This window comes from Danio rerio, chromosome 9 (assembly GCF_049306965.1).
Source record: "Danio rerio strain Tuebingen ecotype United States chromosome 9, GRCz12tu, whole genome shotgun sequence".
Classification (NCBI taxonomy): Eukaryota; Metazoa; Chordata; class Actinopteri; order Cypriniformes; family Danionidae; genus Danio; species Danio rerio.
In genome coordinates, this window is record NC_133184.1 from 23,476,126 (window position 1) to 23,732,615 (window position 256,490).

At 37.3% G+C, this 256,490-nt stretch overlaps 17 protein-coding genes and 1 long non-coding RNA gene across 72 annotated transcripts; 10 read left to right on the top strand and 8 right to left on the bottom strand.

Moving 5' to 3' along the window:
- The first annotated feature begins 27,190 nt into the window (after positions 1 to 27,190).
- LOC141376113 (uncharacterized) lies at positions 27,191 to 41,682 on the top strand. The gene is made up of 3 exons (XR_012385316.1): positions 27,191 to 27,305; positions 38,969 to 39,045; positions 39,693 to 41,682. It is a non-coding gene; the product is annotated as an uncharacterized lncRNA (long non-coding RNA).
- Positions 33,933 to 110,432, bottom strand: lmo7a (LIM domain 7a). 50 transcript variants are annotated; one of them, XM_073911865.1, is made up of 35 exons: positions 110,129 to 110,432; positions 103,559 to 103,629; positions 100,724 to 100,793; positions 92,003 to 92,109; positions 79,351 to 79,381; positions 78,575 to 78,688; positions 77,091 to 77,286; positions 73,622 to 73,862; positions 71,848 to 72,144; positions 71,320 to 71,601; positions 70,276 to 70,431; positions 67,100 to 67,819; positions 63,588 to 63,617; positions 60,695 to 60,815; positions 60,125 to 60,264; positions 59,123 to 59,750; positions 57,955 to 58,179; positions 56,479 to 56,593; positions 55,569 to 55,730; positions 54,398 to 54,498; positions 52,427 to 52,490; positions 52,030 to 52,080; positions 51,857 to 51,898; positions 48,536 to 48,561; positions 47,468 to 47,575; positions 46,996 to 47,085; positions 44,761 to 45,170; positions 43,148 to 43,204; positions 42,988 to 43,043; positions 42,687 to 42,845; positions 40,132 to 40,318; positions 39,789 to 40,034; positions 38,118 to 38,226; positions 34,722 to 34,824; positions 33,933 to 34,627 (listed from the first exon to the last, which is right to left on the bottom strand). In XM_073911865.1, exons 1-35 carry the CDS (start codon positions 110,195 to 110,197, stop codon positions 34,605 to 34,607), a joined length of 5,607 nt encoding a protein of 1,868 aa, XP_073767966.1. In that variant the 5' UTR covers positions 110,198 to 110,432; the 3' UTR covers positions 33,933 to 34,604. The 50 variants fall into 50 exon arrangements, with proteins under 50 accessions (XP_073767966.1, XP_021334325.1, XP_073767970.1 ...); XM_021478650.2 differs by having other exon boundaries at positions 54,398 to 54,573; XM_073911869.1 differs by lacking the exon at positions 52,030 to 52,080.
- A 1,185-nt stretch (positions 110,433 to 111,617) lies between these two features.
- uchl3 (ubiquitin carboxyl-terminal esterase L3 (ubiquitin thiolesterase)) lies at positions 111,618 to 116,934 on the bottom strand. Of its 3 annotated transcripts, none has more exons than XM_073911939.1 (9): positions 116,785 to 116,922; positions 116,579 to 116,615; positions 116,129 to 116,257; positions 114,538 to 114,694; positions 114,325 to 114,410; positions 114,122 to 114,169; positions 112,240 to 112,315; positions 112,087 to 112,145; positions 111,618 to 111,992 (listed from the first exon to the last, which is right to left on the bottom strand). In XM_073911939.1, exons 4-9 carry the CDS (start codon positions 114,617 to 114,619, stop codon positions 111,909 to 111,911), a joined length of 435 nt encoding a protein of 144 aa, XP_073768040.1. In that variant the 5' UTR covers positions 114,620 to 114,694; positions 116,129 to 116,257; positions 116,579 to 116,615; positions 116,785 to 116,922; the 3' UTR covers positions 111,618 to 111,908. The 3 variants fall into 3 exon arrangements, with proteins under 3 accessions (XP_073768040.1, XP_073768039.1, NP_001019576.1); XM_073911938.1 differs by having other exon boundaries at positions 116,537 to 116,615; NM_001024405.1 differs by having other exon boundaries at positions 111,759 to 111,992; positions 116,604 to 116,615; positions 116,785 to 116,934.
- A 791-nt stretch (positions 116,935 to 117,725) lies between these two features.
- On the top strand, positions 117,726 to 124,002 carry sgo2 (shugoshin 2). Its single transcript, NM_001123299.1, has 8 exons — positions 117,726 to 117,870; positions 117,947 to 118,054; positions 118,154 to 118,329; positions 118,521 to 118,598; positions 118,792 to 118,831; positions 119,724 to 121,628; positions 123,219 to 123,324; positions 123,423 to 124,002. Exons 1-8 carry the CDS (start codon positions 117,840 to 117,842, stop codon positions 123,520 to 123,522), a joined length of 2,544 nt encoding a protein of 847 aa, NP_001116771.1. The 5' UTR covers positions 117,726 to 117,839; the 3' UTR covers positions 123,523 to 124,002.
- On the top strand, positions 123,951 to 126,493 carry c9h2orf80 (chromosome 9 C2orf80 homolog). Of its 3 annotated transcripts, XM_073912616.1 has the most exons (10): positions 123,951 to 124,058; positions 124,326 to 124,393; positions 124,515 to 124,577; positions 124,707 to 124,788; positions 124,943 to 125,022; positions 125,342 to 125,432; positions 125,508 to 125,585; positions 125,832 to 125,920; positions 126,028 to 126,134; positions 126,270 to 126,493. In XM_073912616.1, exons 3-9 carry the CDS (start codon positions 124,537 to 124,539, stop codon positions 126,062 to 126,064), a joined length of 498 nt encoding a protein of 165 aa, XP_073768717.1. In that variant the 5' UTR covers positions 123,951 to 124,058; positions 124,326 to 124,393; positions 124,515 to 124,536; the 3' UTR covers positions 126,065 to 126,134; positions 126,270 to 126,493. The 3 variants fall into 3 exon arrangements, with proteins under 3 accessions (XP_073768717.1, XP_068079695.1, XP_068079694.1); XM_068223594.2 differs by lacking the exons at positions 123,951 to 124,058; positions 124,326 to 124,393 and having other exon boundaries at positions 124,489 to 124,577; XM_068223593.2 differs by lacking the exons at positions 123,951 to 124,058; positions 124,326 to 124,393; positions 124,515 to 124,577 and having other exon boundaries at positions 124,637 to 124,788.
- A 7,002-nt stretch (positions 126,494 to 133,495) lies between these two features.
- crygm7 (crystallin, gamma M7) lies at positions 133,496 to 134,424 on the top strand. The gene is given in 3 exon segments (NM_001020795.1): positions 133,496 to 133,531; positions 133,621 to 133,863; positions 133,945 to 134,424. Coding segments are annotated over 3 exon segments (525 nt in total). The 5' UTR covers positions 133,496 to 133,522; the 3' UTR covers positions 134,218 to 134,424.
- Positions 134,425 to 136,686: 2,262 nt separating this feature from the next.
- Positions 136,687 to 137,782, top strand: si:dkey-57a22.14. The gene is made up of 3 exons (XM_073912617.1): positions 136,687 to 136,723; positions 136,830 to 137,072; positions 137,243 to 137,782. The coding sequence occupies exons 1-3, from the start codon at positions 136,715 to 136,717 to the stop codon at positions 137,516 to 137,518; spliced, it is 528 nt and encodes a 175-aa protein (XP_073768718.1). The 5' UTR covers positions 136,687 to 136,714; the 3' UTR covers positions 137,519 to 137,782.
- Positions 137,783 to 141,181: 3,399 nt separating this feature from the next.
- Positions 141,182 to 142,144, top strand: crygm6 (crystallin, gamma M6). Its single transcript, NM_001020794.1, is given in 3 exon segments — positions 141,182 to 141,218; positions 141,307 to 141,549; positions 141,816 to 142,144. Coding segments are annotated over 3 exon segments (534 nt in total). The 5' UTR covers positions 141,182 to 141,203; the 3' UTR covers positions 142,092 to 142,144.
- Positions 142,145 to 142,467: 323 nt separating this feature from the next.
- si:dkey-57a22.15 lies at positions 142,468 to 145,205 on the top strand. 2 transcript variants are annotated; one of them, XM_073912300.1, is made up of 5 exons: positions 142,468 to 142,659; positions 144,046 to 144,140; positions 144,275 to 144,333; positions 144,455 to 144,697; positions 144,789 to 145,205. In XM_073912300.1, the coding sequence occupies exons 3-5, from the start codon at positions 144,325 to 144,327 to the stop codon at positions 145,059 to 145,061; spliced, it is 525 nt and encodes a 174-aa protein (XP_073768401.1). In that variant the 5' UTR covers positions 142,468 to 142,659; positions 144,046 to 144,140; positions 144,275 to 144,324; the 3' UTR covers positions 145,062 to 145,205. The 2 variants fall into 2 exon arrangements, with proteins under 2 accessions (XP_073768401.1, NP_001116783.1); NM_001123311.1 differs by lacking the exons at positions 142,468 to 142,659; positions 144,046 to 144,140 and having other exon boundaries at positions 144,310 to 144,333; positions 144,789 to 145,201.
- A 7,074-nt stretch (positions 145,206 to 152,279) lies between these two features.
- On the top strand, positions 152,280 to 153,190 carry crygm1 (crystallin, gamma M1). Its single transcript, NM_001007785.1, is given in 3 exon segments — positions 152,280 to 152,317; positions 152,494 to 152,745; positions 152,872 to 153,190. Coding segments are annotated over 3 exon segments (537 nt in total). The 5' UTR covers positions 152,280 to 152,308; the 3' UTR covers positions 153,148 to 153,190.
- Positions 153,191 to 157,747: 4,557 nt separating this feature from the next.
- On the top strand, positions 157,748 to 158,672 carry zgc:153846. Its single transcript, NM_001076649.1, has 3 exons — positions 157,748 to 157,793; positions 157,967 to 158,218; positions 158,355 to 158,672. Exons 1-3 carry the CDS (start codon positions 157,785 to 157,787, stop codon positions 158,628 to 158,630), a joined length of 537 nt encoding a protein of 178 aa, NP_001070117.1. The 5' UTR covers positions 157,748 to 157,784; the 3' UTR covers positions 158,631 to 158,672.
- A 3,800-nt stretch (positions 158,673 to 162,472) lies between these two features.
- Positions 162,473 to 163,416, bottom strand: crygm2c (crystallin, gamma M2c). Its single transcript, NM_001007783.2, has 3 exons — positions 163,386 to 163,416; positions 162,931 to 163,173; positions 162,473 to 162,785 (listed from the first exon to the last, which is right to left on the bottom strand). Exons 1-3 carry the CDS (start codon positions 163,395 to 163,397, stop codon positions 162,513 to 162,515), a joined length of 528 nt encoding a protein of 175 aa, NP_001007784.1. The 5' UTR covers positions 163,398 to 163,416; the 3' UTR covers positions 162,473 to 162,512.
- A 33,121-nt stretch (positions 163,417 to 196,537) lies between these two features.
- crygmxl1 (crystallin, gamma MX, like 1) lies at positions 196,538 to 198,024 on the bottom strand. The gene is given in 3 exon segments (NM_001024423.1): positions 196,538 to 197,143; positions 197,403 to 197,645; positions 197,987 to 198,024. Coding segments are annotated over 3 exon segments (522 nt in total). The 5' UTR covers positions 197,996 to 198,024; the 3' UTR covers positions 196,538 to 196,873.
- A 10,753-nt stretch (positions 198,025 to 208,777) lies between these two features.
- crygm2b (crystallin, gamma M2b) lies at positions 208,778 to 209,717 on the bottom strand. Its single transcript, NM_001020783.1, is given in 3 exon segments — positions 208,778 to 209,090; positions 209,236 to 209,478; positions 209,687 to 209,717. Coding segments are annotated over 3 exon segments (528 nt in total). The 5' UTR covers positions 209,699 to 209,717; the 3' UTR covers positions 208,778 to 208,817.
- Positions 209,718 to 215,893: 6,176 nt separating this feature from the next.
- crygm2a (crystallin, gamma M2a) lies at positions 215,894 to 216,734 on the bottom strand. The gene is given in 3 exon segments (NM_001018121.1): positions 215,894 to 216,225; positions 216,315 to 216,557; positions 216,669 to 216,734. Coding segments are annotated over 3 exon segments (546 nt in total). The 5' UTR covers positions 216,699 to 216,734; the 3' UTR covers positions 215,894 to 215,952.
- A 2,126-nt stretch (positions 216,735 to 218,860) lies between these two features.
- On the top strand, positions 218,861 to 221,344 carry crygm2e (crystallin, gamma M2e). The gene is made up of 3 exons (XM_693000.7): positions 218,861 to 220,547; positions 220,651 to 220,893; positions 220,996 to 221,344. The coding sequence occupies exons 1-3, from the start codon at positions 220,539 to 220,541 to the stop codon at positions 221,266 to 221,268; spliced, it is 525 nt and encodes a 174-aa protein (XP_698092.2). The 5' UTR covers positions 218,861 to 220,538; the 3' UTR covers positions 221,269 to 221,344.
- Positions 221,345 to 231,536: 10,192 nt separating this feature from the next.
- Positions 231,537 to 232,433, bottom strand: crygm2d13 (crystallin, gamma M2d13). The gene is made up of 3 exons (NM_001002408.1): positions 232,373 to 232,433; positions 232,043 to 232,285; positions 231,537 to 231,842 (listed from the first exon to the last, which is right to left on the bottom strand). Exons 1-3 carry the CDS (start codon positions 232,376 to 232,378, stop codon positions 231,570 to 231,572), a joined length of 522 nt encoding a protein of 173 aa, NP_001002408.1. The 5' UTR covers positions 232,379 to 232,433; the 3' UTR covers positions 231,537 to 231,569.
- Positions 232,434 to 239,130: 6,697 nt separating this feature from the next.
- crygm2d11 (crystallin, gamma M2d11) lies at positions 239,131 to 239,941 on the bottom strand. Its single transcript, NM_001109858.1, is given in 3 exon segments — positions 239,131 to 239,437; positions 239,540 to 239,782; positions 239,868 to 239,941. Coding segments are annotated over 3 exon segments (528 nt in total). The 5' UTR covers positions 239,880 to 239,941; the 3' UTR covers positions 239,131 to 239,164.
- Between the last annotated feature and the right edge of the window lie 16,549 nt (positions 239,942 to 256,490).

The following is a 256,490-nucleotide window of genomic DNA, read 5'->3' on the forward strand; positions in this document are numbered from 1 at the left end:
GTTTATGACAAATGGGTTAATATTTTGTATAAAAATACCTCAGTGTCTTGTATTTTTTAAATACTGTAAAATACTTTGTAAGAAGTCTACATGATGACTTCATAAAAATGTGGCCTTTAACAGTGGTGTTTCAGACTAGAAAATTGATTAATATTGAACAAGTTGGTCAATGATTGGAGAATGGATGGAAATTAAGTATCACATATCAAGAAAGTAAGAGACAAACAGCAGGGGTAAATTTGAGAGCAGGTCAAATCAGACAGAAAAATAAGAAAAACAACATAAAAAAGTCCTACAGTTAATTACAAACTTTGACATAGGTAATCAGAATGAGACAAAAATATTAAATAATACAGTTACAGCAAGAAGGTTGCTGGGTCGCTGGCTTGAGCCTTGGCTCAGTTGGCATTTCTGTGTGGAGTTTGCATGTTCTCCCTGCGTTTGCGTGGTTTCCTAGGTGCTCTGGTTTCCCCCACAGTCCAAAGACATGCGGTACAGGTGAATTGGGTAGGCTAAATTTTCTGTATTGTATGAGTGTGTGTGTGAATGTGTGTGGATGTTTCCCAGAGATGGGTTGCGGCTGGAAGGGCATCCGCTGTGTAAAAACTTACTGGATAAGTTAGCAGTTCATTCTGCTGTGGCGACCCCGGGATTAAAAAGGGGACTAAGCCGACAAGAAAATTAATGAATGAACAGTCTACTGGTCAAAAACACCAATTTTTTTAGATGTCCTGTTTTATATTGTGTTTTGAGGAGTACAATTGCAAAAAAAACATGATTTATGGAAACTGGAAATTTTAGTCGTTGTAAGAAATCATGATTTTACATTGAGTTTTGAAGATTACATTTTTAAAAATGTAAAAAAAATAAGACTTTTAAGAAATTTTCACAATCTAGAGAGATACATTCCAACTCATTATCTGCATTAAATGGTTATTACAGTGATTAAAGAGATAATCTTCAAGGCAGGACTTTCTGTAAGCAATTTGTACAAAATCTTTACTAAAATCAAAGAGAAACACAAGTTTTATCAATACCTCCTCATAAATGAGTTGACAGAGAAACTGACTTAAACTTGCTCAGAGAAATGCTGTTGCTGTCAAACATTGCTTACTTCACTAAATCAGTTTGATTGTGAAGGGATTGATCGAATATGCCCAATGACCATTGATAAGAGGTTTGTGAAGAAATGTCATGCTCCCTTGTAAAAGCATTTTGTAGGATTTTCAAAATACAAAATACAGAATTTTAGTTTGATACTTGCTGTGGCTGCTGTATTTTTGTAGTTTACTTTGATACACATAAAACTGAGGTATTTGGTATTTTATTTTAAAATACATTTTGCCCATCCCGACCCACAAGGATAGTAATATCAATCATTTTTGATCTTTTCTGCAAGAATGAAGTACTTTGGAAATGTAAAACTGCAGAATGTTTTCTGTGAGGGATGGCATAAGGATATTCAGTCTGTGCAGCATAAAAATCATTACTTCAATGGGAAGTCCCCAAAAGCCATGAAAATCCAACAAGTGTGGTGTGTAGGAGTGTGTGTTGTTTTTTTGCAGAGTTGTGAGAGTGTAAAGTATTGCTGTTATCCATCACCTCAATGTCTCCCATCTCTGCAGCTCACTACGATGTAAAGCTATTGTTTATATTGATACAGACAAGTCATGGTTTTGATTTCATATTCCTTAAGCAAGCTGACTGATGTTCGCTTCTGCCATTGCTTTAAACCAATGCTCATTTATCTGAGTCAAGAGTCAATTAAATTTAGAAAAAAAAGACAATTACCGGTTCCTGTTGTGTTGAGCAGTATAATCCTTCCTACTTTGAGTGGTATTGCTCTTGGTAATCCTATTTCAGAGAAAACACAGTGTTCAGTGATCTCGTCCTTGTGCAAGAAGATCCTGTGTTTTTTTTTCCTGTAATGGCTAGTAAATGATCTATATAATTAACATTGACATAAAATGAATTTATCTTTTAGTCAGAACACTTGTAACAAATTTTTTGTATGTAAATTGCTAACCTAAAGGGATAGTTCACCCAAAAATTTGTATTAGTTGTTTGCTTACCCTTGATGTTAATGCTTTGATGCCTTGCTGAAGACAAAAGTCACCTACATCTTACCTTTACACCTACACCTACACTGTAAAAGACAGAAATGGACAGTTTCCCATATTTTGCTATTCATGTTTTTTTATTTTATTTTTTTTAAACTTATTTAGGCTTTTGGAAAACACAAAATGTAAAAACTGTTAATTAACAGATTTTTTTACAGTGTACATCTTTTTTCTTTCTTTCTTTTTTTTTTTTTAAAGATGAAACCCTGGTTTTTTGTTCATTCAAAGCAAGTACTGTTACTCCTGACAATACACTGAGGTCTAATGAGAACAATCAATCAGTCTACATGCAAGAAATGGAACATACATAATATCATATGCATAAATATGTTATGTAAAGTTTCTTGCACTTGTTAGTCCTCCATGTATCAAATGGAGCCATGGGTATCAATCATGTTTTTGAGTCCTGGTAGCAGTTGACATGCATTTATTAAATCACCAATAATCACGGTGTAGCTCAAAATCTTTTTGAAATGGAATTAACTTGCTAAAAAAGGTTCAGCACTCTGAGGGCATACTCACACTATGTACAGTTGCCTTGAACCAGGCCAAAGCATGCTTGTCTCCCCTCCCGTCTTCCCCAACGGCCCGCATTCACATTACTTTCGGGCCTGGGCATGCTTACATCATCGATGATGTGCTGTTCAGTAAGTGCTCTCGCTCAGCACAGTGGAGATTTCTTCAGTTATATCGTCAAATACAGTCAAATATTTTGCCGAACTTACACATACAGTATATTTCTCTTTATATATATATATATATATATATATATATATATATATATATATATATATATATATACATATACATATATATATATATATATATATATATATATATATATATATATATATATATATATATATATATATATATACAACTAACAATGGGAAATAATATCACTTTATGACTTTATAATTACTTTGTAACAATATTCCCTTTGTTGGTTGTTATGTTGATACATATATTATACAATCACTTGACCGTTTCTTCAGTTGACATTTAAATTATCACTGTTACCGTTGGAATTACAGTGCAGAGGGTATGACATATACAGTTAATACAAACTCTTTATATATACACACACACACACACACACACACACACACACACACACACACACACACACACACACACACACACACACACACACACACACACACACACACACACACACACACGCACGCACGCACACACACACACACACACACACACACACACACTATCAAGTTAATTTGATAGATGACACTTGTTGCTTTCATATCCTTAACGTATATTTAACACATTTTGATAACGATTTCAATATTTCATACCTGATGAGGGACAACAATGTTAATAAAAACACAGCAAACACGGAGCTGCTGCTGCTTCACACCAGAGTCTGTGTATTATTTGAGCAGAAAGCCCCTCCCCCTCATTAGATATGCAGTCCACAGGCAGAAGTAGCCAATTGGAAAATTGTAAATCGTTGCATCACATTACATTAATTTACAATATTTATTTTCTATTTTTTTCTTCATAGAACGAAAGTGTACAGACTTAGAAAGACAAATTAACTTTGATTTTTAATTTCTAATAAATTTTCACCACTTCACAAGCGTATCGCGCCAAAGCCCAAGTGAACCACGCTCTGGCCCACCTTATCCAACAATTCAGAGCACTCACACTTCTCAAACAATCCAGGAAACGGGCCTAGGCATTATTCGGATATCATAGTGTGAGTAGACCCTGAGCCTTTTGGCATATCATCGTAGGATGCCCGATCAATCTATCTACCTGTTCACTGTTTATCCTCTTATTTCCCTTCCCCTTCATCCCTCTGTTCCCTTTCCATCCCTTTCATTGATACACTAAAGTCTAGCTCAAAGTGTGGTGGTCCATGCTGATGAATGTTCTACTGAAGAAAAAAAGTCTCCTGCATCTTGAATAGCCTGAGGGCTGAAGTAAATAAATAGCTTAACTAGCATATTTAGGTGAATTATCCCTTTAAGCTATTCAACTTGGGACTAATACAACTTGCTAATATGACTAATAGCTATTAGTTCACTGAGCAGACTGATTATCATCTAATTTACAGACTCTGGTCATTTGTTTCGATGGAAGCCTATGTATCTATTAACTGCACAGATGCTCATACATTTTAATGTGGCGCTGCAGCTGGAACAAAGTTAGTCTCTTCACATTGACTTTAACTGTTTTTGACAGATGTTTAGTGTGACCTGACACAAAATTTCTGTCAAAGGGAAAATCTTTTAGAACAGGCTCCTGGCAAATGATTGCAATCTGCTACAGATCTTATCACATTTATGCATTAAATATGGATTGTACTCTGAGAACAGATGACTCAACTTCTCTTTGAAATGCAAAGCTGGATTCACATTCATTTTAGAGGCTGAGCACTCATGAGTTTGCAGGGTGTGTGTTAAGCAGTATTTTAATATAAATGATGATTTCACAATCTGGAAGCATTCATTCATTTTCCTTTGGCTTAGTCCCTTTATTTTTTTAAGGCTTGCCACAGCGGAATGAACCGCCAACTTATCCAGCATATGTTTTATGCAGCAGATGCCCTTCCAGCCAAAACCCAGCACTGGGAAACATACATACACACTCTTGCATTCACACACATACACTATGGCCAATTTAGTTTATTCGATTCACCTATAGGTAAAGCAAGGCAAGTTTATATAGCACATTTCATACACAGGACAATTCAAAGTGCTATACATAAACAGGAATAAAAGAGAAAAGTATGAAAAAATGAAAACAATTAATATAAAAAACAATAAATACAGATAAAAAATGTGTTGAAACAGGTTATAATAGAATGAAAAAGAAAAGAAAGACATTTATAGTGTTACCTGTTGTACGTAGCACAGTGCTCATTCAGTAAAGGCACAGCTAAACAGATGTGTTTTCAGTCTTGATTTGAATGTGCCTTGTGTTTTTGATTGTTGGAGCACATCTGATCATTTCTGGAAGCTGATTCCAGCAGCAGGGAACATAATAGCTGAAGGTGGATTCACTCTGCTTTGACTAAACTCTTGTCATTTCTAGTTTATATGATTCTAAAGATCTGAGTGATCTGTTAGGTGTCTATTCAGTGAGCATATCTGTAATGTATTGAGGCCATTTAGTGATTTATAGACAAGTATAATACTTAATACTTAATAAATCTATTCTGAATGTAACTGAGAGCCAGTGTAAAGACATGAGGACAGTTGTGATGTGCTCTGATTTCCTGGTTCTGGTCAGAATCCTGGCAGCAGCGTTTAGGATGAGCAGTAACTGTCTCACTGTCTTTTTTGGCAAGGCCAGTGAGGAGTCCATTACAGTAATCCATCCTGCTGCTGATAAAAGCATGAACAAGTTTCTCCAAATCCTTACTGGAAACAAAGCATCTGATTCTTGCAATGTTTTTGATATGTAGTATGCGTTGTTACTGCTTTGACACGACTACTGAAAGATTCCTGACCTTATTCTTTGTTGTTTGACCCTTAGAGCCAAGGTACGCATTTACCTTGAGAACCTCATCTCTTATCAAATGAAATGACTTCAAGCACCAATCAAGCTACTCGAACCAGTGACCTTCTTTCTGTAAGACGATAGTGTTTAAAAAATAAATAAATAAAAACTAAAAAAATCCACACACACACACATACACACACACACACACACACACACACACACACACACACACACACACACACACACACACACACACACACACACACACACACACACACACACACACACACACATATCTATGTTATAATTATAGTCTATTTCAGTAAACAGGATTTTGTTGCTTCATAACAGTTTCAAAATAAAAAAAATCTAATATCACACTTTATATTTATTTGCCATATTTGCACTTTTGTAAATAGTTCCATGCTTGTATGAGCAGCGTTGTCTATGTATCACCATTTTGGCTGTTCTGATGTCAGTGTGGTGTTTCGAAAACAAATAGACAAAGTTCAGATTATAACATGCAGTACTGAATTTATTAGTGCTTTAAACAAATAGGCTGAGCAAACATTTTATTGACTCACTCATAATAAAAATCATTTTGTTGCCACATACTTGTGTACTAATGTAGAACGAGTCAGTGAATCCTCTGCTAATTACATAGATCTGAATAAGCTAGCACAAGAAGAGTGAAATAAGGTGCACTGTTAAACTGTTACACAGAAACTCTATGAAGACTCTTAACAGAGTAACATTAAACATAAAATTACATCAGATCCAGTATGCAGTGCTATAATAAACATCTTTATCTTGGCTTCCAAGAAAATGCAGTAAAAATAACTAAATAACTAAATGAAAGTTTTGAGATGTGCTGGAATATTGTATAAAGTGCTGGTGTACTTCAGACTCAGATGAGCAGGTGTTTCCAATATCATTTCAAGATCACAAACTAAGTTTAAAGATACAGTTAGTGGTGTTAAAGTAACAAATTACAAATAATTGAGTGACTGCAAGTGAGTTGATTTTCCTCAGGAATTGTGATTTACTAAGTAGTTTTAAAAATGTGTACTTTCACTTTCACTTGAGCGCATTTTAAGCGCAGTATCTGCACTTTTAGTCCAACTACTTTCCTTCAACCTACTTTCCTTCACTATTTCTTCTTGTCTATGGGCATTGGCTGAGTTAAAAATCAGTCCTGTGATTCTCGCCCAATCAAATCACACATGTAAATCTCATCATACTGTACTACCTCAAGATATAGACGCTTTATAAATGCAGCAAACCATTTTAAAGTCCAAGAAAATGTCCAAAATCTTTACATGTAATGACCTAGACATTAGCATTGCATGGTTTACCGGTACTATGGTAGTATTTCGATAATATGCCTCTAAAATACTGGCGGTACCACTGTTGTTTGTAAACGGTAGTATCGTCATTAATGGTCTATCTACAACAGAAAATGTTGTATGTGGAAAAGTCACTAAAATGCTCATATGTTTGTGCAACAATTAACCATTTTATTTTAATAGTCTGTGGAGGCCTTTATGGTTGCAAAACTGCATAGAATTTGCACCTTCTACGGTAGCCTATATTCACGTTTTTAACACTTCAGTTCGAACACACATCTGAATCGGTTCATTTGTGATCCTGTCAAAATGATTTAGTTGCAACAACAACCGCGACAATCTCTTAAAAGGAATGACTGACAAAGGGAAATTTTCAATTACTTTAGATTGTTACCTGAGACTGAAAAAAAAAAACAATAGAGGAAAAACCTAAAATAGCAACAGGAAACATTGACACAATTTTTGACCACTTCATATAGCCTAATTTTGTTGGGAAAATGCTCTTTTTGTAACAAATATTATTTGGTTTAATTTGTATCTTTATTTTTATGTATTTTTGTATATTTTATTGTATATTGTATTTATGTATATTTGCATTAAAGAAGATTTGCAGGTGAAATCACCTATTTCTTTGAATAAAGATTAAAAACTAAAAACATATAACTAGTCCTTGTGGCTCCTGAAGGTACCCTTCAGGGAGGTGAACAGTCTGTGTTACACTATATACAATATTATTAGCTTTAATCCAGAGCCCTGGCAAAAAGTTCTAGGTGTGTGCATAGTGAAAGTGAGTTTCCTGTTTCATGATGACATCTGTGTGAGCACACACACACAAATTCATATATCATCATGGAGTCTTTCCTGTGAGTCAAGGTTGCCAGATTTTCACAACAAAAGTAACCCAATGGCCAATCAAACTAACCCAAACAAGCCATTATATTGGTAGTGGAAAACATTTGATTTTCTACAAATAAAATCCCCTTATCATAAGAGTGACATGCTGATTATATATGGTTTTAGTTATTTAGCAAAAATCTCAGTCCTGCCAACTGACACTATGGAATTGAAAAAAGCCATGGCTGCAGGCCGCTAACAGCCCCAGGCGATTGATTTGGACTTGGTTGTATGCATTTGTATCTCAAAAATAGGTGACCACTGATTTGAATTATACAAATTACTAGCTAAAAATATTCTGTCATGTTCCAATGAATAAAAGAAGACTTCTCTAGAAGACTTTAATTTGAGTATCATTTTCATTATTAATTTGAGTTCAGGTCAGCTGGGGGTCAATTTATGTGTGAAAAATAAAGCTTTATTTCCCAAATTGAGCCCAATGAATCTTTGCATTTTCATCCTGAAATATGACCATCTAATGATTAATAACATAGTGGTATTTAGGTTTTTAAATTGCCAAAAACACTTTTGTATTTATATAGAAAGAGTCAGTGAATCCTCTGCTAATTATGTATAGATCTGGATAAGCAAGAAACAAATTAATTACTGCAATAAAGATCTCATCACAGACCTTTAAGTGTTTACTTTATTTGTGGATGTAATGCCACTATTGTTACAAAATTTAATCAACACGTCATCTGAAACAATGTGATTTAATGTAAATTCACTTTTAAAGGTGACATCAGATTTAGTTTTTTTACTTTTGTAGATTTTTTATGTGTTTAGTTAGATGTATGCTGTTTTTTTTACAAACTTTTGAGTATATTTATGGTAACTGATCTGTTTGAAACTGTAAATACATTCCATCCAATTTATTATTTATCTATTTATTGAAATCTTAGTCTATTAAAAAGCTAATGAGCTAAAGATGTGTCAGAGCGCTAACTGTCCACATGAACTAAAAGAGAAGCACCTTTAAAAACGTGAGGAGAGGAATCATTTCTTCTGTTGGTTTCTCAAAAGGAGGTCTGCTTAATCATTGAACATGCTCACAAGACACACTTCCACAGGATGGGCCTGCCAAGTGCCCCATCATCCTCCATCTCATCAGCTTATCAGGCTTGAGCAGCGGGGCGCTCACCCTGCTGGGCTCTGTAAATGGCAGCACAAGTGCAGTTTTCCTGGACCAGCACAGGCAAGCCTATTGATCAAGTTCGGCCACAGCTCTCAGTAGGGGGTGATATTGTCAATAAGGTGCAACCTGTACAGCTGTGGAATCAGTTGGTAGCAGTTTAATTGAGGATTACATGCTGATGACCTATCCTCCTCATTGGAAATGCATCATGGGTGATTTATTTTGGTAACGAATGGTAACATCTGTCACTCACACAAGTGATATCCAAGGAGGTCTATAATTCTAAAGCTATCCGTTAGCTCTCCCATTTATCCCAATGGTAGTTGCTCAGCTGGTGATAGACCACCTGGAAACATGCAATTTGAAATAGGACAACTATGATTTTAGAACAACAAACACTACAAAACACAGGCACAAAAACACGATGCCTTTACACAGATTAAACTGTAGAGGTAATTGCAAAGTGTAGTAGTTTTATATGTGATGGGAATGTTCCAGAAAGGGTGGGCAAAAATTTGCTTGGTAAAATATTTTTCACCAGACTGCTTTACATATTCATGCAATACAAAGCTGCTCTCACATCAAAATTGCCTTTTAAGTATGTACTCTTACCCAGGTATGGTTAGTATGATACATGTATTTCAAATAAATAAGTGTTTTAAAATATAAAAATAGTATTTGCAATATGTATTTGATAGGGTTGATGATAATGGCTTCATATTTTGTATCAAAATACTTTAGTGTCTTGTATTTTTGGTGTTTCAAAATACTATAAAATACTTTACAAGGTCTACAGCAGGATGACATCTTAATACAGCTTTTTTCATTATTTATTTATTTTTTTTTGCCTAAGCTTGAGATCAGAACAGAAAACATCATAAGAAGGTGTACAATGATTGAAGAATGGATGGGAATTATGCTTAGAGAAATAACAGACAAATGGTGAGGGTATTCAGGAGCAAGTCAACAACCATTGAAAATAGCTGCTTAATAATGCTAAGAGCAGAAATACAGTATATAATGGCTGTATTGTGTGCAATTCAGCTTTGTTTAAGAAATAAGATTGAATAAAATATCAGTGGTTAAGAACATAATGTGTAGCCTTCAGAACATCATCAGTCTCAGTCTCGGTGTTGCAGGCTGAAATGCAGAGGAGCATGAAAATTATAAAACACCTAAATACAGTGTACTGGTGTTTTTTAAGAGGATAAACTATTGCTGAGTCTCTTCCAGTTAAAGAGGAACTGAAAAAATCTTGGGAGAAAGAGTATATTGTACAAACAATGAATAGATGGCTAATAGATCGCAAGAAAATAAGACAAACAACATTAAAATAAGTCCTAACACTGACGATACCCACAATACTTCATTAGTTTCAAATGCCAGTAGCTGATCTGCGGGCACTCTGTATAGTTAATGAAGATGAAAGACGTCTGCCTAAAGATGTCAAAATGTCACAAAATATGAAACATACATTTTTAATAATACTCCAGTCTATACAGAAAGACAGGTCAAAAACTCCTAGCTCCCGATCCAAGGCAGCAGCAGGATATGTATGAGTTTATTTGCAAAAACAAATCTTTTTGTAATTTTTAGATATCATATTTTTATGTTTTTAGAAGTTTTCAGAAATCATGTTTTTACCTTGGGAAGAGTTTAATTGCAAATTCTGTGAATAAAAACTCTTCATAAAGTCACCTCTTTAAATCTAAGATTGATAATAAATTTAATAATAATTGAACTGACTCATTATCTGCATTAAACGATTTAAACTATAGGATATCATCTTCAAGACTGGACAGTTACCTTTGGGTTACAAGTTTACCTTACTAACCCTTAGGCCACAACTTCCCCTGCTTCTCTGCTTGTACCTACAAATTGTCTGAAATCTTTAATGGCCTTCATGGTTCCACAAAGAACCTTTGACATCAACTTAACAGTTTCATTTAAATTTTTTTAAAGTGGAAAAATGTCTTTAGGTTATTAAAGATAATCTTCACACCAACCAACATTTTTCTTTGATAAACTTTCACTAAATAGAAAAAAAAATAAACTTTTTGGTTTTTTTTCTGGCACCTTTATTTTTTTATGTGTGACCACATATAAAGAGAGTACTAAACTGAGCTCAGAATAAAGGAAATAAAAGTTGATTTTATAACAACACTCAATATCAGTGAAACTCATCAAGCACTATGTAATCAAAGGCTCTTAATCTGCCGCTGTCTGATTCATCCCTCAAATGTCTATCTAGCTCCAGCTTTCATCATCAGAAAAGGATGCAACTAAATAAATGCTATTATTAGTGTGGGCCTTTCAGTGAGAGAGGCTCATACATACAAATATACCGGTCACACCTACAGATCCTCTTAAGATGAATGAGTCCATGTAGATTGCTTTCTAAGGAATATTAAGTCCTTTGATTAATTTAATCCGTCGATTTTATTAAAGAGCACCAAAAGGGATTCAGGCAGTGTTTGCAGATCAATCAGGAGGGCAGACGGTGACTTATTCACATTCAGCACTAATATTTCACAGTCATTAAGCTGTTTGACCTGAGTTTTGATGAAAGAAGTGGAATTATACAGCATGAATGATAAAATTTTACACACTGCTATTCAAAACACTGGGCTCTGTAGCTGATAACATTCATAAAAGTTCTTCATTCATCTTATGTCTTCATATTTTCCCAAAGTCTTCATATTTTTGATAAAAAAATAAAGTAATATGATAAAATCATGGTTTAAATGAACTCTCAAATTAATTTTTTATATATTTTAATATATGTTATTTATTCCTGTGACAAACTGCAATCCAATGGCAAAGCTGAATTTCCAGCAATATTCCAGTATTCAGTGTCACATGATCTTTCATAAATCATTTTAATATGCAGATTTGCTGCTCAAGAAGTTTTTTCCCTTGTGGAAAACATGATATATCCTTTTGTTTCTTTCATATAAATATTATATGAATATTATATTCAATATAAATATTTCACATCTATTGAATTCAATTCATCTTTACTTCTATACTGCCTTTAACAAATTTGTTTATGTAAAAATTTGGTCAGCATACATCCTTGCTGAATCAAATCAATATGTTATTAATTTATTATTATTATTATTATTATTACTATTATTATTATTATTATTATCATTATTATTATTATTATTATTATTATTATTCATTCATTTTCTTGTCGGCTTTGTCCCTTTATTTATTCGGGGTCGCTACAGCGGAATGAAGCGGCAACTTATTCAGCAAGTTTTTACGCAGCAGATGCCCTTCCGCAACCCATCTCTGGGAAACATCCACACACACACACATTCACACACACACACACACACACACACACACACACACACGCACACACGCACGCACGCACGCACGCACGCACGCATGAACACACACACACACACACACACACACACACTCATTCACTACAGATAATTTAGCCTAACCAATTCACCTATACCGCTTGTCTTTGGACTGTGGGGGAAACTGGAGCACCCGGAGGAAACCAACGCGAACGCAGGGAGAACATGCAAACTCTACACAGAAATGGCAGCTGACCCAGCCGAGGCTCGAACTAGTGACCTTCTTGCTGTGAGGTGACAGCACTACCTACTGCGCCACTGCGTCGCCTATTATTGTTATTATCATTATTATTATTACTATATAGTGTAAAATGAATTCATCATCATCATCATTATCATTATTATTATTATTAATATTGTTTATATTAAACTAAGTGTAATGCATCTGAGTTTAAAACAGCCATAATGAGAACAGCGGAAATAAATTATTTACAAGAAGCAGGTAATTATTTTACCTCATTTGGACCCCCAGTCAGCAGCATTTTAAATGATGTCAATCTAATCACTGTGTATCAGTGCAATGTAATACTACACAATGAAAATCAAAGGAAAAGGTTAATAACTAATTGACAATCTGAGTCCATTTTGGAGATGGAGAGGTAATGAGTATCTGCTAAAAACAAACATGTTAAGCTGTGCAAAGAGTGGGTACTGGCGTCATTCGCTCCCGGGGGTCTTTGTCTGGTGCTCGATTCCCTCAAGCCCTTCAGTCGAGCAGGCAAGAGGAAGATTACAGCTCACTTTTCCTGAGGAGCAGAAAGCTACTCTTTTAAAATATTTTCTACATGCCTTAGGAAATCTCCAAGCATTCTAAAAGCATACTTGTTTTATAAACTAGTTATATATATATATATATATATATATATATATATATATATATATATATATATATATATATATATATATATATATATATATATATATATATTATACACAACTATACTGGCTTTACTAAATAAATGTACACTACTGCTGCATTTCTGCTTACTTAGCCTTGAAGACGCTGTAGTATTTCTTTGTTGTAGCAAAGACAAATGCCAATTTTTGTATATAATGGAAAATATACACTCACTGGCCACTTTATTGGGTACACCTGTCCGACAACTCGTTAACGCAAAATTTCTAATCAACCAATCGCATGGCAGCAACTGAATGCATTTAGGCATGTAGACATGGTCAAGACGATCCACTGCAGTCCAAACCGAACATTAGAATGGGGAAGAAAGCTTATCTAAGTCACTTTGAACGTGGCATGGTTGTTGGTGCCAGACGGGCTGGTCTGAGTATTTCACAAACTGCTGGTCTACTGGGATTTTTACACACAACCATCTCTATGAATCACAGAGAATGGACAGACTGGTTTGAGCTGATAGAAATGCAACAGTAACTCAAATAACTACTTGTTACAACCGAGATATGCAGAAGAGCATCTCTGAACGCACAACACATTCAACCTTGAGGCGGATGGGCTAAAGCAGCAGAAGACCACACCAGGTGCCACTCCTGTCAGTTAATAATAGGAAATTAAGGCCACAGTTCACACAGCCACATTTGGATGGTAGGGTCAGAATTTGGCATCACCAACATGAAAGCATGGATTCCTTTTGTCTCAGCGGTTCAGGCTACTGGTGGTGGATAGCGACACGTCTTAAAGTGTGAATTATCTCAGATTGGTGGTTTCTTCAACATGACACTGAGTTCACTGTACTCAAATGGCTTCCACATTACCAGACCTACATCCAATAGAGCATCTTTGGGATATTGTGGAATGGAAGATTCACACCATGGACGTGCAGTCCAATCTGCTGCAACTGTGTGATGCTATCATGTTAATAAGGACCAAATCTCTGACGAATATTTCCAATGCCTTGTTGAATCTATGCCATATATATATATATATATATATATATATATTTTTTTTTTTGCTACACATAGTTACACTAAATATACATTTTACATTGTTGGTGTAAGGGCGACGCAGTGGCGCAGTAGGTTGTGCTGTCGCCTTACAGCAAGAAGGTTGCCGGACGAGCCTCAGCAGGGTCAGTTCTGTGTGAAGTTTGCATGCTCGCCCTGCGTTTGCGTAGGTTTCCTCCAGGTGCTCTGGTTTCCCTCACAGTCCAAAGATATGCAGTACAGGTGAATTGGGTAGGCTAAATTGTGTGTATGTAATAGTGTGTATGAATGTTTCCCAGTGATGGGTTGCAGCTGAAAGGGCATCTGCTGCATAAAAACATGCTGGATAAGTTGGCGGTTCATTCCGCTGCTGCTACCCCAGATTAATAAAGGGATTAAGCCGAAAAGAAAGTGAATGAATGAACTGTTGCTGTATTTCTGTTTAGTTAGCCTTGAAAATGCTGTAGTATGTGCGTGTCTGCTCATGACAACTTTGTAGAAACTTTATTTCTGCTGCTGACAATTTATCACCTACATAGGTCTGCAAATGGGAAATAAACTTTTGGATTTCAGGGTTATTTGAGGTAATTACCTTATATAATGCGATACGATATTGGCTAGACTTCACACAAAGACTGTCTACAGAAGCTTCGGCAAAGAAAATGACACATTCATTATCACAATGACTGCATAACACTGCTTTTAAAAGAAAGCAATTACAAGTAGGTCTTCTGTGTGGGTTGAGTAAAGAAGAGGAAGAGGGTTATGAAAATGTTGATGAAAAAAAACTCCTTGACTGGACAGTTCAGAAAAGAATTAAATGTGTACTGCTGTGAGAAGAAATCAGGTCCAGCTATGAGAAATAAAGAGTGAAGAGACACAGGAGAGGGTCTCATATTTAACTCTCATGCCTGTTGAAAACCACTTTTGCTTTGGGTTCATTTACATGTGTATACAAATACAGATAATTAGTTTCCCTTTCTGCTTTTCATTCATTTTATATTTTGAAGTCTCTATGAGTCTAAATCAAAACTCTGAGTGGGTTTAATTTAAAAGTAAATGATGTAGTTTCTGTGCATTGTGTCACTTAGTAGAAATACAAAACTGAAAAAGTAATCAGGTTGTGAAACAAAAAAAAAAAAAGACCTGTTATTAATCCACTTTTGAACCTATCAAGCCAAACTCTAGAAGTTTGACAGCAGGTGCTTGAAATTATGAATTGGATGGCTTTTATTACAGTTATAGGAGAAATTACTTATCAGGAATGGAATGCTGCTATATATGGTCTAAATAAAGCACCGTTTACCTTAAGACGTGGTTCCTGTAGCACAACTGGCTTAGCATTGAGGTGATTAAAAGCAGCTTGACATATTCACAGCAGTGAATAAGGATGAACCACCTGAGGAGGAGGATTTGTGCCGCTCTGTTGCCTGATCTTGCCAACTCGCAGCTGCCGCAATGTTCAAACACAAGGAAACTATGTAAAATTCATACATTTAAATCCATTGGGCAAATCAGTATTCATGGATGCCCTGCTCTAATCAAAAGTATAAGAACATGAGCATGTTCTCAGAAGTTTGAAAAAAAAAAAAAGAGAACAGCCTCAAACCACACTTTGAGTTATGATTATGGGCTTTAATTGCTTCCGTTACTCCTCAAAGGTTAGAGAACAAGGGAAGCCTATGTCTTTTTAATCCAGTTACAAATAATACCTTGGCTCACCTCCATTCTAAGCCCAGGCATTTGTTTCTATGACAACAGCTGCGTCACCGTGCCCAGAGAACACTCGATCAAGCGCACTGCCATCTTTAGCAGATCTGAGGTCACTACTTAAAGAACGGATAAAAATATACCCGCCAATGTATGTGTAGAGCTTCTCAAAAAGTGACTCAATAAATCAGTAAATCGTGCGATACAGTACAAGTTGCTAAATCAGTCATATAAAAGCATTGCGGCTGTCTGATATTGCTGTAACATGCAATGACACAAATTTCCTATATTATGATTGTAATACTACACTACCTGGCAAAAGTCTTGTCGACAATCCCAGTTGTATAAGCAACAAATAATAACTTGACTTCTAGTTGATCATTTGAAAAGCTAAAGATGGATTTTTCGAATGAATCATCTGTTAAACTGCATCACAATCATCACAAATATTGCAGAAGACCTATTGGAACCCACATCGACCTAAAATTCTCACAGAAATCAGTCAAGTTCGTTGAAGGAAAAATCATGGTTTGGGGTTTCATTCTGGATGAGTGCATACGAGAGATCTGCAGAGTGGATGGCAACATCAACAGCCTGATGAATCAAGATATTTGTGCTGCCCATTACATTACAAACCACAGGAGAGGGCAAATGCTTCAGTCTCCACATCAAAGTTCCTGAAAGCAAAGAAGCTCAAGGTGCTCCAGGATTGGCCAGCCCAGTCACCAGACATTAACATTATTGAGCAAGTCTGGAGTAAGATGAAGGAAGCGGCATTGAAAATGAATCCAAAAATCTTGAACATTTCAAGCCACTTATTATACCAAACGATCCGCTAGAAGTCATGTTATTATTTGTTGTTTCTAAAACTTGGATAGACAAAACTTTTTTCTGGTAGACTTGGGGTAGACTTACTAACTGCTTGTTAACACAAACCTTCTTTTGGCATTAAAAATGTTCACCAGTATTGACTAAAGATGCACAGCCAAAGACCTATGATATAAAAGATTTATTCAAAGAAGCATGAAAAAATGTTTGCTGAAATTATTGGATGTAAAACAGCCATAAAATGTTTCATAAACTACCACTGCTGAAAAAGTAATACATGTTTTATGTGTCTGTTTGCAGAAAAATCACATGTACACGGACAGTAAGAGTAACCTTTCCGAAAATGCTGGTGGTCTGCATATTCCCTTAAAGTTTTGTGAGCCTATGTTTTTGGTAACGTACGCCTGCTTATCATTGTGTTAGCTTGTTTGCAACAAAATTTGAGCTGCTCTGAGTAGATTGCATAGCTCTTCATAAAAAAAGTGCTTTAGCAATAGTGCTCTTTAAAGTCAGCATGAAATAAAAACGTATTTTAATGTTTATATGTAGTAATGCTTGTTATAAACATTGTATCTTTGCACATCATTATTTGATTCAATCTGTTCTCAAGGATGAAATCATGCCACCACCCCTCATTTCTTTTCTCGTTTCAAAAACCATTTTAAGTATACATCACGATAACAGAAAAAAGAACAAGTTTAACTTTTGTCTCATTCATTTATTCATTTTCATTTCGGCTTAGTCTTTTTACTAATCAGGGGTCACCACAGTGGAATGAACCGCCAACTTATCCAGCATATGTTTTACACAGCGGATGCCCTTTCAGCTGCAACCCAGTACTGGGAAAAATCCATACACACTCATACACTACAGCCAATTTAGCTTATTACTTTCTCAAAATTGGAAGTTTTCCTACTTTCTACTAGGAAATAATTGCCGTTTGAACTGACATCTGACCATTAGTCAGACCTCCAACCTGTGGATTCAGGACTAATCGAAGAACCCTGACCCTGCCCTTTGACATCTCTTCACAGATGATTACCAGTTCTGCTTCAGAGATTAGCACACCACACCATAAATAAGGTATTATGTGAATAAATGAAAGTTTGTTTGCAGCACAAAATGAGAGGAAACTGTACTAATAACAGCTATTTCTGAGATGATATTAGCTGTTTATTGCAATATACTATGCAGGGTCGGAGTGGCACTCTTTTTCAGCCCCGGAGTTTCAAAGAATAAAAAGAGTGAAGCTTTGGTCAAATAAATAAATAAATAAATAAATGAAAAAAGTGCGACTGCTGAGAGTGCAAGCAGCTAGGGACACCGGCCTTCGTGGCCAAAAAACAGACCGGCCCACCGGGAATTCTACCAGTCCTCCCGATTAGCCAACCCAGGCCTGATATTATATAAAAGTTATTTTTGTATTTTGTCATGTGTATTTGAAGGACAATTAGCATTTTCTTTTTGTTTGTTTGTTTTGTTTTAGCTATAATTGGTACAATAACATGCAATGTTATATGTAAAATAGTCAGTGTCAGGAAAGCAGCATAAATCTGGCCCTTCATATCCAAGTTTGATCTCACACAATGCTCCACAATCAACAAGCCAAATATGTTCATGTTAAAGCCAAACATCATGAAAGTAAGAGGCCTGATAGTTCATTCTAATCATAAAAATGAAGGTTTGGTCTTGTGTTACTCAACCAACCTGTAAGTGCTTTGCTTTTGTCATTCAGATCATGCTGTATTATTGCTCCAGTTTAGACTGGCTTGCTAATTTATGGATAAGCCTCTCCCAATAGATTACGTTTGCCCTTGCTCTTCCCTGCCTCATATTAGATGTCATTCAGGCACAATGCCAAACACATCTGATTGGAGGTCATGCACCACTACATTACCCTTCTCACAAAGCTGTTAACATCTGTCTAGATAAAGTCAAGGATCGCTGGCTCTCTGTGGTACTATACTGCATTGTTATTAGCCCCATTGTAAGCGATTAAGAACTAATTCTTTATTTAATTTGTTTAGTGTAAAGTGTCATTTTCAGTTGATTGTGTTTCTAAAATACAAAAATTAAGCACAATAATACAATAGAGAGGGATCAGGCCATTTAAAAAAAATACAGGCTAATAGCCATAGAGTGCACTCATTACTACAAACTTTTAGCACTAATGTGATAGAATCACTTAGTAACCGGATCTGAGTAAAGTCCAGCTGAACCTTCAAATAAAGTCACAACGTTTACACCTGGTCACTCTCCCACAATAAAGACAAGCAAATCAGAAAGCAACATGATGTAACTGTCCACAAAGTACTGTTTACACAGAGCAAATACCACCCACAGAAATTATTTCTAGCTAATGCACAGCTACAAATGCGTTCACCCACAAAAGAATGATTCAGAATGCTACACACAACAAATACCGCTCATAAATAATGTATTTTTTAGGAGAATAATTCATATGGCCCTGATATTTTTTGCGCAAACTGATCTGAGGAAACAGAGCAGAAAGCTTAAATTCCAGATGTTAAAATCACATTAGCTTTTCCGTAGAGAAATAGATTTTTCATTATTCTGTAGATTTCTTTCAATATTATCCTACCACAAGCACTTCAGCTGGCTGTGTCCCAAATCTTAAACTTTTTGCCTGGCTGTTCTTTCAGAATTTACTTTGTAAGCAGCATTTGGACACAAAGGTACCTCATGAGACTGACTTTAAAACTTGTCTTTTGAGCATCGATTTAAAGGTGCTGTATGTACGTTTTTGACTTTTCCAAGGCATAAAAATACCATAATATGTTTGCAAATATTTATGAAACATGCCAAGTAAACATATTTGTTTATCTGAAAAAGTTTTCCTTAAAAATGTGTTTTCTGTGCTGGAACGCTGTCTTTGTTTTGATCATTTTCACCTGCTCAAGGCCAGTTTAGCCAATCATTATAGCCAATCAGCTAATTATGTGGAAAACCATGCATATCCTTCATTCATTTAGAAAAGCATGAAAGCTCTGAAAGCATGCATACGTGACTTGCTACCTCTGGTGGACAGTAGCAGACTCCAAAATGAGATGCAGATTCAGTTCCACATGATGTTATTAATTAGGAAATTATATACATATTACGAATGTAAACGGGTTACATTGTAACGCCGTGTCCTAACAACACGCTTCGTGATGAGATCAGACAAAACACGACAGAGATTTAAATATAGCTTTCAGAAACACAGAAAATGCACTCACTCACGAAATGGTAAGGTTTATAATTTATTTAATACATATTAACCCTCTTTAACATTATTAAATGTGCATGCTAAATCACTAATATCTGTTTAGTTCTAAAGTACAATTTTAAACGGTTTATTTTATTTTTAAGATTTGAGGTGAAGATCTGCTGCTGCTTTCGGTATATAGCATTAAATGTCATGTAAAATCACATTCAAATTCACATTTTTAGCACTGAATAAAGCACATAAGGTTTACTAGAGGGGATCATTGTCAGTTTTCTGTTGTTCACCTGTGAGAAATAGAAGCCGTTTCCAATATATCAATTTGAGATGTTGGTTAGGACAAAAACTGTTTAATATGAAAAATATTCCTTCCTGCTTTAATTTAAAGTTGCAGCTGGAAGGACATCCAGTTCAACCCCTGATACATAAAGGACTAAGCTAAATGAAAAAAAAAATGAATGAATGAAATTCTTTGTACATTGTTTCCACCCAAAGTTACAAATGTAACTGATTTAGTAAATCCTCCTGATAAACCCCACCAACTAGAGCAGTGTTTCTCAACCACATTCCTGGAGGACCACCAACACTGCATGTTTTAGATGCCTCCTTTTTCTGTCACACCCATTACAGGTCTTTCAGTCTCTGCTAATTAGCTGATGATCTGAATCAGTTGTGTTTGGTTAAGGAGACATGGAAAATGTGCAGAGTTGGTGGTCCTCCAGGAACGTGGTTGAGAAACACTGAACTAGAGTATCACTGGACAAATGAAAGTTGCTGCACTTGAAAAATTCACTGTAAGTATGTCTTTTCCAATTATAGTAACCTACTGTGTTGAGTCTAAAAGTGCATAGACAAAACATAATAAACACTGGCATTGGTCTGACTTTCACAAACACCCACTACTGATTTCATGTAATATTTCTTGATGCTGCTCTGCTCACATACTCTGGTCAGGTCTAGTCAAGTAGGGAATGCCTGAAATGCCACTTTCCAGAAAATTGTTGTATTGTGTGACTTAATCCTGAACATTTAGCCATCTTTGTTAACAGTTCAGTGATTATGTATTCAGTCATTGCATTTCAAATGGCAGTCTGGTAAGTCCAATGCAGGCTCAAGAACAATTTCAAACATGCTCAGCCTTTGAAGATCTCTCATTAAGTACAAGCAATGGTGGATGAAAACTGCATGTGGTGATGCTGGAATATGCAGAGTGCTTTTACATACACCCAGCTGTGACATGAAGAGTGACGAATTGACACAGATAGAGAGATTGATCATTTATCCAACATTAGGTTACTTTTGTCTTTAGTAAAACATTAAAGAGAACTTTTCAGCTGAAACTGGGGTCTGTGGTAATTCATAAATGCAAATCAACTGTTACCAGCACACACACACACACACACACACACACACACACACACACACACACACACACACACACACACACACACACACACACACACACACACAATAAGTCGAAGATTGCCAGGGATGGATCAGACATGTCAGAAGATTCTTTCCTGGGTGTATTGCCCTAGATGACATAAGATGTAATGTGGATGAGAACCTGTGGCCAAATGGAGTAGACCAAGTAGAACAGCATTACTTTTGTATCTGTATCAGGGGATGGTGAGTATACAAATTCTTGTATTTTGGAATTACAGTTTTTCTTGTTTGCTTTGACCTGGTTAAAGAAACTAGCTACCACTTCATTGTCATTATCACTTTCCCAGCAGAGCAGAAGACAGGTCTTGCAAATGTGTAAACCCTTTCTCATTGGGTTGACACATTTTCCCCATCATTTTTCAAAACCGTTAACACAGATGTCATTCAAGTAGTCCAAACTCCATTGTTTTAGCTATGGTAACCAAGGAGAAACCATCTATTCCTAACCATTAGAAACTACCAAGATCAGTATGAATTCACTTAAGCACCGGTTTTGACAGTTTGTCACACAAATCTTCAATTAGCAATCATTCTGCAAACATTAAAAACGGTGGAAGGTCTGTGTTGTTCTGTGCCAGCATGGATAGAGGAGGTCAATAGTGGCTATGTCCTATACTCCCAATAGATTTGACTGTTTATAGGTTTACATGTGTTTTCTCTAATATTTACAATATTTTATTACTTTTTTTTAACAGTATTTCAGTTTTCAGCCACAGTTTGAAAAATGTCATGAATTTAATATAAATTTACTCAAAGCATTTCTTATTATGGATCCAATTCTTTGCAAAAAGGCAGATTTGACAGCCCAAATAGAAAGACAACAAATGGTATTGGCAATAAGCTACAATGGCAAGCAACGGTGCACTGATTTACACTGAGTTCTCTATTTTGTTGTCCATTGTGTAATGATTAATTTAAAGAGCTCATATACTTGTTTGCAAGTTGTGTTTTTTGAAGGTAAAACTAGCTTTTGTTGCATATTTTAAATGTTTTGACTCGATATGTGCATTTTGCAAGCAAAATGTGTAATTTTGACCATGAGTGCCGCTGTTTAGGCCTGTGTGTTAACTGTTTTGAAAATGTAAAGTTTCAGTTGACAGCTGCATCAAAGCAATCAAGAAAAACTGTACTTAGTGCAAAAAAATAAAAATAAATAAATGACATGAAATATTGACGAATTCTGCATCAAGTCTGATTTATTCCAGTAACATATATTGCAGTTCTAAACAATATATATTGCAATTATAAACAGAGATGTGTCCTTGTTTTACACGAGAAAACTGTGCAATGCTTCATGTTGTTTGTGTTTTTTAAGTCATTGTTTTGTGTGTCAAAGTGTGTTTGTCGGCTGTCAACCTTTGCTAGTGTTATGGAAGAATGAGTTTATTTGAGACCTGAGTAAAGTGTTTTGGCAGTTGTAGTGCATTTTGAATGTGAAATGAACTGCTTTGCCAAGCTGAAAGTCAGTTAGGAGAATTGTGTGAAGAGTTTTGCAAAAGTGACCTAAGTATTGACAGATGTGTCCTAGCGTCTGTAAAAAAAAAAGGAAAAAAAACATAACATGCGTAATCTGAGATCAGCAATGTTTGATATGCAGCATTATGAGACCGGTCATAATGTTAAAAACACTCATAATGGTCATAATGTTGCACAGACCAATCAGTTATTTCATTAGGCCTCAATGAATCATCAAAACATACACACACACACACACACGTTTTTTTGTTCTCTATTATTTTTGACTCTCAATATGTTGAAAAAAGGCACCTACAGTATATCTTGGATAATAAGTAAACAGAAAATGTTTCTGGGTAGACTTTCCCTATGAGATTTTTTAAAATGTAATCATATCAATACCATAATTTGCTTTCAGCTCTAATATGCCCTAAAGTTTATGCTTGATAATCAAGGCTTCCAAATACTTGATCTCCTGAGATCATCAAAATCATTAATTGTGAAAACAGAAGATTAACTTGTGACTTAATATTCACCTCCATGCCCAGCTCAGCACAGTGGCAGCTGAATTCACAGTGGGCTCGAAAACATCCTCTTGGCATAATAACTTTAAGCATATCTGCGTCCTCCAGCTGTGGCCGCCTTAGCATTCATGAGCAGTGAAACATTTTCCATGTCACTGAAAATGAAGGGCCAGCACATTTCATTGGATTGGCCAAGCATTAGACGGAGCGGTACAGTAAGATAGTAGACAAGTATAGATTGGATCTTTGAAGTATACCATCAAGGGAAATTAGAAATCAGTGCCTGCAGTGATAGCACTCGGCTTAGGTCCTGACATAAAAAATGAATCACTCTCTACCCCCACACCAAATCTCCATTTGACTGAAGAGTGGGTGCTCTGTCCATCTTTAAAAAAAATCCCTTTGATTCTCACACCTGAAAGAATCCTTCCCTCATCCACTTCAGTCAGGTATCCACCTCTTATGTGTGTGTTTGGCTCCAGAGTGCGGAGGAGAGACGATGCGGCTTTGGAAAACTGTGATTGAGGGTTGCACTGCATGTCACTGTCAGGTTACTAAGTGCTGGTTTAATGGCCACTTTAGTCAATAACCATATTACCCACCTCCACCAAACAACAGACGCCTTCTGCATAGAAACGCGAATAATAACAAGCCATGACAAACACTAGAAAAGGGGATAAAACTCAACCCAAAAGTGAAATTTACCAAAAACAGGGTCACTAAATCCAAACAGATCTCTGCTTAAACTGAAGTGTTTCCAGAAAGCCACAGCGTTGAAAAACTAAAAACAATTGTAGCAACAGGACAAAGTCAGGACATTATTTTTCCTTAATTGATCCAAAGTATAGCCTAGGGCTTCAGTCTGGGACACATCAGCATCTAACTTGATTTCATTTTACTTTACTAAGGTCCTGTAGAACAATGTTTGTGAATCACCAGAAGCTGCTTTGCTAGATAAGGAAAGCTGTTAAGATATAAAGGCACAAAAAAATAATAATAGTATCAAGCTAAAATTGTAGAAAAAAAGTGCAACTGTAATGCACCATGGTCAAAATGCAGTGGTGTAAAGTAAAAAATTACAAATACTCAAATGACTGCAATTGAGTATTTTTTATCTCAGAAATTGTAATTTACCAAGTACTTTTAAAAATGTGTATTTTACTTTTCTTTGAGTACATTTTTTTGTGCTGTATCGGTACTTTTACTCCACTATTATCCTTTAACCAGTTAAAGGATACTTTAGTCAGTTGAAAGATACTTTACTCACTAGTTAACTTTTTTCTTGATTATGGAAATTAGAAAAAACAATATTATGATTCCTGTCCAATCAAATCGCACATAGCAGGTAAATTACCCGATAATGAACTACCTCAAGGCGCTTTATAATTGCAGCAAACTGTTTGGAAGCATTAAAAGTGCCAAAGAAAATGTCCACAATGACCCAGAGACTATTTAGATGCATGTCACTGATGAGAAAATGACAGATGCTTACTGCATAATGACCGAAATGCCCTTAAACACCCAGCAGGCACAAGACGTCAACGTCGTTTGAAAATGAAAATCGGGTTGACATCAGAACCCAACGTCAGAATGATGTCAATGTCCAACGTCCAACCTGAAATCAACCAAATGATCAATATCTAATGATGTTACAGCTTGATGTTGTGTGGACGTTACCACTATGACGTATGTTGGCTCAACGCTGGATTTTGGTAACTTCTAACACAACCTAAAATCAACCTCATATCAACGTAATTTGATGTCGTTATTGGACATCAAAATAACGTTGTCCTTTGACATTTGCTAGATATTGATTTTTTGTCACCTGACATCACAACCTAATTTTAACCTAATATTACAGTTTTTCTAGTTTGCTTTGACCTGGTTGAAGAAACTAGGTTCCTCTTCATTTTCATTATCACTATCCCAGCAGAGCAGAGGACCGGTCTTGCAAATGTGTAAAGCCTTTCTCATTGGGTTGACACATTTTCCCCACCATTTTTCCAAACAGTCAACACAGATGTCATTCAAGCAGTCCAAACTCCATTGTTTTAGTTTTGGTAACCAAACAGAATCCATCTATTCCTAACTATTAAAAACTACCAACATCAGTATGAAATCACTGAAGCACCGGTTTGACACTCCTTCACACAAATCTTCAATTAGCAATCATTCTGCAAACCTTATAAAAACGATGGAAGGTCTGTGTTGTTCTGTGCCAGCATTGATGAAGGAGGTCAATATGGCTATGTCCTATACTCCCAATAGATTTGACTGTATATTAGTTTACATGTGTTTTCTCTAATATTTACAGTATTTTATACTTTTGTCTGTTTTTTTATATACAGTATTTCAGTTTTCAGCCACAGTTTGAAAAATGTCATGAATTCAATATATATTCAATCAAAGCACATCTTATTCTTGATCCAATTCTTTGCAAAAAGGCGAATTTGACAGCCCAAATAGAGACAACAAATGCCATTGGCTATAAGCTAGCAATGGTGGTGCATTTTGAGTTCTGTATTTTGTATTTTGTTGTCCATTGTGTAATGATTAATTGAAAGAGCTCATATATTGTTTGCAAGTTGTGTAGTTTGAAGGTAAAACTAGCTTTTGTTGCATATGTTAAATGTTTTGACACGATATGTGCCTTTTGCAAGCAAAATGTGTCATTTTGATCATGAGTGCCGCTGTTTAGGCCTGTGTGTTAACTGTTTTGAAAATGTGGAGTTTCAGTTGACAACTGCATCCAAGCAATCGAGAAAAACTGTAATATCTTATGACGTGTATCTCATAAATAAATGCACTACAGAATGTTACGTTTACACACATCCACAAATTACATGTAGATACATCAGCTTTTTACATTGTAATAATCTCTACTCATGAGTAATTGAAATGTCTACTTTTTACTCATACTTTGAGTAATATTTACAACAGTTACTTTTACTCTACTTGCACTACATTTTTAGGCAAGTAATGGTACTTTTACTTGAGTATGATTTTTTTAGTACTCTTTCCAGCACTGTCAAAATGACAATGAACCAAATAAGAACAATAACAAAGAATCTAGTTCCTTCTTTTGCTTAGTTTTAAGGTGGGTTCCTTTTAAAACTAAAGTTTGCTGTCAATTTGTGTTCAAAACCTAAGAATTTGACAACAAAGACAAGATTAAAAAAGTAATTATAAAAATTAAGAATATTAATAAATACTAGAATAAATAAATCAATACTAAATAAGAACCAAATACAGACCTCAGAACCAAATACAGCAGATATATATATATATATATATATATATATATATATATATATATATATATATATATATATATATATATATATATATATATATTATGTTTTAAAAAATAAACATTAAAAATTTCTGCAATAACAACAAAAAAGTAAACACTTCCCCTAAAGTATATCAAGTTTCAGATAAGACAGATTTCTTCCATGTTACTACAAATGTTCCCAGCTAACAAACTGTCTGATTAGAGAAGTGTAGTAGGCTGCCATGCAGGTGATGTTCAGGAGAAACTAAAACCATGGCAACTAGACATGGCTGATATCAATAATGTGGACTAAAATTAGCATCAGTCCAGATAGCAGGTGGAAGAGCAGGAGGAAAGCCTTCGTCCCTCCACCCACAAAACTACATCCACGCAGACAATGAGATCGGACATCTGTAACAGCTCTTTAACTGAATTTCAAAGATCTCTATGCTTTTTCCACAGGTCAATTAACTGTTCATCTTTACTAGCAGCGCCCCCTACAGCTGAGTCAGCTTTGAAACAACAAGATGGAGTGCATAAACACTGTTAAGCCTGTCTTTTGGAGGAGGTTTTAGAGAGAATATGTGGATGAAGTTAGTTCGTATACAGGTGAGGAGGTTTGTGATACCTGGAGGAACGCCAGCATTGAGTTGGCAGCAGATCAGCTGGCACGACTTCACCGTCAGGATACAGTTTATTATCTGACATTTAGCTTAACAGTTTTTGAGCTAATTACCTGCGCCGTAAATACCACGTGATTATGGATGATTAGCACACTCACTCACCATGTGGGCTGTCATTTTAGTTGTGCAGTGCTTGACGTCAAATGGTTGCTCCAGGTGGTATTTGGTATTTTTCCAGACACATTATGTATTTGACTGTAATTTTCAGTCAAAGGGCAATGAGAGAGGCTATGTATTTTTTCTTTACTTTAGTCTACACTCTCAGATATCAAACCAAATTTGTGTTGAGAATTCGCAGAGACAAGAAAATTTCTCAGCATGAGTTTCACTTGATATCTGTGAGTTTTAGACTCCTTGTGGGGAAAAATCGATGGTAGGGCATTTGGTATAAGCCTACGCTTATATCCTTTGCCACCTGTAAGCGCTTACTGTAGCTGTCTACTAAAACTCTCAAAGGCATTAAGGCTAAAGTAGAAAGAACAAAGAAGCGGTTCTTTAGATTTTTTTTTTTATCCACAGGCATCTACCAATTCTTTTCTCTGTTTGTCATCACAAATAAATCGGTGGTTTACATTGCCTCTCCTGTTGCCCTTTCACTATCAAGTATAACAAAAAGCCAGACAATGTGGCATTGTGTCTGTAGTTTGTATTCATAGTTGTGATTGCAACAGGTACATGTTTCACTGTGTGCAACAACGTAGTTTGACACTGCAACACAAACTCAGGCTTCAAATGACTTTATTGGCACACAATGATAGGAGCAACACTTAGGACATTTTGCCTTCACTTTTCTACAGTGGAGTTAGTGGAGCTGCCTCATCCATCTCTTTTTAAAAGGGTGGTCTACTACAATATCATATTTTAAACTTTGGTTCATGTGTAAAAGATGTGTGAACGTAAACAACATCTCTGAATGTAATACACTCAAAGTAAAAAAAAAAAAAATAACATCCAGGAATAGTGAGATCACAAACGCTTTAGGTCAGGGGTCTCAAACTCAATTTACCTGGGGGCCGCAGGAGGCAAAGTCTAGGTGAGGCTGGGCCGCATAAGGGATTTCACAAAAAAAGTCCTCAAATGTCATTATTAACAGTTTTAATTATTTCTTCTGAACACGAAGTGTCCTGAACATTAATAGAACATTGAGTGAAGATTATGAACAGTTCTTCTGAACATGGCATCTTTTGCCTACTTCTTGCTGCCAGAGACTTGACAGCGCTTCTTCTCACAAATCTGAACCACATTTGGCTTTAGAGCAGAAGCAGTTGAGACCCTCAGTATGGCTTGAAGATGATCATCATTAAGTCTAGACCTGTACTTTGACTTATTGAAGTCCTAGAGAAAAAAGTGGGGGAACTCACTCAAAACTTCCATTCCCTCACCTAAAAAAAGGCGTATATATGTATAAATAAAACACCCCCACCCCACTCCAGTCACATCAGTCTGTATCTACCTATAATATCAACACAAGATGCAGGGCAGGCACGTGCACACATAGGGCTCAACCTGTGCAGAGCACATGCCCTTTTTAGTCTTGCATAGAAAGTGCCCTTCCAAAATGATCAAAAGTGCCCCCGCGACGTGACACACCCTCGGTCCCGCCCTTCAGTAGGCGCGCGATAACACCGCTCTTGAGTACGCGCGCGACAACACAGCTGATCAGAACGCGCGCGACAATGCGCATTGAGTGACAAGCGCGCTGTGTACGGATAGAATCAGCGGAGCGGGGAGCGCTCTCTCTCCCCGCTCCGCTGATTCTGTCAGAGTACAGCGGTCGCGCGGGCCGCGAGTTTGAGACCCCTGCTTTAGGTAATGCTTTGGATTTGGCTAAAAAGAAGGAGCAGCTCCAACCATAATAGCAGAAGCTGTGGATTGTGAGCCACAACCTGTAAGTATTTTCATTTGTTAAAGTCGATCTATTACATGCACAGTTTCTAGCGTTAACTGAATGTTGTAGCAAGGACATAAACATGAATGTGAACAATAAAAAATTATGTTTGGCACCATAACAAGTTAGCTACAAACTCATATGTATCCGTAAAACCACTGTAAACACCCACAATCCTTACCAGTGTGTGCACTGTCTCTATATCACATGTGTCAATTACAAGGCCCGCGGGCCAAATGTGGCTCGTCAAAACATTTAATCAGGCCCGACAACAAGTTTTAGTAATGAAGTTCAAGTGGCCCTTGCTCACTTTAAATATTAGGTCTGTGACAATTACAATATTGAGACGCAGGTGGTGCTGTTGCGCTTTACCCTACTTACTAATTTAGACGTTAGCATACTGTTACACTAAATGTAAACAAGGTCAAATATTTTTGGAACTAGCACAATGACAAAAAAACGCAAAGTGGACAGCGAAAACCCACAATTTCAACCAAGGTGAAATACTCATGTGAATTAATGTTCTCTGCCAAAACATCCCACAGATACCGCCTCACAGACCACCACATTATGTTTGTAATGAAAGTAGCCATGGCACAGGACATTACACCTAGAATAAATGAGATTGTTTCTATGAAATGATGCACAATGTCTGGTAAAAATCCCTAATTTCTTAGGTTTAACATGTAAACCTAGTACAAGTGTTCTTTGGAGCAAAATAATCTAAATAATACAATTTCTTACCATTTTTATATATAGGCTACCATTTATCTATAATAGCCTACTAATAAATATAGCTACTTAAATTTTTTTCCTCTGAAATCCACAAGTTCAGTTGTAGGCATCGACAGTTAGCATGGATCATTTCATGATTAGGTTGCCTTTTTAAAGCTAAAAGAATAAGTTCAATAATACAATATCAGAAACCATCTGTTGCTTGTTACAATGCTGTAAACCGGTTGTTGGCGTTTTGTTTTATCATCAGTTTTTTTTTTCTCAATATGAAACTGTTTTTAAAGTAGACTACTTTTCTATGCTAGCCTACTGTACTGTTTTATGCTTATATTGGTTAGATACCTTATTTCATGTTTTGATAGAGATAAAAATTAAATTTAAAACCTTGCTATTTTGATAAATGTGGTTAAATGAAGTCTAAGAGATGTTATACAGTTGTTAATAGACTGACTTTTATTTTCTCCAATAAATATGCTGTATATAAATATGCTAAATACGCTGCTCCAATAATAATATGCTGTACCAAACAGAAACAAATTATAACAGCAAAAACAAACAATCCAATAAAACCAGGTGTTACACATTTAAAATGCAATAGTAATTTATAGTAAAGGGAAATATTTAGGAATAAGCATTATATTGTATATATAACTCTTCAATATTAAATTACACTACATGATGTAGTATTGTTAGGAACTATCTTGAATTAATAGTAAATACCATAGTATACTTCAGCCTTTACTACAGCAAACTATATATATATATATATATATATATATATATATATATATATATATATATATATATATATACAGTTGAAGTCAGAATTATTAGCCCCTTTTTAAAATATTTTCCAAATGATGTTTAACAGAGCAAGGACATTTTCAGTTTGTCTGATAATATTTTTTCTTCTAGAGAAAGTCTTATTTGTTTTATTTCGGCTAGAATAAAAGCAGTTTTGAATTTTTTATGAACCATTTTAGGGACAAAATTATTAGCCCCTTTAAGCTATATTTTTTCTTGATTATCTACAGAACAAACCACTGTTATACAACTACTTGCCTAATCCCCCTAACCTGCCTAGTTATCTTAATTAGCCTAGTTAAGCCTTTAAATGTCACTTTAAGCTGGATAGAAGTGTCTTAAAAATATCTTGTAAAATATTATTTACTGTCATCCTGGTAAGGATAAAATAAATCAGTTATTAGAAATGAGTTATTAAAATTATTATGTTGGAAATGTGTTGAAAAAATCTTCTCTCCCATAAACAGAAATTAGGGAAAAAATAAACAAGCGGTCTAATAATTTAGGGGGGCTAATAATTCTGACTTCAACTGTATGTATATATATATATATATATATATATATATATATATATATATATATATATATAAATATATATATATATATATATATATATATATATATATATATATATATATATATATATATATATATATATATATATATATATATAGACCCGGGCCCGGATTAAGAAATCAGAGGCCCCTGGGCACAATGTCTAGTAGGGCCCCCTACCTGGCCGTCCCTCTATAGTTGAATTAAAAAATAAGATGAATATATATATATATATATATTTTAATAAAGTTAATCTATAATGTGTTGCCTGCATTTTAAAAATAAATGATATACAATACATATATTTATAGTCTACAAAGTTAACTTATTTTTAAAGCATTTAAAGCACACTTTGGGAAAAAAAAACCAACAAAACTAGTGAAAATTAATGAATGTTAATATACTTGTTCAAGTTCACTGAAGAAGTACAAAAATTTATTTGTAAGGGTATTTTTAATGTATAACTTCTAAAAATGGATTTAACCCTTCTCCAATCTTCCATAATACATCCACTTATTAATGATTCCCACTTGTCCTACTTGTGATGAAGAGTAGGCAAAATCTGATTTGTAGTGGAAAAAAAAAACTTGTTCATGAGACGCTGATTGATTGCGTCAAAACATGATGCCATGTGCTTTTTGAGCTACGCCACTCACGCTGCTATCCGCTGAGCTTTTAAGTTATGTTGTCTTTGTCAATCAAATGATGAGGGGTAAGAATCACTCAACTAGGTTATTCCAACGAGGTGCACTATTTCCAAAATCGGTATTTCACCCCTCCCCTTGCTACTGAGAAATGTAGTTAGGCTAGTAGCGTCACTAAGTTACTTGTAGCAACACTACTGCCCAACACTGTTAATGTGATAAAATCACTTTGGCCAGAAGTGTCTGTTGGTGCCCTGAATTTCACAAATCGATAACTTTGCAGGTCATAATATATCATGCAAAATGAAAGGGTTTGTTTTTATTTCTGTACACCCACGATAACGACAAAACCATTTGCTTTAATAAAATAAAGAAAGGCTAGGTTAATGGTACATTCCTGCAGATGCTTCCTCAGGTTCCACATTGAAGCCGTATTGAAAGTATTTTCAGTGCAAAATTAGTTTGCCAGCTGTTAACTGTTATATTTGTGCCCTTCTCGGATTTCAGGGTGAAATAATTAAAAAATTTCCAGCAATGAAATGCATTTTTTATCTTTGCCATGGTGGCAGCTCTCAGACTGGTTGTAGCAGCCGCCTAATGCTTTCAGCGGCAGAGAGGATTGATGTCACTGGTAGACTTGGTGCGCTGCAATCAAACTGCAAAACTAATCAAAAGCATCAGAATAGCACCACTTTAATAAATGGCCCTAACAGAAGGCATCATGCTTATCAAAAACAGGCAAAGCAACATATTAATATTATTCAACATATTTAGATGTAACCCCATCTGTAATCTTTAGCATTTTCATAAGTAACTGTAATTTAGTTACACATTCTTAGTAACTAGTTCATGGAGCCGATCCGTGTATCACAGCACGTTATGTTAGCTGATCAATCAGAGCCTCTTGAGGGCAGGCCTTTCAGTGGAACTAGGCAGTAGTTTTCATGCTAGCTGAGTAGCTGTATATAATCAAAGTAAGGTATATGAAAAAAGAACATGATTTTCTACAATTGAAGCATGAGCACACATTGCTTTGCATCTTATAAACATCTTATAAAGTCTTAAAAATACACCCTGGACCGCCCCTTTAAAGACTGTGCTGATGCTATATTAGCAGCAAAACACACAAACTGTGTACTCTGCTGGCCACTATACAGGTTTATTCAGATATGTCAACTTACTCGTCTCACAACCCAGAAAATGTCAAAATGCCTCACGAAAAAAAAAAAAAAATCCTTATGGGTGCAAATAACTAGCAGGGCAAACCCAATGTTCTCAGTGCTTTAAATTTGTAATAGTATCAAGGAAAATCTCAAGATTAAGAAAATTAGAAGAAGTTATTAAAAGAATAACTGTAAAAAGCCAGTAGGCTATAAAACTACTTTTATACGTTTCTGGATGATGGATAAAGCCATAAACATCCAAGTCTGAGTGGAAAATAGCTGGAAGGAAACTACATCAAAGCTCCATATATTAGTTTTAACTCTAGATGATATATCTGTCAAACTGATAATTGTCATTAGGCTCTCTACAATGTTAAGATGGCAAAATATATACAGATAAACAAAGAGAAACTTGGGGCTTTCGGTGAGCTTTTCAAATGTTTACAATGCTTATGTTTAACATGTTCACTTGGGGTTTTCTCTTTTTCTTTCACATTGAAACTTAATAATAATAATAATAATAATGAAATTAGGTATCTGCAATAAAGAATAATATACACTCACAGAAAACACATGCATCGTGGGAAATGCAGTGCCAAACATAATTCATGAACCATATGAAAAGGTATTGGATGAAAACCCTAGTGACTGATGAGACTGAAAACGAAAGATGAACCAATGCTACTTTTAGACAGTAATGTCGAGTTTAGCCTCTTAGATGAACTAAATCTGATTAAGGGGTCAAGTAAATCACACAGAGAACATTATAGTTTGGCAATTTTATTTACAATTATTACTAAATATGCTGCTTTTGTTCTAGATCCATCTTCCCCCTTGCAGAGACATTGCATAAAATAGGTGCTACCAATGCAATATGTATATCTCATGAGCGCTGCTTACTAACCGTGCCACTCTTAAATTCTTAATGGATTTATCCTTAATCATCTTTCCCCACCAGAACACAAAAAGGCACAGATGAAATGGAATAACAGGATATTTTAGTCAACAAACCCTTATATAGCACAAACTGCAGGAGAAACCTATATACTATAAGCATTAAAAATTAAAATAGCATATCTCTAATAATTCCTATAAACACTTTTTGGGCCGTACAGACATCACTTAAACAGCCAGAAATCAAAAAGAATTTCCAAAAGACAGTGGATGAATTATGAATGCTCAAAAAACAAGCCTGTGTACATTTCAAAATGCATAGCTCATATTTTCAGGTACATGCATTTCTTTTTTGTACAAACAATTACTAATACTTAAATTCAAATAAACAACCTTAGGAATCTCTGTAAAAAAAGAGAAGAAGAACAGAAGCACGCTGAATAATCAAGGCTGGTGAAATCCCCTAGTATTCATCAATCTTGAGCGTTAATAGTTCCTTGTCTGTGATTGGTTCCTCCTGGATCTGCTGCAGTACAGCGAGATCACATGGCTGTGGGCTGCCCAGCTGGAAAGAGAAAAATACAGTCAAACAGAACATCAGAAATCACTCAGTGAACTATGTAACGGAGCTGCGCATATTGCAGAGATGTCTGGCCTACTTTTGAGCCGCATATAGCAGACGTTACAATAGAGCTGCTGGTTTCGTATTCTGACTTCTGCTCCTGCTTGTGAGCCTCCCAGATCAGACCTGCAGTCAGAACACTGCAAACAGTAGATGAAAGAACACATTGTTAGACAGCACAATCCACTATGTAATGCTGTATCGTACATTCGCCTCCATTTCCAAGAGAGAATCCTAGCTTGAGGTCAGTATAAGCGGCATAAGAGGATATGCAATAGAAACGGCAACATTAGCCAAAAGATCCAGAAATAACCCATCAACAAGATTAGGAGGACAATGCAGTGTGAATGAGAGGATGAGAAGAGGTACAAATGATTGGCATTTGGGGAAATGATGAGGATGTGTGAGGAACGATTAAGCTAAGCCACGTACTGCTGCTCTGATGGCATGGGAATAAATTTAGGAGGGAATTCAATAAGAATGAATTACGCCCACTAATAGCGTGGTTTGTTTGCACACACACACTTGTCTGTGCTGTTTTAGCACTCGATTTACTACAGAAATGTGTTGAATTATGCATGGTGCAATTTCCCATCTTGCAGACGAGCACTGAGTGCCAAATTACAGAAGATACAACAAATTCAATCTGCAGTAATTACCCTCAAATGCTTCTCAAACTTAAACCTCACTCTTTTAATATGTGCATTTGTGGATATTTCCTAAACAAATGCTCTCTGCTGCAGTGTGTGCGTGAGCATAATTGTTTCAAATTTAATGTGTGCCCTGGTTTTTGTAAGGGAATTTGTAGATGTATGCTGTAGTTCCGAAGACCCGAAGAAATCAAAACTAACCATATGCATGTCATTAAGAAAAAAAGTTTGCCTTTCTTATATTTAATTAAAATCTGACAATGCATTTTTGTTTTCAGTTTTATTCTCAGATTACATGATTTTAAGGTAATGGGCATGGCTAACATACTTAACCACTGTCAGTTTTGACAATAAACAGAAATGGTAAGCAGGTGGAGTGTGTTAGGTCTTTTAAAACCCCTTTCCCGATCTTTCTGAATGAAATGCCTACTTTACTACATCCATTCAGGTAGAAAAAACAAGCCATGCCCACTCTTTTATCATTTAAAATTCAGTTTCTCTAGGAACAGCATCACAATACAAAAATAAAATAAAAATCTCTGCTTTCGGTTCATTGGGACTTTAATGTTTAAATAGTCAGGGGTAATAATTATCTTATTTTATTACTCTTTCCAATTGATTTTGTAAGTAGAGATATTTTGACCACAACCAAAAGCCTTTTTTAAAACCTTTTTTACCACTTTAACACAACCAAACAACCAAATTAGGTCAAGATGTTTGTGTATAGATGGATAATGCTGACAGAGTCTCAAAATCTAATGCTACCAAACTGAACTCAATGATTAGTTTAAAAAAAGTTAAAATTTACACCCAAACCAAAGCCTAACTGGGATCTGCAATCCAGACTTTTGATTCATTTGAAAATGAAAAAGTTTTTGAGCTTGGATGAATGTTAACCTAATGTAGGACAGCATTTTAAATAACGTAATACACTGAAAAAAAATATTCAAAGATGATTCCTTGGATTTACTTAATTTTTTTTTACGTTATGTGGTTGTAAACAATTTATTTGTGTTGAATTTAAACCAACAAATTAAGTTGAACATTATTAAACTTAATTTGTTTGTTTAAATTTAACACAAATAAATTGTTTGCAACAGTTCTGCATGCAACACTTTTTTTCAGTGTAGGGACAGTTGAATTATTATGTAAATTAAAGCAAATTACAGTAGGTGAAGTTAGACTATGGGTGTTTATATGACGTTTCCGTGATGGAATGATTTTACAGTACAGTATAATCCAAGTGTTCATAGTAAAACAATTGGCCCTATTATACATCTGTCTTAATAAGGCAAAAGACATGTTTGGTGCAATTTGTTGCTATTTTCAGACCAGTGCAACTATACTTTTCACATTTTATGCCACGTTGTTTAAATGGAAAATCCATTTGCACCACTTTGTGGACTCATGGTTGTGCTGGTCTAAAAAGGAGGTATGTCAAGGTGCGTTGTTGGTGCATTGCTATATTAAGCAACTGAAATAGACTGGGCGACTGACTAAGTAAAAGCTATTCTAAAGTCCAGCGCAGAGCACGTTAGTTATGCACCTACCTGTATGTGGGTCTAAAAGTGTACAGATTGCTTAATACACACAGAATGTACAGTAATACACAAATATATTTACATATAAAAACAAATGAAGTATTAAAATGTCACAAAAATTGTTCTTTTCTACGTAAATATAACAACCACTACCCATCCCTTCTTTACCTTAGGATAATTTTCAGTTTATTCATGACAGTTTGCATTTGTATAAATGTATTAGTAGTGTTATTTATTATATGCATATTTATATTTGTTTTATTAAAAATTAGCTTAGATTTGTCCACCTATCGGGTTTTGGATCAAATGGGGCATAAGAAAAGGATGAGTGTTTGGATAGCCTATAACTCTATAACTTTTTTGACCACATTTCATTATTATTGTTCCTTTATTTATTTGCTGGAAATTAGAACAGAATTTAGAGATCATTTTGAAACAAATCTTTGCGCTTAACAAATGAAATTAAATATAAAGGTTAATGGACGTCTTCAGTGGAGTGCGTACAACACCATTTCTTAAGTAAGGAAGGAGTAAAGAGTAAAAGTAAAGATGTCCAAGGGAGGAGGTTCGTTCTTTATCCTTGCACTGCAGATGGTCTGTTTAACTGTTTTCTCGCTAGTGAAGCGTTCAGTTTTTCCAGTCAGTTTTCCACTTACAAAGTCAGCTATGCAAATAGCTATGGCGTGACATAACTGACTCTCAAAGAAAATGGGAGACCCTGATAGGTTTAATGCACGTTATGCTCAGAAAACACCCGTTACTCATTAAGGGAATAAGCAAAACCCTTTTAGATCATTTGTCAGGGCGCAAATTGTATTTTTCCATCCTTAAAATAGCAAAAGTGCATGCAGACATGCCCTTAATGTTTTTGCGCCATGCACTTCAAACTTTGAGCCTTGATTGTTAAAAAAGAGCCTCTTGTGTTTGCAGCAAAATCACCCAAATTCCATCTTAAAGGAAATGCATTTGTGTAGTCCAGACTAAAAAAGTTTTGATGGATTGTTCTCAAGTTGGAGAAAATGATAGTCTTTAAGGAAAGAAGGAAAAGTCAGAGGGCAGTGCTGCATGTGCTAGAAAGGCAGAACTGACATTTTGATTCTCTCTGTTGACATTTTGATGGCTGCATTTCTACGTGCATAGAAGAACTGATTAGAATAGTAGAAAAGCAGGCAGGGCAGAGTAGTTGGGTTAGTCACTGATGAAGCTAGGCTGGACCTGACCTCAGAGTAGCTGAACGCTCACCTTGAAACAAGTCAAATGATAACAAAGCCCCAGGGACTCGATGATCATGGCTGCTCCTTTGCCCAGCGGTGTATCACAGAATGAACAGATTTTCCTGCCACTCACTGACCTAGATTACACAAAACATGATCTGAAGCCCAGAAACACAGACCTGCGCACAGCCCTTGGCTCATGTGAATGTAAACATATTTTGAAGACAACATGAAAATGGAAGACATGTGGGAATGGATGGAAATAAATAGATGGTTTCTCAAATGGCTTTAATTCAGAACATATCCGAAATGATTAAAGATTGTAGCAGTGTAAGGATAGCTCATAAGGATAGCTCAAGCATCCTTTAAAGAATTAAAGTGTCCAATTTGAACTCCAGATTTGCTTAAAGAAAACTAAAACTAAATTCCCATTTGCATAAAAATAATGCAACAACAGCAACTTTATTGTATTTGTTAGATTTAAAGCCACAGTCACATTATAGTTTGGCCACTGCACACTAGACTTTCTACTGGTGCTGCAACACTCGTAATATAACATCATTATCTTCAGTATGTTTTTGTCAACATGTAATACAGTACATCTAAAATATAAAAATCTACCATCTATATATATATATATATATATATATATATATATATATATATATATATATATATATATATATATATATATATATATATATGAGTTTGAGAGCCATAATTTTGTGTTTTTGATTTATGGCTTTATTCACTGTAATTTATGAAAAAGCTAGTATCTTTGTATATTCTTTGGAATTGTACAGTTCTATTATATTTCGCGGATGGGTTTAAAAAAAGTTCTGAACTTACCAATTGTAATTTTGAATTCATGTTTTTAAGGTAAACAAAACGAGGACTTACTTCTATATGACCCGGGTAGACATCCCATAGGGATTGGATTAAAATGTTTTGTTGTGGTAAGTGCTTGTTATTGTGGATGTTTCTGTGTTATATTTTGGCATATTAAAGGGACAGTTAACCCAAAAATTCAAATTTATTGAACATTTTCTAACCCTGAGATGCGCATAAAAATTTAGTAGACAATTTTTTGAAAAGCTGAAAACTTGGTACCATCGACTTCCATAGAAGGAAAAATAAATACTAGACCCCCTAGTTTTTTATTTTGGGTGCGTGTCTGAACAGACGTATACACATAACTAATAATAATATTATCTAAAGATTTTGATCTTGGTGTTTTTTTTTTTTCAAACACAACTAATTTCGTCTTAAATGAGCATAAAAAGTTAGGAAAGCAGTCGAATGCCTTCAAGGTTAAATGTGTGCATTTTAAAGTGACACCTAATCAAATGAAAAAATCTAAATAAATGAGAGATTCATTCGTTGCTCTGTAATCAGAATGTGTAAGTTATACAGTGAAGAAATGGCTAATTATATCTGATAGCTAAATTCTATTTCATTATAATAGCTATTAACTTTAATAAACTGAACTGTTTGTTAATGTATTTGCTGCTAATGTATATATATATATATATATTTTCTTTTGTAAATAATAAAACATATTACTCTGTTTATTTACCTTATTTTCACATCCTAATGTTGACAGGTATGACGCTGAACTCTTCAGTACACTGGCCCTACAGTGGCATGTTTGGACAACCCTGGTTTAAAAGAACACTGCATATGTTTCAGGGATGAGTACCTGTTTCTCTGTGGAGCTCGAGGCTCTGGTGGGTTTGCAGGTGTGGAAGTGGACTGCCTGAGAGAGCTCATGGATTGAGATGCCTGCATAGTGGCAGAGCCTGGACGTCCAGCCGGCTGCAATGTGGAGCCAGAGAGGGCTGAATGTGGCCGGCTATAGTCTGGTATGGACGAGGTGCTGTTTGACGTGCTCCATGATGATCTCCAGGAGGAACGAGGCTCATCAAGGTTGTCAAGAGACTCACCTCTGCAAGCAAGTGTTTGAAGCTCTGTCATTTCCCCCCTCATTATTGTAATTGCTTGCTCTTTTTTTTACAACATAAGAAAACAGCTCAGATTCTGACCTTCTTATGGGTAGATCGATTGGCTCTTTGGCAGGGACACTAGAAGTGCTCTGGCGAATCCAGCTGTTGTCTGTGTTCAGGGAAGTTTTCTTCCTCATTTCCTGAAGGATCTGCTGCCTCTCCAGCTCAGACTGAGTTAGAGGCTCTTTCTGATAGTCCCTGTTGACCTCACTCAGACCACCGCTTGCTGCATAAGCCAACAATACATGCACACACACATACACAACACACACAAACACATTAATAACAAAGAAACAGTTGATATACAGTTTATCTTGTACAGTAATTTCACATCAAGAGCAATTGATTTCACACAGTCTTCATCTGATTAGATATATATAGTGGGGTCTGAATAATGGAGTAAAAGTCTATTTAAAATATGATGTTAACCTGGAAATAAAAAGGCACAGATGTTCAGGAGGTCTTGTTTTTAAGAAGATCCTTCTAGATAATGTCAAATCTTTATGCAAACCATTGGATTTAAATAGCTTTTATCAAAGGAATTTGAGTATTTAAAAGAGTATTTAAAAATACAAACACACATTCACACATAAAAAAATGGTACTTTTAAGGATAATACAAATGTTTCCAGTTGGTCAGAACTTTCACACCTTGGAAATATAAGATTCCATTTTAAATGGTTTTGATAATGAGCTTCAAAGTTTTTGCATTCCAGCAAACAATATGTGTAACAGTTCTCTTTCATACATTAACATGACAAACCCTAAATGTTCTCTAAATGTAAATTATCAAAGTTCTCTTACATTTGCAAATTGGAGTAAAAAAACAGATCAAATGCAGATACTGTAGAACCTTTTTATTCTAAAAAGTCATTTTCGACTTGGAATTTTAAGGATCTATCTAGCCGATCATTCATTGAAGCATTGTTTTTCAAGAAATACAATCAAAAATATATAATTTGTTGTTGTAACAATATGTCAATGTGTGAGAAAGTAAAACTTTTGCTTTCTAAAACATTTATTGAATGTTTTAGAATGAATATTTTTTCTTGTTTCAAATAAAGCATACAAGGCAGTGCTAAATATTTTGTCCAGTGCAGATGTTAATTTTATCTAATTAATGTGTCAAAATTTAATAAATTGAATGCGTTATATGAATTTTTAAATTATATTTATTGAATTATATGCCCCATGAATTAAGTATTTGCCTTTTAAGGCTTAATATTAAATGTAAAGATTTTAACATTTCATCTCTGTCTAAAAATGCTTCAAAATCATCAGATTTACACACATCTCAAAACTGTGTGCAGCATTAATTAGCCGGCTGATTTTGTGGGATTTTGTGTTTGTGGTCTTTTCTGATGTCAATAGAGTAGTCTGGTGAAAAGACAAAGAAAGCTGATTGGTCCTTGTGTGTGCATTAAAATCCTGATTGGCTTACAGAAATAGCGAACTCAAGCTAGAGTTCGAGTTTGTAGATAAACCGTTTTTGTTTATTAAATAAAAAGTCATATAATGTAAACAACTTATATTTAACTTAACTTATATGAATCATTATTTATTTATTTAGTAATTTTACTTTTCAGTTGCCAAGACAATCTTATAAATTATATATATATATATATATATATATATATATATATATATGTATATATATATATTTTTTTTTATATATATATATATATATATATATATATATATATATATATATATATTTTTTTTTTTTTTTTTTTTTTTTTTATTCATTTTTTTATTTTTGGAAGTAGTATTTTTAACAGGCACACAACAAGCCAATGGTTAGTCGTCTGCCAACTTCAGGCCTTTGGTGAACATCTGTCGTGCTAGTTTTTGCAGTGTATTCCACACGTCAGCTTTAGTCAGACTCACACTGGTGGCAATTCACCTTATTCAGCAAGTTGAACAGCCTTCTGGAGCGTCTGTTCCTTAGTTTCAGTTTCCTAAGGAATATAGACCCCTCATACCTGCTGATGTAGACAGCTTTTTTCGTATAAGCAGGAAAAGAATAAATGTATTAGTTTTGTCTGTTTAAAGGGATAGTTCACCCAAAAACGAAAACCACCTCATTATTTACACATCTTTCACTTTTTTAGAATCTACTTGAGCTTCTTCTGTATAACACAAAAGAAGATATTTTGAAAAATGCTGGTTGTTGGAACCCAGTGACTTCCACAGAGTTTTTTTTTACTACAAAGGTTAATGTGTACCAGCAACCAGCATCCTTCAAAATACTTTCTTTTGTGTACAACAAAAGAAAGAAACTCATATCAGCTTTAAATCACATGACGGAGAGTAAATGATGAGGTCATTTTCACTTTTGGGTTAATTATCCCTATTTAGCATATCCTTATTTAGCATATCTCCATATCCATAATAGCAGACGCTGCTTGTTGCATGACAGCATTTAAACTTTTGACCCCACTATATTTTACAGTTCAGTTTATAATCAGATGAACACAGTTCACATGCACACAGTCTTGATTATATCTGATTTTGTTGACATTTGTGAAATTAGCATAAATCAGGCCGATATGATTGGACAGCTGTTTGATTGGCGTGGTTTGGAGCCGCGCACACCTCTTTCTGGGTTTCGGTATTTCATGGCATTAAGAATGCTTCTCCTCTCGAGCTCTAGCTCACTTGCTGCCTGCTTTCTCTGCATTTGAGGGTTTTTCTTTCGCCTCAGTTCCTCCTCCAGCAGCCATCCTGCCAAACCCCTGTGTCTGCCGTAGACACCTGCAGAGAGCCGCAGACCCTACAGCATCTGACTAACACACTCCAGAGATCTCACACAATCTCTTACACAGCACCTGCTTTAGCACAGCCCAATAACAGACACAGGTAACAAGATAAAGGAAGAGATAAAAGCTGCACTGACCTTTAATATCTGTTTTTGCAACTTCATCAAGTTCTGGGGTAGATTTGGAAATGGACCTGCAGATGAAAAGAGCTTAATGTAAGTTTCTTTACTGCAGGAGCCCCAAACCTGAAAGCATTGCTTTGTTAAGTGCAAATGTTAGTGCAAACAGTCTGATTACCTGTGTGAGTAGGATAATTCAGGGTAAACATTGGTATAGCAAAAGGAGTCCACCTTACTGTGTGGCCAACAGCAGAATCAGCACAGACAAGCAGATGTTCACACGGACATGATTGAACAACATTAATAGAAGACAAATTAGTGTGGTTAATAATGCATGAGTAAGACGCTGGACTGGGGCTGGGTTTTATGACCAAAATCCTAAATCATAGATGCTGTATTTTTATCACAGCTACACAATTCATCATTATATAGTTACTTTTAGCTGAAATCATTTTAGACTACCAGTACTTGTTTTACACTAAATATTATTACCTATTTTTTACTGAGTTCTTCAACAAATAATTACAGCCGTGGTGAGCATGAGAGATTTATTGTGGGAAGAAAATCTTATAGCAATCTCAACTTCACATTGTACTGTATAACACAAAAAACATTGATTACAATTACACATACTGTAGTAAACTGTTGAAGACAAAATTATTAGCTCTCTTTTCACTTTTTATTCTTTTTCAAATATTTTCCAAGTGCTGATTTACAGAAGACTAAGCAATTGTTTAAATAATTTACTTCTTTTGTCTTTGCCGTGATGACACTCTCTATCTATCTATCTATCTATCTATCTATCTATCTATCTATCTATCTATCTATCTATCTATCTATCTATCTATCTATCTATCTATCTATCTATCTATCTATCTATCTATCTATCTATCTATCTATCTATCTATCTGTCTATCTGTCTGTCTGTCTGGCTGGCTGGCTGGCTGGCTGGTTGGCTGGCTGGCTGGCGGTCATGGAGGAGAGGAGAGAATGAGACTGATTCCTGAAAGACCACAGTGACGGATGAGTCTTTGCATCGATCCATTGAACCAGTCTGAACACCCGCAGTTTCTCCACGATGGACGTCCAGTTTTTTCCAGCCACCAGCGTGAAAACTGCAGCTCTACACAGGAAGTTTGAGTAGAGGAGAAATGGTCTTGTCCAACTGACCCTGGTTTCTCTCAAGTTTTTTTTCCCTTCACTTTTGTCAATTGGTGAAGTTTTGTTCCTCGCCACTGTTGCCACTCGATGGATTTGCTCTCCAGTGTTTGGATTTTTAGAAGTGAAAATTAAACCACAATGACCTGAACTAAACAGAATGCTATAATGCCATAGAACTAAAATGCTATAGAAATAAAGATGAATTGGATAGATAGATAGATAGATAGATAGATAGATAGATAGATAGATAGATAGATAGATAGATAGATAGATAGATAGATAGATAGATAGAAAGATAGAATTGCAATTTGCAATTCTTTGCACCCATTTAGCTATTTATTTGTAGACTTTATTGCTTGATCTATGTTCATAATTAGGTTTATAACAAATGAAAAACAAGAAATTAAACAAATAACAAATATAATTTTAAAACATGCTTTACAAATACATACAACCCAGCCCCAAACACAGATAATGGCAGTTTAGTCAGGTTACTTCTGTTATTTAAAGCAGGATTATATTTGTCAAGCATGCATTCAGTTCTATTTCATCATATATCTGACATGCATGCTTGAGAAGATTAGACATTCACATCAGTGTAACACAAATAATGAAACCACAGAAACTCACTCTTGCTCCTGAAATCTCTTCTTCTCCTCCTCTCTTCTGTTCCGCTCTTTCTCCTGAAGGAGGCGCTGTTCCTCTTCCCTCTTCCTCCTCAGTTCCTCCAGACGCTGTTGTTCCTCTCTCCTCCTCCTCTCCTCCTCTAAACGCTGCTTCTCCTCTATTTGTTTCTTCCTTTCCTCTTCTTCTTTCTTCCTCTTCTCCTCCTCAAGACGCTGTTGTTCCTCCTGTTTCCTCCTCTCTTCCTGTAAACGCAGCATCTCTTCCTCTCGTTTTCTCCTCTCTTCCTCTAAACGCTGCATCTCCTCTTGTCTTTTCTTTTTGTCTTCTTCTATTTGGGCCAGTTTGGAGGCATTCTGCTCTTCCCATGAAACAGTAGGTTGTCTGATGGTGGACAGAGAGTGTCTGTTCAGCTCCTGTTTTACAGAAATAATAACAAAATACATTTAGTTTTTGACAGCGCAACTCATAAATACTCACTGGCCACTTTTTTAGATACACCTGTCCAACTGCTTGTTAACACAAATTTCTAATCAGCCAGTCACATGGCAACAACTCAATGCATTTAGGCATGTAGACATGGTCAAGACGATCTGCTGCAGTCCAAACTGTATTAGAATTGGAAAAGTATTAGAATGGAAAAGAAAGCTGATTTAAGCGACTTTGAACGTGGAATGGTTGTTGGTGCTAGGCAGGCTGCACTGAATATTTCAGAAACTGCTGATCTACTGGGATTTTCATGCACAACCATCTCTAGGGTTTACAGAGAATGATCCAAAAAAAAAAAGAAAATATCCAGTGAGCTGCAATTCTGTGGGCGCAAATGCTTTGTTGATGTCAGAGGAGAATGGCCAGACTGGTTTGAGCTGATTAAAGGCAACAATTACTCAATTAACCACTTGTTATAACCGAGGTATGCAGAAGAGCATCTCTGAACGCACAACACTGTGTGCCACTCCTGTCAGCTAAGAACAGGAGACTGAGATTAGAAATCACATAGGTTCACCAAAAACGTTGCCTGGTCTGAAAAGTCTAGATTTCTGCTGCAACATTCAGATTGTAGGATCAGATTTTGGCATCAACAACATGAAAGTATGGATCCATCCTGCCTTGTATCAATGGTTCAGGCTGAGTGGTGGTGTAATGAGTGGGGTATTTTTTCTTAGCAAACTTTGGGCTCCTTAGTATTGTGTCAACGCCACAGTCTACCTGAGTATTGTTGCTGACCATGTCCATTCCTTTATGACCACAGTGTACCCATCTTCTGATGGCTACTTCCAGCAGGATAACGCACCATGTCATAAAGTGTGAATCATCTCAGACTGGTTTCTAGAACATGACAATGAGTTCACTGTACTCAAATGGCCTCCACAGTCACCAGTTCTCAATCCATTAGAGCACCTTTGGGATGTGGTGGAATGGGAGATTTGCATCATGGATGTGCAGCCCGCAGATCTGCAGCAACTGCATGATGCTATCATGTCAACATGGACAAAAATCTCTAAGGAATATTTCCAGTACCTTGTTGAATCTATGTCATGAAGGATTAAAGCAGTTCTGAAGGCAAAAGGTGGTCCAACCCCGGTACTAGTATGCTGTACCTAATAAAGTGACCGGTGAATGTACTTTTAGATACTATTCCAGACAAAATTAATGAATTTAAAACAATTATTTGCATGCCTTGAGATGTTTACAAAAAATTCCACAAGACAAGATATTAGTTATTTTTAATGTACACTTTAAACTGTGATTATTTACTTAAAAAAGTTATTTTATAAAAAGTGTTATTTCAAGTAAAGTTCATTTTATGTTAAAAGTGAATAAAGTCATTGTAACTTCAAACTGTTAAGTTCACTTAACTGTTATAATTATGCACAGTTCATATATTTAATCTGTTTAAGGCGACAAGGTTTAACTATGCGCTTTAAAAGCAATGATTGTACTGACTTTTTAAATAAAGTCAACTAATCAGCTTTTTTTAAATGTAATATCACCACACTTTCAGAAAAATAATATGTGGCATAATTTGACTTTTACCAGAACAGAACCTTTAAGTAGTAAGCGCAATATCGAGTTTCCCCTTAAAATATAAATATTAGTTTGGACTATTTTTACTAAATAGTTTTTTCAACGATTTTTACTATAGTAGTAGACAATCCTTTACTATATGTTATGCTGTTTAGACATCTGCATATGATGAACTGAACTGTCATTTTTGTGTGCAATCATACTCCTATGTACCTCATCATTTTTGAAGTTCTCCTTGTTAAGCTCCTGCTGTGCCTTTTTCCACTCCTCGTCAAGTTTTTCTTGGTCTTTTTTGTACTTCTCCTGCAACATCAAGAGCAAGGGTAAACAAGAGTGAGAAGATGAAATCATTTATTAAGAAAACAATGAATTTGTTTTCAGAGAAACAATTGAAATGAATAACTGCTACAATTATTTATCAACTAAATTTAAAATGCTCAAAACAAACAGCATTTAATTGCAAAAAAAAGTTCTGCATTCAGAAAACCCCACAATAAATGCATGCCTTGCATTAGTGAAACAAAAAATCAGCATGCCTTGCATCAGCAGAAAAACATATCCTCCAAAACTAATGTTGAGGAACTAGAGACAATATTAAACTCACATATTCAATTGCTACTTTATTTATTCTCTCTCACCCAACATGAACATTTAAACTCAATGTAAAAGCAAATGTGATTTTGACCTTCAGCAAACGATCCTGCTCTTTCTGCCACTTCTCCTGTCGCTTGCGCTCTTCTTCTGGGTCCCAGGACCAGCGTGTAGTGGATGCAGTGATGGAGGGCACTGGAACCTATACAAACACACAACTCTTTAAGTTACTTAAGGCAAACATTGGACAGATCAAATATCTTTCACTCAAAAAAAAAAAAAAAAAAAAAAAAACGTTTGCTGTTTGTTCAAACTACTTATTCAAAATAAGCTAAAACAGCACAATTATTGAGTTTTTTTGGTGATAACTTGTTTGTTTTGTTTAATCCACTTAAATTTGTAAACGCTGATAAGTGAACTTAATTAACTTTATTATACAGTGCAACACAGCCTGAAAGCACTGCAATTGTCAAGTTCTCAAATGACACATGGGTTGACCAAAGTAGAGAAATTAGAGTTAATGGCATGGTTGCTTCAGTATCTTTTTTGCATCTTATGTTTGCTTTGTAAACAACATCAGTTAGGCCAAGGGTTGAAAATCTTTGTTACTTATAAAGACATTTTGGCCCTTCTGCTATAAAAATAAAAAATTGCCAGAAGCCACTCAACATATTTGACCTCTAAATGAATAAAGCACACGATGCTGCTTAAACAGATGTAAGAAAGTGTGTAGTATTCTTATGGTAGAGTTTAGTGTAATTTCTAAATTCATTTCAAACACCAAAATGCATATTTAGAATCATCTGATGACAGATAATCCTTTAAAATACAGTAGGATTGTGTATTATTTGATATAATTATAAAATTATTTAATAGTATTATAATATTTATAATATATTAGTGAAATATTTAATGAGTACAGGTCAAAATAGGTATGGTTTTTCATTTTTATAAAAATATATCTGTTATGCTTATATTTTTTGCTCATATTTTGACATTTTATTTAGACAAATGTTATTTGTATTAATGACAGTTTGCTTGCATTTAATTAGCTTTCAATGTACTGTATACAGAACCACAGGTGGGAGTTTAAAACTAGTTGAACTATCTAAATAAAAAACATTGTTTAGAATAAAAGAAAAACATTTTCAGTTGTACTTACATTTAAAATCGGTGTTTCAGATCCACCTGCAAAAACAGCTACAATCAGATACTTTTCAAAAGATAAAATGCAGCCTATATTCAAATGAAATCTTTCATTGTAGCGTGAAGGTAAAACACAACTATCATTCTATCACAATGTCTGATACAATAAAATCCTCTAAAATAAGAAATCAGTACAGATTAAAAAAATAAATGTTCTCTTGGAACCACATGCAATGACTTTGGTAAACAAACACATGCAGAAACGTCAATGAACGACCCAATGAATAATGCAAAACACATCCCAAAGATAAACAGCTTCGGCCAGTCTCCAAATGCAATACCACATGCAGAAGCGCTGACTGTTAGTAAGACCAAACCCCACATCCATGCCCAGCACTTCATGCGCATTTTACATTCACAACACAATACCAACGCACTTCACACTCATTCCTGTTTTCTTTTCCCTGAGCTGTGCCTACAGTCAAGACTGACTTGAGAAAAGGTAGGTATCTGGCATATATTGCACCCTTTCATTTATACCTGTTAGAAAATCCTTTAAATTATAGTAATAGAATAAGCTAACTTTGTAACATTTTTAAAAATCTCGATGATGTAGTTTCTTATATTCATTAAGAGTGCTTTGAATGTTGGTATGGTTTCTGTCATGCTGTCTTTTAGAGGCCTACAAGCATGATATACTTCAATCATATACAGTATCAATAAATTTTAGTGTGTCAATACACCAACAGCAACCAATGTTTTATGCAGGTTGACAATAATTATTGACAATGTGGGAAATACCAATTTAAAGCAATTTATTTCTTTATTTACTCACCCTAATGTCATTTCAAAATGTAGTTTTACTATTACCTTATGCATTCATATTTTTTACAAGATGTTTATTGAACATTTGTGTTTTTATAAAAAAGGTAAATTACCTTTTATTTGTTGAATCATTATTTATTTATTTAGTAATTTTACTTTTCAGTTGCCAAGACAATCTTATAAATTATATATATATATATATATATATATATATATATATATATATATATATATATATATATATATATATATATATATATATATATATATATATATATATATATATATTAGGGATGTAACGGTATCAGAATTTCACGGTACGGTAATACCTCGGTATGAATGTCACGGTACGGTATTTATTGAATCATTTACAGGAAAAAACAAAACTTATGAAAATACTCCAAAAAAGTGCCAAAAGTGTCAATGACATACAAATTAGCCATCTATCTGTAAGCTTTGAAACAGGAACTTCAATTTTAATAACAAAAAATTATTAAACCATGTAAAAAAATAAAGTTTCAATTAAGTATTGTTGAAAACTCATCACATTCAACATTTAATCACACTCTACCCAGATGAGAGCTCTGCTAGTCGGACTTCTCATCAAGCATCTCCCGCTGGATCTAATCTCACTATATTTATTAAACGGGATATTTCATTTATCTTGTTGTCTTTATCTAACGACATATTCCCTGACTTTGGGCATTGGAATCTATTACTTGTTCTCAGGTAACGTGTTTTGGCTGAGCGCAAAGATAAGTTAATGATTAATGTAACCACGTACATTCTGTATATTGACTGATCGCTTGCCTTTATTTCCTATAATGTAAAAACTTATTGTATGTTATACTTTTAAAATGGCCATTATCGATTCTTAAAACTGATATTCAGCAAAAGAGAGGCTGTGTTTCGTATTTTCACTGAAATTGAAAGGAGGCAGTTGTTATCGGCTTCGTTTTGTTATAAATATCCACACAGTGAAGATGAGGCTCATGCAGCACGGCGCCTCAACATTTCTGCTGTCTAAGTTGCTAATATTAAAATGAAAATAGGCAGTTCCTTAAATCATGTTTACATTTTATTGTTGAGAAAGTGAAACAACGAAGCCAGGGTGATGTGAATGAAGTTATAAAGTACACTGTTCCCTTTGAAGATTTACCCGTGTCCTCGGTATAATCTGCTTTTCCATATCAAACTGAGAAGAAGAGACTGCAGCCTTGATCAAACTTGCGAAGTCTGAACTTACACGGAGATAATGCAGGACTGAACTGTGCGTGTAAAGCAGGTCGCACACCAGAAGCGACGCTCGGCGGCGCGCCGCGCAGCGCCACGTATTTTAGAATTCTAATCATAGGTTTCTATCAGGATACACACACCGGCGCCGCAAGTCGGCGGCTGTCGGCGGCGCCCGGCGACGGCTCAGGACGCAGTTCATTTTTCAGCCGCGCCACAGAGCGCCATCTGATTAGTTTCATGTTAAATATCATTCGAATGTGCGCGTACTTTAATCTGTCATGTACGCGCCGTGTCGCGGCGCCGAGCGGCGCTTCTGGTGTGCGACCTGCTTTAGAGTTTTCCAGCTCTTTTCATCCCCGCTTCTAGCAGCACACTCCATTTCCGCATTACTGGATCTGTAGCAACAACAGACCGCAAGGGATGATGGTCAAGCATGGGCTGATGGCAATTGTAGTTTTCGTTACCTTCCGTTCGCTTTATTCGCCTGAGCAAAATTTCTCAGAAGACCTATAGTTTTACCGAGTCATGCGACTTCGGTAATATCGAAAAAAATTAATATTGCGGTATGACGGTATTTACAATACCGTTACATCCCTAATATATATATATATATATATATATATATATATATATATATATATATATATATATATATATATATATATATATATATAGCTAAAATAAATGATTTTAGAAATAATAAAAATGAATAATTTATACCATCTTCAGCCAATGTCATAATTTCTCATTCACAAAACATTATTTATTACACGTATGCATATGTATGTATATGAATATACTGTACATTTTTGTCAGAAAATAGCTGGCTAACAATATTTACATCAAGCAAACATTCAAGAAGTCATTCAGTAAAAATCTTGAGCTGCCCTAACATATCTGATTAATAAAGGAATAATTATTTTGAGTTAAATATGAATCAGCAGATCTGGTTCACCAGTCTGAATAATTTATTCAAGAATCAGCTGGATTTACAAATGATCCTCTGACGTGGCTAAGGCAATTATTAAGCTGAACCCTACAGATGGAAGATCCATTAACTGTCATTACATAGAAAGAGTATGGAAACAGTCTTCAGACATTTTTGGGTGAGTGTTTAGTGGACGTAATAATTTTGGAACAACATAAGGGTGTGTACATGATTATTATTAGATGAATTTGCTACTCTGTACTGTTGTTTTTCACATACTCAGGCTTCTAAAGACAGCATGCCAGAGTTTGAGATGGATGTGAACACTGCACACTCAACCCCCTTTACCACAGAGGTAGACCAGAGAACTGACTGTGAGCCCTGCAGAGCCTGAAGGAAGAGCATAGAGGTTATGACGAGCTTCAGCTACAGACAGGAGAGGAGGAGGATGGCAGGATGAAGACTTAGCGGTTTACCCACAGCCCCCAAAACACAAAGCCTAAACACACCAGCAATGTTACCTTGTTCAAAAAACTCTGATCTCCTTTTTAAGTTTTTCAAAGAAATGGATTCTATATGGGAGATAAAAATGTTAGAAAAGGTCAACTTTTACAAAGGAAAAAAGTTCCAGGTGCCCTGGGGAACTCTTTATCCACACTGCTTTCCAGGAATACAAACTTTAAAGTGTATAAACAGTGTGTGCTGTGTTCGAAAAACCTATATCATCATTTATATATTACCTATATCATTGTTTTACTAAGGTTAATAAGAAAATGCATTCCTGTCAAGCTATTAAACAATCTCTGAGCAAGATTAACACATTTTCACATTTCCTGCACAACATGCATTTAATAAATCAAGGCAAATTACAAACTTTGCAAATGTTTCAAGTCAATTAACAGAGAAAAAGCAACTTACCTTTATTATTCACACTCTCTGAATCCTCACGGAAAGCACCATTAATCCCATTTGAGCCATGATTCTGTGAAATAATAGGTCATTTGTTAGTATAATGAAATTAAAGGGTTCATTTAAAATGTAAAATTCTGTCATTTACTTATGTTCAATCTTATGTTCTATGAACCCATAAGAAATGTGGATCTTCAGAAAATGAAGATTTTTTTTTTAAATCAAATATCAGTGATTTTTGTCCCGGCTGTCCCCTATCAAAAGTTTGTTCACCTAAACCTTCCCACACTTCAAAACACTTGAAAGCAGATGAAAACAAACAAACAAACAAACAAACAAACAAAAAGCTATCATGTCAATATAGATCAAAATCCCTAAGAAATATTTCCAGTACCGTCTTGAATCTATGCCATGAAGGATTCAGGCAGTTCTGAAGGCAAAAGCGTGTCCGACATGGTACTAGTAAGGTGTACTTAATAAAGTAACTGGTGAGTGTACTTTTACATTCATTCTGCTTTTGGAACAGATTGAATTAGGTTAGTATGGTTAAGTTTCTGTTTGTCCACACACATTTTACATATACATTTGGATGTCAGTTCACCTTTCAGTGCACAGTCCTGTCATTTTGAGGATATTCCCAGCAGACACATAACATCAAGTGTATATTAGGTTAGATTTAGGTCATGACATCAGGTGACCAAAATTCAATGTCTAGTCAGTGTCTAAGGACAACGTTATTTCTAAGGACATACTAAAGTCCAATTCCAATGCCAAATTATTTTGATATTTGGTTGATTGTAGGTTGTGTTGGAAAGTGACCAAAATCCAACGTCTAATAGATGTCATAGTGGTAACGTCCACACAACGTCAAGGTGTAACATAATAACACATTGATATTTGGTTGATTTTAGGTTGATTTTAGATTGGACATTGACATAGGCCTGACTTAGGGTTCTGACGTCAACCCCATTTCCTTGCAAATCAAAATCCAGCGTCCCCATAACGTTGGGGTGCGTTGGGGTACAACATCAATATGATGTCATGTTGATGTTCTGTGCCTGCAGGGTTGGTTTTTTAACTTTTTTTTTTCAACTACCAAATAGTTAATGGTGTATTTAAATGCATTTCAGAGATTTTTCTCTTTTGTATGTGCAAAAAAAGTACAAGCCTTGGCTTGAGTCATTGTGTTGCCAGAAACACGAACACGCCAATTATACTCATTATAAAACTAAATAAATCCAAGATTACTTTTATAAGAATAAAATTAATAGATTAAACATTAAAACTAGAATAGAAAAAAAGATTATCAGTATAATTAGTAACCTGCATCTGTTCACTTCATTAACATGATTGCTTTATGGTCAAAGCCCAAACAAATAGCCCCAAAACTCTTTTGTTCCAAACCAGGGAAACATATCAAAAACTTTCTCTGAAAAGAAGTCAATAACAAACAAAACATCTCATGTAACAGTGTTTAATTAAAACTGCAGAACAAACAAATGTTTGGTCATTGTTGCATTCTTATCTAAAAGAGCAGATACCAAACACGTGACGTGTGTATGAGTCATGATTGTACACACACAGAATGACAATTTTGGTCGCTCCTAGATTCAAATGCTTTTGTTGTTTTGTTTTTTCGAAATTTCTTTATGTGCACTGATCAAGACATTCTGTGATCTGTGAATCATAAAGAGATGGAGACTCTTCAAAAGATAAAACTGCTTGATTCATGAGGATTTATTTATTTATTTATTTTTATCTCTTTATGAATGTTTTAAAGCAGTAGAGTTTAGGGTGAACAGACTTTCACTGGAAAAACATAAATCCTTCTGAGGATGAACAAGAGTATTATGGGTTTGGAACATTTGAGCATGTAAATGACGAGAGATTATTTTCATTTTGGCCTGAACAAACACTTTAACATAAATCAGTTTAAAATGGGTTATCATTAGTAAGTGAAATCAACTGTAGTCTGCTCACATAAGCTGGCTGTGAGCTGACGTTGACAGATTTCACAACGGCGTCCTTGGATTGTTGGGATGTGAAGTCCAGGCTGGTGGTGTGATATGGCTCGGAGGGACCTAGAGGATCCAGACTGGTCAGATTGATGGTCTTATGGCTTTTATATGGAAGGGAAGGTAGGTCTCTGCCCCAGTCTGATTGTAGCATGTCAACAAAACCATTCATTTAAAAAACAATTAGCAAACTATGGAAACAGATACGCAACTACTGTACAGACAGACACTAAAAACTGAATGTTTCTAAAAAAAGTGGGGATGAAAGACAGACCACCTTCCCCTGCCACGCAGTCAGAAACAGCTCCACAAACCAGGTTTACCAACAAGCTTACAGATGCCTTCTGATTGTGTGACAAATGAAGTCACAAACCATAACCCTGTTAGTAAACACCGAAAAAATTAACCACTGAAAATATCCACATACAGAACTTGAGAAATAGAAAATGCACGCTACACTCAAAAATGAAGGTACAAAGCTGTCATTAAGGCAGTATCTTTTTATAAGGTACATACTTGTACTTTAAAGGGACAGTTTAAACAAAAAATGAAAATTCTGACATCATTTACTCATCCTCACTTATTCCAAACCTGTTTGAAAAAAGCAAATAAATACTATGGAAGTCAATGGCTGCTTTTTTACAGTATTCTTCAGAATATCTTGTTTTGTGTTCAACAGAAGAAGGAAACTCATAAAACCATTGGAGTGTGAGTAAATGCTGAGAAAATATTCATTTTCGGTGAACTGTACCTTTAAGGTGCAAATATGAAAGCTCTATGTTTTAACATGTACTTTTAACAATCTGAACCCTTTAGGTACAAACATGTACCTCTGGAACTAGTACCACTCCACTGACAGCTTTTAGAAAGACACATACATCTTAAACAATATAAACATACTGTAGACATCAGGCCAGGTAAAGGTATAGGCATTAAAAGAATAGTTCACCCATTAAAAAAAACATTTAGAACAGAACCGCAAGCAGTTAACAGTAATAAAAAACATACTCCAGAGATCTTTGTTTTAGAAAAAATATTTTCTTTTAAAATGACAAATGAATTGAATGTGACTGGAGATGTTATTTCAGCGGGGGAACTTGTTCAATTACTCAGAAGTTCAGTTGTTGGGTACTTACTGTTCTTTCCCTGTCTGCGGATGTCCATAAGTAGACTGCCCTGCTGCAGGGCCTCCTCCATACTGTTCTTCCACTCACTGTAGCTCATGTCTGCCACCCTGTGTCCATTCACTGTTAGGATCTCATCTCCAGCCTGCACTTGACCAAACTCTGCTGGGCTGCCTACACACACACACACACACACACACACACACACACACACACACACACACACACACACACACACACGGTCAGACATTTAATCATTCATTTATTCATTCATTCATTTTCATTTGGTTTAGTCCCTTTATTCATCAGGGGTCAGCACAGCGGAATCAATCGCCAAATTAGTTAGCATATGTTTTAAACAGCGGATGCCCTTCCAGCTGCAACCCCCGTGCTGGGAAATGGTCAGACATGTAGATAATATTTACAATACTGAAAATAAAATATGTACAGTATGTCCTACATTCTGTGTCAGCAACACACATGAGCAGCAGACGCTCTCTGAAGCTGCAGGTAAAACCTGTACTTTCTGCTTCACTGATTCACTGACCTGTACATGAGAAAACTTAACTCGCTCAATTTTCTTCGACTTATTCCCTAATTTATCAGGGGTCGCCGTAGTGGAATGAACCACCAATTACTCTGGTTTTTGTTTTACACTGCGGATGCCTTTCCAGCCTCAACGCCACTCACAGTGCTGGGAAACACCCATGCTTTCTCCCATTCATATCTTCATCTCTGAGATATGCAGTCTCAGCTTGCATCAACAAGGCTGCATCCCAAGAAAGCATCCCCTCCTGATCCAGCCAGGACTTGAACCAACAGCATTCTTGGTGTGAAGAAACTGCGCTAACCACTTAGTCACCATGCTGACATGAGAACAACTTTGACATTTAAAAAATTATTCCATAACAGTATCATTTACCCGGAGCAACAGATTTGACACGGACACCTGTGGAGTCCCAGTCATGCTGGAAGCCGAAGTCTCGACTGCTGTTGGGCTTCTGGTTCAGGCTGATCCTCATCTCATTGTAGCCCACCTGAAAAAAGCAAACAGTTCAGATCTATTTAGAAAATAAAACACTTGTTTACTATAAATGATTTCTTTGAGATTTTTTTTTGAAAGTGTGTCAATTATAATTTGTTACAATGAAAAATAAATTGAATTTATCACCACCTCTACTACTACTATTACTACTACTACTACTACTACTACTAATGATAATACTAATACTACTACAACTACTATTAATTCTAAAACTAATGATAATATTACTACTACTACTACTACAACTACTACTAATGCTAATGATAATATTAATACTACTACTACAACGACAACAACAACTAGTGATAATATTAATACTACTACTGCTACAACTACAACAACAACAACTACTACTAATACAACTAATAATATTACTACTACTACTACTACTACTAATTACTAATTACTACTACTACTACTACTACTACTAATAATAATAATATAATTTCCCAGAGATGGGTTGCGGCTGGAAGGGCATCCGCTGCATAAAAATATGCTTGATAAGTTGGTGGTTCATTCCGCTGTGGCGACCCCAGATAATTAAAGGGACTAAGCCGACAAGAAAATGAATGAATGAATACTACTACAACAACTACTACTACTACTAATATTAACATTAATACTACTACTACAATTACTACAACAGCAACAAAATCAACTACTACTACTACTAATAATAATAACAGTCATTTTAATACTACTACAACACCTACATCTACAACTACAACTACTACTAGTAATACTAATACTAATATTATTACTACTATTACTACAATTACTACTAAAACTACTACTACTACTATTACGAAAACCAATAATAATAATAAAATTAATATTAAAAGAACTACTACTAATAATAATATTAATACTACAACTACTACTTCTGCTACTACTTCTAATAATAATAATAATCAATATAAATATATCAATTTGTATGCTAGCACATACCTTACATTTTAGGCAGTTTTTTCATTCACTTCTAAATCTAAAATCATCTACTCCAATTCAATGTTGGAATATAATACTCTATCACAAATTTGTTGAAATTTTTAATAACCAAGACATCACTTGAAGATTAAGTAAAGTGTAAGGAATAAAGGCTATCTATAGCCTATATCTATTTCAAAATATATTTAAAGAAATCTTCTTCTCTAGAATATATTTCTTCAGTAAATGAATGCTTCTTGTGATTATTAGATGGGAGATCCATAATATAATATCTACTCACTCATTTACTCACAATGATTTGTTAAAAATAAAAGATATATCAGTTCTGCATATACAGTGGTTAAAATCTTTATGGATTTTGGTTTTAGATAATTGAATAAAATTGAGTTGTGGAGATCCTCTGACCTCATTGGGAGGGTTGAGTGGGGATGTAGATTTGGGCAAGGGGGATACCCTGTTGACCGGAGGGACAGGAGATTGGGTTCTCTCCACTTCCTCTTCTTCGCTGCTGTGATCAGGGGTTTGCTGGGACTTGTCTTCATCTGTCATGTACTGAGCATAGCGGTTTTGAACTGCCGTTTTCTTAAGGCTGTTGCTCTCTCCATTTGTGCGTTTAACAGAGTCATCCATCTAAAAAGTTTAATGAAGCCATATAAGTTTTTTGACCTTTTCAGTGCTTGAGATATATTGATTACTTGCAGTTACACTAAATAAAGCAGAACTGGTCTGATCTTTAAATACTAAACAGCTAAAACAGAAAAATGGCATGCAATAGTAACTGTCAACTTTTCCCAGCAGCCTTGGTTCTGAATGTTTTTTTCCATTAATTTTCCATTAATGCTCAAAAGAATCATTTAACATATTATATATAAATGTTGTCTTTTGTTTGCATGTAATAATATTAGAAACATAAATATGCGATTTTCACGCCCAGAACCAAACTGTTGCACTCTGTAGGACTTTTGAAGGGGTTGTACCTAGAATCAGAAAATCTTGTTATTAGCGATATCAGTGGCGGTTAACTGAACTGCAGCCAACAACATATCACTTCTGTTCACTTTCCCACATGCAACATGCAAGACACTGAAACTAGAAATACCTTTTTCAGTTGTAACCTGACACCCTCAAATCTGCATTAAGCTGAATATGCATCTATGTGTTGTGCAATTTCACTCTTCGCAAAATTACAAATAATTATAAAAGAAATGCAAAAAAATAATAAGAAAACTAAATTTGAATGGTTAAGAAAATTTGACAAATCAAAGCCTGTTTTTTTGCTTTTTCTGAAAAAAATGTCCTTTACATAAAAATATTTGTGTATTTATGTGTATAAGGCTATTATAGACATCAGACAATGTAGGCAATCAAAGAGGGATTTGTTCTATTACAAGCTGTTCACAAATTGGTGCAAAAAATACTTATAACCCCTTTAATCTAATCGCAATTAGATCTGTACTTCATTGAAAATTGATCACACTGCACTGGCAGGTAACAGACAGTTCTTATAGAGCATTACTCTGAAGAAAGCCATCTGAACAGGTCATGATGTTTGAGAGCAAACAGAGCCACTCACCGTGAACGCTCTGGGAAGGGAGGCAATTCTGTTGGACTGTGTGCCGAATGGCCTGGGCATGACTACAGAGGTGAGTCTTGCACTATCTGATCTCTGGTAGATCTTCGGGAGGGAGGCAGAAACCTGATCCAGCCCAGACGGCTTTGTATCCATTGAATTGGGCTTATACAATGAGCTAATGGCGTCACTGGAGCTTTCAGCTGGCTTAGTGTTGCTTATAAACTCCGAGATGTTGGGTTTAGTGCTGCTGGTGGGCTTGGTGGCACTGGCTGGCTTAATCAGGCTAGTGCTGCTGTTGGAAAAAGCAGGAACGGGATCGTCCAGAAGACTTTGGGTCGTTGTTTGGCTCATCTGATTGCTATTATTAATTTTATCTGGGATATCAGGACTGGCACGAGCAGGTTTGGTGGATAAATCTGTCTGATCTGATGCCAGGGTTCCAGCCACAGGTTCCTTTTCTCTGAGTGACGGTATGGAGGGTACAAAGGGTTTGTCTGTGGCTGTGTAAGGAGTGTCAATGGTGTAGCTACGTGGGGGCAGAGTTCTGCTTCGGGGAACAGGATCTTCAAAGACATCATCAACGATGGAGTTAAAGCTGTCCCTTAAGTTGCTTTGCCCTCTGCTCTCTCTGAAAAGGGGAAGGAGCGAGGGAGGGAGGCAAGACAAGAACTGCGATTAGATTACACTTTTACACCGAGCAGATGAAAGTAGAACAGACTACACTTTCGGCAGAGAGCAGAATGACACAAACACTGACCGCAAGCATTTAGATAATAGTGAATCACAACTCAAATCTGAAATTAAACAGCAACATTTTTGAATCAATACTGTATGTAATTAAAATAAAAATAAATAGTAGATGTCACCTAAAAATAAATATAAAATACAATAAAATGAAAGCTAAAATTAAAAACTAAATTACAAAAATGTATATAAAAAACTGAGAAACAAAATACAATTAAAATGTCAGCTTCAGCCTAATTTGAAGGAATGAAAGCTCACCTCTCATCCTGCATCTCCTTGAAGGTTTTTGATTTCCTGGTGCCAACTGAAGTGATCTGCTCGATCTGCTCTCGCTCCTCTTTCTTCTTGACAATGTCAGAATTGACACTCCTGCGCTTACTCTTCCACCTTGAAAGATCCTGCAAGTTTGAGAGAAAGACGCTCAGCCTCCATAACTAACTGGAGCACAGGTGCTTATTCATTAGCAGTAACAGTAGGAGGGACAGTGCAGGGAAGGGTAGAGAGACATGGGGACAGATTGAAGAGTGAGGGAGGACTAGATTTTGCCAGTGTCCTATTTTGCCTCTTTGGCTCCACCCAACTCCTTTCCCCATGTGTATCAGGGGTCCGTATACGACCTACATTTTGTACTGAAGCTCACGCCAACTACTGTACATTCACACCAGAGAGCATTACTGAACTGTTCAAAACTACTTCTCAATGAATAGTGTGGGAGGATTCACAGGCAAATACCTTATAATAAGGAAATGTTACTTCTATTAAATCACAGGTCAAACAGCTGCATTCATAAACATTAATGATAACAAAATCTTGTGATCTGACACTCACATCTTGCCACTTATCCTCACTCTCCTTCAAACGGTTACGCATCTTCTGCAGCTCCTCAAGACGCAACTCCATCGTAGAGTTGCTCATCTCACTTTCTGTAATGTCGCTCACTGATTTGCTCCTATAGATAGGTTTAAAAGATAGTTATTAGAAGTCAGATTAATTCTTAATGGTAGACAGGGGTGTCAAACCCATTTTAGGTTGAGGGCCAGATTGGACAAAATTTCCCCATTTATTTTGTTAAAGCTTTGTTTGCTCTCAATTACATTATCATTAACAATAGCTACTGTATAATTTACTGGGAAACAAGAAAACTTTTCAAACATTAGATAGTTAAGTGTATATAGGGCATAAGAACAGTGTAAAAGTGTGTGTTGATTAGTGAGACACTGCTGCCATTATAAATAAATCACTGAACCACTCACTCAATAGAATTAGGAATTAAGAATATTTCAAGAATTATTCAGAATAAAAAATACTGTTGGACTGAGAGAGATCTCCTCTGACTTTGCTTGGAACCATCTTTAATGGTAAAACTGCAAAAACAGAAAGTGTTGTGTTTAAAATCTACAGTGCTCAGCATAAATATGTACAGAGAACAAGCAAACTCCACACAGAAATGCCAACTGACCCAGCCGAGGCTCGAACCAGCGACCTTCTTGCTGTGAGGCAAACGTGGTACCCATTTGGCCACCACGTCACCCCCAATATATATTTCCCAGAGATGGGTTGCAGCTGGAAGGGCATCCGCTGCGCAAAAATGTGCACGATAAGTTGGCGGTTCATTCCGCTGTGGCGACCCCGGATTAATAAAGGGACTAAGCCGACAAAAAAAATGAAATATTTATATATTGTGGGCGACGCAGTGGCGCAGTAGATAGCATATATTAAAATATATTACATATATTCACTGACAAAAGGAAAAAAAAACTAATTTTTAATATGGGGTGAACTTATTTATGCAAAGAACTACCTTCTAATATTAATTTATTTTTTGTTCATTTAACTATAAAGTCAGTTATGCTGTTGAAATGAGAGAAACTGCACTCTTGCTAATGTGACATTTAACTTAATCAAATAAATATACAAAACCACCGACATTTTTTTCTCAATATCTTTAATATAGAGTCATTCTAACTGCTTTTGTGGGCTTCATTTAGTCATTATAGTTGACACCTCTGCTTTAAAGGAAAAAGGCATGCGGGAAGATGGAAAAATATTTAATGCATTTAAGCCATTTAGGTTTTTAGTTAAAGTCTTAAGCCCAAAGTAAACTTTGTTTGTAATGTGTGCACTTATATATAAAGTGTGCATGATGGTAATCACATTATCAGAACTGTAGGGGCAGCTCACACATTTCTTCCAACCTAAATCAGTTTTTAATTGGAAACAATTCATTAATTGGAACAAAAATAGTGTAAATGAATGGGAAGGCACAAGGCAATCCAAAAAAAAAAAAAAAATGTGGAAGATAGCGAAAACAATAGGTGGCAATTGTGATGAGAGATTGTGTGATTTGCAATTAAAAACCTCATAACTTTAGTTTAAATCAATACAAAAAAGTTTTATTGCTCTAACATCTAAATTATCATGTTGTTGTTTGACACATTCAAAACCTTACTAAAAATAAATAAATAATAATGATAATAAAAGTATTTATTGTTTTATAATAAATTATGTATTGTTTGTTTATTTAAAAAACAATAACCATACATAAACAACCAGTATTTTAAATGAATTATAATAATAATTATGAATGAATTATGAATGAATTTCCAAATAGTTATCATCATATAGTTAAAGTCAGAATTATTCGCACCCTTTGAATTTGTTTTTCTTGTTAAAATATTTTCAAAATGATGTTTAACAGAGCAAGGAAATTTTCACAGTATGTCTGATAAATAAATTTTTGTTTTATTTTGGCTAGAATAAAATCAGTTAAATTTTTTAAGAACCATTTTAAGGTCAATTATATTAGCTCCTTTAAGCTATATATTTTTTCAGATTGTCTACGGAACAAACCATCCTTATACAATAACTTGACTAATTACTCTAACTTGCCTAGTTAACCTATTTAACCTAAACAACATTAAGCTGTTTAAATGTCAAAATTTACTGTCATCATGGCAAAGATAAAAGAAATCTGTTATTAGAAATGAGTTATTAAAACTATTATGTTTAGAAACATGTTGCAAAAATCTTCTCTTCGTTAAACAGAAATTGGGGAAACAAAATCAACAGGGGGATGAATAATTCTGACTTTAACTGTAAATTATTTATAATTCAATCATAATTATATACAGTATACACACATTGTTTTGGTCACGTTTTTATCCTTTTTGACCAACATTCTTAAGTTAACTGTGAGAGTCTGTGTGCTACTGTTTGCATTAAAAACAAATATACTTTGGGCTTTGCAGGTCAACCAAGCAATCATAAATAACAGACAATAATACAAAAGACAAAAATACAAAAAACAAACAGTGTTAGTAAAAGCAGGCATGTGCTGAATATTCTTCACAGTTAGTTGGAATAATAGACAACCACATATGCTGTGTGGCAACTCATTGGGTTAATATTTCATGAGTGTCCTGTTCAATCACTGCCACTCATGTGATACATGTTCATTACAGAATTACCTGTGTGCCTCATCCTCTGGATCTTTCCAGAATGACACGTTTAAACAGATTTTGATTAAATTAAGTATTATCCGTGTCTACAATGTTTCTGCAGTGAAGAACATTGGACAGGAGCCCAATGGGGATTAAAGCATTGTGAGTACGTTGTAAGTGTCAGTGCTTCATATAGTAGAGGAAAGCAGGGGAAACAAAGGCCTACGCAGCAAGCGTGACCGAACACACACACACCATTCCTGTACAAGACCAGAACTCACCCTTCACTATCAGAGTTTTTCTGGAAAAGTCTGGAGAGTAAAAGAGAACCACAACAACAACATTGTCATATCTGGTGTGATGATTGACTTTCTGATGAACTAATACACTACTATATATAATTTTAGATAATATGGTTTTAATTGCAATGTATTAATGTGACTGCAAAGCTGAATTTCGGATATTATTACTCCAGTCCTTCAGAAATAAATCTAATATGCTGAACTGGCACATAAGAAACATTTTAATACATTTTCAAAAATATTTAATATTGAACAGAAAGTCCAAAAGAACAATACTTCTTTAAAATGCTAATCTTTTGAAACATAAATGTGTTTACTGTTGCATTTGATCAATTAAACACATTCATGCTGTATAAATGCATTCATTAATTTGTTTCTTTAAATCTCAAGCTTGTTGAATGGTATTGCATGTCATTAGCTTAGCCACACTGCACCAGCTACGATCAAGTGCATAATGATTATTTATTATACAGTCATGCTTCAACATTCAGTTAATTCCCAGATCACAGTCCTGGCAGTCTGACATAAAATGTGCAAACCTTAACATTAACTGTCAGCTGTAACTCTTAACAGTTTAAGGTGGAATGACATCATTGGAAACTTGTTGAATTCCCCACCAAACCCACTGTGGTTGCTCTTTTTAATGGTCCAGCATTACATGGACTCTGATCAGTTGAAAAGCTGTACTTGAGGTTCAAGTGTTAGGTGTGTTACCATGGCCACGTAAGTGTAAGTTCCAGCTTTCACAGGATCACAAGGGTGTGGGGAATTTGAAGCTTGAGCTCATTGTAAGCTGCCTTGTAAAAAGTGAATGTGTCAGACTGGATTATTTATATACATTGCTCAGGTTTTACTATTCCACCATTTCTTAGCTGGATACACTCACTCCTAAGCAGGTCTGGTAGGAGACTTTTACTTAAATAAAAGCTAAACCAGTGGAGTCTGTACTGCACAATAGTGCATTCATCGCTAAAACCAAATCTCAATTTTTATTAAAAACAAATAAATAGCTGGGTAAACAGCTGCCTGCACCGTAAAACCCATGAAAGTAAGGTAACTCAAGTTCAAAAACTAATACTAATGAGTACTGTGAACTTAATTGATTTGAGTAAACAAAGCAATTTGAGCACAAAAAAACCCAATAGATGAAGAGAACTTTAACCAACTGTAAAAACCAATGTTAAAGCAACTTAAACCGTTTGAAGAAACTGATTGCAACAAACCATTAGAATTAAAAAACTAATCTATGAGTACTGTGAACTTACTCCATTTAAGTTGGAGTAATGAGGTATTAAATTACCTAATTACCTTCAAGATTAATTTCAAAACTCATTTCAAAAGAGTGGAAACAACTTTCAGTAAATTTTTTAGTTAACTACACTCATTTGATAAAGTTGACTGTTGGGCTTTACAGTGTGTAAATCTGATATTTACAGTTTGATATATGATTATTTAAATATATTTTAAAAACATATGATTACAAATATTAGTTTAAAAGAGTAATGGATTGCTTTTATTTTATTTTAAGCTGCTCATACTGGAAACACATTCTTTTAGTTAAAACACACTTGATACTGGAAAAAACTCATGTTTATGTTTAGACAGCAAAATGCACTTATAAACTGAAAGGATTTACCTTAGGGTTTTGTAAAGTGTAAAAAATGACCTTGTTCTCAAGGGGGAAATGACACATAGCATTGTACTATGTAAGCCAGGGGTGCGTTTCCTAAAACAATCGTTAGCCAACTAAGGTTGCAAGTTCTGTCATTACAAACATAGTTAGTTGATTTGGCATAGTTCCTGGCTGTGTTCTATTCCCAGTTACCCCCGATGCCCCATTCATTTAGAACATTCTAACATTTAATCTTGGAATGAATTAAAAAAAAAAAAAAAACATTTAGGTCGTCATTCTAAGGTGTAATTTGGTTTCAAAATATTTTTGCAGTTCATTTTACAGTTTTTAACAGTACAATCTTCATATTGACAGTTGCACTCTCTATGTAGTGCACTTTGAAATCATTTATGCCATTTTAAACGTAGAATTTTTTTATTTTTTAGTCAATAGCTTACTGTAAATTAGGCCTACAACCATTAACAATTTCTCGTATTTATATTTGAGATCAGAATATGTGTTAGCTAAATGATTTTATATGAAATATTCTCAATAATATGTGTAAAGGAAACACAGGCCCTATATGTTCCATTTACATATATTTCAATTAATATGGAAAACGGCTGCATGTTTTTACCAAAACTAATATTGGATTTTTTTTTAAATGTGTGTGCGTCTAAAACAATAAAATTTGCACAAAATATATATATTTTTTCTAAAGAAGTTGTTCCTCCAGCCCGGTTAGAGCTTTATCGTGGACGTTTTACATTATAACTAACATGGTTTAAACAATGGATCTGCGACAGGGAATCTACGGTTTCGGGAAACACTCGTCACTATGTCGTTCTTTTCCAAATGATGCATCGTACTATGATAGTTTAGCGTATAGTTCAGAGTTTAACTATCGTAGTACTATCGTAGTACGATGCCGTTGTCAATGTCATAGCATGTCGTTGTTTGGGAAACGCACCCCCAGAGTAGAGGTCTGCATAAATTTCCGAATAAAGTGCGGGAGTGGTCGTTAACAGGTTTAATTTGGAACGGCATCGGGCCGTCTAGCAATATCGCTGCCGACTCCCGAGCGAGCGAGCACGCGTATGTAACGTTATGTGTGTGACTGAAACAGCACGAATGAGAGGTGTGTGTGTGTTTGTGTGTGTGTGTGTGCACGCGAATGAGAGAGAGAGAGCTTTGTCTGTGTGTGTGTGCTTGGTGCTTGTGTGTGTTTATACAGACAGCTTGTTATAGGCTGTCTGGACTCTGTATAGCTGGGTGGATTTCGATTTTGTTCTCCCCCTGCTCTTTAGCGGGATCGGGCGTGGCGGTAGAAAACGGGGTGGGTTGGGCACCGGGACAACAAATGCTGAAAATAAGCAGGAGCGGTCGGGTTCGGGCTAAAACCTGGCAGGAGACAGCAGGAGCGGGATTCAAAATTTAGTCCCGCGCAGATCTCTACCCCAGAGTAGTATTGGTAATGTCAGATTGTGAAGAAACACAATGTCTCATGCACAGTATTGTTGTTTTTTATATGCAAAGAAAATCAAAATGCTGTTATCATATCAATGAATTGTATGCATAAAATACTTCTGTTCTTAGTTTTAGTGGCCCAAGCTTTTGTGCACAAAATGAACAAACTGAGAGAACAATTTGAAGCCAGCCCAATACAATTTAATATAGAAATCACAACAAATATCTACCTGTTACAGTCATTCATCAAGTGGCAGCCAGGGCTCATGCAAAGTCAAACCTCTGTCAGATTCACAAACATTTGCCATCGCCAGTGCAAGATCACAGTTAACACGAGAATGAGAAAGTACACTGCAGATGAGCTCACGATGACAAGCACACACAGGCATCTCTGCAGGCTCAGAAACCTAACCTCTCCACCATCAGCCTCTTCCGGTAACGCACTCGACTGGCCTCTCTGATGGCCTGCCATTTCTGCATATCATCCTCACTGCAAGACAAAGAAACACCGGCAGCTTTCCTGCCCTCCGTTCCTTGGGTATTTAAAGCTCTCAGCTTCCTAAGCAGCATATCGTCTGTTTTCAGATGCGGTTTCAACTCCGCTTTGGGTCTGCTCTGTCTGGGTTCAGTTGGGTCACTCATCAGCTTGGCCTGCAGTTTAGGTGGTAAAGCCCATGTTTCTGGAATAGGAACAGGGTGGTAGTTATCAGGGGCCCCGGACAGAGGGCGATGGCTGATTTGCTGTTGAACTTTTCTAGAAACCACATCGTCTTTTTCAATGTCAGGATACACGGGTTCGCCCTCGTGATGAGGCTGAATTACCACCGTGACATCTGCCTCTGATCTACGGCGAGGCACAAGGAAGTTTCCATACTTCAGCTTGGCCAGGTCATCGCTCGAGTGGAAGGCATTTGTGCGCCGTGTAAACATATCATCATTTTCCAAATCAGGCAGGATGTCGGCAGAAACGTTGTACGGGTCATTAGGATGTTCTCGTCCAAGGAGTGGATGCTTTTCACATTTTATGAGTCTGGGGCCAGAGGAGGGATCTGGACTGGGCCAAAAATCAGGTGGCTCAAATTTAGGCAGCCCGACAATCTGCTGAGCAACAGTGAGGGGTTGTGTTTGAGAACTGTGAGTGAATGAAAGAAGAAAAGAGTAAAGAAAGGGTTCAGAACATGCAAGGGAACAGTAGGAGAAGGCAAGTGTAAAAATAACTGCAAGTTAAAAATAGTAGCGCATAAAGCAGGATGCAACTACCCATGTATTATATCAGTATATTACATGCTTCAGATCTGTATTGTTACACTTGATTTTGATAGTTAAATAGTTTTTTCCGAGATAACAACTCCTGAAACTAATAACATAAGCTCATCTATGTACAATCATTTTGACCATAAGGGAATAAGTTAAAATGCATATCTATGCTTATTTGTCATCGTTAATTATACGCCGGTTAGTGTATACTCCATCAGCTCCATTCAGCCATTTTCATTTTTGTTAGCTTTCCCCTTAATTAAAGAATAAAAAAATCAGCTCAGAACATTGTTTTGTGTGTAATGTTTAGATTTTGCGGTAAGTAATAAGCAGAATAAAGTACATTCAGGTTGTTTTTGCAATGTTACACACAGGCGGACAGCACTGTCAGACTTTATTCTGCAATAACAACCACTTACAGTACATGTATTCTATCCCTTACATAATGTCACAATCACCAGCAATTCAGTCTACACGGATAGCCGGTGATCGTGACATAACATTTGGACTCGATTTGATTTTAAAATAGAAGTATAGAAACGCTCAGCGAAACTATCTTTAAGGATCTGCTATAGCAATGCTATGTCATATTACGACAGTTCATAGCAGGCATGAATAACAAGAACCGTTCACAGGAAAGACAATAACTACATTGTGTTTGAAAAGTAACTAGGCAATATTTACTGGCTACAGAACAAACAGTCTCTAAACAGACAATAGTAAATAGGATTTAATATTTCCCATGCTGATTGTACAGACAACCACCATGGAAGTTAGTTTTAGAAATATGGCTCTTAATAGCATTTTTTTATGATAAATGATAAAGATGTTTCTAAAATCACAAATAAATAACAATAAACAGCATTGCCATCCACAGCACAGCTATAACAGTAACAGTATTGCTTGGAAACACTTTCAGAATGATTTCCCCCTGATGAATATGGATAGCCAGTCAGAATCCATCATGTTTTAAAAAGGCACAGGCATTTAAAGCAAAACTGCAGTGTGTGCTTTTAATGTGTAAATGTGCCTTTACAAACTATAATGACGATGTTGTAAAAATTGCACATTTATAAGAATGGGGAAATAACATGCTAGAATGACTTTTCAGCTAATGTATGACATTAACAGACTTTAAAGAGTTTATAATTACTTAAAACTAGGCCCACACAAAATCTGCACACACAGAAATTTGCAGATTTCCGCAGATTTATTTAAGACACTTGCTTTTTTTGCTAATTAAGTTGATCTAATTGCATTTGCATTGTAAACAATAAACAAAAGTTTAAAAAGTTATTATTTTTTATTTCATATACTTCGTTTTTAGTTATGATACTTCCAAAATCTTTCCACATAAATCCACAGGTTTTTAAAAAATTCTGCGCAGAAATAACAAAATCAAATTCTGCAGATTCTGTCTGGCTTTACTTATAACCCTTCATGTCAATGCTTAGAATAAACAGAATTTTAACATAAAATTAAGTATAGTTTTATTATTGTAAAAGTGTAGTAGCTTGTTTTTTGTGTCATTTATATAACCACAGTTCAACTATGCATTTTGTTTTTAAGTAGTGTGGACACTAATGTATACTCAACGGTAGTTATTGTTTTTGATGTGAAAGGGTCCTTAACTACCAAAACTGCAACAAAAATCGGGGTTGATATGAATACTTTGATATATTTTTATCTTCTGAAGGCATATAAAAGATTTGTGTGGTGAACAGACTGAAATCAGAAAAATCTGATAATCGACCATTTTATTGGTAAATTAGCTGCTGCTCTCAAATGCAAACAGTGTGCTTGTAATCCGTCAGATTTGTAAGCTGAATCAGCTGTATTTATTGTAAAGGTCAGACTCAAAGGAATGACTAATCATTCAGGAATGTACTGATCCTTTTCTAGAATTCAACCTACTGACTCATTATATAATATGGTCACAGTTGTTTTTAAAGGGAACTGTTTATTGGAGAACTTCACTGGATAGTTTTCTCTTCTCACACAAATCTTACACCTTCTGAAGAGCTTTTGTTTTCTTAATTCTTTTTTTTTACTATGAACCCTATTAAAAGATTTTCACTTTTTTTTTTGGGTGAGCTGCACTTTAAACATGCTTGAATTATGTAACGACTTATATACTGACAGTACGAACCTTCTCATCTCTTCCGTTCGGATACAAAAGCACTTGTTTGGTGAGATAATTAAAGTCAGTGAGGATGATTTTAAATAAAAAAAGACTACATGTTAGTAAGCATCAGTTTATTAGAACACGAGGAGAAGCTGATTGGGGAAGTGGATGTCCATTCCTATGGCATGTAGGGATGTGATAAGGACCTGTGTGTAGAAGTGAGGCTTGGCAGGGCAAGGCCTTCGGGTGAATGGGAGTGAGAGCGAGGGGGTTCAGACTGAGTGCGGGAGAAAGTGGGAACAGAAGGCCAGGGATTGACGTCACCGTCTGATTCTTCCGAGGACGAACCTGACTTCTTGTGGCTGGAAAATGTGAGGTGAAAAAGCACAGAGAAAGATACAGAGAAAAAAAGTTAGCAACCCTCACCAGGGAAAAGGCACAGAGAGGTGACAGAAAAGCCTTAGTAATAAAAGTCAATGATCAATAAAGAAACTTCAGGGTTTGAAGTGGCATGCAAAAGAATTTGAACATTTAGGCCATGCTTAAAGTAAAATTGCTCAAAATCAAGGTACAATTAATACACAATTTGCATATTTTATATGTGAGGAAAATTTTAGGCCAAGTTGTTCTGAACTAAGGTGTAGCATCATTTGCTTGCAGATGCCACTTCATGACAAACTGGGGAAGCATAAGGGAGTACTGGAGCATCTATAGAATTATTCGTCAATAATTTTCTAATCAATAAGGACAGTGGATAAAAAAAAACGTTTTTTCTTCAAATCTATTCAAATTGATAATTATTTAAAAAAAAAAAATAAAAAAAAAAAAAAAAATAATAATAATAATAATAATTATTATTATATTACTATTAATACATTCAAATTACATCATTAATTTTAAATATGTATAATATTATTTAAAATATTAAAACCAATTTTTTTTCATTAACAGTTGATAATTATTTAAAAAGAAACAAGTTGTCTATATGATATTAGTATTCAGCTCATATGTAAAACCCTCATAGCATATTTTAGTAATAAACAGAGCAAGTATTATTATTATTATCCAAATACTGTCCAGTTTTTCTTACTAAATATCTTTAATAATACTAATTATAAATTTTATAATTTAATGGAACCATTAAAACTTTATAATTCCCTCAACTTCCATATATCATGCATGTCTTGGAATTTTTTTTTTTACTAAAGGTTTTATTTTGTTTCTAGTTTTTTCCTCTGTACTGGACAGACCTGAAACCCTGGATCTTCCTGTACCAAGGCCGACGCTGGGAACCCAGTTTGATCTTGTTGATGTGCGCATCCTCCTCAGGTGTCCAGAATTTGGGCAGAAATTTATCAAAAGGCACCGAGGCAGACAGTTGAGGCATCAGGCCTACTTTACGGGCATAAAGGTCATCTTGAACAGGATCGGCATAGCCAAACTCATCGTCCTCCTCCTCAGAGTCATCATAAATGCAGACATCGGCAGATTCTGGCCTCCTGTAAGTCCTCTGAAGAGACTGTGACTGACTGCTGCTCAAAAAACAGCCATTTTTATTACATACTGCCAGTAATCACTGCACATCACACCATCCATGGCTAACAAAGCACAGCAAACCAAACAAAAATTAAATATTCCAAAAAAGAAAAGGTTGAAAATCAAGCGAAATAATGACATCACGGCAACTCAAAACCAAAAATTGAAGCTCTCCGAAGAAGACCCAAAGTTAGCACTGATAAACTGCAAGCAGATGCGTGTCAGTGATGCCAGTTTCTGACCTGAGATGGGTCATTGTCTGCCGGGGCACATTACTGATGAGCACATGGGGTCTGGTGGTGCATGGGACAGCAGTTGCCTCCAGTGGGCTCATGGGTAAGGCAAAGTTGGTCGGAGCGACAGGAGAAGGGCTGTGAAATCTACGACTAGCGAGGTCATCTAGAACCACATCAGGATCCGGTCGATCTGCATCTGAATCACTGCTCTCATACTCATAAACTGAAGCCTGGTGGGCTGCTGTCTGAGATTTCAACCCGGTCAAAGATGAAGAGTCTGAACCTGCCATTTCAGGACTGGGACTGACCACAAACAATGGTTTCAAAAGCTTTTCAAAAGCACAATAGCAAGAAAGTAATGAAGAAAACAGTCAACTGCATTTAGAGGTTTCATGGTTACTGTAACATCTCACCCAACAAAAGAGGAATTTTATGATAAACATAAATTTTAAAGTGGGCAATAGGGAGACGTTTTGAGAAATGCTCAATCACAACATAGGGATTATGCTGCAATTCAATTTGACCCAAAACACTTACTTTATATGAAAAAGGTTCAGAAAATCTCATTAACAAGGATTAAATTTTACATTCACCGAGTGCCAAATGAGAGTAAAGACTTGCTTTTGCAAGTACATGAAGTATTATAATTGACATTAACTCACCAGTAAATGGCCAACATATTTTTAATCAAGTTGCAAAGACTGTGTTGTAATTAATGTACACAAATGTATAATAAGATGTATGGTAAGAAAAATACTGTGCCAAACATCTTCCTAAGTTCTAATGAGAACAAAGAAGCAATTAAAATACACGTTTCTCTGTATGAGAAAAAAAAAAAAAAAAAAAAAAAAAAAAAATATATATATATATATATATATATATATATATATATATATATATATATATATATATATATATATATATATATATATATATATATATATATATATATATATATATATATATAATCAGTAGTAAAATGTTTTTTTTTATTAATTTAATTATTTTAAGTTAAATATAGTGTATATTATATATATTATATATATATTGACATATATCCTAGGGCCGTTTATATCAAAGTTGATATTTAGTCACACCATGTTGGTGTTTTGTAACCTCTCATTATTACAAAGTGGGTCACAAAGCTCAACGCTCAACCCCCAAATTAGAGGACCAGGACATACACACATTCACTATGGACAATTTTAGCTTACCCAATTCACCTATAGCGCATGTCTTTGGACTTGTGGGGGAAACCGGAGGACTTGGAGGAAACCCACGCAAATGCAAACTCTACAAAGAAATGACAAGTGGCCCAGCCAGTGCTCGAACCAGAGACCTTCTTGTAGTGAGGCAACAGTGCTACCCACTGCGCATTGACTGATAAACGAACACATACATTTTTTTTTAAATAATATTTGTCTGCCCAATTTATTCTGCATATTTATAATGAAAAAACAAACAGATGATAGGTTTGGCAAAAAGTAATTTTAGACCTTGTTGCTTAGCCTAAGATATATTTTGGAAATCTTTTGACAATTTCTCATTTAGAGTCAAGAACATGCACGCAAAACTGTCTTTTTGTTCAGAAAAACATCTGAAGATTAGAGAAATACCCAATTAGTTTTTTCCATTTCATTGCTTTCTTAGAAATATTGTTTTTCTCATAAGAGAAAGACCAATTCCACACTTTCCACATCATTACTGGTCACCTTTCTACAATGTATACTTTAACAAATGCCCCCTTAAATCTCTGAAGTGCAGATTTGCATTACTGTACCTAGTGAAAGTGCCGTCATCTTCTGTGAACATAGGGCTTGCCCAGCTTCTTCTGCTGTCTTCATTTCGCTCTGCACGTTTCTTGCGTAATGGTGCTGGAACATAGCCGGACTGCTTGTCCCGTGATGGGAGAAACTGATTGAACTGAGTAGTAGTCTTAGGTGCTATGACCTGTGAACGGCGGTACTCCTTATTGTCTGCCATGGTGAAGCTCAGATCTGCTTCAGGGTCACTGCCACAACCTAAAGAAACAGCACAGAGAGCCTGTGGGTGAGGCTTTTACACACACGATTGTTTTCTTTCCTGGCTGGAATTTTTGCTGTTTTTATAATGAGGTAATGATATTTTCTAACTTATAACTCTAAAACTTACAGAGTGTAAAAGAATAAAGATCTTCATAGAGATGTTATTTAATATATTCATGAAGCTGTGTTCTTATGACGAAGGTCAAATGACCTGTCTTTAAAGTTTTCCACAGCTGTACAATTGACAGTTTTTAAGTGCATATTTAAAACACACATAAAAATAGGTGGATGGAAGCTGATGTCCACGGTAGAAGCCACTACAATATTTCACTTTTGGGAAAAAAATGTACACATTTGTTAAGGCCATGTGAACTAATTTATTAGTTCAATGCATGAAGCTTAAAGATTTATTTTGCTTTCTGGATTTTTTTTTAATCGTTTTACTGTTCATTTTGTTATTAAACATTTAAAAAGTATAAAATCTCTTTTTGCCTTAGTACATATTATTTCATGTTAGTACTCTTTATTGCAATCTTTATCTCAATAGACAGTGAATTTACATAACTAATAACACAAAACGTACAAAAGTAGCAAACATTACATGCTTTCATTAATCTGTACAGTATTTACAGCATGTACTGCATAGCTTAAGGCTCAGAAAATTCTTAAAATATAATTTTGTTTTACGTTTTTTTAAAGGAAAATGGATGTAGTTAGGTGTAGATAGGTTATATAGGTGGCTGCAAGTTCTGTAAGAGATCAAACCACAGCCAGGTAAGGAAAAGAAGTGTAAAAGTAACTCAAAGGTAATATAATGCACTACTTTCCATAAAAAGTAAATAAGTAACACATTTTATTACTTTTTTCGTTTTATGAAGAAACCCCCCATACACCCAATCTTCCCCCTTTTCTCTTTTACCAGGGCGAGCTCTCAAAAACTACCTTATCTTGTACCCCCTTACATGCTTTTTAAGGCTCCTAGGTTTAATTATCTCTAAGCTCAGGGTTCTCTCCTGGGACAGCATGCCAAACTAGCTAATACAATTAAGCAATATCTAAGTGTGAACTCTTGAAATGATCATTAATTCAGTAAACACTGCGGCTCAAAAGTTTGGGGTTAATGCATTATTTTATTCACGTGTCCCCCAAAATATGAAGCCTCATTATCATTTGTAAACTGTGACATAAATAGTGTCTCCTAAGCTCCAAGAAAGAATCAGCACATTAAAATTACATGATTTGTAGCATTTTACATTGAAAACTGGAAAACTGAAATGCTATTTCAAGATTTAAAAATATACTGAAACCTCTCATTCAGCAATATTCTGAAATGTCTTAATTGTCCTAATATTTGTACTTTTCCCCCAAAGTTCACACATACACATATTTCTCAGTAGTAAACATGTCAGTGGGAAGCAAGTGACTCATTGGCGAGTCAGTGGGGAAAACGAAAAAATGTCTCACTGGGGTGAACGTAGACAGTCCAGAGCACTAATTATATGAGTAGATAATTACATCAGCACCTTTCGCGTGAGCTGCAATTGAGCCCCTGGGACTATGATTGAGTAGAAAGATGCTAATGTCACTGAAATGCAACCATGTAGAAGTCTATGAGCGATGGTGGTTTGCACTTTCCATTAAAACATCCTCTGCTGACGATCAAATAGCAAAATAGAGCTCATGACAAAAGCTTAATGGATCCACTAGAGGGCACCAGGCTTTAGATTTGACAGGCAAAAGTTAAAGGGGACATGCCAGTTTTCTTAAAATGTAAAATAAAAAGTCAGTGTCCCCAGAACATGTCTGTGAAGTTTTAACTTAAAATACCAAACAGATCATTGATTACAGCTCCCCAAAATCTCCCCTATGTGGATGTGAGCAAAAATATTCCTATTGGAAGAAAATGAGCTGTTGCTGTCCAGAAGAGGGTGGAGCTTAAACATGTTATTCTGACACTCCAGAAACAACAAAAGAAGCAACTCTCATGCAGCAAATAACCATGACCATGAGCGTACAGAATAAGCAGTGGAAAAATGTTCCTTTCAACATCACTAGGCGAGTGAAATCTGAGTGGCTTGTGTTTCTACATATTGCAGAAAAAGAGTGTCCATTTTCACATTTTCTGGGTAGGAACATGTAGCTGGGACTAAAGTCAAATTTTCATGATACCTCCTTTTTAATTAATAGGTTTTAATAAATAAGCTAAAGTGTTATTAATTAATTAATTAATTTAGTTATTTACATTACACAGCTCTCTGGAGCTCTCTGCTCTCAGCTCTCTACTTGATTCTGATTGGTTTCTGATTAGATTCCAAGGTATGTTATTCCCAGATAACATCTGCCAAAATATACAATATAAACAATATCACAGGCTCATCCGGGTACTATGAATCATCTTACATATTTATATATATGTATATCAGTCACAGCTTTGTTGGGCATTATCATTATCTTAATATGCAATATATATGCAATATGCAAGTGAGTGAGGGTTTTATGTTTAATTTTAAGAGTTAAATTATTAAATTATTTCAACTCAGATAAATGTTTTTTGTCTAATTGTTTACTTCTGTTGCAAGCAGCTGTGTGTAATAAGCAGGATAATGTAGATATGGTTGGTTGTTTTCGTTGAATAAAGTCTAAACAGTAATCAGCAGCCCAACACAGATGATGTGTATTAGATGTACATTAACCATTACTTAAAATTAATTATTCAGTCATTCAGTTTTCTTCGGCTAAGTCCTGTTATTCATCAGGGGTCACCACAGCAGAATGAATCGCCAACTATTCTGGCATATGTTTTACGCAGCCAATGTCCTTGCAGCTGCAACCCAGTACTGGAAAACATCCATACATGCTCTTTCATAGAAATAAACTATGGCCTATTTAGTTTATTCAATTCACCTATAGCGCAAGTCTTTGGACTGGGAAATCAGAGCACCCAGAGGAAGCCCACATGAACATGAGGAGAGCATGTAAACTCCACACAGAAATGCCAACTGACCCAGCCGGGACTTGAACCAGCAACCTTCTTGTTGTGAGGCGACAGTGCTAACCACTGAGTCACTATGTCACCCATACAAAAACTGAACTGCACATTATTCTTTCTTTTTGACTTTTTTTGTGTAAAATGACACAAAATAAAGCATCCAGCTCCAGCTTTAATTCATCAACTTATCTCAAAAAGTCAAGCTAGAACACACAAGAGAGACTGAAGAGTCTTACCCTCGCTGCTGCCTTTGAGTGTGGCGTCTGAGGATGTGCTATAGGTCCTGGAGCCCAGCGAATTGAGGCTGTCTAGAGAGTCTTCTCTCCTGTGTCCGGCCCGCAGCGGGAAGAGCTCTTCTCTCTCTGAGTACCAGCTATCTGGATAAGAGCGGTTTGGCACACTGGCCCGCAGTGATGTGCAATCCTCTAGAGCCTGTCGAGCACAAGGGTGTGAGTGTGAGGGAGACGGGCCGACACACACAGCAGGCACAAGGGAACAACACAAACAACAAACACAGCACACAGACTTGATCAGTGCACAAACACGGGCTTACTCATAAGAATCGTCTGTTTCTTCAATTGTTAGTCATGACAGTAGGGCCAGTCTTGTAATTGTACAATAACAGACATTAAATTACAGAAATTTCCTTAAATTAACATTTCTGGTAAAATTCTGTAATATAACCTCTGTTATTTTACAGTAAAGTTCTGTAATTTAACGGCCGTTATTTTACAGTTCTCAAAAAAATCTGTAATTTTATTTCCGTTTATTTTCGGCAGCTGGGGTGCCGAAAATAAACGGAAATAAAATTACAGATTTTTTTTTTTAAGTGTAGCCTTCCAATGCTAACAAGATACATACAAGAATTATGTCAGTTAAAGGTAACCAAACTTCTAGTAATCAAAATAATGAACACTGCATACAAACTGAAGAGGGCTACCTGTGTCATGTAAACATTTTACTATAATTAAGTCTTTATATTGCAAATAATCACAATATTGGGAAATAATATAATTATATATAATATACATGCATAATATATGTATATATAATATACATATATATGAAATAATCACATTAATGATCCACATGTCAAGTGGTCAAAACATTTCTCATTTAAGTTACTTAAGATATTAAGTTTTATTTAAAAAAAAAATTGATCTACATTAAAGAAAACAACCAGCATAAAGTAACTCATGTTTACTTTTTTGTTTGACTAGATATCCTACACTGTAAAAATAATATGATCAAATAGTCCTCACAGCATATGTTTTAGGTCATTTTAACAGATTCAAGTTAATCTTAATCTTAATCTAAATTAATCTTGTTCTAACTTAATTTTATAAGTTATGCCATCATCTTTAAGCCAGTTTAAAATAATATAAGTTTAAGGGACTCATAAAGTTAAGGTCAAATTAAGGGCACCAGGTTTTTTTTTTTACAGTGTAATCAATTCTGCCTTTTAAATAAATGTATTTCAATCTAAGATTGTTGTTTGCACTTGAAAACAGACAGAACAGCCCTTTATGAAGTGTATTTAGTAGCTATGAGCCCAGCATACTGCATTCCTAGCAAGATATCTTAAATACCAGAGAGGATGTAAAAAAAGATTTACATGGCAAGCTACTCTAAAAGAATCAGTGGTATTCAAACAAACAATATAAGTTCTGAGAGTAAATACTAGAGGCAAATAGCACACAATGTCAGTATTATATCTTACCTTATATAGTGTGGTGCCAAGTAATCCCTCGAAAGCCTTCAGTTTTAGGTAAGGTCCATTATAAAATGGATCAGCATGTGCCTTTCTGCCCAACCAATATATGGTGATTAGAACCTAAGATACAAAGCAACACATTAGTATACTATTAGTACATATGTTGCAACAAATATACTGTTTAATGATAAAATTAAAGGCTGATTGCAAGCTGCAACACACAATGAACTAGATAAAAAAACCAAAATCAGCATATTAAAGTTAAGAAAAAGGGCATGCAAGAGTAATGGCATCTAAAAATGAAACTTTGCCATAACATGAACACATTAAAATGAGAAACTATAGTAAAATATAAAAACAGAGCAAACAATTTTTTTTTACTTCAAATTGCAATAATGCCTCAAAAGATTACTTTTAAAAAACAATATGATTAAATGCTTGATGTATTTATATTGTAGGTTTGTTTCTCTCAAATCCACCAATATTTTATTTAGACATTCGCTCCAGACACTCATGTATCCAGACAATCTTTTGGCCCCTGCATTTGCTTTCTAGAGCTATACTTGAGATTTAGAAGAGGCCTCTTAAAATGCTTCTCTGATATAATGCCACAGTGCTACTTTAAGAGATAGGCAGACAACCACAAACCACAATGTGGAAGCTGTAAAATGAGCATTTTATTAGACGCCACAGGAAAAAAGCAAGACTCCTAAGCCTCACAGAATATTGCAAATGAGCAAATTAGGGCATAAACATGATTTAACATCAGCATTGCCACTTACATTTTTGAGCCTCCTGCTGCTCTCCTGGTGCCTGTAGGGGAGAAGAGGTGTTTTGGTTAATCGCTCACAGCCTGGGAAAAGTACAATAAAAGAACAGTGGGCATGTTTCGGGTCTCTGTGTGCACTGGTGAATGAGCTAGAAGGTGAAAGCACAATCCTATCAGGCCAGCTCCCAGTGGCTCTATACAAAAGAACACACACTGAAAACATGCACTGACAAACATGATATAAAGACCTGATGAACAACAGAAAAACAACCCTGTTTTTAAATAGACCACATTTTTTATTTTAGAAATGCAAGAAACAATGCAAATGCTGAAGATGTATATGCATTTAATGCACTGTGTACTGTACTGTATGTTCTACTCATATGGCACCACTTTGTTCCTGATTGGTTATTTATGAGCATTGTCACCAAAGGTTGAGACTATACAGGGTCACAATAAAAATACCACATTCCTCTATGTAAAATGTCAATGGCATCTTGAACTTAAGATCCCTGACATCCTGCTGCTGTGTGCAACAAAGTAAGGTATTTCCTTCTCTGTTGTTTTGACCAAAGAGATTATATAATACCTGCACCGTTTCCTCAATAAGGGACCCTTTATGAGAGTTAACATGTATGCCATCATTATATTTAGTTAAGGAATATGTTTAGAGAAATCATCTTGTGTTTGATATAATGTATTAAATAAATGGCCTCAATGCTGTTAAATGCAGTATAATAGTCATTATAATAGTTTTGCTCTTTAAATGTCTGTTAGAAATAGTAGACCATCTGGCTAACTTTGGATTACTTACTTCAACATACAAGAGTTTAATTACATAGTTTGAATATTACACTCAAAAAATATTTTTTACTGCTTGTTCAAACTAATTTAAAATGAGCTGAATCAACAAACTTCTTGAATGTTTTTGGAACAACCTAATACTTTTATGCTCCATTTAAATTTGTAAGAACAATTAAGTTACTTTAATGAAGCAATTCATGGAACCCAGTTTTTTTATAGTGTAGGATGGTCAGTTAGGGTTAGGTAAATAAGTTAGGGTTAGTTAATAAATTCATTATTTAATGTATACTGTATTAGTGAATATAAAGCAATGTTTTCGATTTCTTTTAAACATTACTAAATAAATTTGGAAACCCGTAGTAACTATATTTACTTTCAGCCCACTAACCTCAATTAAGTTTTGACCCTTCAAGTTTGGGCACCCCTGCTGTTTTATGTATTGTCAGAGATGCGGCTAATTCATATGAAGTTTATTTGTTGTAAAAGGAGTCATGCCTCCGAAATCCATTCTAAACCCAACCATCATTTGACATAAATGAGATTGTACAAATGTACACAAACTAGCCAATTAATCAAAATGTTACAACCTGCAGTGAGATTGCGTTATTGGGGTATTTATTATCATAGGTTAAAGACTGACTGAATTCCTCAAGTCATGTTGGATTGCAACCACAGTTATGAGCTCCTCTTCATATGTTCCATGTTTTATGTGGTTATAGATAAATCAGTAGTACAGTAGCACATGCCTGGCCTGCAGTATTGGGAGCATTTAATGACACTAAAGTGACTGACAGCACCTGCGCTGTACATACTGTACCATCCTTCAGTCCCTACTGACATCTATAGAGCACATTTTTCCAGCACTAACAATACTCTCCAGAGTGAATACAAATACATTTTTGGCTGTGACAGTCCTGTTGTAAGATTTATGACAAGAAGAGTGATTCTATGATGTGTGTTTTTAAAGCCGGTGAACCTGTATGACATGTTCATCTCGCTGAATAAAGGCGTTCACTGCTCCCGATAACAACAATTTATTGCTCCAATAAAAGTCGTAAGAGGAAAAGAAGAATGTGTCTGCCATCAGAACAAAGTCCACATTTACAAAGCTGCTGGAAAAAAGTGTCATGAACATTCAGCCTGAAACGCTTGTTACCTAATGATAATTTATGAGCCCTGAAAAAGCCAAAGGATTCTTTGTTGGGGTGAAAAAATAGATGGAAGGGAACTTTTATTTTGGGAGCCACAAAGAATTATTTTGGTTTCGTGGGATCAGATGTTCTCTCACATGAATATGAGCCTTTATTTATCACCAATCCTTTTTTTTTTTTTTGAGGTGTGTGTGGGGGAGATCATAAGATCATGTTGTTTTATATGGAGAAAGATTTGATCTTGAAAAGGAAAGCTTAATCAGCAAAACCAGCATTTCTAAACAAATCTGAACAATGGGAAAATTATAGTTCTGCCAACATTTATTCATTCTGTTGTCAAAGAAAAGTTCAAAACTGTCTACGGTAAAGTTTTGTCTTCTGGGAAATACAAAATAAATACACTTTGAAAAATAAATCAGACCCCTTTCATAACTACAACAAATGTGACCTACAGATTTTAAACATCAAGAAGGATGCAAAGATACCATAAAAGAATAAAACTATCATAAAGGTAGACATTTACAACTACATTTGGATTCTTTCTCACAAAAAGCTTTAACATTACTTCACAAGACAAGTGAACATGATATATCTAATACTTTGTGTTGTTGTTGTTGTTGCAATCATACCAAAAAGAGGCCAGAATATTTATTGTAAAACTTACATTTACATTCCCGAATATTAAATATTGATAGGTTGGGTTGGTGAACAGGCTATTTATATTGTTAACACAGGGTTACAGTGTGATAAAAAAAGTGCATTTGTGTTCAACAGGCGCTCTTGGCACACTTTAATACTTCGTCCTTTAGTGAAAGAACTGTGGCTGGAACATTCCAACAGCAACAGCTCATTTTTCTACTCAAAACCCTGTCAGACATAATCAGAGACAAATGCTTTTCAATGGGGTCTCTATTCACACATCAGACTTTAAATGCTTTGAACTAATGTGTCTAAACAAGTACAAGACTGCGTCAAATTGCCTGTAATCACCCGTCTGTTCCCAAGGCAAGAAAAAAAAACCTTGTTTGAGCTAATGACTGTTTGTGAGGATATGATGTTTTCGATGTTATACTCTCACAAAAGGCGACATCAAGCCAATGCATTCTTAATTTTTCATGCGAAATGAACTCAGAAACTAGGATACATTCCCCAAAGCTGTTTTTCAGACATTTTTAGGGTCTGATGATACAGTCTTAGCAGGTCACTGTCATAAACAAAACAGTACTGGTCTGTGGGAAAGTTGCACTGACATTTAGGATGTGTTGAACCAAACAATTTGTGTATGTGTGATTATTTCACTGGATAATTTCAAAGCAGAGCACAATAGAAAGTTCTCAATTAGATTGTGCTGCAACCCTCCAAACAATGTTCAAACCACAGAGGCTCATAAAGATGTGGTAGGGGAAAAAAGTCTGTAATCGAGATTAAATATATATCGCCTACACACAAGACCTTAAATTAACATTCTCCAAAGTGAAACAGGGTTGGTCATAGGTTTATCATTAACATTAAAATCAAAAAATTGTACTGGAGTTATACAGGTATATATTCAATACAATGCACTGCGATCTTTGTCCTGAGCAGCTCATTTTGAATGTGTTTTTAGATTGACTCTGTTCATAAACTTGAGTCGCATACATGATTTTCAAGTTTGTAATGAGAAAGAATTATATATCTGTGGACGAAAAAAAAAGTTTGCATGTGGCTATCTGTCAAAACAAAAGCTCATGGATTAAAAGAAATAAAAATAAATGCTAGTTTTTAAAAGTTTGCTGTTATATACAATCACAATGACAATAATAATACATTTAAATGATTAAAATCTATTTAATAGTGCTGTATTTCTGTTTTTAAAATAATGAATAATTAAAAGAATGATAAAATAAAATAAAACAAAATAAAATAAAGTAAAAATATTTATGAAATAAAATAAAAATAAATAAAACAAAACAAAACAAAATAATAAAATAAAATAAAGTAAAATAAAATAATCAAATGAAATTATAAATGAATAAAAGAAAAAAATAATAAAACAAAAACAAACATCAAATAAAACAAAATAAAATAATAAAATAAAGTAAATTAAAATAATAAAATAAAATAATAAAATAAAAGATGAAAAATAAAATAAAGAGAAAACAAATAAAAACAATAATAAAAAATAATTAAAGAAAACAAAACAAAACAAAATAATAAAATAAAGTAATATAAAATAACAAACAGTAAAACAAAACAAAATTAAACAAAATATAAAAAAATTAAACAAAACAAAAAATATATAAAATAAAAATAAAAATAATACAAATAAAATAAAAAATACAGTCTACAAATTGTGCTTACACAATTTGTTCTGCTTGTCACCAGCCTTTGGCATTGCCAAAAATAGTATACATATTTAGGCCTTACTTACACTTGATCTAAACTACATGCCTTAGCCTCACAACATCCACAACATACTTCTAATTTTTTAAAAAATATTTCATCCATTTTTCACAGAAAAAAATCAAGTTCATAAAGGGTTGGCGAAGACCTGCCAATCCCTTTTGAGGAAACAATTAAATGACACAGTGACAACAGGCAGGCAGATTCATGACACACCAACACCCCTCATTTATAAAGCCCAACATTAAAGGGTGTGTGTGCATAGCTGGGTCATTAAGACCTCACAGCCCTGTTCAGTGACATTCAGCGGGTAAAGAATGTTCCTGGTTTCACAAACGAAAGCCACTAATAATTACTCATGTCAGCTTGCATCAATCGCTCTTTGTGTTTTGGCTTCTTCGCTTTCAGCTCCATCATACAACATAAACATTTCAATGGAGGAAATGGCTTCCATTGAGTTAACGTCTCCCCAAAGACTTGATGCATTCTTATCTGATTCACCAGCCAAAATCCACACGTAAATATTGTAAGCGTATAATCTTGGTGTGATGAGCAAGTACCGCACAAACGCAGCTCTTGTTTGTCTGCTTATGGCTAGGACAATTGAGCAATTCACAATCTACCACTGATGCCATCCAGTGCCACACGCCATTGAGCAAATGACATATTCATTCTTTCACAACCTTTATAATGAAAACACTATACAAGTCACAATGTAAATCTTTGATTCTATAAACTTTTGATATACAACAGTGTAGCAACAACACTCTTTTACTGACCTGAACTGACTTAAGCAGCTGTGAGAAAACAACAAGTTTCCAGTGTTTTTCCCTTATGGTACATTGAGCTATTACAGTAAATTGTATATTGTACCAAAATATCTGGAGGGCAATCTCATACAAAGCATGTGAATGTACTGAAAGAATCGCTTTTTAAAGAGATGTTTATGTGTGAATCAGTTCAGCTGGAGCATGAGATGATGGGATATACAGTATGCTGAACAAGAACAATATTGTTACTGCACCACAGTTACTTTTTACAATCTTTAATATTTAAATGGAATTACCTATAGTCCGTCATTATGACCACTGTACAATACAAACAATGCTGGGACAAACCCAATTGTTGTGTTAAAGTTTGTAATTATTCTTAATTATTAATTTTCTCATTCATTTTAGTTTATTCTTTTATTCCACAGCAGAATAAACTACCAACTATTCCAGCATATGTTTTAAATAGCGAAGGCCATTCCAGCCGCAACCTAATATTGGGAAAAATCCATACACACTCATTCACACACACACTCATACACTATGGCCAATTTAGTTTATTCAATTCACCTATAGCGCATGTATTTGGACTGTGTGGGAAACTGGAGCACCTGAAGGAAAACTCATGAACAAGGGGAAAACATGCAAACTCCACACAGAAATGTCAACTGGGCCACCCGGGACTCAAACCAGCAACCTTCTTGCAGTGAGGTGACAGTGCTAACTACTGAGCTATCAAGCTGCCCTATTTTTAATTCTTATTAAATTATTTGCTATTATTTTTATTACAAATTTAACCCAACAGTTGGGTTCCTCCATCTCTGACCCAAATTATTTTTTTTCTTTACTGTGCAGAATATTAAAAAGCAATTTTAATCACTTTTATGAACTACTGGAATGCAGAAAGAGATATAATTCTTTATCAATAACATTATGTAATCACTAACATGGCAATATATTCATTGGAAAAGACAGTAATAAAACACTAACAAAGTTCACACAGCTAGCAGGATTTCACCATCTACGATGACAAGAAATGAAACTGTCACAGATGATTCACAGCTAGTCATATAGTGGTCATCTACAGACCAATACATAAACCATACCATGATAAATTTTGTCATGTGTTTATGAGAATATATATTTATGAGAAGAAGCTGGATGGTAATGCATTTAATACATCCTGCATTTAAACATTAATAATACGCATGCTAAGTACATGGACAAAACAGGGAGCATGTACATCTCAATCACATTTTATTTTAAAAGGCAAGGCTTTAAAAATGCTGTCCAGAAATGTCATTTAGAGTAAAATTAACTTCAAAGATGTAGCTTTAAATTAAAATAAAATGTAAACTTGATGTACTAAAACACCAAAAACAAACGCAAAAAATAGTAATAATATAAATGCAGTTATATATTTATTTTATTTTTCAAAATGTTGAAAAAAAACACAAGTAAATAACATTTATTAATATTATTATAAATTATTAAAAAAATAATCAAATATAAAGCATAATAAATAACAGTTCCTAGTCTAAATCAAACAAATTATTTACTCAAAATATTTATAAAAATGAGATGACGCAGTTTCGCAGTAGGTAGTGCTGTCGCCTCACAGCAGGAAGGTCGCTGGTTCGAGCCTCGGCTGGGTCAGTTGGCGTTTCTGTGTGGAGTTGCATGTTCTCTCTGCGTTTATGTGGGTTTCCTCCGGGTGCTCCCGTTTCCCCCACAGTCCAAAGACATGTGGTACAGGTGAATTGGCTAGGCTAAATTGTCCGTAGTGTATGAGTGTGTGTGTGGATGTTTCCCAGAGATGGACTGTGGCTGAAAGGGCATCCGCTGCATAAAAGCATGCTGGATAAGTTGGCAGTTCATCCCGCTGTGGCGACCCCAAATTAATAAAGGGACTAAACCGAAAAGAAAATGAATAAATGAATTAATTAATAAAAATGTATTTATTCTGACCAATTTATTCATTCATTCATATTCCTTCAGCTTAGTCCCTGATTTATGAGGGGTCACCTAACTTATCCAGCATATGTTTTACGCAACAGATGCCCTTTCAGCCAAAAACCCAGCACCATGCTGGGAAAAACCCATATACTCTCTCATTCCCATACACTCATTCATTCATTCATTTTCTTGTTGGCTTAGTCCCTTTATTAATCCGGGGTCGCCACAGTGGAATGAACCGCCAACTTATCCAGCACGTTTTTACACAGCGGATGCCCTTCCAGTCGCAACCCATCTCTGGGAAACATACACTCAAACATTATAGCCAATTTAGTTCATCCAATTCACCTATACCACATGTCTTGGACTGTGGGGGAAATCTGATCACATGGATGAGACCAATGCAAACACAGGGAGAACACGCAAACTCCACATAGAAATGTCAACTGGAACTTTAACCACTCAAACCAGTATTTTAGTGGATGTCTTGTGTAATTTATTGCCCAACGTATTACAAAAGTCATTACAAAAATGGTAATAACAGGGCACATTTGAATGTATAGGGAAAACATTTCACTCTTAATTATACTTTTAATGTTTTAATATAATGTTGATCATGTTTACTGGCAGACATAAACAGGCCATCCAACTGAGCAGCTGTCATGGTGAAAGAACTGCCCAAGGGACAGATGACCTGAAGTTGTTTCCCTCGCTGAGACACTTGCTTTTCATGTATTGATGAGTAATAATGAATGCAGGCCCTGCTTATCTCAAGCCTGCCAGCAATAGCCTGCAATATCTCCTCACGTTGCCCTCTGTGTGACTATGAACATTTGCCATCAAACTCCACAAGGGCTATAAACCACAGATCTGTGTGAGAGATCTGAGAACTTTAATATGGCATGCAAACTATGCCCTCTCACTTCAGAAAGTTTACTGCCATCTGTATTAGCTGAAACGGGAAAATGCCTATATTGCTTCAGAACACAAAAATAAAGTGTGGCAGTCATAAAAAAGAAATGACTGCTGAAAAACAAGGCCTACTAAATATCAGAGTTTGAACAACGCTGATCAAATATCATCTAGTTTTCAACCAGCGTACAGTTAGCACATGCAAAATATATGGTTTACACAAACCCACAACAGAAAACAAGCTACAATGATAGCATTCTTGTTGTGTACAGGATGTAAACACCAACATGTTCCTAAAGTATATAGAGTTACACCATAAGGACGAAGCAGAAAACAAGCTAAAAAAAGTAACAAGAATCCTATCACCGCTGCACTTCATCTAGTGTCAAAAAGCGACCTGTCAATTCTAAAATTAGAAACCCTGGACCACTTCCGACAAATGCCTGTCAGTGGACACAGATAAACCCTCACACTCGGCTATAAACACACACCCTCAGACGTATACGAGTGCGGTAAGTGATAATAATGATAGCCTATGGGGACTGGATGAGTCCTGTTTAATCAGAGCCTCAGTATGTTTCTATGGTAGCGAGGGTGTGGTGTGGTAACCGTCATGTAGCAAGGCTTCATTGTTTAATCTCGGCCCACAGGTTTGTGTCTGATGGCACTGTCACTTCTACTGAGCCAACAATGACAGGCCAGGCAGAAACACCAAGCCTTCCTTCACCATATTCAAAGCAGTCTTATCAATATGGGAAGGATGATTTCAGCCATTTGAATCATTACTAATTTGTGTGTGACGTGATGTAGATATGTCACAGCTCTCCAGCACACAGCAATAATTTGTGCTGGACTAGTTTGAGCCAGAGCTGAACACACCTTAGTCAAATGAGGCAGTTCACAAAAGGATTGACTATCAGAAGACACAGGAAATGCAAACAGCCCACTAAATGAATTAATCAACCACACAGATCTTTTTTGATTGTTCCAAACTTAGTTATTTTGATACAATAAACATATTTTAATTTTTTTTTTAAACCGTACTGAAAATCTTGATATATTTTCCTCAAATTGTTTTTATACTACCAATTAAAGTGAATGAGGACTGAAGCTTCCAAAATATCTGTAAACAGCAATTATTTTGACAAAATAGTCGTCTGTATTAGGAATGTACAGATCCGATCACGTGATCAGAAATCGGGCCAGATCACGCTGTTTTAGGTCCAATCAGAATAGGATGTTACCTCCCAATCAGGACTCAAATATATATTTATACACAGTTGAAGTCAGAATTATTAGACCCCTTATTTATTTTTTCCCTTAACTTCTGTTTAACGGAGAGAAGATTTTTTCAACACATTTCTAAACATAATAGTTTTAATAACTCATTTCTAACAACTGATTTATTCTATCTTTGCTATGATGACAGTAAATATTATTTTACTAGATATTTTTTAAGACACTTCTTTACAGCTTAAAGTGACATTTAAAGGCTTAAGTGGGTTAATTAGGTTAACTAAGCAGGTTAGGGTAATTAGGCAAGTTATTGTACAACGATGGTTTGTTCTGTAGACTATCGAAAAAAATTTAGCTCAAAGGGGCTAATAATTTTGAACTTAAAATAAATCATAAAAAAAATAAAAATTGCTTTTTATTCTAGCTGAAATAAAACAAATAAGACTTTCTCCAATAGAAAAAAAATATTATCAGACATACTGTGACAATTTCCTTGCTCTGTTAAACAACATTTAGGAAATATTTTAAAAAGAAAACAGAATTCAAAGAGGGCTAATAATTCTGACTTCAACTGTTTTTGCATATATTCTCATTATTTATTATTATTATTATTATTATTTATTTTTTGACACATCTAGAGTTATGCGGTGGCACAGAGTTGGACCTCTTTCTTGAATTCACACAGAAACAGCAACACGTGTGGCATGACACTTTGTTACAGAGATGCTATTGGTTAAATGCTGGCAAAGTAGAACACTAGAGCAGCTTGAAGCGGAAAGCGCGAGTATGTCTTCAGTGTTGAGGTATTATAAAGTTGATGATGTCAACATTGCCATAGGAAACTGTGAGAAATGTAAACTTGGGATTGCTTGCGGGTGTTTTAAGTTGAGGTGCTATTTGTTTTTATATAATTTCTTTTTATATTTATTGTTGCTCTAAAATCCAAAAGTGAATAATTGATGTTATTTAATACTAGATTGTTCAAGCTACCTCACAGAAGTACTCTGTTTGTTAACAGAGTTGTTGAATGTTACAATAAGGTGAATTAAATAAAAAATAAGAAACTGGATCAGGATCTGTTTTTTTTTTTTTTGCTCTTCTTTATTCTTTTTTATGTATTTCAGAAGTATTTGATCAGGTTTTGGTATCGGTAGATACTCAAAATCAAATGCCTTTGACCCAGACTCGAGGGCAAAAAAACTTGATCGGGACATCCCTAGATGCATAATTTTTCACGATCATGAAGAAAACAAAACTTAACTTTTAAACTTTTTTAATATCATCAGCATGTAAGATTGTCCAAATTTACATTGTTTATAAAATTTGATATTTGATATATTAACGTCAGATAGTTTGAAATATGTAATTTTTGTGAATAATTAAAGTAAATGAAGACCGCCAAGGTAAAAAATTACATAAAAGTAGGTCCACCCTGAATCTGCACGAGCAGAAATCTGACGATTTTTAGCCCATTGTTGAGTCTATTCATTTACTTGTGTAAATGTGTGTAAACTTACATTGATTCAGTTTTTAAATACATTTCAGTATATTGAGTAATATAAAAATGTTCATATGATTTATCTACAATATAGTTTGTAAAGTAACATTTTCCCTTGTTTAGTAGATATATTAAAAGAGAGACTTGCTTTGTTTCCAGTTTTTTACATTTGCATTGTCAACATCAAATAAAAGTAATAAAAAATATTTTTAAAAAGTAATTTCTAATTAAAATACTCTCAAAATGATTCAGCATAAATTCACAGATTTTTATTATTATTTATTTTTTTTACAAAATTCTCTGCAGAAATATCAAAAAAATGTCCGCAGATTCTGTCTGGCCCTACATAAAAGTACCACATTTAATGACTTGTAAGGTCATATGGTAAGTTTATGTGAGGAACAGGTTAAATGTATGTTTTCAAGGCTCTGCTTAAAATAGAAAACTATTCATACATTTTGCCTTTCATTAACATGAAAAGGATGTTAAAGGTGCCATAAATATGAATAGTTTTGCTAATCGGATTAGCTAATCGCTCTAGTTGTTCAGAGTTTAGAAATGATTCAATCAGTTTAGCGAATCTTCTGAATCAAATCAGAATGATTTGTTTACATACTGAACTGCTCCAGTTCAGCCTTTTCAGTTCTCAGTGATCAATTCTCTGATAGCAAAGATTGTCAATGAATGACAAATCTGCAAGTCATGTATATTGCAGGAGTTCAGAACACTTGTAAAATAGCACACAAGTCCAAACAATTGTTATGGTGCATTTGCTTGCATATTAGTGAAGTGTAAAAGTTTGATTCCTATTCACTGTAAAAACAACTAGCACATCATTGAATATGTATCCTTTTGTGTGTTCATATGTCAACAAGTCACAGTTGGACTGACATGAGGGAAAGTGATGAAAAAAATTGTATTTTTCTGTGAACTGTTGCAGTGACTTAAGAATGTTCTAGTTCACTTACGTGACCTGGAAAATATAATAGCCTGGTAATTCTTCTGCTTTTGTTTGCAAATATCAAAGCAGCAATGAACATGTCAGAGCTGGGCTGACAGATCTCACAACGTCACTGTCTCCCAAAGACACACCTGTGAGAATACTGAACAGGTTGATCAACATACCATGTTTTTTTCACAGGTATGGGCTGATCCAAACCAATGAAACTAAAACAGTCCAGCACACGCACACAACACAAACACCTGCTGAGAGGTGAATTCACTCACGGAAAGTCTTTAATCTGTTTTTATCTCAAATTTACACACAGACAAACACACACAGGCCACTTGTCAGCATCTGTTTCAGCGATAGTGAGTGTTTATGCTTCACCGATGAGGGCGATTCTGCTGTTTTAAGATCAGATTATGTATTCACTGCAGGTCTACTGCCTTAATTGACTCATCTTTCATTTTTTCACTTGACAAAACGGCTATTTCCATGTTTTTTTAATAAACAAAACAAATTCATGCAGAATTAGAGTAATAATTGATCATATGATCAATTATTGTATCTATTAGCTATCTGTATGTTAACAACCACAACATATTTAAAATAGCCATTAAAAGTAAATTTCATTGACTAAAAAAAAAGATTTTGAATTTACTTTGAAGTAGTAAAATCCCTAAAAACCACACATCCTTATAAATAAAATGACGCAATAAATTAAATATGATTTTATTTTGTAAATAGAAAGAAATAAACATACTCCAAAAGCCATTTTCACAGCGAACTGGCTCAATTGAATTTAAATTACTGGTTTGGTACTGTAATACAAGCCTGGTTTACTAAAATTTGTGAATATGCCCCGTGGACAATAAGATCTGCCAAAATCACCATCCAATGAGCCATAAACAGTGGTTGGTTGCATTTTTCATAGCTAAGCCACAGCTATTTTCACATTGGCAGATGGTCAAGCATATTACAGAACACTGTAAGTTGTGAAAACCAAAACTTACTTGACAGTCACACGTGTGGATAAGTCTTGCAGGTCTCCTGGGTGGAAAAGCTGTGCTTCTTTTAGTCCAAGCTTAGCGCAGGCTTTTAGGAAGAGGTTGATGTTGTCCTGTAGACAAAGAATATGTGTCCACCTTGTGAGTTAGACAGCAGTCATACAGGAATTCTTTGGCACAGGCAGTCCAGAAATCATTGCATCCAAAGTTCAGTCCAGTGAGCTGAAGCAGTGGGAGGAGACGAAAGAGGGCAGGTGGCAAATAAAAAGTGACACCATAAAAGCAAAGAATGAAGGCAGGACATCCCTGACTGATCTGTGACAGTACCTGTGAGAACGGGAGTTTGGCCTCGAGGTGGAGCAAAAGCATGACAGAGGCCACTATAGTCTCCTCCCCTGCACATGTAAGGCAGTCACACAAACACACACACACATGCTTGCTCTCCCTTTTCACTCTCTTACCCAAACACATACCTACATGTGCGCAAACACACAAACTCAAGCGCACTCTCCCTTTTCACACCCAGAAACCGCCACTTGAGTCTCTCAGCAGAGTATTTGAGGAATCTTCAGGGTGGTGGAGTATTTTGGAGACAGGGTTACCATGAAACACAGGTGACTAAAACGGCAAACTATTTCCCTCGAGCAACTGCTAAAACGCTTTGGTGGGTGGGTGAGGAAATGCTTTAATATAAGGAAACTCGAGATCATGTGTGTGCATCCGGGATGGCGATGAAGTTGTGTTATTGCATAATTTCAATTAGACTTGATAAAGCATCTGGATGACATGTTCAGAACTTGCAGCCCACCCTTTCCTGAATTTCAGCTCCTTCTGAAATAATTACAGGGTGCTTCGGCCTATATTTAAACAGCAAACATGCTCATTAGCAGATGGCAATGAGGAGTTCTAGTTTTAAATCATCTCCTTGTTTAAACAACTGTGCAGTCCTGTTTTCTGAGACACGGGGTCAAAAGTCTTACCCTGACCCTGACATCAAAGCGTTTGCTGAAGTGCATTTCTACTACTGGCTTGTTTGTCCCTCATATTAACATACATTTTGGTTTCACTTTCACTACATGGTGTTACATGTCTCTTTTTCCATTTTCAGCCATTTTTAAAATTACTTTAAACTAGAAATGCCTAAACTAGGGTGGGGACAAATGATGGGGAAGATTCAGGTGAATTCCTCAAACAGAGATTGTTATTTCTAATTTACCATTACCTTTTGTTTGTTTGTTTGTTTGTTTAATTGATGAGCTACAAAAAAGCACAACTAAAATTAAACGTTTCAATTAAATATTGTGAATTAATTAGATTTTTAAAAGGGTCATGAAACATCAAAACACGTTTTTTAGATGTTGACAGATAGATGCAGATAGATACAGTTGAAGTCAGAATTATTAGCCCCCCTTTTAATTTTGTTTTTCTTTTTTAAATATTTACCAAATGATTTTTAACAGAGCAAGGAAAAGTTCACAGCATGTCTGATCATATTTTTTCATGGAGTCTTATTTGTTTTATTTTGGCTAGAATAAAAGCAGGTTTTGAATTTTTATGATTAATTTTAAGGTAAAAATTATTAGCACCTTTAAGCTATATATTTTTTCGATAGTCTACAGAACAAACCATTGTTATACAATAACTTCCCTAATTACCCTAACCTGCCTAGTTAACCTAATTAACCTAGTTAAGCCTTTGAGCTGTATAGAAGTGTCTTGAAAAATATCTAGTAAAATAATATTTACTGTCATCATGACAAAGATAAAATTAATCAGGTATTAGAAATGAGTTATTAAAACTATTATGTTTGAAATGTGTTGAAAAAACCTTCTCTCCGTTAAACAGTAATTAAGGAGAAAAACAAAGAAGGGGGCGAATAATTCAGGGGGACTAATAAATCTGACTTTAACTTTATATGTGTGGCACATTATTTTTGTAAAAAAAAAAAAAAAAAAAAAAAAATATATATATATATATATATATATATATATATATATATATATATATATATATATATATATTTAATATTTAATATATATATGTAGCTTCGGCCCACCCCCCTTAGTCAAGTTTGGTTCTTGGCCCTTCATAAAAAAGCGTTTGGACACCCCTACTTTAAACCAAGCTTCTGTGTTTAATAAAATACCGCAAAACAAGCTTGCAAAATTTCTATATGAACACAAAATAAAACAGAAGAAAATGATAAAGAAAGCATAGCTTTTGTTTCTGCTCTGATAAACACGAAACAACATCAATGCGTTTTTTTTCTGCTGTTTACTTTTCTTCAGTTTCAAACCACAAATTTGATTTCAGTTTAAATCTCATCTAGCTAGCATACGTGACAACACAAACTGTAATGTTTAAATATTGGTTCAGTAGGCAGTGAGAAAGTAGACTTCTGTGGCTGTTTGAATGCATTCAAGCTCACAAACATTTATACTACTAAAACAAACTGGCCAATATGTATTTTTCATTACCTCTAGATGTGAAAATAGTTTACATTTGTACTGTTGTATGGTTGATGTATCGGAACCTATTTTAGATGAAAATCTACAATCCAAGGTGCTCTAGATGCTGAGGAAATCTGTTTTAAAATTAAGCTTTTAGCAATGCATATAACCAATTTAAAATTATTTTCTTATATATTTATGATGGGGTAGCCCAATGGCTCAGTGGTTAGCACTGTGGCCTTACAGCAAGAAGGTCGCTGGTTTGAGCTCCAGCTGCATCAGTTGATGTTTCTGTGGAGTTTGCATGTTCTTCCTGTGTTCGCTTGGGTTTCCTCCGGGTGTTCCGATTTCCCCCACAGTCCAAAAACCTGCACTATGTACCCCTTTTTTTTTTTTGTTTTTACTATGTACCCTTTTTACAAGCCTGTTATGATGCATTTCACGGGCATCATCATCTAAAAATTCTTGAAAGTTTTTAATATTTTGATGTTTTTTTAATGAAAATTTATATTTATTTACGTATGTATTTTATCATGGCACAGGACAGTAAATTTGAAATTATTCTCTCCTCTGGCTGCCATCATCAGTCTCACACAATTATTTTCCTTTTTCTGAAGGTTTTTGTAACACCATTGTGGAGTTTTTCCTTTATTATCTGAGCAAATAAGATTGCAAAAAATAATTTGTTGTATTCTCCCATTCACTGCGCTCTAAGTTTATCCAACTTAAACGACTTCTGCTGCTGAGAAACCCAGAAATGTAAAAAAAGGTCTATAGTTGTATTTAATAAACTAATTTGGCCGTAATGTACGTGTGTGAATGTGTATGAGAGAAATGATATATATATATATATATATATATATATATATATATATATATATATATATATATATATATATATATATATATGGTGTTACATAAAATATGTTCATAAAACATGGTATTGATTCTTTAATGATTATTTTAATGATTTTTGCATCACATAATATACATAAAATGTATAATCACAAAAGAGAATATAGTGCACATAAGTTAAATGCCAACAAGCATGTATAATTCTCACACTCCAACAGCTTGATTGGTATCCTCACCCTTTCACCTACACTTATGTGAAGTATCTGAGAAATGAAAAGGTCCTTCTAGTCACCTGTTTACCTGAATTCCTGAATGCTAAATGTCTGTCGAAGCAGGGTGACTAGAAACAAACCAACAATTAGATATTTTACCTTTACTTAGAATTTTAAATAACCTGAAATTTCTCAAAAGGACACTTCAGTGAAAACATTGATAGGCATACATTTTGCACAAATATCTTTGGCACAGTGACATATTCGCTGACTGAAGTGGGTCAGATACCTCCACAAATACAACACATCTGAACTACTTTGCTTATACAAAGTGAGGCTGATCAATTTACAATCACAAAATACTTCAGATGTTTTAACCACATAATTTTGAGCTTTCCCAAAATCAATGTCTTGTATTTGCAACTAAGTGATGTTTTCAAGAGGATCACGTGATATGATTGATTGTGGCTAGACTCTCATCCACACACTGCAAAAAATAGATTTGTTGTCTTGTTTCTAGTCTAAATATCTAAAAATTCTTAAATCAAGAAAAATTTTCTAGACAAGCAAAACATAATGTCTTGTTTTAAGAAATAATATGCCAATATTAAGTCAGTTTTGCGCTAAAACAAGCTAAATAATCTGTAATGGGGTAAGCAAAATAATCTTGTGTCAAAAAAAATAACAAGATGGCTTTGCATACTGTACTGCAGATTATTTTGCTTGTTTTAAGGAAAAGCTGACCTCATATTGGCACATTTTTTCTGATAACAAGATGATAACCTAGAAATTTTTTTCAACCTTTTAAATAATATAGATTGGATTTTGTTAGCAAAGAAAACTTGTATAACTTAACTGCTTTAGGTCAAACCAGTTAAACAGTAAAAATGTTTTTAATTAATTTAAGCAAATTTAAACATTCATTAGCACAGCTGAGTTCATCTTAAGAACCAAATCACGCAGACATAATGATTTGAGAAAGAATCTCTAACTCTTCAGTGAGTGTTCATAGTCCTGTCAGAAAACTATGAGTCTCCAGTCAAACCATTCTTTGCAGCCTTGCTGGTTGGTTGACCAATTATGATTAAGGAATTTGGAGGGGTTGCATACCATGCATTCATATTTTAATCATCAAATAGTAATCCAAGGTGTGCCAGTGCACCTACTGTAATAGTGATAAAGAGTAACAGAGTAGAGCGCAAGAACCATTTTGGGTGTGATAAACTATAGTGAACAGGGAATAATACACCAGTTCAATAAAGCATTAAATTTAACACGTATCATGAGTTTAATAAAAGAAATAATAAAATATAAATGCTTAAATGCCCACTTTAAGAGTAAACAAGCTTGGTGGCCTGTGGAAAATTCTATTCAAATAATAAGTTCTGCCAATTCTCCTTTCATAGTGGTCAGGCCTGCTGCAAATATATCCATCCAGCTCAATTATAGGGGGTTTATGAAGGGCTTCGCTCTACAGAATCATCTCTACAAAACCTCAGGCCAAAGCCCTGCCAGAATGAGTTTTCTAATGTGGCCGACCAGTGTGCCACACAAGTGTAGGCTTCCTCTCTTCAAATTGTTAAAAGGAGGATCAGTTATCCGGGGAAACACAAGGGTAAACCACGGCTCCGGTTTGATGGAACTATGGGAAAGTGATCCAGAGATCATCACAAGCCAAACCCTGAGTAGAGTTTAGCGATCCAAAGCCAGAGTCACTACGCAGTCCTCAAAACCATAGATTTCCGCTCTTGCACTAATGAGCCTTGATTTAACAAAATTTAAAACCTCTGTATCAGAATGAATCTGTGACTAACAAAAGCTAAGCTGCCAGAAGGAACAATAATGGTGCTGGTGAGATTTCAGAGCCTTGAATAAGCCTTTCATTCTGTGGAAAAATATCTTTCATCAGTCATAAACATGCTTGGATAAGTGCACTGTGTTCTTTTGCGTCTTGCAGTTTTCTGGTTGCTCAGACACAGCTCGCTTACAGACAAACTTTACAGGCTCAGCAGTATTTAGTAAAACGAAAATATACTCCAAACTATGTGTTTTGCTTTTGCATGACTCTGCTTAGCCCTTGCCATGTAAGCTCTCAATTGTCAGTTTAGGCTCTGCTCATAGGTTTTGGGGTTGGAAACATATTATGGAAAAACTGCTGTGATACTTTTGGACATGTGGATGCTTATCTAAGATTGCCTAGATCAACAGTATTAAAGGGCAATGGGAAATAAAAAGCATGTTTTGCATAGATTAGTCCCAAATAGGGTTGTAACAATATACCGGTATGACGGTTTACCACGATTTGAACGTGCACAATTATCATACCATGAACAATTGCATATCAACGGTTTTAACCCTTAAAGACCGAGACAGCCGCCCGCGGCTAAAAATAAGTATTGCTCTTAAATGTTTAATAACTTTTGATCCGCTGATCCGATTCATACAATTCAAAGATTGGCATAAAGAAGAGAATCTCAGCTTTCCAGTGCTGTATCACATAACATTCGCGAGAATGAGAGGCTCCGGAATCAGTGCGGTTACGTCATCAACATTTGACAACGCTGATTTGACAAAGAAACGCTCGTCACTGTGTCTCCGGACAAATCAGACATGATACATTGATGCATTGTTCCTCCTCCATGCCCAGATTGGTTCAAACTCGCTATATCACAACCAATAAGCATAGGTTTCGCTTTTGTTTGTGGACCAAGCTTTTTGAACAACACGGAATGAGAGATAGGCATACATTTATGCGCGGCTAAATAAAACGCAAAAAAAAAAGTTTTGCATGAAATAATTCTCATACTAAGTACTTTTGCATGCACAGCAGCACAGAAACATGACAAAACAGTGACACAGCAAAGACGAACTGCTGCTCTTGCTGTTTTCAAAAGACGCAAATGAAGGTGCAGCTGTTTGTCTGCATTGCAGACAACCATATCCAAATCCATATCGATAGACAACCATATCCATGCTGGCACATAAAACCTAAGGATGTTCCATATTGAATCTAGTTTCGTTATGTAACTATTTATAGTATAGTAAATATTTATATCTATTTTTTACTGAGGATTTGCACCATGTTTATTTGGACTTTATTTGGACTTTGACACATTATTTATTATTTTCTTATTTTTATTTGTTCATTGTAAGTAGTGTTGTTTATAGTAACTAAAAATATATTATTTGGAAAAAGTCAAATTTGCTTCACTGTTCTATTATTTTGTAACATTTGTAACATACCGTATACCGCGAAACAGTCAAACCGTGGTATTGTTTTAGACGATTATCATACCGTGAAAAATTCATACCGTTACAACCCTAGTCCCAAAATTTCAGGCTCACATGCTACTCACTTAAGATAAAAAGTAATACAATTTAGTGATTTATGCAATGTGTAATGGCATCAGTGCTGACTTTAAAGGCATATGATAGGCTATTGTGTTCATAACTTCAATAGAAATGTGTGTGATTGTTTATTATTCTCTAAACCTACCAGCAAGAAATGTCCTGCCCAAGTCTTGTGGTTGAGGTTTGGTCTAGTTCTTTCAGTATTTCTTGGGGTTACATTTCAGGTAAAATCTATACCATCATTACTGTCCTACAGTGTGCACAGTGGCTGAGGATTGAGGTAGACTGTGGACCTGAAATTTAGATAAGCAGAGCTGATCTTTCCTATACACACAGTACACAATAGGTGCATCCCAAATTGCATATTTATGCACAATTCTACCCCATTTTGTAGTATAAATAGTGTAAGTAGTGGGTTCACACTGAAACTCTAAACATAATAAGTGCACTTTAATTACCCGGCATGAAGAAAGAGGTGTGGAATGTTGGACACTTCACGCATTCAACGGCTACTGCTTTGCTACTGCAGTACTTTCAGGCACTGATGTTGGATTACTTCATTTATTTTGGATTGTGAAAGCAAAATTCGCCATCGAGAGTGATTATACCGCCTCCTGATGGTGATTGCGGTTATACTCATGGCAGGTATTATTTGGTAGTATGGTCATTTATTTCACTTATTTGGCAACCGTCAAACGTCATTTGGGAAACGGTTTGAATTACTGCTTAGTAAAAAAAAAAGTTATTGTTCCATTTGGGGCAACACTACGTACACACTGTAAAAAATGCAGGGTTCCACAAAATTCCATAATGTTGTCTCAACAAAAAAGTTGATTAAGTTAACTTAATTAAGTTATCCCACAAAACCTTCAGCTCATTATAAATAAGTAGATTGAACAAACATCAAAAATATTCTTATATTATGCTGTTGGGTGTGTAAGTCCATAAGTGCATAAGTGCCAAGTGTACTGTTCAGTATAGTGTGCCATTTGGGACATAGCTTAAATGTCAAAGCTTATCTGTTTTGTTTTTGGCTTCCAACGACTATGAAAGCTGCTTCCTATGAAACATCCTAATCAGTCGGTTCATGTAATGTTATGTGACACTCTTAAACAAACAAATACACATAAAAATACATTAAAATGTACACTGTGCCGTGTCTTGACTGACCTAGCGTTAGTTGCCTGAAATGAGAATATATACAGTTAGGAAAGTAATTGAGTTCTTATCTGTATTGTAACACTGTCACTGTTGTTTGTTGCTGTTGTTTGCTCTGAATGGGGTTGAGTTTCATTTTGGGCTTTTTATTAAAATGCTGATATGAGACCTCTCAACAATGGTTTGCTTAAGGGCCCTGTAGAAGTCTAGGATCGACTCTGCATGTATGGTAATGTGATTTACATTTCTGACACAAGCTGTAAGATTATTTTTGTTTTATTAATGTTTTTTATTTAAATGTATGTAAAACACAAGTGAACACAAAACAACAACTAGAGACAAATTTGCACAGGGTGGAATGTATGATGTGAAATGTGCATTGTATTTGCAGTATACGTGCGATAACCACCTTAAGATTGGTGGTGTTGGATGCTTTATCTACTTGCATGTACTGCAAGTCTATGCATTGTTAGTTTTGGAAAAATCATTTTCTGTTTGGAAATACAGTTTAGTGCCAAAATGATTCCTTTTAAATACCAGGTATACGTTAATGATTTACACTGTGCCAATTCACACTAAATACCTGCGTTCATCTAGTAAATTATCAAACTTCTTATGAAGCGTTAGGGCTCCTTCAAGGTGAAATACTACAGCTCAAATCGTGTACTGTATGCACATCAGTGTACCAAAAGAAAACTTACCAGGCCAGCAATAGGTGTGGAAAATCTGTTTAGTTTCTTGATGATGCCAGGTTTGATCTTGTTGATCAGACTACAAGGAGGAAAACAAAACAAAAGTCAACACAAACAATATATTGCATGCTGGTTGCCAGTTTATGGCTTCCTTTAGTTCTGACCATCTGGCTTGAGTTTACAATGCTCTAATGCTCTGGAAAAAAATACAAACAACTCTGTGGAAACAGACATCAGCCAGTTTAGTTTTTGTGTAGAAATAACGTAATATACAGATTCAATAAAATTTGAAAATTAAAGCATGCAGTGTGCAGAGTGAAAATTGGTAACACTTTACAATAGGGTTCATTAGTTAATGCATTTACTAACATGAACTAACCATGAACAACACTTGTACAGCATTTATTAATCATAATTGAACATTTACTAATGCATTATTAACATATAAGTCCATGCTTGTTAACATTAGTTAATGCACTGAGTTAACATGAACTAACAATAAACAGCTGTATTTTCATTAACTAAAGTTTACTAACATAAATATGTACTGTAGTAAATGTATTGTTCATTGTTTGTTCATTTTAGTAAATGCATTAATTAAAATTAACTAACGAACCTTATTGTAAAGTGTTACCTGAAAATTGTGATTTCTGACTCTAGCTAATGAGTAATATGTGGAGAGGCATTCATTAACACTTTATGGCTTGCCTTATGTAGTGTACAATATCTTCTCTCATATTTGACTTTCTTTTACCAAACAAGGAAGAAGGTCAAACATGGAAACTAAATGAGAAGTAAATTATGACAGAAGTGTAATTTGGGGTGTTTAATATACTGTATTTACACAAATGCAGTATATTAACTAGGATTTCTACATATAGTTACATAAAATTGTCTAAATGTTTAGTTTTGGGCATTCCTTCTCTGTTTTTGATGGCCAAAACTCATAAAATACCCAAAACAATGTGTATAACTACACTAAAAGCCCCTTTTGCATCTTCTTTGCGCATTTGAAAGCACTTTTATCTCACTGCATGTTCAGACTTTGATGTGCCTGCCCTAGCTGTAGTTTCACAGGGCCCTTTGTTTAGACACAAGATCCAGAGTGACAGTATCCTCAGGTAATGTGTGTTCACTCATGTGGAAATGGCAAAGCTAATGGCTCAGTACAGACTGTAAGTAGGCATTATGTAAGTGCAGGAGCAGGACGGTGAGATTCTGCACTGGACTGTGGTAATTAGTCTGCTGAGTCATTCGACTGACACCAGCATGTCAGACGCGGCCCACGCTCTGCCCCATCCAGTCAGGTTCAGAATTGTGCTGAAACCCCTGAGTTTGCAGGACATCACACCCAGTCCACCGACCCAATGCTCTCTTTCTAAATAAACAGCAGAGGAGCACTGCTGTAGAACACGGCCTGTCCCCATGTGCATGCACTCTGCCCTGCTCAGGTTTCTAAACCCGGCTAGAGTAGCTGGCACTATGGATCACCTCTTCCCAGCTGTCCTTTTAAATGCTCTGCCATCCGTGTTGTTTTCCTCTACTGGCCTTACTAATGCTTCCTGGGATGGAACAGAGTCTGACTGTGGCAGTCTGGAACAAATTATGTGTTTTGAAAATAGCTACATGACATAATGCACCCTAAATGACACACAAAACTGACATTAGATGCAAATTACAAATGAAAAAATTCAGGAAGTGTTGGCTTGCATTGCATTTCACCCAACAGATTTTTCTTTTCTAGTGTCTAAATCTCTAAAATCTTACTGCAGATTACACCACTTAAAGATTACATAAAAAATAAATAAATAAATAAATAAATAAATAAACTAACGAACGAATGAACGAAAAAATAAATAAATAGATACACAGGCAAATAAAAACATAGATTTTGAAGATACTTTGAAAATAATTGGTCAGTTTGTGCAAGAACACAACATTATTTGCTTTAATTTACAGGTTATGCAAATTATCCAGAGCATGTTCATGACAATCTGGAGAATGAGTTTCCTGTCACTGATTTATGCGAAGACACAGGCATGCACAAACCGATGCTGTTAGTGTACAACATAAATGGAAGATGTGTTTGTTGTATTGCTCATCAAAATAGTTCTTGTGTTTACCCTGGATGTTACAGCCATTACATAATTTTTGGAAAACAAACAGTGTCAACTCATGTTTTGTTGTGTCTGTACTTAATATTTTGGCTCTTAAAATGTTTGGAAGGAATTGAAGTTAATTAAATAAAGTCTATTTTAAGATTTACTGTTCTTTTAAGTCTGCTTACATCAGGTGTCACAAAGTTCTTGACATATGTATTACATTTTTGTAAATCATTTAAATATCAGTAGTCATAACCTTAAAATAACAGTAAGGCTGCTGTTTTGACATTGGAATGGTATCATATCTTTCTGTATTTCTCTAAAGCCTTTTAGAATTGCTATCAATTGTAGATTTCATTCATCACAAAGGAAACAAAAACTTCTCCCTAATAAATTAGGATGCGTTTCCCACCATATTTCAACTTAAAATTGCTATGGTTGTTATGGATATTGATTGTTCTTGTCTAGATGTTTCCTGGTCTGAAAAGGCTTAAGATAACCCCTGGTTTACAATATGTAATGCTAGTGTGCACCAAAGAGTTTTGTGATAGTTATGCCATTAACCAAAGTTTAAATACAGCAAAAAATAAATCAATGAATGCGTTATGTAATGCTAGTGTGCACCAAAGAGTTTTGTGATAGTTATGCCATTAACCAAAGTTTAAATACAGCAAAAAATAAATCAATGAATGCGTTAAGCACTCAAATTTAGAAAGGTATAAGCAAAAACAGATTTACTTACTCACACAACAGTAGTCCATTCTCCAGAGAACTACGGAAATTACTGTTCCCAAACTTCTTCTTAGTGACTGCCTGCGAGACGAGGACAAACACAGGAAGCACTAAGAACCATTGAATGAGAAGGTAGGATGTCCAGGGAAAGTAGAGGAAAGTTGTACTTCCAAGCTTCAAGTCCAAGCGACTAGCACGCTAGTACAACAACACAGCCTCTTTTGGAGAACCGTGGGTTATTCAGTAATCAGGACTGGAGCCCAGCGGCCAAACCACAGAGAACGAGAGCATCTGGAGGAATGTCACAGTTCTACACACAGCTTCATGCCTTTGCAGTGATCTCAAGCTACTTCTGCAGGATACAGAAGGCAGGCAGCCCATTGTTTTTACTCACACACAGGGAAGCATTTATGTTGTGTTTATGCCCTCAGACTACACTGTTACAATGTGAGCCCCGTTGCTCCACACCTTGTATAACATAATAATCTATAAAAAGCAAAGCCCCTTTTTCCACATACAAATGTTTTCAATTTCCACATTTAAATGCCAGAAAAAGCGTATCTTTCATGAGACGATGTCATTATGAGTAATACTTCAAGCATGTGTTATACTTCAAGCAAGAGAACTTCAGCTAAATACAAACCAAATCCAAACAGAAGCCAAACAGACACAGTTTATCTCTAAACACAAAAAATGTGCTTTATTTTAATAAACTTTTTAACACTGTGAGTAATTGTGTATATCAATTTATGCTATCGGTGAGGCTGTGGCGTAGTAGGTAGTGCTGTTGCCTCACAGCAAGAAGGTCGCTGGGTCGCTGGTTTCAACCTCGGCTTACTTGGCTTTTCTGTGTGGAGTTTGCATGTTCTCCCTGCCTTCACGTGGGTTTCCCCCAGGGTCTATAAGCATGTGGTACAGGTGAATTGGGTAGGCTTAATTGTCCGTAGTGTATGAGTGTGTATGTGAATGTGAGTGTAAATTATTCCCAAAGGTGGGTTGCGGCTGGAAGGGCATCCTGTGCGTAAAAAAACTTGCTTGATAAGTTGGCGGTTCATTCCACTGTGGCGATGTCATGTTCACCAGCGAACAACCACCAGATGTCGCTGGTAAACACTCATACACAAACACACACTTAGAACTACACTTCAGCCTTTTGCTGGACTACATTTTCATACATGCACTTCTCCCTGACACCCATGCTCATTCACCTAACTTGATTGCATTCACCACCTGAACCTTGTCATAGACTGAACTCTCACAGCTTAAGCCACCCTCACAATGATTATTAGGACTATTTAAACCCCTCTTTTCCACACACATGTTGCCGAGTCTTGTTTACTGTTAGTGACATTACAACGCGGTTTCCTTTGTCTGCCTTTGCCGTGTTTTTGATCCTTTGCCTTGTTTATTTATTTAATGCTGTTTGCTGCCTGCCTCTGACCATCTGCCTGTTATTTTGACTTTGACTCTGCATTGCCCTCATACATCTGTTTGCCCCTGTATTGACCATTGCTTGCCTGACTACGATTAAACCTGCATTTGAATCCTACCTTCTGTTGTTGGTGTCACTCCCCGTCGTTACAGGCGACCCCGGATTAATAAAGGGACTAAGCCGACGAGAAAATGAATGAATGAATGAATGAATGAATGAATTTATGCTATTTACCTGATCATAACAATCGACTGATACTTAACTAATATTTTAATGAGTTGCAAAGTTACAAATAGTCAACAAAATGTGTAAATGGGGCAATCAAAATAAAGTATATCCAACAAAATTAACTACCATTCAATACCACTATTAATCTACTTTCACTTAACTGTTGTTCAGGAAATTGACATGTGTTCAGAGGGTGTGGAGAGCCTTAAATATAAAAGTAAACCTCTTCTTTCGAGTTCCGTATTGACTGTGAGATTTAAACCACAAATGTTGTCGTTTGAAGAACTTCAAAGCACACTTACTGTGTCTGCCCAACAAAGCAAACACAAAATACTATGTGAACAAATACTATGATCCTCTTAGATCCAGTTATACTGCTATTTACTGACTAAAGGCAGCTTATCCTAGCAGGGAATTTGCATTCTATGCCACACTGATTTAAATCTCTAGCTAATGTGATAAATTTCTAACACAGCCAAAGGTTTATTATTTACCATTTTGTATGTATTATGTAATGTATAATACTAAATGTAAATGTATTATCTTTCAGGAATATTAAAATCAAGTCTTTTGACAAATAACTTCCTGTGCCCTTCTTGTAGATTTATGTAAGCAACTCTCACAGACAGGAGTGTGTAGAGACGAGAGGTCAATTATATGGAGCTTTTCTGACACAGCAGGATGTAGTAAACATCAATGACATATGAAATCCTGACCCCTGCTGTTCCTGTCATTGTAATAGCCAGGATAGCTTATTGTTTTAATACAGATCTGTTTTGCAGGTGGAGAACAGATTGGCAGGTTGAGTTTGAGAATATCACTTACATAAATAAACAATATAAATGAGCAATAAAATAAGACTAGATCGAAAAGAAAATATATGTTTATTATTGGCTCACTTCGTGTTCAAAATGTGAAAAACTTTAAAAAATGAACCTTAGAAGTAATTCTGGTCACAAAATTAGAATATCTTCAAAAGGTTGATTTATTTCACTAATTCCATTCAAGAATTGAAACTATACATTTGTTCCACACGGACTGATATATTTCAAGTGTTTAACTCTTGTGATTTGGACGATATTGAGGACAACTAATGAAAACCCCAAATTCATTCATTCATTTTATTTTTGGCTTAGTACCTTTATTCATCAGGGGTCGCCACAGCAGAATGAACCGCAAACTTATCCAACATATGTTTTACACAGCGGATGCCTTCCAGCTGCAATCCGTCACTGGGAACCATCCCCAAATTCAGTATCTCAGAAAATTTAAATATTATATAATACAAAGAAAGAATTTTTAGAAATCTCGGCAAACTCAAAAGTATCATCTAAAAATAAATCTAAATATTTTAGTTATATGACCAGTACCTTTGTACAGTATGTAATGCTTTTATTTATCAGTTGTCAAAAGATTTAATATGTAAAAACAGAACTAGAAATTTCTTTGTCCTACACACAAACATCTGCGGAGAAGTTGAATATGAGAGTGAATATGTATTTCCAATGCCGCTATTGAACAGCCAGTGAGCAACTTCAAATACTACGATCTTTGCTGTACTGTACACTGTAGAAGAATAGTATATAAAATGTCAAGACAACAATTTTTTTTACTAAGTTATTCAGGTTTTAACTACATTTGTAAAGTTATATAAAGTTTAACTAAACATTTTAGTCAGTTTGATTGATTTAAATTGTGATGACTAGAAAAATCCATTTGATTAAACTAAAAAAGATTAAGGCAGCAAGATTATTTACAGTGTATATTGTTCATTGTTGATGCATTTTTCAATCTAAACATTTTTCAAACAGCGAATTTTACATCCCTGACAGGTCCAGACATTTAGCATGCTAAATATTTCACAGGTATCGGCGACACATCAGCAATTCTCTCTGAGAATTTGGGCTGTTCTAATTCTAATAGAAGTCTAATAATAGTCCAGAATGAACCTCAAACAGATAGGAATGAATGACTACATATGTGAAGTCTGTCTGTCTATTTTGATGACTAATCTCATTTCATACTTTTGTTACATGTTTATTGGATTTTCCCAAATAATCATACCAATCCCAAATCCAAAATTTAGTCCATCACGTATAAATGTCTTTTAAACAAAATAAATTGCTTGGTGGCTACTGTACTTTTGAACAAATTGATTGAGATTCTAAACAATTTAAACTAGAGTTTTGACATTTCTTACCTCCACACATTTCTCAACACCTCTAGCCTAAAAACTGACATTTTCATAAGAATAGTTACCCAAGCTATACTTGCAATCATATACATTTAAGTAACTGGTTTCTAACATGTAAGATGTGATTTTATTCGGTTACACTTCTGCACAAAGCAGATTCATTCATGAGGGATTAATGGGGCATTCCAAGTTGTTTGGACATACGGAATGCTGCACATCATTAATTGTGCCAAAGTGCTTTAATCCCTTTGCCCATGCAGAGTCTGACGAGCACGAATGATTATTGGGAGAAAATGCTCCACAACATCTCTCAGGTAGTTTTAATCAACCAAGAAATAAAAATGGCCATATATATACAAAAAAGTGAATACTCTAAAAAAAGTTAAGTATTTATTATGATTTTCCCATAATAATGATTTAACCACAGTGTCTAATGGCCATTTTAATTTTTTTTCATCTCTGATACACCAATCAGAAAGGTGGATAATTTGAGGTTTGACTTTAATAAGCTGAAAACAACACTGAAGGAAATCCAGGAATGTGTCTGCCCACAGACCGGGTGCCTGGAGTAAGAATGAGTACATGTGACAAACTCCAGACTGTTCAGCTGACTAGAACACCCTACACACTCTCCAGCACTGTTCAGTGTGCCCTCACGCCTGACAACTCATTCCTCATTTAGACTGGACGCTAAGCGGCAGATCACCTTCCTCTGCAGGGGAGCAATCAGCTTGGGGCTAAAACTGCCCTGCCAAGGTCCACTGGTTGTGACAATGAACCAGTGTGCATGTGTGAGAGACTGATGTCACACTGAAAGCATTCAGATTCACCCCTCATGAATTAGAAACAATATTTGTTCAACTACAGCCAATGCTTCAGCTCTGCCATCTCCTGCTGAGAAGGGAATTCACAAGGATAGGCAAGTCCTAATCATTTGTGCCCTAGACTAAGAAGGTTCCAGCGGGTTTGGAGGAATAAACTCAGTAAAGCGTGTGAAAATTATGTTTCCACTCTGAGCTTGATGGAAAAACAAAAAGGATTTTCAGTGATTTGAGAAAAATCCTGTCTTTACTTGCTCACTCTCGTGTCATTTTCCGTGTTTAGTTTTTTTCTTTATTTAAAGTTGTGAATTGCACTATGAAACCTTGATCTCTGCTCTGTAGAAATTGAATGATGAAAATTCACTTGTAAAGTTTCACAAAGTGACTTTTATTGACATTATTTGTAGTTTGAATAACATAATGAATTAACAAATAATACACAAAGAAATGTTTGCAAAATGACCGAAAATGCTGTCAGTTTATTTTTTTTGTACTGTTAAATACAAAACCCAAACCAATAAATCACTTTAAATTATTTAAAATGTTAAGTTGAATGAAAGTCTCCTTTTTCAAGGTTAAAGTTTTTGTAAGAAAGATCAAGGTCCCGTAATACAATTCAAAAGCATAAATTAATAGGAGAGAAGTAACATGTTAAAATAACAGTACATAAATAACAACGTGTTAATATGTAAACTAAGCATGACTTTATTATGAACTAATGATGAGTTAATGCATGTGCTAATTATAAACTAACTAACTACAAAATGAGTCACAAGAGTTCACATGTTAATAACGGCCACCTTAACTACTTGTTAGTACATGATTGTTTGTTAATTAATGTATTAACTACCACATTAGTTTATGCTTATTTAACCATCATGAACTTGTGATATGTAAATATAGAATAATAACATGCCTTTACTTAGAGGGAAACATCATCATTAAGCTACTGTTAACTACTTATGAACTCCATGCATGCTAGTGCATTACACTGAATACAATAAAAAAAGTGTTCCATCAACATCAACAGTTTAAACAGAGGAGTTTATGAGTAGTTAAAGATGAGATAACGGTGATGTGCCCCTCCAATGAAAGTCATGGCATATTTATACATTAATAGCTCATGAGTTCATGTAGGCAACATTTAGCTTAAATTTAAATGTTAATTAATTTATGACATTATTATTAATGACATACTAACAGGTAATTAAGGTAGCCGTTATTAACACATAAATTATTGTGACTCATGTTAATTAAAAGTTAGTTCATGATTAGCACATGCATTAACTCATCATTAATTCATAATAAAGTTTACATATTAATGCATCATTATTTATATACTGTTATTGTAGGGTTACCAGAGAAAAAAACCTTGAATCACAAAATACAGAAAACATAATTAACATAACTTAAACATAATTTTTACAGTGCTCTTCATTATATTTTGTGTTCTGCAAGTGGAGAAATATACAGCAATGCACTGTCATTTAATACACAATGTAACACAGTTATATGAATTGTTAAGCCTAAAAAAAATACATATACTGTAGCTAACTCCATACTTAACTACTCAGTGCAAAGATATCAACAAACAAAGCATTTCGCTAAAATAAGAAAAATCCATACCCTAAACAAATCACACATATAATAGACTTACATGGTGTGTACCAAATATTTATTTTATCATTTAGCATGCAGTGTAAAATTGCCAAAATGTCTCCTTTTATATACATTCTCATCAATGTTAAACACAAACTCAACAGGTCCTTATATAGAGCGATTATAATGAATCGAATCAGTGCTTTTTCATTGTATTTAGTTACCTCATAGTATGGTGGTTTCAAGTATCAATTTCCTGACCAGTCCTCATCTATCTAAAACAGGTGTGAAAGTCAGAAAAAATACCTCAATCCATCTCTGTGCTTCTGAGTAAACAGTCTCATAGTCCACAGTAGACTGCGGTCGCCACTCCATCACCGGTCAACGTGTCTCCACCACAAACACGCGCGTAAAGTCGAGTCTATTTTTAAGTCTACCTGCCTTCGTTTACAATTAAAAGGTAGCAAGTATAACGTTTTTCTTACTCGAATGCCTGTATCAAAACTATCATTTTGTCGAAATTCAGCGAGCAAGTCTTATATAACAGTAACAAAGAACGCAGCGTAAAAACTTAAATCCCCTCTTGTTTTGCCAAGTACTGAGAAACTTTGTAGTTGTGTATTTTATACGCCCCCTAGTGCGTCAGGATACACACCTAAACTGCCGTCAGGTTACACTTCAGGCGCTGAGGGTAGAATCAAATTCCTTTAGGGACAGAAGAAAAATATGCCTTCGAGACCTCAATAAAGCAGTGGGGGGACACGTCTAAACTGTTAAATACAAGACAGTATTGGTTTAATATTTTTGTTTGGACGCAAAAAAAAAAAAAAAAAAAAAAAAAAAAAAAACGTTCTGCTGCAATTGCATGCGATATTCTACCAGAAATGTTCATTATCTATCCCTGAAATAAGAACATATATACAACGAATAAAAAAAATCCCAACAATTTCTAAAGTAGACTGATGGTTGAGTTGTTCTGTAAAGGAATGTCACTCACTCGGTTCTCAGACTTTCTTTCTTTTTTAAAAAACACTTTAACATGTCTTTTTCCTTGACCTACAGCTTTAATACTTTTGTTTAGCTAAAAACAGTTATTTGGAAGAAACAAAGTTAAGACTTTATCATTCACATCAATTGATTTAAAAACATGAAAATATAAATAAATTCTACAAATAAACACTATTTTACAGTTGCCCTCATGTTTATGTCAGTCCTGTCACATTTGCATTCAATTTAACATAAACACTTGACAGTGGATGCATTCTATCATTGAATTGTATATTTGAAGCTTGTTTTCGGATAGTTTCTAGAAGACAAGATTAAAGTCAGGCCCTGACACATTTATTAAGTGAAAATGTATAGAATATCGCATAAACAACAATCATTCAGATGTATTTGACTGAACTGTATGACTAAGCAATCAGAATACAAATACTATTGGAATCACTGGACATGGGAGTTTTTTGTATCATAAACACAAGTAGTTTTAAACATTTTAATTGCTTTAAGAAGGAAAAACATAAGGATTTTAAAACAAAATATTAACACTTCTACTGCTTGTGTTTAGGGACTGAACCTATCATTCATCATACAACAGCAACAAGGTCCCAATTTGACTCTCATCTGGATTTTTTGTTATAATAGAGAAAGCTGTAAAAATGAAACATACTCATCAAAACGTTGGTAAAGGTGTAATACTGCTTTAAAAAGAGCATACGTTCTTGTAAATATGTAAAGACTGTATAAATCAGGATTTTTAATAAACTTTAAGCAAAATGAATAACACAAGATGAGCTTATTTAATCAACACTGAGTGCATTTTATATCATTTTGGAGAAATAAACAATAGTTTCAAGCAGTGTCAACAGTCAGATACAAAATTATTATTATTAGTACTTAAGTGTGTACATCTTTTGAAATAGGCTAATTTTTTTTATTTTGCATCAAATTTGTCTTGTAGTGGTCAAACTTTTAACAAACTTTAAAGGTTAGTCAAAACTGAAGTTATACTGTATAAACGCTAAACGTTTAAAGTATTCAGCACTTCTGAATGATTGGCAGTTTTTCTCTTAAATAACAAGGAGATTTATGCTTTAGAAAGAGCCACCACAGTGAAGCGAAGCTCCTGAGGATCACGGGCCATGAACTTCTTGCAGACCTCTGCAGAATCCTGTAGATCAGACAAAATGTGGATAAATGCACAGAACACGTTTAACAATGCCCACAAACTTGTCTATAGGGATGTCTTTAAAAAAAAACCTCACCTCAAGAAATGTGTCCTCTGTGGTCTTTCCATGAACAATTGGAAAAGGTTTGCGACCATCTAAAAGAAATGAAAAACAAACTTTTAATATGAGGCTTCACCGTTTCAATTAATGTAAAAAAAAGTATTTACATAAACTTTCAAATTCACCTACCCAGTTCATATAAATGCCCGTCAACATTTACGAAGGCAATAAAATGCAAATCCACTTTTTCATCTAAACCTGGAGCCTGTAAGTGTGAAAAAGGCAAATATATGAGTATGCTTAACATTTTCTACGATACTGGAATAGCAACCAACGCCTAAAAGCAGTTTCTTGGAGTAATAGAATTATACAAAATAAGGACTGATCATTTCTTTTTCACTGCAGCTTTTTAATAGATACTTACATACCAGACAACATTCATATGCAACATGCCATTCTGATACAAGAATTAGGTTTGTAAATAATAATTTATGAAAACTAACTAAAGTATGATCTTGTTACATCGGTTTTTGAAAAAAATGGTGACTTAAATGGTTTCAGTATGTCATTTTAACAAAATAAAACATAATTAGCATAAACTTTAAAATGTATGCAAATACGTATTGTTTTAAACAACAAATAGGGATGCACCAAAACACTTCTTACTGACCGGCTTGGTTTTAAGTCATGGTTTTGATATTGTTTTGTCAAACAAAAATCTCTACAAGCGAAATACATTACAATATGAAAACAATATAGCAAAGATAATTCTGAAATAAACAGTGATTTTCAGATTTTTTATGTACCTAACAGTAATTTTCAGTTAGATAAACTAAAAAATATAATCAAATAACATTGCAGACCATTTATAACCTTCAATATACAAACTAAAAGGTTAACCATAACAGTCAAGAACAGAGTGGTTTCATGATAGTTTGTTGTTTGATTAATATTAAAAACACAGGGCAGGAATAAGATTTTACTTGAAAGGGGCACCTATGATAAAAACCAACTTTTGGAAGCTATTTAGACAGAATTGTGTGTATATACAGTGCATCCACTGTCATATTTGGGTGAGAGAAAACACAGTAAGTCTCTTTTTAAAAACTTTTTTGATGTTAAAATAGTATTCAAATCCCTCCCATTTTGGGGCCCACCGCAGTGTGATATAGAAGTGTGGTTTTCCCTGCCCAGCAAATTGATTGACAGGTGCCATGTCTCCATAATAACATGCATACACATGGTGTCAGTAAACACGCATATGTACTGTATGCGTGTACTGCAAATGGCAGTTGAAATAAACTCTACCACAAACTCTACCTTCATCTGTGTTTGTCTCTGTCACTGTGCTGTTTATCTGGTGAAACGCATAAGAAGCAGACATGCACGTCAGAGTGGTGAGCTCATTTGGATTTAAAGCCACAGGCTACAAAAACAGCTACACTGACCTCAAACACCAAAACGGGCAGATTTTTCATTACATAATAAATTATCTGATGGGCATTTTGAACTGAAACTTTACAGACACATTCTAGAGACATCTTGTAAAAAGGGTAAAATAAGTGCCCTTTAAAACTCAGCAAAGATGCAGGACAATGAGAAAGTTAGACAACACAATTTGCTGGATGTTTCCATGCCAAGGCATAATTGACTGAAGGCTTGTCAAGCTGGACAGGTGGACATAATTATTGGTCATAACTGAGTTTTTCTGTTGAGAAGCAAAGATTAAGTAACTTTTTCATTCAGCTGTTAAGAGGAGGCACTTCTCAGATCACATGCTGACATAAGGGCTCACATCACTTTTAATTTTACGTGAAAGCGTCTACTACTTCAGTGCTCACTAATGTGACATGTTCTCAAGGGGAGCCTTGTTTCAGAGCATTGACATGTGTTGTAACATGCACAGAGCCAGTTTAGAGACTAATAAAAGGAATGGGGGTAATGCAAATTTCATTTGTACATTACTGCAAAACCGAAAAACCATAATATCCATATGCATACTGAACCATGGAATATTATGATCAATACTGTATCATCTCTACTAACAACCACACTTTTAGAAAATACAGACCTCTGTTTGTCCCTCCTGAGCACTTGATTCATGTGTTACTCGAATACTCTGAAATAATATTAGAAAAAGGATAGTTTAGTTTAATCCAGTTAAGTGCTTTCGATTTCTGCTGATAACAGTCAGATCTGGTTACTGATAACCTCAGTAAAAAAAGTGTAACAACCAGCTGCACACTGTTGCACTAAAATACCTAATTTCATCACCTCATCTTTTTCAAGGAAAGCTGCCTTTTCTTCTGGACTCATCTTTGCAGACTGGAGTAAAAATGTCTTAAGTGGTGAATTGAGCTCTGGAAAAAGTAAAACTTTATGAACATACTGCAAACAAGAATATTAATGCATAACAAGTGGCTATCTTTTTTTTAAAAGCAGGGAAAACATGCCTAAAAAAAAACAAAAATCAGCAATGATACCCACCAAACTCTAGATGATTTTGATTGTTTGCCACAGCATGAATGAGCCCTATTGTTCCACAAGCATTGCCGATGGTTTGTTTCATAAAGTACACATCTGAGGACACCTCTTGTCCTTGTCCTTTAATTTTTGCCTCTTCCTCCTGTCTAAAGGTTTCATACTACATTAAGGAAAAAAATATTTAATTTTAATTTCAAATCATCCAAGAAATTGCATTACAAGACTTTCATTCACGTAAATAAGGCAAGCATTTAGGCTGGTGCAAGAAATTAATGTTATGCTTTTTCTGACATTTTCATAAAGAGCATTTGAAATAATTGAGGCTTACGTGCATTGAATATGCTTTCTCTGTATATATTTCTTTGTAAATTGAGGAAACCAAAGTTTAAAGTTATCGGCTGCTGCTTTCGGATATTATACCAAAGTTGGCAACCCAGGAATGTTACAGATGGTAACAAAAAAGAAAAAATAATATATAACAAAAATAATAAATAACAAAACAAAAGGATAGCGGGAGATAGTGTGAAATACAGGAGACTCCCAGGAAAAAAAAGGAATGTTGGCAGGTTAGACAATCCCATTATTTTAATGTCAGACAAGTTAAAGTGATAGTTCACTTAAAAATTTAAATTCTTTAATTTTCTCACCCTTCACTTCATCTAAACCAGTTTACGATTCTTTCTTCTGCTGAACATAAAAAATTATTATTTTTTTTTTAAGAAAAGCAGCCATTGACTTCCATGGACTTTTTTCCTACTATGGATGTCAATGGGTACTGGCCATCTTTATTTGTGTTCAGCAGAAGAAAGAAACCTAAAGGTTTAAATCTTTTTAAAAAGGAGTAAATTTTCGTTTTTGGGTCATCAGCAGGCATGGGACGATAACAGTTTTCAAGGTATACTGCAGTTTGGAAAAGTCAAGGTTTCTACGTTCCTAAGGTACGTGTAAAATTTATTTACTTTTTTTTTGAGTAACAGTATCTCCAGTAGAAAAGATATTCAAAGATGCGTTTTAAATTGTAAAACAATCTGCGGTTTTGAACCACAGCAGGAGTTAATTTTGTGTTTTAATTATTTAGCCTGACATGTTTACTGTCTCAAAATATTTTAGGTGTTTCGCAAAATAAAATATATTGTGTTTGAAGGGTAAAAATTAGAGTTTTTTACTCAGACATTTAAAAAGGATATATGTTAGAGCAGTAATGACAATACAGTGAAACCGTGATATTTTTATTCAACGTCATCAAACCATCAGAATAGTATACCGGCCCATGCCTTGTGATCAGTATATGGTAGAATAACACTGATTTGCAGACACAACAATTTTTTTTCTCTTCAATCGTCATTTTAAAACAACATTTTAAAATTTGAAATCTAATAGAAACATTACCAGACCTTTATAAAATCTATGAAATCTGAGACATTTCTAGTGGTCTCTTAATGTATTATAATTTGCAAAATATAAATGTACAAAATTGGCTAATGCTACCATCAACCAGATTCAGCTGCTCCTCCATAATCTACAAAGAAGCATCTATAAATACAGAGCTTGTTTGCTGACATGAAGTCTATAGGGGTGTAAAGTGCAATTGTACCTTCTCTGTTATAGGGAAGAGCAAAAGTACAGCGCACACAGGCCTTGGCACCAAACTGAGAACTTCAAGCTCCAAGCCGTACACATCTCCAAACTGCCAGGTGGGTACCAAGCCAAGCTGCCGTAAAAACTTAACAAAAGTATAACACAACAAATACATATTAAACACAAGTCCTAACTCATAAGAGTAGTAATAGAGGCCGTTTACAGAGACAAGGGCCTGCTCAATCAAGAACCTTTTCCATTTAAACAGATTTATCATACATTAAAGTGGAATATAAATAATATTTTACAATAGTTAAAAAAACAATAACGCTACAAACAACATATTAAGCTCAGTAGTAGTGTTGATAAGCATAATAAATCAAAGTGGATGCCATTAGCTTTATCATAGCGTGCTTTAATAAACCTGATTCATTCATTTGGCACAAGTTTTGAATCCTAGACACACCCAGAGAGTCGAGACATCTACTCACTTGGTTCATAACCTGTAAAGCAGACACAGAACACAAAACAGTGTCATATAAAATAGGATGTCAAACACATGAGGTGCAGCTTACCGTTTCTGCTATAAGCTGCCAATGAAAAAACGAACGGATGAACGAAAAAAAACTGAATTCACGGCGAAAGACCGTGAGATTGAGGAGTAACTCTTACCTCTGGGTTTGCTTCCAGTGGTAACCAGCGCTGGCCCTCCATCTCAGATTAAGCTCTGCCTAAAATCCTAAATAAAAAGATGATTTTGCTACCTCGAGCAATGGTGTGCAGAGGCTTTGACAGCTGAGGAGGAAGCTCAATGGAATATGTGCGCGCGGGGCTGTGAACTCAGCCACTGACATAAAGACCGGCTAAAAACTTCAAAATAAAAGTCGTCGTTTAATAGTTTACAAGGTGATATTCTGATCATATTTTATTTCAAAGAACATTTTACTAATTCCAAACGGCATCATTCCTTAAAACGTACCATTACTATTTTAGTATATAATACATGTATAATGTGTTAATATAAAATTTAGATCAAAATATAGATTACACAACGGCAAGTTTCTTATAAACACCGTAATTGTGATTTGTAAAATATCAATAATATTACCTCTTTGAGTTATTTTGAGTTATGTAGTTATTTTATCATTGCGAAATATATATATATATATATATATATATATATATATATATATATATATATATATATATATATATATATATATATATATATAACGTTGCATCCAAGCTGCATATAATAAAAAATATAGTACACAGTAATAACAGCAGCATAAAAAACCTTAAATCAAACCATTGCAAATTAAAATACATTCAGGGGGTAAATCCATATAACTGACAAAAGTTTAGAGAACTTTGAGGCACTTTTGGTTTTTGCCTGTTTTATGACTTTAAATAAATTTTTTAAATATTTTTTAAATTCTATGAAAAGGAGAGAAGCTTGAACAAATCTAAATTGGTGTGTATAAAACTTTGCTACAATATTTGTTGGCGATTTAACGTTCTCTGTGCTCTTACTGTCTCGTGTGCGTTACTGACTTAGTCCGGTGGGTGGCGATACTCAACTGTTCATTTCTGTCCACTACTTTGTTAATCACAAGAGAAGAAAATTTTTGAAGTGTTCGCGGCATTGTTTGGTTTTAAATATGTACAAACTGATTTAATGTTACGCTCAGTAATGTTAGTTGCTGTCAGGATAGACGCGTTGTAACATGTATAAAGACAAATATAATCAAAAATCAGGTTTGTAAATATTCTTATTAACGGCGAGTAGTCCAAATTAAGATTATTAATGATAACGGCAGTTTCTTTTTTACAGCTCTAAGCGATAAAACGCTGACAATGGGATCTAAAGAGAAGGAAAACACAAGAATGGGCAAACAAACGGCATCTGTGTACGCTGCCAAGATAAAGACGAAAATACACAGTAAGAAATTACTTAACGTTGAACAGATCAAACGGTCGTTCATGGTCTTATTTTAACGAGCTGATTCGTGACAGTAACTTGACTTTCATTGTCTGTCAGATACCTCGTCATTCTTCAAGCTCTCTTTGAAAAGCAATAACAAAGCTCTGGCCTTGGCTCTGGTTGCTCAGAAGCAGAGGAGCAGAGAACTGGAGGCAGAGGTGGTGAGGCTGAGGAAAGATGCACAGGCAACTCATTTTGATCTTGCTTTTCAGCGTCATAAAAACAAACAACTGGTGAGTCTGTTAGAGAGTGAAGTCCTGGTCTGTTATATGCCATTTATTCTTGCTACAGTTTAACTTGTACCTCATGCTTAATCTATCCTGACACCTCTATCAAAACATAAGACAGAAATTTCATAGCAGTTAATAAAGATCCATCTAATTTACTTAAAAAAACTTATTTATTAAAATGTATGCATTTCCAGTTTGCTGTTATAAAAGAGTTTTATGACTCCTCCCTGAACTCGATGTCAAAGGCCGTTGACATTTTTTGTAATGATGAGGTAAGTAGTTGATATATTTTTCAAATAGTTTACCTTTGTGAGACTTGTTGTTCTAATAGTATTGTCCATATTACCAGTACTTTTTCAGCCAAGCTTTGTAAGTTGTTCGCAATAGCTAACTGTTAAATAGTCACATTGTTATAAACAACTAATTTGGTTATTAATGATGTGAATAATGTTCTTTTTTGTAAAGGTTCCAGACAGTGTTGACACTGAAGACAACACCAGTGAGGGTATGAGAAAATACTGTTGGCTATTTATCGTGTATAAGGTTCCTTAACCCTTTAACTGCCCCACCAAGAAAAAAACATTTTGCATTTCTCATCTCCTAATGTCATTAGTTAACACACTCAATGCATTTTTTTTCAACACATCCCATAATTTATAAAATATCTACCTCTACCAATTTTATGGTAAAAGTACCAGAATTATACATAATATGAAATATATAAAGTGTAACCAATTTATTTAATAATATATTCAATATAAAAAATGAATACTAAATCATCTTTATTTTTTGAAGTATGCCATAAAATTTTTCAGATTATCATTTAACATGATTTCTTTTTCTTTTCTTTTCTTTTTTTTTTTTACAATAAAACTATAATCAAGTGTAGTGGTGCAAAGGGATTATGTTTGTTAGATTTTTTTGTAAACCAACAATGCTGTGTGTTACATTAGTTAAAACAGTCATTCTTTAAATAAATGTAACAGTGATTATTTAAAACAGTCAAAATTTGGTCATCCGTTTGGGAGAGCAAACAGTTAAAGTGTGATAGATAATTGACGCTTACTGACATATGCTGACCAAGGGCAGCAGAGACCTCATCAGGTTTTGTCAGATTAATGTTGGCTTTGGTTAGTGCCTGCTTTTGCCAGCTAAACATGCACACGTTGTTTTGCTGTGTTTTGCAATGTCTGAGAAATTACACATTGTAATCCTGTGTTGGTCAGTGTGTGGTGGTGCCGTGTGAATTGGCCTTTTTTTAAGTGTGGGTGATTGATATTATATCATCCTAATTTATGTAAACCAATGTTATGCACCTTTTAGATTACAGATAACACATTAAAAGTTTATGTGATTTTAATAATCTTGGTTTGCTTTTTGTCTGTTTTTTTTTTTAGGTCAGAATTTTGAAATGGAGAAAGAGGTTGAACGAGAGCCAAATAGACTAACATTGTGTCCACAACATCATAATAATGTTGAGTCTGAATCAGTGAATACTGCTATGGTCAAAGGAGCTACAGATAGTGATGCTCCCAACCAAAAGGAAGACAATTTAGCACTTCAAAACACCATAAATGACTCTAGAATGGATATTACCATGAGTGACAATCCTTCTGAAATTCTGACAGTGGAAACAAACGCAGGAACCTCTAGAGTTACAGATGAACATCAGATAAAGGAGAATGTGTGTCTGTCTGAAAAAGGTAGTGATGGTGTATCTGGAGTGGAAGACTCGCTAATTCAATTTTCATCAGATTATTCAATAGCTGTGCCAAAAGATATGACCACTGTGACACAGCAGTGCTCTACCACTGTTCAGAATGGCCAGGAAACAGAATTACTATCCGCTCGCAGGAAAACTCATATCACCTCTCGTTCTAAAAGGCGCACCTGTAAACCGAAAGAACCTAACCAAGATCTAAGAAAAACATATACAGTCTCCAAAGATCCTCCTAGTAATATTTTAAACGATTGTGGTAATGATCTTGAGCTTGAGAATTCTGAACCTTCGAGTAAAACGGTAAAAAACAAAGAAAAAGAGACTAATGACACCCATGAACCAAGAAGAACATTTGTAGTTCACGATGGGTTAAAATCTGAGAAGAGCAGGAGGACCAAAGTCTCAAAACCTATGATGGATCTCAGTTCATTGTTTGTGGATGAAAATGTGGAGTCTGCCATTAGTGTATGCTCAGAAGATCCAGGTACTGATAAGCATCTCAGTGAAGTCAAAACACACACAAATAAAACTCCAGCGCACCTGCTTTCTCAGTTTGAAAAGAACAATACACAGAAAAAGAGAGGAACTTATGTGATACAAACAAGTCACTCAATCAACAGGAGTTCAGCATTGACAGATTGCAATATATTTGATGATTCTAACAAAGCAAAAGGTTTACTGGAAGTAGTAGAAACCCAAACATCACCTCTAAATATTGGTTTAGATGTCACCGCACAACATTACAAGAAGCCAGAGCCTGTTTCTCATGACGGATCAAAGAAAAAAGCTTACAACAGGGAACATTTACAGGATTTGCAAATCGGTCTTGTAGAGGAAACCTCTGAATTTACATCAGTGCCGGGTAAAGCTAAGAAGCCTAGGAAAGAGGGAGCAGATAGAATTAAAGATCGGAATGTTCCAACAAAAGAAAAATCCAATTCATTAACAAAGAAACCAAAAAAATGTCCTGTGAATGTGGATGAAAATGTGTCCACCAGAAGTCCAGATGTGATTAGTCTTCAGAAAGCAGCTGAATGCAGGCCTTTGTCTAATGTTTTACTACCACCATGGAAATCTCATTGCTTAGCCGCAGAGGAGGATCTCCTAGATAATCACCATGCAGAAATGCCTGAAATAAGCTCTCCTTCATCTGTTGGCAAGGCTGATCAGACTGGCCATATCAACATGGATGTTCCTTACATAAGTCTGAATCAAACTAACCAAGAACAAGAGAGCAGATTCAGGAAAATGTATATGACTTCATCTTCTGACAATACGGCCTGTGAAGAAATGGCTGATGCTGCGTTTTCCATTTTTGAACAGGATCATCTCTCTAATAAAACAGATGTTTCTTCTGTAAAGAGCACTAGTCCATTTACCATGGATAAATATAATATGACTTTAGGCTGTTTTAGTGAGGACCTTCAGTTCACAGAAGAGAGACCTCCTTGGGAGGCCATTGAGGATTGCAGTGTGATGCTCTCAGATGAAAGCTGTGCTCACAGCCCTCAACCACAGACTAGAGTTCAGACTATCAACATTTATGAGGACCAGGACTCAAGCTTTAAGACTCAATTACCAGGTAAGTCTTATATGTTATTCTTTGATCGTTTAATACCTGGTTTGTTTGGAACACTTGCTTCAAAATTGAAAACAACCTTTTCTCTGTTAGTTTGGTTCATTTGGTCATAGGCAAACACTGAAATTTCGCTCAAGTTCACCTCAAAACAGTCACTCTTTAGCACATTAGTTATAATAGTTGAAAACCAAAGAGCACCTTTTTGTCTGAATATTATGTAATTGCTCTTGCTTAGATTGCAAGAATTCTCTTGCAATGCAGCAGTTAATTCGTGAACGAACAACCATATCTGTGTGTTCTAATGACAGGTAAAGATAAAGCCAGAATAAGCCATATGAACAAAATCATTCCTCATTCATGTTACTGAATGTGACAGAGGCATGCAGAGCAGTGCACTCACAAACAAGGGGACAATTTTACTCACATATGACATTTGAGTTTTGGTGGGCTTTTACATGTTAAAAAAGCTAAATTAATCAAAATAAATGGGAGCACTGTAACTTTAAACCCATGCTTTAAAGCAAATCAACATAAATAAGCATACATTTCTAAACCGCTGGGATTTTACTTCATATGTTACATCTATGTCAGTAGTTTACATCAGTAGATTGCAATTTAAATACGAATGTAATCGGGAAAAACTGTATATCGCTGAAAAGTTCCTAAATAGAAATCTTTTCACTTCTTCTTATTTTTGTTATTGTATATTTTTTATTGTAATTTAGGAAGAGTAAAAGATTTAAAGCTGGTAGAAACCTTTGTTATTTTCCATGGCTTGAGAATATATTTATTTCATACTGTGAAATTATGAAAAAATATGGTTTGTAAACTCAAGCTATTTTAAAGAAATAAAAAAAGATAAGGGGTGCCCTTGTATGGCCACCAACAAAGCTTGGATATCATCTTGCTGGCATCTATGGTACTTTTGATTTTCTGTCTGGTTTAGAGTAAAAACATACACTAATACTTTTTTCACATACTTTTTTTAATGATGAAAGTGATTCTTTTCATCAAGGCAGCATTTATAAAATGTAAAGAAAGGTAAATATTTATTAACATTTTAAATAACTGCTTTCTTATTGTATGTAGTTTTAAATGAAATCATTTCTACAGTCATTATTGCTTTTATTACTATTACCATTAATAATAATTATTATTATTAGAGTGATTTGTGAAGGATCATGCGAGTCTGAAGACTGAAGTAATGAAGCTGAAAATTCATCTTGAAAATCACTGAAATGATTAAATTAAACGATAAACTACTTTTGAGCAGGTATTTTATAGAGCAATAACTTTTTACAATTTGTACTGTATTTTTGATTAAATAAACGCAGCCTTGGTGAGCAGGAGAAGCTTATTTTAAAACATTTAAGAATCCTACTCACCTTAAACATTTGATTGGTTGTGTAAGTGATGAATACTAAAAAAACACTGCATTGAGAGCACAGGGATGAAAAGGGATGTTTTAGGAACTGAACATTTTCTATTTTTAATACAGATGCATAATCTTTTCACTTTTAAACTTCATCATTCTGATGTGGTTTTTGATGATAATTTTTTTAATATATATTTTTTTGTTTATACCTCAAACAGAAGAAGGAAGGGTAATGAAGAGTCTAACAAACACAGTTAATGCTGATTTAGGGAGACCGCGAAGACGAGCAACACCAGTCACCTACAAAGAGCCAAAAATCAACTGGTGAGTCGTCCTTCAATAGAACAGTATCAAAAAGTATAATATTTTTCATCCTTGATGCAGAATAATCATTTTTGTTAATTATTTATTTGTTTTTGCAGCAAAATGAGGCGAGGGGACAAGTACACTGATACACAATTCTTAAACTCTCCAGTGTTCAAAGATAAAAAGAAGAAAAAGAAGAAACTCATTTCGGAGTGATAAACCCCCCTGTCCCCATGACATGTTTTTTTTTTTAAGTTTGTCTTTTTATGTAATGAAAATGTTTAATAGTTTGATTTTAAAGTATTTTACCTGCAGCTGGTAATATTGCATTGGATCTCAGCTTTCCTTTTTTTGTGTATTTAGGAAACATTGTTTGAATTTTACATATTTATTTTAGTGTTTAATAAAGAGAATCTGCTCTATGTGTAGTTTAACATTGATTCTACGTTGTAGCTGTGCTACATTCCTGCTAATCGTATAAAAGTCAGTTGTGTTCAGGACCCTTTACAGCAGCTTTCATATACATGCTATTGAGCAGTTGTATCTGTGTGTTATGTAACCAAACACTGGCCGACAGCGTTAAAGTGATTGAAGGACTGAATTAATAATTTAGAGGACTGTTCACATGAGATGACTACAGTTCTGAGATCAAGTAGGAGTGTCTGTTCTACCAGTTTATGCTGTCTGAAAGCAGCCCGAACCCTCTCATGCGTAGTTCTCTTATTGTGCCAGAATCTGTGCTAGAATTTTAGGTAAGTCATCTTTGTATACAACTATGTGTATTTAGTATTCATGAGGCAGGTTGGTTTTCTGTTTGTACAGGTGAAGTGTGTTTTTGCATCAAGGTTAAAGTCGATGGATTATATTAAACTGTGGTCTTTTCTATACAGCATAAGTTCTTTTTAAAATGTATTCAGTGTTTGTAGAGCTTGTTTTTGTCATGCTTTAGGTGTTGGGTAATCTAACCCTTGTTTGTTTTATACCCTGTCAAATGTTCATCTAACTTTTCCTGTTAATAGGAAACAACTGAGCTTGGAGTTTTCTTCATGTGTTTAGTGTTGCCCCTGGCAAAGGATTAACCACTAAGGTGAACTTGTTAAACTTGTTTTATTTGCAATGTCCATTTCATATTCTCAGCAATCATTTTATAAGTGGATTTAAATTATTGTTTCAGACTGAGTTTAAATAAACACCTTCTTATTAATAAGTGTCTCAGCGAGAGTCTGAAATATGGAAGCCAAGCGAGTCAAGAGGGATGTTAAAACCTTGCTGTAAGTAGCCTAAAATGCATTGAGTTGAATCTAGATTAGTGAAATAGTTATTTTGTGAGGGCTTGTCTTTAAAATAATGTTTAAAACTTGTAACGACTACAGAAAGATATGTCTCCTAAACTCTTTTAGTGGTGAATATATTGGACGACGATTCAGAGAAGATAGTTTTGATCCAAAGGGGAAAAGCACTTCTACTATGTTGGATGATTTGGTAATTGATCCACATTAAAGGACCAGTACAATCTCTATGACTAGAACTTTTATTTATTTTATTTTTTTAAATGTTAAAATGTTATACAACGTCACAATAGAACATGTATGTATTGCTGATCATGTTCAGAATGAAACTTGTCTGATTAATTTAGGCACATTATGACTTGGCTATAAGTGTGGCTTTGTGGAGGCTCAATAAAGATGAAGGATTGAATACAGCTGATAATGATATGTGAGTAGAATACATTCTAATAGAAGACAGTCACTTTCGTTTACATAACTACTATACACCAGCATGATCAATTATTTATCCAAAGAAGATGTACCTTTAATGTACACAACTGATTAAAAAAAAACTTCACACAGAATTCTGGGAAGTCAGTTTATGGTTGTTCACCGTTTTTATTAATAAAAACTTTTAACCAAGTTACAGATTTTTTTAATGTATAATTTTTAAAGATTTTTTTTTTTACCACAGACATTTTATGGTGTATGTATGCAGTGCTTTTACAAATATTTGTGCCTCATTTGCCCATGAACTGTACTTGTAGAGGAAGTGCCAGTTTAGGACACTTTAGCCAGTATCCCAATCGCTTGGAAAGAGAAGCAATGATTCTTTCTTCCTTTGCTGGAATGCTTCTGGTAAGGTCAATAATAAGGGTAAAGAACCTGTTGCAATTTCTTTTGGTTTTTAACCAGGTTTCACCTCATTTTCAGAACAACTTACCATTAGAAGATATTCTGTTTCTGTACAATTGCAAACCATCTGCATCTTACCCTCATAATGATGCCAAGGTATGACATTTATCGTAGTTAATTTGAGCAAATGTTGGATGACAATTGGACCAATTAATATTCAATATGGAAAAAAGTCAAACCTGTGTTTAATAAATAAAATTTGTGAAAGCTGATTCATTTATGCATTAAATCAAAATGAACAAATAATTCAGTTAATTAACAACTAAGTTACTTTAAAAATTAAGTTAATTATCTATAATTATCTGTAAAAAGGAAATAACCACACAGCCTTTTCCTTAACAGGGCAACATCGTGCACCCGTTTTCCCTCTCTTATCATCCATTCGCCATGCTTAGTTCATTCAAAGCAGTGGACTGCTCAAAAAAAACACAGTATGTGACATTTTATATGAACCAAAATTCATAATATGGAAGCAATACTGATGAAAATATAGAGCGAACAAATGCTTTCTTTTTTCATCATTTTGTTTTGTTACCAGTCCAAGCTCTGAAACGCTGGATCAAGGAACAGGATAAGCAGCAGGTCTCTCCGGTGTCAGAAACATCGAAGTCCTCCTCCAGGTCCTCTTCAAGCTCCTCATTCAGTGTGAGTGTCAGTCAGTTGAGCCCTAATGCTTCCATTGAAAGCATTGAGAGCGTACTCATTGAAAAGTTGATAACTACTGCCATCAAGTGCTCAAACTGTGTACTGTAACTGTTGTACCTGTTTTGTCAAATACAGGACAGTGAAGAATCTTTAAAAGATGCAACTGCTCACTATGAAGGCTCACAAGAATCTCTGCAGGATTGAAAACAACAGCATGGTTTATTAAACACGCAGTCTTTACACATTTAAAGGGATAGTTCACCTCAACTTAAACTTTGAGTTTCTTTCTGCTGTTGAACACCAAAGTAGTTATTTTGAAAAATGCTGGTAGCTGGCACCCATTAAAGTCCACATAAACCGGAAGCTGCAATTGCTTTTATAAAAAAAAAAAAAAAAAAATATATATATATATATATATATATATATATATATATATATATATATATATATATATATATATGTATATATATATGTATTATTAAATAAGAAAATTAAATGAGCGTGGCTTGTTTTTATTCTACTGGGATCTGAATAGATGTACAGTAGTTAAGTAGGTGTTTCGTTCAAATGGGTTTTAGAAGAGGTATGACAACAACAAACACCTCCTCACCATTTCTGTTTGTCGTCAAAACTGACAACTGACTGTTGGAGGGGTGTGGTTACAGTATGTTAATAATGCCCAATACCTTAAACATTTTTCTTAATGACACGTTCAGATAAATTGTTTTACCACAAAACTATGTGAGCTAACAAACTCAATATGGCTAATTTTGATTTCATTTGTATTTTATAGTGTTTGTATAGTACAATATTAAAAGTGTGTCCACTTTCACTGATATAAACCCAACAAATCTTTTTTTTTTATAATTTCCTGAATTTAAATTAGCACTCAAATCCCATTGATTTTGAGGCCCACCGCAATGTGACATAGAAGTGCAGTTTTCCTACCGACCAAATTGATTGACAGGCACCATGTTTCTATAATAACATACACGCGTCCACAGAACTTTTTTTTTTTTTCGCAAATAAACGGATTAAAATATGTTACTACTCTCTGTGCTTTTTATAGTTTAAAACCTGTTTAAAACAGAGCATGTTTGTAATAAAGACAGTAAAATTGCTATCTAATTCTTAACCACTATAATCACCACGGCCACATGGTGTCAGTAAACGCTAATATGTGTGTTTGTGTGTACTCCAAACAGCATTTGTGTGAGACTCATCATTTCAGAAAGGCTTGAATAAACTTCACCACAAATACATGAAATTAACTTGCTTGGTATTTTTGACTAATGAGCTGTATTTCAGCTTCCGTGTCTCTGTCACTGTGCTGTTTATCTGACGTAATACATGATGAGATACACGCATGCATGAACTGTATATCAAAGTAATCATTTTGATCCCCCATGTACATATGTTACTTCTCTTCCGCCTTTAAAATATCAAATGTTGATATTTTAATAGTAAATATACAACAAGCTTATTTACAAAGAATTTAAACTCATTATTATGCATGGGTGATTATGTTATCATTGTAAGGATCCAAAATATCAGACCCTCAGAACTATTGTGGAATTTCATTAGACAAGAGAAGTGATGAAGAAACCAGCTGTTTAACTGTTCTATTCAAATCACTGTTGACAATGCAAACACAGGCTGGAGAAACAGAGCTACATTACAGCAGTGGGTGATGCGAAGAAGTCACCCTTCTCCTTCCACCTAAGCCCCCCTTCTTGACCCTTATGTTACCTTCTGATTAGAGCACATTTCACATAAAATGTTCAAGGTTTTAATATGGTGTATCTTGTAGCACTATATTCATGTTTGGTATCATTTTAAATGTCTCTGTGTGATTGGTAAAGTGGTCTTAATTTTACAGTATTATTTCACTGGTTTATGTTGATTTGGTTTTTGACTTCTATAAGATCTTGATAAGATGCTCTCCCTCCTCAGAGATGGTTAAGTCCTCAAATTCACCAGGCCAGGGTTTCTGTGACACTTCTATTGTTAGAATTTATGGCTGTTTGTTTTGACTTGAGTATATAAGGTAAGATGTGCTTTAAGACAGGGGGAGATCTTGTAAAAAGACACCCCATTGCAGCATCTCTGAGACTTATGCTGCAATGTATTTCTCTGGTCAGGTATGCATCTCTTAACTCTTTGATTTATCTTTGATTAATGGATGTTGTATTGTTACAGTCTCATCTCTGAATTGGCTTCCTGATGATTTATTATGTAATTGGCATAATACAATTTTACCTGACAAATAAAATATTAAGTTTTGATTAATTCTGGAGTTTTGCGAATTCATTGTATACAGTAGATTAGAGGAGTCTTCATTACCTTTATAGTATGGCATAATTGAATTGATTAATAGGCACATTTGATTATTGTTAGCCATTGCATGCCGATAACATGTAGACCTTTTAGTCATTCAACCACTGGAAGTAGCAAGTTGTATGGGCTTGGCTAAGGATCTGTTTTTTAAGACTAGGTAAGCATAAATGTGACCAGCTTCTTCAAATATGATTAATCCTGCTTCCTCTGACTATTTTCAGAGTGCCGACATATTGTCCGTGAGAAGAAGCGCAAACCCGGGGCGTGAAACTCTGAGCGACATAGGTCCCTAATGAACGTACAATTAGAATATCGAACCTCAGAAAATATCAAAACTCTAAATTAAATCATAAATGATGAATGTGATCCGTTCTTACAATTAGAAATACAATCTAAATTTTAGGATCATTTAAATTGGAGTCAGATTGAATTCGGAGCTAAAAAACTAATATAAATAAATTCTAATAAATAATAAAATTATTTTCAGAAGCACTAGAAAAGGCTTACAGGCATTAAACCTTCGACCATGCTGTTAGTTTTGTCATTGGGCTAATAGATGGACTCCTACATCATCTAGGAGTTGTTGAACCTTTAGTAGAGGTTAAGGCTTTTACTTTTTATCTTAAATGTCCTGTAGCACCCAAGGTTAAGGAAACTCATTACATAATTTTATTTAGGAAATATCATGTGAATGAGTTTCTTCAACAAAGATTTAACTTCGATGCTGACGAGTGTAGCTTTTGTTCAAATCTTCCAGAAACACTTGATCACTTATTTTTTCTTGTGAATTTACTTCTAAATTCTGGTTTGACTTCTACATTTGGCTTACAGTAAAGATGATTTCAGTCCCTTGTATTGTTCTAGAAGATATTTTATTTTATGAGTGTGATTTACATTTTTCTTTTTCTGATGTTGTGAACTTTATTTTAGTAATGGGTAAATATCATATTCATTGTTGTAAATGAAAAAATGCAGGCCCTCTTTTACATGTTTTCTTTCTGAGGTAGGGCAAGTTGCTTAAGGCTTCAAATACTTCAGAAACCAAAATAAAATAACTGACTTGTACTTCATTTTCAGAATATTTATTGTAATTTTTTTCCTTTGATGTAGGTCTTTTGTATTGCTTCTTGTTGCTGTTGCAGGTGTAATAATTGCAATTTTTTTTATTTATTTTAATAGTAAACATGCCTTGAGATGTTGATTTTTCCCTGTTTCGTGATGTAAACTTTGTGCAACAATAAAATTTAAAAAAGGCACGCGGGAACTGTGGGTGGACAGTACCAACTCATTTCTATTTAAAGCCACAGGCTACAAAAACAGCTACAATGTATTCAGACACCAAAATGGGCAGATTCTGGAGGCTATAATAAATTATCTGAGGGGTATTTTGAGTTGAAACTTTACAGACACATTCTGAAGACACCAAATGGGTAAAATAGGAAGCTTCATTGCATTTTTTTTTACTACAGAAGCCAATGTTTTCCAGCAACCAGTATTCTTTAAAATATCCTATTTTGTGTTCAAGAGAAGAAAGAAGCTTATAAAGGTTTAAAAAGCATGATGGTGGGTAAATAAGGTAGTTTTACTCTTTGGTGCGTGAATCCACTGGCGTTAGTTTTATTATTTGTATAATGTTAACAATTATCAATAAAGCTGATGAAATACTATTTCAAATACATTATAAATAGTTATGGATGTGTTGATGCATTTTTATTGAGACCAATAATTTCATTGTGTAAAGCAATTCATTACACTCTGGATCAAAACAGAGGAGGGTAACTGAGGTCAGTTATTTGCCAGCTAGGAATTTTGATTTGATGAATCAGGGCTTTTACATCTATGGTTGGGATTAGAAGGTTGGCAGCGGCATCAGAGTGCCAAATCCCAGTCACTGAGAGGACAAATAAAGTTAGGTCCACCATGCTAATGGACATTTATAAAGCAGACCTCCTGCCCTAATTTGTTTGACTGTTTCTCTTGTTTACCACTTCTGAGACTCACATCAAAATGAGTAAGGTAAATGAAACTGATGAAGATGATAACTTTGTGTCTTGTAATTCTAAAGGAAATTTAGTTAGTTTTTGACTTTTTTACAATTGTATAAACAAACACATTACATTTGTCTGTACTGCTGTTATCAGTGACATCGCTCACTCACAGATTATCTTTTATGAGGAGAAAAACTTCCAGGGTTGCTCCTTTAAATGTGACTGCCCAGACATGAAACCTCATTTCATCCGATGCAACTCTGCCAGGGTGGAGATCGGCTGCTGGGTCTTGTATGAAAGGCCCAACTACTCTGGACACCAGTATGTGCTAACCAAAGAAGAATATCCTGAGTATCACTCTTGGATGGGCTACAATGACACTATTTGCTCATGCCGTAATTTGTTCTGTGAGTGATATGCCTGTAAAGCTTTCATAATATATTTAGTCAGTTCTTGTATATGATTCGTTGCCTTTAATATTTTGTTCCATCTTTGATGTTTATTGTTCTGCCACAAATAATTTTGTACGCATGTTTAAACATTCAAACTGTATGTTTGGGTGTTCAAACCTGGTTTTGAAGGGCCGCTGTGAGTTTAGCTCCAGCCTTATTAAACACACTAAGTTAATTAGAGTCTCCAAGTTCATTAGAAATTACCAGGCAGAGATGTGTTTGAGACAAAGTCTGTGAAACATCAGGCCTCCAGCACCAGGACTGTACACCCTATACTTTACAAACTTTGAATTTAAAGCTCAACTGTTTTTCAGAATAGTGAAGGACCTCACTGAATCCATATATACGATCGGCCAGATTTCCAAGGTCAGATGATGGAATTCAATGATGACTGCGAATCCATTCATCAAAGTTTCCATTGTCACAGCATTCACTCTTGCAATGTCATGGAGGGCCACTGGACCTTCTATGAACACTCTGGCTTTCTAGGTTGTCAGTATTTCATGGCTCCTGGTGAATATCACAAGTTTGTAAACTGGGGTGCCACATGTGCCACAATTGGCTCCTTCCGCAGAATCACTGATTTTGAAAGCTCCAATAACTGTGCCTTTTCAGCATTGATTTGTCATTAAATTGTCACAAAACTAAAGTCTTTGCAGTGTATCTATTCATTTTCTCAGTGCTTGTTCACACTTAAGCAGCTGTCCATAATCCAGCATACAGATTTTAGGCAAAATTATTTATATATATATATATATATATATATATATATATATATATATATATATATATATATATATATATATATATATATATATATATATATATATATATATATATATATATTTATATTTATATTTATGTATATATATATTGATATTTATATATATATATATTTTTAAATTAATGTTCCATTATGTTTGAAATTTAATTGACATACATTTTAAATATTTAAATATTTTTTTGAGAAATGTATGACACTATTTCTTGTACTTTTGCTGGAGTCAAGCAGTTTACAGTATATGAAATTAAGAGAGTTAAGATTCCTTTTGATTAAGAACCATCCTACACCAGACAAATTAGTCATTTTGCCAATCCACTTAAGTTCAGTGTCATTTCCAACTTCCAGTCCATTTCCAGATCAAAATTATCTATAAAAGGCAAAAGCCAACAACAATTCAATAATTAGATTTTTATCCATACCAAAATATCATGCTCCAATATCATGCTCCGACAACAATCTTTTATCATTGCCATTCACCTACTTTTAATGCAGATTTCACAATATGACATTTAAAATTGCTGGATGGAAATGCTGCAAATGCACAAAAACTTGACTTTATTTAGAGGATATGCTCATAAACTATAATAATAATCATTCACTGAATACTGCTTGGGAGATGCAGTGGGTAACATGTTCGCCTCAAAGCAAGAAGGTTGTTGGTTCAAGCTTTGGCTGGGTCAGTTGGCAGTTCTGTGTGGAGTTTTTTATGTTCTCCCTTTGTTCACATGGGTTTCCTCCTCATATTAATGAAGGGACTAAGCCGAAAAGAAAATGAATGAATGAATTCATTTAATCACAAATAATGGGATTAAATAAATGGACTAACCAACACACAATTTCATAGCCCAAATCTTTGGACAAGATACAACTATATGTATATCTGAAATCTGGCAGTATTAAGAAAAATTGCATTTAAAGTTTCTTAACATAGTTTCACTAAAGTTAACCCACATTCTTCATTTATTAATTTTTTTTTTTTCTCGGCGTAGTCCCTTTATTAATCCAGGGTCCCCACAGCGGAATGAACCGCCAACTTATCCAGCACGTTTTTACGCAGCGGATGCCCTTCCAGCCGCAACCCATCTCTGGGAAAGATCCACACACACTCATTCACACTCATACACTACAGACAATTTAGCCTACCCAATTCACCTATACCACATGTCTTGGGACTGTGGGGGAAACCAGAGCACCAGGAGGAAACCCAAGCAAACGCAGGGAGAACATGCAAACTCCACACTGTTAACAATTTCCAGTAGAATCTACAGTAACTTACTGGCAACAAAGATACCATATTTACAATTACAGCATAATTTACATTGCTGTATTTGCATTTGCAGTATTGTGCATCTTTAATTTAAAATATACAGGAATTTTCACAGTGCAACTTTAAAATACAGTAACATACTGCACAACAGTTAAATACAGTTCAAATTACAGATAAATACTATGGAATTTACAAAAATGAACAGTGCAAGAACAAAACTTTTCAGTTTAAATTAAATGTTCTTATTCAAACAATCTGTTGATGTGTAATACTAAATGCAGGCTAACACTGATGTGTTGTTTCCCCAGACCTTTCCAGCAGCTTTCAACAGAGCTGGCTTTGCTGGAAAAATCTAATGTTACATAGGCAATCAAAGTGATTGTGCAGGCTAAAACACACAGTCAGGTTTGCTATATTCAAGTACAGTTTCTGCTGACATGAGTACATGGTGATTTAAATGACAACACAACAGTAGCACCATTATCTTCTCGGATATATATTTATAGTTCCAGCAGTATTTGGCACTTGAACAGGAAAAAAACTTCAAAGATCCTTCAAACATGGGAAAGGTTTGTAAAAACTAGTTAGATATTAATCATGAGTTGTTATAGTGGTGTTGACTTTATCTAATGGCTATGTGTTTTTACCATTGCTATAGATTATCTTTTATGAAGATAGGAACTTCGGTGGCCGTTACCATGAGTGCATGAGTGACTGCGCTGACCTGCATTCCTACTTCAACCGCTGCCACTCTATCAGAGTGGAAAGCGGTTGCTTCATGGTCTACGACCGCACCAACTTTATGGGCCGTCAGTACTTTTTGAGACGTGGCGAATACCCTGATTACATGCGTACTATGGGAATGAATGATTGTGTCAGATCCTGTCGGATGATTCCACTGGTAAAGACAGATCTTTATTATTGATTTATCAACGACCTGCATTCACACTTAGTCTTAACATTCTGTTGTTTTCCCTATTAGCACCATGGGTCCTTCAAAATGAGGCTCTACGAGCATTCAGACATGGGTGGCAGGATGATGGAGCTCATGGATGATTGCCCCAATCTCATGGATCGCTTCAACATGTCCGACTTCCATTCCTGTCATGTGATGGATGGGCATTGGCTCGTGTATGAGCAGCCCAACTATACGGGCAGGCAGTTCTACCTGAGGCCTGGCGAGTACAGGAGTTACAATGACTGGGGTGGTGTGACTTCCAGGATGGGCTCCATTAGACGAATCACGGATCTCTAATGAAAGGAGTCCTTGTGAAATGTCTCCTGTATGCCCTTTTTCACACACTAAATAAAATGGTGTCTGTGCTCAAGTGTTTTGAGTTTTGTTCTTGCACCTTTAACCTGGAGGGGTCATTACCAGATGATGACACTTGCTATTGGCTGCCAGACTGCTTTATGCTGTTCAGAGAACTGAATAAAATTAGAGAGATATTTCCTTCTATGAGACAGGTGTTGAGTGTTCTCTCTGCTTGTGCTGTATACTAAAATGCATTAATAGTGGATAACTAATCAAAAATTAGTGTGCAAAACAAGTTATAAAAATAATACTGGCTCAATATGACAAAAATATGTGACATAAAAGCCCCTAAGCAAGACACTTAGGGCCAGATTTTACCGCTAACACAAGCCTTTTTTGTAAAAAAAAAAAATTCAATAAAAACTGGTGTCAGAATTTACTGAGGGAAAAGTCATGGATACTGTAATGGCAAATAATTTTCTTCTCGTTCACAAGGAATACATTTTAATGTGAAGACTGAAATTGAATAACGTCAGACAAAGTTTGTCTTTTAATTGCTTTAATTCACCTGAGAATGATCAGTTTACAAACAGACAACCTTGTGAGCAAAAGGATCCCAAGTATGGCTTTACAGGACTATTTAAAGACAATGTTACAATGTTTTAAATAATAAAATCTCTACAGCTCCTTAACTCTTAACAACCAGTAGATTACACATGGCTGTAATAGCGCAATGATGATAATGCATTCGATCTTTACTTTAGCAAAACCTTAATTCATAATATCATTATATAATTATCATTTTTCATCAATGTTAAACATTTCCATCGCAAGACAGGGATTTTGTGGATGACCTTAATGCACATACATTTGTTTGAGTTGGCCATCATGAAAATGAACTGCTGTGTCTGTGTGCATCAATTTGTGCATTGTCAATAGATACCTCATATTATATTTTCATTCTTATCTGCACTTTTATGGGATTGTGGTCTCATGCAAATATGCTTGATTAGTAATTATGGCCCTTAACCTCCAGAGGATTCCAGGGTAATAAATATATACTAGTACAATTTATTACTTTTTGGGTATGTTACTTTAGTTTAAGTAACAACTCTCACTTTTAACTAGTGGCTCATCACCTGCCTATTATTAAAGGTGTAATTCACTCAAGATTGAAAATGTACTAACTATTTACTCACCCTGAAGTGGTTCCAAAAATATATGAGTTTTTTCTGTTAAACCTAATTAAACATATTTTGAAGAAAACTGAAAACCTGTAAACATTGACTACCATAGTATAAAAAACTGTTACTACAGATGTCAGTGCAGCTTCTCCACAAGCATTCTCCAGCCCCTGGTGCCTAGACCAGAGCTCGCACAAGAAGTTTTTTGTAACACTTTATTTTGATGGTCCATTTGAGTATTGGTAGACTGTCTTCTTAATATCTATTGATACTGTTCCTCATCAGACATTTAACTGACTATAAAAAACATGTCAACTCATACTAACCCCAGCCTAACAGTATACTTGCAATCTAATGAGAATTAGTTGGCATGTAGATGCAATGTAACTTAAATTCAACAAACGGACCATCAAAATAAAGTGTGACCATTTTTTTCCCTTTACTCCGTCGATAGGTGAAGTTTGTTCCTCGCCATGGTTGCCACTAGCTCACTTGGTTTGGGACTTGTGGAGGGGCATATCAATAGATTAGCTCTTCAGTGTTTGGAATTACAACTGTGAAAATTAAACCAAACTGAACTGAACTGAACTAAACTGGTCTTCAGGGTGAGTAAATTATGATGGAATTTACATTTACATTTACTATCCCTTTCGAAATCCCTTTTGAAACTGGCTATTTATTAGTACTTAAAATGTACATGTTCTGTGTCTTCTACATTGCTAATACTACCTAATACCTAAACTTACCAATAGTTTGGAGTTTATTGAGGTAAAGTTCAAAGTCAATGATTATTAATAGTGGGAATTGTACCTTAAAATAAAGTGTGGACCAATTTTGCCTTACTAACTCCCTCCAGCCCGCAACAACATTTTGTAATAAATAACTTGCATTTAAAATAAACCTTTAACATAAGGCGTGTAAATATCAGAAACAGTGACATAAAATAAGAGTTAAACTCTGTTAAATTTAATAATAAGTTTTAATTAATTAAATTATTAAATTACATTAATCATTTTTATAAGATCCAAATATCACAAAACCATATTGTAAATATAAATATTGGTTCTAGATATTATTTTGTGTCAATTTCAACTTACAAAACTTGTATTTATCTATGACTATGTTGTCCAAAATGACAGTATTTACAAACAAAAGACGCACTATAACAAAACTAAATGCTAAAAAAGCATTTTTTTATAATTATAATATGAATGACACACACAGAGTCGACACTTCATGTCAACTATATATGCACTAAAGAGAGTCCTCGAAGTAAAGAGCAGCACACTCGCATTGGAACAACTCCTGTCAAAATGGGGAAGGTAAAGCAATACTGTGAGGAAAGGGAAGAAGCTTGTAAAAATATTAAGCTGTAACATTAAAAGATGTTTACAGTTTTACTGTAAATTGTGCTTCTTTTTTTACCAGATCATTTTCTACGAAGACAAACATTTTGGGGGTCATCAGTATGAATGCATTGATGACTGTGCAGATATGCTTTGCTATCTTCACCGCTGTAATTCTATCAAGGTGGAGAGTGGATGCTTCATGATCTATGAACAACCCCATTACAAAGGCCATCAGTTCCTCGTCCGTAAAGGAGACTACCCAGAGTTTGAAAGCTGGTTGGGTAAAAATGACTCCGTCTGCTCCTGCCATGTTATTCCTATGGTAATTATACTATACAACGGTACCATACTATACTACATGCTTGATTAGTCTACATTAAAATAAATTCCAATATACTATTCTTTATCTATTTCATGAAGTTTGATCTAAAAGTGGGTAAACGGTTGTTGACACAATGATTTATGCAAACCTTTTGTTCTTCTGTCTGTCAGATAGAGGGATCGTCCCATGAGGTCAAGCTCTTTGAGAGAATGGAGTATGGTGGTCAAATGATGGCTCTTGCGGACGACTGTCCCAATGTGATGGATATGTTCCAAATAAACCATGTGTACTCCTGCAAGGTGTCTGGGGGAAGCTGGCTCTTCTTTGAGCAATCCAACTATAAAGGCAGGATGTACCTCATACGGCCTGGAGATTACACCAGATTTACTGAATGGGGTGGCATAAATGCCCGTGTGGGTTCCATCAAACGAATAATGAATTACTAATCAACAATCATATTTTAATTCATTGCTTATTTTATGTTTATTATGTGTATTTATCTTATATGATAAAATGAATATGAATTATAAAATGTAACTTAGTTCTTGCATATTTTGCTTGTCAGTAAAAGGATAATTAAATAAGGTGATAATTTTCTCACTCTGAAAACATTTATGTACATAACATTTTTTTCATTAGAATATTAAAGAAGATTTTTAGTGATGACACTGTTTGTTTACCATGTCAACAAGACTATATGTTGTAGTGTTTATTGGTACATATGCTTATTATGGATGCTGGAATATGCTCTTACAGTATGAATTAAATGCCCAAAAAGATTTTTGATAAAAAAATGTGTATTAATTCTTTCAGTATATTTTGCTTATGCGATGTTCACATAAACGACAATCACACAGTGTGAATTTTCAAAAACATGATCAGAGAGAATCACCGATGGGTGGCTGATGACTGTGAAATATTGTACACATTAAATATCTGGACTTGTCAATGATTCAAAGTCATGCTGTGTGAATAAGCTTGTTTGAGATGTGCCTCCTCTCGCCTGAAATGTAGATGAGTGTAGGTGGCTGCAGTAAGGGAAGGACTTAAAAAAGACTCTTAGACTGTGTCCGAAAACACATACTTCCATACTATATAGTACGCTAAAAACAGTATGCCATCCAAGTATGTCCAAATTCATATGCTGCGACCCAATTCGCATACTTATACTACGCCCTAAAAGTATGTACTTTTTTTGTAAAGAAAAAGTATATACTTTTGATTGTGTAGCAGAAAATGATTGAGCTTTGGGAAAAGTAGCCTACTACTTCCTCATTAACAGATCATTATGTTGCTTAGCTACGAGCCCTGTCAATCATCCACACATTATCCACATTTATGTCATCGATTTTCTACCTTATTGGAGATGCAGCAGCAGGATAATCATAGTCATTCGTGAGTCTTTCATGCAGAGAAATCTCAGGTGTTTGGGTAATTATGCTTTCAGACGTTAATGTCCAAACATGTATTTATAGATGCTCACATTGTTGTTGCAGATGAAATCTAACACGGAAAACACGATGAACCATGTTCCAGTGGGCTAGATATTAATTAACAGTCACACAAACATCTTTGCTGAAGCCTCTCCACTTGACAACTGGTCTTGTGCGTCCACCATATTTGTAGTTTATTCACACTTTTCACCCGCATTTGTAGTTCTAAACAAATTAACGTCCAACGTGCAATGTATTGTCTGCAATATCAGCGGTTAGAGTTTGGAGAGTTTTACACTTTGAATTTTTACTGGATATAGTAAACCACCCAGGAAACTTTGACATACTCTTTTCAAAATACTACGGATTAGGACATACAAATTCTATTTTCAAATACTATTTAGGACGGATAGTATGCAAATTGGCACGCATCAATAGAATTTTTAAAACAGTATGTACTGTACCGGGATGACCTACTACTTCTGTTGAGATTCTGAAGTGTGCATCCAATATTGCTTCGCGAAAGAATTCATGAATTGGAGTGAAACTACACATTACGGGTGGGTCACATAATGATGACAAAATGGCAGATGTAGTACGTCTGAGTTCAATTCATACTGCTCACATTCATACTGTATAGAACATACAGTAGTACCTGCAGAGTAGTTTGCGATTTTGGACACAGCCTTCAAATCAGACACTTCCTGAATGTCGCTGTTTTGTTGCCTGCAAAAATCACCACTGCAGGAGATCACTTTATTGCGGATGAATGACCAGATAAAAATACTAAAGTAATTGAAGTCTTTTTTAAATATTGGGTTGTTTATAGTTGTTGTGTTACCAAAGTAACTAAATTAATCCATATAATTTAAGCACTTTTTAAAAGTATGGATCGAAAACTCTATAGTATTACTTTAAATTACTATAGTAGCTTTTTAATTATAGGAGTGGATGCAATTGAAATATCAGTTTTTATGAGAAGATGGTCACATTCACAGAAGTTGAACAGTTCATTACCTAAAATGGTGCATTTGATTTAACATAAATCTGTAACAATGGTAAATGTAAAAATATACAGATTACACAGCAAGAAAGGTTTTAGATTCTAGAAAAATAATTATATTATAAATTAAGTAAATGGCAAGTTGCTTTTAAGTGACACAGTTCATAATAAATCCAAAATCAATCAAAGAGTGCTTCAGCGGTATATTGTGTTGGTGTTTTTTGGATAATAGATTCATAAACACAAACAACACAATCCAAGGCACCTAAAAGTAAGTTAAAAAGTCTTTATTAACATGGCTATTATAAAAAAAAATAAAAAAACAGCCAACAGCCAACTATATAAATAAATAACAATAGCCATTAAAAAATACTTTTTAACTTTTTTACTTACATTTCAAGTGCTCTGGACGTCTGAATTTGTGGGTCAAAAAAAGAAATGTTTGTTTTTTTGCTAGGAATGTCCCTAGACTTATTCATTTTATTGAACAAGTGGACCACCTTTATAGTAATTTCGTACTTTCTAGAGAGCATGTGAAGATATGTATAGGGTACAGTTGTCAAAATGAATTAACACTCTTGTTAAATAAAATATATATATTTGCATCAAATTTGTAAAAGTGTTTAAAAGAGATATTTTTCCAACACATTTTAAACTTAAACTTTTAAACTTATATATATATATATATATTTTTTTTTTTTTCTAATAATTCATTTATTTTGTCTCTGCCATGGTAACAGTGCATAATATGTTATTTTGCAAGATACTAGACAATGTAAAACCCAACAGTCAACTTTATCAAATGAAATGAGTGTAGTTAACTTAAAATGTACTGAAAGTTAATTCTACTCATTTGAAAAGTGTTTTGAACTCAGTGTTGAAGGTAATAAGTAATTAAATAATTTGTTGCTTCAACTTAAATGAAGTAAGTTCACAGTACTAATAGATCTTTTTTTTTTTTTTTTAACTCAAATGGTTTGTTGCAATCGGCTTCCTCAAAGGGTTTGAGTTGCCTTAACTTATTGGGTTTAACTGTAATGAGATTGTTTGAGTTCTATTTATTTATTGGGTTTTACTGAACTCAAATTGCTTTGTTTACTCAACTGGATTAAGTTCAGAGCACTCATTAGGATTAGTTTTTGAACCTAAATTTTTTTTGCATTCGGTTTCCTCAAACGATTTGAGTTACCTTACCTTTTTAGGGTTTACAGTGTAGTGTTCAGGGTAAAGTGTAAGTTAAAGACTTATTATGTTAAAATAAAGATAGAAATGTTCTTGAAACTTGAAAATGAACACATTTTTCACTTTTATGTTTACTTCTAATTTTAGTTTGGCCGCAATGACAGATATCATAGACTAATGTCACAGCTCTTATTCAGACCATTCACTGCTGTATTCAGTATAAGATCTGTTGCTTTTGCATAGATTCATTGTGCTGATTGCAGCCAGATTGAAACCATCCTGTGCATTGTGATGAATATGGAAAAACTGCAGCAGGGGCGAGTCAAACATAGTCAGACTGTTTCATTGCCCCATCCCACCCCCCTTTTCTAAACCCTATTTCTACTCCCTGGGCTAGATTTATTTGAATGACAATACTTTATGCTGTGCAATCACAGAGCTGCTTTTAGGTTTTATAAAAGACAGTGATAAACTGGATGCCAGCGTTGAGCAGTAGCCCTGCCAGTTGCCAACATGGCTATCGGAAAGGTAAGATGGCATCTCTGCCTATCACAGCCTAATGATTTGAGTTCAAATAATGCATAGTAGATTTACTGTACCTTTTATTTTTACACAGATCATCTTCTTTGAGGACAGGAACTTTCAGGGGCGCCATCATGAGTGCAGCAGTGATTCTGCAGACCTGCACCCCTACTTTACCCAATGCAACTCCATCAGGGTAGAAAGTGGGTGCTTCATGGTGTATGAGCACCCAAATTATATGGGACAGCAGTTCTTCCTGCGGAGGGGTGACTATTCGGACTGCCAGCGTATGATTGGGTTTAGCAACAGCATCAGATCATGCCGTTTGATCCCCATGGTAAGAGGTTCATGGAAATATTTCACTCGAATAAATGCTGGGTTGCTGTAACCCATGGTTGGGTCAAATATAGACAAACCCAACCATTAGTTGTCATTTAAATTTAAGTAAAAAAAAAAATCATATTTGACAACTCATCCTTTTTTTAGAATGTAATCACCAAACATAACCACACACTAGTTCATGAATTAAAGTAAATATCATATTAAAATATATTGATATCTTGCCACTTGCCAATGATAGATGCATTGCATGTTTTTTCGCAGTATAATGGTAACTACAAAATGAGGCTATATGACCAGGCTGACATGGGAGGTCAGATGATAGAAGTCACCGAAGACTGCCCTAACATCATGGATCGCTTCCATACATCTGACATCCATTCCTGTCAAGTGATGGACGGCCACTGGCTCCTATATGAGCAGCCCAACTACAGGGGACGAATGTATTACCTTGGACCAGGTGAATACAGAAAGTACAGCGACTGGGGCGGAATGGCCCCAAGAATTGGATCTCTCAGGAGAATAACCTCTTTTAACTAGATGACATCAACTGTGCAACAACATAAGCACTGAATAAATTCTCTTGACTGAAACATTTGCGTGTCTGGTTACTTTTTATGAGTTTTCATGTGAAATATAGAAAAAGAAATTCAAATGATCCAATTTATAACTAATCATAAAGGTAATTTATACACTTAAGGACCAATTAATGACCTTTGCCCCATATGCTTACCCAAATGGGAAAACATTGACTGAAGAATTTGTTAAAGCAAAACTCACACAATTCAATTGGCTGAACAATGTGGTGCTCAATCTGGATTTACTGTCCTCATTGTAGTTAAGTCTATCAATGGCATGGTTCTCAAATACAAAAGCAACCTTACTATTTAAAGGGACTTTGACCACAGAGAAATTTGAGGACATTTTTTTAATCCACATTCATGGCATTGTTGGTACACAGTGCCTATGAATTACCAAATTCATACAATTGTTTTTTAATTATAAGCCATCCTGATGATTTGCTGCTTTAAAGTGTGAAGATGAATAAGAACACAATCAAAATCAAAGAAGACAATCAGAATTAAATCATTCTGGATTTAGAGTGAAAGTAAGTGATTTTGTAATTTAAACTAGTGGGTAAATGTACATTTCTGAACATTTGTTTTATTTGTTCTTTTGAAATATAATCCAGATGGCATAAATGTAAACAAAAATGTGACTTAAAATAATTATTTTTATTGTTTAAATATGATGAACCTGTCTACTAGACTGTAAAAAAAAATCCTGGTTGCCTAACATTTTAAAGCTAAACCAAATGAACCTTAATGAGTCCATTGAACTTATATTATGTTAAACAGACATAAAGCAGCTTGCATAACTTACAAATAATTTCTACAGTGTACTTTAGCTACATTGTTTGTATATTCAGCTATAAAATAAAATTAGAGGCAACCTGAACATTTGACATTAGTATATTTATCAAGTAAGGGTTTGAGTAATATGTTAATATTTGTTTTATTCCGTAAAGGACTGTTAATATTCCTAAAAACTATAACTAAAAAACATCTTAAAACATTGGAATTGTGTTATCTTTTTTATTTTATTAACTATTTTAACCAACTGTAATGTTCTGCTATAAATGAAAGTATTTTGATTTTAATATTAGGATCGTCACCGGTTCTTTGAAGAACAAAACAGAAATTATGTTTTACTCACACAAATAAACTGTAGGATCAGAGAAATTAATTGTTTGATAATTTTACAGTGGTTTCCAGTATATTTAATTTATATACATGTTTATATGATGTATAGCTAGGTTTGTCAATCATTTGTCATGTTGTGTAACTGATGATATTATTTTGAGGACATATAAATAAACTGTTGTTTATGATGTCGCAAAAATAAGGCTTCAAGGCCCTTTAACATCAAAAAGTGGTTAAACTAAGTGAAAGTTTACTGGAATGTTCAGTTTTACCATAGTACTTCTGTCGTTTTAAATAATTGGGTTGTTTACATTCACATGTACAAGACTTTGATATAATAAATAGTTTGCTTTAAATGTACAATTTTAATGATGCTTCATCCACAGAATCAATAAGAAAGTGAAAACATCTTTCACAAATCACAAAAAAATAACCACAAAGCAAAACCTTTTTGTATTTCCAAGGCACAATTTAAATAAAAATATAATTATTTAGGCTGTTTACTGGCCTTTAGCTTGTTGATAATATTGCACGAGTCCAACTAGGAGTGTAACTAAACCAGAGCTTTAACAGTGCTTGTAGTTTTGCATTTGAGTATCAGGGGCAATACTTACACATAACAATTGCATTTATTACAACCAAAACACAGCTATGGTAATTATTCACAGTGCTGTATGTTTTTTGTTGTTGTAATTTAGTTCAGTTCAGTATGTACCTGCAGTTGAAAATCCTATTGAGAATGGTATTTCAGTAACTGCTCCCTCTGTTGAACAACTTCTTTAATGCAAAAGGGATGTTCTGTATTGTTCTGTGTGCATTGTGGAGTGAATGTGTGGCTGCCGTACCAGTCCTTTCCCTGGACCATGCAAGAAAAAACTCCAAACATGTAATTATATATCCTTTTTCAAGTAAAATCCATATTTTTCAACACAATATTGTGCTCTAACAAAAAGGTAAACATGTGCCAGTACCCTGACATATACTTGTGTTCATTTGAATGACAATACTTTGTTTGTCAAGAGGAAGTATAAAAAGCTTGGGAAGCATATGGAATCTCTCCAACGGAGACCATGGGCAAGGTAGGATTTTTGGCACCACTTTCACAACATTTACTTTGAATTGCACCTCCCCTATGTGTGTTTACCTTACTCTCCTAATCACTGTCCTGAAATAAAGTGATGATTCTGTTCACTTTTTCAGATTGTTTTTTACGAGGACAAAAATTTCCAAGGTCGTAGTTATGAGTGCAGCAATGACTGCACAGACCTACACATTTACTTCAGTCGCTGCAACTCCATCAGAGTAGAGAGTGGCTGTTTCATGATCTATGAACGTCCAAATTATATGGGCCACCAGTATTTTATGAAGCGAGGAGATTATTCTGACTACCAGAGATGGATGGGTTTCAGTAGCTCTATTCGATCCTGCCGAACAATTCCAATGGTGAGCATTTTATTGTATATGCTGCTACATACATTTATTCTTTAATGGCAGTGTACTGAATTCTTATTTTTTTGCGTCTTGATGTCAACAGTACAGGGGTCCATATAGACTGAGGATCTATGAAAAGGCTGACTATGGAGGCCATATGATGGAGTTCATGGACGACTGCCCCTGTGTGTCTGATCGTTTCCACCATCGACATGTGTACTCCTGTAACGTGATGAACGGCTACTGGATCTTTTATGAATATCCCAACTACAAAGGGAGGCAGTACTTCCTGAAATCTGGGGAATACAGGAGATACAGGGACTGGTGTGCCACGTGTGCAACTGTGGGCTCTTTCAGACGAGTCACAGATTTCTAGCCATTCTTCTTGCACTTATTTTTATGAACTGTTTATTTCCTGTTTATAAGCATAACTGTTTATAAACAGCTTGATTTTTCACTTATTGTGCCTGGATATATATATAAAAAAACAGACGAATAAAATGATATTTGTAATAATAAAGCACTCTGATTTGACTGAATTCACAGCACTAGATCAACCTCTAATTATACTTATGAAATGTATGTTATACTCTAGCATGCAGAGCATTTGTTTCCACAATTCTGACATCTAAACCTGCCTTACTATAAAAAAACTACATTTAAACTAAAAGAGTATCCCAAAACTTATATGAAGTACTTCTAGAATTTTTTGTTCATGTAAAAGTACTGATATCAATAGTTAGTTGAGTAAGAAATTATCGAATCAAATCAGTAGAAATCCAAAATTAGAGGACAACATGCAATCATGATACTGCTTAGACCCAGATAAATTTTTTTTAGTCAACCAGTAGGCTAGTCATTCATTGAAGCTGTTAGTCATCTAATAGCCCATTTATTAAATCAATTCATTATCAAATATTGAGCAATTACATGGAAAAGAATTTGAGTTTAAGAGCTGAGAAAGAATGTAATTTGTAAAATTGTTTTGTGTTGTACAGAAATAATTATATAATAAGTGTTAAAAATCAACATTAAGAACTTGTGCACACTTAAAATGGCACCGACAAGTTATATGATAAGGAATGTATAGGGAAAAAATCAGGCATTAAACTTTGCTGAATTTTAATATTTGTTAATAAAATAAAAGGTTAGCATTTACAGAAATGACAACTTATGAACATGCTAACAAAAAACATACTGTTTGGCAAAAAACAATTAAAAGAAACAAATATATCACACAAATAATGCACAAATAAGTGCAACTTTGATAGTCTAGTAGGCAAGCAGGAAATGCAAACAATTTAATTGAAGTAGTAAAAAAAGTCTTTCCATAGTGGTTGAATATTTTTGTAAGTCAAATATATAAACAAACTTAATTAAACACAACAAATATACAGCGAATCGAAAGGGTTTGAGAGAAATTATATTGAAAACTGCGATCATAGTCAACCCAAAGGACAAGCCTTGAAATCAAACACTGAATGAAAAAACTTAACAAAACACTGTTTTTGGACAATAATAACTGCCACTAGGCCTTGGCATGAGTCTTCAAATGAAACACTATATATAAAACAAGTTTTACTTTTAATAAGTTCTCAAACAAAAAAAAAATGTATATATTATTTATTATTATAGAAGATATGGGTATTACAACTGACCGTTATAATAAACTCATGTTTATTCAAGTATCGCGTTTACAATGTAGATTGTGTCAAAGCAGCTTAACATATAAGTTCCAGTAAATTAAAAATGTGTGTCCAGTTTTCAGAGTTGAAGTTCAATTTAGTTCAGCTCAGTGTGGTTTACTTTTTACAGGTGAAAGTCCAAACACTGAAAAACAAATCCCAGTGATTTCCCAGTGATGTGGTGTAAATAGAAAATAGTAGGGGACCAAGAATAGATCCCTGTGGTACTCCAGTGGCCAGTTGATAAGCTTTGGATACCTCTTCACTGCAGGAAACTGGGAATGATCTGCCGGTGATGTAAAACTCCAATCAGCAGAGCGGGGTTCCATTGATGCCCATTGAGGGGAGGGTGGACAGTACAATCTGGTGACTCACTGTATTAAATGCAGCAGACAGGTCCAGTAAATGCAGAATGGATAATTTACAATTTGAAATTTTGGCAATCCACAGAGCTTCAGTGGCTGAAAGTAGTGCAGTCTCTACATCCAGTCAGTTATTGTAAGATAAAGGAAATTTGGTCAAAAACAACTCTTTCCTTTTTTGCCAATGAAAGGAAGGAGAGGGACTAGTCTGTAGTTTTCAACCAATCAGGATTTTTATGGAGAGAATTTCAAAGAGCAACCTTGGGCCGGCGGGGATCTGCTTCGGGGACCACAGGATTTCATCAATTCGCAGACAATGTTGCTCTGTTGACTTCGTTGAACATGGACATTCAGCATGCACTCTGCAATTTTTTTAGCCGAGTGTAACATGGCTGGGATGAGAATCAGCACCTCCAAGTCTGAGGCCATGGTGCAAATAAAGGTGGTTTGCCATCTCCAGGTTGAAAGAAAGTTTTTACCCCAGGTGGAGGAGTTTAAGTATCTTAGGGTTTTGTTCATGAGTGAGGGAACCGAGCTAGCAAAATTCATGTGGCTCAAATCCGGTCCACACCAGCAACTTAAATCTGGCCCACATACTGCATGAAATGATGGTACTTGGGCGGTCTACTCCTGTTTGCCAGCTCTGGGCCACAATTAAGCCATAGCAATATCCCATATCAGCTAGAATTCAACCAAATGAACGAGAACTGCCCCTATTCTGGGCGACAGTTTGCTTTTTTTTTGGCCCAGATCCTGCCACACTTACATCTGGACCCGATACTGAATGGAATGATGACTCTAGAGCGGTCCGCTGATGTTTGTCAGATCTGGGCCACAAATAAGCCCAAGCAATACCACGTATTAGCCAGAATTTAACCAAATGAACCAGAACTGACCCTATTCTAGGCAACAATTAGCTTTTTCTGGCTAAGATCTCACCTACACTTTCAGGTTCAGGGCTAAGAGCCCAACTAAAGCAAACACTTTTCTCCATGATGGTGACATTAGTCTATGTGGTGCACATTTGTTTAGGATAACTGGGCCACATTGGCCATATCTTCTCTGGGCCACTATAGGCTCAAATCCACATTTGCCATAGCTTACTGTGCCGAATGTTCACCAAAAGTGGCCCACATGTGTTTTAAGATAATGGGCCACATTTTCCATATCTTCTCTGGGCCACTATAAGCTAACAGTTGCATTAGCCAGAGTTTACTGTGCGAATATTTGCCAAAAGTGGCCCACATATGTTTTAAAATAACTGGGCCACATTTGAAAATGTTTGGGCCACATTAGGCTTACAGCCACAATAGCCAGAGGTTACTATGCCAAATATTTGCCAAAACATATGTCTTAAAATAACTCTACCACATTTGCACTTACATGTGTGAGCCACTTTTGGTTTAGACTTAGATAACCCCTAAATGACTAGGCCACATTTTTGCTAACTCACATTTGTCCTCCATCATTTGGGCCAAATTTATCATTTTTCACATGGGACACATTAGGCTCACATTCAGATTACATTTTGCCATAAGTGGCAAATCTTTGCCTTAAATGGCCCATATATGAATTTGAATCTTTGTCCTCCCTTTCCCATTGTACAGGTGGGCCACTTCAGGCTCACATGCATACATCTGGGCCGAAGGAAGACCACCAGTGCCGCATAACTGCCTAAAGTGGTCCACATTTGTATGCTGTGGCGAGGGGGCGTGGCCGAGAGCCGTGGGAACGGGGTGAGGCCACCGCGTAAGTGGATACACGTGCGGTGCGCACCTGCCTCGGATCCCACGGAAGGAGCTCTGGACAATAAAGGGAGGACCGATGGCAGAGGAAGCCGGGAGAGGACCGGGCCCGGGCATATTGTTTTACTTTTGCTTTCAGTTTGACGGCAGTCTCCGCGAGGAGCTGCCGTCCGTTTGTATTGGTTTAAATGGCAGTCTCCGTGAGGAGCTGCCGTCATTATTATTAATAAATATTTTAAACCTGCGTCGGTTCTCCGCCTCCTTTTTCCCGGCGGCCAAAGGGCCGTAAACTTCATTACAGTGGTGCCGAAACCCGGGAGAAGGAGGGACGCGTTGTCCAGATGCCCTCGCCGCTGAGAGAGGGGGCGATTGTTCGGGAGTTAACCCGAGTGGGGGAGAAACCCGTTCGTCTGCCCAGAGTGCCGGGGCGGCCTGAGGCTGGCAAGGAAAGGATCTGCCTGCTGCCGTCTCCCAGCATGGGGAGGAGCAGGGGACGCGGGGCTCACCACCGGAAGGGAAAGAGCTGAAGGGAGCCATCCCACAGAACCCGGGGGAGTCGCCGCGATCCGCCATGATGCCAGAGCCTGCATCCATCCACCGAAGCGGGAGCGGAGCAGGAGAACAGAGATGCCACCAGCCAGCCAGGAGAACCACCGCCGGACGCCAGAAGACGGACGGGTGGATAGATTCCTCCACAGGGCTCCCAGCACGTCGTCGCATCTCTTAGCTGGTGGAGGACCGAGTGGCAGCGTGTCTGGAGAACCGAACCCCAATTTTTTATTTTTTTTTCCTCTCTCCCCTTTCTCGGTCTACTCTGTCTTTCCTCCTTTTTTTTTCCATCTCCTTTTCTCTCGGCCCGTCTCATATAGGTCTCGCGGATGCTGTGGCGCCAAGACCCCCCCCGGAGTATGCACAGCCACGGGGTGCCCCCGGCCTGTGATGGGAGATGGGGGTATGTGGCGAGGGGGCGTGGCCGAGAGCCGTGGGAACGGGATGAGGCCACCGCGTAAGTGGATACACGTGCGGTGCGCACCTGCCTCGGATCCCACGGAAGGAGCTCTGGACAATAAAGGGAGGACCGATGGCAGAGGAAGCTGGGAGAGGACCGGGCCCGGGCATATTGTTTTACTTTTGCTTTCAGTTTGACGGCAGTCTCCGCGAGGAGCTGCCGTCCGTTTGTTTTGGTTTAAATGGCAATCTCCGTGAGGAGCTGCCGTCATTATTATTAATAAATATTTTAAACCTGCGTCGGTTCTCCGCCTCCTTTTTCCCGGCGGCCAAAGGGCCGTAAACTTCATTACATATGCTATATGGGAGGGATGGAACCTAAGATTGACAGGCGGATTGGTCCAGGGGCAGCAGTAATGCGGTCAATGTATCGGTCCGTTGTGGTAAAGAAGGAGCCAAATCATCAGCTAATAAAGAGGTGGTGGGGGTGGACAGAGTATTGAACTTCCTTTATAATTCCTGAAAGTATCTAAAGTGTTGTTAATGTTGTTAGCTTAGCATGGGGTTTTGGCCGAATTGAGTTGGGAGTCAAATCATGACAGCTGTGCTTGGTACCTGCTAAGGTCAGCAGGGGCTTTTGATTTAGGTCATGCTCTCTCTGTTGACCTGCGTGCTGTCAGATGTTCTCTCAGAAAATCAGAAAGCCAGTGGTTAGAGGAAGTAGGACACATTGGTCTGGTGGAGACAGGACAGATCTCATCTAAGTAGAAGAACAGAGTGTTTCTGTTGCACTATTAACATCAAGAAGTGAGAAATGGGTTTGTGATTGAAGCAAAAGCTGATTGCCTGATTTATGTGCTAGTGGTGGTAAGCTGCAGGTTGTGGTTAAATGTTGTCATAAGAAAAGTCTGTAGAACTCTGGAAGTCTGTAGCATAAGGTTTGTCCCAGTGAATTTTGAAGTCACCCAATCAGTGTTGCCAGATATAGCTGATTTTTTTTTCAGCCCAAAAGCTGTCCAAAACCCGCCAAAATGCACAAAACACCCCGAATATTAGAATAATGTTTTATTTAATTGTAATTTATTTAAATCTAAATGAATTAATTTAACTGTTAAAATTTTAACAACCAAACAACCAACACCAGCAGTCACACAACCACAACATCAAAACACTGCCTCACTCTCAACCACACACTGCACTTAAGGTTGTGTAGATTACTCTACGTATTAGAGTACGTTTGACTTCTAAAATGGTGTATAAAATGGTGTTTTAAATTCTTTTGAACATAATAAGGTGCTGCTTGTTAATCAGACAATGTTTCTATGTTTGTTCTTGCTGTAAATTGTGGATAAAATATCAATAAAACTGTCATGATAAATGTAATGCATGCACGCAAAGGGAGTCAGATTTGTCCAGGAGTCAGATTTTGATATAATTTTCCTTCACCTCCTCTTGCAGGTGGACCCACACGCCTTACACAATGCACTAATTATTACTAACCAAATGGAGTAGGAGCACACAGTTATGTTTTGTTGAATAAGTTGCATATAAAAGTGAAAATGATTAATGATGATCACATTATATTAAAGAAATCTTTAAGGCTGAAAAAAATCTTTAAATAAGTATTATACTGTAACACTTATTTGAGTCAGTGTTCAAACCTTGACTGGGTCAGTTGGTGTTTCTGTGTGGAGCTTGCATGTTCTCCCTGTGTTCGTGTGGGTTTCCTCCGGGTGCTCCGGTTAACCCCACAGTCTAAAGATATGCGGTACAGGTGAATTGGATGGGCTAAATTGTCCGTAGTGTATGAGTGTGAATGAGTGTTATGGATGTTTCCCAGAGATGGGTTGCAGCCGAAGGGCATCCGCTGTGTAAAACATGTGCTGGATAAGTTGGCGGTTCATTCTGCTGTGGCGACCCTGGATAATTAAGGGACTAATCAGAAAAGAAAATGAATAAATGAATGACAGTAGTTACAATGCAAAATTATTACTTGTTGCCTCTTAAAATAAATAGAACAAATATAAGTAAGCACTAAGCTTTACAAAATAAAACAATTAATAAAATGATTACGCAGGAAATAAAATTATTATTGTTGACTGGATTTTTTAACAAGACTAAAGTTTCTGCATTTTTTTCAAGAAATCAAATGCACAGTACTTTGCACAGTACCCCTAAAATGCACAGCCTTTCTGTGGTATGATAGGTCATGCTTAAACATGAATTGATAAAGGTTTTTACATGAAAGTGATGATGTGTGTTTCATTGTTTATCATAATAATACTTTTTTGAAAATTGTAGGCTTACTTGATTAACATGCTCATCCTGAATGTTGGAACATTGTTCAAAAAATAAGATGTATGAATGTGTCTCATTTATGTATCTGACATTGTCAGTAACTGACAACTGTAGGGATATATATATATATATATTTATATATATTTGTTTTAAATCTGGCAATTGAATTGAAATATCACCTTAAATTTGCTTCTATACTGCAATGTATCCAAATCTTCACCATTAGATTGTTAACCACCTTTGCATTCATAACACTTGAATGTGTTTCCACATTTTTTAAAGAATTATTATTTTTTTTGGATCTAATTAGAGAAAAATCTGCAACACATTTTGCGATATAAAAAGAACATTCGCTCTGGATGTGACTAAAGATTTGCTTATACTGTAAAAGACAATGCACAAAAAGCTGCCAGAGATGTATGGATGAAAACTATTGTTTCAGTTTACGGGACCACTTCAGCAGAGTCATACTGCTCGATCAGCTTTTTGAATAACAACAAAATGTGCGCCTCTGCTTTATAAAGGCCATTAAAGTACAGCTGGTACACTGAGCTGAAGCACTTGGAAAAACAGCAGACTACCACCATGGGCAAGGTAACAATGCTTGAAATTAGTATGATTAATTAAATAACATTTGATAGAAAGCTTCAAGGTTTTTTTGCAAACATTTTTTATTTGTTTAACCTTTTTAATGCTTAATATATTACAACTACATCGCTGTCAATTAGTGTAAATTAAATTGAATTAAATTTTTATATCACCATCAATAGGTCATCTTTTACGAGGACAGAAACTTCCAGGGTCGCAACTATGAGTGCATGAGCGACTGTTCTGATATTTCCTCATACCTGGGCCGCGTCGGGTCCATCAGAGTCGAAAGTGGTTGTTTTATTGTCTATGAGCGCAATGGCTTCATGGGCAACCAGTTCTTCCTGAGAAGGGGCGAGTACCATGACATTCAGCGTATGATGAGCATGGGCATGATGTTCGACACTATCAGATCCTGCCGCATGATTCCTTCAGTATGCATTTTGTCTTATACTATTGTAAAAAATTAGCAAAGAACTCCACTTTTTTGTTTAATTGTATAACTTGGTTACATTGCTAAACAACTATTAATTATTATTTTAATTCTCTGTGTTTTACAGTACAGGGGATCTTTCAGAATGAGGATTTATGAGAGGGATAACTTTGGAGGACAGATGTACGAGCTGATGGATGACTGTGAGAGCATTCAGGAACGTTACCGCATGTCCGACTGTCAGTCCTGTCACGTAATGGACGGCCACTGGCTCATGTTTGAGCAGCCCCACTACAGAGGCAGGATGATTTACTTCAGGCCTGGAGAGTACAGGAGCTTCAGAGATATGGGATTCAGCAACATGAGATTCATGAGCATGAGACGTATTACTGACATGTGTTAAATCACTAAATGTAAAAGCAAATAAAACATTGTTTCCAGAACTAGCTGCTGTGTCCATTGTTTATTGGATAACTTCTAAATACTAAATGGCGTTCATCATTTGAAAATCATCAGGCAATTTTTTTATTCATTTCAATTTTTTTGTTAGATTCAATTATCTTTTTTAAACATATAAGCACATTATTTAGATATGTTAGACCCAAAACATAAAAACAGATGTGCAGGAATTTTTCCCACCCTCTCTCTTATAAATAAATAACAGTGCTGAAGGTTCAAAGTGGCCAAACTATTTCAGAAAATTATTTTTAGTTTTATAACAAAATAAAATTTAGAATTATTTAAAATTATTTTAGAATTTATACCAAGATATTATTTTGGTTCTTTCTCACATCCTGCTCATCTATGGTATTTGTTTCACTAGCATTACATTAGTATTGGCACAGTAACCATTAAATCAACCCCAAAAAGATTAAGGTACTTTAATTTCATGATGCACCTAGATTTTCGGGAAAAGAACAAAAAAATCCTATTCAATTAAAAAAACAATACTACTTGCAAGTAGAATAAATACATTAGTTCTAAATACCACTCAAAAGTATGAGTAAAATACAGCTATTCTAAAGGTACTTAAGAGAAATTATTCCACTTAATACCCATATTAAACACGTAGCTTACATCAGTGCCATTTTTTGAGGGTGTTTCTAATTGTTAGTTAAATCATTTTCTACTAATCAAAAATAAATTTAAAATGTAAAAGTATTTAAATTATAACACTTTACATTCATTCAAGCACCTATTACAGTATAAGCCAGTGGTTCTCAATTCTAGTCCTCAGGCCCCCTTGCTTTGCACATTTTGTATATCTCTCTTATTTGACACACAAAACTCAGTTCACGGATCTTTCCGTTACAAGCTGATGATCTGAATCAGGTATAAAAAATGTGCAGGGTGAGAGGACCCAAGAACAGAAATTGAGAAGCACTGTATTAAGCTGACAGAAAGCAGGTTGATGCATTTACATGGGGAGTGAAATCGATATAAGGCAGGGGGGTTCAAACTAAAGAGTTTAGCTCCAACCCTAATAAAAAATAATAATAATTAAAAAAAAACCTGAAGCAGCTAATCAAGCTCTTACTAGATATATTAGAAACTTCCTGGCAGGTATGTTGAAGCAAGTTCGAGCAAAACTCAGGAGGACACTGATGCTTCAGAACAGAGTTTAGACATTGCTAGTTTGACCTTTAAACCCTAACAAGACTAACAAGATACAAGTGTCTAGCAAGTGGCGCCACACACCAAGCTTGTGCATTACTGATAATAAACATGCAGTTTGTGTATGTGTTTGAAAACGTTACATTCTGTAGTGCATTTAGATATCATTTAAGGCCATTTGGTGATCATACAGTAGCCATCATCATCTTCTCACCAGTGACACACAGTCTAAACTCGCAGTTGTTCTGTGTAATAATTTTACATGTAACAATTTTGGTGCTTCTTGAACACTTTTTGCGATTAGATTGGATGGGAATCACATTACTGGTTATTCTACTTAGATAATAAATTTAGACAAGAAATACATGCAAAAAGTACCAATACAGCACTAAAATGTATTCAAGTAAAAGTACACATTTTTAAAGCTACTAAGTATAATTTCTAAGGACAAAACACTTAATTACAGTCATTTGAGTATTTGCATTTACTTTACACCATGCATTCTACACATACCTGTATGGGTCTGGGGTGTACATGAAGGACTTGCTTCCTCTGTCAATATCAAGTGGAAAATGAGTCTGTCATAAACTTCCCTTGTTTAAGTTTTAAAATAGAAAAAAATCAAAACGGGGTTTCTGGGATGTGTTTATTGACAGTTAACATTTGTATTACCACCTTCCCGTACAGAGTTATCATTCATTCACTCATTTTCCTTTGGCTTAGTCTGTTTATTCATCTGGGGTCGCCACAGTGGAATTAACTGCCAATTTATACAGCATATGTTTTACAACGCAAATGCCCTTCCAGCTGCAACCTAGTACTGGGAAACATCCATACACACTTATTCACTAAGGCCAATTTAGTTTGTTCAATTCACCTACTGTATACTGCATGTCTTTGGACTGAGGGGGAGGAACCTGGAGGAAACCCAGAGGAAACCCATGCGAACATGGGGAGAACATGCAAACTCCACACAGAAATGGCAACTGTCCCAGCCGGGACTTAAAACAACGACCTTCTTGCTGTGAGGTGACAGTGCTAACCACTGAGCCAACATGTCACCCTAGATCAAAAAAGTCAAACTGACCTTCCCATTCTATATCCTCTTCCACAGATGTTTATGGGAAAAATGAAAAGTCTACTGCAATAATTTCGTGACTTTTTAGAATATATCATTTTTAAAGCGACCATTTTTTTTGTCAAAATGTTTTTGTTTCTGCCTCACAATAGAAAGCCAGCTGTTCCATGGTTTCTTATTGCTAGCAGTATATATACCTTTGTTTGTTAAGTTAGTTGATTTTTATAAATTTTACCTTTTGTCTTGTTCCCAAATTTTAACTTTGATATTCTTATAGAAAATTGGAATCTTTTTGCCCGTCTTTATATCGTAAACTGTTTACACCCTTACTGAGTTTTGCATAGATGAAAACAAGAGAATCTGAGATTTATATATGTTTAGCCGCATGGGGATTATGAAGGTCTTAGATTTAAAAAATTTCAAATTATGTTACAATAATAAAATAAAATCTGCATATTTAGGTTTAATGGAATCTGTTGTTAAACAGAGGGAAAATAAAGATATTTGATTATACAGTTCAATATTGATTATTAATATTAATAATATTAATTAATACTATTAGTCGATAATAGTAATAGTAATAATTAATTAATAATAGTGCTTGAACTTTACCATTAAAAATATGGTAGCAAGAAGGTCGCTGATTTAAGTCCAGGCTAGGCCAGGAAGGTATTTCTGTGTGGAGTTTGCATGTTCAATTCTATTCAAGTTTGCTTGTATTGCACTTTTTACAATAATTAATCATAAATTATTCCAAACAAGCAACACATAAGGTGACCATCATTACATTACAATCAAAATCAGAGAAGTTTGTGTGAAGGGATGACAGTATATTAACCTGCAATTCTACAGTATTGTCTTTCCAAAAGAAATGATATTTACATGTAATAATAATAATACATGCTCAATGAAGTGTATTACTGTATTAAGTGGTTCTTGTCCTCCAAGACAAAGAAAACAGAAAAATTAGCAAAGCTGCTGTTCATAATTTATTTGCACAAGAGATATTAATGCAATGTAATAGAGTGCCTTTGTAGATGAATTAAACTGTATCCTACAATTATGTGATGCATTATGTGTGTGTGTGTGTGTGTGTGTGTTTATATATATATATATATATATATATATATATATATATATATATATATATATATATATATATATATATATATATATATATGTATGTGTGTTTACAAAAATATATGTATTAAACTGAGAAAGTGTGTCTGAGCCTCTGACATCAAGTACTCACTCACTCACTCACTCACTCACTCACTCACTCACTCACTCACTCACTCACTCACTCACTCACTCACTCACTCACTCACTTTCCTTCAGCTTATTTCTTGTTTTAACATGGGTTGTACATCAGAATGGACTCTGCCAATTGATTTACACAGAGGATGCCCTTCCAGTTGCAACACTGATAACACAACCCCCAGTGCTGGGAAACCTTTCACACAGTCTTCCATTTACACACTACGGGCAATTTTAATTTATCCAATTCACCCATTCAGCATGTCTTTGGTCTATTATTTGTGGAAACTGATATAAGAATAAAGAACATTATTAAATATGTGGTCATACATTTTTTTTGCACATTAAATGAGATATAGCACAAGTATAATTGCAAGACAGTACACTGAAATCAAACGTAAGTATAATTGCAATACAGTACACTGAAATCAAACGTTTCAAAGATGACTCCCTAAATTTACTAATTTTTTTACTTTAAGTGGTTGTAAACAATTTATTTGGGCTGAATTTAAACAAAGAAATTAAGTTGAACATTACTAAATATCTTTGTTTAAATTCAGCCAATATAAATTGCTTGCAACAATTTTACAAAAGCATTTTTTCAGTGTTCATGCAAATACACTAACATGCTTTCAGTAACAGTTTTGTGATATAAACTTTTGTCATTAGGTGACATTTGTTATGTCTTATTTCTATATCATTATTTATAGTTTTTTAACCTTATAAACATAAAGGTTCTTCTGAAAAGTCATAATCTAATATATGGGAACAAACTGTTAGATATAATTTGCCACTGCCTTGTTAATATAGTGTGATATTGAAAAAAACATATGCACTGGATGTGTCTAAAGGTTTGCCTATACTGTAAAAGACAATGCATGAAAAGCTGCCAGAGATGTATGGATAAAAACTATTGTTACAGTTTGCTGGACCACTTCAGCAGAAGTCATACTGCTCGATCATCAGCTTTTGCCATTTGAATAACAACAAAATGAGGGCCCCTGGTTTTTGTATATAAACCACCACCAAAGTCCATCAAAGTACAGCTGGTACAGTGAACTGAAGCACTGAGAAAAAAGCAAGCTACCACCATGGGCAAGGTAACAGTGTTTGGAATTAGTTTAACTAATTAAATAACATTTGATAGACGGTTATTTTGCAGCTATTTTGTATTTGCTTGACGTTTTTAATGGTTAATATAATATAATGCAATTTCGATCTACAGCGTGGTCAGTTCCTTTAACATCAGTGAAATTTTTATACCCATCAATAGGTCATCTTCTACGAGGACAGAAACTTCCAGGGCCGCAACTATGAGTGCATGAGCGACTGTTCTGATATTTCCTCATACCTGGGCCGCGTCGGGTCCATCAGAGTCGAAAGTGGTTGTTTCATTGTCTATGAGCGCAATGGCTTCATGGGCAACCAGTTCTTCCTGAGAAGGGGCGAGTACCATGACATTCAGCGTATGATGAGCATGGGCATGATGTTCGACACTATCAGATCCTGCCGCATGATTCCTTCAGTATGCATTTTATCTTTTGAAACTGTTTTGGAGATTTAGTAATGTACACCAATGCAATTTTCTAAATAATTAATTATTATTTACAATTTCAATTGTACTGTTCAGCTAAACTGATGCGTTTTTTATTGCTTTACAGTACAGGGGATCCTACAGAATGAGGATTTATGAAAGGGATAACTTCGGAGGTCAGATGTACGAGCTGATGGATGACTGTGAGAGCATCCAGGACCGTTACCGCATGTCCGACTGCCAGTCCTGTCATGTGATGGACGGTCACTGGCTCATGTTTGAGCAGCCCCACTATAGAGGCAGGATGATTTACTTCAGGCCTGGAGAGTACAGGAGCTTCAGAGATATGGGATTCAGCAACATGAGATTCATGAGCATGAGGCGTATCACTGACATGTGTTAAATTATTAGAATATAGAAGCAAATAAAGTATTATTTTCAGAAAGACCTGTAGTAAGTGTTGTTTAATTGTAACTAATGCCTAAAAGCGTATATAAATTTAGGCCTAACACAAAAAAAAACAAAACAAATATATTTGAACCCTTGACCTCCATAGTATTTGTTTTTCCTACTGGGGATGTCAGTGGTTAATTTTTAGCTTTCTTCAAAATTTCTTCTTTAGTGTTTGACAGAATAAATAATCTCATTGAACTGCCTGACAAGCCTTTTTGACATTTTTGACTGGAAAACAATCACATAGCCTACACAGCTTTAATGACAAACATTAAAGTAAATTAACTGTGTTTCCTTCATAGAGCCTAAAGCAAGCTCTCTAATTTTCCCTATTAATCACAGCAGAGGCAGAATTGATTATATGAAGTTACCTTATTTTTGCTTTGTAATATATATTTGACCTGTAGAGTGCGCTACAGACTATCTAGTGTACACATACGTAAAAACCACTATTTTTTAATCTGAGATGAGATTCAATGTACATACAATGTTGCCAAGATGAGCCTGGAGCAGCCATGGGGTTAGTTTTTTTCTTAGTTTGTATGGTGTACTATAAAGATAGAATTATTCAGAGAGATCAGAGTTTCGACTTTACTGTGAATTGTTCTACGAATAGCGGTGAGTTTCCCCTCATGTGAGCACGTGCTCACGTGTATTCTTAAATTGATGTAACGTTACAGCAAGAGTGCAATAACTAAGATAGAGCTAAATTGGATTTGCAGGGTTCGTGATTAGCAAAGCTTATGTTTTTTATATTCAAAATATTTAAATAGGCGTGAGGTTGAGTGAATTCAGTGAAGTTAGTGAGCCGGAAAAACTTTAAATAATTGTAGAGGTGACTTGCCTTGGTTCCTAAAAGGGATACAGCTCTGGACAAAATGCGGAGTATCCCTTCTAGACTTACGACACCATTTTGAAAAGTTTGTGACGGATATAAGCTGTTGGAGCGTCATGTCGGATTTGAGTTCAGCATGAGCAATCATTACCATTATTAGGTGTGGAATGTAAACCTTGTTTTCGAGTTGAACATGTGTCTGTGAGAGAACATCAGGTAAGCATCTGTCAGCAATGGCAATTGTTAAAATGTTGTGCTACATCACTAAAACTCACATTCTGTTTAGTCAAGATTAAAATCAAACAAACGTTTAAAAGTAAGGAGTTAAAAATATATATATTTAGCCATTATTGTTGTTTGATTGATGTTTTGACAGATTTGAGATTAATAACATGAAGTTCATTTCTTTGTTTAATGAAAGAAGAACTGCATGTTTCACATGCTTGATCTTTTAATTGTATTTGCTACATTAACATTTACTAATTGTATCTCAGTGTTACCCAGTGCAGTTCATCTGATTTAAACTAGTTTGGACCATCATCATCATTTAAATACAGTGCAATTTGTCGGGACCAATGGTGTTGTGCAGCGGTTCTCAACAGGGGAAAAATCACTAATGTTGATCCTGGACAATCATCATCATTTAAATACAGTGTAAATTCACTAATGTTGATCCTGGATCATCATTCTCCTTTAAATACAGTGTAAATTCACTACTGTTCATCCTGGACCATCATCCTCATTTAAATACAATGTAAACTCAGTAATGTTGATCCTGGACCATCATTCTCATTTAAGCACAGTGTAAATTCACTATTGTTGATCCTGGACCCTCATCCTCATTTAAATACAGTGTAAATTCACTAATCTTTTTCCTGGACCATCATCATTAAAAACAGTGTAAATTCACTAATGTTGATCCTGAACCATCATCCTCATTTAAATACAGTGTAAATTCACTAATATTGATCCAGAACATCATAATTTAAATATTAGTGAAATGTTGATTCATCGTAGAGACTTGCAGAGGGTTTATGTCATGCTTTAATTTGACCTACTGCTGTCCGCTCACTCTTTTTCTCTTTCTGCTGTTAAGTTAATACCGGTGAGGGAAGAATGGAACATGAGGCCCCGTTTACACTAATACGTTTTAGTTTTAAAATCGGCATTTTAGAATGAAAACGATTCACATTCACACTAGTGTTTCAACCAGCGTTTCTGAACAGCTTTGTTTCTGCATTAAACTGCTGAAAACGCACATAACGTGACCCCACACACACTGGCATGCATGGCAGCATGCTTTGAGCAGATCCCCATATGACAGCTGTGCACGTCAGACTGTTCATAAAGGATCTACCACTGGATCTAATCTCACTATATTTGTTAAATTTGATATTTAATTCATCCTGTTGTCTATATCTAACAACATATTCCCTGACTTTGGTCTTTTACCCTATTACTTGTTCTCAGGTAACATGTTTTGGCTGAGCACATTGATAGAGCATTGAGGTTAATATATTAATTAATGTAACAGTGTATACTGATTTTGCATATTGTCTGATTGATTGCCTTTATTTCCTATATTGTATAAGCTTATTGTACATTGTACTTTTATAATGGCAATTATTGATTATTAAAACTGATATTCAGTGAAAGAGAGGGTGTGTTTTGTATTTTCAATGAAAATGAAAGAAGGCAGTTATGTTATCAGCTCCGTTTTGTTATTAATATGGGTGAAGATGATGGTCTTATTATGCAGCTACACAATTCCTCAACGTATTTGATGTCTTTTAAGTTGCTAATATCAAAATGAAAATAGGCAGTTGCTTATATCATGTTTTCATTTTATTGTTAAGATAGTGAAACAGTGTAGCCAGGATGATGTGAATGAGGTTATACAGTACATTGTTCCCTTTGAGAAATTCCTGTCGAGAGTGTTTTCCATATCAAACTTGCTAAGTCTGATCTTACAAGGAGAGGATGCAGGACTGAACTGTGTGTATGCTACTTGATATTTAGGAAAAGCGCCAATAAGATTTTATTGGGGCTTTTATTGGACCTCTGTTTTCAGATGTCTCCGTTTTCCCTCATCCAAACGGAGACGTAGCAGCACGTTTTAGAATGTAAATGGCCTCTCCAGCATTTTCAAAATGCTCCGTTTTCAGGGTTTGAAAACTTTGGCATATTGTGGATGGATGGCTTAACTGTTGCAAAACTTATGTGTTTTAAAACTAAAACTTATTAGTGTAAACGGGGCCTGAGATTGACAGGTTGATGATTGGTGCAGTGGCAGCAGTAATGCGGTTGATTAACCACTTTGTTATGGTAAAGGAGGAGCTAAGCCGAAAGGCAAAGCTCTCGATTTACTGGTCAATCTATGTTCCTGCTCTCACCTATGCTCATGAGATTTGGGTCATGACAAGATATCGGATACAAGCGGCCAAAATGAGTATCCTTCGCACGGTGACAGGGCGCACACTTATAGATTGGGTAAGCAGCTCTGTCACAAAGGAGAAGCTTGGAGTAAAGCTGCTGCTCCTCCACTTTGAGAGAAGTCAGCTGAGGTGGCTTGGGCATCTGTTTTGGATAACACCTGGACCCTAGAGGTGTTCCAACATGTCCTACTGGAAGGAGACCTGGGGGAAGACCCAGGACATGCTGGAGGGACTATGCCTCTCGGCTGGCATGGGAACGCCTCAAGATCCCCCGGAGGACCTGGAAGAAGGGTCTAAGGAGAGTTAAGTCTGGGGTTCTCTCCTAAGATTGCTACCCCAGCGTCATGGACACGGAAAAGTTATTGAAAATAAGATGAGGTGAGATAATAAAAAAACTATAGAGCTGGTTTGTGGGAATGGAATCATTTCTGTTGTGATTTGGTGCTATATGTGTTTTTAAAAAAAGTTTTTCGTATATTTTTTGTTGACATTTACATAAAAAAATGTTCAAAACACACTGCATAATGTTGAATAGAAGTCATTTTATTGAAAATTTTGAATCTTAGTACATAGAGTCTATGATACGCCTCATGCTCATAAATCTCGTGCCACCCATTTCTCTGAAGCTCCTGTACTCTCCAGGCCTCAAGTACATCATCCTGCCTCTGTATTGGGGCTGCTCATACATGAGCCAGTGGCCATCCATCACATGGCAGGACTGGCAGTGAGACATGCGGTAACGGTCCATGATGTTATCACAGTCATCCATGAGCTCGTACATCTGACCTCCAAAGTTCTCTCTCTCGTAGATCTTGAGTCTGTAGGATCCCCTGTGCTGTAGTTAAGTTGTCAACAGGTCACTTATTTTACATACTTTTTACCAATTTAAATTTTAAAAGTATCAAAAATTATTTTTGGGCCTAAGGAGTTAAAACATTTTGTTAAGGATTTTACACATATAAAATGTACATAAAACTCACCATGGGAATCATTCGGCAAGATCTGATGCAATCATTCATTCCAAACATTGACATGTAATCAGCATAATCTCCCTTTCTAAAGAAATACTGATTTCCCATGTAGTTGGGTCGGTCGTACATCATGAAGCAGCCGCTCTCTATTCTGCAAGAGTGACAACGGCTCAAGTAGGAGGACATGTCAGCACAGTCGCTCATGCACTCATAAGAGCGACCCTGAAATTTCCTGTCCTCGTAGAAGATGACCTGGGACAAGCAAAACGTTCAGCATTGAGTGAATTACTGTTTAGTAATTCTATATTCAATATTTATCACCCCCCAAAAAACAGATGACTCTTCAAAATTGACTTGTTGCACACAAATTGCATTTTGACCTGAACTGTCATTATCAGTCTAAAAGGTGAACAAATCACATTGTAGATAAATTGAGCATTTGCTTTTCTTTGATCCTGACTTACCTTTCCGTGCATGGCTGGAGTTGTGATTATTACAAACTTGCTACTGTAACAACAGCCTGCTGCCTTATTTATACCATATGGACTACCAAAGAATTTGTATTCCTATTGTTTAAAAAGTCCCTAGTCAGCTGCATGGTGTAGTGAGTGGTACAATTTGCTACTACAGAACAAAAAAGGGTTATTATTTCAAGGATTGTTGTGGTAGAATATTAGAAAGTTCTGCTTGTTAAGCAATTCTTATAACAAGAAAGCAAAAATACAAAGCAAAAATTGCTAAAATACAGCTCATACTAAATACGCTTGTGTACATAGGGCTAATCTAGACCATCAATTTTATTCCATTGATTGATTCTGTAAACACCAATAATCTCTGTTTGCTTTTTAAAATAGTTCACTAAATGAAGTAGTACACTACAATTTTACATTGGGCTGATGTTAACACTTTGATTAAGGTTAGTTTAATGAAAGGATCCTTTGCATTTCATGATTGACTTTTAGTTTTTTATTTGCTTGTTTGTGTTAATAGAGGATGATACTTTGACAATGAGTCCTAAGGGTATTTTCAGAACTTGGCAAATGTGCTTGGAATGACCTGCAAAAAAGGCTCAATCGTGACACACTTTCGACTCTGAGTACTTTTAAACATCTTTTGTATAACATCTTAAAGGACACTTGTAATTGTTTTTTATGATCTGATCTTTTTATGAATGGTAATTTTGTAATTTTTGTGGTATTTTTTTGTGATTTTTATGTGAAACTTTATGTGCTACCTGCCATCTTGACCAGGTCTCACTGGAAGAATAGACAGTGCTGTCTCAATGTAATCTCCTGGCTAAATAAAGTAAATAATAATAATAATAATATTTACCATAATGTTCACAACAGATTTTTTTATTATTATTATTTTTTTTTTTTTGTGGTTTCGTTATTTGGAAGGTAGATTAGTATATAGTTTGTAGTTTTGAAAATTGTAGGGTGTGTGGTAGCTTGTCCATGAGGAACTTTGTAGCAATTAACTGAAAAGTTATGGGAATGGCATGGCATAATAGAAATGAATGGGCAACAGTTTGCGAGTGACAATCTAGCTACACTTATTGTAACGAGTTGGGTGGAAACAGAGATGAGGATCCAAATGGAGTTTATTCTGACAATGGTCATACAGGCAAGGTCAAAACAGGGACAGATAGAAACATGCAGGAAATCCAAGTCATAATCTAAGTCAAAGGCGAATGGTCAGGACAGGTGGCAAAATAACATGAACAAACAAAGAAACAAGGGTCAAAACATGGCTAGAAAAGGCAAGGCTGACACTTAAAATTACTCACTTACCGCTAATAACATTCAGCAACGCATGAGTGTGTGTGTGCGTGCGTGTGTGAGAGTGTGTGTGTTGTATATAAAGTGCAAGTGATCAGTCTTAACTAGCCTCACCTGTGTGAGTATTTTCAGGGGTGATTTGGAACTGGTGTTTGTGTGAGGTGCCTGATGGGATATATAGTTTGGATAATTGTCAGATGTGTAGTTCTCCAGCAATCTGCAAAGGCTAGCTCCAGTCCGTCCTGTGATGTTTTCCCCTCGTGCTTCTTCAAACAAACCTGTGCTGTAGTTTTGTGAGTCCATAATTTTCTCTCAAAAAATGTGCAAACCACCTTCCAACAAACACATGTGCTGCCGTCAGGTGGTTTAAAAACAAAACAATCAAAAAAATGCCCACTATCAAAAAAAAAAAAAAAACTAAATAAACTCAAAATAACACATAAAAGGGAGAGCCTTTCTCTTCTGTCTGCAGCCTTACACTTCCTATTGCACTCTAGCTCCCTCTAGAGTGCTCAGGGTGGTATGGTCATGAGCAAAAGCAGCTGTCAAGAGATGTCTCTTAAAAATAGGCGCAGCACCAGTAGCCGAGCGAATATTTTAACAATATTAGAAATATAACATAAAATCTGAATAAACATGAATCTGAATAAATTTAATATAGCTTGCATAAAATAAATGTATACAATCAGGTTATCACATTCTGCCTTTTCAAAATAAGATGTCGTCCCCACTTCTGACTGCTTAAATTAGTCAATCACAGTGAAGCAATTCACAGCATTCGGTATTTTCACGACACACAGTTGTTTTATGTAACACTATATATATATATATATATATATATATATATATATATATATATATATATATATATATATAAATATAAATATATATGTAACGGAGTTAAAATAAGGTTAAAATTCATGGTTCAATTGGGAACACTTACCATTGGTTTTTACCTGCAATAGCATCCATCACAGTAGGGGGCGTTGCTACGTAATTCACCAGCAGTTCTGAGAAGCCTCTTTGCTGGTAAGCTGCTTTGGTGATCGCTGGTCTTATGAGTTATTAATTATCAGGCATTTGTGAAATGTTTAAACTCTTGTTTATTTCACTTTAAGACACTGATATCACCAGAGTTGCAAACCAACTAAATCTTTGGTGCTGTGTTTGTCCCAGGTATGTTTAATTACTATTTTGTGATGTTCTGTGTTAGCCGTAGCACATATGCTACAAATTGCACGTGCTAGAATTATGTGTTTTGCTGTTTATGAGTATTTATGCTGTTCTGTCGTTCCTTTTCTTAAAAAAAAGTGTTGATTATTGGTCACATAAGCTTACTGTTTATTTTCACTAAAGTTTACTGTATTGAAATAGTGATTTATATGAGAGATGAATAGAGGCAGTTTTATTTAATTTTCATGTATGTTTTATTTACATTTATAACCACTATACATCACAATGTATAAGTTTAGACGAAATGTAATGTACCAGCAGTTCTGAGAAGCCTCTCTGCTCACACTGATATCACCAGAGCTGCAAACCAACTAAATCTTTGGTGCTGTGTTTGTCCCAGGACAATAAAAGAAGTTTAAGTGACCACACTTACCTGACTCGCAGCATTCTTCGGCATCCCAGCGCCTACATACAGTCACATTGGTGCCGTGACCCGGATCAATGTGACTGTATGTAGGCGCTGGGATGCTGAAGAATGCTGAGAGTCAGGTAGCACAAATGCCTGATAATTAATAACTCATAAGACCAGCGATCACCAAAGCAGCTTACCAGCAGAGAGGCTTCTCAGAATTGCTGGTGAATTACGTAGCAACACCCCTACTGAAGCTTCTACTTCCTGCTTTGCTACTGTTCGGACGTCTTTGCCCACTGCTCCGCTCTTCGCACTCTTGCTTTTATATCTTATACCCTAATTTTAACTTGAGCCTATCAGCACAGTGCTCAAACAACACGGCTTGAAGATCAGCATCGATTCTACAAACTTTCTGGAATATAGCTTTACTAACAAGAGGGAAATTACCGTCTAAACAATCCTCCCGCTACCAGCTGCTTACATTCCGGAGACGGGAAGACACGGCTGTGAAAATGCCTCTGGATCGGATTAATTCAGATTCTCACTGCTGTACAAACTGCCACAAACTTCTACAAAAGATTGCAGTTCTTGAAACGAAGTTGCTTGCGATCCGACCAGAACTTCAGCTTCCTTGTGGATTCTCTCAGCACACAGCCGGTGAGTCCCATAAATCTGTTCCTGCTACTGTTTTGAGCACAGAAAAACAGAAAAGAACTTTTGAAAATGAGCATTAGCATAAACAAGGTGCGAGACCAAAGGGTACTCGTGGGGTCAGATCATATGCTGCCGCATTAGCGTCTTCTACCCCAAATACAGCTCGGACTCAAATACAGCTTCAGAACAGATATGAAGTTTTGAGTAATATGGGTGAAGAATCCCCAAATGCAGTCAGACAGAGATCGCATGATTCAGCAACTAATTCTGCATGGAACAGAGGCTCAAGGCCGACTAGACAGCGGCATTCTGCTCCGATCGCAACAGAGATAAGAACACTAGTCGTAGGAGATTCAATAATCAAGAATTTCAGGAGCAAATCTACTATGACATACTGCTTTCCTTATGCAACAGTTTCTGATGTAAACAAAGAACTTGAGGAAATTCTGAAAAAGCACAGTACTACAAAACGGATTATCATCCATGTGGGGAAGAATGATATTCGGAAGGAACAGTCAGAACTGCTCAAGAAAAATTTCTGTGAGCTCTTGGAAACAGCTGAAAGATTGAAGGTTCAGCCGTTCATAAGTGGACCACTCCCTGCAAGAGGGACAAATATGTTTTCACGGCTTCTTGGTCTAAATGTATGGCTATAGAAAACATGTAACAAGAAAGGACTGAATTTCATCGACAACTTCAATCTCTTCTGGAACCAAAGACAGCTGTTTACATCAGATGGCCTTCATCCAAACAAACTTGGTGCAAAGGTGCTAAAGGACAATATTTTTTTCTCCCTCAATCATCCATCAGCTGTGTATGCCACTGAAATGAATTGTACACACACACCTAGCAAATGTCCGGATGACCACAGGACCTCAAATCAGCTCCTGAGTGGACTTGTGGCTGACGAATCACCCAAGGACAGTGATAATGCCATGCAGCCAAAACACCCAATGTTGATAGAGACACTATCAGTTGCCCTCTGCTCAACACAGGCAGACTGTAACGCATCAGAACAGCATCAAGTCTCGTCACTAAAAAATGATCCTCAGGAAAACATATTTCTGCAGGCAGAATCTCCAGATGCACAGCCTCTGTCACCGGACACGTTCTCATTGTCACAATGTTCACCACTCTTGGGTTTTTCAAAAAAGATGGAGGAACTGGTGTATGCTGGAACTAAACTTTCACACTCCATTGCCGCAAGCCCCCAGTTACCAACCAAAAAGCGGCCTGCTCCACAACCACCTATGAGCCCACCTGGAAGAGCCCTCCGATCACACCGCCAGGGCCCAAACAACAACGCCCCATCTTCAGCTGGTGAACACAAGAGCTCTCTGTGATGTGTGTCGGGGACCTGCTTAGATAACAGTGTCTTTATCAAATGTTTTCAGAACAAGCAGGAACCCAGTGTGTCTGTAGTAGGGTTGGGCATCTAAGCTATAATGCCGATCCGATACGCATCTCGATACAAAGAATACGATCCGATATATTAGCGATACATTTGTGACATATTGCGATGCAACACGATACGATTCACACCCATATCACGATACGATGCGATATTTCAGCACTAACTAATTAGATCAAGTTTATGAGATGATGTGAAAGAGGATGCTGTGCCATTGAATGAGTTTGATTATTTATAAACCAAGCAAAACCAAGACTTTTTTTTACAAACTGGCTCTTCTCTCAGAGCCAGAGTGTCAGTTTACAGTAGAGGGCCATTTTAGAACCTATAGCACATATTATTTAAGTATTTTCAAGATAAACAGAATGTATAAGTGCAATATATATTAAAAAAATATGTATATATTTGCACTCTTTCAACATAAATAAATTTAGCATTGCACAACAAGAATTGTGATTTAACTTTTCAACTATGAAAACAAGTTTTACAAAGATATATTTTGCCACTGATTATTCAAATCTTAAGGTTGTGAACTAGCAGTGTTATGCTGCTTTGAAACATCACTGTCACTGTAAACAACAGGCTAATAAAAATATAACAAACCAGCAATCTTCTTGCTGTGAGGTGGTCAAACTACCCACTGTGCCACCGTGACACCCAATTATTTTTATCATTATTATTATTAATATTATTATTATTATTATTAAATAAAAATTAACAGGAGGAGGTGTTTAAAACCTTCGTTCTCCGTGACACTAGGCTGAATATCTTTGCAGATGAACAATGCAATAGCATTCGTTATTGGCGTAGAGCGAGCAGAACTGTTGCGCATGGAAACAAAAACTTGCAATGCTTTTCTCACCACTTTTGGAGCTGGTTGAAGCAGTGCGAAAGCCGGGGATGCAGAAACACTGGAAGATGCTTTCACAACAACACCGTGGCGCTGCTTCAAGTGAGATTTCAGATTAGTCATACTGCCCGCGTATTTTACAGATGCGCGGCACATTTTGCAAATTACATCTGTCCTGTCATGTCGTCCATCCTTAAATCCATAATGTTGCTTGCCATACTTTAGATTTAAAACTCAGTGGGAAATAAAATGTTTGTTTTGCTTCTCGCGCTTTCTGAGGGCGCTCCACTAGCTTCATCCGCACACCTGATACACTGAGTTGTAGTGTGTGCACATCCGCAAATCCGTTGCTAAGGTTTACTTTATGTAGGTCGATTAAATTATGCGCCAAAAACAGGTTGACAACACTTGTTAATAAATAAAAAATGCATTCTATATTAAAAATATAAGCTGTATCTCGGAAAAATCGATGCATCTCGCAAAAACCGATGCATCTCGATTTGCTTCCAAAATTTCATTCATCCTCTGCTGCTCAACCGATGCACTCACATCGTGCACGCGCATGACCGCGTATCGATACATATCGGTTAATCTTCCCATCCCTAGTCTGTAGCTTTCTCTAAGCAGATATGTGTTGTGTTAAGTGACAGAAAACCAAAGACTTCATCAGGCCGTATAGCAAATCATTCAAATCTGGTGTCTATTAAATGTAGATCTGAGACTACTATAGAAAAAACAGCTAAAACTGTTAAGTTAGCGCTTTTAAACATCAGATCACTCAACAATAAGTCTCTTTTAGTCAATGATTTTATCAACACAAATTGCCTTGATTTTATGCTTTTAAATGAAACTTGGCTAGATGACAGTTGTAGCGCAGCAGTTCTGAATGAAGCAGCTCCTTTAAACTTTGACTTTTTGAGTGTTTGCAGAGCTAATAGGAGAGGTGGAGGCATCGCTGCCCTGTTTAAAGATGTGTATGAATGTAAACAAGTGTCATTTGGTGACTATTTGTCTTTTGAATATCTGAGTATAGCACTAAAAGGGTCTCCACGCATCTTACTGATCATTATCTACAGACCTCCAAGATATTCTCCAGCTTTTATTGAGGATTTTACAGAGCTGTTATCAATTGTAACCTCTGAATTTGATTATTTTAGTATTGCTGGGGATTTTAATATTCACATTGATAATCCAGAAATCAATGCTGTAAAAGAACTGATGACTGTTTTTAACACTTTTGATCTGACTCAGCATGTTCAAGGACCCACACACAATCGTGGACACACTCTTGATCTACTTATAACTAAGGGTTTACACATTTCATCGACTGTTGTTAAGGATGTGGCACTATCTGATCATTTCTGTATCTTTTTTGACATATTGATCACTCCAGCTATTAAAGACAGATCTGTCTCTGTCAGAAAGAGATGCATAAATGAGAACACCAGTGAGCAGTTTATGAAGGCCATATCGCTAGCACCAAGTATATCTGCAGATTCTGTTGATTCTCTCCTTGATTTGTTCAATTCTAAAATTGAGAATGTCATAAATGACATCGCTCCTGTTAAAGTCAAGAAGATGACTGGCAGGCAAAAGGGATCTTGGACAAGGTCACTTAGAGTACAAATGATGAAAAGACAGTGCAGAAAAGCTGAGCGTATGTGGAGAAAGACGAAACTAGTAGTCCATTATAATATCTATAAAGACAGTCTTCATGCCTTTAATATGGAACTAAACACTGCTAGACAGACTTTCTTTTCAAGCCTTATAAACAGCAACTTAAATAATGCTCGCACACTCTTTGCAACGATAGAGAGACTCACAACTACACTCTACGCTATCCTGAATCACCTCCACATGTATTACAGCTGCCACACACTCAGATGAGAACTCCTCAGTACGTTCTCTCATTGTTGTTTCCAGGTCCACCGGCATTCTGGAGAGCGAGTCTGTGTAGATGTTTTCTTTACCTGGCCGGTAGCGGATGGTAAATTGAAAGTCTGCTAGCTCCGAGACCCATCTACACCCATTAGCATTCAGCTTTGCAGATGTAAGTACATAGGTTAGGGGGTTATTGTCACTGAACACAGTGAAAGATGGCGCATAATAGAGATGATCTCTAAATTTTTCAGTGACAGCCCATTTTAGAGCTAGAAACTCCTGCTTGCCACTGTGTAGATGGTAATTTTTCTCTGCCACTGTCAGTGTCCGTGAACCATAGACACTCTTAGCTTACCATTTTGATCTTGGTAAAGGACAGCTCTGAGGCCTTGATTGGATGGATTGGTGTGGAATATGAAGGGTTTAGAAAAGTCTGGGAATCCTAAAACTGGATGCTGGACCAGGCACTTAACCAACTGCTCAAGAATCTTCTGATAGTATTCAGTCCACTCAATTAACTTGTTTGACAGCACAGCATGACTGTTTCTATTGTTCCTGCCTCTGCATTTCTCCCCTGTGGCATGTTACAGTCTGTGTTCCCTTTTAGCAGGTTTTAGAGGGGACTGGCCATTCGAGAAAAGTCTCGAATGTACTGTCGATAATAACTGAGCAGGCCTAGAATTCGACGTAGCACACCAACTGTACTTGTTTTTGCTCCTTGAGTGCCATCACCACGACTGTACCTGCAGGATCCATACGACTGCCTTCGGCTGATACAATCCTGCCCAGGTAGCGCACCTCTATTTTTTTAACTCATATTTCTTTGGTTTTAACTTCACTCCATAGGTTTGCAATCATTGGAGCACTCCTGGAGATCCTTACTGCTTCTACCTGTTTGTTGAAGGACTCAGTGAAGACCAGGATATTATCCAGATAAGGGATGCAGATGTCATCCTACAACCCTTCCAAGCATTCCTCCATGAACCTCTGGATCACGGCAGGTGCGTTCATGAGGCCGAAGGGTATGCAAACCCACTCGTAGAGGCCCCATGGTGTGGTGAATGCAGTGAGGTACCTGTTTTCTGGAGACATAAAACCTTGGTGGTATGCTTTTCCCTGATCTAGGAGGGAGAACCATGCATTACCCCCTAAGCTGTCTATGATATCCTGCATGCTGGGAATTGGCTGGCGATCAGGGATTGTTTTGCTGTTCAGATTCCTGTAATCAATACACAGTCGAAGTCTGCCATCCTTTTTACGTACACAGACAATAGGAGAAGAGTAAGGGGAATGAGATTTGGTCACCCATCCTTGAACAATCAAGTCATGTAAATAGTCCTTTATTTCTTGATATAAAGGTTTAGGAACAGACGTATACGTGCAGGCATCAGGGGTGTAATCACTCAAGAAAATACTCAATTGCAGGTCTGGAACACAATCAATATCATCATCTGTTTTCGAGAAGGCATTACATTCCTCAAGCAGCATCTGCTTCACTTGTTGTAGGGGCAGAGTTAAATGGTTAACATCAACAGAAGGATCCCAGAAGTCCTGATTGCCATTTCGACCACTTGTATCTGGGGAAGCCTGAATGACAGAGGCAGTGGTTGCATTTTGCAGGGGTGTCACAGGTAGGACAGAATTAACTGGCTGCAGAGTCCCTAGTTCTGTTCCGCCATGCAGGGTAATGTCATGATTTGTCCCATTCTGTACACTTAGCATAATCACTGAACAAGTCCCCTTTTTCAGCATGAGGAGAGTATCAAAAAGTTCCAGACCATCTGGGTGGTGAGTGTCATATTTGGCTCAAACATCAGTGTAATGTCTTGTTTTACACAGGGCCCTTTCACCTGACACTGAACATTCATGATGCTGTGCTTCTCTATGTGTACGGGATCTTTCATAGTTTTCACTATTTACTCATTGAAGCTCCCAGCAGTCACAAGATTGATGAAGGTACATACTTTATTCTTCCTTAGGCTGGAAAAAAGTATTCCCAGCAGTTCTGTTCAAACATGCATCAGGCACATTATGTGGTTCATTGGATTTATCATGTCTCATTATTTGTTTAATGATGTTATACCCTATAATAGGTCTGGCTAATTTTTTTATCTTTCAGGACAAGCATAGGGACAATTAGCTCATACTAATTCGAAATAGGCGATGCTAGTTTGAAGGACAACTCCACCCATCCACTATAAGGCATACTGGCATCATTGGCCGCTACCAGGTTCAGACAGTCTGGGGCATCAGTTGCCTTTGTAAGACATCTCAATTTTGCTTCAGGAGCATAGTTGGTTTTTTCTTTCTCATCAATTATACATACATGGGAGCCTGTATCCCACAACATTTCTGTTTTCTTTCCTTGTAAATAACAGGTCATGAGGCATTGTCTCCCAACTAGATTCGTGATGGCGAAGCGCTGGTTAAATTAACAAGGGGCAGATAAAATACTGTTAAGCTGTTGCAGCTCAAGATGTCCTCCATCGCCAAAGGCTGTGGGACCTTTCACCTTTTCGGGTCACACCCTGTGCCTGGGGGGCAACCAGTTCCTGTTTAACGAAACTCCTGGCCTTGGTCTTGTGCCTTTACTTTTACAACCAGCTGAAAAGTGCTCGTTACTACCACACTGATAACAGTGGGTGCAAGGCAAGTGTGCCGCAAGCCTGCGTTTCAGTGAAGGTCTCGGCCGTTAGATCGCCCCTTGGGGGCTGGCTGCAGTACAAGTCTTAAAGCCCGCCTCCTCCGTGTTAATGAAGGAGACTTGAGCCCAAATAAAAAAAATTATTACACTTGCAATAAAATATCCCGAAAGATGGTTCTGGTCGATTAAGGCACTGGTTATTGTGCTGAAATAGGTGCAGATCTTCATTTTTGTAAACAGTTTGTTTTTATCAGTAATTTAATGCTGGGCGTGTCATCGTGATTGACAGCTGTGATTGACAGTTTCTCAAAGCAGCGCGTCTGAGCTTCGGCAGAAGACTGAAGTGTTATTATTCGATTTCTGTGTTATTTTACCATGACAAAATTAGTTCAGCAGTAAACTACAGTTTTTGACATACATGATCCTGGTGGAACACTGTTTATTCGCTAAGGTCAGGGCTTTTTTCGGGCTTTATTAGTTTGCTGATACACACCTAACCACCCAGATAGCAAAATACACTCGGACCAGTTCCAGCTAGATTCTCACCTGCCGGAGACTTACCCCTCAGAGCTCAGACTGACTACCTCTGCTGGACCTACTCTGGATGCCTGGACTCACTGCCCGATTCCAGCCCGAGTCAATCGAGCCAGATGCGGCGGCCGAGCGAGCCGGGGCTGCCGCATGCGAGCCGGAATCAGCCCGCGACGCCGCGAGTAGGTTATGCGCTGCGGTCCGAAGCTGGCGCGATTGAATATATAAAACCCTCATATTTGTTAACGTTATTACATCCATTTGTGTTGATATGAAAGCAAACGCATGCTGAGAAGTTCGGGGGGCGTGCGCTCATTTTCGCGGCTTCTCCTCTGGCTCCATCAGACAGTCCTTCTGCGCATGTCAAGGCTCCAATTTCAGCAGTCTTTTGCGACAGTTTGTGCCCGTCAAGCAGGCGTTTTGCCCTCAAGGTGTTTAATGGGAAAAGGGGCTGTCGCGTCGTCCATATTTTTTACAGTCATTGGTGCAAGGCTCCTCTGCCCTACGCTGCTGGCAGTGAAAACACTGTCTGGGCCTTGGAGGATGGGATTGGCGACTAGCTTGTGTGTGTGTGTTGGTCCCATATATTGTGGGGGTTGGTAGAGTGGATAATTTGAGGGGTGAGCAGTATAATTAATGGGCACAGGATGATACTGGGGAGGAGCATACAGATAAGAAGTTCCATAAGGTGTTTCTGGTCTGGTGGTTGTGGTAGATTTTGTTCCTTTACCTGATTTTGGTTTGAGCGGGGCTGGGGCGAAGACGTGGGGGCCTGCTTGCTGCTCATATGTAGTTGTATGAGGCTTCCAGACCTAGTGATCTCGCATGTGGGTCCATCCTGATGTCTCTCTGGAGCCCTGAGATGAGTTTTGGTGCTGTTGGGTCCTTATTAATAGAAAAACACTGTTGCGGACAAGACAAAAGCTGTTTCATGGTTTCTTTAATTTGCATGACATCATTACTCAAGCTTTTCAGCTGTGACATAAGATCAAACTTGGGCTGTTTAGATAGTTCTTTTGGCTCAGAGACAACCTCATGTAATTGTACAACATTAACAGTGCCACATTAATAGTTTGTTTTGTCTTCCCAATTTATTAGAGCAAGCAACATTAAGTTTTTCCAGCAGCACTTCATCTGAAATAGTTGGCTCTGACAGGTATGGCTGAAGGTCATTTTGATTACGATCATTTTGCAACCCCGTCAGAACTGTGTGCAAGAACATATTCTGGACTAAAGCAGGATCATATTTTAACCCGGAGTCATCTTCCTGAGAAGCAAACAGAATTTTCTGCCTAAGATTAAGAGCTTGTATTAGGGAACTTTGTGGGGTTTCTCTATTGCACTGAGTTTCTGTGGTAAGCTGTTTATATAATTCAGTCGCATTTTTCTCCTGATAATGAGAACGAAGTATTCGTCTCAGCATCGGAATCGTCAACTCTGCTTTTCCCTCAAGATAGCTCCGTAGCTGAAGCCCTGGTGTAATAGCCCGGACAATAGAATCCATAATTTCCTGTTCTGAGTAACCTTTATTGAGTCCACTTTCTAACTGTGGTGCCAAGCTAGAGATTAACAGCCGATCCTTATGTTCTGGGTCTCCAATTAGACCAGAAATTTTTAAATCCTTTTGCCACATTGACGTAATTTGTCTATGTGCTGGTGGCAGGGAATTAAATGGGCCATGATCTACATGTGTTTGTGTGCCCCCAGAATTCTGCAGTGGGGTGGGACTAATGTGCATGTCAGAAAACTCAACTGTGCTTTTTCCACTTACTGGCATTATTTTCTGAGCTTCCTCTATGTCTTTTCCTGATTTGGAAGCAATTATTGTTATGCCCATAAGCTGATTCAGTTTATCATCAATTGCTAAAAGTTAAGCCATGCCACCCTCTTCTAGCTCGCTTAGCTCAGTTCCCAGAAGATTTAGAAGAACAGAGTTAACCGGCTCACATTTGTTTCATCTTCCCTGTTTAGGCAAAGGAAAACACTGAGTTCAATCAACTTCTCACATGAAAGGGTACATAATTTCTTACCAATCACATCTTGAAGACGTTTAAGCTCATCCATTTTTTTTCAGCTGACACATTGCTGACTTTTATACCACTAGGATACTGTGAACAGAGTGCACACTGCTCAAACAGTTCTGTTCACCACTCACTCAGGGAGTTACTACATCGAACATCAATACCAGTGCTGCCACCAAAATGTAGTACTTCTGAAATGAAGTTATAAAGAATAAAGAAATAAAACACTGTAGACAAGCGCTCTCGTGATGTCTTCCTTTACTCTTCACTCAGCATGTATATATCACAGATTACTCAATACACAATACATTACATCATGCTTAACCAAATGGTTTCCTATAGTAAATGTAATGAAACACAATCATTATTAATCTAAAAATTACTACCTACCCTTTTGATCACTGAAATATGATCACACTAATCACTTATTGAATTACTTACTAATCATTCTCACTTTGAAATACAGATACTTGGCCTTAACACTATAATACTTAGACTTAAGTGTTTATATATGTGTATATATATGTATATATATATATATATATATATATATATATATATATATATATATATATATATATATATATATTACAACATTCCATTCAACATGCTCCATATCACATTAAATGAATATAAACTCAGTGCATCACTTGCTGTCCACAAAACCAGCAAAGAATGATGAAACGTGAAACGCACAGCAAACCAATGCATCCAGAAATGCAGTTGGAGCGACATCTTGGTTAAGACGCGCTGCTTGACTGTGTTGCTCTCTAACGACAGATGTGCATGCTGACTCTGCCAACTCATTGGCATTTCCTTGGCCCATTTTTATACTCTTTCCGATAACTGGATTTTGACAAAATCCCCATATTGGAAGTTTCCACATAGCATTGAAGTTTCCCCTTCTGAAGGGAAATCATGATTTCACAGTTATCCCGATTAATATTCATTCGTTCATTTATTCATTCATTCATTTTTTCATTTTCTTTTTGGTTGGCCAGGGCCCTTGATAATGTCTATGGGGCCCCACTTAATGTATGGGCCCTTAGAATTGTCCTAACTACAGATAGATAAGCTAAATTATTTTAAGTACTAATAGGCCGACCCATGCTTGCTTATACTTTAAGCAAGTTTGATTTAGCCCCTAGATTAAATCACACTATGTCAGTGATTGGCAGAAATCAACAGGTCTATATTGCTGTGCCTATGCTCCATCCATTGATCCTGAATGTATGACTAATCCTGATCGTAGGCTGTGAAAACATCAGCCTAAACCAGGGGTCACCAATCCTGGTCCTGGAGGGCTGGTGTCCCTGCAGGGTTTAGCTCCAACTTGCCTCAACACACCTGCCTGGGTGTTTCAAGTATACCTAGTAAGACCTTGATTAGCTTGTTCAGGTGTGTTTGATTAGGGTTGGAGCGAAAATCTGCAGGACACCGGCCCTCCAGGAACAAGTTTGGTGACCACTGGCCTAAACAATCGACTAGATTTAAGCGATTTCAGGAGATATTAGAGTTAAACAAGAATTAAAAATTTTTTTTGTCAGGCAAAGATTTTTCATTCCAATCCACACAATTAAACAAAATAAGCCAATCAAGATTGTACAACATAAATTCCTCAAAGATACATTTAAGAGTTAGAGATTGATACCTGACCATTTAGAAATACATCGCAGCATATGAGTCCTAATTCAGAGCTCAGAGACTTATACACTGCAAAGGGGTATCCTGGCTACTGAAACCAAACAGAGTTTGAACATCCAAACTCTACACAGAAATGCCAACTAACCCAGCCAAGGCTTAAACCAGTGATCTTCTTGCTGTGAGGTGATAGCACTACCTACTGCACCACTGTGTCCCCCCCGATTAATATGCATTTATTAAGTTAAAAATACTTCTAGTTTTGCAAATCACAAGAAAACTTCCTGGTTACATCCGTAACTCACATTCCCCGAATAGGGAATGGAGACATGCGTCTGGAAAATAAGATTTTGGGAGTGAGTTAGACGACCAAGGAAGAGGTAAAATAAAGAGATTGACACTCACCTTCCACCCTCGACGCGTTCACTTGCCAGTGGAATGGACTGTGACGGCGGAGCATTTTGAATCCTTGGAAGGAGCACACTTGGCAAGGAACCCCTGGGAAGAAGGGGATGGGGGCTGGAACCCCGCACGTCACACCCTCTAGTCAGCCCTGCGGTGAGACTGGTGGACAAGCCATCTCCTGCTGCAATGCCGAAATAGCTCAGGAAGCGCAGCCATTATGTCTGATTCAAGAACAGTGACCCGTAGGATGGAAGCAAGCCCGTTCTGTCATCTGAGCATAGCAGCTCACTTTCTGATGTGGCAATGGACTGCACAACCACCCAAAGCTTGGATGGGGCATGCTGTGGAGAAGTGGGGGGTCTGTGGGCCCGGAGGCGGCGGATAAACCCCCACTGTGATCCTCAGATCTGCCCGCGTGCTAAGCGATTTCAGGGGCAACGGGCGTAGCTGAAGCCACAATCTCAGCTGTGCAACAGCCCACCCTCACAGTGAGAGCATGAGCTGTCCGCGGACACCGAATCGATATGCTGGACCCTAGACCTGTCATGCTATACCCATGCTCATCATCCAAGATAGGAACCAACGCATCCAGAAATGCACAGTCAGAACAGCGTCTTGAAAAAGACATGTTGATTGACAGTGTTGCTCTCTTTGGGAATCTTCCTCTTTAAATGGAAACTGCTTTTTTGTACACACCAGCAAAATGCTCAGGGGACAGGAATCCCAAATCGACCGCCACTAATGCATCTTCTCCCGCACTAGTGAGTAAACTTGAAATCAGGTTGGCAGATAGCGTGCTTCAGTCTTGTGATCGGGTGGGAATGAAGCAACAATTCTAGTGAGCTGACTCCAGCAGTTGACTGATATAGCGTTGATTAGGTCATCAGGATCAGCTGTGGAGCCAAGCTCTGCCAATTCAATTGGCATTTCATTGGCCCGTTTTCTCATCTTCAGAAGCGATTGGTCATCTAATGCACTCCCATAGTCTGGTTTCCAGATGCATGTTCTTATGATACGAAGTTCCTTATGAAGGGGAACTCTTTATATTTAAAAGTATTATTTACTGCTGCTCAGTAACCAATTAACTCAGCACAAAATTATTAAAAAAAACAAACAATATTTCTCTGTGGACTTAAAAATAAGTGAAAAAAAGTTTTTAGCAATTAGACATAAGTACTAATTTTACACTGAAAATAAATAACAAAACAAACAAATAAGAATAAACCAAAAATAGTACATTTAATACATTTGTGTAATGTAAATCTAAGCTACAAATTTCCCTGTTAACTAGGTTCGCGTGGAAGTCGCACCGCATGCACATCGCTACCAATATGCAAGTTCAAGTCATGCGCATCCATTGGAAATAACAAACTTGCACATGCACAAGATGGAATATGTGAACAGCCCCTTTTAGTAATAGCCTTAGCTGTTAAAATCAGCCTTTAATCTTGTGTGTGTACATATGGTGTACAAGCTCGTAACTTTAAACTAGCGCACAGTTGGCATAACTTTTAGTTGCAGTTTTGTTTCATGCAGAAACGCAGTGTTGAGAAGCTTTTATGATTAATTAAACATGAGGAATTAAAGCATGATCATTCATTCATTCATTCATTCATTTTCTTTTCAGCTAAGTGCCTTTCCCCTTCGGATGGGGAACTCCAATGCTAAGTGGAAAACCTTCCACTATGGGGGTTTTTGTCAGAAACCAATAATCTGAAAGAGTATAAAATCGGGCCAATGAAATGCCAAATGAATTGGCAGCGTCAGCATACACAGCTGGCGTCAATGACAATTAGTCAAGTATATAAGACGTGGCTAGTGCAATGCTTGACAACATTTTCACTTTCAAAGCCTTTCACTAGCTTCTGAGAGAGTCTTTGAGGGTTCTCCTACCTGTGTCTACAGAGAGAGATTGAGAAGCAGCTTCTCCCGGTCCAGAGCGCGTATACGCAGTGGCAGACGGTCGAGCTGGGTTTTTCTCCCTTGTGTGGCGTTCTATGGGTCCGGTCCTCCAAGAGCGGTTTGTATATAGGGAAAAAGTTTTCCTAAAAGAGCAACACGGTTTTGCAGCGCGTCTTTTTCAAGATGTCGCTCCGATCGTGCATTTCTGGATGCGGTGGTTTCCTATCCACTGATGATGGGCACGAGCACAGCGTTTCATGTCTGGGGGTCCAGCATGTTAATAAGGTGCTCACGGGCAGTGCATACTGCATGCGCAGTTAAGATCGCGGCTCGCTCTTGCAAAAGAGCAACCCACCCCAGTTGTCCCCCGCACTACAGTTGGCACTCGGGCAGATCTGAGGATTACAGTGGGTGTAAATCCGCCGCCTTCGGGCTGCAGATCTCTCGCTCCTCCACGCGCTCCATCCAAGCTTCAGGTGAGAGTAGCGCTCCCTCTTCGGATGGTCGCTCTCTCACTTGATGACACTGAGGATCAGATGTCCATCGCTGCATCTGAGTATGGGCTGTCATTGTCTGATGAGGATGCAAACCCGCTCGCTCCCTCCCTCTGGGGTGGAGTGCACGGCGTTGGCATCTAAAAAACAGGCATGATGGCCGTGCTTTCCCAGGCTGCTTCAGCCATGGGCCTGGTGATGGTTTATCCCCCAGCCCCGCGACCGGACCGGCTAGATGGGTGTTATGTGGAGGATTCAAAGCCTTCCGTCCCCTTCTTCCCAGAAGTGCACAGTAAGCACATGAGTTTTGAGGGCACATTTTTCTGCCTGATCTGCATGCACTTCCATCCTCACTATCCTTGGAGGGTGGGCTGTCAATGTCTGATGAGGATTCGAACCCGCTTCGCCGTCCAGGTTGATGAGCGCGGTGTTGAATCAAGAAGCAGACTTTGTGGCCGTGCTTCCCCAGGCTGCTTCGGCCGTGGCTCTAGAGGATGGTTTATCCCCCAGCCCCACGGCCGGACCGACTAGAGGGGTGTAAAAACCTTTCTTCCTGGATGTGCACAGTGGGCTTACGCAGTGTGCTGCGTGCGCCTCCACCCTCACCTTGCATGCTATGGCCACCTACCAGCGTTATCAAGCGCAGGCGCTGGCCCAGCTGTGTGAGGATGGTTCCGACCCAGGACTGGGCATCAGCCCCGCACCCTGGGAAGGACGACGCCACCTCAGGCTAAATCTGGTGATGTGTGTGATGTTGACAAAGTTCGCTTTCTTAACTTACCCAAATCCCGGGCTGGCCTGTTCGACGACACCATCAGTGAACTCGCCCAGGAATTCACGCCGGTGATGGAGCAGTCGGAGGCGATGGGTCATAATCTATCGGCCAGATCGTTAGACCGCTCCGTCCCACCGAGCCATCCACATCCACTGCTTTTCGCAGAGAGTGCTCGCCTGTAGCTTTTTGCTCCGCCGGGCCGAGCATCTCGCAAGCAGCCAGCGCCCCCCGCCCCAGGGTGCTGCTTAGTTCGGTAAACGGACCGCAAAGCATCCCTGAGACTGGCCCTCCGGAGAGGAGGGAATTTGCTCTTTCCCCACTGGAGGGTGGGGCTTTTCATTTAATGGCGTAAAAAAAAAATGCCATTAAATCTTCAAAGAGCTTTTTCCTCTTCCCCGCATGTGACAGCCTGAACACTGCCAGTTTGGGACGCTATGCTTTCCAGCTCGCAGGATCGGTGCATTTCGCCAATGGCTCACAGAGCACGAGAGAACGGTCTCCTTTCTCTCCCTCTCGTGGCCCCTCCTGTGGAGTTTGGGTGCGAGACCAGAGTGAGTCTCTCGCCTCTCGTTCTCCCGCGGGACCCCAGCGCTCCCAGGGTGAGCCCACCCACTCCACGCTGCCTCACCGCTGGCATGTCAGCGATCGTGCGGGAGGGTTCACTTGCGGGGGCTCTGCCTGCCTGGTTAGCGCGGGCCAGCCCGTCGCAATGGCTCATCTGTACGGCTTCCCAAGTTCACGGGCGTGTATTTCACCAGGCTAAAAAAAAAAAGGGCGATGAGTCACGGCCAGTCCTAGATCTGCATGTTTTGAACCGCTTATGTCACAGGCTGCGCTTCGAAATGCTTACGCAGAAGCGCATCAACGGATGCGTTCGTTATTGGTTTGCAGCAATAGATGTGACGGAAGCACATCTGCATGTCTCCATACTTTCACGCCACCGGCAGTTTCTGCGTTCTGCATTTGAAGATCGAGCATGACAGTACAAGGTCCTCCCCTTCAGGCTCTCTGTCTCCGCGGGGTTTTCACCAAGCTAGTGGAGGCATGCTCAATTCTCTGGACAATTGGCTTATTTTAGCCCACTCTCGGGGACAATTGACTATTAACAGAGACAAGGTGCTCCAGCACCTCCACCTGTTGGGGTTTCAGATCAACCGAGAAAAGAGCTGGCTCGCCCCCGTGCAGAGCCCCTCCTTTCTCAGGATGGAGCTGGACTCGATCACCATTAAGGCGTGCCTCTCACGAGAGCGCGTCGAGCCAGTGCTGTACTGTCTGAGAGAGTTCGACAGAAAAATGTGGTCCCCCTGAAATCTTTTCAGAGGCTCCTGGGGCATATGGCATCCATGGCTCGGATTGCTCCATATGAGACCACCACAGCATTGGCTTCACGATCGGGTCCCCAGACACGCAAGGCACGTGGGCACATACCGAGTGACTCCACTCCGCTGTGTCGCCTCGCCCCCACCCCCTGGAGGGACTTCTCTTTCCTACGGGCCAGAGTGCCCCTGGGCTAGGCGTCCAGGCATGTTGTCGCTTTGACAGATGCTTCCAGTACGGGTTGGGGGGCCATGTGTTGAGGGCATGCTGCTGTGGACCTGCGGAAGGGAACCCAGCTGCATTGGCATATCAACTGCCTAGAACTGTTGACAGTGTTTTTCACTCTGCTTCGCATACTGGCGCTGAGGGGGCAACACGTGCTGGTCAGGACGGACAGCATGGCGACGGGAGCGTATGTCAACCGTATGGGGATATGCGCTCCTGCTGCATGTCTCAGCTTGCTCACCGTCTGCTCCTCCGGAGTCACACGTGGCCGAAGTCGCTGCGTGCTGTTGACATGCCGGGCGAGCCCAACCGTGCGGCCGACTGGCTCTCACGGTAGCTCTTCGCCCCGGGAGAATGGCGACTCCACCCCTAGTCTGTTCAGCTGTCATGGGCACTGCCCCACAGATGACCTCGGGGCACACGCAAACTTGCGTTTTCCCCAGTGAGCCTGCTCGCGCAGTTACTGTGCAAACCCAGGGAGGACGAGGAGCAGGTCTTGTTAGTTGTGCCTCTCTGGCCCAACCGGACTTGGATTTTTGAACTCCCCCTCCTCGCGATGGCTCCCCCATGGTGGGTCCCTTTGTGAGAGCAACTTCTCTCTCAGGGACAGGGTACCATTGGGCACCCTCGCCCAGATCTGTAGAACCTCTATGTGTGGTCCATAGACGCTAGGAAGACTTAGGTAACCTACCGATGGCAGTGGTTAATACCGTCACTCAGGCTAGAGCACCTTCTACGAGGCATGCCTACGTCTTGAAGTGGAGTCTATTTACTGAGTGGTGCGCTTCTCGCTGAGAAGACCCCCGATCTTGCCAGATCAGTGTTGTGCTTTCTTTCCTTCAGGACAGGCTGGAGCGAAGGCTGTCACCCTCCACACTGAAGGTCTCCGTGGCCGATATTTCCGCTCATCATGATGCGTAGATGGCGGCACCGTGGGGTGGCATAACCTCATCTTTTGGTTCCTCAGAGGTGTGAGGCATATGGTTCCACCCTGCCCCCCTCTTCTGCCCTCTAAGAGGGTTGGGGACCTGGAGGCTTTTTCGGTCAGTGACTCGTGCCTAGAATTCGTGCCCGGCTATGTGCCCAAGGTTCCTACCACGATGTTTTAGGATCAGGTAGTGAGCCTGCAAGCACTGCCCACGGAGGAGGCAGATCCAGCCAGATCTCAGCTTTCATTATTGTGTCCTGTTCGCGCTTTGCGAACCTATGTGGACGCACTCAGAGCTTTAGATCCTCTGACCAGCAAAAATGACCAGAAGGGAAGTGCCGTATCTAAACAGAGGTTGGCCCACTGGAGAGTCGATGCCATCTTCCTCACTTATCTGAGCCAAGGTGAGCCGTGTCCACCAGGAGTGAGAGCGCACTCCACAAGGAGCATCGCATCCTGTTGGGCGTTAGCACGCGGCGCCTCTCTGACAGACATTTGCAGAGCTGCGGGCTGGGCAACACCTAATACATTTACTAGGTTTTACAATCTGCGAATAGAGCCGGTTTCCTCAAGGGTATTAGGTAACCCTTGGTGATTGAGGAAACAATTCGGTTGGGGTGTTGAAACGTGCTTGCTGCGCCATTCTCCCTAACACGGAGGTACGTGCGCTTTTTCAGCTTTGTCAGTTCAGTTCCTCATTCGGTGAACCCTACAGAGTTCCTCCGAGGACCCCAGCATCTGACTCAGCGGAGGAGTCAGACGTTGGCCCGTTACGTTTTTGGCATGCCGGCTGGTCAGCCCGCGTTCTGGGTATAGGTGCATGCTATGCATGATCCCGTGCGGGCGATCCCATATGCTCACTCAACCAGGGTTTAGTCCCCCCTGTGTTAAGGTGGGCTCGTGTCTTCGCTCCCTGCTAACCATCCTCTTATGTACCCCACCCCCGTTACAGGGCTGGGCCACAGGCTGTCACCAGGTCTCCCCTACTTGGGTAGCAGGTGATCTCCGCAGCGTCCTCCCTATTGGGACTGAACGCTTTCCCAACGTACTGTCGTATTAAAACCATTTTTACTGGGTTATTTTCGACTCCCCGAACAATATAGCAAAACCTGAACAGGCAAGTAAGGGCCAGGGGACATGTTGGAAGACTGCATCTCACGGCGTTGTAGGTGCGCTCGCTCTACTGCTTAGTGCACCCTTCGCCAGGGACGCGGTGTGCTTTCGTTGTGGCGTTATCCATTGATTTCTGCCTTAGTGGAAGGTTTTCCACATAGCATTGGAGTTCCCCATACGAAGGGGAACACTACAGTTACTAAAGTAACATTCAAGGTTACAGAAGTAACCCTTCGTTCCCCGAGGAGGGGAACGGAAGTGCCATAAGTGGATGAAATCCACGATGGGAGGATTCGAATCAGAAGCCGCTTGTCTGGAGAGTATTGAACGGGCCAATGAATGAAATTAATTGGCAGCGTAAGCTTGCGCAGGTGTGCGGCATCTGCAATTATCTCAGCATATAAGCACACCTGAAGCTAGCAAACGCCATCCTTTTAAGCTGAAGAGACTTTCAAACAGCTAAGGGACAGTCATTATGGCGACGGAGTATTGCACTTCCGTTCCCCTCCTCGGGGAACGAAGGGTTACTTCTGTAACCTCGAACGTTCCCCTTCAGTTGGGGAACTTCAGTGCCATAAGTGGATGAAATCCACGATGGGAAAAGTATGGAAAGCGCCATAATGACTGCACCTTACCAACGCCCCCGATGAGGAGATAGTCAAGCAAGCGTGACGCACCCACATCATGGGAGGCGCGGTCCTCCAACGTGTCCCTGGCCCTAATTTATCCTACCTCAACAGAAGTTTTACGGATTTATATATATTTTTTGGGAAGTCGTGAGCATCTAGATAATTCTAGGAAATACGACAGTACGTTGGGAAGCGTGCAATCCCGATAGGGAGTACGCTGCGGAGGCCATCCGTTACCCAAGGGGGGGATAGATGGCAGAATTTACATATGGACTAGCCCTAAAAAGGGGGAGTACTCATAGCAAAAGAGTGGTTAGCGGAGAGGGAAGACACGGGTCCGCCCAGGGGGGGGACTTAAACGTGGCGGAATAAGCATATGGGATCGCCTAGTGGGGATCACGCATAGCAGGCACCTATACCCAAAACGCGGACTGACCAGCGGGCAGACCTACAACGTAGTGGGCCAGCAAGTGACTCCTCCGCTGAGTCAGTGCTGGGGGCCACGGAGGAATCTGCAGGGCTCACCTGACGGGGAACTTTACTGACAGATAAAAAGGCGCACGTACCTCCGTGTTAGGGAGAATGGCGCAACAAGCGTGTTTCAACACCCTACCGAGTTGTCTCCTCAATCACCAAAGGATTACCTAATACCCTTGAGGAAACCGGCTCCACTCGCAGATTGTAAAACCTTGCAAATGTGTTGGGTGTCGCCCAGCCCGCAGCTCTACAGATGTCTGTTAGAGAGGCGCTGCGTGCACGCGCCCAAGAGGATGCAACGCTCTGAGTGGAGTGTGCACGTACTCCCGGGGGACACGGCTGACCTCGACTCGAATAAGCGAGTAAAATGGCATCCACAATCCAGTGGGATAATCTTTGTTTCGATATGGCACTTCCCTGCTGCCGACCGCCATAACAGACAAAGAGCTGCTCAGATGATCTAAAATTCTGAGTACGGTCCACATAAATGCGCAGAGCGCGAACTGGACAAAGTAAAGAAAGGGCTGGGTCTGCCTCCTCCGGGGGCAGCGCTTGCAGGTTCACTACCTGATCTCTAAAGGGGGTGGTAGGAACCTTGGGCACATAACCGGGGCGGGGTCTCAGGATGACGTGAGAGTAATCCGGCCCGAATTCCAGGCACGAGTCACTGACCGAAAATGCCTCCAGGTCCCCGACCCTCTTGATGGAGGCCAACGCAACCAGCAGAGCTGTCTTCAGGGACAGAAATCTTAGAGATACTGATTCGAGTGGCTCAAAGGGATCGGATCGCAGACTCGTGAGAACGAGGGCGAGATCCCAAGAGGGCATGAGAGGGGGGTGAGTTGGATTAATTCGCCTAGCACCCCTAAGGAACTGGATGACAAGGTTATGCTTTTCCACGGTGCCGCCATCTACCGCGCTATGATAAGCGGAGATGGCGGCCACGTAAACCTTGAGAGTGGAGGGCGACAGCCTGCTGTCCAACTTCTCTTGAAGGAAAGAGAGCACAACACTAATCTGGCAATTTCGGGGGTCTTCTCTGCGAGAGACGCACCATTCAGTGAATAGACTCCACTTCAGGGCGTAGGTGCGCCTCGTGGAGGGGGCTCTAGCCTGAGTGATGGTATTAACCACCGCAGTCGGTAGGTTACCTAAGTCTTCCTCGCGTCTAGGGACCACACGTGGAGGTTCCAAAGATCGGGGCGAGGGTGCCAGATGGTGCCCTGTCCCTGAGAGAGTAGGTCCTCTCTCAAAGGGATCCGCCAGGGGAGGGCCGTCGCGAGGAGTGAGAGCTCTGATATCCAGGTCCGGTTGGGCCAAAGGGGCGCAACTAGCAGAACCTGTTCCTCGTCCTCCCTGACCTTGCACAGAAACTGCGCGAGCAGGCTCACTGGGGGAAACGCATACTTGCGCATGCCCCGAGGCCAGCTGTGGGCCAGTGCATCCGTGCCGAGAGAGCCCTCGGTCAGGGAAAAAAACAACTGGCAGTGAGCGTTCTCGGGGGAAGCAAACAGATCGATCTGGGCCTCCCCGAATCGCGCCCATATCAGCTGAACAGACTCGGGGTGGAGTCTCCATTCTCCAGGGCGTAACAGCTGTCGTGAGAGCGCATCGGCTGCACGATTGAGCGTGCCTGGAACGTGAATGGCGCGCAGCGATTTCAGCCGCGGGTGACTCCAGAGGATCAGACGGCGGGCGAGCTGAGACATGCGGCGAGAGCGCATACCCCCCATGCGGTTGATATACGCCGCCGCCGCCATACTGTCCGTCCTGACCAGCACGTGTTGCCGCTCCAGCACCGGTAAAAAGCGGTGGAGAGCGAGGAACACTGCCAACAGCTCTAGGCGATTAATATGCCAATGCAGCTGGGCACCCTTCCACAGGCCCGCAGCCGACACACGGCCCCCCAACCCGTGTTGGAAGCATCTGTTGAAACAACAACATGGCTGGACGCCTGTCCTAGAGGCACACCGGCCTGTAGGAACGAGGGGTCGTTCCAAGGGCTGAGGGCGTGGCGACACAGCGCAGTAACCGAGACCCGGTGTGTGCCCGCGTGCCATGCGCGTCTGGGGACCCGATCGTGAAGCCAGTGCTAAAGTGGTCTCATATGGAGCAACCCGAGCGGCGTGACGGCGGCTGCGGATGCCATATGCCCCAGGAGCCTCTGAAAGAACTTCAGTGGGACCACTAGTTTGCTGTCGAGCTCCCTCAGACAGTTCAGCAACAGGCGAGCGCGTTCCTCGGAGAGGTGCGCTACCATGGTGATCGAGTCCAGCTCCATCCCGAGAAAAGAAATCCACTGCACGGGGGCGAGTTTGCTCTTTTCTCGGTTGACCTGAAGCCCCAGTAGGCGGAGATGCCGAAGCACCTTGTCCCTGTGCATAATCAATTGCTCCCGCGAGTGGGCTAAAATCAGCCAGTCGTCAAGATAATTGAGTATGCGAATGCCCGCGAGCCGAAGGGGCGCTAGGGCACCCTCCGCGAGTTTGGTGAAGACCCGCGGAGACAGAGAGAGCCCGAAGGGGAGGACCTTGTACTGCCACGCTCGACCCTCGAACGCAAACCGCAGAAATTGGCGGTGGCGTGGAAGAATGGAGACATGGAAATACGCGTCCTTCAGGTCTATGGCTGCAAACCAATCCTGAGGACGAACGCATTGGAGAATGCGCCTCTGCGTGAGCATTCTGAACGGCAGCCTGTGCAGACAGCGGTTCAAAACGCGCAGATCTAGGATTGGCCGTGACCCACCGCTCTTTTTGGGTACGATGAAGTATGGGCTGTAAAACCCACTCTCCATCTCGGCTGGAGGAACCGGCTCGATTGCACCCTTCGCCAGGAGGGCAGCAATCTCCTCTCGCAAGACAGGGGCGGACAGGGGGTTGACCCTGGAGAAATACACGCCCGTAAACTTGGGGGGCCGTTTCGCGAACTGAATCGCGTAACCGAGTCTGATTGTGCGTATGAGCCACCGCGAGGGGCTGGCCCGCGCTAACCAGGCAGGCAGAGCCCTCGCTAATGGAGTCATCGCTACAATCGCTGACGTACCAGCGGTGGGGCAGCGCGGAGTGGGTGTGCTGATCCGGGAAGCACGAGGGTCCCGCGGAAGAGCTGGAGGAGAGCGATTCGCTCTGGCTCCGCACCCTGACTCCGGAGAGGGGGCTGGAGGGCTGAGGGAAGGGAGACCGTCCCCCCAGCGCTCGTGAGCCACTGGCGAAGCACATAGAGTCTGCGAGCCGGAAGGCAGCGCGTCCCGGACTGGCAGAACTCGTGCAGTCACATCCGGGGAAGGGAAAAAGTGCTCTTTTACTGATGTTTTGGTGGCACTGAAAAGTACCGTTGTTATCGGGGCCCCGCCCTCCAGCGGGAAAAGAGCAAGTTTCCTCTTCTCCGGATGGCCTGTCTCAGGGACGCTTCGCGGTCCGTTTACCAGACTTAACGGCGCCCTGGGCAGGAGGGGCTGCCTGCTTTCGAGGTGTACGCCGCGCCCGCTTGGCCGGAGGCGCAGGCGGGGGCGGGGCAGCACTCGTTGGCGGGCGCCCTCGGCGAGGAACAGCGGAGGTGGATGGCTCGGCGGGCGGAGCGGGCTTACGGCCACGCCGATAGATGACATTGCCCATCGCATCCGACTGCTCTTTCACCGCCTTAAATTCCTGGGTGAATTCACCGACGGTGTCGCCGAACAGGCCAGCCCGGGATATGGGCGAGTCAAGAAAGCGAACTTTGTCAACATCGCGCATATCGGCCAGGTTTATCCAGAGGTGGCGTTCCTGAACCACAAGTGTGGACATCGTCCTCCCCAGCGCACACGCGGCGGACTTAGTAGTCCGAAGAGCATAGTCGGTCGCGGTGCGCAGCTTATGTAATAAGCTTGGGTTGGACCCGCCCTCGTGCAGCTCGGCCAGCGCCTGCGCTTGGTAGCGCTGGTAGGTGGCCATCGCGTGCAAAGCAGAAGCAGCCTGGCCCGCAGCCTTATAAGCTCTGGCTCCGAGGGAGGCAGACAACCTACAGGCTTTGGACGGGAGGCGGGGCAAACCCCGCCACGTAGAGGCGCCGCGCGGACAAAGATTGACCGCGATAGCGCGCTCCACTGACGGGATTGCCTCATACCCCCTGGCAGCTCCGCCGTCAAGGGCGGTGAGGGCGGAGGTACACGCAGCACGGGCAGAGAAAGGTGCCCTCCAAGACTGCGTGAGCCTACTGTGCACTTCCGGGAAGAAGGGGACGAGAGGCTTCGAAGGCTTCGCCTTCTGGTCCTCTACGTAGCACCCATCTAGTCGGTCCGGTCGCGGAGCTGGGGGATAAACCATCTCCAACCCCACGGCCGAAGCAGCCCGGGAAAGCACGGCTAACATGTCCGCTTCAGGATCCGATTTGACAGCGCTCACCTGCCCGGAGGGGGCGAGCGGGTCCGGATCTTCGTCGGACAGTGAAAGCCCACCCTCCGATGCCGCGGAGGACATCTGATCTCCGGTGTCAGCGAGTGTGAGAGCCACCATCTGGTTAGATGGATCACTCCCACTACCCGAAGCTTGGATGGAGCGCCGTGAGGAGCGAGAGGTCCGCGAGCCCGTGGGCGGCGGATTATCTCCCGCTGAAACCCTCAGATCTGCCCGAGCGCCCGCTGCTTTTTTAGAACAGGAGGCAACTGGGGTGGCTCGCTCTCTTGCGAAAGTTAGCCGCGATCTTAGCTGTGCAACGGTCATGGCATCGCAATGACGACATGAACCGCCCGCGAGCACCGCATTAACATGCTGGACCCCCAAACATGCAATGCAGTGATCGTGTCCATCATCCGGAGCCAGGAAACCCCCACATCCAGAAACGCACAGTCGGAGCGCCATCCTGAAAAGGACGTGCTGCACGACTGTGTTGCTCTTTTAGGAAAGTTTGCAACCGGACCCGGAACCGGACCGGACCCAAAGAACCGCAGGCAAGGAAGAAACCCAGCTCGACCGTCTGCCACCGCGAAGACCCTCTCTGGACCGAGAGACACACTCGTTCGCTCTGAAGTGCTGAACAGCAAGAGGAACCCTCATTGACTCACTCAGAAAGGATCTGAAGCGAAAAGGATGGCGTTTGCTAGCTTCAGGTGTGCTTATATGCTGAGATAATTGCAGATGCCGCACACCTGTGCAAGCTTACGCTGCCAATTAATTTCATTCATTGGCCCGTTCAATACTCTCCAGACAAGCGGCTTCTGATCCGAATCCTCCCATCGTGGATTTCATCCACTTATGGCACTGAAGTTCCCCAACCGAAGGGGAACCCTCGTTTCCCGAGGGGGGGAACGGAAATGCTATGTACCTTCGCCACAACGATCATCCCTTAGCTGTTGAGCGTGAAAGTCTCCTCAGTTAAAAAGGATACTATTTTAAGGATACTACTTTAGTAACCATAGCGTTATTAATCTTGCCAGATCGGAATGAACCGCCAACTTATCCAGCATATGTTTTACGCAGCAGATGGCCTTCCAGCTGCAACACATCACTGGGAAACACCCTTACACACTCATTCAAAACTGATCATTTAGCTTGCCTAACTCACCTATAGCAAATATCTTGGAACTGTGGGGGACACCTGAGTACCTGGAGGAAATTTACACAAACACAGAACGTAACATGCAAACTCCACACAGAAATGTCAACTGACCCAGCTGAGGCTCAAACCAGTGACCTGCTTGCTATGAGGCAACATTGCTACCCACTGCGCCATCGAGTTGCCCTAAATCGCGGTTAATAGTAAAATCAGATAATCATTGCATCGCTATTCATAGCCACAAGCTCTAAGCATATCTCGTCATTCATCATTTCAAGAAAGACTAAGTGTAAGTATAAAGGGCCCTATCATACACCCTGCGCAATGTGGCGCAAGGCATGACGCAAATGTTGTTTGTTAGTTTCAGCTTGACGCAAGTATCGTTTTGATGTGTTGCACCACGCTGTTTAAATGGCAAATGCATTTGCACTCATATAGGCGTTCTGGTCTAAAAAAGGAGGTGTGTTATTGCGCACTGCGATCTAAAATAATCTGCTCAATAAACCAACAGAGACCAGGTCTAAAGTCCAGCACTGAGCGCGTTAGTTGTGCGCCTCGCTTAAACATTGCTTAATACACACAGGATGTACAGCAGTGCGCAAATATCTTTACAAATAAAAAAGACTTAAAGGAATAAATTATTACAAAAATTATTATTTTCTACATAAATATTTTCCACTGCCTTCATGCCTACTTCACCTCGGGGGGCTTTTTCAATTTAGTCATGACAATTTTCTTTTGTATAATGTTATTATTATTAGTAGTACTATTTATCATATGTATATTTATATTTGTTTAATTAAAAACAAGCTTAGATTTGCCCACATGTCAGGTTTCAGACCATATGGGGCATAGCATGTGTATTTGGATATAACTTTTTTGACCACACTTCGTTAGTATTGTTCATTTATTCATTTGCTGGAAATTAGAACTGAATTTAGAAATAGTTTTTGACACAAATCTTTGTGCTTATCAAACGAAATTAATTATGTAGGCTAATGGATGTCTGTGCATACAACACGTTTCCTTATCCACAAAAGAGGGTGAAAGTGAAAGTAAAGAATGAGGAGGCTCATTTTTCATTCTCGCGCTGCAGATGCTCTGTTTAACTGTTTACTTGCTAGTGAAGTGCTCAGTTTCTCTACTTACAAAGTTCATCAAAAACAGCAAATGCACTATGGGACGACACAACTGACTCTTAAAGGGAATGGGAGATGAGACTGATTGGTTTATTCGCAAAACACACCTATAACTAATTAAGAAAATAAGCTCAACCCTGTTAGACCATGCGCTGCGGCGCAAAGTGAATTTTTCCATCGTTAAAATAACAAAAGTCGATTCGGACACACCCTTAATGCTTTAGCACCCTGTGCTTTGGACTTTGCGCCAAGATCGTTAAAATAGAGCCCTAAGTGTCACACCTTGGATGTTTAGATTTTAACATTCGCAAAAGCCTTTCAAAGCTCAATAATAGTACCACAATTCAATAGTTTTTCAGGGACAGTTAAAAAGAAACGTAGAAGTTTAAAATACTAAACATGAAATGCTGATGATTTGTAAATATATATATATATATATATATATATATATATATATATATATATACACACACATACATATTAGGGATGTAACGGTATCAGAGTTTCACGGTACGATAATACCTCAGTATGAATGGCACGTACGGTATTTATTGAATAATTTACAGGAAAAACAAAACTAATGAAAAGACTCAAAAAAAGTGCCAAACGTGTTTATTTACCTTAGCACTGAACATATCAATTACAAATTAGCCATCTATCTGTACATTTTGAAACAGGAACTTCAATTTTTCAATTTTAATAACAAAAAACTATTAAACCAAAAAAAAAAAAATAATGAAGTTTCAATTTAGTATTGTTGAAAACTCAGCACATTCAACATTTAATCACTCACTCACTTAAATAGAGATGGGTTTTTTAAAGAAAATTATCATATAACTATAATCTGGTAAAAGCTGGGATCTCTGGGCATGTCCCCTACAACAGAAAAAAACCCTCTCATTTGGGACTGAGGTTTCTGGGACAGAGAGATATGATTTAGCCAAGGTTGACAGCAGTGGGTAACGTTGTGCACTGTCTTTCCACCACTTGAGAGGACAAGCCATGAGTGAGATGGAGGTCTCTTTGTGGTACAAGTCAATGTCTGCATCAATCTAACAAGTGTGCTGTGTTCTGCAGTCCCCATGTTTTTAGTAAGATTCCCCGACTTATATTTCACTACAGTCTGGCAGTGCCTGCTTACTGTTTTTTTCTTTGTCTATCACCTTTTCTACTTTTTCATATCTTTTTAAAAACAAACCGAAATGTTTCCACACATCCGATTTAAAACCTGCTTTAGGTTCGATCATTTCCAGCTCTTTTTCCTCCCGGCTACAAGCAACACACTCAATTTCCGCATTAGTGGATATGTAGTGACAACAGAACACAAAGGATGATGACCACGCCTAGGCTGATGGGAATTGTAGTTCCCGCTACCTCCCGTATGTATTATTTAATTTTCCCATCCAGAGAAAATGTTAGACTGCCGTCTGTGTGTAAGTCTTACTAGCCAATTGAGTGAGCACACTTTCGTTCTGCCCAATCAGATTTGCACAATTAGATATTTTCCGCAAATTGCACAGCCCTACGATGGGACATTATTTTTAAAATGTACAAAAAAAATTTACATTTGGTTACCATTAAATAATTATATTTTGATTATTTCTTTGTGTACTTATATGTGATCCTTTATACATTAAATGTATTGTATTTCATTTGCAGTTATCAAATGGGACTTAAATGAGAGTAAAGGAAATGAGGTGGATGTAATCCTGTCCATTACGAACTTAATATGAAGCGGGGAATTGAAGACCTCCAAGAGCCAGTTTTGACTGTCAGCGAAGAACTTGCCTTTTCAACACAGGAATTCAGGTAAGATTTTCTTTTCACCCTCTAATCTCTTTTTAGTTTTACTTAAGTAGAAAGTATTAGCAAATTTGGGAAACCTGGTTAAAGTGACCAGTCGCCAATTTTTGTATAGTATCTTTTCTATATTCAGTCAACAAATACATGATTGTGTTACAAGAGATGGGACCATTATTAAAACCTATGATACTGTCAATTATACAGTATTTTGGTTTTCGCATGACTTGAGTACAGACTCATAGTTCAATTCACCTTTATTTGTATAGCGCTTTTACAGTGTAGATTGTGTTAAAGCAGCTTCACATAAATGGTCATAGTAAATTGGAACAATGTAGTTCAGTTTTTTATTTTTTAAATTCAGGTTAGTTTAGCCCAGTTCAGTGTGGTTTAAAATCCCTACTGAGAGTCCAAACACTGAAGAGCAAATTCATTGATGCGTAGCTATGCCTATCCAAATCATGCAAGCTAGAGGCGACAGTGTAAAGGGAAAAAAACTTCACCGACTGGCATATGTGAAGAAAAAAAACACCTTGAGAGAAACCAGACTCAGTTGGGCATGACCATTTTAATTTTTCCGCTGGCCAAACGTCTTGTGCAGAACTGCAGTCTCAGTGGCGGAGGCTGGAAGCTGGCCTCAGCGAAGACTCGTCTGTCCCTGGAGCATCACTGAAATCACTCTCATGCTCTCCCATCCTCTATGACCACCGCAGCAGCTGCTCAGGATAGGGCCTGGTCCAGGATATGGTAACCTTGGGATCATCTCGTCTCTGATCTTGGATCGAATCAGTGACTCTGCATAGTCTGAGGGCCTCGGGAAGAGTATCCCCAGGTGGAAATGGAAAATAAAGAGAATAATTAGCGTAGCTGCTGTTCATAGTGTATATAAACAAGATGTAGAAACCTGTGTGGAAACCCGCTAAGTGATGCATTGAGTGTATACTTTACTAAACAGATAGGTCTTTAATCTAGTTTTGAATTGATGGAGTTTGTCTGAGCCTCGGACGTTATGAGGAAGGCTTTTCCAGAATTTAGGAGCCATAAAGGAGAAGGCTCGACCTCCTTTACTCAACTTTGCTATTGGTACTACCAGAAGCCCTGAGTTTTAAGATCTTAAAGAGCAAGTTGGATTGTAGTGAGACAGAAGGTTGGTTAGATAAACAGGATCTAGATTATTTAAAGCTTTATACGTAGGAAACAATATTTTAAATACAATACAAAAATTTACAGGCAGCCAGCGTATGGAGGATAAAATTGGGGTAAGAACTCTGGCAGCTGCATTTTGTACTAATTGAAGTTTGTTAATAGAGGATGCTGGACAGCCAGCAAACAGAGCATTATAGTAATCCAGCCTAGAAGTCATAAAAGGATGGACTAGCTTTTCTGCATCTGAGATGGATAGCATACATCGTAATTTAGCAATATTTCTCAGATGAAAGAAGGCAGTTTTTGTGACATGGGAAATGTGAAACATTAAAAAATAAAACGTCAGATAAAAGATAACAGAAAAAGTGAAAAACAAGTTTTTTTACTCATGTTTGTGTGAATTTTGTCCTTGTGTTCTTGATGTCAAAGTGAGGAAGTTGCTTTGAAAGTGTTTATATAGATTTTATTGTGTTCAGATTGTAATCATGTATAGGTATTTACTCAGTATACAGTTAGACTGTTCTTAGCTGTGTATAGGTTGATAACTAAACATTTTAAGCTCTTTAGCTAAGTGTTCTATTGTTTCATTCTACTGCTCTGCTGTTGTGTGTTGTTTATATCTGCTTGATATGTAGCACTGTGTTTCTGCAAGAAGCATTTTATTCTACTGTACAGTATGTGCTCATATGCAGTAGAATGACAGTAAAGATTGACTTGACATAGAGATTGCTGTAAATATCACAGAATTTTATTTCATAAACTCATAAGCTTTATTTGTGCATTAATGAGAACAGGTGTTGTAACAAAATGTCAGTAAACCCAGATTTTCCCATGTAGGTTATGTTTCAGTTTTTTTGGATCCACCATACATGTAAACCAAACGTTCCCAATACAATAAAATGTTACACAGCTAAAGATAGGAATTAATTAGTAGTAATTCTACTAGCTCTTAAAACATAGTTGTCAAAGTATTTTTGGAGTAGGTAGATCAGACTACGAATTTAATATAACTGCTGTTCGTCAAAGTGATTGCCATCTGACACAGACATTATTTTTTGTTTGTTCGATTTAGACGGTAATACGTCTCAAAGAACTGACTCTTGAGCTCAAGGCACCCCAGTCACTATATCTCCTGTACTCGCCAGGTCTCAGGAGATATTGTCTACCTCTGTAATTAGGGTGCTCATACAAAATCCAGTATCCTTCTTGAACATTACAAGAATGTATGTCATTGTAATGGAAGCTATCAGAAAGAGATGGACAGTCATCAGTGAACTCCATCATCTGACCACTGAAGTCTGGACGTTCGTAGATGATCATTCTGTTAGCTCCTTTGTGCTATAATAGAAAACAGAATTATTTAACGACGGCAGTTAAATACAGTGTTAAAATCCATGTCAGCAAAAATACTCAAACAATTAAACAATTCTATTTGATTTACCAAAGTCACATAAGTGCCAATTTTACACTTGTCACATCCATAACTAAGAAATGTCACACCTATAATAAAGCTTTTCCCCCATAAATGCAAAAAATTGCTCGTGTTGAATAAATGCTCTGTGAAATTTGTTGCTCTAAGTAAAATGAGAAGGCTTACCTGGGGTATCATTTGACAGGATTGGACACAATCATTAAAACCCATCCAACGTTGGTAGTCAGCATATTCGCCCTGACGCAGAAAGTATTGGTATCCTATAAAGTGTGGCCGCTCATATACCATCCAGCTTCCATTTTCAACCCGAATAGAATTGCAGCGACTGAAACGAGAGTGCAGGTCAGCACAGTCACTGTTGCACTCGTAGGATCGGCCTAGGAAGTTCTTGTCTTCATAGAAAATTATCTGTAACAGAGTTTTTTTGTTTTTGTTTATTTTTGTGCATTATTATAACTCTCACAGGTAGCAATAACAAAACATAGTCTATAGCAATTAACACAATCAGATTTTAATTAGCACAAAAAGTGGGCATTTAGCTTATAATCATAGGGGCATCAGTTTAAGTACAATATAAGGAACATGTTACATTGTTTTGATGGTTAAGGTGCTATGTAGAACCATCTTTAAAGGTATAGGTGCTATGTAGTAAAGTAGGTCCACTATGATTATGGTTTTAATACTATAAAACACCATTTTCGTGTGTTGATCAGATTATATTTGATTTTTAAATTATTCAAAAGTCTCACCTTTCCCATTGTGCTGAATCAGTGCTGTCCCAGTTCAAACTGAAAGAGGACTACTGGGATCCTTTTATATACTTTAGGAAAAGAGACATTGTCAGTGACATCAATTAACTTCAGATGTCAGCTTTTTGCTCTATTGAAAGACTGGCCAGCTGCTGAACAACAATCGGAATTTGTATAATTTGGCAATAGACCAAATTATTTTTTTCACCTTTTCAAAGACAACAGTGCAGCTTATTAACCTCTTGTGTTTATTAGTGTGGGGATTCCAAAAAAGGTAGAAGTGTTCTATTAATATAGTTTGTTTTGCATGTGCTTTGAAGGGAAACTAACAGATGTAATCTTTCAGAAACCAAATTTTTAGTTTTGATTTCTAAACTTTTTTTTTTTTAAATTGTCATAATTAATAAAAAATATTAAATCATATTGCATATATAAATCAGATGACTCATTGCTCCATGTAAATATGCATTTCTGAATTTGCAAATATTGTTGGGGTCCCCATTTATGAACTATGATATTGTGTAGTCCTATAATGCTTGTAGGGAGCCGCTGTCAGTTTACAAATGAATAAAATTACTTTTAAATGCATGCTTGCTTTTTACCAAATTGTAGTGGCAATTTTCTTTAAGGAGGCTCTCTCAGTGGTCAAGAAGACACATTTTAACCCAAAGTGTCTTTTAAGTTTTTATTCTTTGCAAAGAAGGTCACACAATCATACATCAACAACAGTTTCTGCAGAGAGTGAGACGCAGAAACAGAGTGCGTTCCTTTTTATCTAATTTGGAATACCCACAAGGTCATCAGTGACATACAGGATGAATCACAGTTACATCAGTTCTCAAACTTCATTTTTGACTATCTACATTTCAGTCTTACCTCTCTGTCAAACATGTAGCTTTTTAAATCACCATGTGCTCATACAGATCTTGTCTGGTGATAAACAGATGTTAAAGTGGTCACGTTTGGTCTAAATTAAACAGTACATCCATGGAAGAATAAAAGAACAGAGCTTTATAACGGGAACAAGTTATATAAAATGAATATAAGATCAATAAGATGAATTCCCACCTCAATTCCTCTCTTTTTATCATTCATTGATAACATAATACTAAATTCATTCTATATTAGCTTCTAAAATCACACACAGTTCATAATCATGATGTTAATCATTGAACAGGTTTCTGCACACACCATATACCCTGTACACTAGAGATGTTCAAACACTCTTCTTAATATAGTTTCCCCATTAAGATTTACTTTTCAAAACATCCCTCTTCCCTGGGAGCCGGGCTAAATGAATAATCACTGTCATTGCACTTATGACCGAAATCACACCCTCAGTAACCCTCAGAGGTGTAAACCACAGAAATTGCCTGTTAATTTTATATTATTATTGTTTCATACTCATAGTAAATTCTGAAAAACATTGCTTTAATCAGTTATAAATCACTAATAATCTAAATCATTATTTCATCATTAATAACATCCACAAACATAAGAACATGTGTTGTTACTGAACTCTTAAACATACATCATATTTACACTCTTCTCTCTATTTTCATGTAAATTATCCCTCTTTTAAGATTAACTACAGAACATATCAACTCACGCAGTTTGCTATTTTTGTTTGGACAGACTCAAATACATAGAAGCAAGCATATTGTCATTTTACTCTCAAAATGTCAATTTTGTTTAATTCTTCAATTAGTAACAGCCATCACCTTATCTTTACTCTCAAATTGTTTACTGTTTTTTTTTTATGTCCACATAGCTGTCACTATTATCAAACTCATAGTAAAAATCATCACCCATGTCAGTGTTCATACCCCCTTTATTAACAACTATCTCCACCATCTGATGTGATGTTGACGCTGTAATCAATCTACTTACTGATTATGATACAAATCTAAATATACATGGCAAACAGCACAATATTATTAGACCTATCTCGAGTACCGGTGTTACGGTTTAACTAGTGACCGTGTTAACTGGTGTCCCATTCCAGATGTAAGCCATTCACGTTTGCAGATTCGTCACTTTTTCACAGCAACAAAACATGTCCATACCAAATAAAGATTCTTATTAATTGGTGTCAGTGTCATTGTGTGCATTATTGATTTTAATATCTGTGTAGCAGAACAGTATATAACCAAAATAAATCTAAAAAAATATTTAGAATTTACATGTCTTCAACAGGATTCGAACGCGTGTAGTGAAAAGGTTTAGCACACGTATCAATCGACTTATCTAACTGAGCTACTCTGAACTTCAAATGAAGGGGTCTGTTTTAATATCTTTGTCAATTAAAACATGCCTTGCTGTGGTTGTGGACCCGTGTTAACATGTTTCCATCGATGTTAACATGTTTACATGCTGTTTAGTTACATGTACTCGCGTTAACGTGTTTCTACAAGCTCTCCCGCTGATAGAATAGCTCTCTGTGACTAAACGATGCTTCATCAGTTCCTCAAACCATGTTTTTTCTTAGTTCTAGACTCATGTCTACCTGTGCCTTTGGAGTCGTGTAATATATATAATATATATTTCATATATAATATTATGCAACAGAATATTAGAATATTATGCAATCAGAATATAATAGAGTCCTATTGACTCGTGTTATCCTGTGTCTACAAAGATACACGTGCTGATATTTTCTCAGAATAGCTCTAAATGACTACGATGTTCCCCTAATTAAGCATACGTTATAAATCGCAGTCTTTCCCCCCATTATATTTTAAAGAGAATTTAAAAAATCAGGCAACATAAACAAAACTCGTATGTGGATTCAAACCTACTAACAAAAGAGACGCAAGAAAGCAACACATGTAGGCTTAGCAGCTTTTAGTAATTTTATCGCATGTAGCCAAATCATGTTCATATGTGCCTTGATACAGATGTGACCAAGATAATACATTGAAATGTTGCGATTTTCAATTAATATTCTGTTGCATAATATTATATATGAAATATATATTATATATATTAGACATAATATGTTGCATAATAATATCGTCATTGTATTCATTTTTTGATAAAATCTTTATTTACGTTACATGTATGAGCATGGGTCACGAGTTAACACGACTCCAAAGGCACAGGTAGACATGAGTCTAAGAAAAAACATGGTTTGATCAACTGATGAAGCATCGTTTAGTCACAGAGAGCTATTCTATCAGCGGGAGAGCTTGTAGAAACACGTTAACACGAGTACATGTAACTAAACAGCATGTAAACATGTTAACATCGATGGAAACATGTTAACACGGGTCCACAACCACAGCAAGGCATGTTTTAATTGACATAGATATTAAAACAGACCACTTTGTTTGAAGTTCCGAGTAGCTCAGTTAGATAAGTCGATTGATATGTGTGCTAAACCTTTTCACTACACGGGTTCAAATTCTGTTGAAGACATGTAAATTCTAAATATTTTTTTAGATTTATTTTGGTTATATACTGTTCTGCTACACAGATTTTAAAATCAATAATGCACACAATGACACTGACACCAAGTAATAAGAATCTTTATTTGGTATGGACATGTTTTGTTGCTGTGAAAAAGTGACGAATCTGCCAATCTACAAACGTGAATAGCTTACATCTGGAAAGGGACACCAGTTAACACGGTCACCAGTTAAACCATAACACCGGCAATACTACAGTACAGGCCCAATAAATCCAATCTTCCCATTTTGTTTGACAAACCACTCTAGCCATGAACTGCTAGCTCTTTTAGGCACTTTTACGGCCATTCTCATTAGAAATACAATGTCAGAAATGGTTTTGCTATAATTAGGTTAATGAAACAACAGAACAGTCATTGATGATAATAGCAAAAACAGTGTGGTTTATCTCAATCAACACACTCCAGGCACTAGGAATCGATGCCAACGAATCTTCTCATCCATCTTCAGCTTTGATGATTATCAAGCACAGCAATTCACCTCTATTTTCTAGCTCCCTTTTTCACCGGTCTGTGCTTTTGTTGGTGTTAAACTCTGAAGTTACAGCTTCACACACCTCTTGACTTTGTTGCTGTTTCTCCACAGCTGTGACCTTGCTTCATTCAGATAGCAACTTGCTCTTTTCTTCAGACATCTTCAGAGCCCCTCTTTCTCTGCTATTCTCTCGTTGTTTCCTCCTTAGGTTATAGAACCCTTTCTGCGATGGCTAGCATTCACCCACATCGCCCTCTCCACGACCTTCACCACTGTTTCAGTGGTCAGTAGCACTTGGAATGAACCCAACCAGCGTTTCGCTCTCCAGCACTTTGTCCTCAGGTCTAGAATCACCACCAAATCGCCAGGCCTCAATCTGTGCATCAGCCTTTCTGCGGCCTTCCCCAGTAAAGCCTTTACCTGTACATAAACATCAGACAACATATGAGACATTTCTTTACAGTAATAATTCAACATGTCATTTTCACACACATCTGTTGAGGGCAGCTGCTGTTTTCCCCAATTTACACTTACACGCGGTGGTTTGCCAAAGAGAATTTCAAACGGGCTCAAATGTTTTGTCTTTTTCTCATTATCATGCATCATGTGTAAGGGCATCTGTTTGAAAAATGTGGCCATGGCATGAGTAATTGGTAGCATAACGAATGTTAAAATAGGGGCATTTGTCATTTGATTAATTTGAATTGATTATTTAGTTGTTATTAGTTATTAGTTGTCATATCATTGTTATAAATGACAGTTGTTACTTGAATGCATTGATACATTTAAACTGTTTTCTGACATTGAAGGTACAGTTGAAGTCAGAATTATTAGCCCCCTGTTTATTTTTTCCCAATTTCTCCACGCAAACATGGAGAGAACATGCAAACTTCACACAGAAATGCCAACTGACCCAGCCGTGGCTCAAACCCGTGACCTTCTTGCTGTGAGGCGACAGAACTACCTGCTGTGCCACCACGTCACCCATTAAAAAATATAAATACCTTAAAGAGGAAAAAAAATAGAAGAAAGCTCAATATGGGGCGACGCAGTAGGTAGCGTTGTCACCTTACAGCAAGAGGGTCGCTGGTTTGAGCCTTGGCAGAGTCAGTTGGCGTTTCTGTGTGGAGTTTGCATTCTCTCCATGCGTTTGCACGGGTTTTCTCCAGGTGCTCCGGTTTCCCCCACAGTCTAAAGACATGTGGTACCGGTGAAATGGTTAGGCTTAATTGTCCGTAGTGTATGAGTATGGGCGACACATTGGCGCAGTAGGTAGTCCTGTAAGAATGTCGCTGGGTCGCAGGTTCGAGCCTTGGCAGGGTCAGTTGGCATTTCTGTGTGGAGTTTGCATGTTCTCCCTGCGTTCACGTGGGTTTCCTCTGGGTGGTCTAATTTCCCCCACAGTCCAAAGACATGCGGTACAGTTGAATTAGGTAGGCTAAATTTTCCGTGGTGTATAAGTGTGTGTGTGTGTGTGTGCGTGTGTGTGTGCGTGTGAGTGAATGAGTGCGTGTGAATGTTTCCCAGAGATGGGTTGTGGCTAAAAGGGCATCCGCTGCGTAAAAACGTGCTGGATAAGTTGGTGGTTCATTCCGCTGTGGTAACCTCATATTAATAAAGGGACTAAGCTGAAAAGAAAATGAATGAATGAATGATTTGGAAGGGTTGTGAATGTTAATGAGTTCTGTTCTCATTCTCCTTCTCTATTTATGGCTCTGGCTCCCTTGGCTTATGTCTCTAATAGTTACACAGTGAGATGTACTCTGACATAAATATTTACCAAATAATCATACTTCAGTTGTCAAAAAATATTTGAACAAACTGAATGGATTGTAAGTAAATAATAAATTATTAATTAATATATTATATTTATTTTATTATATTAATTAATTTTAATTGAAATGGTAAAAAGGTTTGTGCTAATATCAAGTAAGCTATCTGTCACGTTCCGGTAAAGGGAAAAAGGAGCGAGGACTCAATGCAGGGGAATGGGAATTTATTAAATAATAAAAATAAAATAAAATGCAAAATAAACTACCCCGAGGGGGAAAACACTAGTAAAACAAATAAACAAACAAACTTGACTGGGCAGGCACGACAGGGCAAGGCTGGACACAGCAGGACAGGTAAAGATAGACAACATGTGATGAGGAACTCGCACAGGACAGCAGACATAAGGGGTTTATAAACTATAGGAAATTAACACAAAAACAGATGAACATAATTAACTAATAATGGGTTAACAAGGTGGGTGGGACTAGACAATAGACGGGAGAGCTCATGACAGAGAGACGACACAAGCCATGCGCTCACAAAAAAACAGTACAAGAACATGCAGCCAATGAGAGAACTCATTAACCGCATGTTCATGACAAGACCAGCACAACACTGAAACACACGACAAAAGCACGTGACCACAATGTAAACATCGAGCCACGAGCTTTGACAAAAGACGCAAGACACGATCACATGATAGATAAACACCTTACCGTGCGCTCACACATAAGCAACGCGCATGCTTCATCTCAGCGACAACCAAAACTGAAACCAACTAGAAGGAGGCGCCGAGAATAAAGCAGCGCGATGCTGACAGAACAAACACAAACACTAGTACAAGAGGACGCGCGTCTGAGGGACGCAGAGCGTGCGCAGCCACATCAAGCGGCAGCGCGCACACTCTGCGTACACACACCACGGCGCGCGCGCACACAGAGACAGAAACAGGACTAGACATGAGTAGTGTCAGAGCTCTGCCACCAAAACAAGAATTTACAAGACCAAAGTGGCAGAACCCTGACAGCTATCTTTCCCTAACTGCTCCAGATTTATGTTTTGTGGATGAAACACAGGCTAAATTATAATTAAACTTGACAAAAGGGACCAACAGAGATGTAGATTTTGTGGGTCTGACGGATTTGAAATCACATGTAGGAATTATTATCAACCTCTGCATAAACAGCAGGGCTGTAAGAATAATGAAGTATATGCACAAGGATTTAAATTTTTCAGTTGCTCAGCTCAAGCATTTTTGGTCATGTCATTACAAAATCGCAGTATTTAAGTCTGCATTTCTTTAAAAAATCAGATTTCTTTAAAAATTCCATTATTTTGTTCCATGTCTTTAAAATATAGAAATTTCTTTTACCACGGTATTTTCAAATTTCAGTAGAGTTTCTGCATTTTCCTGCTGCTCCTGAAGAAATTTTATATCTCTTTTATCTTGTTTTATCCGTGAATGAATAAATGCTTAAGCCTACGTACATGTATTTAAGTTTAATTACATACTGTTATAACAATAATGTTGTATAATAAACCCTATGAAACTGAAAATATTCACATTAACTTTATCTGTGGCTGAAAACACTGGCTGTGCATATGCCCCATTGAAACTGAATCAAAATAGCATTTTAAATGTGGAAATTAGCTAAGTAATAGGAAAAAAAATGAATGTCAAGAACAAATGTTTGACCTTTTCGTTTGACAGGTTTACTAAGCAATAGAGTGAGCTCACATTCGTTCTCCCCAATCAACATAAGAAACCAAATCAGATTCAAATTTATTGTCCAGTCACCTTGCAAACACAACGAATTTGTCTTGGTGATAGGATTTCTAATACAAAAACTACAACATATTGCAGATGTAAGTATAAGAACATAAATTAAAACCAACAGTATTAGTAACCCCTCCTTCCATAAACAGACTTCATTATGCATATGTGGTATTTAAAGGTCTGGAGTAAATAAACAATTTTTGCCAGGTTGTTGTGGTGCGCAACGTAGCATCAATCAAATGGCAAGTGTGCAAAGAGAGAGTGGTCTGGGTGTAAGGGGAACAAACTAATTTTTAGAGCCCTCCTTTTCACTCTGGAGAGCTGGAACCAAAAATCTTCTTTGCAGTTTTTTTTTATTGACAAATTATAAATATTCAGCAAAGCTCCATGCCATTTCCCCCTACACATTCATAATAATCTATAATCGTATTATTTATGCATACAGGTGATTAATATCTTAATATGAATATTAACTCTTATTAATGTAATACTTCTGTACAACGTTTCTGTACAGCATTCTGTATCAGCCCTTAAACTCAAGCCATTTCTATGTGTTTGCTTTCGTAGAAATAAATGGCCGTTAAGTAGACTAGTGGCTTTAATGAACAACTACTGGTTGACTATGACAATTTATAGTCTGGCGCAGCCCTAGTGTTATAGTCTCTGTCTTGTTTTAGTGATTATTTCTGTTTTGCCTTTGTGTTTATTTATGTCAATCCCTGTCACTTTAGCTTTCCTCTGTTTCCTTAGTTACCCTTGTTAGTTGCAATGGTTGTTTATTTTCTCCACCGCCTTGTTTTCTAATTTGTTTGTTATTTTATTGTCTGCATCAATATATATACTTTGTATATACTTTGTATATATACTTTATATCTTGCCTTTAGTTGTTAGTCACACGCTATATCTGATTGTTTTTTGCTTTTCCTTAGCATTTGATTTCTTTTATGTTTCTGGACTCTTCAATAAATCACAATTATGCTGCATTTGGATCCTCAACATCTTTTTATCCCTGCACTCTGAATCTGCATTGCCATTGAGTTGTCTGAGATGCCTGTGGCTTTTGACCCAAAGCCTCCTGACCCACCAGGGTTGTGACCAAAAATGACTGACTTTACAACATCTTTTCAGATTGTTTATTACTGTAAATTCTATTTTACGTATACTCATTATAGTCTTATATACTATTACTGGAAGTATCATTCCTTCCATCATTCCTTGTTCACCAAATTCTTATACAAGTAAAACTGAGTTGCTTTTTATTTGGTACTCTCACTTTAAATCAGAGCACACTTTTTCTGGCATGTTTAGTTTATAATTTAGTTTCATAATAAAATGAAAAATGTATTGCCAAAAACTGTATTTATGTCATTTTGAGACCAAATTATGCCACCCATTGTAACATTCTGCCTAATTAAAGGCTATTGTAATGAAGTTCACGGCCCTTTGGCCGCCGGGAAGAAGGAGGCGGAGAACCGACGCAGTTTTTAAAATATTTATTTATAACATGGGGGGGTTTGGCGCCACTGCACCCGCGAGACCTATGAGACGGGCCGAGAGAAAAGGAGATGGAAAAAAAGGAGGAAAGACAGTGTAGACCGAGAAAGGGGAGAGAGGAAAAAGAAAAAAAATTGGGGTTCGGTTCTCCAGACACGCTACAACTCGGTCCTCCACCAGCTGAGAGATGCGACGACGTGCTGGGAGCCCTGTGGAGGAATCTATGCACCCGTCCGTCTTCTGGCATCCGGCGGCGGTTCTCCTGGCTGGCTGGCGGCATCTCTGGTCTCCTGCTCCGCTCCCGCTTCGGTGGACGGATGCAGGATATGGCATCATGGCGGATCGCGGCGACTCCCCCGGGTTCTGTGGGATGGCTCCCTTCAGCACTTTCCCCTCCGGTGATGAGCCCCGCGTCCCCTGCTCCTCCCCATGCTGGGAGACGGCAGCAGGCAGATCCTTTCCTTGCCAGCCTCAGGCCGCCCCGGCACTCTGGGCAGATGAACGGGTTTCTCCTCCACTCGGGTTAACTCCCGAACACTCGCCCCCTCTCTCATCGGCGAGGGCATCTGGACAACGCGTCCCTCCTTCTCCCGGGCTTCGGCACCACTGTAATGAAGTTCCCGGCCCTTTGGCCGCGGGAAGAAGGAAGCGGAGAACCGACGCAGGTTTAAATTATTTATTAATAACAGTGACGCAAGCTCCTCACGGAGACTGTCTTCTCAACCAAAACAAACGGACGGCAACTCCTCACAGAGACTGCCGTCAAACTTAAAGCAAAAGTAAAATATGTCCGGGCCCGGTCCTCTCTCGGCTTCCTCTAACATCGTTCCTCCTTTTATCGTCTAGAGCTCCTTCCGTGGGATCCGAAGCAGGTGCGCACTGCAGGTGTATCCACTTATGCGGTGGCCTCACTCCGTTCCCACAGCTCTCGGCCACGCCTCCTAGCTAGAGCAATCAAGCTCATTGTTGAAATTTTTTTTAACATTAATTCACAATTAGTTATTGATATGGCTACTATTGGCAGAATCACACTGAATAAACTCACAAATTAAAAGCTCTCTTTCTGTTTGTGTAATATTTTCATTTAGCTGTGATTTGGCCTTTAGAGCCAGGGAAAATTATAAATAAGCCTTCAGACAGCATATGTGATCAGTTCTCTTTTCACCTGAACAGTCAAATACACACACAGCTGTTAATTAATTGTGTGGCGTTACAGAGGGTTTATTTCACGCCTTACTGGACTTGTTGCTGTCAGCTCTCTCTCTTTTTCCTCTTTTTGCCGTCGTGTTAATACGAGTGAGGGTAGGATGGAACGTGAGATTGACAGGCAGATTGGTGCAGCAGAATTGCGGTTGATGTACCGGTCTGTTGTGGTTAAGAAGGAGCTGAGCTGAAAGGCAAAGCTCTCAATTTATTGGTCAATCTACGTTACTATACTCTCACCTATGGTCTTGAGCTTTGGGTCATGACCGAAAGCACCAGATCTTGGATAAAAGTGTCCAAAATTAGCATTCTTCGCAGGGTGGCAGGGCACACCCTTATAGATAGGGTGAGGAGCCTTGTAACACGGGGGGAGCTCGGAGTAGAGCTGCTGCTCCTCCACATTGAGAGAAGTCAGCTGTGGTGGCTTGGGCATCTGTTTCGGATGCCATCTGAATGCCTACCTAGGGAGGTGTTCCAGGCATGTCCCACCAGGAGGAGGCCTTTGGTGCTATATGTGTTTTAAAAAACAATGTTTCCGTTTATGACCATTTATGAAATGTTTTATTAAAACAGACATTAAAAAATTGTTCAAAACACACTGCATAGTGTTGATTAGAAGTCATTTTATTGAAAATTTTGAATCTTAGTACATAGAGTCTATGATACGCCTCATGCTCATGAATCTCGTGCCACCCATTTCTCTGAAGCTCCTGTACTCTCCAGGCCTCAAGTACATCATCCTCCCTCTGTATTGGGGCTGCTCATACATGAGCCAGTGGCCATCCATCACATGGCAGGACTGGCAGTGAGACATGCGGTAACGGTCCATGATGTTGTCACAGTCATCCATGAGCTCGTACATCTGACCTCCAAAGTTTTCTCTCTCGTAGATCTTGATTCTGTAGGATCCCCTGTGCTGTAGTTAAGTTGTCAACAGGTCACTTATTTTTCATACTTTTTACCAATATCAATTTTAAAAGTATCAAAAATAACTTTTTGGCACAAGGACTTAAAACATTTTGTTAAGGATTTTACACATATGAAATGTTCAGGAAACTCACCATAGGGATGATTCGGCAAGATCTGATGCAATCATTCATTCCAAACATTGACATGTAATCAGCATAATCTCCTTTTCTAAAGAAATACTGATTTCCCATGTAGTTGGGTCGGTCGTACATCATGAAGCAGCCGCTCTCTATTCTGCAAGAGTGACAACGGCTCAAGTAGGAGGACATGTCAGCACAGTCGCTCATGCACTCATAAGAGCGACCCTGAAAGTTCCTGTCCTCGTAGAAGATGACCTGGGACAAGCAAAACAATCAGCATTGAGTGAATTACTGTTTAATAGTTCTATATTCAATATTTATCACCCCCCAAAATACCAGATGACTCTTTAAAATTGATTTGTTGCACACAAATTGCACTTAGACCTGAAATGTCATTATCAGTCTGCAAGGTGAACAAATCACATTGTAGATAAATTGAGCATTTGTTTTTTTTTTATCTTACCTTTCCGTGCATGGCTGGAGTTGTGATTATTACAAACTTGCTACTGTAACAACAGCCTGCTGCCTTATTTATACCATATGGTCTACCAAAGAATTTGTATTCCTATTGTTTAAAAAGTCCTTAGTCAGCTGCATGGTGTAGTGAGTGGTACAATTTGCCACTACAGAACAGAATAGGGTTATTATTTTAAGGCTTGTGGTGGAGAATATTAGAAATTTCTGCTTGTTAAGCAATTCTGACAACAAGAAGGCAAAAATACAAAGCAAAAATAGCCAAAACACAGCTCATACTAAATATGCTTGTGTACATAGGGCTAATCTTGACTATTAATTTTATTTAACTGATTGAGTCTGTAAACGACAATAATCTCTGTTGGCATTTTAAAATATTTCACTGAATTAAGTAGTACACTACATTTTCACATTGGGCTGATGCTAACACTTTGATTAGAGTTAGTTTAATGAAAGGATCCTTTGCATTTCATGTTTGAATTTTAGTTTTTATTTGCTTGTTTGTGTTAGAGAGTGATATTTAAAATAATGTTCACAACAGATTTTTTAGTTTTTTTTATTTGAAATTTATTTTAAATAATATATTTTTCACTATTTGAATGGTAGATCAGTTTAAAGTTTGTACTTTTGAAAATTGTATGGTGTGTGGTATCTTGTTCGTTAAGAACTTTGTAGCAATTCACTTGTTCACAATGTTGTAGGAACGGCATGGCATATTACAATTGGGGAACAGTTTGAGAGTGACAATCTGCTATACTTACTGTAATGAATTGGGTGGCAACAGAGGTGAGGATTGAATTGGAGTTTTGTTTTGAGAATGGTGGTACAGGTAAGGTCAAAACAGGGACAGATAAAAATATGCAGGAAATCATATTCAAAGTCATATTCAACGTCATATAGTCAGAACAATGGCAAAACAACATGAACAAAAAAGAAACAAGTGTCAAAACATGGCTAGACAGGGCAAGGATAACACTTAATATTGCTCACTCACAGCTAACAACATTCAGCAACGGATGTGTGCGTGTGTGTGTGTGTTTGTTGTGTATATATAGTCCAAGTGATCAGTCTTAACTAGCCTCAGTTGTGTAAGTGTTCTCAGGGGTGATGATCTGAAACTGGTGTTTGTGTGAGGTGCTTGATGGGATATGTAGTTTGGATAATTGACAGATGTGTAGTTCTCCAGCAATCTGCCAAGGCTAGATCACCGTTAATCTTATGGTAAACAATTATGCACTTGTGCTTTTAACACAATAGTTATTTTTCAGCTTAGCAATGTTAAATATCTAAAAAAGTTAATGCAATTATAGCCACCCGATTCACAACTGCTGCTTTGGTCAGTTTTATTTCTTGACAAGAATTGCATTTATTTATGCAAAGAATGTGTTTTTGCCAACTTCAAATTGGGACTTTTGAAATACAGATGAACTTCAGGCTAAAATCAGATGAGTATAGAACACAGAGGCACATTGCATATACAAATGCACGCTAGAGCCCAATGATACCTTTTTTGGGGGGCCAATACTGATCATCAGAGAATAAAAATACTAATATTGGCATATTGGCCAATATTCTTTATAGTATAGTACAATACCTGTCACCTAACCATTCGTGTTCTATTCAGTCATATTTTAAATACTAATGACTTTTTACAAATGACTAAAGTCTTTTTTTTCAATGTTCTATAAAAATTACTTAATGAGCTTTATTTTAATTAATGATTATTTTAAAGGGATTACATTTTAGTAATCAAAACATGAGTCTTATACAAGTGGTCCTCAACCACCAAGCCACAGTGTTACGGTTGCAGGTTTGTGCGCTTTTCCGGAGTGTATGTTTGATCACGTGGGTTTGTTTTGTTTTGGTTGTCCATGTGTATTTGTTATGCTCACGTCATATGACGACACTCAGCTGGGCTGATTACACGCCAGCTGAGGCTCATTATTAGGCTTATATCAGGGTGACTTTTCTATGTTTCTTTGTCAGTTCGTTACACCTATTCATATGTGTGTTGTCTGTGCTCAGGCCCCTGAGGAGATTTACCTGGACCCTGTTTTCCTGTCTGTTCCTGCCCTGTGTTCATCGTCCTCCTAGCCTGCCACTATCATTGTTGGTTTATTTTGACATTGTCAAATAAACTTCATCACTTGCATCTGGATCCTCTTAGACTCTTATTTTTGAACGTTACATACAGACCGGTACTGTACTGTGGATGAATTGTTACCGGGCTGTACAAAAAAATCATTAATTGTTTCCATTTTATTTATTATGCGTGTCTGAACAATCTTTTATTTAAAAAAAAATGACTGTATTCTCGGGGCGAGGCAGTGGTGCAGTAGGTGGTGCTGGTTCGAACCTTGGCTCAGTTGGCGTTTCTGTGTGGAGTTTGCATGTTCTCCCCTCCTTCGTGTGGGTTTCCTCCGGGTGCTCCGGTTTCCCCCACAGTCCAAAGACATGCGGTACAGGTGAATTGGGTTGACTAAATTGTCTATAGTGTATGAGTGTGTGTGTGAATGTGTGTGTGGATGTTTCCCAGAGATGGGTTGCGGCTGGAAGGGCATCCGCTGCGTAAAAACTTGCTGGATAAGGCGGTTCATTCCTCTGTGGCAACCCTGGATTAATAAAGGGACTAAGCCGACAAGAAATTGAATGAATGAATGACTGTATTCTCTTGTACTGTATACATCTCGGTCACCTGAGCACCCAAATTTAACCCACAAGCAGCCAAATGAGTAAGAAACAGAAGTCTTTGGAAAGTTTTCCACGGACCCACGGACTGCAAAGGAATGGATCCGTAACCCATTTGTCAACAAATCAGGTGAATCCACCTTGTCTTTGCTAGAAATTCAAATGCTGGAGATAGCAAATGACTGAGGCCTTTTAGGGGCTGTTCATACTGTACAGTTTGTCTTTTTAAGAATTTGCGCAATTTATTTCCATATATTTCCACATTTCATTATAGCCATAAATATTAGTGCTGATTCATAAATAAAACTTGTATCAAAGCTGCAGCAATGTTTTGTCAGCTTGTCATCCTCTGAGAAAATGGTTGATAGTCACATAGAAACCTACAAACCACCGAACCATAAAACTAGTAATCACCCACTTGAATTTTTTAATTATCATTCATAATTGTTTCGTGTGATAAAATCAACTATATATTATGTGCTGTATATCGTGGTTGGGGCTATTACTTTTTGCTTCATACAGCGTCTGAGTAAACAATGTGCATGACTGACAAACTACAGTTATAATAGCCTTAGTAAGCAACAGGCACACAGCACTATTGTGTATTGCTGTAATCATTTACTGACAAATCTGCTGTGGTACAGCTGCCTGAATGCCCTGGTGCTTGCTGAACAGAACAGAAGGACAGAGAGGAAGCATTGCACTGGGAGATTCAGAGCTTGCGCATGTGGAGCAAAATTGGCAGAAATGTTTAGCTTAACAGCAGCCAAGGTTTATACCAAAATGTTGCTGTTTTTGTCAGTATATTTGTTTGATAAAAAAACACTGTTAAAAGCTAGATATCTTTAAAAAAATGTGCTAAATAATCAGTAAGGGCTCTATTTTGACCATCCATGTGCAAAGTGAAAAGCACAGGGCATAAAGTCATTATAGGCATGTCCAAATCCACTTTTGCTATTTTAAGGCCGTGGCGCATGGTCTAACAGGGTTGAGCGTATTCTTTTAATGAGTTATAGGTGTGTTTTGAAAATAAACCATCTCCCATTCCCTTTAAGAGTCAGTTGCGTCACGCCATAGCGCATTTGCTATTTACATGACGGACTTTGTAAGTGGAAAAACTAAACCCTTCACTAGCAAGAAAACAGTTAAACAGAGCTTATACAGCGCGAGAATGAGAGATGAGCCTCCTTATTCTTTACTTTCACTTTTACTCTCATGGATAGGGAAACATGTTGTATGCACAGACATCCATTAGCCTATACATAATTAACTTCATTTGTTAAGCGCAAAGATTTGTTTCAAAACTATTTCTAAATTCAGTTCTAATTTCCAACAAACTAATTATTGAACAATTATAATGAAGTGTGCTCAAAAAACTGAGTCATATCCAAATACACATGCTGGGGCCCATATGGTCTAAAACCTGGAAGGAGGGCAAATCTAAGCTTGTTTTTAATAAAACAAATATGAATATGCATTTATTTAATAATCCTACTACTAATAATAACATTATACAAAAGAAAATTGTTATGAATAAACGAAATTTTTTTTTGTAATATTTTAATCCTTTAATTCTTTTTTCATTTGTAAAGATATTTGCATATTGCTGTACATCTTGTGTGTATTAAGCAATGTGTAAGCGAGGCACACAAATCTATTGAACAGTCTATTATAGTTCTTCAAAATAGCAATGCGCCTCAACACACTTCTTTTTTAGACCAGAACACCTAGGTGAACATATGAGCCTAAATTAATTTGCTATTTAAACAGCTAGGTGCAAAATAGCAAAACTAGCAAACAACTAAAGTGTCGTGCCTTGCACCGCATTGCGCCGGGTGTATGATAGGGCCCTACGTGTTTTCCAGCCAGTCAAAAAACTTATAGTCTTATACTTAAAATATAATCACAAAATAGTCAGTTACAGCAGGGGTTCTCAAGCTTTTTAGCCCGCAGCCCCCCAAATTGCAATGCTAGTGAGGCATGACCCCCAATAACCTCTGAGGTGGTTATAAATATATAACCCTTACACGCCGGCACACATATATATCAATATGCCTATTGGAAGTCAATTCATCATTTAATTTTGAAGAATGCCACTCAGAGACTATCCTCCATGTTCAGTTGTGCCCTGTATTTATGTTTAATGTACATGATTGCCGTAAAGATGTCAGAAAGTTTAACCTGGTGCCTGAAAATTTGCTGTGTCTTTACTATTTCATAATCACTCTAGGGGTCGCAAAAAAATGGAAAAGCTGATGACTTTTTATTTGCATGTTTTTTTTTTTAATGTAACCAAATGCAATTTTTTTTTCTTCTGTAGGTTATAGATAAAATGTTTAATTATAAATTAATTATTTTTGGAAATCCCCAAGCGGCTCCCCTTCATCATGACCCCCCGCTGGGTCCCGACCCCCACTTTGAGAACCACTGATTTAATAGCCTAATTTTGAGAGTGCTTTACCTGCTTTATGTATGCTACACAGTTTATTCTGTGTTATAAATAGTTTATAGAGAATCTAAGTTTCTAGTGTGTGAAAATTAAGATAAATAAAAAAAATTAACTCAAAATAAATCCAAAATGATCACTGCTACTTTTGTGAAAATGAATAGAGACATCAGAATTAAACTTGTTATATTTCATTGCAATTCATTACATTTTTATTAACTTTTCATTTTGTTTACAGAAAATCTATTAAGCACTTTTTTACACTTTTTTACACCCAAACACTTTTCATTCAAATTTCTTGTGTTCTTCATACTTTAATTTATAAAAGTAAAAAAAAAAACATCACCAGTTAATCACCTGTCATTTCATATAAAGGGTTCATATAAAAGTTAACCTTAAATTCAGTAATTTTGAGGTAACTTTTTGACCACATGATGTTTTCTTGTCAAATATCCACACACTGTGGATCCACAAAGATCAGCACATTAGCCAGTCTTTTTGAGCAAAGTAAAATAATTGATGATTGACATTCTGCCACAATATGGTGACAGAGGCTGCATAATATGTCCATAGAGAAAAACTGAACAAGTCATTTTAGATCAGGTAAGTGATATTCTAAGTCAATCTCTCTCTCTCTTTTGTATTTGGTATCGCTGTATTTATACCATAGTAATCTATTAGTGTTTGCTTTGGTTTTTTCAGGGGGAATTATTGTGAAATCCCCATTGCAACAGAGAAAGACTGGGAAATCTCTGTAGACTGATGGCATTTCATGCTGCTCATTCATTGTCTGTCAGTGGAAACATTAGTGCTGGCCTGGTGGCATAGTGGTTAGCCTCAGAGTAAAAAGGTAGCTGGTTCTGGCTGTTTCTGTGTGGAGTTTGCAGGTTCTCCTGGTGTTTTGTGTGTGTATTTAAGTGAAGTAAACAACATTTTAAGGCAGCATGAACACATACTTTAAGTTGAAGCAGCATACATTTTTTACATTGCATGTCACAATGTTGTTTTGCTAGATTTAATCTTAGTATGCTAAAAAAGATAAATAAGTAGATTCTAAGAGAGTAGTTTAAATGTGCTTTATTTTCAAAAGGAACATTTTCTTGCAAAATACAATCAACTTTTTAATAGAAGGAATCATTGATACGCCTCATGCTTAGGAATCTCATGCCACCCATTTCTCTGGGGCTCCTGTACTCTCCAGGCCTCATGTACATCATCCTGCCTCTGTATTGGGGCTGCTCATACACAAGCCAGTGGCCTTCCATCACATGGCAGGACTGGCAGTGAGACATGCGGTAACGGTCCATGATGTTGTCACAGTCATCCATCATCTCGTGCATCTGACCACCGAAGTTCTCCCTCTCATAGATCCTCATTCTGAAGGTTCCCCTATGCTACAAATGTGTAAACATTAACAGACATATACTAGTTGTAAATGCATTTAGTAACTAAACACTGTGGAAAGTGTAGTATATTTTCTTACCATGGGGATCATACGGCAGGATCTGATACAGTCATTCATGCCAAACATAGACATGTAATCAGCATAGTCTCCCCTCCTGAAGAAATACTGATTTCCCATGTAGTTGGGACGGTCATACATCATAAAGCAGCCGCTCTCAACTCTGCAAGAGTGACAGCGATTAAGGAAGGGAGACATGTCAGCCACATCGCTCATGCACTCATAAGAGCGACCCTGGAAATTCCTGTCCTCATAGAATACGACCTGGAAAGATTAAACATAACAAGGTTACTTGTAAGTGAAGTATCCATGTCAATAAATACTGCATTGATGGAGAGAGAGAGAAAATTATTTGTTTCTCATTTTAGTACTTACCCTGCAGGTGTTCATGCTGGTGCTTGTCATTTTTATTATTATTATCTGAAACGCTTCCGTTTACGCTGCTCTGTTCCCTTGCCAGGTTTGTCCCTTACTTTTATACCCGGGCATACTGAATAAAACCATGTGCTTGCTATTGAAATTTGAGGACAACCTCCTGATTCAGCAGATCAGTATGGAAGCGTTTAGAGTGCATTTATTGTGGTCCATTATAACTAAACCTACAGGTGGTGTACAGTTTACACAATGCCATGTTCATTCGTTTCTTCAAAAAGATTATGCATAATAAAATACTACTTTTATTGTGCTTAAAGTTTTAACACTGACAAATGCAGAACAGTGTGTTTGTCAAAAACAATTTCAAATTATTATTAATATTAAGAATTAAAAATAAAACTGTTATAATATTCTATTTTTATATCATACATATAAAGTGATGTATGTAAAGTGTATCACAATTAGTGTATATACATATAAAGTTGCAAAGTTCCATCACAAATGATTACACACATGACCCTTTAAAACATGATTTAAATTAGTTTTAACTGTTTCATGCCTGCATTTTCATTTATATATATATATATATATATATATATATATATATATATATATATATATATATATATATATATATATATATATATATACAATCGATTAAAAAAACAACTAATTAATCACACTTTTTTTGACAATTAATTGTGATTAATCGCTGAAACTTGTGATGTTGGCTATTCAAATGTAAAATTAATGTAAATGCAAGACAAAAACTATTTAAATTCAAAATATAAATGTTAATCAGAATTTTTGTTTAACTTGTAACACAGATTTCTTTATGTAAACAACAAACCCACAATAAACCATCAAGATCCTATCTTGACAGCCATATTTATTACAGAAATAAAAACACAGGCATTTCATAACTTTTTTGATTTAGTGGCCACGGACAACAATTTTTTGGCAGGTTTGTTGCTAAGAAACACGCGCGCATGCGTGCGCACACACACAGACACACACACTCACACACACACAACGCACACAGGACAGGGCTTCCGGAGCGACTCCCTTCAGATTCAACACGCATGATCGCGTTCATCAAATTTGCTTAAACTAGGCATTCTAAAGTATGGCTGTATTTCACAAGGATTCTGACAAATCAACGTAAAGCAGACGCTTTACAAAAGTTACATTTAATGGGGAAACCTGTCAAATTTACTGAAACATTGAAGGTCGCATGCTGAAAGGCAGAGGAATGCACTGTATTTAACAGCTCACGACTTCATCTGGCACTTCATTTACATGGACATTAATACTCAGATTTTAATATGATTAATATAATACTCTTATTAAGAGTCTAACATTCAAGCAGCATTTTTTATTTTTATTTTTAATCTTAAAGGACCACCAAGTCATGAAATGCAGAGGTTTTCCTTTCCGTTTGCCATGCGGTAACAAATTTCATTAAAACAAAAGTTAAAAGTTAAAAATGAAACATACGAAATTGCAAGAAACTGTGGAGGAGCTCTGGAGAGCCTGGTAATGCGACATTAATTGTTTTATACTAAAACTTGCCTTCAAAAAGTGCTTCCTTGGTGTTATCCATATTTCTTTGCATGTTGAACACATGCAAAGAACACATTGATAAAAAACTGCAACTGCGTAAATTGCGTTATTATTTTGAATAAAATTATAATTGCGTTGCGTATTTTGAATAAAGCTGCACACTAAATATATGGAACCAGAACAACGCATTATTCATCATTTATATGATTGTGTGTTCACTGGCTTATTAACTTAGTTTGTAAGTAAATTAGTTAATATATATATATATATATATATATATATATATATATATATATATATATATATATATATATATATATATATTAAAACAATCTGTGCAAGCAGCTGAAAATGTACAACATTATTACTTGTAACCCTTACAGATGAAGCTTTACAAATGACTTTTATATGTGCAGTCAAGTTAAAATTGTATTTTTATGGGAAATTTGCTGTGAACACTTGTTTTCATACAAATCCACATATGTTCAAATGCGATCACGTTGCTTTCCAAAAACAATGTTGTAGAGATGCGCTGAAATGAAAATTCTGAAACTAAAATTTGCACTTGACTGAAAACTAAAAAAAAAAAAAAGCATCCGTGTAAACACACATAGACACACACAGACATACATAGACAAGGACACACAGCATCATGCGCTTTTATTCACGCACATAAACACTCGCTTGCTCGGTAGCGATATTGTTAGATCGCCCGCTCCCATTTAAATTACACCAGAATTATACAAGCTGTCTGTATAAACACACATAGACACACTCAGGCTTAGACAGTGACACACAGCATCATGCGCTCTCTCATTCACACACATAAACACACTCGCTCACTGGGGAGCAATATTGCTAGATCGCCCGCTCCCATTCAAATTACACCAGAGTTACCGACCGCTCCCGCGGTATTTGGAAATTTATTCCTGCGCCGCAAGAAATCTGGTCGGGTGCCACAGCTCCCACGGTAAAGCTGCGGGAATGCACACCTCTATCCAGAAGTATTGCTGTACAAGTCAAGAGGAGAGGAAAAAGTCATGCCAGCAGGTCAAATGGGCCACAGTGAGAGTGAGAGAGAGAGAGAAGTTGAGTTTACTTTAATTCTCTCAATCGCAGTGAAATAGAAGCTTCTGCAGTAAGTGTCAGTGAAAGACTGTGCAGAAAACACACACGCAGTGAAATTGTGCACAGTTTCTGTGTTCGCCTCCCTCGCCAAAGTAAGCTATGGCGACGTGCAATGAGACAAATGGCAGTGCAAATGAGACAAATAACGTCAGTTCATAATAACCGGTTATGATTATTACTGAACCGATACCGGATTGTCCGTGTCTGCATCACAGTGCACCGAAGAAACAATTAATTTTGACAACCCCTAATATATGGGTACATGAGCAGAATAACCACAGAGTGGATTATTGAGCGATTTTGAACTTTGACTTTGGTGTGAAAGACAATGCAATCAATGTGTTTGATAGCACAGTGCAGCAATTTAGGACTCCTATAATGTTCCAAAATGTATTAAATCTATTAAAAGATTCGTCCAGAGCTCTATTATCATCAGCACATCGTTTTGTACTGTAGGTTGAAGATCAGTGTACCATTGAGGGTTTTCATACTTAAAATTGTTAACTTTGGATCATTCTAAGCTCTGGATAAACAGAATCCTGGGTTACCTGTAATCACATGGTGCATATTATACCTGGGGTTAACAGATAATCTTGGATATTTGTTGACAGATGTTTCAAACTGTTCAACCATAACTTTCTGGTCAATGATCTTATGTCCATATTTGTGGTATCACTGTTTTTTTTTTATTAAACAAACAGTGAGCAATATGTTTATGTACAGTTTCTTTGCTTAGATCAATAATTTGGCTGTAAAAAACACTCTAAATGTATTGTACAGGTATTAGTTTAGTGTTTCCTGAAATATAACTTTGACTTTCTTAAAGTGATTGCTACCATTGACTTCAGATGAAAATCTTCTTAAAAGTCAATTGGATGTCCTGAGGATGAGTAAGCTGACAGCATATAGTCATGTTTTGTATTTGAGTCTCATAAACTCAAATTGATTTGACTTCTAAACCTACAAGCTAGAAACTCATTAACATATAGAGTTTCATTAACATATTACGAAAGCAATTCAGCTTTCCATGGGCCTCTATACCATGCTGCTTTGTCAGGATTTTTCACAATAGGAGGCACATATTCTTTAGGTTTGGGCAGGTATAAATGTAAGGGTTAACATGAGCAGATTGCCAGTGCACTATTACAAAAGTGTTCCAAAAGGACGATCATTATCATCATGGGCAGAGTAAGTACTAGAAATGAAAAACAATGATATATCTATAGAATGCTATTTTCATTCAAAAATGCATTCAGTGTGTTTCAATGTTTCTCCTTGTGTTCCAAAATAGATCATCTTCTATGAGGACAGGAACTTCCAGGGTCGCTCTTATGAATGTATGGGTGACTGTGCAGACATGTCTTCTTACATGAGCCGTTGCCACTCTTGTAGAATAGAGAGTGGCTGCTGGATGATGTATGATCGTCCCAACTATATGGGCAATCAGTATTTCTTCAGGAGGGGTGACTATGCTGACTATATGGCTATGTTTGGCATGAATGATTGTATCAGATCCTGCCGAATGATCCCCATGGTAAGTAAATAACATACATAATGCAGTAGCCGCAGAACTGGTTACTAAATGCTCTTGTAAATACTTAGCACACTTTTTACATTTCTGTTTATATGTTTGCAGCACAGGGGATCCTTTAGAATGAGGATCTATGAGAGGGAGAACTTTGGCGGTCAGATGCACGAGATGTTGGATGACTGTGACAACATTCAGGACCGTTACCGCATGTCTCACTGCCAATCCTGCCATGTAATGGATGGTCACTGGCTCATGTATGAGCAGGCCCGCTACAGAGGCAAGATGATGTACTTCAGACCTGGAGAGTACAGGAACTTCAGTAATATGGGTGGCACAAGATTCATGAGCATGAGACGTATCAATGATTCTTATTTTTAAAAATAGATTTTTTTTTTTTTTACATAGGAACGTGATGTTTCAATAAAGTACAGATGAACCAATTCCTAAATTTAAAGTGCACGCTGTTTTCTTTATTTAAAAATTTACATGGAGAAAATTGAAAATGATCATTTGGCCAAATAGGTCTAAGAATTTGTAATAATAATAATAATAAAATCCCCAAAAAGTCCACAAAATGTCCAAAGAATCAGTTGGACCTGCAGCTGTCATACTGTTTCCATCAAATTATTTTATGCGCATTTTGGATATGCGCATAAAAAAATTGGTTGATGAAAATGCCAGGATGCGCATATATTTTGAAAATGCGCATAAAAAAATTTATGCACACAATGGAAACACTTTTACCAAACAAATTCCATTATGTGCATTAAAATAGTGATTTTGTTTTAAGAGAACATGTGATGATAAAAATGTGTGTAAATGGACAAACTAGCAGGTTGATCACATTGTAAAACAACTGAAATGTTGTTTTGGTCATTATAAAACACCATTTCACTATTAGTGTTTTCATAGTATTAATTACCTCCAGAACTGTCAAGCGTGTCTGCGCTCTGCGTTTCACGTCTTCAAGCGCCACCATGCATTCATTGCATGTCAGTGTTGTCTTCTGATATGCAAGTCTCAGTGTGGCTTAAAACCATACCATAGTTGTTCAAAACACTCCTGCAACATAAGAAGCAGTGGGTCATTGTTGCAAAAAGAACTTGCAGCAAATGTATACAGCTTCATACAACCACAATGTTAATGTTTTTCAAGGATGTGTTGTTTAAAAAAAACATGGGGTGATAAGATATTCAAGGGGTTCAAGGGATTAAGTAGGGTCATAGATTAGACAGATTATCAATTTAATTAAGATAAATAGAGTACTGGTTTTATATAGGTAATAGTAAAAGAATAGATAAAAAATAAAGCAACCAGTCAAATCTTTTTTACTTTGATTAACATGGCTAGCTAACTTGAACCAATAACTTTTTTTATTGATGTTGATAATGTAGCTGTAATTTTTATTTTTAGTTAAAACATTTATCAAGTGTTGAAAATATACACATTGAGAATGGTTTGGCAAACAAAATAAATTAATAACATCTATATTCTTTTCATATTTGGCCTGTAGGTGTCATTATAGTCAAACACTGGGACTGAAAAGCTAGTCAAAAATAACAAAGAGTGACCTTTAATTAGTTTGTGTCATAAAATAAATGGTTTGGTCTAGCTGGCAATATGATATTATCTGTAAAATATACTTACTTAACATTTAGATGCCACCCAAAATGTGAACCGCCTTGTGTAAGGGACCCCTCTCTTAAAATGTAACAGGCATCCTTGTATTTGTTTCTGTTACTACTTAATTTATTCATTACAATAAAAAATAATTATAACATTTATAAAGTATGTTTAGTTCCTATTATTTATTTCAATGTTTAAACTGTGATTATTACTGTTGTTTATACCTGTGGTTCCCATACCATAAACAGCTCTTTACAAAATGTTGGAAACCCCAGCTATAGTATAATGTAGTGGTCTTCAAACTTTTGTATACCACAGACCAGTTTTATTTTTTTCTATTTTTTTATTATTAAAGAACAATGTGGAGGGCTGATGTTGTATGTATACAATGGATGCAATATATTTTTTAAATAGATATTTTACCCCAAAAATCAGAACAGCAATTTTGGGCTAATTTACCTGCCTTAACAATTTCTGGTGAAGAGTGGTGTCTGCAATTTTTGCTGTGTTGGGTGTTTCATGTCTGTAATCTTTCTGATCATTATGAACACTAATGACACTGAATTGAGTCACAGTTTTTATATTATTGTGAAATGAATTAACTACTGTGCTAGAACATAAGTATCAATATTGCATGATATGCCGCATGCTCATGAATCTTATCCCAACCATATTCCTATAGTTCCCCCTCCTGAAGACATATCCACTTCCCATGTAGCTGGGCTGATGGTCTTCAGCAAGCTTGCACTCTCCACTTTTCAAGAGTTACAGGAACTCATGTAGGAAAAATTAGCACAGTCACAGTGCACTCTTAAGAACAACCCTGGAAGATCCTGTCCTTGTAGAAAAGGACCTGAAATGTATGTTAAAATTAGTGTTAATTTGTTGGTCTTGTCTGGAAACAATTCTTGGTATTGATATTGTACATTATCATTTATATTTATAACATTATAATGACATAAATATAGTTATGATAATAATAATAATAATAATAATAGCAATAATAATAGCATCATAGTGTTTTTTATAGTAGCGAGTTGCTATAAAAAAAATTTATTTAATTGAACATTTTTAGAAGACACAGTGCCCATGGTGTCTGTTTGTCAACTGCCAACAGATTGTTGTGGCTCCAAAGCACTATTTTTGCTCTTGGTTAACTTGTTATACCTGCTCCAGTTAAAAAGACAGTTTGTTCCCTATTGTATATAATTACCTGACCCTGCAGTGCAGTGCACTGGTCTTTTACACAGACAACCATGTTCTCTTTCTACACTTGCCTAGATCATGCTTCTCACTATTTCTATAGGTTCATTTTTGATTCCATGCTTTCAGCAGGAATGAGAGGAGTGTTTTCAGTGTTTTCCCTTTTTCCTTTAGAATGTTTTTAAATGCTTGTGTCAGGTGTGGTTTGGGAGGAGATGAGGACTCAGTATGCAGAAACAAAAGATGGGTTTATCAATAATACAATAAATCAACAAAAACTACCCAAAGGGAAACATTAATAAAATAAATCTTTACTGGACTGGCAAGGCTGGGCAGGACAAGAGAAGACAAGGTAAGATAAGGCAGAGTAGAAATCATCACAGAGAAAAGCTGATGACAAACTGGCAAAAACATGAATTCATTTTCCAGTTAAGTGGCTCTGTCTAGCTCTATACAGAGCTGCCAGAGCCAACTTGAAAAAGTAATTAAAAAAGCCAAGACAGACCTAAAAAGGAGACTAGTTTTCCATCTATCCAGCAATAACACTCGAGAGGTGTGGAACGGCATTCATGACATCACTAACTGCAGAGGCTGTGATGTGACAAAAGGAGACCTGGGTACACCACTGGCGGAAAAGCTGAATAGCTTCTTTGCCCACTTTAAAAACAAAACAACAGCACCACTCATCTGCTCCCGTCCGACTTCCTACCCTATCTTGCTCCTGCACCACTCCACACACTGTAACAGAGCAAGATGTCAGATGGGTGCTCCTAGCAGTAAACCCCAGCTGGCCCAGATGGAGTTCCTGGCAAGGTGCTAAAGGCATGTGCACCTCAACTCGCCCTCATCCTCACCTCAGTCTTCAACCTCTCCTTAGCCCAAGTAATCATCCCTTCCTGTCTAAAGTCTGGGACAATCATCCCGGTACTAAAGAAGTTTTCCATCACTAGCCTGAATGGTTATCGTCCTGTGGCCCTTACTATGGTAATAATGAAGTGCATTGAGAGACTGGTTCTCTGTCACATCAAGGACTATCTATCTCTGGACCTCAACCCCATATTGTGCGAACAGATCCACAGAGGATGCCATTGCCACAGCCCTCCATGCTGTGCTGGGCCATCTGGAGCAGTAGCAGAACAATGCTCGGATGCTCTTTGTGGACTACAGCTCAGCTTTCAATACAATCATTCTCGACATACTCGTCAGAAAACATTCTTGCCCCCCCCAAACCAGCCCCAAACTGTGAGATTTGGCCCCCACCTGTCCTCCACCCATACAATAACCATCAGCTCTCCACAGGGGTGTGTGCTAAGCCCTTTCCTGTATGGTCTATACACACCCTTGACTGTAGTCTGTCCCATGACAGAAACCTCATTAGCCGCGTTTCCACTATCTCGCCTAAAGCGAGCGAGCCAGGGCGAGCCAAGGCCAGTGGCGTTTCCACTGTCACATCCGGGGCCTAATCGGGCCAAAGCGGGGCTTTCTTGGGGCCAGCGGCCGGCCTTTTTCAGCCCACCGAATACCTTGGGCCAAAGAGGGCCAGCCGAGGCTTCGGGGCGGAGTGAAAGGAGAGGCGCAGTTTTCCGATCGCACACGAGTACATGCGCCAAACACATAAACAAACAAATAAATAAATAAGGGAAAGAAAACATCTGGAACAAATTATAGGCTGGGGTCTTTTTTGCATATGATCGCCCTTATGTTTCTCTTTTAAATGTAAGGCTGTTGCATAAAATGATCTTTCTTTGCTGCGTCTTTGATGTTTCAATAACGCATAATAATCTGTACACCATATTAAAGACACTGCAGACAGAAAAGGTTTTCAAGAGGTGTCGTCAAATTTAATAAGTGTGTATGTGTGTGAGACCGAGGAAAAGAGCGCTCCCTTCATAGCTCTGTTGATGCCGCGAGCAGCTTTTTTCTTTTATTTTTTTTGTTTTAATTTATTTTGGTGATAATACACTATATGAATACAACAGTAAGACATTAAACTTTACAAATTTCATCTCCACTTTTGTAGGCTCAAAACAATAGTGTCATATCTAGATAAAATAGCCCTATATTGAAATAATTTAAAGAATTACAAATATCAGATAGGCCTATAATAAAATCACATTAAATAAATAAACCAATATAAAACTAACAAAAGCTATAGCTATAACAATTAGGTACTATATCAAACTGTTTCAAATTTATAATTAACTTTCATTTTTCAAAAGCCTCTTTGAAAAAAAGATTTTAGATATTTTCTAAATAAATAAATAAATAAACACCGGAGAATGTTTTAAATATTATTTATAAAGTATTTGGATACGATTAAATTAATCAAATCATGCAAACAGAGCATTTTCGGGGTGAGTGAACGCAGAAACTAGGCAACCTTTTTTTCTGTCTGCAGCTGCGCAGCATTTTTTTGACGGGGAAAACTGCAAGTTCAAAATGTGTTCTGTGTCCTCAAACAAGTGTGTGTGTTTTTATATGACGTGGTAAAATTAAAAAAGGAAATTTTAAATACATGAAGAGCTTTATTAGTGCATAGCTGCTGAGCGCAACGCAATATAGGCTTTATTTTATTACGTGCTGCTCTTATGTGCTGAAACACTGAACACTTTCCTTTACTTAAGATATAAGCAACATCTTTAAATAAAGGGAATCACCTATTAAGTGTCATAAAGCCTATAGGGAAAAATAATCATGTTTCAGTTCTCTCTGGAGCATTTGGGATGAATGTTGGACAGATTCTGTCTAGAGGATGTTATAAAATACATTTTATATCAAGTTATTAACGGATAATTTTATATATGTGGTGTTATATTATGGATGTGTGCGCTCCCTGCGCTGGGTCCCTCCGTTGGTGGCAAGACCACTGGATTTCGATGCAAATAGTCGGTCATCGAGTAAATTAATATGATGAATGAAAACATACAGGCATGTGCGTATAGACATGCGTTGTACTGCTGTACAGTAACGTGTCATTTGTTTGTTTTGGTTGTCCTAATTATAATAGTTTCTTGATTACGTGCTTTATCTGCATGATTCTCGCTGAAGTGGGCGGTTTGAGTGACATTCGATTCAGGGTATAGTCAGGGGGCGGGGTTTGCGTGACGCGCTGCGAGCTACTAGCCCCACAGTGGAAACGTGACATGATTTCGGCCTCACTGCTCTACCTCTCGGGCGATTGGCCCGGCCTGGCCTGATTTAAGCCCTGGGTCGCACTGGCACTAGTGGAAATGCGGCTACTGTGAAGTTTGCTGATTACACCACAGTGGTCGAACTCATCTTGAGGGGTAATGAAGTGGTCTTGAAGCTGGCAACATAGTGCTGGGAGAATAACCTAGCTCTGAACACCAAAAAAACAAAAGAGATCATTGTCGCCATTCTCGAGGCACAGCACAGACTTAGCCCCACTCTACATCAATGGTGAGTGTGTGGAGAGGGTCCACACCTTCCGGTTTCTTGGCATGATCATGTCAAATGACATCTCATGACCACGGCGATCATCAACAAGCTTCACTTCCTGAGAGTCCTCAGGAAGCACAACCTTGACCGCAGCCTGCTACTGACATACTGCATCACAATATGGTACGGTAGCTGCACCATGGCAGACAGGGAGAGGCTCCAGAGGGTAGTCTAAGCTGCACAAAAGATCATCGGCTGCCCTCTCCATTCCCTGCTGGAAATTTACACCTCCCGCTGCCTCAGCAGAGCTGAGAACATCCGACAGACAGCTCTCACCCGGCATCTGAACGTCTCGACCTGTTGTCTTCAGGAGCAGGTGCCTACAGGTGCATCAGAATGAGGACAACCAGACTTGAGAGGCACTTTTTCTCAAAAGCCAATACCATCCTCAACTCACACATGCACTGACCCCATACATGCACACACTTGGACTGGCTTATAAAATAAAATCACTTAATATGCAAACTTAATTTGGAATTCATGCAAAACACATCTAATTGTATACATCCTGTACATATTGTAGCTCTTGTTCAGCCTCAGAACTGTTTACTCCACCTCACCCTACTGCCCCCTCATCCCCTATTTTTTCACTATAGTTTAAAGGTTCAGGACACCCAGGAGAACTTTTTTTTTATATTAACAGATGTGTGTGTGTTGAGCATCAGTTAAGACAATGTTAGCACCTGTCAGCTTTAATTGTGGGGAAAACTGGATAATTTTGAGCTTTTGTCAGCTAATTTCAGCTTCCGGGTTTAAAATGATTTTTGGGGCGGGATCAAAATCGGCGACGTAGCGCAGAACTGCAAGTGCAATGATGACGCGTCGGTTTCTCATTATTATTCATAGCAGACTTTTCTTATCCTATGAGAAGAGCCGGCTGCTTAATTATTTATCAGACCTGCCAGTGTCAAGCCCGAGCTGAGAGACACGGAAACCACGGCACAGTATTTAGCCGTTCATGAAGGCTCATATGCATTTGTTTCCATCATCCACGGGGTTTGTTGCATGTTTTCCTCCGCGATCTTGTCAGGGCCGATCATACAGCAAAGCTGTGTGCGTGCTGCTAGCATTTTTGTCGGGAGAGCAGCACGAGAATTAGAGAATGGTGGACGCTGTGTTTTATCAGGAGTTCGTTCACATTCAGACACATCGTCGTGCTGCTGTGTTTGCCTAAATCCTCCAGATTACCAGCAGGGTTAATGGTTAAAATAGACTGGTCAGGAGACCTGCTGCACTGAGTCTGCTGGATACGTGGATTGAGGGAGAAGTCCTCATTTATATTTACATGAACACACTTATCTTTATAATGATATAAATTGTGGTTGTCTGTATATGAAATTACGAATAACAAATGTAGCAGGGCATTAAATCACTGTTCATTTCTTTGCATTTTAACTTTGTAAACTATAAACTCATGCGTCTCCTCTTTGTGTCTCATTTTGTGAGTTAAATGACAACAGCAGTTGTTCGCTCCCCTTCTCCCCTGCTGGCCACGCCCACTCCTGCCCGATGCTCCACGCCCATTAATCATGCATCTTTTGAAAAAATTCTGAAGTAGACTTTAACCGAAAGAGGGGAGTGTCATGGCCCTTTAACACAACTGTGTAGGTAGATAATTTGTCATGCTCTATGGAAAAAAAAAAGGTTTTAAGTAATGCCATTAATTAATTAATTCCACTGTGTTTGTTATATCACAAATAGGCATGTGATGATAATTATTTTGAAGATATACCGCAGTTTAGAAAAGTATATATATATATATATATATATATATATATATATATATATATATATATATATATATATATATATATATATATATATTATTATTATTATTATTTTATTTTTATTTTTTTTCATTTATTTATTTATTTATTTTTAGGACAACAGTATCTCCATCAGCAAATACATTCAAAGATGCCGTTAATTGTAAAGAAATCTGTGTTTTTGAAACAAATGAAGAAGGCAGAAGTCAATGATTTATTTGAATTGTTTAGTCTACCATGTTTACTGTTACAAAATACTTAAAATGTTTCTCAAAAAAATAAATAAATAAATATTGTGTTCAAAGGGGAAACAAATTGTTGCTTTTTACCAAGACATTTACAAAGAAAATTTTTTAGGTCAGTTTGGACAATATCGTGAAATTTTTGTGATATTTTTATCCAAGGTTATCCCGTCAGAATCTTATGCTGGCCCATGCCTAATCACAAACCTCTGTCATATTTTTTTCTACATTTCTAAAACAAGTGATTATTTTAAAGATTATATTTTGAGCATTTGACTTTTCCTCAGTGCTGATGTGTTTTCATTTTCATCTCACTCATGGTGAGTTTGGACAAAGGAGTGTATAGGATAAGTAAAACTGGCCAGATTTTAGTTTGCCTGGCAGGAAAATTGACATTAAATACAAAGGGTGGTTATCATACCAAAAATGACCGACAATAAAAGCAGATTATTTTACAGCTAATATAATTTAAATCTCTGTGGAATTTTCCCAATTTACAACATTATGGGCTCTATTTTGACAATCCATTCGCAAAATCCAAAGTGCAGTTGCGTCACGCCATAGTGCATTTGCTATTTACATGACAGACTTTGTAAGTGGAAAAACTGAACCCTTTACTAGCGAGAAAACAGTTAAACAGAGCATCTGCAGCGTGAGAATAAGAGATGAGCTTCCTTATTCTTTACTTTCACTTTCACTCTCATGGATAGGGAAACTTGTTGTACGCACAGACATCCATTAGCCTATACGTAATTAATTTAGTTTGTTAAGCGCAAAGATTTGTTTCAAAACTATTTCTAAATTCAGCTCTAATTTCCAGCAAACGAATAAATGAACATTTATAACGAAGTGTGCTCAAAAAACTGAGTTACCTCCAAATACACATGCTATGCGCCATATGGTCTAAAACCTGACAGGTGGGGAAATCTAAGCTTGTTTTCAATAAAACAAATATAAATATGCATATAATAAATGATTATGCTATCTATAATAATATTATACAAAAGCAAATTGTTATGAATAAACTGAAAAAGCCCCAAGAGGTGATGAAGGCATTAAAGTATGGTTTTTATATTTATGTAGGCTAGAAAATAATATTTTATGTAATATTTTAATCCTTTAATTCTTTTTCATTTGTAAAGATATTTGCGTATTGCTGTACACCCTGTGTGTATTAAGCATTGTGTAAGCGAGGCGCACAACTAAACCGCTCTGCGCTGGACTATGGACCTGCTTTGAGCTGGTCTATTGAACCGTCTATTATAGTTCCTCAAAATAGCAACGCATCAGCAATGCGCCATAACACACCTCCTTTTTTAGACCAGAACGTCTATGGGCGCACATATGGTATATGATAGGGCCCTAAGTCTTATAGCTAAATATTATTTGGAGGGTGCTGAACAAGACTTATTCTTGGACAAAACTGGGGAGGAATTTAAAGAAAAGTTTTTCCCATTAACCTTTTTGTGTTGTTGCTATATATGTAGTTAACGTGATTATCTGTATGTATGCTATAAACAGCCAATTTCATGCAAATACATGAACAGTACTATAGTAACATATATAAACCAAAATAAAATGTAGGTATTATAGGCTACACTTTATAGGCCATATGTATTTGAATCTATATGTATTTAATCTACAAATATATATATGCTACAGAATACTGTCATTAAACATGTCATAATTAAAGAGGTTGGAATTTTATAATTTGTATTTTTATCAATATATTTAAAACATTTACTACTGATATTTGTTTTTACAAATAAACCTGCTGTACCAACTATATAATTTTATAGTTTTAATGATGTTTGGACCCTGACAATCAAATAAAAATTGGAGCTGCTTTACAAAACTTTAAGAATGTTCACATAAATAAGTATATATATATATATATATATATATATATATATATATATATATATATATATATATATATATATGGTTAATTTTAATTAAGAGGTGACTGTTGCAAAATGCGGAAAATGCATTTTTTTAAGATTCTTACAATTCGGAGTTTGAACCAAATCTGTAGAATGGGCCATACAAATGGCGCACAAAATGGTTTATGCTCATTAGAGCGTCAAAAAACTAAAACATTACAACTTATTTACATGGGCACAACAACTGCTAACAAAAGCTAACTTTTTTCTTTATTTGAATTTTTATTTTATATTATTTTAACCAGATTAATCAATCAATTTAAGAATAATCATCTGATTATTCGATTATGAAATGAAACATTAGTTGGAGCCCTCAGTTTGCAGATTTTTTTTTTGTGGGGTTTGTGGTGGGTTTCACATGCAGATAATACAATAAACAATAAAAATTATCTTTTGGAGTGCTCATGTTGTAGAGGAAACTTTATTGAAAGGTTTTAACTCTAGTACCAAGAGTTCATGATACGCCTCATGCTCATGAATTTCATGCCACCCATATTGTTGAAGTTCCTGTACTCTCCAGGCCCGAAGTACCACATCCTGCCTCTGTAGTGGGCCTGGTCATAAAAGAGCCAGTGGCCGTCCATCACATGACAGGACATGCAGTGAGACATGCGATAACGGTCCATGATGTTGTCACAGTCACCCATCATCTCATACATCTGACCTCCAAAGTTGTCCTTGTCGTAAATCCTCATTCTGTAGGATCCCCTGTACTGTAGTGGAAGAGAAATCATTTGTCTATTGATTAATTATGTAGAATCATTTTTATATCTAACACAGGTCTGTTTTTAGACACAGTCACGATGTATCATTCACAAATAACTATTCTGAAAGAATCAGTGTTGCTCAATATTTTTTAAATGAATGGAAGAATGTTCCTGCAGTTAATAAATGTTAAATACACAGATCTTACCATAGAGATCATACGGCAGGACCTGATACAGTTGCTCATACTGAACATAGACATGCAGTCATCATAGTCTCCCCTCCTAAAGAAATACTGATTTCCCATGTAGTTTGGTTGATCGTACATCATCCAGCATCCACTGTGCACTCTGCAAGAGTGACAGCGGCTCATGTAGGAGGAGAAGTCACCACAGTCACCGGTACAGTCATAATGGCGCCCCTGGAAATTCCTGTCCTCGTAAAAGGTGACCTGAAAATTCACAGTTTTAAATAAGAATACCAATCATTATTTTTGTGCCAAAAATTAAGTGTAATAGAATGCTAGTTTGAGGCTTACCCTCATGGTTTCGTTGACTAATAGTAGTCCCACAAAAGAGAAGCTGAAGCTGATTCTGCTTGTTGGTTGACTGCTGTTGACCGTACCTTTATACTAGACCAAGACTAAAGACTACACAAGCTCTATTGTTAGTCAGTTCCTGACTGAGCAAGTTGGAATAGTGGCTATTATAACTAAAGCTTAGTGTCTAGATCTTTGTTCACATATTTTCAGATTCTAGAATTTCTTATCTTTCTGTTTGCTACAGTGGAAGAATTTGAAGTGTTAAATACTATAAGACTTAACCAAGATTTTTGCATATTTGTTTTTCTTCATTCTTATTGCATCATTTTTTATATATAATGTTTCTTATGAGCATCTTTTTAATTGCCACCTTAAGTTAAAGCACTACTACACAAGACTTGGGTCTTGTTGGATTAATCTATTACTGTATTTGTTTTTTTCTTTTTTAACTTTATCTTTACTGTAATTTCATATATAAAAAAAAAATGTTGTTGTTTTTATTGTGTATCTTTGGGTGTAGAAAACCCCAGTGAAATGTGGCACCTCATTCCCAATTTTTATTTTTGTTTTTTGTGATACATATTTTCATAAGAGCAGGGCTGCAGTCTTCACTCCTTTGTGTTGCCAGAACAAGTGTCTTTAGACTTTAAGTAATTTGAGAGTTAATAAATTAGCGAGAAGTATATAGCGGTTATATAATCTGTAACCAATTTTTCAAAACTAAATATTTAAATGAAAGTATTTGAAAATCTTCCAAATCAACAATGTCTGTGTCAGATCCTATACCGACAAAATTCTTAAAGAGCCCATATTATACATGAAATAGGGTCATATCTTGGTTGTAAGGGTCTCCAACAACAGTTTAATATGCATGCAAGGTCAAAAAAACACTTTCATGGTCTTATAATCAGCATTTATTTTTACCTAATTATCCCAGCGACTCCTGTATGAATCGTCCAGTGATTCATTTGTTCCCAAACCCCTCCTTAGCGTGAAGCTAATCTGCGCTGATTGGACCAATGACAGCCTGTTGCGATTGGTCGACTGCCTTCAGTCAGAGAGTGAAAAGCCAAACAGCTAATCAGCAATATAAAAGTAATCACAGTTTATACACGCTCGATAGTGTAGGCGTGGATTTTAGCTGCCAGTGGGTCAATGTAAATACAGACTATGGACTTGAAAATTCAGACGACTAACTATTTTATTGAGCAAAAACTCCAAAAACAGTTGAGGAGATCTCCTAGCTTCTCACTCTGCTCTTTTCACAGACACACACACACATATTGCACACACACACACACGCACTTAACCCTGCTCCGGACGACAACGCGTGCACACACACACACACACACACACACACACACCTCCGGACGACAGCGCGCGCACACGCACACACAGACACACACACACTTCTCCTCGTCCACGGAGCTCCGTTAACAAAGCAGCACGCGTCGCGTTTTTAACGTGACTTTGCACGCGATAAGAGAATATAGCCAGTTAACCTGATACAGTACACGCGGTTACAAGTAACAAAACACAACTAAATACATTTGCAAGCTAGAGTAAACGAGGCAACTTTAATCGCACGTACTTACACTTGAGAAATGGAGGAAGAAAAATCCATCCTGACGTCCAGCAGTAAGTTACTCTTTACTGATCCTTCCTTTAACAAACGCAGATGAAGTATTCTTTGTAGCATGTAGTTTCCAGAAGTTTCCAGTAGTTTCCAACTGCTTGGCTATAATGCTGAGGTTTCATCTTTGGGTAGAGACTCAATATATCCATCTGCAGTGTGACTTCAATCGACCGGCATGTTTGTGTGTGTGTGTGCGTGTGTTTGTGGGTGTGTGTGTGTGTGTCTGGGTTTCTGCGTCAGAGGGCGGGGCCTCAGGTTTGAAATCTCCCGGGTTTGCTCGTGCACGTGAATAACTTGGTTTCGTTCGTACGTCATGGCGAAACACCTAATGAATCGGTATCAAGGCGACTCGTTTGAAGCACTATGAGTCGACTCTTTTATAGATGAATCAACAGTTTTAAACACTGTATCCTTACAGATTTAAGCCTTAGCTGGATACTTTACTTCACTTAGAGCTGTGTTACACACTACATGGAGGGGAATTTTCAAAAACCCATAATATGGGCTCTTTAAAACAATTGTTTTCAGTAATTGCAGAACCAATTCTTAACATTTTGAATTCATCATACTATTAGGACATGTGCCAAAAACCTTGAAAAAAGTAAAGTATTGTTTGTATTGGCAGTATTGTAAAATAGTATAAACTACTTAGTAACTTCATTAACTTTAACTAAGTTATGACATTTAATATTGAAAGAGTACCTTTGACAATGCTATCTTTTATAGCCATACTGTATGTATAAAAATATTTTTATGACATTAATATTAACACTTATTGTATTAACATCTTTTTGTGGTTGTTGTTTTTGTTATTTTAAAGAAGACAACTGTAAAATCTGGATTCCACCATTTCCAGGTTCAAAAAGCTTGCAGGCAACTTTGCCGGGCACTGTAAGCTAACAGCTCACACCATGCCCATTCTGCTCATGTGTGGGGAAGTGGTAAAACACCCAAACATTTTTGTGTTGGCACACTTAGAAATGAAACACTGAAGACCTAAGTCTCAATTCACTTCTAGTTTATTTGTATAGAGCTTTTCACAATAATTATTGTTTCTCTGAACAATGCCACTGTAACAAGTAACTTATTATGCATCTTTTTCATAATATGTGCGCAGTGATTGGACTAAACTACCTCTTTCTCAAATATTAATGTGCAGAAAACCTGATATCGTCACAAAGTACTTTCATCCATTTACCACAATTTGCACATTTACTTCACAGACATGACGTTGCTTTGAAATTACTTTTTAAGCTGAAAGAATGAACTTGCTTTTATCAGTGCAAAAACAAACAATTTTCACTCTATAGTGAAATATACAGCCATCATTCTTTTCAGAAAACATATTTGTAAAGGTGCAGTTGACTAAATTTTCACCTGATGTTAATAAAAACAAAATAAATCCACATATGCAAAGAAAACAAAACTAATTAGCTTACAAATTAAGTTATGTGTAATAAAACAAAATGATACTGTGAAAAGTGTTGAACACAAGAAGAAAGGGAGATTTAGAAAGGCAGTGAAAGTCCAGACAGCAGCTGAAATCTCTCAGTAGTTAGAAAACATTCCTCTGACCTAGGTCATTGCAAATTAATATTAATATTAGCTCCTTCAGCCTAACATCTAGATTACCACAATGACGAAGATGAAATCAGGGTGGACATTTTAGCAAGAAAATGATTCAAAACAAAGCCAATGTATCTCTCAAATGGTTTTAGTACCAGAAAAAAAGAAAGAAAATCAAGTTGTAGAATAGCCCAGCCAATCACCTGACTTGAATCCAATATTACATACAACATAAAGATCAGTTTTGATAGACTAGATGCACAGAAACCTCAATATTTTTACACTATTGAAGTCTGTGAAAAAAATCACACATGAACAATTCATGTGACTTTATTCTACACATGAAAGGCATCTTTAAGCTGCCATCACCAAAAAAGTGTTTTATATAAAGTATTAAATACATTTTAGTAGTTCAGTACTGGCGGCTCTGTGGCTCAGTAGTCAACACTGTCACCTCACAGCAAGAAGGACACTGATTTTGTTGATCCAGTTGGCATTTCTGTGGAGTTTTCAAGTTCTCCCTGTGTTTGTGTGGGTTTCCTCTGGGCACTCTATCAGTTTGCAGCTGATAGGGCATTCGCTGCTTAAAACATATGCTGGAATAGTCAGTGGTAAATTCCTCCATGTGGTAAATAAGGAACTAAGCAGAAGGAAAATTAGGGAATGAATTACTAAATACTTTCTTTCTTTCTTTCTTTCTTTCTTTCTTCACTCCATTGTTATTACAAAACTCATTTTTTTCAGATTTTTGTTTTGTTTTAGTTCTATGTTTGTTGGTTTTTACCAAAATCTGGTCCAATTCTATGTGAACAGTTTTTGAAATATCATTCCCAGAAAATTAACAAATGCTTTCTAGAAAAAAATAAATAATATACACATTATTATATATATATATATATATATATATATATATATATATATATATATATATATATATATATATATATATATATATATATATATATATATATACACACACACACACACATACATATACATATATATATTGTTACCACGACTGGGGTGGAGTGACAGGAGACCACAGGAGGTAAGATCCAATATGCAGTTTATTCAAAGTCAGGCAAGCAGTGGTCATCAGGTGCAAACAGGTATATACAGGCAGTCCAGAATCATAAACGTAAAACAGGCTAAAGGTCGAAAGGCAGGAGGCTAAACAGGATAACAAGGGTACAAGGCTAGGATCGAAACACGGAGAAACAAGACAGGGAAACGCGCTGTAATGTTACTAGGAAAACAAGACTCTGCAAACTAGTAGCGTGAGAGAGTGGCTTATGAGTGGGATGAAATCAGTCTGTGAACAAGGTCCAGCTGGTGATGCAATCAGGAAACATGAGTGAGCAGGCGTGCGTGTTTGGGAGCAGTGCATGTATGAAAATGTAGTCCTGGGAAATGCGGAAATGTAGTTTTAAGTTCGTATGAGAACCAGCGATCCTCTGGAAAGCGATCGCTGGTTGTGACATATATATAATGACATTAAATTATATTTTCAACATTGTATTGAATCTCTATTAAACATTCTCTATTAAACAAAATCTTATTAAACCTTCAATGGATTGGTTCTGTAATATTTGAGGGAGCTCTTCGTGTATTATTACCCCTCATGTCCACTGTGCTCATTTAATTTTAAGAATGCATTGAGATGTTTTTGTCTAGCAATTCTGAATTGATTCTTAAATGTTCAGAGTCAATTTTGTATTAAAATTAGGCCTCTGCCGTCATACGCTGTAAACAGAGAGAGAGAGAAAAAAAAAAACATTGATAGGCACAAATACAAATGCTGCCAAATTCGCTTCATTTGGACAGATGAAAAATTACAGATGTGGCCCCTCTGATCCATCATGCAACTGCAGCTTCAGGATGCTGTTCAAATTTCTTCTGCACCAGAAGTGAAAGCGAAACCTTAAGTTGTAAGAGGTGACGATGCATTCCGTCATATTCGTCCAGTGAGCGAGCAGATTTATAATCATGGTATAATTAGCCGGACATTATTGTGATTGCATGTGCACTAAATACAGCAGAATCATATGTCACCATTGGAACACTCCATAGTCTGGAAAATTCCCAGGGAATCCCAGTGATAATGGCATCCTGTAATGGCCAGTCTTGGGAGTTGCCTTTCTACACTTCTAATTCTTCAGGGGTTAACAACTGTGTGACTTATTTATGCAGCAAACGAAAAAATAAATGAATACATTTAAAACTGTTTAACTGATAGCATCAAACGGTCAATATTCTTCTTTAGTTAACAGTTAAACTGTCAATTTGAGCACAAGCTCTAAGGAATACATTCTACTGACTCATTTTGAATAAAACTAATTTTTAAATTCAGTCATTAAATTGTTGTCTGGAGCACAAATGCAAAAAATTCATTTGAGATCAGTCTAATATCACATCTCTGAACAAGAAAACATTTGTGTGTGTGTGTGTGTGTGTGTGTGTGTGTGTGTGTGTGTGTGTGTGTGTGTGTGTGTGTGTGTGTGTGTGTGTGTGTGAAATTTGGCACAGTTAATATGATATTTTGCTTATTTTATATTAGATGTTATGTTTTTGACACTTTGAAACTTTGCACCTCTACTCGAAAGGCTTCTAGGAAAGTGATACTACAAAAGGGAGCATGCAATCATTACTTCAATGTATTGACAGAGTTAAAAGGTAAAGAATAAGCTGTGGATTGCAATACAGATCACTTCTATTTCTTAGTCTACTATATCCTAAGTTCAAATTGAAAGCAAACTCTCTGTATGGTATACACAGTTAGTGACTGAAAATATTGATCAGTGTTGGGGATTGTAATTAAACTTGTAATCTAAAGGTTCTGTGTTTGATTGTGTTGAAGATGGTAAGAAAAAATGAACTAACCTCAGCACAGACTGAGGTGCTCTAATCTCTAACTGGGTTGCTGGGTTGTCATTTCATGGTGTTTGCATATATGTTCACTTCTCACTGCTTTGGGTGCACTTAGAGGTGTGTAGAGGATGAATGCCTTTTACTACCTTTTAAAGGCTATCTCCAGTTGATATTCAGAGGGATTGGGTTGCCAGTGCTTGCTGCTGTCTCCACAAGTTTGTCAAGGACACACTATGTACTTCACTATTATCGACCCTCATTTCTAATTTGTTCACTAGCTATGTTCACAAGAACTCTTCTTTGTTTCAGCTGGAATCAAACTATTCTAATTGATTATTCCAGACAGAGTTTACATACAGTATATGCTACATAAAGTGATCAGGTGTGCATTTATATATTGCAAGCTTTAAATCAGATATGATTTTCTGGCATGTGCACACTGTAAAGTATTGGTCATCTTTTGAACATGTTCATATGTTGGCCAGATGTTTTAAACATCTTTTTGGGATGATGATGGTCTTTGTGCTCCTGCCTGTATTTATCAAGCTATAAAATTCTCAGGGGAGTTCTCCTAACAAAATATGTTATTTGTATAATATAATATAATAAACGTATGTGCTGTGTTTGTTTACTTTTGATTGGTTAAACTTGCATACATTAATGATCAAATTTTACATGCACAATGTTTAGTGTGGTAGAGAAAAAGGTTTATTGAAACTCTAGTACCAAGAGTCCATGATGCGCCTCATGCTCATGAATCTCATGCCACCATAATTGCTGAAGTTTCTGTACTGTCCAGGTCCGAAGTGCCACATCCTGCCTCTGTAGTGGGGCTGGTCATAAAAGAGCCAGTGGCCGTCCATCACATGGCAGGACTGGCAGTGAGACATGCGGTAACGGTCCATGATGTTGTCACAGTCATCCATCATCTCGTACATTTGACCTCCAAAGTTGTCCCTCTCATAGATCCTCATTCTGTAGGATCCCCTGTACTGTATTGGAAGAGAAGTCTGTTATTTTCACATTGATCATGGCAGAAATAAAAAAGAAGCATATAGGCCTAAATATACAGATATTATGTGTAATCAGCTTACCATGGGGATCATACGGCAGGACCTGATGCAGTTGTTCATTCCAAACATCGACATGTAATCAGCATACTCTCCCCTCCTAAAGAAATACCCATTACCCATGTAGTTGGTTTGGTCATACATCATCCAGCAGCCACTCTCCACTCTGCATGAGTGACAACGGCTCATGTAGGAGGAAAAGTCACCACAGTCGCCCATACACTCATAAGAGCGACCCTGGAAGTTCCTATCCTCGTAGAAGACGACCTGAAAATTCAAGTTTTAGTATTTTTACTTTTGTCTACTTTAATTTTCATTTGAATTCAACTTGTGAGCTGGAGAGAAGTTTTACCTTTCCCATCATGGTTGCACTTGCTGGTCTTCTGTGGTTCTACAGAGGAGAAGCTAAAGCTGATTCTGGTTTATGACTGAATGCTGTCACCTGTGCTTTTATACAAGACCAAGACTAAAGAGTACAGGGCCTCTGTTTGTTGGACAGTTCCTGACAGTGCAAAATACAAAAGAACTAGTTCTAGCTAAAGCTTAGCATCTAGCTGTTAGTATACAGTTTTACTTTGAGTTTAGTTTAAAACAATTTTGTTCACCAGAGGCCAATTCCATTCTTGTCAACTTTGTTGTTCTAGATTATCATCTCCTTGCCATGTAAATTAGATTGTATATTTAATTAATTAGTTAATGGCTGTTAATTAATTAGTTTCAATGTTTACCAGTAAGAAAGTAATCTTTTAAAGTTTTAATACTTTGTTGTTTAAGTCTTGTTATGGGTTGGTTTCATCCATCTATATAATAGTTTGGTGCACCATTCACTTTATTTATTATATGAATTTAAATAAATTTTACATGCCCTTCCTGCCACAACCCAGCTCTGGGAAACACTCATACACACTTGCAGTCATACTAGGGTTGTGACGATGAGGAAATTTCCCCTCCGGTTAATCGACCTGTGACAACACCGTTAATACCGGTATCACTGTGAGATGAGGGTTTCCTCTTTTTTTCTCTTTTTGAATAGCTTATAAATGCGTGCGTATTATAGTTTCACTTTCTGTTTTGCGTGAATCGCCAATTCGGCGTCAATTGTTTGAATGGAAGACAAGGAAACTACAAAAAAATCACTGTTATTAAAACAGAACTTTTATTAACATAACGGAAAAAAACACAACAATGCTACAGGCTGAAATAACTGTGGAAATTGGAACCAAAGTAACAACCATAAAACTTTTATTGTGTTTTATTATGCGCTTGTTGCGCACACACAAAAATACTTTTTGGTTACATTTGCCAAAATAGGGGGAACATATTTGGTTGTCTCTTGTTGTCCTACCTAACTTCAATGTCTTAATGTATCAATTAGCCTAATGTATTTTATGATAATAGCTTAGTCCTTGTAAACAATCCGTTTATAAAATAGCCTACATTATTAACAAATCTATTGAAGATTAAACCAAATGTGAAATACGGTCCTTGCATAATGATTACAACTAAACAAGCTAGCACTCATTTTATATATAAATATAAAAAAAAATGAAAGAAATGTTAAGTAATAGAACATTGTAAAAAATCTAAAGACTACAGGCTAAATAAAAGCGCCTCGTCAGTTTACAGCTTCTGTAAAGATCAGACAGCCTATACAGATCACACAATCTCAATTAACAACATGTAAATGTATAAATAATACGATAAGTATTGTTATGGAATATTTATAATGATATGATCTTGCTTTTGGTTATATCGATACCAGCTTTGAGCTCTCTCTCACAAGCGGCAGTTGACAGGAGCTGTCAGTGGCAGAATACACTACACAGCATACAGCAAGATGTTTTATTCTTAGTTTTATTTGTTGCCGATTTGTGTGTTGTTCCTTTTTTTAAAATACCTTTTATTTTTAAAATCTCTCAAGTTAATGTTGTTTATCAGGTAACATAATCTCCCTCAGAGATATAACTATTGACCAACACCGCCCTGTAAGTTTATGCACTGCATAGACTGTAGGTCTACAGCTCTGGTGTGTAATGAATTGCATGTTTTAAATGACAGCTAGACATGCTACGCTTAGTTTTTATTGTAAAATATACATTATAACCCAGTACACAGTAAAACAATATTTTTTGAATGGCTTGCCTATTGATGGCGTATAGGCTAACCGTTAAGCTTAAATAGGCTGAGCATATTTTTATTAATATTAAAACACATTACTACAAACTAGCCACCCTTTGATTTTTTTTCGTTAACGTATACTTTTATCAAACGAAAAATGCAATGAATAGTTTATTTTGGTTTTCATTTTATTAGAAATAATATCATTTATAGGCTACACAACTCCTACATTGGCTCCAATTGCGTTTTGACAGATATCGTAGATAGACTTTCTGGCTCAAAGGCATTTATGCCTGTTAATTTCAGTGCTGTATTTTGACAGATTTCGCAAAGGCTTCAGCTATTCTACCTGTTAGCTGGTACCAGCCTCAGTTTTGCGACTTGACTCGTTAAGCGTCTGTGTCTGGATGACAGCGAGAGAGAGAGAGAGAGAGAGAGAGATGAGATCAGACCACAAATTCGATGTGTGGCCACACGTCATTTACTTTTATTGCAATTTTTAATATAGGCTTATCTAAATTAACTTTTCATTTATTAAACGCCACAATATTGCCAGACAGACAAAGCAACTTTCGGTTTTTGAAGAGAGCATCCTCAGTGACACACACCTTAGCCTACACTCTTGTTGGCCTATTTATTATTGTTTATTTTTTTTACATTAAACGCATAATAATCAAGTGCAAAAAAAGAAGAGCTGAACTTCGGAAAAAGGGCTCACGGCTGTTGCCGTGATGGTTGCTTTGTTTCTCTGCAGTTGGCTTATTAATAGCGCGGCATTGCTAAATCACTCTTGTTTTAATAAAGAAGATAATTTATTATTAAACATTGTGAGATGATGGTCGCGTGATTTTTAAAATGAGACTATGCGTTGCGTATTTATTGCTATTGATCTTATCTACCCGCGACCCACACTTAGTAGAACGTCAAGTATAGGTGTGTTGAAGGTGCGTGTATAAATTAGTTGTGTTTCCTCCAACTGCTGCAATCTTTGTCAGGCAAAGTTTGCAGATTGCCTCATAAACGTCTTTAGGTTCTCTTTTTGTCTTAAGTAAATTATTTAGAATTATGTTTCCCATTTAATTCAAATAAATATTTAATCAAAAAACAAATACTTAAAAAACAAAACAAAGTGGGGAAGGTGTCACGGTGGAAAAAGGATGTCACCGGTGTTGCGTCTTAAAACCAGTATCACCGTCAACACCGTCTATCGTAGCAAGCCTAATTCATACACACATACACTGCAGCCAATTCAACTTTTTCAATTCACCTTTACCACATGTCTTTGGACTGTGGGGGAAACTGGAGCACCCAGAGGACACCCACGCGAATATGGGGAGAACATGCAAACTTCACACAGAATTGCCAACTGACTCAGCCGAGGCTCGAACCAGTGACCTTCTTGCTTTGAGGCAAAAGTGCTACCCACTGAGCCACTGTATCGCTGTGAGGTATTTATTTATTTTTATTTAGTTCACACATTTTCGAAATGTGAAAACAATACACAAACAACCATATACCAAAAAAAGGTTGAATTTTGATGTTTTAAAAGAATTGTTGCAAAATGTATTGGTCACAGATATGGGGCTTTAAAATATGCTAAGGAAAAACAAATGAACTGGAAAAAAAAATGTTATGTAGCAATTTTTTTTTTTTTCAATTTTGAAATAAATGCCCAGTGTGACATATATGTAACTTGAAAAATCTATTATAAATGCCCAATGTGACATATACATAACATTACAGATCATTCACAGAGGGGTTGCATTTCAAAAACAACTGCAGAAACATATTATAAGCGGTCCATTTGGTCTGTATTATATGCCCCATAATCTTCCTATAAGGAGAAATTGGTCCAGGTTCTTATGGGTTAAAAAGACAAGAAAAAACTGCCAAGAACGCACACAATAGATGTCTGTACCTACAAATATCTGCAAACTGAATTTGCAAAGTCTTTAATACCTCCAGGCTCTTATAACTTTTTTTTTTTTTATAAAAAAGTACAAAAAATGTATGCTTTTTATTTGTATTTAGCCTTTACAAACACACACACACACACACACACACACATATATATATATATATATATATATATATATATATATATATATATGTGTGTGTGTGTGTTTGTATATATATATATATATATATATATATATATATATATATATTTCATATAACATTACATTTTTCATTATATAGGCCTATGTTTATCATTATACGCTATGTGTTATAGGATACACTTTGTATAGCAATGAAACTATAAGTGGCCTGTAAAGACATATTTCATATAAATCATAAAGGTTAGAATAAAGACTTATCGACAGGAATTCTGTCCTTTGCTGGGTCTAGACGTTCCAATAAATGTATGCGCTCGTCATCAGAGTCGCGCTCTTCCTCTGAGAAGAAGGTAAATTCTCTGTCGCTGTTTAGTACTGTGCTTCTTCACCCATGTAGCGTGCCATCGTTCAAACAAAAATAAATAACTATAATAAAGCTTGTCGTTTGATGCCATGTCTCGGGAAGCGTGTACATTATCACCTGGCTGGCTCACCTCAGTTAATTTCCATATAAACTGCGCCTTCACTGCGGGCGGGATCACGTTCGCTGTAATGAGGCAACAGGAAAATCAGTACCAGTCCTTACTCTTATACGGATTACATGAAAGGAGATTATTTGTTTTAGTCTTGAATTGGTTAATGCAAAAGTAGACTTATCAAGCTTTCTTTAGAAACATCTCACATGTTTCTTTGTCGAGTATTTGCTGAGTTTCAGTTCATTTTAATGACGTGTTTTTCCTGACAGTCTACTGTTGCGCGCTTCTCATGCAGGCTATTTGTAATGTCAAAGCTTCATGGGCGTGGTAGCATTAACTCTAATGAGCTCAGATTGAGAAGCTAGACATAACGTTGGTTTCATACTGATTACTTTATCAAACAATATTTGTTTTCAACATGCATAGCTGTGTTTAAAAGTAGACACTACAAGCTTTATAAACATATAACCTGTCTTATCTCTGACTGTTTTATTTTCGTGGAGTTTCAGCGCATTTTACTGAAGCGTTTCTAAAAACAGTTCACGGAGAGAGAAAATACAGATTGCCTACACTGTTTATTATCCTTGTTTTGCAAAAGCACACACATTTGTTTTTGTTGTGAGTGTACACATTTAAAAGTAGACACCTAACAGATTCGATTGACGTATTGATCTTATCTTTACGATCAAAACTGAAAGTGCAATTTAGGTTCATTTCAACTCAATGAGGTAAAAACTTGTCAGAACTCGTATACGCAGTCTTTGACCCCAGGGGGTTAAGACATGCAGCCTCAAACATTCGGTCTCAGACATGCGGTCTCTGACATGCAGCCTCAGACATTTGTTCTGAGACATGTGGTCTCTGACATTCGTTCTGAGATATGGGGTCTTTGACATTTATTCTGAGACATGGGGTCTCAGACATGCAGCATTAGACGTGCAGCCTCAGACATGCGGTCTTCGACATGTGGTCTCTGTCATGCGTCCTTAGACATTCGTTCTGAGACATGGGGTCTCAGACATGCAGCCTTAATCATGCAGCCTCAAACATGTAGCCTCAGACATTAATTCTGAGACATAGAGTCTCAGACAGGCAGCCTCAGACATTCGTTCTGAGACATGGGGACTCTGACATGCAGCCTCAGACATGCAGCCTCAGACATGCAGTCTCTGACATGCAGCGTCAGACCTTTGTTCTGAGACAGGGTCTCTGACATTCGTTCTGAGACATGGGGTCTCTGACAATAGTTTTGAGAGATGGGGTCTCAGACATTCATTCTGAGACATCTAGTTTCAGACATGCAGCCTTAGACATGCAGCCTCAGAAATGCAGACTCAGACATGTGGCCTCAGACATGCGGTCTCTGACATGCACCTCAGACATTCGTTCTGAGACAAGGGGTCTCAGACATGCAGCCTCAGACAATCGTTCTGAGACATGAGGTCTCTGACATTCGTTTTGAGACATTGGGTCTCAGACACTCGTTCTGAGACATGGGGTCTCAGACATGAAGCCTCAGACATGCGATCTCAGAGATGCAGTTTTAGACATGCAGCCCAGACATGCAGTTTTAGACATGCAGCATCAGACATGCGATCTCAGACATGCAGTCTCAGACATGCGATCTCAGACATGCAGTTTTAGACATGCAGCCTCGGACATGCAGTTTTAGACATGCAGCCTCAGACATGCGATCTCAAACATGCAGCCTCAGACATGCGATCTCAGACATGCAGTTTTAGACATGCAGCCTCGGACATGCAGTTTTAGACATGCAGACTCAGACATGCAGCCTCAGACATGCGATCTCAGACATGCAGTTTTAGACATGCAGCCTCAAACATGCAGCCTCAGACTTTCATTCTAAGACATGGGGTCTTATACATTCGTTCTGAGACATGGGGTCTTGGACAATGAGTCTCAGACATTCATTCTGAAACATGGGTTCTCTGACATTCGTTCTGAGACATGGGGTCACAGACACTCGATCTGAGACATGGGGTCACAGACAATCGTTCTGAGACATGGGGTCTCAGACATGAAGCCTAAGAAATGCGATCTCAGACATGCAGTTTTAGACATGCAGCCTCAGACATGCAGCCTCAGACATGCATTTTTAGACATGCAGCCTCAGACATGCAGTTTTATACATGCAGCCTCAGACATGCAATCTCAGACATGCAGTTTTAGACATGTAGTCTCAGACATGCAGTTTCAGACATGCAGCCTCAGACATGCAGTTTTAGACATGCAGCCTCAGACATGCGATCTCAGACATGCAGTTTTAGACATGCAGTCTCAGACATGCAGTTTTAGACATGCGATCTCAGACTTGCAGTTTCAGACATGCAGCCTCAGACATGCAGTTTCAGACATGCAGCCTCAGACATGCAGTTTTAGACATGTAGCCTCAGACATGCAGTTTTACACATGTAACCTCAGACATGCAGTTTTACACATGCAGCCTCAGACATGCAATCTCAGATATGCGATCTCAGACATGCAGTTTTAGACATGAAGTCTCAGACATGCAATCTCAGACATGCAGCCTCAGAAATGCAGTTTTAGACATGTAGCCTCAGACATGCAGTTTTACACATGCAGCCTCAGACATGCAGTTTTAAACATGTAGCCTCAGACATGCAGTTTTACACATGCAGCCTCAGACATGCGATCTCTGACAAGCAGCCTCAGACATGCATTTTTAGACATGTAGCCTCAGACATGCAGTTTTACACATGCAGCCTCAGACATGCAGTTTTACACATGCAGCCTCAGACATGCAATCTCAGATATGCGATCTCAGACATGCAGTTTTAGACATGAAGTCTCAGACATGCGATCTCAGACATGCAATCTCAGACATGCAGCATCAGACATGCAATCTCAGACATGCAGCATCAGACATGCAGTTTTAGACATGTAGCCTCAGACATGCAGTTTTACACATGCAGCCTCAGACATGCAGTTTTACACATGCAGCCTCAGACATGCATTTTTAGACATGTAGCCTCAGACATGCAGTTTTACACATGCAGCCTCAGACATGCAGCCTCAGACATGCAGTTTTAGACATGCAGCCTCAGACATGCGATCTCAGACTTGCAGCCTCAGACATGTGATCTTAGACATGCAGTTTTAGACATGCAGTCTTAGACATGCAGTTTCAGACATGTAGCCTCAGACATGCAGTTTTACACATGCAGCCTCAGACATGCATTTTTAGACATGTAGCCTCAGACATGCGGTTTTACACATGCAGCCTCAGACATGCAGCCTCAGACATGCAGCCTCAGACATGCAGTTTTAGACATGCAGCCTCAGACATGCGATCTCTGACATGCACCTCAGACATTCGTTCTGAGACAAGGGGTCTCAGACATGCAGTTTTAGACATGCAGCCTCAGACAAGCAATCTCAGACATGCGGTCTCAGACATGCAGCTTCAGACCTTTGTTCTGAGACATGATGTCTCTGACATTCGTTCTGAGACATGGGGTCTGACATTCGTTCTGAGAGATGGGGTCTCAGACATTCATTCCGTGACAAGGAGTCTTAGACATGCAGCCTTAGACATGCAGCATCAGACAATCGTTCTGAGACATGAGGTCTGTGACATTCATTTTGAGACATGAGGTCTCAGGGATTCGTTCTGAGACATGGGGTCTCTGACATTCGTTTTGACACAGGGACTCAGACATTCATTCTGAGACATGGGGTCTCTGACATTTGTTCTGAGACAGGGACTCAGACATTCATTCTGAGACATGGGGTCTCTGACATTCGTTTTGAGACAGGGACTCAGACATTCATTCTGAGACATGGGGTCTCTGACATTTGTTCTGAGACAGGGACTCAGACATTCGTTCTGAGACAAGGGGTCTCAGACATGCAGCCTCAGACATTCATTCTGAGACATGGGGTCTTAGACATTTGTTCTGAGACATGGGGTCTCTAACATTCATTCTGAGACATGGGGTCACAGACACTCGATCTGAGACATGCTATCTCAGACATGCAGTTTTGGACTAGCGATCTCAGACATGCAGTTTTAGACATGCAACCTCAGACAAGCGATCTCAGACATGCAGTTTTAGACATGCAGCCTCAGAAATGCAATCTCAGACAAACAGTTTTAGACATGCAGCCTCAGACATGCAGTTTTAGACATGCTATCTCAGACATGCAGTTTTAGACATGCTATCTCAGACATGCAGTTTTAGACATGCAGCCTCAGACATGCGATCTTACACATGCAGTCTCAGACATGCAGTTTTAGACATGCAGTCTCAGACATGCAGTTTTAGACATGCAGCCTCAGACATGCGATCTCAGACAAGCAGCCTCAGACATGCATTTTTAGACATGCAGCCTCAGACATGCAGCCTCAGACATGCAGTTTTAGACATGCAGCCTCAGACATGCAGCCTCAGACATGCGATCTCAGACATGCAGTTTTAGACATGCAGTCTCAGACATGCAGTTTCAGACATGTAGCCTCAGACATGCAGTTTTACACATGCAGCCTCAGACATGCATTTTTAGACATGTAGCCTCAGACATGCAGTTTTACACATGCAGCCACAGACATGCAATCTCAGGTATGCAGCCTCAGACATGTAGCCTCAGACATGCGGTCTAAGACATGCATCCTGAGACATGCAATCTCAGACATGCAGTTTTAGACATGCTATCTCAGACATGCAGTTTTAGACATGCAGCCTCAGACATGCAGTTTTAGACATGCAGCCTCAGACATGCGATCTTACACATGCAGTCTCAGACATGCAGTTTTAGACATGCAGTCTCAGACATGCAGTTTTAGACATGCAGCCTCAGACATGCGATCTCAGACAAGCAGCCTCAGACATGCATTTTTAGACATGCAGCCTCAGACATGCAGCCTCAGACATGCAGTTTTAGACATGCAGTCTCAGACATGCAGCCTCAGACATGTGATCTCAGACATGCAGTTTTAGACATGCAGTCTCAGACATGCAGTTTCAGACATGTAGCCTCAGACATGCAGTTTTACACATGCAGCCTCAGACATGCATTTTTAGACATGTAGCCTCAGACATGCAGTTTTACACATGCAGCCACAGACATGCAATCTCAGGTATGCAGCCTCAGACATGTAGCCTCAGACATGCGGTCTAAGACATGCATCCTGAGACATGCAATCTCAGACATGCAGTTTTAGACATGCGATCTCAGACAAGCAATCTCAGACATGCAATCTCAGACATGCAGCCTCAGACGAGCAATCTCAGACATGCAATCTCAGACATGCAGCCTTAGACATACATTTTAGACATGTAACCTCAGACATGCAGTTTTACATATGCAGCCTCAGACATGCGATCTCAGACATGCAGCTTCATGCATTTTTAGACATGCAGCCTCAGACATGCAGCCTCTGACATGCAGCTTCAGACATGCAGCCTCAGACATGCAGTCTCAGACATGCATCATTAGACAATCAGTCTGAGACATGAGGTCTGTGACAATTGTTTTGAGACATGGGGTCTCAGACATTCATTCCGTGACATGGAGTCTTAGAAATGCAGCCTTAGACTTGCAGTCTCAGAAATGCAGCCTCAGACATGCAGTCTCAGATATGCAGCATCAGACAATCATTCTGAGACATGAGGTCTGTGACAATTGTTTTGAGACATGGGGTCTCAGGGATTCGTTCTGAGACATGGGGTCTCTGACATTTGTTCTGAGACAGGGACTCAGACATTCATTCTGAGACATGCAGCCTCAGACTTTCGTTCTAAGACATGGGGTCTTAGACATTCGTTCTGAGACATGGGGTCTCTAACATTCGTTCTGAGACATGGGGTCACAGACACTCGATCTGAGACATGGAGTCACAGACACTCGTTCTGAGACATGGGGTCTCAGACGGCAGCCTCAGACATGCGATCTCAGACATGCAGTTTTAGACATGCAGCCTCAGACATACAGCCTCAGACATACGGTCTCTGACATGCAGCCTCAGACCTTTGTTCTGAGACATGGGGTCTCTGACATTCGTTCTGAGACATGGGGTCTGACATTCGTTCTGAGAGATGGGGTCTCAGACCTTCATTCTGTGACATGGAGTCTTAGACATGCAGCCTCAGAAATGCGGTCTCAGACATGGGGTCTCTCAGATATGCAGTTTCAGACATGCAACCTTAGACACCTGGCCTGTACTCAGACCGTTCTCGGTGGCATGTAGACATGCACCCGATCTCCATCCAGACCTTTCTCAATATCATACTTTTGCAAATGTTCCCGAGACATGCGGCCTCAGACATGCAGTCTCAAACATGCGTTCAAACATACAACCGGTTGGCAGTTACACCCTTCTTGTCTGGATTTTCAAACATGAAATGGTGGCTGAGGATATCAATATATTGGCAAATATTGGATTCCCATTTATGGTTGTTTTCCTTGCTGGTTATGGGTGGGAGTTGGAGCTGGAATGTGATTTCATTTATTTTGCCTGTATGTTGAACAGTCTTATGTAGTGGGGAATCAGAATAGACACAACACTCAAGGATAGACAAAACATCTTCATCCCCCTATTTCTCTCTATAGTGGTGGAACATTTTTGCTTTCTTTTTTTCAATAACCCCACTACAGCCATCTAATCATATTCTTGTGTGCATTGCCCAAAGTTTCAAATTCGAGACTTAGTCATAGTCAAGTTGATGAATGGCTTCAATGCAATCTGTATTAAAGAAGAGAGGTGTGATTTTCTGTTTAACTAATTACCTTGACCTACACACAGTCCACCGCCTCCTGCACTATTAGGGTAAATACTACAATCAAGACTATATCAGATCTTGAACTCTGCTTTTGGATATCCACTGTCCTGGAAAGTATATTTCCAATCTTCTTCAGCACATTTGCTTGTTTATTTTATATGATCTTGACAAACTTGATTAACTGCTTCAGTGTGTTGGATTATGGTGAAATAAATTAATCTGTTGGATAATAATCATTCAGGAGCAGGACTGAAGACATCTGCTATATTAAAAATTAAATTAAAAAAAAGTAGTTGTACACATTAAATGCATGCATGCAATCTCAATTTGCTTGTGCACCTGGTCTGCACCCAGACCCATCAGCATTGCACATGTTGTCTTAGATATGCAGTCTTAAACATGAATGTCACTGCATGTCTGAGACCTCATGTGCAATGCGGCATGCAGCCGAGAATCAAAATTAAGCAGCAGGTCTTTTTTTTTTCCAAAACGACTTAAAATTAATGAATAAAAGAAGAGAGAACACTACTTTGTGTGGTTTATTCATAAACTAATTTCGAGAGGATCACGTGCTTATAATCAACACGGCTGGCTTCTTGTTAGCTCCGTAATCAGCCCTATTAGATGATTACGGAAGCATTATAAATAACCTGAGTTTTCCACTCCAGTTATCTTCGTCTTGAAGCTCCCCCCTTCCACCCCTACATCCTCCCACTTTTTCTGATCGGGCGACACGGTGGCCCAGTGGCTAGCACTGTTGCCTCACAGCAAGAACACCGCTAGTCCAACCCATCGGGCTGGTTGGTGTTTCTGTGTGGAGTTTGCATGTTCTCCCCGTGTTCGCGTGGGTTTTCCCCGGGTTCCCCGGTTTCCTCCCACCGTCCAAAAACATAAACCATAGCAATCGACTAAAACAAATTATCACCCAATACAACCTGAGTTTACACTTCTCACGGTGACCAGCAGGGGAGTTCTCGAGACCTACCTGACCTCGAGTTCCCCTCTCGCCCTTCTAACGGGAGGGAGCCCCGGGCTCGAGGATATTATGAGCTCAGGGTTCTCTTCCGGGACAGCATGCCAAATACGCTTTATTGATTATCAGCTAAGTGTGAACTCTTGAATTACTCTCTACACAACTTATGATTTCAGGGGATTTTTTTTTTCTGGCACATGACAACTCATCATACTTAGAAATTAGATGAGGAGGCATAGAGTACGTGTAGAGTAATTCTGAAAGCTGTCAAAATTGGACAATCTCAGAATTTTTTTAATGTTAGTATTTAGTGTCATTCACTTCGACATCTGGTCATTTAACTAAGAGTTTCTGGTTGCAGACTTGCACATGCAGTCTTAGACATGGATGTTACTGTGAAGGGTAGCGGTAAGGGCGGGGTTAGCTGTAGACATTAAAAACATTCATGCAGTCTGAGCTTGCAGGTGCACCTGGCCTTACCCCAGACCCTTCTTGGCTGATTTTTTAGCATGGCTGTTTATACTGCTCTTATAAATGTGGCCTATATCAGATTTGCAGTGTGAACAGATCATGGTCCTAAACTGACCCGCATGTGCAAAAGTGCATTACGGAGAATGTGTTGCCCTTTAAGAAGTTTCACTTTAAAATATCTTCTTTAAATATTTTACATGCATATTTCCTTTGTTAAAATGTGAAATTCACAATTTATTTAATTAACCTACTTCGTGTGTAAAAGGGAATACTTTTATTTTGCATTATATCCTACTTCGTGTTTAGTCACTTCCTGTTAGTGTTCCTGGCTCTTTGTGAAAGCCATGGCTGTTTCTCAATTCCAAGAACGCAGAGAACGGACTTGTGTTTTTCTGGAGACCGGTCTTGCCTGGTGTCCTCGGAAGAACGAACTCAGGAGACCGCGAGGGCAGAGAACGCGTCCTTTGAGAATTGAGATGCTGCGTTCTTCCTGATGGTCATGTGACCTTCACGTCTTTTAAATGGTAAATTATTTAAACATTACAGCCTTCATACAACGATTTATTGTTTTTTTCCTTTTCAAAATATATACTTTGCATAAAAACATTATAAATCTATGTTGCACAATATAAATAAAACGATTTTAATACGAATTTCAGCAAACAAACACCCTTAATGTGTTTATTCCTTTATTAAGATGTTCATGGTAATGTTTACTTTCACCGTTTCATTTAGGGAAACTCCTGATGTAAATAAGTGATATCTCTGAACTTTAATAATAGATCTAAATAAAATGCAGCGCTTCCCACCTTCAGTCGCAATGACTTCTGGGACTTCCAGAGCGAGTTCGATGCTCAAGTCTGCATCGTTGCGTCCTCGATATCAAGATCACATCCAGGAAGTTTCACGCGTCCTCCGTACTTGCGGTCTTGAGTATTGGAACTGAACTTGGGAACTGATGATGACGTTGCACGAAAACACGAGGACGCAAGACTGCTGAAGAACGCATATTGAGAAACAAAAAAATACAATGTTTGATAACTTTGTTTGCTAGTGTAATTCCTACTGCAGGGAGAACTGTAGACTGTTTATGTTATGTATATGTAAGTGGAAATACCAGTCAAATCTTAATTTCTGAGAATTCTTTTGTTATTTTGTTGCAGTTTTCACCATAAATGCTAATAAGAAGAGTTACAGTAAACGATCAACCTTGCTACGACTCTGTCTTTATTGGCTATGGTTTAACTTGGTGTTTAGTCAGTCACAACACACTGCACGAGAGCACTACAGAGAACACAAAATGTCTTATTATGCACACGTGTGTGCTGCATGAGTAAGCATGTTGTCAGATCATGCTTATATTATTACCCTTTTCACAGACAACCGTGGCATATTTCATGAACTGTAAATGATTGTCCTGCTACTACTAAGGTGTATTTCGGCATTTGAGACCTAAATTAAGTCTCCTGTGATAAAAAAAAAAAAAAAAAACACTGATCGTTTGTAATTTATGACAACCGCGGTGCGTGGTGCTCTGATCACCGGTGTAGTGAACTCATCAAGGGTTAATGAGCAGCCGCAGCCTGAGCTGTGAGGGCGGAGTTGGTTTATCTCCATTTACAGAGTTATTTTATTTAAATACTTCATTATAAACAACAGACACGTACAGAAGGGCAGTTTGGGTGCTCGAACAACTGCCCTTTTTTCTCTCGGAGAGAAAGTTCTTCCTCATTTGCACACGGATCCCCCATCCGCAACACCCATGAAGCTTTTTGCTTTGCGATGAACCCGTGCCTCAATGGTTAACCAGATTAGTTAACAAGCACCAGTTTTGCCTTCAAAATCGTTTTTAACATGAACAACCAACTTTCTGTGATACTGTAATCGCCCTGTGTGTCATTCTACTGTGCTGCTGAGGAGTAAAGGATGTTTGCAGCACAGAATGATAACGCATGTCACTCAAAGATTGTGTAAAAGTCACATGAAATCCGACATATGTCACACTGCTGTCGCATTGCAAAACATCAGGGGCCTCATGTACGAAGACTTGCGTGGAAATCATACTAAAACATTGCGTACGCAGAAAAAAATTCAGATGTATGAAACACTGCGTACGCCGAATCTCACGCATATTCTTTTGTACATCCGAATGAACGTGAAACTGAGCGCAACATGCACGAGCACAAAACCCCTCCCTGCCTCCTCCCCCGTATGAATATGCTAATGACTATGCTAATGGCAAAACCCAACGAAAAAGCAATGACAAAATCAAGCAAAAAGAGAAACTTTGAACAGAATTTGAATTGGAGGTGCTGCTTTCGGAGGTAGACCGGAGAAAAGCGGTGTTATTTGCAAGTTTGTTCTCTGGAATTAACAACAAAAGAAAAAAATAGAGTGGGAGAGTTTAGCTGATGCGGTTAACACAGTTGGGTCTGAACATCGCACTGAGTGCAGCCCATTGGTTCTTTTCTTTACTGACATTGGGCTGGCCCAATCACAAACTCCTATTTTGGACTCTGTGTGAGCGTGCGTCGTCTGTGTGTATTTGTCAAAATAGTCGAGAGTCAGAGAGAAGAAACGCAAGGGAGGCGCAGAGAAATCACGGGAAAAACACCGGCGTTTCATTTAGCGATTCTGAAAAGTTCTCTGTTCATTATAGTACACGGCTAAAAGTGCAAATCACGTGACCACACACTCTCTGCCAAGACCTTCAGCCAGTAATTCAGCGGGTGAGCATAAATCCCAGGTGAGAGAGTATAGTGCATGTCAGACAGTTCATCTGCTGGATCTGATCTCACTATAGTTGTTAAACGTGATATTCATCTTGTTGTCTCTATCTAAAAACTCTTATGTCTTTTAAATCACTTGTTCTTAGTTAACTGTTTTGGCTGAGTGCAAAGATAAGCTAATATATTAATTTATGTAACCACATACACTGATTCTGCACATTGACTGATTGCTTACCTTTATTGTTTAATTTTAATGTTCGTTATACTGTTATAATGGCCATTATTGGTTATTAAAACTGATATTCTGCAAAAGAGACAGGGTAAAGTTCATTCTTTTCAATGGAAATGAAAGGAGACAGTTATATTTAAGCCCTGTTTTGTTATAAATATGCAGAGTGAAGATGATGCTCATATAAATATGCAGCTACATGAGGCTGTTTGGTGTCTGTTAATCATAATATCAAAATGAAACAAATTTGACTTATATTATGTTTTCATTGTTTTTTGATGAGGTGAATGAGGTTATAAAGTACACTGTTCCCTTTGAAGATTTACCCATGCATCAGCAGGCAGTTTTTGTTATGTTTATTATTAAAATAAAGGCTGAGTGAATAGTGTATTGAATAAGCTAAATTGGCTGTAGTGTATGAGTGTGTGTGTGAATGAGTGTGTATGGGTGATTTCCAATATTGGGTTGTGGCTGGAAAGGCATCTGCTGCATAAAACATGCTGGAATAGTTGGCAGTTCATTCCACTGAGGCAACCCCTGATAAATAAGGGACTTGTGTGAAGAAAAATAAATGAATGAATAGTGTATTTTTAGAACTCAACAAATATCTTTATGGACAGTATACAGAAATTAAATTGAGATTAAAGTTTGTATTTATTTATTTATTTCATATATATGGCTTTTGTGTTTTATAGAATATGAGTTGCTAAAAATATTGGACGTGCATAGATAGATAGCATTTTGATTGAATTTAGTGGGCCGCTCTGGCCCAAAATGCCAAGGCCGATTTTTTGCCCCAGTCCAGCCCTGTTGCAGTACCCATATCAGTTTCAGTGGTGCAGCTCGTAAGACGCATGTCAACATGTTTTGACACATTCGAGCATGAACTCGGTTCGAATCCAGCGTCTGATGAACTCTTTCTTCTTTTTTCCCCCGCTACATATCAGATTTTGCTTACTATTTATCACGAGAAAGACAAGTAGGAATCATTAATAAGTTTGTACATCATATTTTATTTGCAGATTTATTGAATGGAAATGTTTCTGATTCACGCATGCAAATTCATCTTCAGATAGTGTCTTTATAGCAATGTGCGAGCAGTAGATAGCTCAGATTGCATTGGGAAAACAGGCGACCGCTGCAAATTGTGCTTTAATGTTT

Excerpts from the sequence above, each read along its gene's own strand:
- lmo7a (XM_021478650.2), bottom strand. The coding sequence starts at position 110,197 with ATGGAGTGGCGACCGCAGTCTACTGTGGACTATGAGACTGTTTACTCA. Across the intron at positions 73,863-77,090 it reads ACTCAAAGGCAGCAGCGAGG|GTTGTGGCAGTGACCCTGAA; the intron begins GTAAGACTCTTC and ends CTGTTTCTTTAG. Across the intron at positions 48,562-51,856 it reads TTCTCTGGTCTACCTCTGTG|GTGGATCTGAAACACCGATT; the intron begins GTAAAGGGGGTT and ends CTGTTTTTGCAG.
- uchl3 (NM_001024405.1), bottom strand. The coding sequence starts at position 116,826 with ATGGAGGGCCAGCGCTGGTTACCACTGGAAGCAAACCCAGAG. Across the intron at positions 114,170-114,324 it reads CTTTCCTTGAAAAAGATGAG|AGTATTCGAGTAACACATGA; the intron begins GTGATGAAATTA and ends ATATTATTTCAG. Across the intron at positions 112,316-114,121 it reads CTCAGGAGGGACAAACAGAG|GCTCCAGGTTTAGATGAAAA; the intron begins GTCTGTATTTTC and ends TCACACTTACAG.
- sgo2 (NM_001123299.1), top strand. The coding sequence starts at position 117,840 with ATGTATAAAGACAAATATAATCAAAAATCAG. Across the intron at positions 118,055-118,153 it reads GATAAAGACGAAAATACACA|ATACCTCGTCATTCTTCAAG; the intron begins GTAAGAAATTAC and ends ATTGTCTGTCAG. Across the intron at positions 121,629-123,218 it reads CTTTAAGACTCAATTACCAG|AAGAAGGAAGGGTAATGAAG; the intron begins GTAAGTCTTATA and ends TACCTCAAACAG.
- c9h2orf80 (XM_068223593.2), top strand. The coding sequence starts at position 124,654 with ATGTTTAAAACTTGTAACGACTACAGAAAGATATGTCTCCTAAACTCT. Across the intron at positions 125,433-125,507 it reads CCTTTGCTGGAATGCTTCTG|AACAACTTACCATTAGAAGA; the intron begins GTAAGGTCAATA and ends CCTCATTTTCAG. Across the intron at positions 125,586-125,831 it reads ACCCTCATAATGATGCCAAG|GGCAACATCGTGCACCCGTT; the intron begins GTATGACATTTA and ends TTTCCTTAACAG.
- si:dkey-57a22.14 (XM_073912617.1), top strand. Across the intron at positions 137,073-137,242 it reads CCTGCCATGTTATTCCTATG|ATAGAGGGATCGTCCCATGA; the intron begins GTAATTATACTA and ends TCTGTCTGTCAG.
- si:dkey-57a22.15 (XM_073912300.1), top strand. Across the intron at positions 144,698-144,788 it reads CCTGCCGAACAATTCCAATG|TACAGGGGTCCATATAGACT; the intron begins GTGAGCATTTTA and ends TGATGTCAACAG.
- zgc:153846 (NM_001076649.1), top strand. Across the intron at positions 158,219-158,354 it reads CCTGCCGCATGATTCCTTCA|TACAGGGGATCCTACAGAAT; the intron begins GTATGCATTTTA and ends ATTGCTTTACAG.
- crygm2c (NM_001007783.2), bottom strand. Across the intron at positions 162,786-162,930 it reads CTTGCCGAATGATTCCCATG|CACAGGGGATCCTACAGACT; the intron begins GTGAGTTTTATG and ends ACTTAACTACAG.
- crygm2e (XM_693000.7), top strand. Across the intron at positions 220,894-220,995 it reads CCTGCCGAATGATCCCCATG|CACAGGGGATCCTTTAGAAT; the intron begins GTAAGTAAATAA and ends ATATGTTTGCAG.
- crygm2d13 (NM_001002408.1), bottom strand. Across the intron at positions 231,843-232,042 it reads CCTGCCGTATGATCTCTATG|TACAGGGGATCCTACAGAAT; the intron begins GTAAGATCTGTG and ends CTTCCACTACAG.